Below are 288,358 nucleotides of genomic sequence, written 5' to 3'. Positions count from 1 at the left end.
TTCAGATACTGTGTTTTATGAATTTCGTGTGTTGGGAATGGGTCATAATAATTAAAATAACATTTCCGAATATAGACAAGTATATAATATTTATATAGTTGGTTTTCTCTGCTCGAATTCTAAGCAGGATTTAACGATCGCCCGCCCTGGGACCTTCAGGGAGCTGGTGGCTCAGCTCTCTCGTCAGTGAAAATGGAGGCCCCAGGACCTTAGTTAGGTATAATAGCCGGCAAACTTCTTGAGCATTTGTTGACGTAGTGGGGGTAAGTTCGCGCATGGTACACTCACGTGCAAAAACATTACATACTCTGCGTCATAATGCTATTAAATTATTAAAATCAACATATGTATTTATTTATATATTTATTAGAACATCAACAAAACATATAGGTTAATAATTTTAATAATTTAATCTTGGGGTAAAATAGATATTCCTTCTATTAAGTCAAAACTAGAGCTGTTGCCAGGTCTTGGTTCAGTTGAAGCGAAGCTGGTATTTGTAATTTTTTTTTCGTTACCATAATCTTGACCATCATCATCATCACTGTTTTCATCATCCGAGTCGCTATCATCGTCATTAGTCGACATAGGGCTCATCGGTGTAGTTTACAACTCGGTCGATTCGGTCTTCTTTTTTGTGTATAATTTCAACGGCCGTCTGGTGTAGTGGTAAGTGACATGGCCACTACACAAGGGGGTCGCGGGTTCGAATCCCGCCAAGGGGAGATATTTGAATTATAAATAAAGATGTCTTTTCCAGGGTTATGGATGTATATTAAATATATGTATGTGTATAATAAAAATCTTACATTTATTTCCGTTATCTGGTACCTGTAACACAAGTTCTTTACGAACTTATCACGGGACCAGTTAACGTGGCGTGATTGTTAATTTTTTGAAGATATTCGATTCGTAGTAATCGAATGTAACTTTTTTCGATTACCAGCTTCCGATTATTTTCTGTTCTTTTTTTCCATCTGAAGCCTAGCTCTTTCATAATACGTCGTAAGCTTCATTCAGAGCCATTAGAATTTATATCTTCTTTAAATTTTTCGAAGCCTTTCTACGGTACGGAGTTTCGCTGCTTGTTATGTAGTTATTATGATTACATCTTTTTATTACAGATTGAACGAAACTATCCATTCCGGTAACTTTCTTCTTCCCTGATCTTTTCTTACCCGGAGTCCGAAACACGGCGAGCAAGCCAGAGCCTTTAGCTTCCTTAATAATAATGCACCTAACAGTACTCACTGATGGTTTTGTTACTTCCGAAGTCTGTTTTAATTTTTCCATATCATTCTTCCCCTGTTTTATAATGAAGCAATATACGTCGTACACAATTTTTCTACCCTTTCTTTTGAATAGTACCTACACCAGTTTGTCGCGGCATAGTGTATGTTTTATAAAAAATCAACAAACAATCAACAAATAGCAATGGCAACAAAGTCCACAAGTAATTATAACAAATAACTTAACGATTAATAACGATAGACTTTCCACTGTACGCAAGCGTACTTTTGGGAGCAAGCGGAACGAGGGCGCGGTGCGGGACGCAGGGTTCGACTGATCTACCAATAAAGCGCTCGATACGATTTCCCCTGCCGTCGCGCCTCACCCTCACCACCAAAGTGATCTAAAATTCGGTTCTGCGCAGTCAAGGTCATTTGCTCAAGAAGTTTGCCGGTTACTATACCTATTGTACAGTGTCTGCGTTATGACTCTAGGCGCTACGGGGACAGTAGCTGTTGGTGTTTTCATTACTAATTTTAGTCGTATAAATATTCTATACTATCTCTTTTTACGTTTTAATATAAATTAAATTTACATTGACTTGAAGATTACATATTTTGTACATTGTCGAAAAAAATACTCTTGTTAGATCATGATCTCATCAAGAGTCTTCTTTGCTAAATATATTTAATTTCAATTTAGTCCAGCGGTCGGGGAGCCGAAGTAAGTTACCCCAAATGGGGTAAAATGAAATTTTGGGGGGTAAAAATGAAACTTTTGTGAGTAAAAAGTGTATATTGAAGTGATAAATTGAATAAATGATGTTTAAATTAAATTTTTAGTTATTGTTTTCTTTTCAAAATGATCATGGGGGCTATAATATGAAAGATGCTAAAAAGAAGCGATTTCGTTTCTTTTTGTGTTCTTCGCCATGGGGTAATGTCAACACATACACAAAAATATTTTGGGGTAATAATTAAAAAAGTTCCCCGACCCCTGATTTAGTCTGTCGTTTTGAAGCTAGTGAAAATCACGTTCTATTTTTTTTGCTAAGATTGATGAACAAGCTCACGGCTCACCTAGTGTTAAGTGATCACTGGTACCCATAGACATCAACAACGTAAATGCCACCACCACCTTGAGACATGAGTCCTAAGTCTCAGTTTTTCAGTACAGCGGCTGCCCCACCCTTAAAACCGAAATACATTACTGCTTTTCCCCCTACTTATTAGGTAGTAGCCTAGGGGGCTATTTCAGCTACGCCCGGACGGATAAGTGTATTCACGGTTTCAACCTGAGAGAATTTGCTAACACTAGCCCTAGAAAAAGTAATGCTTTGCAGAGTCTATAATGTGGAACTGGAGAGGAACCCTGAGCGAGTCGAGCCCGGGCGCTATGAAGGGCGCAGACGCAGAATGATTAGGAACTGATCATTATATCTACATATTAAATGCTTAAAGGCACGTATATGTTTTCAGTATGAAAGGAAATTTAAATTTACACAATAAAATAATTCAGTTCGTTTGCCGATGAGCAGCCCTCCTCCCTCCCTGTGACGTCAGTGCGCTTTCTCTCACCCTCCTGTACCGAACGGTCTCCTTCCCCAACCCCTGAGCTCCTCCCCGGTGCACGCTGCAACCTTCCTACAGTCCAATAGAGTTAGGTAGGTATGTACATACCGTGGTACATACGTACGCTATCTATGCATACGGGTGAAAAAACGTGACGCATTCGGAAATTATTATACGGGTATCATTTTTTCTTTTATTGCCCTTGTAGGCCGACGAGCATACTCAAAGTCGTCGTGTCCTAAGGGATAAGACGTCCGGTGCATTCGTGTTGAGCGATGCACCGGTGTTCGAATCCCAGGCGGGTGCCACCGGAATCCCAGCTGTATGGTGCGTGGCAATAAACATCTCTGGAAACGCACTGTCGATGAACGCAGCGGCTACAGGTAGTATGGATACACTATCTACACAACATGAGACGGGACGGAACTCCGGCGACTGTGGGCCGTACACTGGGTTGACACTGACAATGACAGTAAGCTAGTTGAGCACGTTCATCACCTACAAAATGCGCATAACTCGTTCTGCGGTCGGAGCATCATTTACTACAGTGACATTCTTTATGCTTATTGTGGGTTTAAGCTTAGAAAGTGCTAAAATTTAAAAAGTAGTCATTTGCCATTAGCCGGAGTGTCACGGCATGCGGCATCGCGGCACAGAGCCGGCGAGCGTGTCGGCGGTGTCGGTGCCGGGGCCGGGCCGGTCTCCGGTCCGACTCGTCGTTATTGTACGAGTATGTACTGATTTATTTGAAAAGGGACAAGCTTTTGTTTCTCACCGATTCCTCTCAATGGCAAAAATACACACAGGTACATACATAGTACATAGTACCTACGTACTACTACTACGTGCAGGTTTAAAAAACCAGTGAAGCCTGTTTAAAAAAAGTTCTAATATTTTTCTGGTTTTGGGTTTTAAATAACTGAAGTTCCTCCTGGTGATAACTAGACTCTGTGTCAAAATATATGAGCTCGTCACACACACACGCGCACACACGCACACGTACAACAGATGATATTATTTAAGTTTGATAATGATATAACGCACTGTAAGAACAAAATATATTATGTTGTATATTTTAAAAGCTTATAATCTTTTCACAAACGTAATGGGATTTGTGTTAAGATTATCAACATTAAATTTGTTTAATATATTATATTGTTGTTTAGTACACTTTTATTAAGCATTCATTGTTCTTCGTAGTGTAGTGTGTGAATCGGGTTGTTAACGAGACAAAATGACATCAAACGAAGATGCACTGTAATGTTCTTGTCAAAGAATCTTAATCTCCAATAATGAGCAGCAGGCGCATGTAGTAGGTAATGTGGCGACGAGCAGCAAGAGTGCGCGCGGCAGAGAGAGCAGGGCCGCGGGTGCTGGCAGTGGCAGTGACCTTGTGTCTGCGGTCGACAACAACAATGTCAAGTTCAAGCCGCGCGCCCCGCGCTGCCGTCCGCGTCACGAGCCAGCTCTGAACAACGGGACGGAACAACGGATCGTTCTAACTAAATACATTAATTAATATTGCTACCTACCTGTATGTACTGCACGTACCGGTTGGCAAGTTTTAATAGTACGAGTATTAGTACGAAGGTATTTTTTGTAAATTATTTGTAGATGCCGTCTCGGTAGCTCTGAACTGACATCTAGTTCTTTAAGATCTGTTTCTACTGGGTGAATGAGAGATCGCGTGTGCTAATTTTTATAGTCTCATTACATTTAAAGTCATGCAACAAAACGTCAAAACTTCAGCGGCACACTTTACATTGAGAAGCTAAATACATAACAATATGTAGGTGACGTGTCCCGCATCCCGGGGACCTAGACGTGGAGCTAGGGGCGCGGGCGGGGTGCGGGGCGCGGGGCGCGGGTGCGGGTGCGGGGTGGTACACCTGTTGCGGTCCACGATCAATACCGGCCGGGAACAGGCGCCCACCCACTGCACCTCCACATCCTCCACGTTGAAGGCATCGGGTGGTATCGGCCATGTGTTCAGATGCATCCGCTTTTTACTGCACCTTGAGCAAGTAGATACACACTGTAACATAACTTTAAGTCGTAGTGGCCTAAAGAATAACACGTCCGGTGCATTCGTGTTGAGCGATGCAACAGTGATCGAATCCCGCAGGCGGGTACCAATTTTTCTAATGAAATACGTACTTAACGTTCACGATTGACTTCCACGGTGAAGGAATAACATCGTGTAATAAAAATCAAACCCGCAAAATTATAATTTGCGTAATCACTGGTGGTAGGACCACTTGTGAGTCCGCACGGATAGGTACCACCGCCTTGCTTATTTCTGCCGTGAAGCAGTAATGCGTTTCGGTTTGAAGGGTGGGGCAGCCGTTGTAACTATACCGACACTTTAGAAATTGTATCTCAAGGTGGGTGGCGCGTCTACGTTGTAGATGCGACTGTTGTTGTCTATAGGCTCCAGTAACCACTTAACACCAGGTGGGCTGTAAGCTGGTCCAGCAGTACAAGCAATTAAAAAAAATTAAAATATAACTGGACAAATTAATGTAACTGAGCGAAACTTTAAGATTATAGGTACCATCATCTCATTTGTACCATCGCACCGCCCGCTACCGCAGTAGAGTTCATCCATACTACCTGGAGCCGCTGCGTTCATCGACAGTGCGTTTCCAAAGACCTTTATTGCCACGCACCATACGACTTCGGAACGAGCCCCTCTCCACGGTGTTTCCCGAGCACTATGACAGGTCCTTCTTCAAACGAGGCTTGTGGAGAGTAATTAACGGTAGGCAGCGGCTTGGTTCTGCCCCTGGCATTGCTGAAGTCCATGGGCGACGGTAACCACTCACCATCAGGTGGGCCGTATGCTCATCTGCCTACAAGGCATTAAAAAAAGACAGAGAGAATCGAAGTCTATTCGTAGACCTAAAGGTTCAAAAAGTTCCTTGAGAACAGACTCAACAATGTTATTTTTCTTTTTTTTTATTGCTTAGATGGATGGACGAGCTCACAACCCACCTGGAGTTAAGTGGTTACTGGAGCCCATAGACATCTGCAACGTAAATGCGCCACCCACCTCGAGATATAAGTTCTAAGATCTCAGTATAGTTACAACGGCTACCCCACCCTTAGAACCGAAACGCATTACTGCTTCATGGCGGAAATAGGCGGGGTGGTGGTACCTACCCGTGCGGACTCTCAAGAGGTCCTACCACCAGTGATTGCGCAAATTATAATTGCGGGTTTGATTTTTATTACACGAGCATTGTTGATAAAACAAACAGATCTAATCTGTTTGGAATTAAATAAAGAACTAGTTAGTATTTAGGGGCTCCGTCCCGTCCGCAGTACCACAAGCGAGGCCCAACTTCTACTTTGTAAAGCAAGTCTTCAAGTACTGCTGAGGACTCGCAACACTTTAGAGGCCAAATTGGCTTTACTTTCCGAATGACTTCGATACTGAACACCGCTCGAAATATCGACCCCGAGAATCCCAGTACACTGGGAAGGTTGCTAGGATACTTCTCAGAAAGAAATCCATCTTCGCAAAAGTGTACCTTCAGAAGCTGTAATTATATTACTGTTGAAGTGTCATATATCTAGTGCTCGTGTCGTGCAGATTGTGTACACCGCGGCACCGTGCTCTCTGTGTGCAGATTAGTTTTTGCAGTCGTGTACTAAGTTTACTCAGAATAATGACAAAGAGCTTTAGTTTTATGATATTTTCGGATTAGTAGCAGTCTGATTACGAAGACAGATTAGTTTAATTGTCTAAGTAGTATAAGCACGCGCTTATAATGTTTATGGCACCGCGGCATAATGCGGCTGTCATATAAACATGCATTACGCTTGCCGTAGACTGTCTGTTGTACTTTTATCACACACTCATACAACTTAATTTGCTCATGTTCATATGAATGGCAAGTAGAGCTACACAACCTTTAAGAACAAAGTATAGTTTAGTTTAAAGACACTTGGACGCTTATAAATAATTATTGTGAACTGTTTATGGGAATTTATGTCATTTAAAAATGTCTAAGACCTAGTATTCGAAATTAATGGCCAGAAAAAACGTGATCTCTACTCGTGAAGCTATATGTTAAAGGTTACTTTATTGTGAATTTCTAAAGATGAGTGTGCGACGATAAAATCTTATGACAGTAGTAACTTTGTGAACCCTTCTCTAGAACCTACTGCCACAGATACTCTCGTTACAACAAAAAGAAAGAGCCCCTGGTCCGAAAGATCCCAACTTTGGTTCAGCTTGTTACTCGTAGTGTGCACGTCACCCCGAGACACGACTCTTATCGATCGATCGAGATATCGACGCTGCGTAGAACATCTCGCCGGACAGATCAACGTGTCACACAACATCAACATAATCTAGACAGCCGATAGTATTACATCAGCGACTTGAGCAGTTAATGCACCGGATAAATATTTGAATCTCACAATATCAGCCCGAGTGGAGCAAGATAAAGTGAACGGGATCAGGTCGGAAGTCGTACAGAAGTTGACTGGATTAGCAGCTCTGAATATACATAGTTGAAAGACTTCTCAGTTGATATGATGAGGTGTCCGAGCCTACGGAGCGTGCGGGGTATGTGGGACTTGACGGTCTACTGATGTACTGAGCGTTAAGGGCCAAGGATATTTTTGTAGTGCCCTAACCACCCAACGACTCCCCTTGCACTCTCTCACCTGGCGTCCGAACTCCACACTGAAACCAACGACGCCTGTCTCCGCGGCACAACGGCTCGTCAGGCCGCCCGGGCCCTGCCGCCGGGATACCCTGCTGGGTCAAAATCAGCCTGCCGGGTCGCGATACACACCCGGCTGGGTTTCTCTTCCATAGTACATACGGCGAGGACAGTGACGACGCCAACGGGGGCCGCAGCCGCCGTCGTATCGTCCCGTCCTCCTGATGCCAGCCCCCTCAGTTGGCCTTGTGACATCATCGCTGCACCGGGAGGAGAGCTCGCCTACCTACGAATATAATAAACTAAATCGTTTGTCAATGACAAAAAACTTCAGGATTTTCGGATAGTCCAATAGTTAGGAGAGGGGATTGTTCTACATTTTAAAAGTGCGTTTCTGATCAATTACTGTCTTGAATGTATTAGCTTCATATATAAAATTATTGAAATGAATAAGTGGGACAAATATTATAAAACATATTAAAAAGGAGGAAATCGCCGGACTTCTGCCCTCCCCTGGGGATGGAGGGCGGGGCATGTCGGAGTCGAACTGACTAAAACCTCCTGTCGCTCAACAACCCGCGTCCGAACCTCGCATGAGACAGAACCCATGAAAAGGCAAAGGGGGGAAAGTGAAGCGTTTAATGCGGAGCACATCTCTCCCATCACCCTCCCCCTCGGGACGCCGGACCAGCGGTCGTCGGCGCCACGACCACCAGCCCTCTCGGTCGGCAGGCTATCCGGAGCCCGCCTAGATGGCGCCGATTAGAATGGGTTATCCTACGGAATACCCCGCTGGGTCAGAACCAGCGTGGGATTAAAAACATCTATAACATTTTTACAACCATCCAACATCCAAAGATTAAACTGTAAACGTAGTCTTACTTATCAGTAAGCTACGTGTACGGCTTAATCTTGCCTTTATTAATTACATTTTACATGTCTGACGGGTGGACGATCCCACGGTCTAATTGATGTTAAGTGGTTACCGGAGCTCATAGATAATAATGACGTAAATGCCGTCAATAACGTAAATCAGGAACTCAATATGGCTACTCCAAAGAACACCGCGAAATCTGTAGTAGGTAGGGACCGCCTCAGTCTCACTGTACATTCCGGTATTGGTCCTTCACTGCCAACTCGCAAGAAATCAATAACGAAATGCAAAATGCATAACATTAAGATAAAAATATTCTAATTTCAGTTTGTAAAATGTGTGAATGTCCAAGTTCATGTGATTACATGTCATTGTGATAACTATTTTTTTTTGTTAGTAGTGTACAACAGGCTGTATAGTGCATATAATATACTTGTGGAGGAAGGGAATGTGTGCATGTAGCTGCAGCCTCATCGAACCCAAGACGTAATAAGAACAGTATTTTATCACAATTGAACATTACGTGTCATTACTATTTATACAAATTATGTATTATTTTAATGTCTACCCGCGACGTACGAAGTATTATGTCACTGACATTCGAAATATCACTTCCTGGGCTGTGTGCCTAGTGCGAACAGCGCCCCTAGCGGCAAACGTAGGCAAACGTTCCAACTCCATACAGATTTGAGTTAACTTTTACGTTCTCGAGAACGTTAAAAAACTGGTACTAAGCATACTGGTATCTACTTTTGTTAGTGCTTAGTTTAGATCTCAGAGCGCGTAACAATATGTGCAATAGTCATTTAATGTGCGCATTAGAGGGACTAAAGGTGAAAGTTGAATGGATTGAAGGGTACCTCTGAAGGAGCTCTGAAGGTGAGCGGCGCACACGACGCCCGCCCCGCGGCCGCGTGACGCCGCCGTCATGTGACCGCGCGCCCGCTGACGACGACGCGATGCTCTTAATCCTTCACGGATCCAACATTTACGACGGCAATAAACTACCTCTAACACAACAACGGCGTTCATGAGCTATCATAACATCATACTCGTAATGCTGCGTGTCATTATACTTAAACGATTATTAGATCGACCTCGCAGCTACTCTGTGGAAGAGACTGATATTTCTCGAATAGGAACACTTTTATTTGATATGAATAATAACGATAGAAAAGATGTATTCCCATTTAAAGTAAATTCAAATACGATTCAATATCCTCACCAAAAGAAATTCTGTATCGATTGTTTCGTTAAAGCCTCAATATAATGCATTTAATGTTCTTAATTTCAATGGCATATGCCACAATATGGAGGATAAAATATTTGACTTTGTATGAATATTCTTTTCATAATTTTGGACAACAAAGATACGTTCGGTTCAATAGCGCTCGTTATTACGAGGACTTCTTCGACGACACTACGTTTTAAAGTAACAAAAAAGGGGTAATGAAATTTGAATAAGTTCTTAAGGTACTCTGTACTCTTTGACAAGTCGAATTCTGCGCGTTCCTTCGATCAACAACATTGCTGATCGAAGGCGCGTTCATACTTTTTCAAAACATTTGTTGACTTTTTGACTAGTGTCCAATCAATAACAATTTAGTGATCTGTTATTAATTAGTGTTTTGTTTTCACTATATTTGTATCTTTTTCATCAATATGGAAAAGAAAAAAAAATCGAGTATGTATGGAACACGAGTATTGTCGCGGCAGCAATGAATGCCTCTCAAGCGACTCACAACATGAATGACGTGTGCGGAATGATCCAATTTTTTTAGTCAAGAGGAAATCGCCGGACATCCGCCCTCCTCTGGGAATGGCGGACGGAGCATGTCGGAGTCGAACCGACTAAAACCTCCTGTCGCTCAACAACCAACGCAGAAGCCTCGCATGAGACAGAACTCATGAAAAGGCAAAGGGGGGAAAGTGAAGCGTTTAGTGCGGAGCGCTGAGTGAACACTACAAACGTACTCACAATTCGATATTGGTTTGAATGCTTCCGACTTGAAAACTTTAATCAAAAAATGAACTCCGTAGGTAAGCACCCGTTAACTAAAGCCAACAATTACGAAATAAAGGCGAAAGTGAATGCTGACGATACCGACGATGCTGAAGTTGGTATCAAAACTGGCCAAAGTAACAAAACTTGATAAGGGGGTGTCGCACGAACGGAATGGTCGCCAGCGCCAACGAACATCTTGAGGTATGCCTTGCATTGCTTAACACAAACAGAAATGAGGAGGTTTTGAACCGCATTTTCACTTGCGATAAAACTTCCCTTAAAATAGTCATTTTCAGTGTTTCATGGTCTAGTGTGGGTATAATTGACCACAGCTTCTTAGCAAATGTCACCGGCATTATTGCGGCGGCAGGTGTGTGCTGTGAGAAACTGGACACGATGATGGAGAAGCGCGTGAACCTCCGGCAGCCTTGGTTAATGGCTCGTCCCCGCCGCTCCTACTCGACAAAACTCGCCTACTGCGCTGGCAAAGATGCATCGATACCATGGGCGAAAAATTTAGCTGATAGAAATAAAGTTTTAATATAATATATAAATAAACCTTAATTGATATTTAGGTACATACAATTTTTTTTTTTTCATTTGACGTCGGCTATGATTGTTTTGCTTTCGCATAGGCCTCCCCCAAATCCTGCCATAAGTTCCGGTCGTGGCATTTCCTCTTCCATGTAGAGCCTGCAACTGCTTTTATATTGTCTACCCACCTTTGGAACGGTCGTCCTTTTAATCGGCCTTTGAAGTCGTCGTGGCCTAACGGATAAGACGTCCGGTGCATTCGTGTTGAAGCGATGCACCGGTGTTCGAATCCCGCAGGCGGGTACCAATTTTTCTAATGAAATACGTACTCAACAAATGTTCACGATTGACTTCCACGGTGAAGGAATAACATCGTGTAATAAAAATGAAACCCGCAAAATTATAATCTGCGTAATTACTGGTGGCAGGACCTCTTGTGAGTCCGCACGGGTAGGTACCACCGCCCTGCCTATTTCTGCCGTGAAGCAGTAATGCGTTTCGGTTTGAAGGGTGGGGCAGCCGTTGTGACTATACTGAGACCTTAGAACTATATCTCAAGGTGTGTGGCGCATTTACGTTGTAAATGTCTATGGGCTCCAGTAACCACTTAACATCAGGTGGGCTGTGAGCTCGTCCACAAATCTAAGCAATAAAAAAAAAAAAAAACTGTTCCCCTCTCGAGGGTACCATTCAGTTACTAATTTAGCCCATTTTCTGTTTTGCTTCTTATTAAATGACCTATCCATTTCCACTTTAATTTTTTAATTGTGTATGATACATCCGTTACTTTTGTGTTCATACGGATATCTTTTAATTTTATTTTATCCTTTCTTTTACCGCCGTGGTGGATACAGGGCAGACTGTGCGTCGCAGGCACACGTGTCACGTGGGAACCATTTCCGTCGAGGCCACGACACTGTGCGTCACGCAAACGGTAGGCGGAGTGGTAGGATCCCTGTCCGTCGTCCGGGGCGGGCTCGCCACACGCTCCGGGACGCTGTCCGAGGTGGAGACCACGCACAGGCATCTCTCTTTATTCGAGCTTCCAGTATGATTCATGATTTCTACATCAAAGCTAAATGTCTCAAATACATTGAAATGGTGTTTATTTCAATTTTCAATAGGTTATAATATTTATTCATATAAAGCGTATAATGACCTCCCGTCCAACTTGCAAAGCCGCCGATTCTAGAGAGAGTGTGTGCGGAGTGTCGTCCGGCCCTGGCTGGTGGACCCTCGCCGACACGCGCCGCCCGTCCCTCACTGGACCACGCCGACCGCGCGACCGTCCTCGTTCACTAAACTGGCGCCAATTAAATGGACCCCTGGTGTTATATCGCCGCTCTCGATATTACAATACTCAACGTGTAGGCGACATTTTCATATCGTCGGATCGATTCCCGCATCAGGCAAACATTCATGTGATGAATATGTTTCTTTGCTCATTGTCTGAATGTTAAATATCTGTTACTCGTATATGTGTATTTATTTAGACCTACATATAATATGTATAAGTTATCAGTCTCTTGTTCTCGTGGTACTAGATGGAATCCTAGTTTAAGGCTGGAAGAGCATGACAATGTGTAGAATTATTTATGTACAATTGGGATCGTGGCGCATAAAATAAAACTATTCCACAATTGAATTTTTAATGTTCTCTTCCAAAATCGTCTCTGTCATTATAATTAAAAATTAACTGACATATTTTTTACCCCTTTCTCATTCAGTCGAAGTTGTCGTGGCCTAAAGAATAAGACGCCCGGTGCAAAAGTATCTAGCAATGCAAGGGTGCTCGGATCCCGCGGGCGGGTACCAACTTAACTAATCAAATACATACTTTACAAATGTTTACGATTAACTTTCACGGTGAAGGAATAACATCGTGTAATAAACTTGCGTAATTACTGATGGTAGGACGTCTTGTGAGTCCGCACGAGTAGGTACCACCGCCCTGCCTATTTCTGCCGTGAAGCAGTAATGAGTTTCGGTTTGAAGGGTGGCGCAGACGTTGTACTGTAAAAACGGAGACCTAAGAACTCATAATATTACCTCAAGGTAAGTGACGGCATTTACGTTGTAGATATCTATGGGCTCTGGTAACTACTTAACACCGGGTGGGCCGTGATCTCGTCCACCCAACAAAGCAATAAAAAAATCTTCACTATCTTTTTTCTCTGTCATTCTCTTTTCCTTTTCTTCCCGATTGCTTTCTCATTCGCACCTGAACGCTTCGTTCATTTCGTACATTTATTTGTTTGCTGATTTTAGAACTTACTGTGTATAGTTGTAATGCCATTCTTTTCATTCTTAATCAATACAATAAGTTATGTTATTATGTAAAATGTAGTAATATAGTATCTGAAATACAGTAAAATATTTAGTAAGAAATTGATCGTTCTCTGATTAACAGCCGACCCCCATAATTCTACTATCGATTATAACTATCTAGAAGAGCAAACGGCCTAGCTATGAGTCCGATATATGCGGGCCCATTATATGAGCAGATAATATTATGGAACAATGAAAGAACAATATCCAAACGCGATGTAGAAAAATTGATAATAAGATGTACGAGTATGCTAGTGTACCTATGCCGGTTGTGTGCCGCCACTAATCGAAGTATGTTGTTAGCAATTTGTAGACGCCAACCGCTGACCATTGCCCCCGGCTTCGACAACTATTTTTTTCCCCTACCTAATCAAATTATTTTTTTAAACAGGGTTCCTTTGAAGATCTTGAGTGGGTCAATGATATATGGAATTTGTATATTCATTAAACGCGCATCTTGGAGATTAGGCCAAAACTCTCTTGTTACACAACATGTTGTGTAACCCCTTTTCGGGCGAGGTGGGATTCTCCCCTGACTTCAACGAAAAGTAATGCAAAAATCTCCGCTTAATGAAGGTAGATCTTCTCTTACAATGCACGATTCTCATATCTCTTACAGGTCGTTGACTCTGATCAGGGAGCCCGCGATCACATTGACATTACGGGCACAAGTACTTTGTAGTTGATTCCACTTCTCGTTTTGGTATTCCACTACTTTATATTTGTTGCTATAAAGTAAGGCTTATCACAGAAAAGTGCTACGAATATAACATTCCAACCGTCTTATCGACTACTCGACTACCAAAAGGCTTTTGACTGCTCTACTTGGAAACATTTATGGTATTTGCTTAAAGACATGGGTGTTGCAATACATTGGATCCAACTAATAAGAACTTGGTCAGTTGGAGTGCAGGAGCAATGCACGCAGAAAATCGCGTTATAGAGAGGAGTAAGACAGGGAGATGTCATATCTCCGAAAATGTTTACCGCTGCCTTAGAAGATTCCTTGAAGCTCCTAGAATGGCAAGAAGTTAGCATCAATGTAAACGGCGAATACATTACACACTTTTGATTTGCTGACGATATAGTAGTTATGGCTGAGTCACTGGAAGATTTGGGGCAGATGATCGGAATAAAGTTTCTCAATGAAATGAAAAAATTTGAATGAATATGGATAAAACGAAAATCATGTTCAATGTCCATGTTAAGCCATGTTGATGAGAACTCTACTCTTGAAGTTGTAGGCAGGCAGGCAGTCCGATTAACTCAGCTGGGCAGCGTTCGGTACATTAAGCAATCTGTTTTCGTCCAAAATCCCTTAAAGCCATAAGACAAAATGTGTACAACCAATGTGTGTTACCAGTGATGACTTACGGTTCCGAGACGTGGTGCTTCACTAGGGATCTTTTTAGGAAGCTTAGTGTCGCGTAGCGAACTATGAAGAGGGCTTTGCCTAGTATTTCTCTACGAGAGCGAATCAGAAATGAGGAGACCCGTAGAAGAACCAAAGTTGCTGACATAGCTCGAATGATAGCAAGCTGCAGTGGCAGTGGGCAAGCCACATAGCGAGAAGATCGGACGGAAGGATCCTCGAGTGGAGACCACGCACAGGCATATAAATCCGGCATCCCCAAACGAGAGTAAAGCTTTTGGCCAATACGACATCGTGCAGATTTTCGTGTACCTTGGTTTAATTATTTCGTATGAGGGTGGATCGGAAATACATAATACATACAATATAAATACCTGTTGAACAAAATATGGAGGGAGGCACTCAAGAAGACGAAAGTGCAAATTATTAAGATGCTTATTTTCCTGATCTTCCTGTACGGCGCTTAGTCTTGGACCTTAATAGATTCTGACAGACGACGTATAGAAGTGATAGAAATGTGTCTACAGAGTGCTCCAGTATCCAATAGAGTAGGTCATACAACAAGAAAGCCCTCTGACAACCCGGTAAGACTCATGGAAAACAATTCAGAGGTCGGTGAGGTAAGTAGCTTGGTGAACTCGTATCGTGGTTACTACAGAACTGAAACTTAGATCTCGCGGCGGAATTTCCGTTGATCTCTAGAGGATCTATCCGGATGAATGGCGACGTAAATGCGCCACCCACCTTGAGATATAAGTTCTAAGGTCTCAATTATAGTTACAACGGCTGCCCCACCCTTCAAACCGAAACGCATTACTGCTTCACGGCAGAAATAGGCAGGGTGGTGGTACCTACCCGTGTGGACTCACGAGAGGGATCTGGGGATCACTTAACACTAGGTGAGCCGTGAGCAAACAAAAACCTCCGCTAAACACGTCGGTCCGGAGATTTCGGTGATTGTGGCTTTTGGTTACGAAACTCTACGATCTACCCCGTGCTCAACTAACCCAATGAAGAAGCCATCAGGGGATGCAGCATAGAGGAGCGCCGCTCGTAGCTATTGCGAGTTTTATTTGCATCCACTACATCAATCATTAATACGTTTGAATGGCGAAGTAGCTCTGAGACCTTAATCCCATTGAATAACTAAGTATCGCGAGATCATTACTCAGAAACGATAATTGTACCTTCTTCGCGGCTAATTTTAAACGTGACATTTGACACGCCAATCGGTCTCCACTTCATTAAATGATTCATTAGATCACAGAGCGACGCAACAACACGTGCACGCGACACATCGAGTACGAACTGGAGCTGAGCTATGCGCAATCAAATACCTTAAATTCAAACGTTACCGAACTTGACGCTTGACGACCGCGATTTACAAAATTCTATTAGACGAAAACGGAAACAATTCGAGGCCAACTGATTGAGAAAACAGTGCAGTCCAGGTGCCTATGTATCATTATTCATTTGTTTCATTCTAGACGTAGGTATATCGGAGAACAACGTTTCACATACAATTATAATATTCATGATCTGATGGGAACATTTACATTTACTATTAATTTTTCTTTTTTTTTTTTTTTTGTTGCTAATATAGGTGGACGAGCTCACAGCCCACCTGGTGTTAAGTGGTTACTGGAGCCCATAGACATCTACAACGTAAACGCGCCACCCACCTCGAGATATAAGTTCTAAGCTCTCAGTATAGTTACAACGGCTACCCCACCCTTCGAACCGAAACGCATTACTGCTTCGCGGCGGAAATAGGCAGGGCGGTGGTACCTACCCGTGCAGACTCACAAGAGGTCCTACCACCAGTGATTACGCAAATTATAATTTTGCGGGTTTGATTTTTATTACACGATGTTATTCCTTCACCGTGGAAGTCAATCGGGAACATTTGTTGAGTACGTATTTCATTAGAAAAATTGGTACCCGCCTGCCGGATTCGAACACCGGTGCATCGCTACATACGAATGCACCGGACGTCTTATCCTTTAGGCCACGACGACTACTCAATTTCGTGATTATCGCTATTATCTGTCTAGAGTCACATTACATAGGCGAAATACCACATGCTCATCATAATACCTTTGAAACTATACATCGGACAGACCATAGATTTGGCATAAATACTTATTTTAGTAGTATAGTATTTTAGATGTAGTAGTTCACAATGTGGCGGTAGTCATCATAGAACATAAGATATATGACAGATGCCTGAATCTCGCATACGACATTTTCAAGATAAGCTTGCATATACTCGTATACAAGTTCCGAACAACAACATTCGAACCGTCAGTCTACCGAATAATATCACTCTTTTGGTAGAAGATCCTGCCGTTGTTGTTAAACCCTTCCAAAACCATACCTTTTTTAGAGCATTGGGCAGAACCTCATACTCAGGTGTCCGCGCCTAGTGAACACGCGGGGAATGTGTATCTTGACCGTCTGCCCTACTCACTTCACTTCCCACGACTTCACTTGCACTCCCTCACTCGACGTCCGACCTGCGCCTGGGGTCAGAACTCGGGCAGGGGAGGGAGGTTCCCGCAATCAACACTACAACTAGACTCGCGGCGCCACCCGGGGAACCCTCGTCGGGGTCGTCGAGGCACCACGCGGAAGTCCCGCACAGTGCCATCGACCGCACTGCCCCGTCGGGCCCTCAACACATATGTACGTACCTATAAATAACTAACAATGATCAAAATATTTTTAACATTATGCTATACCTAGGAATAATAATACGAGATAACTTAAAAAATATTTTTAAAAAACTATATCTAGGAGTCCGATATTGTATTTGAAAGAAATATTTCGTAGAAAAGTATTTTGAAAATAATATATTAATCCAGCGCTGGATCAGATTTAAACAGGTCTGTGACACATGGTGTGACGTCATGGTGTGACGCGCGAGGTCCAACAGCGCGCCGTGGTATTGTCGCGCTGGACTTGCGGTTTGTCACACTAATCGATTTGATTGTGACACGTAAATGAAATTCCCCTTGCCCGCTGCGGTTGGGTTGGTTGCCGCGGCAGGTGACTTCAATCTTCGAAACAAATTCAAACCAAATCTTTTCATTCAGTCACTTAGACAGGTTTTTTTATTTCTTTTTTTTTTTATGGCTTAGATGTGTGGACGAGCTCACAGCCCGCCTGGTTTTAAGTGGTTACTGGAGCCCAACCACATCTACGACGTAAATGCGCCATGAGATATAAGTTCTAAGGTCTCAGTATAGTTACAACGGCTGCCCCATCCTTCAAACCGAAACGCATTACTGCTTCACGGTAGAAATAGGCAGGGTGGTGGTGGTAGTTACCCGCGCGGACTCACAAGAGCTCCTACCACTAGTAGTAGTAGTAGTTTCAAAATAGTATCATCTGAGTAACGTTGTCAACTAACATGAGATAGTATTCGCACAAGCGCCGGTTGACCTTCGTAGTTAAAGTAGGAGGAACTGTTTCTATATTTGTATGTCGTGGCATTCTAGCTACCATGAAATTATAATTCGTTTCTGTTTGAAGCCCTGGGACGCCTGTGACGTCTTGTTTATGAATAATATCAATATCCGAGATAAAGGTGAACTTATCAGACTGTGACAAGAAGAAACCTAGCGTAGACCACGCGTTGTGTCTATAGGTACGAGTTACTGCCTAGTTCCGTGGGAGACGAACCAGTAAATGCGTTAGTAGGTTTCATAAGTCTCGGACGACAAACTTTTTTGGTTTGTCGTTGAAAGCGCCGCTACCTAACCTAATCTTCGGTAGCCTCAGGGACTATTCCAACTTCGTGCGGATTGGCAGGTGAGCCCACGGGTTCAACCTGAGAAGATTGCCAACACTGGCCCTAGCAAGAACAATGCTTCGCTGAATCTACTACTGAATCGGAATTGCGACTCACTGAGTGATGTGAAGATCCGGCCGGAAATCTGTGGGTTGTGTCGACGGGTTCGACAAGGACGTTGACCGATAATTGAAGAGACTAAAAGCACCGAGGCTGGATTCTAACCGACAAGACATGTTTCGGGCGATGACGGCTTTGTGTCGCCTCGTCGCCTGGGTTGGATAAGAAATTAGTGACGGCTACGATAACAGGAATATAGTGTCGCGCCACTTTGTCGAAGTAGCGTTCTGACGCTCCCATAAGATACTTGTGTATAGGTTCTAAATTTAGATCGTCGTGAAAGTCAACATTCCTCACGTACCACAGTGCTCCGACGGTTATCCTTCAGAAACGGGATTGGGATAGCCTGGAAAGAGTCTATGTGCACACGGACCGCGTGAGCGAGCACTACACTTGCATAGGTCATGACAGAACGTATGCAAGTGTTGTACGGTGTCACCTCGTTACGAAGGAACAATTGACTTCGCTTGCAAACATCGAGTAGAGTCAAGACAGCGCCGCGGCCTCGTGGGTACTACCGGGACCCCCGCTGCAGCGCTGGGTCACATCCAGCGCGCGTCGGGATGTGTGCTGTAATGCGTTAACCGATTCCTCTTTCGCACGAAGCGTATAGAGCAGGAACAACAAACTAACATACAAACTTTTTAATACACATTTATAATATTACATATTATAGAGAGATAGAGTGTAAGTCATGTGAGTACTATACGCCCACGTGTACGCCCTAAATATCAGGTTCGTCACATACATTGTTTATATTTAAATGATATCTACTTTTGTTTTGTAATATATGTCTGTCAATGTCAGACGTACTTACACGTCGTGAGTATGGCCTTTCCACGCTCTACTAGTAAATAAATCTGACACTTTAAAGGTAAAAGTTCGGACTGGCCTCCTTCCGAACAGTTGATCCGCTTCCCAGTTGATCGCGAAGGTGAATGCGGCAGAGTACAGCTGTATGTAATGCGAACGCGTCGCGCTGTGAGCAGCCGCCTGAGGCTCGGACCGAGGCGGCTGCTCACAGACTGATACTAGCAGAACGTCCCTGGGCATCACTTGTTTGTGACAGCAGACTCACATTTCCGATGTTCGATAAAACGCCAAGATATGTATGTACAAGTCCCGGTTTACGTTTTATGACAAATAATGACAAACAATTTACATAATAATATGAACTACATAAGTGTGTCTTAAATATAGATTTAAATTAGATTATTTTTAAATTAAAATCAAAACTTTTTGGGCTATGTTCGTGTCGTCTCCGCTGGTTACGTCTGGTATTAAAGCTTCTTTTACTTTCCTTAAAAAATTCATAATCACTATGATTCTTTTATTTTATATTACACAAAAAAAAAAAATTATGTACATACATATTACACACAATATGTACATACACATTTCAATGTTATTGCAATTAAACTCAGTGCCTGTAACAGTACAAAGGTCTCCACTCAGCGCGGCGCGGCGCGGCGTCGTGTAATCGATACTGATACATGACGTCCATCTGATCATTACACGGTTGCTGTGTCGACATTATGTCGCAGTCATCCTACTATAACTCGATGCTATTGTTTCGCCCGAGCTCAATGGCCACTTACAGAGCACACCCTGTCCCAAGTGCATTCGCTAACAGTTAAACCACTCTGTCGTTACCTTCAAGCGCATATCACACGAATGTGTTGAATTTTGTACCCTCAAACTGCTAGAAACATGACTCATCGCTCCAACGCTCGCAACAGAGAGAGATACAGAAGCACATCGTCTATGAACTAGCATCGATGATGCGCCTTAGTTTTAATTAAAACGAAACATGCTGTTTAATTGCTTGTAATGTAATTATAAAACGAATCTCTAAATGTTCCTTTTCAATTCATTTCTCAATAAGGTAATTAACAAATATGGTTACAATCTATCTATCTATCTATATATATATAAAAATGAATTGCTGTTCGTAAGTCTCGCTAAAACTCGAGAACGGCTGAACCGATTTGGCTAATTTTGGTCTTGAATTATTTGTGGAAGTCGAGAGAAGGTTTAAAAGGTAAAAGTTTAGGTCTTTTATTTATCGATTGAGGCACTACGAAGTCTAACGGGTCAGTTAGTATTCAATAAGTTAATTGTCCAATTTGATCTCAAAGATAACTTCTGTTAAAGAAGCAAAAAGTAATTGTTACCAAACAAAACATTTACCCGCGCATCCAATCGCGTGTCGCAACCTCGCCCGAACATCCTGAAGCACATCGTCGGACATTACATGTACTACTAACAGTAAAATTAAATGATATCCAACTGAATGTTCTGGTACTGTGGCAAATTCATTTTGTGTCTGATCGAAGTCTCGACGGGAAACTACACTAATAAAGCTACTTAACTCAAATATAGTCATAACATAACTTAAGTGTGTAAACCTTCGATCAACAATGTTCCTATTGTTTAACATATTCGGTGCACGAAATATGTCAATATTTATTTAAGATCAAATTGACTAAATAAAAAATTACCATGTCATTGTTAATTATCATTAGATTAAATAATTGAAATTCATAGAATAAGTCATGAAGTGGAACTGAACGACTCCATCCAATTACCGTAAAGTACCATCCGGCTATGGAATGAGCTCCCCTCCACGGTGTTTCCCGAGCGCTATGACATGTCCTTCTTCAAACGAGGCTTGTGGAGAGTATTAAGCGGTAGGCAGCGGCTTGGCTCTGCCCCTGGCATTGCTGAAGTCCATGGGCGACGGTAACCACTCACCATCAGGTGGGCCGTATGCCCGTCTGCCTACAAAGGCAATAAAAAAAAAAAAAAAAAAAAAAAAAATTCCAAACACGAAATCAAAGACTCCTTTCTAATATGATGCATGTGCCAGCGTACCGTTGAAACCAAAACGCATGCCTACTTCGCGACAGAAATACACAAGGTCCACCCACCACCCCACCACCCTACCTTCCTACCTATGCAGGCATATAATAAATCATCGACGGAATCCCGTCAACGCGTTGAAGGCGATCCTTTTGCGAGAAGTTGGACTCGCACATGCCGAGCATCGCCCCACAGGCCTCGTGGCTGCGAGCACCATAGCCACCACGGCCGACAGCGACAACCTCGCTCCTACATGCGCAACGATTGCAACGAAGACGCGGCGCTGCCACAGTGGTAGCGTTCAATCGTCAGTTCCTTCCCGTCACGACCGGTGAGACGCCCTCAGTCGCGCTTCACCCAGGCCGTAAGGACCGGCCACACCGCCTCGACGGTCTGTACACCGCAGACGGAGTTGCCACCAGCACGGATCGTCGAGATTAGCACAGTCAGACCAGTAAAATAATAGAAAAAAACCAGTTTTCCGTTATGTTAGAAATTCATCATGGAAGTCGCTTGTATCATCTTGTAGTGCCATGGTCGCGTTCAAGACGACCTTACAAAGTTACTTACTGTTGTGAGTCTTAATCTATAAAACCATCCTCACGGGACCTTCAATTGAATTGTGAAATTGCGGTTTTCAGAGTTAAGAATTGCTTAAAATTAATTATTTATTAAGTGAAGTCTTTGAATGTTTCAGTATCGCAGTATTGCAGTAGCTCTGTTGAGACGTGACTCACGGCCGGATTCTTTTAAACAATTTGTTAGGTATTTTTTAATTTTTTTATCAGTGAAAACAAAGAATACATATGATATTAACAAGGACAACGACTATCGGTCTTAATAAGGTCTTTTGCTCGTTCTACATCAGAGGAAAATGATGTTACGAGGTCGAACTAAATATGAAACGCTAAAACTTTACAAAATGTACTGATGAACATTGTACACAAATGATGCAGTCTGTGTTGTTCTTTACCACTAGCTCCACCAGGGAGGTAGAAGACACCAGCGTGGTGGACATGGCTAATTTAAAAATTGCCATGGCACAATTTATTTCCTAGACCCTACTAAATAGAAGTTTCTGATGGATGTTTGTTGCTCCGTCACGAAAACATCACGAAAAGGTAATTTATAGCCTGGCTTAACTACACATTAGTGGGTTGGCTAGTTCGTGCTCTTACGTAACAACGGATCTGCAAGTCGTCTGTCAATCAGTTCAGGACTAGATCTAGACACAGACTGACACAAGCAACCTTTATCCTCCAGAAAATGCAACGAGTTTCATTATTTCTGAAAACATATTTAAGGCGGGAACCGCGGGCCATATCTGAATATGTACAAAGATCGCACTTCCGAGGGATGCTGTACGCGGGAGCATGTCAGTGGTGACAGTTAAAATCGTTGAACTTTACTCCGATGTCTCGACACATTTTCGTTTCCTTTTGTTTTTTAATTTAACAGGCACTATCTAACTGAGAACTATCTAACAACTTCAGTGACACAAAATTTCATGGCAGCACGAGACGAAGAGTTTAACGACCGATCACCGAAGAAAACACCCAACTCAAACATAAAATAAGTGAACTAGAGTTAGAACTCCAATTCGCTAATAAGGATAAGCGCAAAAATAACCTTGTCTTTTTTGACATCGAGGAAGGAAAAGCAACAACAGAAACGGAGCTAGTAGACTATATAAAAGACATTATACTGGTTTTGAACCCTTCGAAATTAATAATATTTATAGAATAGGTAAAAAGAGATCGATAAAAATCGTCGTGTTGTAGTCTCACTCACAACTACGTGGAAAAACACATGATTCTGCGTAATAGACCTAACCTACAAGAAGGTATAAATATCAAAGAGGACGACCCTAAAGAAATAATAGAAAAACGTAAACAACTACAGCGGCAAGTTGAAGAGAAAAAGAACAAAAGGAATATAGCGTCCATTAAATACGACAAACTGATAATAAGGAAAACACATGACAGCAACAGAGAAAAGAGGATACGAGAGACTTCAGGATCATCGAAAACACCATCACAAAAGAAAATCAGTGCATGTAATACTCGAGCACATCTTTAGACAGCTAAACTGGGACCACTTAATGAATGAATATAAATGGAGCTTGCCTAAACCACTCAAGATTTGCCAATGATTTGGTGCTCCTTGAATGGAATCCTGCGGCAATAGAACTAATGATGCAGAGCCTAGCAAATATAAGTGAGGAAGTTGATCTGGAAATCAAATGTCAAACTCAAGAAAAATAGACGTTATGGTAGATGGCAACAAGATCGAATATGTCAAAGAATATATTTACTTAGGCCAGATTATCCGCTTCAGATGAAATGACAAAGGAAATAATCAGGCGAACAGCTGAAGGAAATTATGAAAAGTAAGGATTTAGGCAACCACATAAAAAATAAAACATTCGAGACCTGTATTCTACCAGTTCTTACTTATGACTGCGAAACTTGGTCATTGATATCAACCACAGAGAATGGGTAATAAAATGACAACGTGTCTTTGAAAGAAACATGCTAGGGTTAAAAATCAAAGACAGAGTCAAGAACGTCGACCTATGAACAAAAACGAAACTGGACATATGCTACACCACCCCATTACCAAATGGAGCAAGCAAGTCACCCTCTGACAACCAAGAGATGGCAAACAAAGTAGGGGTCGTCAAGTCAGGAGATGGGAAGATGACTTGAAACAGACAGCGGGACCATTCTGGCTGAGAGTAGCAAAGAACAGGAACCATTGGAAGGAATTGGAGGAAGCCTATGCCAAAAGGTCGCGCCGAACTTATGGACCTCTTGTAACCCTATTTAGGAATAAAAGGCTATTATTCAGAGGTTCAGAACGAGACATCCAGTGCAATCGGCACTAAGAGAGGTTCAGAGCGAGGCATCCAGTGCAAGCAGCACTAGTAGAGGTTCAGAGCGAGGCATCCAGTGCAAGAAGCACTAACAGAGGTTCAGAGCGAGGCATCCAGTGCAAGCAGCACTATTAGAGGTTCAGAGCGAGGCATCTAGTGCAAGCAGCACTAACATAGGTTCAGAGAGAGGCATCCAGTGCAAGCAGCACTAGCAGAGGTTCAGAGCGAGGCATCCAGTGCAAGCAGCACTAACAGAGGTTCAGAGCGAGACATCCAGTGCAAGCAGCACTAGTAGAGGTTCAGAGAGAGGCATCCAGTGCAAGCAGCACTAACAGAGGTTCAGAGCGAGGTATCCAGTGCAAGCAGCACTAACAGAGGTTCAGAGCGAGGCATCCAGTGCAAGCAGCACTAGCAGAGGTTCAGAGCGAGGCATCCAGTGCAAGCAGCACTAGCAGAGGTTCAGAGCAAGGCATCCAGTGCAAGCAGCACTAACAGAGGTTCAGAGCGAGGCATCCAGTGCAAGCAGCACTAACAGAGGTTCAGAGCGAGGCATCCAGTGCAAGCAGCACTAGTAGAGGTTCAGAGCGAGACATCCAGTACAAGCAGCACTAACAGAGGTTCAGAGCGACGCATCCAGTGCAAGCAGCACTAGTAGAGGTTCAGAGCGAAGCATCCAGTGCAAGAAGCACTAACAGAGGTTCAGAGCGAGGCATCCAGTGCAAGCAGCACTAGCAGAGGTTCAGAGCGAGGCATCCAGTGCAAGCAGTACTAACAGAGGTTCAGAGCAAGGCATCCAGTGCAAGCAGCACTAGCAGAGGTTCAGAGCGAGGCATCCAGTGCAAGCAGCACTAACAGAGGTTCAGAGCGAGGCATCCAGTGCAAGCAGCACTAACAGAGGTTCAGAGCGAGGCATCCAGTGCAAGCAGCACTAGTAGAGGTTCAGAGCGAGACATCCAGTACAAGCAGCACTAACAGAGGTTCAGAGCGACGCATCCAGTGCAAGCAGCACTAGTAGAGGTTCAGAGCGAAGCATCCAGTGCAAGAAGCACTAACAGAGGTTCAGAGCGAGGCATCCAGTGCAAGCAGCACTAGCAGAGGTTCAGAGCGAGGCATCCAGTGCAAGCAGTACTAACAGAGGTTCAGAGCGAGGCATCCAGTGCAAGCAGCACTAGTAGAGGTTCAGAGCGAGGCATCCAGTGCAAGCAGCACTAACAGAGGTTCAGAGCGAGGCATCCAGTGCAAGCAGCACTAGTAGAGGTTCAGAGCGAGGCATCCAGTGCAAGCAGCACTAGCAGAGGTTTTTTTTTTACTTAGATGATTGGACGAGCTCACAGCCCACCTGGTGTTAAATGGTTACTGGAGCCCATAGACATCTACAACGTAAATGCGCCACGCACCTTGAGATATAAGTTCTAAGGTCTCAGTATAGTTATAACGACTGCCCCACCCTTCAAACCGAAACGCATTACTGCTTCAGGGCTGAAAATAGGCAGGGCGGTGGTACCTACCCGTGCGGACTCACAAGAGATCCTACCACCAGTAGTTACGCAAATTATAATTTTGCGGGTTTGATTTTTATTACACAATGCTTACGTGAACATTCTCAGTAAATTGAGATCATTTTCTAAAGATATCTTCTATCTATCTATCTAGGACATATTGTGAGTCCGCACGGGTAGGTACCACCCTACCCGTGCGGACTCACAATATGTCCTACCACCAGTAATTACGCAAATTATAATTTTGCGGGTTTCATTTTTATTATACGATGTTATTCCTTCACCGTGGAAGTCTATCGTGAACAATTTTTAAGTACGTATTTCATTAGAAAAATTGGTACCCGCCTGAGATTCGAACACCGATGCATCGCTCAACACGAATGCACCGGACGTCTTGCCCTGGCAAAGACTACTGACTGGGAAACAAAATGTTTTTATGACCTCATACTTCCATATTTTTACGCCGGTAAGAGTAACGCCATCTATGACCGACTAGCCGAACGAATATCAAAGGATCTAGTAACATCTAGAACGCTCGGGAAGTACAACGCTATCTATTATCAGATAGCGGAAACACACATCGAAGGTACTCGACTTGTGAGGAAGGTTCTCGACGATTCTAGGGTTGTCGTATCGACTATAAAAGCGTTGCAGAGATGGCACGCAGTCAGTCAGCAATCGGAACTACTCGAAGCGAAACAGCGAACGGATCACCTGAAGCGAAGCGGAAGAAGTGAATTAAGAATTTTAAAGTGTTCGGTGAGTGCTCTAAATGATAAATAGAGTTTTAATTTATACTTCGGTGGAATTTTATTTATCCCGAAGCCCAGCGCGTAACATTATCATCGTTCCGGGGAAGCACTTCATGTTCCTACCCAGCTCTTCCCAGCCAGATACCCTCTTCAGGTTACTGCCGCGAACTAATAACTAAATTGTATGAAGCCTTTGCCGTATTGATGTGTACAGCAAGTCACGTTGTGACGTCGACTGGCTCCAGCAACTATCGAGCTTACTTGCAATTGTGTTTTTATCATTTTCCATCACTAGATTTATTAGACTTGCTGTGACATCCGAGATAGTTACACAATACAATTGGTTCTCTTTGTAACCAGCACAACTGCCAGTTACCTATATGTACCTGCGGTTTAATTATAAAAGCAATGAATGCTATAAATAAATGCTTTTAACTGCCCTTGACTAGACTAGAGTTGAGCGGCTGTAACACAAGACAAGAAGAGTTCCACCTGTGTTTCGATGAGAGTTGCGGCCGTCACGCCGTGGTATTTGTGAGCTTCGCAAATCACTCCGCACCGCGTGACTCGAGACATCCTCCGATCATCTGGCCCACAGAATCGGAACCGACACACCGGAACAACGTCGGCCTGCACTCGACCTTCCGGACGAGACCTCCACCGGCAATTCATTATTACGAAAACAAAACCAATTGAACGATCTCAGTGACAGCAGTAGACAATGGCTCTTTCTGTGCCGACATTAATCGGTACATCCTCGTCACGCGACCACGATGATTTCAAGAGTTTTGTAATACACAATGTGATAGCCCTAGAATATTGGTTAGTATCCAGGCAAGCAGAGCCCCGAGCCTCGATAACACGCATGCAGGTACGAGGTATGAGTATAGTGGCGGTTAGCACCCGCAACACGACGCCGCTAGTTCACGGCCCATCTAAAGTTAAGTGATTGTCTGAGCCCAGTTACTGCAGCATCTTCGCCGAGATTGAAGCGTCATTGGTACAACATGACGACTATCCAACTTGTCCTGTCAGACCATCACCGGTAAATGCCGGTTGCTGCTGATGTATGTGATCGTGCACTGCATAAATGAATGAGGCGAGTTGACATTCAAAATTTGATAATCTGGCCACAAATGATTACCTACAATAAAATATCAATTAGCTTGTTAGTAGTCTTAATGAATAAAATTAATTAAATACAATATTATTCCTTGGTCATAGAACTAACACATAAAATATTATTAATATATGAAATCAAACTTCGTAACAAAACAGGTTTCGTTGCTGCTCATAAATTCCAACAAGAAATCTTACTTATTGAGAATTCAGATGTAGACAAACGTGGAACGTGAGCAGTTTACTATGTAGTTGTTTTAATATTATACATACAAGCAAATATTATAAATGTACATAATCTTTTATTATGATATAAATAATGTGAGTGTCGTAAGTCGCAACATTATGGATCCGGCATTTGTTTACGGTACAGTTGGACCATTCAAGTCCAGTATCACAGTATTCGTTCAAGATTCCGCACCATATCCATGGTTGTACGTTTTCCTCAACACGAAAGGGACTTACCCGATACATACTGTTCTACTAATGTGAATGTATCAATTTGCATGATTCGTGAAGGCGACACGGATGCTGTCCGTCGCGGCACTCGAGGCTCGGCATGCGGGCTACATGCGTTCGTCGCATTCTCATGATCGAACCGACAATTAAACAATACAACGGGAGTACCTTTGGTTAACTGTTTTGTTAATATATATCGACACAGTTTATACAATTTTTTGTATTTCTTGGCCTACTTATAGTGAACTACCAAGATAAGATAAGGATCAACATGATTCCACATGTCGGTGAGGCACAGTGTCGTGTTGACCTGTAAAATCGAATGCGTCCAGCAGCCTGAAGATAAATTAGACGTCTGAATCGCACGTTCACTGCGGAGGGAACTTTTAGCTGGCTGTTAGCAAATTCTTACAGGATGGGTCCCATGAACTCGCCTACAAAACGTGGTGAAGCCAGAATAGCCCCTCGAGCTATGTAGCTCTGGAGCTATAAATCAAAAAAACAATATGATAGTACTTGTGTGGACCAACAGCACACCTTCCAACTCTTTGAGACCTCATGGGACTGCAAGATATTATCATCTCCTCCAAACTTTACACGACGTGTCCCATATCTCTCCCCAGATCTCCTCATACAGATTCATGTGCCTACACAATCTGAAGCTGTCTATCTCGCGTGTCGTGAACTGATAACATTTATCGGTTCTTGTTATTGTACTCAGTCACGGTGTAAGCTGTTTTGACGTCGACTTGACCGATAACGAAGGATTTTTGAAGTTTGAAATGTCATTCAATCTTCATCTTCTTCCGCTTAACTCACATTGTGCTCTCGCTCGCGTACTGCCCCGCTTCCGTAGAGCAGCGCCGCGTCCTCGTTGCAAAGGTAGGACCGGTCTTGTCCCTTCTGACCGTCGTGGCTACAATTTTCGGCAGCGATGAGTCCTGACCGGCGATGCTCGACTTCCGATAATCTACCATCTCGCAAGAGGTGGCAGATAGGGGATGGAAACGTTTTTTTTTCATGCTGCCACCACCAAGTCGTGGGTCGTCGAGGAGGGCGTTTGTCAAGCCCCTGCCCTTGTGAGGAGGCAGTCTCTTGTTGGTGATGATCACATGGGGAGATCTACGGAGGTCGAGGCTGGACCGCTGTGCGCTACCACCATGAAGATGGGAGGAGGCATCGGCCACTGCGGTTTGCTGTACGGTTCGCAGTGCCGGCGTCGCCGTCGTCGCCGGATGTACTGTGGAAGAGCAACCCGATAGCGTGAATCGCTTTCCGACCCAACAAGCTGGTTCTGACCCAGCAGGGTATTCCAGAACACCAGCGGCATCGCCCGGGCAGCCCAACGGGCCGCTGTACCGCGGAGACCGGCATCGTTGGTCGTCGACGATCGCCTCGACGATCCGTCCGGTCGGACGTCTTCGGAGTGGCACCGCGAGTCTGATTGTAGTGTTGACCGCGGGAACCCCTTCTACTCTGACCAGGTTCTGACACCGAGCGAAGATCGGACGTTGGGTGAGAGAGTGCAAGGGGGAGTCATTTGGTGCGGTAAGGCCCTAAAAATAAGCTTGGACCCGCGGTCTGCTTCCAACATCTGCAGATCGTCAAGTCTCACTTACACCACGTGCCCCCTAGACGCAGATGCTTCGTAGCAGGTTTGGCCCCCAACCCGAAGAAAAAAAGAGTATTAAAACCGGCCACCTGCATGACACTAGCCCTCCTCGGGTTATATCTCGATATCTCCATTGCAACGTGCCACAGGGATGGACATTTCTGTTTCTTCTTTTGGAGTTTATTTTATCTCATTGTTTCTTGATTTCTTGGTATAAAGTCCTTATAATTTTTCTTTCATAATTTATCTACATATTTTTTATTTAAAAAGTAAATAGTAGTAGTTTTTCAATCAAAACGGATATATGAAAATAAGTTAGAATGTTGATGTGAGCAGAATGATCCTGATCGCTTGTCGGACAATCACACTCATCATCACAATCATCGGACCATCGACGCGTCACTTAATTAATAATTAATTGTTCCCGGGACAGGCTTCATCTTTGGAATAGCGCCGTTGATTTTACAACTCTTAGATAATACATTATTAATTATTATTCAATATTCAATATATATAATAATAATATATATACAACAATACTTATGTATTTGCTAGGGTGACTACTTTACATATATAACTATATATTACATGTATATGACGGATCGTCGTATATTGTGTGCTGCCAACTGCGAGAAACTACTTTTAGACGGCGCTAGTGGCACGCAGATGAGATACAAACGTTTTGACAGCCAAGACGGTGAATCGCCGAGTGATGATTTAGTTCCTTATAACTTATAAGCCGTTGCGCGGAGTACTCTGCCCGAGCTCATTGAGTTTCTCGCTGGATCTTTTCAGTGCGTCGCGTTTCCGATCCGGTGGTAGAATCTGCGAGGTACTGCTCTTGCTAGGGCCAGTGTTAGCAACACCTCTGGCTTGAACTCCAAGAGCTCACCTACACGCTAGGATAACGCTGATATAGCTTCTCAATGCCATCAGCAGAGGTAGGGAAAAAAAAGCTTTGCACGCATTTGAACGGATGCGTCTTGGTGTACAGAACACTGTCCTTCGACAGTCAGCACTGCACAGTATTGGATGTGGAACGTTGTCTTTGACGATTAGTACTGCCCCTACTGCGGTGGGTGCACGGGACTCTGTCCATGACATGCCATTCGTCATCTACAAAATTGTCTTTTATTGGGTTATAATTAACGGATGTCATTTAATTAATTCAGTCTCCATTTTACGATGGGTAATTATTTAATAGTAATAAATTCGTGTATACTATTCCTGATGTCTGAGTCGTTACACGACATATATAATATAATTATATATATGTATTATCTACCTACTCGCAACGGAACATTAACGGCGCTTGTTGACGTGGCACCGGACACCGTACGACGGACGCCAGGGCGCGTCGCTACTTGTACCTGATAGTACCCCCTACCTGTCCACGAGTCTCCAACACGTCCACCCAATAACTTGTAGTATCGGCCGGAGAGAAACAAGCAACTCTTCATACTACGTGATACATCCTTTCTGAATAACGAAACATTTACAAGCGTGAGTGAAGTCTTGGACCACTTCGGCTACTGAGGACACCGGCGCGCCCGGACCGCGCCCCGTGTCTAGCGCACAGTTAATAAACAAGTCATGTAATTGAGTTCAAAAATCACCTTTGCATCTTTGCGGACTGTAAGTGCGAACTCTATCATTGAATACTTAACTTCAGCCGTCATTTGGACTCACAAATGACATGTTATTACCAGTCATTACTGACACGTGACAGCTTACACGATAGCATGTATAGTAACCGGCAAACATCGTGAGCAAATGACCTTGACTGCGCCGAACCGAATTTTAGATCACTTTGGTGGTGAGGGTGAGGCGCGACGGCAGGGGAAATCGTATCGAGCGCGTTATTGGTAGATCAGTCGAACCCTGCGTCCCGCACCGCGCCCTCGTTCCGCTTGCTCCCAAAAGTACGCTTGCGTACAGTGAAAAGTCTATCGTTATTAATCGTTAAGTTATTTGTTATAATTGCTTGTTGACTTTGTTGCCATTGCTATTTGTTGAGTGTTTGTTGATTTTTTATAAAAAATACACTATGCCGCGACAAACTGGTGTAGTATTTAAAAGAAAGGGTAGAAAAATTGTGTACGACGTATATCGCTTCATTATAAAACAGGAGAAGAATAATATTATGGAAAAAGTAAAACAGACTTCGGAAGCAACAAGAACATCAGTGAGTACTGTTAGGTGCATTATTAACGAAGCTAAAGGCTCTGGCTTGCTCGTCGTGCTTGGGACTCCGGGTAAGAAAAGATCAGGGAAGAAGAAAGTTACCGGAATGGATAGTTTCGTTCAATCTGTAATAAAAAGATGTTATCATAATAACTACATAACAAGCAGCGAAACTCCGTACCGTAGAAAGGCTTCGAAAATTTTAAAGAAGATATACATTTTAATGGCTCGGAATGAAGCTTACGACGAATTATGAAAGAGCTAGGCTTCAGATGGAAAAAAAATTAGAAAATAATCGGAAGCTGGTAATTGAAAAAAGTAACATTCGATTACTACGAATCGAATATCTTCAAAAAATCATTAATTATAGACAAAAAAGAAGATCAAACCGACCGAGTCGTAAACTACACCGATGAGCCCTATGTCGACTTATCACGATGATGGCGACTCGGGTGATGAAAACAGTGATGATGATAATAGTCAAGATTATTATAACGAAAAAAAAATTACAAATACCAGCTTCGCTTCAACTGAACGAAGACCTGGCAACAGCTCTAGTTTTGACTTAATAGAAGGAATATCTATTTTACCCCAAGATTAAATTATTACAATTATTAACCTATATTTTTTGTTGATGTTCTAATAAATATATAAATAAATACATATGTTGATTTTAATAATTTAATTGCATTATGACGCAGAGTAAATAATGTTTTTGCACGTGAGTGTACCATGCGCAAACTTACCCCCACTACGTCAACAAATACTCAAGAAGTTTGCCGGCTATTATAGCTACCTATCGCGCCTTTAAATCATTAATGTTTTATGCCAACTACTACTCGTCCATTGTGTGGTCGTAGTAGTAGCAGTAGTAGTAGTCTTAGGGCTGGTGGCGGTGGTTCAGATCAACTGCTCCTACTCAACTTCACGCAGTGACAGGCCCTGGTCTTTGATAACGGGTATTGTATTTTTTTTTTTTTTTTTTTTTTTTTTTTTATTGCCCTTGTAGGCAGACGAGCATACGGCCCACCTGATGGTGAGTGGTTACCGTCGCCCATGGACTTCAGCAATGCCAGGGGCAGAGCCAAGCCGCTGCCTACCGTTTAATACTCTCCACAAGCCTCGTTTGAAGAAGGACATGTCATAGCGCTCGGGAAACACCGTGGAGGGGAGCTCATTCCATAGCCGGATGGTACGTGGCAAAAAAGACCTCTGGAAACGCACTGTGGATGACCGCAGTGGCTCCAGATAGTATGGATGAACTCTACTCCGGTGGCGGGCGGTGTGATGGTAAAAACGAGATGCCGGTATCATCTCGAACAATTCCTCAGAGCACTCCCCATGGAACATACGGTACAAAATGCAGAGGGAACCGAAGTCCCTCCGCAGACCCAGAGGCTCCAAACGATCCGTGAGAATGGGATTATCGACAATCCGAACGGCCCTCCTCTGTATGGAGTCAAATGGAAGAAGCTGGTATTTGGGGGCCCCGGCCCAGAGATGGGAGCAGTACTCCACGCGAGGCCGGACTTGTGCTTTATAAAGCAAAAGCCTTTGTCCAGGCGTGAAGTACCGCTTCGCTCTGTTGAGGACTCCCAGCATTTTGGACGCCAACTTGGCTTTGCCTTCCAGATGACTCCGAAACTGGACGTCGCTCGAAATCTCGACCCCAAGTATCCCAATACTCTCGGAAGGTTGCAGGGATACTCCTTGGAATTGCGGCGCCATGACAAAGGGGTCCTTCTTCGCAGTGAACGCGCAAACTTGTGTCTTTAACGGTTGTATAAACGAAATGTAGTGTGCAAGAAAATCCGTCGTCAAATGGGTAAACACGCCTTGTACATATATTAGTATTGAGTGAGGCGACTACACCGCGGTTCAGATATCACACTACGATTGATTGTCCCTAAGTTTTCTAAGTAAATATATTATGTGTACATAGCTAATATGTGTTCACAAACGATTTCCACGATGAAGGAATCATATCGTATAGTAATAATTATTATTAAGCCCGCATCATTAATCTATAGTATGCTATATTGCAAAATTGAAGACAAACTGTAAAAACAGTTGCCCAATCTAATAACAACAACAAAAAGAGTTTGGAATCATAAACAGCTTATTGATTCTCGATACTTCTTTAACTGAACATATTAAAGAACTGAAACTTAGAAATCATATCCCAGGGTGGGTGACGGCGTTTACGTTGTAGATGTCTATGGGCTCTGGTACCCACTGAACACCAGCTGACTCGTGAACTCCTGCATCGTTCTAAGCAACAAACAAACAAATTTATTGGAAATACAATTTAGTAAATGAGTTCTATTGTTCGTAGTGACTTTGAGTTCGGTCTATTGTTATGGCTAAGTTCAACTGTAATTCACAAATTTCATCGCATTTTAAACGATTAAGTGAAATCACGCGATTAGTTTCTTGCCGATGACATTTTCTATCGATCCTTCTTATATGTACTTGTGATTGTAATTATCAACGCACAGACAAACAATTATATGTTTAACTGAATTCAATTGATGAGTTTCTTTGAAGGCTTCTTTGCTAATATCAATGTACGATGCACCAGTCCAAGTGGCGCGGGCGGTAGATGTTGATACTTCAGTACTTACTACGCGTATTACTACCTATTTGATATTAAAAGCTCATGTCTCGGGGTTTAAATCCTGTGGGCAGGAGCCGATCTAAATAAGAAAATACGAGTACTTATGTACTTCCTAACTAGTCTTGTGTCCACGAACTACCCCCGACGATAAAGGAATGTCAATCTTGTAACCCAAACTATCATATCCTGTTTCACAGTCGAATCACTGATGGCTGAGCGTGGCTGCGCGTGTCCAACGATGTCAAGTTGTAGTCGCGTGGTACATACACACAGTCGCGCGCACGTGCTCTCAGCATTTTCAATTCAACGAGTCGACAATCGACATTCGAGTGTATTAAAACATTGAAATCGTACATTATAACGAGATGAATATAAAGTTGAATGTTTAGAATAGCTATTTTAGTATTCGATGTCTGAAACGATTGGTCATGTTTAATGTTTTTACGTTATTTGTTAAAAGTAAATGTAATTCTCAGAATGACAATCATTTAAGACGAAGTTAATCAGTTCCGGATGAACTGATTTATGTTAAGCAGCTGAGGCTTGAATCGTAGACATTCGAATCATAATTCATTTCATTATTAGCTTTTCATTATACCTTAGACTACCTACACTATTTGAGTTCCTCACAGGCGACAGGGACAGGAAAGGAGCAAACGGCCGATGGCCGGAGTTCCGCGCTGTAGCCAAGGACCATTGCTGTAAGTACATGTCCTTGTGTCGGCCATCTTACTTGGCTTGACTATTGGCATTAATTAGCAGTTGACAACTACAATCTGTAGCAGGTAGTTATTGTAGCGACAGGTAGACATGATCCTTGTGAGATGCCTGAATCTCGCTAGCAACATTTTCAAGATAAACTTGCATAAATACAAGCTCCGAACAACAACATTCGGGATCCACTTCGATAAAGCGGCAGGACACGAGAACCCTCTCATCGTGGCCGCCGGTAACTACATTCCCGATCCTGCGGAAAGAATAGTCGACGTCGCCCCAAACACGTCATTTCGGATCCTCCCGATACACTAAAGGTGCTTTTAGGTACCTCAAGCACCGGTCACCGTCCTCGTCGAACCCGTCGCTTGCGACGAAGGGCTCGACGACTAAATTAACCCTCAGACACAGCCCACTGAGTTTCTCGCCGGATCTTCTCAGTGGGTCGCGTTTCCGATCCGGTGGTAGATTCTGCAAAGCACGGCACGTTCGTGTTAGCAACGTCGTCAGGTTTGAGCCCCGTGAGCTCACCTACCCGAACAATTCCGCCCGCTCGGTGGAAGATCTTACCTTTGTCGTTACCTATCAAATCGTCAACTTTTTTCTATACATACGTAATCTTTCATAGCCTTGAGGGCTGTTTTAGCTTCTCCGGGCTGGTAGGGGAGCTCACGGAGCTGAGCCTGAGAGACTTTGCTGAAATCTGCCCTTGCAAGAGCAGTGCTTCACAGAATCTACCACCGGATCGGAATCGCGACCCACCGAGAAGATCCGGCGAAAAAGTCAGTGGGTTGTGTTTATGGAAATCTTTAAAAAATGTATGTGGAAATTTCGAAATGCCAGCTATAACTGTTGAATAAAAACTAATGTACAGAACCATGGGATTACTTTTCAATATAATATGTATGAAGACTTAGTAGTGAAGTAGTTTTACAGAAGAGCAAAAAATAGTAGTTTTGAGATATGTGCGACTTTTCCATCAGCCGTTGCTTACAGTAATGTCACGTGATTGTTTCGCAAAAGAATTATAAGGGCGAGGGCGCAGGCATGCCGCTCGTTGTGGCTCCATCGTGAGCTTTAACAGCATCTCACGATGGCTCCTCTCCTGCCTGCCTCTCATCCACGTCGTTAGCTATGTAAGGCGAGTAGGTACACACGTCATGTGTCTATACTGTCTATAGGGATGTTGAGGGCACGCAAGGGTCCGCTCGTGCGATCGCGATTGATAATGATCACTTTGTTAACACCGGGTAAAGTCTCATCTGCGCGTCTTAATAGAACTTAAAAAAGAATAAGAATTAGGTTTACTTGTTTGTATAATATACATGTAATAACGTAATCTGTAAGTATAAGATTAACAGATTAGAAATAAACATAAGGAAGTGTGTTATGTTGACAGTATAGACATATTATATACATATTTGCTTAATTATAATACTCGTTTACATTAAAACACCAAAGTTATGACCCGTGACATCTGAACAGTACAGTAGGTACAGAAACAGTTGAGGTCGTAACCAGGTATAACCAGGGTTTTTTGGGTGAACCAGGCGTACGTAACATCCTCCTGTTTGTATTCGATCTGGTGTGACGTCGTAATAAAGTTAAATCACAACTAATATTATTTAAACTTTTGCAAATGTGTACAGAAATATTCACTGTTATTTTAACGCAGATTATTATTGAATTCGTATGCAAATATGTATTATTATGTACTATATGTGTGAGCGTGTTGATGTTCGTCGCGGTGCCGACGCCGCGCCGACATGAACAACATCTCTATCAACAAATTGAATGTCTTTTTTAGGTGTTACTTAATTTTTTCGAAATCAAAATAGTTGTATGGATTCCATTTATGTGATGGAAAGGCGCGCATGTAACCATTGTTTTCTAAATAATAGAGACCGTTTCCGCTTCCAAAATTTTTTTGTTTGTTAAATATTTGCCTTATCTCAATCTCTTCCCTCTCGTAGAGTATTTCCTCGGAAAATCCCTATGTTGAGTAGAGCACTTCAACGATAAGAGATCTAATCGACCGAGATCGATGTATTGACAGGAGACAATGAACACTTTGAAAACATCGTGATAATATTCTTGTGCCAAAATATTCCATTTCGTAGTGCGCAGTAGGTAACTCATGCGCAGATTTATGTAAATCATTCGCACCGCAATGTCCTTGTAATACGGTCTTTAATGTTTCGTTCGCTGGATGTGATTTAATTATTATAATATACCTACTAAACTCATTAATTACGTTAGCTTTGTACTCGATCGTTTAACTAGAAATAGGTATTAACATGAACTAATTTGTCTCTGTAGTCTAATTTCCTAGGCAATTGATTTGTTATATGGACAGTCTGACAAGATATCTTTAGAAAATGATCTCAATTTACTGAGAATGTTCACGTAAGCATCGTGTAATAAAAATCAAACCCGCAAAATTATAATTTGCATAACTACTGGTGGTAGGATCTCTTGTGAGTCCGCACGGGTAGGTACCACCGCCCTGCCTGTTTCTGCCGTGAAGCAGTAATGCGTTTCGGTTTGAAGGGTGGGGCAGCCGTCGTAACTATATTGAGACCTTAGAACCCATATCTCAAGGTGGGTGGCGGCATTTACGTTGTACATAGGCGGCACTGAAAATTTCGGGAATTAACGAAGTGACACAACATTACTATTTAAAAATGTATTTATTGCTTTTCGAAGTATTCTCCGCGAAATTTTACACATTTTTCCATACGATGGAACCAATCACTGAAGCAACCATTCCATTCGGAAGTTGGGGTCTCCAAAATGGCCGTTTTGTAGGCGTCCACAGCTTCTTCAGGTGATGAAAATCTCTGTCCACGCAATTTATTCTTTATTTTAGGGAAAGTATAGAAATCATTAGGGCTTAGGTCGGGGCTGTACGGCGGATGGTCTAATAATTCTATGTTTTCTTGCTCTAAAAACTCTTTTGTTCTGTGCGCGGTGTGAGAACTCGCATTGTCGTGATGGAGGATGATGCGGCCGTTGCAGTTCTCTTTACGGAGTTCAGAAACGACCTGTGGCAAACAAATGCTAGCATACCATTCTGCATTAACCGTTCTTTGTCCCTCAAGAGGAATAGTCGTAACATGGCCGGTTTTGGAGACAAACGTGGCCACCATTTTTTTTGCAACACTCCGTGAACGAACAATTTTTGTTGGCTTTAACTCATTTTCGAACACCCAAACTCGTGACTGGTTTTTTGTTTCGGGTTCGTACGCGTATATCCAGGATTCGTCACCTGATACAATGTTGTATACAATATTTGAGGATCCTGCGTGGAATCTTTCGAGAGTTCTGACGCACCAAGTAACGCGAGCCGCTTTTTACTCTTCACAGAGCAAATGCGGTATCCATCGGGAAAACAACTTTTTTACACCTAATTGTTCATGCAAGATTATTTGTATTTGACTCATGCCAATGTCTAAAGTTGCCTGAATTTCGCGGTATGTCACATGTCGATCTTCCTCAATCAGCTTACGCACAGCATCAACGTTTTCTTGGGTGACTGCAGTTTTTGGAAGACCTTGACGGGGATCATCACTGAGCTTGACACGTCCACGTTGAAACTCAGCAAACCAGCGATAAATTGTGGTTTTGGATGGGGCTTCATCACCAAATGCAGAAATCATCCGGTCAACACACTGTTTATGTGTTAAACCACTTCGAAAGTCATAATAAATCATCGCTCTTGAATTTTCTCGAGTCAATTCCATTTTCTCAACGACTAAACAAGTTTGACAAAACCTCGTGACAAGACCGAGAATCTTTTTTTAAATAAATAAATGGTATTCGATTTTTAAAACGAAGGAGTTTTCAATTAAAAAAATTTTAATATGACAGGAACAGTGGAAATATTCCATTCCCGATACTTTTAGTGCAGCCCTCGTACATATGTCTATGGGCTCCAGTAACCACTTAACACCAGGTGGGCTGTGAGCTCATCCATCGATCTAAAAGATAAAAAAAGCATATGTCGTGAATTACTCATCCATTCCACAGTGGCTACCTCTTATCTTGACATAATCCATCAAACACTGTTCTTCCTAGTCGTATACTCCTGGCGAGGTGGTCGTGGCCATTGATAGCCTGATTATTCCCGGCTTTTCCCGGCTAACATGAGACAATACTCTAGGTATCGTGAGGTAGCGTCGACGAATGGTATTATGTAAATACAGTACCTTCGCCGCTCGATATTTGTACCCGACTGTGATTAAAGCAAGAAGAGCAATCTATCTGTATACTCTTATTATGAATGTGAAACTTCGTAACTCAATCAGCCAAAAGCGGCTGAACGTATATGAATGAAAATTCGCGCAAACATAGTCAATAAACTAAATTAACACATGGGATAGTTTTTGGCGTCGTAAATGAGACGGCCCGGGCGACGCAGTGTACACCTGCCGTCTGCCGCTGCTCGTGACACTGACAATATGACAGTGCAAGTATTAGAAATAAAATCATCATTTAAATATCATCAATGAAAACAAACAAAAACTATAATTATTATTGATTAGGTAAAAAGAATTTAAAACCGTAACCTGAATTTCGGTTTGGAGCCGGAGTGCTCTACATGAAGACCGATCCAGTACTGCATTACCAGGCAGTCCAGATCCATCTTCCAGGTGAAAAGCTGCAGGGAGCTGGTGGAGACGCCGCGCACGCGCCGCATCGGTGACGTAACTGGGTTGGGCACAATCGCCAGCCCCTTCAGTGCCTCGAAGGCATTATGCGATCATATCAGTCACCAGATGTCCCAGATGTTTATACGTAGCTACTACCACCATAAGAGCACGTCAATTTAGAGCTACATCCGAAACAGTTTATGTTTTTAATTTAAACACCATAGTCTCAGTTTTAGGGGCGTTTTGTTGTTTAAATATGGTGTCCTGAAGGTTCTAATCGATGGGTTCAGCAGGACTATGTCATCTGAATAAATAGTGTTGTTCACAGAACTCCATCAATCGCACATCCGACATCGACTCTGCTGAGCTCACGGATCAGGTGAATCACTTTTCTTTTCTCGATGGCTGGACGATCTCACGGCCGCCCTAATGTTAATGGTTACCGGAGTACATAGATATCTATAATGTAAATGCTGCCACCCAACCTGAGCATGAGTTCTAAGATTTCAGTGTTTACAATACAATGGCTGCCCCACCCTTCAAACCGAAACGCGTTACTGCTTAACGGCAGAAATAGGCAGGATAGTGGTACCTATCCGTGCGGACTCAAAAGGCCCTAACACCAGTAATTACGCAAATTATAATTTTGCAGGTTTTATTTTATTACACGATGTTATTCCTTCACCGTGGAAGTCAATCGTGAACATTTGTTAAGTACGTATTTCATTAGAAAAATTGGTACCCGCCTGCGGGATTCGGACACCGTTGCATCGCTAGATACGAATGCACCGGGCGTCTTATCCTTTAGGTCAAGACGACTTCAAAACATACAAGTTGAAGAAGTTCGATGGTGGCAGCCCTCTCTGCCTGACACCACACTCCAACCTATACACATCCAATATCAACCCCGAGCATCTCACCACATTATCCCGATTCCCTTACTAGTACCTACTTAAATAGTGAAATAAGTTTGATGGAGGGTCAATACCACTCACTCCTATCCCATAATACGAGTCTACAGTTGCCTATATTCCATGCATCTCCTGTTTCATATTTGGTTATTGGAATCACAACAGTTTTCTTCACAGTACACGGCAGGCAGACAAGAGTGAGCGATACAGAGGGTAAAAAACATGGCGGGTATCCTTGTCAGATGAACGCCTGCATGCTGCAGATGCTGCACGTCCAACCTTGTGCCCGGGGACAGTATGGCGCCCGCCCACACGTTCTTCATTATGAATGATGACACGACCGATAAATACGCTGAGACGTAGAGAGCGCGTTCTACTAAAACATTTATTGAATGCGAAGTAAGATGCCAACACTCCATTTGGTACCTACGCAAAAGGAAAACACAGGATTCCGTAATAGTAAATGACGAAAATTTCACCATCTTCAATTATGATTCCTGGAAGGCATAACGACATCTCTCGCGACCTCCTCCGCCCGCCCACACACATTCTATGTGAGCATAGTGTTTGCGAGAAACATGATGTTTTGAAATCAGATGTGCCAATAGGTCGAAGCTATGTTTACGATTTTTAAAAAAACAAAAATGTTTTAAAAAATTGATTATGATGTAACAGAACTTGCTAAAGCTAAAAGAAAGAGTGTGGCGGTAACCATCACAGAACACAAGATATTTGACAGCCTGAAATACCTACCTGAATACCTGAATCTCGCTTACGACATTTTTAAGATAAGCTTGCATATATACAAGTTCCAAACAACAACAATTGGACCGTCGGTCTACCGAGCAATATCACCCGCTCGGTGGAATATCTTTCTTTCGTCGTAAGCCTACAAAGAGAGCTAGCTATCAATGATGCACTCCGCTTCATACGACGTTTACAAAATCAAGGAGAATTGACTTCGCGCCAATGTACAATTATCTTACATGCGTACCATGGCAACCATTTTTAATAGACTTAAAATAAGGAGGATATTTTATGTTCCACTGTATGGCTTTTATGAGTGTTGACCCTTTCTTCCGTTACATTCGAAGCGATTTTTATTATGGAGCAGATATGATCTCGTTATTAAATTTAATTGATGTGTTCTACGCTTGAAATCGCTTTTCAATTTTTTTACTACAATAATTTCTTCACGTTCCTTATTAGACTCACTAGCACTAAGATTTGTCTTCGTTAAAAACTCATTTCCGAGTTATAATTATTTTCTAACAAAGAAATATATTCTGTGTGATTTGAAAGTCTGTCAGGAATGTTAATAGAAATGTTCCGTCCCAGCCAGAAGGACAGCGTCCTCACTTTCCTCCGTCTGTAGTCTCTGCGATTATAATTGCAGATGGCCATCGCCCTTGGCCGCAAGACCGCAATGTGCTGTTCGAGAAAGTTTAATGTAAAATGAAAATGTGACTTAATTTCAAAACGACTTCAAACTTTAAAGTGCTAAAAATGATCATCTCTTACTTTGCGTCATAACTATGTACACATTATTCTGGATTCATAAACGCAATGACGACGATAAGGACGGTAACCGTCGTCCATGACGTTCAGCCGCAGGTCGTGACTGCTCGTGACGAAGCGGTCGTGGAGATCGGACTCGAGCCTCGGCAATTCTCTCGTCGGATGTTACTGAACGGTTAAGTTTTGGATGCGACCACTTTTGGTCCATAGACCTGTGTTGCACTAACAATTAGGTACTGCTTTTTAACAGCCTATTAACTGTCCGATTTTAAAGAAACTCGAAGAGATAACATTAAGAATCACAAACCCAAAGAGTCGAAATAACACACAGTAATTCATACCTGAATCATTCTACATAATGTCTGAGCTAATCAAGGGAATACACAAATTACGAATCACGGTACTCTCACACTCGCACCAAAACAATATAACATTCAACAAAAGTTCACTTAAATATCGATGACTAATATAATATTAACTCTTACATTGCATTAGTCTTAGGACTGCAAAGGGTACATAAAAAACAAGAACAGTTATAGTTACAGAATAATAGGTATTATCTATTAATGAGCTGAGCACTTCAGTATTCAACCGACGAGCGAGTCCGAGTCGAGAGTCGCGAGAGCCACACACATATTTTAAAGTCCTTATATTTTTATAGTATTGTAGTTTTACTAGTATCTTGTGCAAAACTGATTTGCTAGTTGTGTATACATATGTACGCTGTACAAATACAAAACTGTTTATTAACATTTCGATTTTATTAGATTTTGAGTTGAGAGCGTTTTGTAATCCCACGCTGATAAATACCACCACCTTTTTTACATCGGGAATTCAATTTATGCACACTCGACCAATGGGGGATCAGACCGGATTATGTCTAATCCAAGATAACTACCGACTAAACCCAATCGACCACTGTGTTCCGTCGTCCAATCCCGCCCGAGAGGGAAATCGGGTCAGGATAATTAGGTAGATCCCGCAGTCAACAATGCAAACAGACGCGCGGCTCCCCCGAGGTGTCTCCGACAGTCGAGGACTCGACTAGACTATCCATCGCTTTAATCAACTATTTATGTTAAAGTCACCGTAGCCCGGATAAATAAAGGATAGTACGGATAGGAGAGAGTAGTACGGCCGGTGTACCTACTGGTAACAAGCGATGTGATTACATCGGTGTATAAATCCTGTAGACAGACATTAATTTTTCTATTTAGTAATGTACGTAAACACTTAGCACGTTCACGAATCACTTCGACGATGACGGAATAAACAACGTGTAATAAACAATTAAATAATTTTCGCAGTTACTACACAATTGAGAAAGATAGAAGGTGGGTGGCGGCATTGTATGTTGTGAAGTTTATGGATTCCTCTTACAACTTAAAACCAGATGAGGCGTAAGCTCGTTCACCTGTCTAGACAAAATAAGCCTCTTGTACGAAGGCTGCACTAAAAGTATCGGGAATGGAATATTTCCACTGTTCCTGTCATATTAAAATCTTTTTAATTGAAAACTCCTTGGTTTTAAAAATCGAATACCATTTATTTATTTAAAAAAAGATTCTCGGTCTTGTCACGAGGTTTTGTCAAACTTGTTTAGTCGTTGAGAAAATGGAATTGACTCGAGAAAATTCAAGAGCGATGATTTATTATGACTTTCGAAGTGGTTTAACACAAAAACAGTGTGTTGACCGGATGATTTCTGCATTTGGTGATGAAGCCCCATCCAAAACCACAATTTATCGCTGGTTTGCTGAGTTTCAACGTGGACGTGTCAAGCTCAGTGATGATCCCCGTCAAGGTCGTCCAAAAACTGCAGTCACCCAAGAAAACGTTGATGCTGTGCGTAAGCTGATTGAGGAAGATCGACATGTGACATACCGCGAAATTCAGGCAACTTTAGACATTGGCATGAGTCAAATACAAATAATCTTGCATGAACAATTAGGTGTAAAAAAGTTGTTTTCCCGATGGATACCGCATTTGCTCTGTGAAGAGTAAAAAGCGGCTCGCGTTACTTGGTGCGTCAGAACTCTCGAAAGATTCCACGCAGGATCCTCAAATATTGTATACAACATTGTATCAGGTGACGAATCCTGGATATACGCGTACGAACCCGAAACAAAAAACCAGTCACGAGTTTGGGTGTTCGAAAATGAGTTAAAGCCAACAAAAATTGTTCGTTCACGGAGTGTTGCAAAAAAAATGGTGGCCACGTTTGTCTCCAAAACCGGCCATGTTACGACTATTCCTCTTGAGGGACAAAGAACGGTTAATGCAGAATGGTATGCTAGCATTTGTTTGCCACAGGTCGTTTCTGAACTCCGTAAAGAGAACTGCAACCGCCGCATCATCCTCCATCACGACAATGCGAGTTCTCACACCGCGCACAGAACAAAAGAGTTTTTAGCGCAAGAAAACATAGAATTATTAGACCATCCGCCGTACAGCCCCGACCTAAGCCCTAATGATTTCTCTACTTTCCCTAAAATAAAGAATAAATTGCGTGGACAGAGATTTTCATCACCTGAAGAAGCTGTGGACGCCTACAAAACGGCCATTTTAGAGACCCCAACTTCCGAATGGAATGGTTGCTTCAATGATTGGTTCCATCGTATGGAAAAATGTGTCAAATTTCGCGGAGAATACTTCGAAAAGCAAAAATACATTTTTAAATAGTAATGTTGTGTCACTTTGTTAATTTCCGAAATTTTCAGTGCCGCCTATGTACTCTCCACTCGTGTTTACAAAAATCTGAAATAATCCCTCTCCTTAAAATGTACACCTTTTTCATGTTTTTGATATCTCTGTAATTCGTAGTAGGGTTGTGTTTTGTTCACTTGGTATATAAAACGAAATAAATTAAATCAGTGCTTAAGGAATGTCTAACCAATCAAATTGAGGATTATTAAAACCACTTTTTTCCTCAACATCGAAAAGACGCCATTCCGATAGCATACTTGTAAGTGTCTATCAGTTTTAAGAAATGAAACCAATGCCTTTATTTTCATTCCAAACTCAGGTTGCTCGGGTTGCAATCAGGACCTGTAGCCTATTGCTAAGATGGTCCTACTACGCTAAGTTCGGTTCATAAACAAACAGGACGGGAACAATCAGTACCTAAAATAGCCATTGTGGGGAAACTTAGGACCCCAGGGGGAAAACACCCATTACTGCGAACTAATTTCGCAGTAGAACCGCAAAAATTCATCGTACAAATTTTTCTAGCCTCTAAATACTCAGCTGAGACTAATCACGAGACTATAGCTAAAAACTTTTAATGTCTTAATTTGAGATCAATGTCATGAACGTTGTTGTTACAACGTGTGGGCCCGGCAGACTTTATCCTGTCGTGAAAATAAATATGTATTATCAATCGCCCTGATTGCGGTCAGGCTCAGGATGTTGGCACACAGGAATACCCTGCCCTCCGTCGCGCCGTCGCCTCGGTTGATGCATTTCTACTGTTACATTATTAATGAACAACGCAAACTCTTCAAGTTCAACAATCAAACTTTCTAAATATGTATGTACATAAAATAAATCGGTCGCGAAATTTTATAATATATATTGGTTTTTGAAATTTTTTAATAATTCTAGTTTGTGGCAAACAGAAAGGCGTCATCAAGACGACTAGGTTAACCTATGGACATGAGGACGAACGTTACTTTACATAAAAATACAATGCGTCGTCAGTGGACTGGTCGAACAGGTTCTTCTGCGGCCGATGCGTGTGTCTGGTGACGCAGAGGCAACGGACCGCGTGATGGCTTACAATCCTAACTGCCAAATGTAAGCATTTAGAATTTTGAGTTGTACACAGTCGCGTGTTCTGTGTACGTCTAGATTACAAATGATATGAAACAGCTCCAACACGTCATACTCGTATATATTTATATATACTAGGTACATGAATTGATCTTGATCTTGATGATCACTTTGTTGGTGCAACTTAATAAATAAATAAAATGAAGCAAAAACTTTGTACCCCTTTTTAGGAAAATTGCGCGGACGGAGGAGTATGAAATTTCCCACACGACTTAACGAGAATGTGGAAAAGGAGTGGAGAACGCGATTTTTTTTAAAATTATGCATTAAAAATACATTGAATCGATAATCGAAAAAATAATCATATTTTGAATGGGCTGGACTAAGATTAAGACGGAAGACTCTGTGCACCGTCTGGACCGGTGTGCATACGGTGCACAGAATTCACTGGAAAGCCCTGTTCTAACAGATCGGCCTTGACGAGCTCTACATCTAACTCTTTAGGGATTCCGCGTATTACAACGCGGAGTTCGCGCTCCTCCTGGAGCGTATAAGTATGGAAACTTATACGTTCCTTACGGAGGTAAGAAGAGAGGGCCCTATGGTCGTCGGGTGTTTGAACCTTAATTTGAATGCCGTTCGCGAGGTTACGGGCATTCGTGAAATTTATATTTTTGGCCTTAAGGGCCAGGCAAACTCGATCCCAAGCTGCCTTCTCCTGAAGGATAACCGGGGGAGGGGTCTGGGTTTTATTTTGTGCCACCGGACGCGGCGACGGAGTGGCACGGGCTGGGGGCGCAACGGGAGTCTGAGGGCGGGGGCGCGACGCGTTCACGGCTTTGCTAATTTTAGCGGCCGCGGGAGCTCGAGACTCCGCGGCACGCTTCTTACCCTTCTGTACCAGGGTGAATCCATCCGTCGATGAGGCGGGGGCGAGGTCGACCTCCATGTCCGAGTCAGAGTCGGAGCACGAGGAGGCGGGTGCAGGCGACCTACGAGCAAGTGTAGGTGTTTTAGAGGGCGCGACGGAGGCCGCGGATGATCGCTCAGCTGAAACGATGGTCACGGCGGACGACGCAGCAGCTTTTCTCGCCAGTATAGGCGACACGGGAGCGGCAGGCACGACAGAGGCTGCGGTGCTCAATGCAGAAGCTCTGCACGCAGGTACAGGCGACGCAGGAGCAGCGAGCGCGGCGGAGTCCTCGAGAGGGCTCACAGTGTGATTGGCCTTGAAGGCCAGAAACTCTGAGGCGAGCTGTGGGTGGTGAAGTCGGAGGAATTCCGCGAATACAGCGTCCATGATCGCTGAGTACCCAGGTGGGGCGGCCCCGGGTCTTGAAAACACTCGCCTTGCGGCGAGGCCCCAACTTCTCGGACCTGAGCGGTTCTATTGAACACAGGTGGCAATGCGGCGCGATTACTACAGGACAAAGAAAAAGCACAACAAAACAGAAATTACAAAAAGAAACAAAACAAATAAATACTTGCAGGAAAACACTTTGTCGGCAAATGTTCCACGAACACAAAAATAACTAAAACAAAACAAATAAAAGCTTCCAGGAAACACACTTGGTCGGCAGATGTATCACGAATACAGGCCGCGCGAACAATGGCCGGGCTAACAAAAGCCGGGCGAACAAAGACCGGGCGATCGAGTGGACGATGAGCACGTCCGCACGTGACGGGTGCCTCTATCGGAATCACTGTTGGTCTTTGAGGGCAAGTAAAACAACAATGAACTTTATTTATTTACAATAGTAGATGTATGTATGTATGTATGTATATAATGTAGGTACTTATACTTTACATTGTGCTTCATTTCAAAGAGTATATAATCACTACGTTATACTTTATTTAACAAAGACAACCGAAAGAGAAACATGGCTGGAATGAAAATGCAATTTAATTAACATATTATATAATTTTATTATATCGTTATATGCATCCAGTATTATTAGTTGATCAGTTTATTTACAAGATGAGTACATAAAATATGGTCATTGATCGGCCAACACACCTTCGCTTTGTTAAAGAAGGCATTTTATATACAAGACAGGGCAACGGCATCGCGGCATTCCCCGGTTTCGCACAAACAATTTTTTGCTAATGTCCGTAAATTAGTTTCTGAATGATTTTAGTCGGACCGTTTTTATAGACAGGTACATGTGACTCGAGCAAAGGAGAGCCTTAGACGAAGCGGTGGGTTCGTTCAAGCGGAAAGAGAACACAGCGATGCATTGTTTTTTTGGCCTCAGTTAAATTGAGACTTCAGAAAATATTTTTACAAATTATGATTTTTTTTGTATTTATTGAGCCCGCGATAATTTACACGCGTTGTGATATAACATTGTGCGTAAGCAAGGATTTCAAATGTAATTACCTACTGCATTGATTAAAACATTGCTATAATTATTATGGATTAAATGCATAAACTGCTAATGCTCTGTGAAAATTTTAAGAAAATATAAATAAATGAAGCTGCTGACTACAGCAGCTTAACTACACAACAACATTTTAACTATAAAATGTTGTTCTATAGAGAAATCGTCGGACTGGCCTAACGAGAATGTCCCGGCCGCCACACGACCCTACCGACTTCGAACTTTCAACTACTCCCCACCTACATCTGGATGATTACTATGATCTGTATTGGTCTCTCTTCTCCTCCTCGCGACTTTCCCTCACTGCTGAGGGTCGTGACCATCAGGTTTAGACAGGATTTTATTTTTTGTTCATTCCAGCGTTTCCGATCATTGGCAGCGTGAAGGGCTTCGTGGAATGGGGTTTCTAGTGTGGTACGGATTTGACTAAACCAATTCGGGCTGCGCCTGCGCGGTCTCTTTCCCTCGATCTTCCCTGTCACGAGTAGCCTAATATATTAATCTAAGCGGTACGTGGAGCCGGTGGAGAGCCGTATAGCCGCCGGCTGCCTACTTACGCACACAATATTCACTAGAACACTATTCTGAACGTATTAACGATTTTGGCAGAAATATGACAGAGTATCAGTACAGAGTGAAGTAACATGATTGAATCTGTGCCGTAGTACCGATGTCACGTGTCACAGTTCGCGACAACTCACAGACAGCGGTCGATCGATCATTCTAAGAGCAGAATGATTACTTGTCGCCTGACAGGGACACGTGTTCCTCGTCTAATCATTGCCATATAGACTCGTACATGCATTATCAGCGAGCGAGCACTTTTGATATTACCCGATAAGTGTAGCGCACGTGTTCATGTTGATGAATTTTAAACCTCCAATAAAAGCGGAGACGGCCGGGCGGCCTAATTTTGTTTATAAAGTCATTATTATGTGCAATCAGCTTTATTTTACTGTTGGGTGGAAAGCTTACGACTAATTTGCGTCCCAGAGAAGAACGCCTCCATCCACCATGACACGTGAGGTCGATAGCTCCCCTGCACTGGTCTAGCGCGTCTCGAATCTCTTTGTGCAGCATGATGGCACTGGCCGGTGCGGGTTCACAACGGTTACATAAGGTTTATAACTTTGCATAACGTTGTTAGACGATAGGGTTCCATCTGTTAGATAATTGCTAAAAGGACAATGCCCATTTTCTATGGGCGTTTGGGCCCCTAAAAAAAGTTCTCGCGTCATGATGGTTTTAACTTATTTTGATAGACAAAGAAATATCGTTTCATATTCAGAAAACAATTTTTATATTATCACCCAGGTTTAGGAGAAATCTGTTTTTTTCTGCAGCTAAAATTAAGTTGTTAATTGTTTTTTTCGAAATCAATAATCGCTTTCATCATTATTTACAGTATTAAATAAGTTAATTGTGGTTAATGTTGCTAGAAATAAGCCCTTACGTACATTTTATTATTATTATATCCTCATAATAATAATAAAATGAAATGAAAATCCGGAAGCCGGCAACGATATTGTTGTTGTTGTTTTTAAATTCACCAATAAGCAGGCAAAGAGCGTAGCCTATACAGCCTAGTCTGTCGAAGGTATATATTTTTTATGTCAATAAAAAGCCGGTGTATCTCTTTTTCTTGCTTTTTGGGAGTTTTGACGTCAACTCGACGAATACCACATTGACTGAGCATGAGTTTACGCAGACCTTTTATACACAATATTACAAATACAAATAATACAAATTACACAATAAACTATTAAAAAACATTAAAATAAAAATTCAAGTGACGCTTCACTCGGGTTGCTGCCAAAATTCTCTGATCATATATAATAAGAATAGAGTAATGGTAGGCCATTGATATTTTTACTAATGGAATCATTAATATCTAAAAATATTAAATAATTCATGGTTTTAAGTAATAATTATTATTACAATATATAAATATTGAATTGCACAAAAATAAACTAAAAAGTCTATGAATTATAACCATTAGCTATTTTTTTTTATTTGTTGTTCAAGTCACAGACAACTCTTTCGTTTGGCAGCATATAGGTTTACTATAAGGCTGTATGGACTAAGCCCTTTGCCTATTGGCGAATTTAAAAACTATGGCACTAAGTTTTGGGATGTTATCAAATAAGTAATTTATTTTTTTGTAAAACAATGCCAGGGCGAAAGAAATGTTGATACATAAACCAAAAAACGTAAAAAAATAAGACAATTTTTCAAGTACAAATAGTTTTGACATAAAGTTGGCCCACTTTTGGGCATTGTTCTTTAATAGATCGATGGATCGAAGCACGGCTTACTTTCGAGTGCATTGTGATTCTTGTTGGTTGTTTTAAATAAAATTGATCAGCTGGGTGATCAAACTCGCGGCTCACTTTGTGTTAAATGGTTAACAGAACCCACAGACTTCTACACGTTTTATTGCTTAGATGGATGGACGAGCTCACAGCCCACCTGGCGTTAAGTGGTTACTGGGGCCCATAGACATCTACAACGTAAATGCGCCACCCACCTCGAAATATAAGTTCTAAGGTCTCAGTATAGTTACAACGGCTACCCCACCCCTCGAACCGAAACGCATTACTGCTTCACGGCGGAAAATAGGCGGGGTGGTGGTACCTACCCGTGCGGACTCCCAAGAGGTCCTACCACCAGTGATTACGCAAATTATAATTTTGCGGGTTTGATTTTTATTACACGATGTTATTCCTTCACCGTGGAAGTCAATCGCGAACATTTGTTGAGTACGTATTTCATTAGAAAAATTGGTACCCGCCTGCGGAATTCGAACACCGGTGCATCGCTACATACGAGGGCTGCACTAAAAGTATCGGGAATGGAATATTTCCACTGTTCCTGTCATATTAAAATCTTTTTAATTGAAAACTCCTTGGTTTTAAAAATCGAATACCATTTATTTATTTAAAAAAAGATTCTCGGTCTTGTCACGAGGTTTTGTCAAACTTGTTTAGTCGTTGAGAAAATGGAATTGACTCGAGAAAATTCAAGAGCGATGATTTATTATGACTTTCGAAGTGGTTTAACACATAAACAGTGTGTTGACCGGATGATTTCTGCATTTGGTGATGAAGCCCCATCCAAAACCACAATTTATCGCTGGTTTGCTGAGTTTCAACGTGGACGTGTCAAGCTCAGTGATGATCCCCGTCAAGGTCGTCCAAAAACTGCAGTCACCCAAGAAAACGTTGATGCTGTGCGTAAGCTGATTGAGGAAGATCGACATGTGACATACCGCGAAATTCAGGCAACTTTAGACATTGGCATGAGTCAAATACAAATAATCTTGCATGAACAATTAGGTGTAAAAAAGTTGTTTTCCCGATGGATACCGCATTCGCTCTGTGAAGAGCAAAAAGCGGCTCGCGTTACTTAGTGCGTCAGAACTCTCAAAAGATTCCACGCAGGATCCTCAAATGCTGTATACAACATTGTATCAGGTGATGAATGTCGTCGTCGTCGTGGCCTATGAAGTCGTCGTGGCCTAACGGATAAGACGTCCGGTGCATTCGTGTTGAGCGATGCACCGATGTTCGAATCCCGCAGGCGGGTACCAATTTTTCTAATGAAATACGTACTCAACAAATGTTCACGATTGACTTCCACGGTGAAGGAATAACATCGTGTAATAAAAATGAAACCCGCAAAATTATAATTTGCGTAATTACTGGTGGTAGGACCTCTTGTGAGTCCGAGCGGATAGGTACCACCACCCTGCCTATTTCTGCCGTGAAGCAGTAATGCGTTTCGGTTTGAAGGGTGGGACAGCCGTTGTAACTATACTGAGACCTTAGAACTTATATCTCAAGGTGGGTGGCGCATTTACGTTGTGGATGTCTATGGGCTCCAGTAACCACTTAACACCAGGTGGGCTGTGAGCTCGTCTACCCATCTAAGCAATAAAAAAAAAAAAAAAAAAAAAAGAATCCTGGATATACGCGTACGAACCCGAAACAAAAAACCAGTCACGAGTTTGGGTGTTCGAAAATGAGTTAAAGCCAACAAAAATTGTTCGTTCACCGAGTGTTGCAAAAAAAATGGTGGCCACGTTTGTCTCCAAAACCGGCCATGTTACGACTATTCCTCTTGAGGGACAAAGAACGGTTAATGCAGAATGGTATGCTAGCATTTGTTTGCCACAGGTCGTTTCTGAACTCCGTAAAGAGAACTAACTGCAACCGCCGCATCATCCTCCATCACGACAATGCGAGTTCTCACACCGCGCACAGAACAAAAGAGTTTTTAGAGCAAGAAAACATAGAATTATTAGACCATCCGCCGTACAGCCCCGACCTAAGCCCTAATGATTTCTATACCTTCCCTAAAATAAAGAATAAATTGCGTGGACAGAGATTTTCATCACCTGAAGAAGCTGTGGACGCCTACAAAACGGCCATTTTGGAGACCCCAACTTCCGAATGGAATGGTTGCTTCAATGATTGGTTCCATCGTATGGAAAAATGTGTAAAATTTCGCGGAGAATACTTCGGAAAGCAATAAATACATTTTTAAATAGTAATGTTGTATCACTTCGTTAAATCCTGAAATTTTCAGTGCCGCCTAGGTACGAATGCACCGGACGTCTTATCCTTTAGGCCACAACGACTTCAAAAGAGGTTCTAAGAGGTCTCAGTTTTTATAGTACAACGGCTGCTCCATCCTCCAAACTGCTTCTGCTGATACTTTCCAAGTGTCTTCCAACTGGCTTTAATATCGGTTCATACCTTCCAACAAGTGTTTTATTATCAATAAGACGAAATTAACAATCAGGAAATAGCATCGCGTACCAATTTCGTAAAAATAAATGAAATACTAAAATAGGTAACAATTATTGTCTTTAATTAGAATATGCGAACAGACCACTGCGCTTTAATGAAAGCTCAAAGTTGTAATGACGTCAGGGCAGGACTCGTCCGACTCGACTCGTTGGACTCGTTGGTCCTCGAGGTTGCGATAGTTAAATCTCTGGCTCTGTTGATTGATGGGTGCGAAGAGCGCCGCCTGCCGACCACGGTCTGTTCGTCGGGTCACAATGCAAGTCAACTCCCTCGGCCACAAATTGAACGATCGTTTGAGATCTCGGCTTAGATATAAATGTGCAGTCCTGGCTCATGGCGACGACCCGCTCTTCGGGTTGGCTTCTTTTACGACGGAGGCGGAGACGAGGCTCGTCGCCTCTACGTGGAGGTGGCGCAGTTTACGGGGCTCCAATATGGAACTGCAATCTAACCAGTGACTATTCTACGATGTTACTGGCGCTAGGGCGACCTCTCGACGTGCGTTCTCTTGCCTTCCGGCGGATGTTACGATCGCGTGTGTGGCAAACTGACAACGCAAGATTACAACAGTCATTTTTACTACTACTACTGTTATGGTGATATAGGAAGCTACAAAAGAAAAATCGTCCACAGAGTCGAGGAACGAGGTCTGTCGAGCACAGGCGGCTCTTACCTGCAGGATTTGAACACCGGTAGAATAGCGTCGTCCAACTCGATTACAGCGGCCCTTCTGTCCTTCAAGCTACGGCAACTTGCACATTACAATAGTAACAATTTCATGAATCATCTATCTATAGCAAACAATGAACAGCGCAACGACTCTAAGTGAATCACAACAGGAAGCTAATTGCAACCAACTTGGTAAAGACGTGACACACCGGACGAAATATGCCACCTGGCCGTTATCTTGTTAAATACTTACAATGAAGAAATACACAAATAAACAAATAACAATGTTTAGTGGCCGTGCCTTTACAGAGTTCTGAAGCCGCACCGGAGGCGGAGCCGGCGCCGCGGCGCGGCGGGACCCCGACTGTGACGTCATTAACAACACAGAACAGTTTGTAGGCTCGTGTTACAAAATTGTCCCAGTATTGTGATCTCAGCCTAATCCATCAAGTGCTAACTGAGCGTCGGTCGTGAACAATCGGATGCTTCATCTAATTAGCCTTCATTATCTGCGGGAAAATCTAGGTCAACTACTGACACCTTTGTTCTATCTTATCAGAATCACTTTTCCGAACTGTTAATTTATGATGTTAACTAGCGACCCGCCCTCGCTTCGCTCCGGAAACATTAAAACACACATGAAATAAAAAAAAAAAAAAATAATAAATAAAAAAAAGTAGCCTATGTTCATCAGGGACAATGTCGGCTTCTAATGGAAAAAGATTTTTTCAAATCGGTCCAGTAGTTTCGGAGCCTATTCGAAACAAACAAACAAACAAATCTTTCCTCTTTATAATATTAGTATAGATTACGTGCTGTTTTAAAATGCATTTATTTGGGATGCAAATTATATTACCCAATTCAGTTTAGATTAAAGTCTAAAGTCCAAAAAGGAAACTAGATTTTGACTAAAATTAAACTAGTATGTCGATGCACGAACATCGACGCGGTTCCACGCCGTGCGGCTTCTTCACTGCGCACAGCAACGCCGCCTGAGACACTTTTTTGTTACTGGTTTTATAAAATGAACCAAACTAATATCTACACTGACACCATGGCGCCATCCACTTTTTCAATTAATAAGATACCGGTCTATCCCAAATTCGTCCATCGCAGTAGTAGGAAAAAGAGGACAGATCCCAAAACGTATAATCTCACCTCGCATATAGTCCCTATCCAAAGATTTACTTTTGTCGCCACCTACGAGACTCTGGAGCTTCCCTCCTAGGTATTCTTCAAGGTTTATGACATGTTCTTTTTGTGACGAAGTGTGGTCCCTGGCATTGTCAGCGTCAATACACGTTGGTAACCACTGTGCAAGAAGTCCTCACTTGAAATGCGCACTTACTTGTCATTGAGAATACCTAATGTATGTATGTTATGTATATAATAAAATTATTTAAACCCAATAATGTTTATCCCGGCCCAAATCCCCCGGAACCAGAGGGTTCTTATTGCGCCAAATATAGTACAGAACCCACACTCGTGTTATTTACTTGGGGCACTTCAACAGCACAATTGCGTAGATTCACTCAGTAATATGTACACTCGGTATAAGAAGCAACGCCCATCCCCGCGCCAAAATTGGAATAAATTACAAGACTTACATAAGTAAACGTGAGAGACGTCGTTTTTAATATTGCCATCCGCCGCCGCCGCCGTCGCCGCCCCGGCCAGCACTCGGCCGCACAGAGCTGCGGCTGCACGAGCGTGATTCGTGACGCCGCGCAGCGGTCGAGGACCACTTCTTTATATTATGTATGTAAATAAAGAGAGGCTCGTAACGAATAGCTATACAGATCGCGCGGAACTAATGTGCTTACACAAGTAATAGCAAATGGTAAGCACAATTATTTACAAGCCAACACAGTGTATTCAAAAGTATTTTTTATTGCCCTTGTAGGCAGACGAGCACACGGCCCACCTGATGGTGGGTGGTTACCGTCGCCCATGGACTTCAGCAATGACAGGGGCAGAGTCAAGCCGCTGCCTACCGCTTAATACTCTCCATAAGCCTCGTTTGAAGAAGGACATGTGTTTGAAGAAACACCATCGAGGGGAGCTCATTCCATAGCCGGATGGTACGTGGCAAAAAAGACCTCTAGAAACGCACTGTGGATGACCGCAGTGGCCCCAGGTAGTATGGATGAACTCTACTCCGGTGGCGGGCGGTGCGATGGTAAAAACGAGATGACGGTATCATCTCGAACAATTCCTCAGAGCACTCCCCATGGAACATACAAAATACAGAGGGAACCGAGGTCCCTCCGCAGACCAGAGGCTCCAAGCGATCCGTGAGAATGGGATTATCGACAATCCGAACTGCACTCTTCTGTATGGAGTCAAATGGAAGAAGCTGGTATTTGGGAGCCCTGGCCCAGAGATGGGCGCTGTACTCCACGCGAGGCCCGAATTGTGCTTTATAAAGCAAAAGTCTTTATCCAGGCGTGAAGTACCGCCTCGCTCTGTTGAGGACTCCCAGCATTTTGGACGCCAACTTGACTTTGCCTTCCAAATGACTCCGAAATTACTTATCCTTACATTACAGGGCTGCTGAGAGTTCATTTTTTTTTCCTTTTGAGGAGGAGCACTCTAAAACAGATTTATTTATTTATTTGATTCGATCTCTTGCGGGCGCCGCTCCCGTCTCTAGACCAGGACGCCAGTTTCAGTTCCTTCTAAAGCTTTGCTTTAGGACACTGTTGCGGCGTTGGACCTGGGGTCAGTCATTGCATTTTTCGCTTACGGTAAAGAACGCACATTTCATCACATGTCACAATTCGATCCAATATTCATTTCTATATCGATTCAAATATTCATTTCTATATCGATTCAACCCGGCCACATAAGTTTCAACACGCGTTTCTTTCTGCAGATCAGTCTTTTTTTTTTTTATTGATTTGACGCAAATGAGTCAATATTGTTCGTAAGGTAACGTTAAGCCATGTCGCTAATTCCTGGGTAGTTGGGCTCGGATCGGCTTCCACCATCTCTTTAAATTCATTGTTATTCACATGTGTAGGCGGTCTTCCACGTGGGTCATTCTTCAAATCAAAGTTTCCATCGCGAAAGCGTTTAAACCAAAATCGCACGATGCGTTCATTAGCAGTTCCATCTTCAAACAGAACATTGATATTGAGAGTATTTGCGAGCTGTTGCTATGCGACTATGACAGGAGTATCTAATACTTCTAATAGTAACAATCAGCTTAAACTCCATTACCTTGGCAGAGGGGAAAAAGCAGATGACGAAGGTGTTGGGTATTTCGCATCGTAATAGCGTACGGAACTGAAGCTTTCGCCCCATGATCCGCAAGCGAAGTAATCTGTCCCTTCATAACAAGGTGACACTCAAATCGCATACGTTCTCTCATGACTTATGCAAGTGTAATGTTAGCAAATTCTCTCAGGTTGAGCCCGTGAGCTCACCTACCCGTCCGGGCGTAGCTAGAACGGCCTCTTAGGCTACCAGCACAAAAAAAAAAAAGTTTTCGTCTCTGACATTATGGACGAAGATATCAGGACAAAAACATGATGTGCACCCATCGTATTGCTGCATCTTTACCAGCGCGGTGGTAATTTTTCAATAGCCTTTTTGAAGAAGTCAGTAATACGGGAGGTATGAGGTATACGTCAGTATGAGGTCCAGCGTTGTCGTGTAGGAGCAGTGGGGACAGGTAATTAACCAAGGCTGGTCGGGGATTCACGAGCTTCTCCATCATTATATCCCGTTCCTTACAGCACACGCACGCAGTAGTGCCGATGCTATCTGGCAAGATGCTGTGGTTAATAATACGGACGGTATTAAGACTAGGGCCACCAAACAGTGACCATTACTTCTTAGGGGTAAGTTTTCGTTTGGGCATTGCCTAGGTGCTAAACCAGGGTCTTACCAACATGAACACCGCTTACGATTCTCAAAAAGTGTCTATTAAACAAGGCTTGAAAAAATAATAAAAGTTAAAAAATATATTATCTCTTCAAGCAGTTACAATTTAGAAAAATTAAATATTGTTTTAACTAATTTATAGTTAGTACGATAGTATAATTAAACTAGATTAAAGTAAATTCAAAAAAGCAAAGATTCGTCATTTCCAACATGATGATTATGTGAGGCCTATAAAATCAAAGGCAGCTAAACGCCTTAATGTCGTAAAATGGATTACAATGGCGCTATCTTGTTTAGTTAGTTGAACACGATTTAGTGTTTTCATGTTATAACAAATGCAGCAAAATCTCTAACAAAGGACAATGCCCAGATAGTCTAGTCAACAAGTTCAAAAACGTGTTAAATAGACATAAAGCTCCTAAAAATATGTACGATAGCTCATTGGATGTGGAATGATGTCTACAAAAATGTTTTTTAAGGGCTTATTAGCACATAAAAAATTGCGATTGTTATAAACAAAATAAGATTTAAAAAAAAAGGAATTTGGTTTTTCCTTAATAATTTCTAAAATAATGATATTTAAGGAATTTTGAAAAAAGATCCTGAAAGAGGAGGAAATTTCCAATAAAAAAGGCCCAACTCCCGGAATTCTATCACTATTATTTATAAAAATAATTAACGCTGAAAATAGCGCTCCGCGAGGTCGCTACGGCATAGGCGCGCCGTCTAAAAAGCCGGTATATCACCTAAAATATTTTTTTTATAGTATTAAATAACAATTTAAAAATTTGAATAAATTATGGTGTAATCTAAACACTTGAACGAAAAAAACCTCGGTGAAAAAAATATTTTATATCGATTTTTCAAAAATTTACACCATTGTTAATTAACTAACTTTTTTCCAATCTCTGTTTTTATAAATTACGGTATAAAAGTTACAATAATTCATCTATAAATTTTTCCCTTCGTGGAGCTCTTATCATTTAAGTACTTAATAAAGATAAGCAAAAAAATTTTTTTAATCTTTACTATTTTGATAATTATAATTTTTTTTAATTAACAAAAAATTTAATTTCTAAAAAATGTTATGAAAAATAGTTTTTTTCCGTAATATCTTAATATTGCTGTTTTTGCATCTACCATAGGTATTAATAAACATTTAAAAAAAAAAAATTACGCTATTTGTTGAGAAATTGTTTATAAACAAATACACTATATTGGGACTTTTTTAAAAAAAAATTTACCGTCTTATTGTATAGGTGAAATAAAGATTTTTTAAAAAAAAAAAATTTCTTAAATAAATGTTTTAATTGTTTAAAATCGTTTTTTTCATATTTCAATTGTTTAAGAAATTATTTTTTTCTTAAAAATCATCATTGACTCTTTTCAGCGGATTAACAAAGAAATACATTTTTTTATAAATAATTTCATTGTTTATTAACTTAACAATTTGTTATAAAAAATTAATATTAATCGTTATATTTTTTTTCGAAAACTACAAAAAATTACAAAAACAACCATACATAACAAAATATAGAAAAAAAAATTTTGTATTTTTTACAGCATTTTTAGATATTATATGATAATGAAATTACAGCCGTTACATAATTTGTCAAGCTTGTTATAACTTTTAAACTATAAGAGATACGGTAAAGGACACTCAGGTCATTTTTATAAAGGATTTATTAATATTAATTTTTTATAACAAATTGTTAAGTTAATAAACAATGAAATTATTTATAAAAAAATGTATTTCTTTGTTAATCCGCTGAAAAGAGTCAATGATGATTTTTAAGAAAAAAATAATTTCTTAAACAATTGAAATATGAAAAAAACGATTTTAAACAATTAAAACATTTATTTAAGAATTTTTTTTTTTTTTAATCTTTATTTCACCTATACAATAAGACGGTAAAATTTTTTTTTTAAAAAGTCCCAAAATGGTGTATTTGTTTATAAACAATTTCTTAACAAATAGCGTAATTTTTTTTTTTAAATGTTAATTAATACCTATGGTAGATGCAAAAACAGCAATATTAAGATATTACGGAAAAAAACTATTTTTCATAACATTTTTTAGAAATTAAATTTTTTGTTAATAAAAAAAAATTATAATTATCAAAATAATAAAGATTAAAAAAATTTTTTTGCTTATCTTTATTAAGTACTTAAATGATAAGAGCTCCACGAAGGGAAAAATTTATAGATGAATTATTGTAACTTTTATACCGTAATTTATAAAAACAGAGATTGGAAAAAAGTTAGTTAATTAACAATGGTGTAAATTTTTGAAAAATCGATATAAAATATTTTTTTCACCGAGGTTTTTTTCGTTCAAGTGTTTAGATTACACCATAATTTATTCAAATTTTTAAATTGTTATTTAATACTATAAAAAAAATATTTTAGGTGATATACCGGCTTTTTAGACGGCGCGCCTATGCCGTAGCGACCTCGCGGAGCGCTATTTTCAGCGTTAATTTTTTTTTATAAATAATAGAGATAGAATTCCGGGAGTTGGGACTTTTTTATTGGAAATTTTCTCCTCTTTCAGGATCTTTTTTCAAAATTCCTTAAATATCATTATTTTAGAAGTTATTAAGGAAAAACCAAATTCCTTTTTTTTTTAATCTTATTTTGTTTATAACAATCGCAATTTTTTATGTGCTAATAAGCCCTTAAAAAACATTTTTGTAGACATCATTCCGCATCCAATGAGCTATCGTACATATTTTTAGGAGCTTTATGTCTATTTAACACGTTTTTGAACTTGTTGACTAGACTAGGAAGTGGGCCAACTTTATGTCTAAACTATTTGTACTTGAAAAACTATGCCTTATTTTTTCACGTTGTTTAGTTTATGTATCAACATTTCTACCACCTGGCATTGTTTTCCAAAAAAATAAATTACATTGATAACATCCCAAAACTATCCATGCCATAGTTTTTAAATTCGCCAATAGGCAAAGGGCTTAGCCCATACAGCCTTATAGCAAACCTATATGCTGTCAAACGAAAGAGTTGTTTGTGACTTGAACAACAAATAAATAAAAAAAAGCTAATGCTTATAATTCAAAGGTTTCTTAGTTTATTTTTGTTCAATTCAATATTTATATATTGTAATAATAATTATTACTTAAAATCATGAATTATTTTTAGATATTAATGATTCCATTAGTAAAAATATCAATGGCCTACCATTACTCTATTCTTATTATATATGATCAGAGAATTTTGGCAGCAACCCGAGTGAAGCGTCACTTGAATTTTTATTTTAATGTTTTTTAATAGTTTATTGTGTAATTTGTATTATTTGTATTTGTAATATTGTGTATAAAAGGTCTGCGTAAACTCATGCTCAGTCAATGTGGTATTCGTCGAGTTGACGTCAAAACTCCCAAAAAGCAAGAAAAAGAGATACACCGGCTTTTTATTGACATAAAAAATATATACCTTCGACAGACTAGGCTGTGTAGGCTACGCTCTTTGCCTGCTTATTGGTGAATTTAAAAACAACAACAACAATATCGTTGCCGGCTTCCGGATTTTCATTTCATTTTATTATTATTATGAGGATATAATAATAATAAAACGTACGTAAGGGCTTATTTCTAGCAACTTAATTTTAGCTGCAGAAAAAAACAGATTTCTCTGAAACCTAGGTGAGAATATAAAAATCGTTTTCTGAATATGAAACGATATTTCTTTGTCTATCAAATTAAGTTAAAACCATCATGACAGGACAACTTCTTTTAGGGGCCCAAACGCCCATACAAAATGGGCATTGTCCTTTAGTTCAAAAATGTCATTTTTACTCTGTACTAAGTACTAATAAACAAAGTGTTATCATTTAAAATTCAGATTATTATTAATATTCTCATTCTTTATAAATCTGCTTTAAAATAAAGAATATTGTAGCTATCCGAACAAAGTTATTTCAGCTTCTCGAACCGGGAGTGTTGCTAACACTGGCCCTATCAAGAGCAGTACTTCGATGGATCGGGAGGATCCGTAATGACGTGTTTAGGGCCGATTTTTGTAGTTTACCTGAATATTTGACAGACTTGGATTTAGCTGCCTTTCATTTTATAGGCCTCATGTGTTAAAATAATTCTCATAATCAATCTTTGCTAGAGAAGAAATTCAACGACAGCAATTTAGTGAAGAAGGTCGTTGGTTCAAGGCGTCCAAAATAATTAGCTCATCATCAACTTCGTCGGACACCCCGGCTCGGCGGAAGGGCAAGTATCCGGCACTAGCCGATAAGCCTGTTATACCTTCTCCTTCGCTAGGCAGCACGGGCGAGCAACAAACCCGAGACTCGTCTAATTCAAACAAAGGGCTTGTTTCTTTTTACTAAAGGTTACTAAAATTTCACCACAACACAGACGACCACCACAGAGTACGAAACGATTTGCAGGTTAGCCGTCGGAGCTCCGTGGTTCGTGAGGAACGTTGACCTACACGACGACTTGGGAATCAATCCGGAAATACATGAAATCAGCGTCGGAACGGTACTTCGATAAGCCTGTGCGTCATGATCTTAATCGCCTTATCGTTGCCGCCACTGACTACTCCCCGAATCCTGATCACGCAGGAGCTAGTCACCGTCGACGCCCTAGACACGTCCTTACAATCAGATCCAATCACTTTTGCATTAGACGCCTTCAGCTCCAACACTAGGAGCAGGCTCAGGGACTCCGGTAACCGTACTCGTCGAACTCGACAAAGAGGTCGACGTGCAACCTGACCCATGCATCAGCCCGCTGAGATTCCGACCCGGTAGTAGATTCATTCGCTAAGCAATTAGTATTGAGTTGTTAGGTATCCTTCGGAGACGCTCGGGCAGCTGTTTGCAAATTCCTTCCCCTCCTGGCTGAACCTTTGCTCGCCCACCTGTCTGGTGAAACTGGAAAGCCCTCCGGGCCACCAGTAATCAATTAATCATAAAAAAGCACGAAACGACTGAATACTACAAAGTACGACGCAAAATGCAAACTACATATAACTTGTAATCAGTTTAATACTTTAACTACTATTGAATACTAATTATATTTTAACTAATATTTACTTAATTTAAATAGTTAGTTAATAGTAAGTAATAGTAAGTAAGGTGTAGTATGTAAGGTTAGTAATGTAGTAAAATAGTAAGTAAGGTTAATAGTAAATAAGGTGTTTTCTTAATGCTAAAACAGGCAGGTCGAAAAGTAGAGGGAAAAACTAAGATTTTTTTATTATCCGGGGCGTTTTACTCATTAGCGTCATGAACAGACCACAACGGGCGCGCGAGTGGACCGATTCCGACCGGAAACGTTACGGAAATAAATAACAAGAACATCATCAGAGCACTAGTTTATTGTCCCTGGGCCTGGAGGCCTTCAGCGTCCTGTAGGCGGCCACGGCCTCGCGCCGCGCAGCGCCCGCCAGCAGCCCGCTCAGCAGCAGCGCGCGCCCGCCCGCCTGGAAACAACCAGTGTACAGCCGGCATACTCTCTGTGAGCATGGAGCACAATAGTAGCATGATGCACAGTAGTAGTTCTAGAAACAGTTCCATACATTGGGTGCGGGGCCGAGCCTCCCGTGGCGGCGCAGCGCGGGCGGCGCGTGGGCGAGCTCGCCGAACGGCACGTGCTCGTACACCACCTCGCACTTCTCGCTCGCCGCCTGAAAATTCAACAAATTAATATCAAAATTGGTTCTTGACCTTTGGTCCTTTTAAGCTATTGCACAGATTTTATCGCGGGCCTTGAGCGCGGCTTAAGAGCGGAATCGTGTAATTCCGTAACGAAAAAAACCTTGCACCCTCACTACACCTACTATGTGGCTCGCCTTCAACACATTCACACGTTGCACTTGTGTAGTGTTTAAAGTAAGAAGTCTAAACACAATTTATGTACTATCAAAATATGTGATATAATTTCATGGGTAACACAACGATAGCGCGATTCAGCTTTTGCGTCAAGCGACATCTATCGGCGACAAACGCATTGTAAAATAGAAAATTATATCACATTACAATGCGTTGGGCGTGCCATTTTCTATCGCTTAGTCGATGAATTTTATTACTAATCCTACTACTCATTCAGTGATTGGAGTGGCATTAAAAATAAACTAGCTAAACCGTTGATTCTGGGCGAATGAGAGTTAGAACTAGCATCCAAAGCCGTGTCTCTATCCCATGTAGCGCCCTCTAGTGAGTGCGCGGTCAAAATGGAATACTCACAATGTAGCAGATTCATTGAAAGTTAGCCCACTGAGTTTCTTGCTGGATCTTATTTTATTGTTGTTTTAACATTAAATTATTATTGTCGATTTATAATCGCATAAGTTGATAAAAAATGCTATGCAATACCTTTACCGCGGCAGTCTCCGAGTGCCACACGTCTTTTTTCTATTTTATCAAGACATCTTATATATGAGTTTACAGGTTCATCCTTAGTTAGTTACAATATTTAAAAACAACTATAGCTTTTGTTACAATTTTCATAACTACCTTTTTCTTTAATGAGAACTAAGACTGCGAACTCTGCACCCCCTTTAATACCACATAAACACTAGATAGGCAATGAGCTTGTTCATCTGTCACAGAAAAAAAAATACAATTTGAATATTCTTACATCTAATGCTTTCATCTTTTTTTCTTTTTTCTTCTGTGCTAGCCTTTGGTTCCGGTTTAGTTGTGGTTCCGAGTCTTCTTGCCCTTTCTTTGCCTTTTTACGTTTACGTGCCCTGCGTTCCCTCTGTGCCGCCATCCTCTCCCCTTTTGTATCTTCTGTATCTATGTCTTCCTGTTAAAGAAAAATATTTCTATTATTTAAATGTGTATTATAATGTGAAAATGTATTACTGAAAGTAACCTACAACAAAATTGGCACATAATATAGTTTTTTGGGTATTAAATAATTAAATTCAGAAGATTAAATAAAGCGACGGTCCCTACATATAAAGAGTCATGTCCAAAATCACGTTTTATTATTATTTCATAAAGATTTTCTATTGGTCAATGCGCATATTACCATATTATCATATATATTTGTAAGATCAAATTCAAACTAACATTACTTTAAGTAATTTGATGTTTTGTTTGAAAGTTTTAACACATTACTTAAGTTCTTAAAAGTATTCTTAAAATTTTTCTTTATGTTTATTCATAACAGATATTACATACTTAAGGAAGTCAAACAACATTAAAGTAGATTCCAGTTACCAGATTACACAAATTAGTTGTTATTAATGTTAAAAATATTCACTCAACACAAATCATCTTATACTCTATACAATCCATATACTTACAGGATAGTCTAGATTTTCAACTGGGTTGTGTAAAGCTTTCAATGCACTGTTGATCCTCAGTGAGAAGTCCCGTCCACTCTCTCCTGGTAACTTCTTCATACATGTTATGGGGTTGCGTCCAACTGAACTTTTGTTTCTACTCCTGTGTTCTATAATTAAAACAAATGGCTGGAGATACCAAAATGTTAACTTATGGTTTGTTTTTAGTATTTTCAGAAAAAAATTAATATTCTCAAAAAAAAAAACTTTATTTTTTTTGCAAGATTTTAGCAATAATTTCTGAAGTCAGAGAATTCTAATAATAAATTTTAATATTATGTCCTGGCTCTTGAGAATGTTACTGATTCTGGTGTCCAAAGCTATTGCTACTAATAACCTGTTACCAAACCAGAAACAGTATGTTCAGCTATTTAAGTAATCCCAATTTTTTTATGTTAAACAAATGACATGTCCCAGAACCCTTTATGTGTACCATAATGCTGTCTATTTTGGCTTGGAGCAATCATGCGTTCCAGTATTAAGGTAAAGGTTTCAAAACTTGTACTACTATGTAATATTGGAATTGTGACAGAATCAACATACTGAGTTTTATGCCAGATCTTCTCAGTAGGTCATGGTTCCGATCCAGTGGTACATTCAACGTAGCACTGCTTTTGCTAAGGAAATGTTAGGAAGTCTCCAAGGTTGAGCTTCATGAGCTCACTAAAATGTTTTTACAGGATATTACCAGATAATTCAATATAATTTTACAAATCACATTTAATTTCATGGCTCAACATGATTTGTATTTTTATGTGAATATAAAATCATAGATCAGTTGCTACCTGCATTTTGATCGAGTCTCTTGACTTTATTTTTCTTGTTTCGTTTTCCAACTTCACGGTTTTCTTGAAAAGAAAAAAGCCTAGTTAGAGATCGTGGCACGGGCTGGTCATCAGGATCTTTCGGTGGTGCGTTAATTTTAGATTTTAAGCTGTGAATTTTTTTTAAATTTAATTTTATTTTGTGTGCAAACGTACCTAATAATTTTAGGTTAAAATATACATTTTATAATAACCTTTGTTCCCGCCGGGCCTGTTGCACTAAGGGATCTTTCACTCCTCGATGTTTTTTGGCAGGTATTTTACGACCCATTTTTAATTACAAAAATTACTCTCATTCAGACACTTATCCCTAAACATGGAAATTATTGGAAATCATCTTTTTTAAGGGATTTTATGACGTGGTAACGAAGACCTTTAGGTCATGTCTTATTTTAATTTATATTCTTTTATGAAAAATTATAACATGGAGTGAAATGAAATGAAGATGATTAATTTGAGACATTAATCAACTGGGATGAAATTAAATGTAGTGAGATGAGATGATATGGGATGAAATATAATCTCAGTAAAATGGTGGTGATTTACTGATACTTTTTCAGTGGACTTTTTGTAAGATCCCGAGAAGTTACGTCCAGCAGCTTTATTTTATTTTTCCACATATGTGCACTTATCAGATACTAAATAGTTAATAAACCACCGCTATTACGCATTTAAACCTTAAGAAACACTAAATAGACAAAATAAATAAATCACACAACTTCACTTCTCGCGTTCCCGCCAAAAAGTCAAATATTTAAAATATTTACTACCATAGATATTTTTTTTGGTACAATTATACTACCATAGATAATACGCTTAATTTAAAAGATATTTTATACGTAGCAGGTGCAACAGCTCTTTTTCACCTAGTTCCAATGGTTTCTTTTTGGGGCTAGCTAGTGTAGTCTTTTTTTTTAAAAAATATTCCCCTTAAGTAAACTTTCTAATTTCTGCCAGTCAAGTTTGATGCTTTGAAAAAACGCGGTTATCGATATCGATACTTAGTGTTGTTCTTATTTATCGACAGCTCACTCAGAATTAGCGGAATATTAGACGGATAACTTAAACAGCCCTACAATAAAAAAAAAAATTTAAATATATTATGTAGACCAAGTGTTCTTTGAATTTAAGTGATGTTTCTTCAGAAGACAATTCTGACTTCTGCTAACAATTCTCACTACAGCTACAACTCAAAAGTGGAGATTGCCTGTTTTAAGGCTTTAAGGTTCAGGAATTATTTGTGGACATTTATGAACTGAACTAAAATCATTGACAAGGTGCTACAAATAGCCCATTGCCATTGCTGTCAGAGATAAACGAGAAAACAGTCCAGACGATGGTAAGCTATATATTACCATATTCTATGAAGAATAACTTCATCTATTAGCTCTTAGTCAAGTGACTTTAAGATGGCAGTAGTATCATATTGTATCAAATTGAAAGAAAGCGCAATTTTTTTGATTTTTCGCTTTTTTTTAAAGATACTTTTTTAAACACGTTAAATAAAGTTAGTAATACCTACTCATTTCATTACTCGTATGATATCAAATAATTCGATCAAAAATTTGTTTTATGTACCAAGGTGGATTTATTATTTTTGTAGCTGGCAGCCCGACCCCGAGACGTTTCGCAGCAGTTGAATGTTTTTGTGTAATAAACTATGAAGTTGTGCAGTTTGCGGGAGGGGGCTTGTTTTTAGAAACAAGGTCGTTCTTTGTGTCAAAAAGTAGATATCTCTGAACGAATTAACATTAACAAATTGACTTATTTCAATGAAAGACTGATTTGTGCTCGACTAAAATAAACAGTGTGTATATGTCGTGTTTAATTGTTCCTATTTAGAACACACTGTCCGTTTCCATCGCTCCAATGAGTCTGGGAGGAGTTACAAACACTGAGGGATCGAATGCAGGCGGAATATTCGTTCAGTTTAATCAAGATTGCACGTAAGTAGCCCTGAATATAGTAGAGGAGTTGCGGGAGAATATTATTTGTAGAAGTTTGTTCGAAGGGCGATTAGTGAAGGATGCGTTTGGTAGTCGTTGGATGTCTGGTGGAAGTCCAGCTCAAGGCTCTTGAATGAGGACGGCGTTGTGAAAGGGTCTGTTGCCACAAATTAGCGTATTTTTCGCTAGTGCGATGTATCTATAACGCGATGATGCAATATGTCATTGCCAGCTGTTTCGTAACGCTATCCCGTACAGGCGACCATCGGCGACAAACATGGCGTCTCAGGGTGAAACTGCAGCAATTAAGAAACCCTATATAATTTCATACAATAAAGCATCAGGATTGGTACTAATAGTTCAACTTCTAAACTATTGTTGTGCCATATAGAAAATTGCATTTGTTGCCAAACAATATATTGTTATGTGAATCAGCTGATTGGTATTTTGTCATTATGTATTCAAGTAAATTTTAGTTGTCAAGGTGTCTTCCTCAATGTCAGTCAGCCTTTGTGTGAATCAATTTTATTGAAAATGATCAAATACCAAAAGTAAACAAATCAATTTCAAGGGAAATAATATGCAAATATGTTAGTTATATATTTCTTATTTATGCCCTGTACAGTAAAACAATTTGGGAATCTATATTTTATTAAATCAGTTAAAAACATATGTGGCTATAGTAAATAAACAGATTATCAATTCTGAAAACTCAAGCATATGCAAACATTTTGTTTGTAACAATATCAATATTAAAAACACCTTCTCATTAACAGCTGTACATTGTTTATTGTTGGTTGGTTTGTTTATTTATTTAATGATAAAGGAAAATGCACAAATAGAAGAATTAGGATTGCCATAAATGGCAAAGGCTATGCATTGGTAGAGTTTTAAACCTGCAAACATGTCTTCACAAGTCTATCCTTGATTGCTTTGTCAACATTGGGCTAGTAAGTTTCTAAAGAATGGCAAGATGGTTACATTTGCAGATTAAATGTGCTTGTAATATTCTGACACTGTGTACCTCAATTAAACATTAAACGGAAAACTATTTACTGTTTCAGTGTAAACTAGAATGTCATAATTATGGTAAACAATAAGAGAAAAAAATCAAAATTAACATAAATTTGATCAGTTTTTTAATAAGCGAGTGTAATTTTAAGAACAACACAAACAAATATATTAGACTAACTACTTTAAAGATAAATATTATTTGTTCATAAAAATTAACATAAAATTTTTACATGTTTAGAATATACTAAAGTTAATAGATAATTAATATTAATAGGCCCCCTGGCTATGTCTTTTAGAAGTGTATCATCATAAAGAGGGGACACTATATGGAGCAGTTGAAGTAAAAGTGCTCCAGGGTACCCTCACATACATGCACACTGTAATAAGTCACATAATAATAATTTACGAGTTTAGGTTACTTCAAGGCAACTTTTGTTTAATGCAAAGAATTATGCTGGTAATATTTGTTTCTCTTCAAGCAATACGAATTTTTTTCTTTTTAGCCTTATTCACAGCTTAAAGCCAAAATCATTGTCTTAGCTGTAACAATGTCCCTAAACTGTTTACCTGGCTATTGCTTTGTTATATTAGTCAATGTACAGACAATGTACAGTTACCCTGCTCTCTATTCACTCTATTCAAATAAACAAAGTATTTGTTGCAATTCTCTTCTGTGTATGTATTGTATTTATATGAACTTCCTGACATACACACCCAGTAATTTTCGAAAAAATTCAAATATCTTCCTGTATAGTATGAAATTATGAAATTAAATAGATATAAAGATGACAAAATCTTGTATACTTTTATAGGAAGCGTCACAAACAGGAGTCAATTATTGTAGTTATATATAAATATGTCCATCCAGGTCATTGGTGGCGGGCAGCAGCACCGGATATCACTTATTTGCTCTAACTCCTGATGATGGTATCGAAGAAATATATGCGAGTCGCAGCGGACAGGAGACTTGTCTCGTCGACCGTCTCTTCAGCAGCTCGCTGGTGGCTGTTGTCACAGTATCCGCTCCCAGGTATCTAACAACATTTAATATTTTCATAGTCACATCACGGAAACAAACAGTGCTACTGAGGGATGACCCGCCCCAGAGACAATGTGAATGTGTTTTGAACGGTCGCTCAGTGCGCGAGGGCCACCCTCGAGCAGCTTCATGTCGTGAAGCAAGGTGCACACTAAAACCCATAGTGTTCTAAAAATTTGCATGTTTAGATGTCTATTGATCAATCATGCTAAAGTGAAAAGGTTTTAACGAAATTTCGTACAATGATACTATATAAACTAAACACATAGGTTGTATTTTTTACCGTCGGACAAAATTCTGCACGGTGAAAGGGGAAAGAGTACAGCTTCAATACAATCGCCCTATGTATCGACTATGTGTCGAGAGGTGTATCAATAAAACGTTTTGTAGGTGTGGACTGCTGAGGACGTTATAAGATTACCAGTTTTACACCGTCAATATTCGGCTCCGTTGTGTATGTACATAGATATATACACATGTACATAAGGGTCGTATGTGGTAATTGATTTGGAGAATTTATCAAACAACAATGCATCTCTATAATTTGTCGTTCTATTTTGAATAGCAAAAACAGGTTGCTATGAATCGCTGAATATCTGACCCTAATGTCTTATTTAAGTTTCGGTATTCTATACTGTTTTAAGAAAAAATTGCGGAGGAACTTTGGATGACAATAAGCAGCTTCATACTTCACGTTACACTACATACTGCTTGATCTACAGTACAGTTGAGATTCTGAGGTTCCCAGATTCAAGCTGGGAGGCGACCCTCGCTTTGTGTACTGTACGTGAGGGTCGAGTGCTTCAAGCACTTCAGTGCAGCTAAGATTTAGCGCTGATGCGTTTAGGGCGTTTAGGACATTCCCCTGGTGTTGACCGTGTGCCGTAACTCGTCGCGGCCCTGGACCGACAATCAAATAGCTAACGTTTAGATTACAGTCGGTATCATCACCCGACTCCATATCGCACACTTCCTTTCGTCCTTGCGTTATCGCTCGCGTTGATAACTTACAATTGACTTATAAACAATCAATAAAGATCGTAATAAAGTCAATGTCAAGTCAGACTTGCGGGTGATGCTACGTGGGTAACAGTTGAAAGTTAACAATCCCTCCGAAGAGGTTATAGATAGTTGTTCAAGATTTTCCAGCTCGGGCGAGCGGGTGTCCAGTACCGCCCGCCCAACAGCTGTTCAACATAATGGCATTGTTTCGAATCGACCTAAATAAATACAATATTAAGACTTCAAATTATTTCACTAAACGGAATCGCGACGGTTAAAAGCCGCTATCACTCTAATGGCTCGCATCGAGTTTTATTTATACATCGTTATCGCTAGGTACTTAAACGCTTAGAATATTATTTTGTTTAAAATTTGCTACGAGCATTAACGCACACACAAAACTTCGGAAACGAAGTAACTCTTATAAAAATTTGAGGAAAGCAAAAAAAATTGCATATAATACAAATTTGACATAGACATGTTATTAACAACCAGGTTTTATTTTTTATAGTATATCCCACCCAGTGTTAAGTGGTTACCGGAGCTCATAGACATCTGCAACGTAAATGCCGCCACCCACCTTGAGATATGAGTTCTAAGGTCTCAAGTATAGTTACAACGGCTGCCCCACCCTTCAAACCGAAACGCATTATTACTTTACGGCAGAAATAGGCAGGGTAATGGTACCTACCCGGACCCACAAGACGTCCTACCACCAGTAAAAAAGTAGCTGAAAAGTCGGTAGTCGGGTGTGACACTTTTTGTTATTTATTTAAATAATTTAAATTCGAATAAGTTATTTCTGGCCATTATAACAAACAGAGGGCGCGGACGCTGAAATAAATACTCAAAATAATTTATTAGAAATATTTACGAATACTAGAGGTCAATGACATATGTACTTTCAACAATGGAGGATAACAGTAATGTAACTATAAGAGACCGGAGACGATTCATGATGACTGGATCACTGTCCATGGAGTCAACTGACTCGCTAGAAGACGCACCTTCCAGTATAAATGCAAGGAGTATGATCGACCTGTCTACTCATACAATGACTAGTCATCAAGAAGTAATAACATCATTGCAACTATCCATTGAGAATCTGAAGAAACAATTACAGACTACTCGTAGTGAAAATACAGTATTGAAACAAAAATTAGATGAACAAATACATATCAATAAGCAACTTAATAAGCAAATAAATGGAACTACGGTATCCAGTTCAAAGAAGAAAAATAATAATAATAAAACAGAAATAAGAGCCATGAAACCAAACATAGAAGCTAGAAAATTAGAGCTGGACCTAGAATTTCAAACGCCTAAGTCTTCTCCCCTGGTACCTAAGGATACAAAAGTAAACCTTAGCCTCAGTCAATGTGATGATGAATTATTAGAATCCTCCCACATTGACAGGAACAAACCAACTCTGAAACCAAGTGGTAGTAGGAGATTACTCATATTTGGAACACAACAGTGCGTTGGACTAGCGGCTAAACTACTTAAAACTAGATTATATACGAACTATGAAAAATACCGCATCACGGCTGTGACTAAACCGTTTGCTTCGTCTGAAGAAGTCTTCAAATGTTGTGAAAATTTGAACTTAAATAAGGATGACAAGCTTGTCATTGGTGTTGGAGAGAATGATACAAACCCTTTCAAATTGTTAATAGAGTTATCAGCTACTTTGAAAAGACTCTACGAGGTAACTGTGATAGTTTTAAGAATAAATTATAATAAATCTTTAAATGTGAGCATGCTTAATAACAATGTAAAATTAGTATGTAATAACTTTCCAAATTGTTATTTTATAGATTACTTTGGTTCTAGTTATAATAAAAATAAGTATATAATATGCCAAAAAATAAACTACATTATAGATAGTATAGATTATGATACGAAATACTTGTCATTGAAAAACAATAAAAATAGTACGTTACACACAATTGAAATAAAAAATGATACTTTAGGTAATTTAACTAAAAATAATTCAAGATATACTCAAAGAACTATACTGGACTACTTTAAAAAAAAAAATATACAAACCCCTAATTGTACGAGTATACAAGCATTACCAACAAATAATAATTTATTTTTTCGTAAATAATAAAGAACGTAATATAGATTGTAAACTAACACTATTGCATCAAAACATAGCTGGGATATTAGGAAAAATAGATTTACTTAAAATTACTTTAGATGAGCTTTATAGTCAGAATACTGATATAGATATACTATGCTTCAGCGAAACATTCCTCAAAGTAGGGGAAGAATCTAAACTGGTATTAAGAGGATATAATATAGCTAACTTTTATTCAAGGAGTAAACAAAGAAGGGGTGGAGTAGCAATACTATGTAAAGATTACATAAGCTCTCAACCTATCTTGTGGTTAAGAGACTTAGCATTAGAGTTTTCCTTTGAATGCTGTGGTATAGAGATTCCGGAATACAAATGTATAATTATATGCATCTATAGAACACCAAATTCAAGAGTACAAATATTTTTAGATAAAATCGAAATTGTATTAAGCACAATTCGTAATAAAACAAATAAGAAAATTATTGTCTGTGGTGATTTTAATATAAATTTATTAAAAAGCTCCAATGTATTAAATGAATATAAAAGAATTACACAAAATCACAGATTTAATATTCACATTAACGAACCTACCCGACAAAATGCGTGCTTAGATCAAATAATAAGCAATGTTAGTGAAGCAGAAGGCAAAATACATTCCCTGGGATTATCAGACCATGAAACTGGACAAACAGTCTGTATTCCTGTGAAATATGTAAAAAAACCACAAAAGATATATTACATTAGAAAACGGGACTTTGATGAATATAATATTAATAAATTTATAGAATACGTAGCTTCCTTGTCCTGGACAGAGGAATGTGAGATGACTGATTTAAATGCAGCATTTAATTCATTTCATGATCATATTGTTCTACTCTATAACTTATGCTTTCCTTTCAGAAAAATTAAAATTGATAACAATAAAAGCCAAAAAACGCTATGGATTACTACAGGTATAAAAAAATCATGCGTAAGTAAAAGGAAACTCAGATATTCATATATAAAGAATAAAACTACTAGTTCAAAAATTAAATATAAAAAATACAATAAAATATTAAAATCATGCATAATTACAGCTCAAAAAATTAGAAACGAACATCATATAAATAAATCTAGTAATATATGTCGGACATCGTGGAATATTATAAAGCAAAATGACAACAAAATTAATTCAAATAACAAAAGCAATATTAAACAAATTTTACATAATGGCAGAGTAATCACTGACACTACAGAGATAGCTAGCATATTTAACAATTATTACATTGAAATAACAAATGATGAAAACAAAAACTATAATAATATACAAGCAATAAATACACAAAACACAAATATATCTAGCTCAAGTATATTTTTAATGCCAGCTACATGTGAGGAAATTTATAAAACAATTCATTCTCTCAATAATACTAACTCAACAGGTTATGATGAACTTCCCACCTTTATACTAAAACAATGTGCAATAGCCATTACACCTATACTCTGTCATATTATCAATCTTTCATTAACTGAAGGTACATTTCCTGATAAATTGAAAATCTCAATAGTGAAACCTATATACAAAAAAGGACATAAGGAATGCATCAATAACTACCGACCGATTACTTTAATACCTATACTTGCAAAAATATTCGAAAAAATCATGCATTCTAGACTCACAACTTTTCTTAATAAATCTGAAGTTATAAAATCTGAACAACACGGTTTTCAAAAAGGCAAATCTACTACACTAGCAGCTTTTAAACTCATTAGTAAAATTACTGAAAATGTAGACAGAAAAATACCCACGGTTGGAGTTTTCTTTGACATGACCAAAGCCTTTGACTTTGTTGACCATAACATTCTTCTACGGAAGTGTAATAATTATGGCATTAGAGGGATAGCTGAAAAATGGCTTAGTAGTTATCTAAGCAACAGACAACAATATGTTGAAATTAGGGATATTGATAACAACAATGAAGAAGTGGCTTTTAAATCTTCATTAGCGTATAATAAAGTAGGTGTCCCACAAGGGAGCATTTTAGGACCGCTACTCTTTATCATTTATATAAATGATCTCCCAGAACACATACATTACCCATGCAGCTTATTTGCTGATGATATAGCCGTTGTAATCACCAAAGATGCCACACTAGATTTAAATGATGAGATAAATGCTACTGTTAGTAAGGTCATAGATTGGATGAATAAGAATAACTTAAAAGCTAATTTAGACAAAACGAGATATATACAATTCTATAATAGACACAAATTTATTAATAACTTAAATATAACTTATAATAATAACACACTAAATGAATGTAATAGCATAACATTTTTAGGATTAAATGTGGATAATCAATGTAGCTGGAATCTTCACATAGATATTACTTGTAGTAAAATTAATCGATTCTCATATGCACTTTGGCGACTTACAAAAATATGTAATTTAAAAACTGCATTACAGGCCTATCATGGATATGTCGCCTCAAATATCAGATACTGTATACCCCTCTGGGGAAATTCTAGTCACATAAATAGAGTGTTCATTGCACAAAAGCAATGTGTTCGTGCCATGTGCAATATTCATCCTCTGACTTCTTGTAAACCATTCTTCCAAAAACATAATATTTTAACTGTACCATCCATATATATACAAGAATGTTGTTTGTTTGTTAAAAAGCACCCACAATTATATAAATCGTGTGGCGAGTACTGTCAATTTAATACAAGATACCCTACTAAACTAATGTTACCAAGTATAAATACTCGTTACTACCATACAAACTGTTATCCTATGACTATCAGAATATTTAATAAGATACCAAACAGCATAAGAGATCTTCCACTAACTCAATTTAAAAGAAAATTATATTTATGGCTGATGGATAAGGCTTATTATAGTGTGCAAGAATTTTTAAATGATAAGTGTTGTACATAATAAAATATTAGAATAAGAAGTGATAGAATGTAAAAATAGATAGATTTAGTAAATTTTGTGTTATAATTAATATAAAAATAAATTAAATTTTCGCATGCCTAAACAGGCGAAATATATGAAGCTATGTCCTATATCTTGTAAACTATATTTCTGGCGAATAAAGATTTTCTTTCTTTCTTTCTTTCTGAGGTAGGCCTATCTCCTTGGACATTTTTTAAGAATACATCGATCAATACAATGCATCTCAATTAATCATATGTCCGACGAATAAAACAATTATTCGTCGAGAATATGTTTATAGGAGCAGGTGACGGTGACCCGAACGTCGCCCAGTTGTGCGCCTCATTCACACGCACGCCTAGTGTAAGACTGCGCAAAAACATAAACACCTCTTTTTTTTTTGGTTCCTACTTAAGCTGAGAGCCTTGAGAGGCTATATCAGCGAAACCTTTACTAGTGGGTGAGCTCACGGGGCTCAAACCTGACGACGTTGCTAACACGAACCCTAGCGCAAGAGCCGTGCTTCGCAGAATCTACCACCGGATCGGAAACGCGACCCACAGAAGATCCGGCGAGAAACTCAGTGGGTTGTGTATGAGGGTTAATTAACTCGTCGAACCCCTCGTCGCAAGCCACCGGTTCGACGAGAACGATGACCGGATAAACATCTCAATTTGATGTTATAATGTGTAGTATTGTGGATATCCCGATCGACTCACTCCCGCCCACTTTATTCGCTCTAATTTACAAACCTATGTGAAACTTGGAATCTCTTGAGTAGTTATAGTACGTAGCATGTAAACGTATCGTAGTTGTCGCTCTCAGCTCGAATATATTCGAGACTTGAACGTGCGCTCCGGCCTTTCATATTATTATAATCAATAAAGTACATCATTACCAGAGTGTTGTCCCGTCAAATGAGAATTATTATTTCGTACTAATGGTCGTCTTACTCTATTTTTTTCCTTACCTAAGTTGGTTACCTAGGGAGTAATGCCAGCGTAACCTGGCGAGAAAATATACTCTCTTGTAAACTATTGGATGCGTTCAATTGTTTACCGACAGCTTCATTAAGGCTGTGCTTCTCGTTTTCTATTAAAACATTGCTTAGTGACCGTGCGCTCCGGAACGAGGTCTACAATCGGCAGTCTGAAGCGTATCGTATGTTTGCGTAAACAAGTTGTTTGTTATCGTTTTATCAGCTGATCCACCGAGCGCGCGGGCGGCGGCCTCACACGCGCACGCGGTTGACGTGACGCTCTCTGATATCGAAGGCTGGGTGACGGGAATGTACAAAATTTATCATCTTAATAAAGAACTTCATAATATACTTTCAGGATTCAAGTGACGAGCTTCTGAAATCAACCGAGAGACAATTTAATATCGGAGTTAGTCTGTTATGATGCCTATCTAGCATGACAGACCTCTGTTGGGTCAAATTCATTTGAAATCTTCTATTTTGTTACGTAATTGTGGCGTCAATTTTTAAGCTGACCGTGGGCAGCAAGCGGCCTACAACCGACCCAACCATAATGCGTTACTCAGGGCGTGTCCTTACCAAACTGACAACTCGTAACTGTTCACATATCGGATCAAACCACACTTCACTCAAAAAGTACATAGCTTAATATATCGCACACGCAGTTTGCGTTTACTTGTGCATATATTATCTAGTACTTCATTGCTGATTACGCTTCAAGGTCCGCAACGTTGATGTTCGCTTTTATTACGCCTGCGACAGCTCCACAGTCAATAAATACCCGTAGGGGCTCGGTCTGGAGGCCGATATTCGAGACGGACATTATGAGTTTGTTTCAAATGCACTTGATCTATAAATATTACCGAAACTACTGTTAATATATTTCTCTGAACGTCGACGATATGAATTCGTTTCCAAAGTGAATAAACACAAGTGCGAGTGTCGGTCGGTCGGTCGGCGCGCGGCTGACGTCGCCGCAGCTTGTTTAGCAACAGCTGTGACCTTTGGGTCGGCCGCCAATTCACTCTGTAAACTGCTCTGGTACTTAGAATTAGTTTCGTTTATAAATAAATCCATAAAAAACGTCCCTTGATTTTCTCGAGAGTTTCTCATTTTGTTACAATCTATGTCGATGAAAAGAGTACGTGATTTTCGTGATAATTTGAATCGGAGACATACACACATTCATGTGTACTTACACTTACTTACATATAAATCATTTTTACTTATTGTGTATAAAGTGTTCATCATGAAGTCGATATTCTAAACTGTTACGCCTTGAATGAGTCCTTGATGTATATTTCAATAAATAAATTACAATATTGAAGCTAAGATTCTTCGTCTTTCAATAAAAAAACGAAAATTCCTCAATACTGTGTCTATATTGTAATTTACTGACTATCTAATGTTAAGGTTACATGCGGTTCGAAAGAAGATAAAAATTACTGTACTGCCATAGTTGCACTAATGTAACAACTGTAGGGTCCGAAAATAAGAACGGAAATAAACAAACGGCCCGTGTGTCATCGCCAATTTACTCCAAGACTGCTGTACAACGCAATTCAACGCGTGCAAGGGAACCGCTCGTGAAACCGCTTGTAATTACTGAAGCGATCAAAAATACCTCACCCCTAAATATATTTAACAGATTCTTTTGCTGTGCACCGCACGCCATTTCGTCCTACCTATTCGCTGGTAGCCTAAGGGGCTATTCCAGCTACGCCCGGACGGGTAGGTGAGCTCACGGGCTCAACCTGAGAGAATTGGCTAACACTAGCCCTTGCAAGAGCAGTGCTTCGTGCACCGAATCCGAATCGCGACCCACTGAGAAGATCCGGCGAGTAAATCAGTGGGCTGTGTCTATGGGTTAGTTCGCTCGAGGGCGGTGACGGGTGCTTGAGAGACCTAAAAGCACCGAGTGAATCCGGAGGATCCGACAAGATGTATTTCGGGCGACGACGCCGCGGCAGCTTTGCATTGCCCCGTCACGTTCGGACAAGGCTTTGTAATTAAATAAAAACTCGAAAAATTTCAGTGATGGATCTAGCAACGTCCAGCTGCTTTCGCTGTACATTGCGGACTTCCAAATAATCTTTTGTTTGAAAACCACATCTATTATATTTCTATTTAACGTTACATATTACATTTGTATATTTCCTCTTCAGTTTTAGACGTTACCCGACACAATATGGCAATGCAACGACATGTGTAGTTAGTAAGCATCATAGTAACAGATTAGGCACACGAAATGCTCTCTATAGTAGTGTATAGTATAGTAGTAGCGTTGACAATATTGTGATTGTATTTATATCGGTACCGGTCGGCACCCGAACCCGGATTATTTCTGGCTTGCAGTCGTTTCGTGCCTTGGACGTGAACTTGGCCGCGACGGGCGGTGGCCGTCATACTACTATATACTGTTACTGTTCTTATCGCGTCGCATCTTCATTGAAGACAACCACACGCCGAGAGATCGAGATATCCAAATCATGTGTTGTGTCAAAATTTGAGCATTCAAATTTAGTTCGTTAATGTAATATGAGGCAGTGATAAAAGGAGAATTTATTGATTTCTTTCACTAAAAAGATAGTTATGGCTTCTCCCGAGATTAAAAAGATCTAGGCTCAGTAAATAATTTTCATTTTATGACATCACAAGTCAGTAAACAGTTGATTGGCGCGATGTAGTTTGTTTTCATTGAAATATGGCGATCGCAGGCGTTACGTCACGCAAAGGAAATGCTTTGCGTTGTTTTATTTATTTGTGTTGTTAGTAATGTTCCTGAAACACGTATATATTTTACAGATTGAGCAGCGAGCAGTGCGGCTGCATCGACTGGTTAACGTCACACAAAACATTTTTGCGTGTTTCCTTTTTGTTGTTGCGATTTTTGATGCAAAATTTGATTACAATGAACTACCTAGGCTATCTTATAGGGATGCTGAATGGCTCGTAATAAAACAACAAAAGTAATTTTGAACCTACTCGTCGTTTTAGGGCTTTCGACCAGACGAGGGTCATATTTATTGACAAGCTGCTGAGTATATCTCGGTCGTCTCTCGCTTTGCGTATCTCGACACCGCTCATGTTGTGTTCTTGACTTTCAACTTGAAATGTTCGGACGTCTAACAGGTTTTAGATTTATAATTCTCTACGTAAATGTTTCCTTTTGTTTTTTATTGAATATCGAAGAAAGACGATCTATTTTCTAGAGTAAAGGCATAAAATTTAATCACATATATGTATAACCCTTCACGCAAAGTGCAAATTAGACCCATATAAAGTATGAATATTGTCGGCTACTATTTAACACAAGAGGCATTTAATATTTTGATTTATTTTCTACTCGACTTACTAGGTCCCGCGATCCAGTGTCACCTTGTCCCGTGCGGCGGCCTTTATCTAATTTGTGTCCCAAGATCGATATTATACTCCTGACAAATAGTTGTCTCCCTATGTAGTTAAGAAAATATGTACGAAACTTTTGTGCACCAGGTACTTGGTTTGAACCGGCAAATGAACCCCACGTAGGCCCTTTTCGGTCTCTTGACGCCAACAGTATGTCTGTATACCTGCACTGCTATTTTGTAATGTCGAGACATTTCCTTTGTTACAATCATTGTTTTTTTCCTTGCAACCACTGCTGTCCGGCTCACGTACTGGCCTAACGTTTGTCTTTGCTATAAAATGTGGTTTCCGTGACTTCTCCGGTGATAAATTCTGTGAAGTCCTCAGGCGAATTCCCTCAGGTTGAGCTTGTGACCTCACCTACCCGCCCGCGCGTAGTTGGAATAGCCCTTTAGGCTACTAGCTAATGGGTATGGAGAAAATCAGTTGCTTATCTCTGTCTGTCTTTATTTTACAGTACCTATGAACCAGATGTTTGTAAGCAACCTATGTGCATATACGTGTCCGAGTTTAAGTCCACACACAACACACACACTTGTGTACCAAGTACCCACCAACCTGTTCCAATAAACGAAGGATACCATAATTATTTGAACTGGGCAAGGCGTCTTCAAAGTTTGCTCGACCCAGACCGAAGTCTTTGTCTTAAAAAACGCGGAAGTGTTTATACCTAACTAAGACGTTGTAGAGCGTTGTAGAGATTAGCTTTATAACAAACCGCCTGTAAGTGCTACTTCATGTCGTGATTGTGTATACTGTACTGTATAGGATGTATGATATCATTTCGTTTGTTATCTACATACCGCTCTGCTTTATTTTTTATTAAATATTATTTCATATTAACGTCATACTGAATACTTCAGTGATATTGAAACCGTAATACCAGGAATGCAAGTCTGGAGCGCTGTCTATGAAGAAATAATACCGCTAGAGACAGTACAGAACAAAGGATATGCATAAAAACTGAAAGAAAAAAAACTGTTATTTTTAAAAATGTCGCGTTCTAATATTGATGGTGTATAGGCGTAGAGGGCTCCGGCTGTTTAATGCGACTTTAAATCTTCGATCAACACAATATTGCCGCGCCGCGCCGCGCCGCGCCGGGGCCCCGCGCGCGAACAACTTTAAAGCGTAGTACGGAGCGATTGTTATCTAATGACGTCATCGCGATTCTGACTCACATCTCCCCAACCACCACTGTTTGACCTGCACAACACCTCCGGGTGCCTTCGACGAACACACTGCCCACGGTTCAACGGTATGTGGTCTCGTTAGTAAAAAAATAATAATATGCGTACGTTGTAAATGTGCACTGCGCGTTTAATGTATGTACGACACTTGTATTTAAGTACGTACGTAATCGATAATTTGTTTCCACTGTTCGTTCTGGAGAAAGTCAATGTTATATTCTTGTAGGTACGATAACGACCTGTTATTTTCATTGTTAGTTAATTCGTAAGCGGTACAGATTTGAAGTCATCATGAAATTAAAGAAAAGCCAATTTAACTTTTAATGAAAGGCAAAATTAATAAATCATCTTAATATTTTTTATTTTATTTTTAAAACGAAAAGGTCAATGTAATATTCAAATGTCGTCGAACTAACGAATACCTCAGTCGACCGTGACCATGAAAATTCTTTCGAAAAATTCGTCTGAAATTTAAATAGCAATAAAATATAATATACTTGCTCCCACCCGCGGCTTCACCCGCATATAAACTAACTTTTCCCAATATAAATTTTATCCAAATCCGCTCAACGGATTATTCTTGATTGCTCAAGCCGTTGTTTCCTTTTGACGTGAAAGAAAAATGAAGTCAGAGTTTTTGTAAAGATAATACAATATAACTTTTTGGGGTAATGGGTAGCCTATGCCACTCTCCACGTTTCAGTTTAAAGGGTGGAATACTTTTATACTGTAAAAACGGAGACTTCACAACTCATTACTCGAGGTGGGTTGATATCTATAGGCTTTAGTTACGGCTTAACAGCAGGTGGGCCGTGAGCTCCTCCACCCATCTAAACAATAAAAAATAAAGAACTTAACAATTCATTTTAATTCGTTGTTTGTTTGTTTGTCCACTTCCCGCACGAACCACATGTTCATATTTTCTATATCATTTCAATTTTACTATGTACTGCACAACAACTTGACGATTGTATCAGGGAAAGGATAAAAATAAAACCCTTTTTAGGCACTCATAACATATGTACCGGTACTATATATTGTAGGTACCTGTATATTGGCTGATTTGTCTGGTGTCCGTGAGTCACGGATGGAATGTTTATTGAATAACTAAATACAGTAGAGCGTGTGTAACGTCGGCCCGTTGCTGTGTTACAGGAAGCTGATAGTGTGCCACTACAAGAAGGGCACCGAGATCTGCAACTACATCTACAGCAACACCATCCTCGCCGTCAAACTGAACCGCTCGGTAAGTTGCTTGTTACTGGTGTCCGCGTCGCTCGGGAGACGGAAAAAGATGCACAATTTTAAAGCGACCCGTGAATAGGCGTGCACTGCATTGTAGTAATTTTAGCGGCCCGCGTTTATGTATGTTCTGCATCGTAACAGGTTTTGTCCCCGCTTATATAAAAATACCGCTATCGGTTGGTGTAACAATTACCGTTACAAAATTGGCGCCCAACGTGGGGCCAATTTGTGCATCTTTTATTAATGTGTTACAAGATCATTTTAAGAGATTCTTCACAACGATGATAGATATCTCACATTTGAACTGTATCAGCAACTCGGCCCGCATTGATCCGGGGCCGGAGACAGACAATTAGGGAAAATTATATTTCAACTACATTAGTAAGTCATTGCTGTGCGGAATTCAAATAGAAAAATTAATACAGAACAAGAAATACGTCAAGAGCATGTACATATTTGTGTTTCAGAGGTTGATCGTGTGCCTCGAGGAGTCGCTGCACATCCACAACATCCGGGACATGAAGATCCTGCACACGATCCGCGACACGCCGCCCAACCCGCGCGGCCTGTGCGCGCTGTCGCCCTGCGTGGAGCACTGCTACGTGGCGTACCCCGGCTCCAGCGCGGTGGGCGAGGTGCAGATCTTCGACGCGGTGCACCTCAACGCCAAGTGCGCCATCAGCGCGCACGAGAGCCCCGTGGCGGCGCTGGCCTGGTCCTCCTGCGGGCGGCGCCTGGCCACCGCCTCGGAGCGCGGCACCGTCATCCGCGTGTTCGCCGTGCCCGACCGCACGCGCCTGTTCGAGTTCCGACGCGGCGTCAAGCGCTGCGTCACCATCGCCTGCCTCGCCTTCAGCAGCTGCGGCCTGTACCTCGCCGCCACCTCCAACACGGAGACCGTGCACGTGTTCAAGCTGCAGGAGGGCGGCGCGGGCGAGGAGGGCGGCGCGGGCGAGACGGCGGGCGCCGCGGCGGCGGGCGAGGCGGACACGTGGCTGGGCTGGCTGTCGGCCGCGGTGTCGGCGGGCGCGGGCTACCTGCCGGCGCACGTGGCCGACGTGCTGGCGCAGGGCCGCGCCTTCGCCGCCGCGCGCCTGCCCGCCACCGGCCACCGCGCCGTCGCCGCCGTCACGAGGTGCGTACCCCCCGCGCGACCGCGCACCCCCGCACCCCCGCCCCCGCGCTCCCCCGCCCCCTCACCACGGCCCGCTCGGCTTGCAGAGTGTCGCGCAGTCCGCGGCTGCTGGTGGCCACGTCGGCCGGGGTGCTGTACGTGTACGCGCTGGACGCGGCGGAGGGCGGCGAGTGCGCGCTGCTGCGGCAGCACCGCTTCCTGGCGCCGGAGGAGGCGCCGGGCTCCGCGGACCCGCAAGGTACGTCGTTTCTGTCCGCCTCGCTCGCCTACCTGTGGGGATGATGTTGAACGTATCTCCGGCACTTGTACACTTCGCCGTTCGTTTCTCCGCTGTTGCAATTCATGTGTAGGTACTCGAGACATACTAGACAGATAAGACACTTGCACAGCCCGCTGCAGGTTGTAATAATATTGCAGTAGTTGTGTCCGCGCACCGCGTAGAGCGCGGCGTGCTCACAAGCCGCACGCGACGCCCCTGGACTTGTCTATTCTATGATTAAGTAACTAATGATCTCAAAACCGATTCTCATTACTAGGAATTAAGTTAGTAATTATGTAGTTCAAACATTTGCAGGTAATTAGTCATTTATTAAACACATAAATGTAAGATTTTGGACTTAAAGGCTGATTGACTAAGACTGATATAAATGTTTACATTCGGATGGTGAAAGGTCTCGCGTATATAAGTAAAAGGAATGTTAAATTTTTTCCCAGAATATGTAAGGTAGACAGTAATAACCGCTAAGACACTCGATAATATCTCTTGTGAGCACTTGTGAGCACTTTGAACATAAGTACTGGGTTCCCAAACTAAATAACTGATTGAAAACACTAAAATATAGTAGAATAATCGAATAATACAATTACAAAGTGACCATTTTATTCAGTGGAGTTAGTTCCGAGCCCCTGGTGTTGTCGAGTACTGAGAATGTGCAACATCGTCACCGCCTCGTGTGCTGTGTTAACTAAGTCTCGTTACATTTTATTTTTAGAAATCATTCATTTTAATGGGAACACTTTTGATGGTACCGATTGCTTCTAATTGTATTTGTAAGAGGGTAGAATGTAATATATTACCCCACAATTATAAGTTCGGGGTAGGTTAATAATAAAAATTGTATACAATAATAATAAGATATATTTACCAAAAGTGATCTCAATTCGATTCACACATCACGTACTAACCTTCGTGTACAGTATAAGTAGATGCCAGTAAGTTAAGTTAGTATAGTAGTAAGTAGGTCGCCAACAGTATCGGGCCCGACCAGCCGCCCGGGTCCAGTGGCTCGGCGCGGTGACGTCACTCGCCCTACATTCCACTTTTTGAAAACGACCACTGTTTTTAAAAAGACTGGTCACAATTCGATATTGTAATACGGGTAACATTTGAAGTGAATTAACCTAACCTTTTGAACATAGTTGATATATTATATATATAAGTTATTGCTATAAAAGTGCTAACATTAATATGTGAAGTCTGAATAAAATGTATAACATCACTGAAGTGAAAAAAAACTACGTCATCAGGATCGCAACTTGTCCTTTGAAAAGCGGACACGTTTTACACCTAATGATCCTCTGCAGTCAAGTGAATTCAATGTACATATACATGTACTATCCACTGTATAAAAACAAAATTGGATGCTTCTTGTATCTTAGTAACAGCTCCCAACGGTCACGGAGCGCGGCGGTAGCGCTTCACTATTGAAATGATTCCACGCTCACATCATTGAGGGAGGCATTGAGAGCTGAGCGCGGGGGACTGTGGGGCACTCCAAACGATGACCCCTGGCTAACTATTGAGAAGTGACTTTCAAAGGACTGTCTGATTGAATTCATTTTAATATCACAGCGTAGCGCTGACAACAACAACAGCATTAATGATCTTGATAGAAAATTATAAACGAATTGAAATTAATAATAACCGCGGTTCGATTCCCGGTGTCCTCCTTGTGATTGGGTACCAGCTCGCACTCGGCGCGCTGGTCTGATAGATATGGTAGTTCAACAATAGAGCACGAGTGAGCGCAATAGGTGTGTAACATGTGACGTGTGTATGTAGTGGCGACGGGCAACAGTTACGCGGGCGCGCTGCGCGGCCGGGACCCCGCCGCCATGACAGGTACCGACCCCACTCCCCCGCCGCCATCCTCCGACCGAGACATTCATGTTTGAACCACTCATTTCATTGTCTTACTATAATACATTCCACTAGTCCCAATAATGACGCGCTACTCCTAGTATCATGCAGTAGTAGATCGTGTGTAAGTTACAATGATACTCACACGAGTACAAGCGGAGGCAGGCGCCGGTGCCGAGCTCAGCTGACACAACAACTACTTTAAACAATATAATCGCGATATAATTAAAATATTTTTCATTCGGCCCGCAATGTAGTAAGCAGTAGGCGCGGTACATTGCGGGCTCACTGCTACGAACGAACATTACTACAACGACAGGCGTGTACAGTTCACACAGTCAATTCACTGAAAATTTATGTTTTCGTCATATCTTTTATTCCGTTTCGCTTCGGGGATTGCTTGAACACACATATTAGCTTATAACAACAGTATTTTTATATGCTAATATTCTTTTAACTATATTGTGAACAGGTAATACTGTGATATATTCCGTAGCCCTTCATATTATTGTAATGATGTCGCTGTAATACAGAACCGCGGAGAGACCGTCCAAACCTTATGTCAGTCAGGTTGGAAGTAGTGCACAAGCTGAAACTGAAAACTTAAACGTAATATATACGCAGTAGAATTTCATGATCATTGAACTCCTCCTCCCTCCCCGGTCCTCATATCCCAGACACAAACGATTCAATGTTTAGTTTGTAATGCTTTCTACTATTCGCCCGATTCACCGTGAAGCGCTGCGTCGGCTGGCTGACTCGCGCTTGCCAATGTTGGACTAGTGTTTGCCGAATACGGAACCTAACATTTATCTCTATATTCGACAAGCATTGGACCAATTATTCAATCGTGACGCTTTACTGCGCTTTCTTTTGTTTGTAACACTTCTTTGGCGATGCTCGGCCGGTCCCGTCGACCGCATGTCGGCGGGATTAGCTGATATATATATCATAATTTTAGTTTTAATCGTTCGACCTCGCTTCATTTATATGCGGATACTTCGTTTGCCGTACTGCGGGTTGTGTTTGTGTGTCTGGTGTGTATGGGCAAGCGAGGTAGCCGCGAGTCGACGAGCAGAGTGCAGGGTGCGGTACCGCTCAGTAAGGCTGGCGTGTGGTCGGCAGGCGAGGGGGGCGCGGGGGGAGCGGGGAGCGCGGAGGAGCGGCGCGAGTGACCGCCGCCCGCACTCCGCGCGCACCGCTATACGTACTCTACCGACTACCGACCATTCCGGCTCCGGCGGCTGTGTATCACGAGCGTGACGTCACCGTGTTGTCGCGATTTATTCTAGTTTGCTCATTTTAATGGACATTTATGTGAATATTGTGATAATAATTTGTAAAAACCGAATTTTATTTTTTAATATAGTTTTTAATTTTAATCATTACTTTTCTTTTTACTTTTACTTTACCCGCGCTTATCCCTCGATTGTGCTTCGGTATTGTTACTATAGAAATAATTTGTAGAAATTAGCTTAGTATTTATAGTCATTAGAAACATGATCATCGGTCATTAGCGATTTCCGAAAGCAAAAGTTAAATATGATTGAATGATCCTAGTCCCTCGCACCGGCTCCGCTCTGCTCTCCGCGAACATCCCCGCGACCACCGAAACCTACACCATCGCTTAACTTAACTTCTAAAATTGATTTTGTTTCGTTCGAACCTAATCTTAAAAGCCATTATTTAGTTTCAAACAAATGACCCTTTTACCTGTTACTTGACTAGAAATATAATGGAAATGAATATTTGTATTCTTTTACAGACAAGTAGTAAGCAAAAAAATAGATCCTAAAGTAATTATTTGACTGTAAATAATCTGACACACGTGACAGTGGTCATTATTTATTTGTAATATTTCTAGTGAAGTAATCAGAAGTCCACACTAGAATTTCGAGTGTAGTGTGGACGCGCGCGCCGGGCACGCTTCCGACATCTTGGTCATCATCATGTGTCTGAACGAATCACATTGGATCTGCTTAACACCAAGCGAATGTATCAACGTGGTTGTACCTTCCAAACGAACAGTAAAACCGATTATAGACCCCCGTCCTGCGACACCCTCCGTTCGTGACGTCACTGGAGTGGAGTGTTCAATGGAAATTTGAAAATGGTTTCTATTGTTTACTAGTTGACCCGGCAGACTTCGTAGTGCCTCAATCGATAAATAAAAGATCTAAACTTTTGTATAAAATAAACTTAAAACAAACAAAAGGAATCCGTCCGACGGGGGACACATTAATGGACAAAACAATTTATATTAATTATAACAATTTATTTTTATTTAATTCCGATCATTTTCATATTTATCTGCCTTTTAGACCTTCTCTGAACTTCCACAAATAAAATTAGCCAAATCGGGCCAGCCGTTCTGGAGTTTTAGCGAGACTAACGAAGAGCAATTCATTTTTATATATGAGTCGTCTATTATCAAAGGTGGCAATCTGTGCATTTGGAAAAAAAAAAATTATTGATATGTCAATACAGATTTATTTGAATATAATCGTCTCCTTCAAAGAATACGGTTCAAAACCTGCATTAAATAAAGGTTAATAGTTAACCTGTTATTTATCTAAGATGTCGTTCCGAAGAGTTTTGTGACTGCCAATGGAATACAAAGTCAATAATTCGTTTTTCTGATTTACCAATCATTGTCCAAAAGTCAGATTGCCGCCTTTGATAATAGTCGACTCATATATAGATTTCAAACGCACCAATAGATCGATTTCCCCTACTATAATATATAAACAACGAATTAAATTCATTAGAATTTTTTGAGATATTCTTTGAGACACATCATAATAACCTAACCGCCGCCGCCGCTAACCTTCACATTGAGCCGGCGCAGGGCGCGCGCGGACCCTCCGATGTACGCACGCGTCTCTGCGATTCTTTCTAATTAACTGTTTGCATTTGAAACACTTGTCGATTGTTTTGCATTATTAATTAATCATTAATTTTACGATGTCATTCAATCTTTAAACGTACATCGGAGATCCGCAACGCTGGACAAACTATTTCAACGTGGACGTTCTTTTTTCAAGTCTCACAATAAAAATGTAACACGAAAGTGTTGAAGCCAAACATTGAGTCCACGTTCTGCTGCTATTGTTGTACGATATTGATGAGTCTGGACGAGAGGAACGTTCACGTTAGTGAGTCGCAAGTCGGAGACGTGAGTGTGGTAGCGAGTTGTGAAGGTTGTGGGCCAGCTGCAGGTGTGTGTGCGTCAGATTCAGAGCGCGGCCGGGAGCTGGGCGCCGCGCTCGAGCCCTCCCCGCCGCGGGGACCCTTCGACCTCCGCGACCCCGACCACTTCCCCCCCATCGCCGTCAGGGCACCGCAGCACTAGGACCGCCGCGCCCGCCGGACAGAACTTTCAATGTTTAGTTCAATTCTACAAAACATACACCTACATCAAACTTTATGTAATTAATATAGATATCTAAAAGATTGTTTGTGTCAGAAATATTGACCAGAACTTGGACCCGTGGGACGGGGCCCGACGTGGCCCGCCGCGAGCCGCTAGTGTAAGTTGTCGTCCGACTGTCTTGTCCCTTAGATAAGTCGTTTTTACAATTTTATCACTATCTCGATTATATTATTGTAGACAAATTTTACAAATTTCATATAAATTAAATTCAAATTGTATTTACTTTGATATTATATACTAAAAGCATGTGACATTACTAAATTTAGGAATAAAAACAAAACAAAAAATAATAAATATTTCAATAATTCTATATTAAATCCGGACAGACAGATGAGACGACGTTAGTGTAATTATTGTAATATATTTAGTTAAATTGACCCTGTCTCTTTGTTCTATGACTTTATAGTGCAGCTTACAATTATAAGATCTGAAATAATAAAATAAAAATGTAAAAGGAAATGCAAATAAATAATAAACAAGATAAAAGTTTATTTATGAAGAAGCGCGCGGGGCGTGCCGCGGGGCGCGGGGTGCGGGGCGCACTCTTGCACGTGGCTGCGGCAGCTGGGCGGCCGCTAGAGGCTGCTAGTGACTGCACAGTGCACAGTGCACGCTGACCACAGATAATAATACACTTAATGTGACGAGCGGCGACGAGAACCCGTCCGAAGCGCGCAGCGTTGGAATACAATTTAAAAAATAACAACAAAACTACAAACCGTAGACGCGACTCGATGCTCACTAACGTGCATCTAGACATTTCTGTAATTTCAAAGGCAAAAAACTTGTATAAACAAATTGTAAATTTTTATTATAATTTATTGTATATTAGTGGGACTTCGTAAAATAATTTAAAAAAAAACTATCAGAGGGACCGCCCTCGCGACCTCCGTGTCAATATAAATATCGTGAAGTTCGGATTATAATAAAGTGAGTAATTATATAAGTGACTGTATCTCCACATCGGCGTTTGTATATAATTAGAGGTGTCATCTGAAGCCACGAGCGGCTGTAATATTTAAATAACAATTAGTCTAGCGGTTAGCGAGATATACAATCGTCAAATTAAATACATGGCAACACTTCTTCCTCTGTCTCACTGTAACATATGTTGCCTATTTCGAAACCAAACAGTGGCTATAGCTAAAATATAAAGAACTTAATATACGTAGGTACAAATTCTAGTATTTATTTTAGTTCCGTGTGTGCTCCTTAAGGTGCGTGTGTCTATAGCTTTTAACGCTCCGCTGCGACTTGCTCAGAGATGTAACAGGCTCCGACCGGACAAAGGAGACAAACTTTACATCACCCGCAGTCTACCTCCGCGCGCCTGCTCCTACTGCTACCTTCAATTTATAAATTGTACAGAATACTCTGGTGTATTATTTTTACTTTGTCATCGTAGAATTTGTTCCGTAATCGCAATCTAGTTGTATGTCTACCACTAAAAATGTTTCACTATAATTAAAGAGAAGTTAAAAGTTATGGAGACGCGCACGCTGGCTGGTCTTCTAGTTTAAATTAAATTGTAAATAAAAATGAATAAAGTTTTCTACGAAACTGCAACGTCTTTTTTAATGTTTCTCACAGCCTCAGCCGTAATGAGGGCGCGGCGCGGCGCCGTCGCATTATCGGCAGTTCCCATGCGATGTCTACACACAAAGTCGATTTATTTTCCTGAACCATATATACCTATATCCGTAGCACCACTCGTGCAGCGAACAATGCCGCAGATTCTATTGTGGTAACGACAAATGAGTCATCAATCGAATATCTTTGCAATGTTGTTGAGATTGAAATAGTTTCATTACAATTTTAGCAACCCATGACGTCTTTCTCATCAATCCTTAGTTGTGGTAAGTTATGAATCTCTCTCAACGTCCAGAGGCTGCTGGCAGGTCGTGAGTCGCACGGCATCACCAGTGGCACGCAAGATCGTCTGCACACTACACTCCGTAAGAATGTAAAGCCAACTCCGACAATGCGAAGCATTTGTAGATATGTAGGTATCCTACGGCTTGCGCTACGGAGCGAGCGGTAAATCGCTGTAGAGGGACATGTTTTCTATAGCTTTTTAACAGAAATAAAAATGCAGCTTCGGATATTTACCATCCTACTATTTAGCATTGAGAGATACCTAAATATTCTATACCTACAGGAAATCCTTGTCCGACCAAGAATATACGTACATATAAATATAGTAATTACTCCGGCTTTCGCGAGTCCTAGACGCAATTAAAACAATTTTTTACACTTAAGTTATCACTTTCATACTTTACAGTTTTGATGCCGAAAACTGAAGTCAAACAAACTGCAAGATGCCTAACTTAATAGGTTGGGGAAAAAGTCTTTTCGCATTATAGTGTGTATGAACTTGTAATAAAATCTCTTTGGCTATACTATTTGTATCTGGCTGTTCTGGGTATCATTAAAGGTTTAAATTTTAAAGAAGATAATTCCAAATTCAAATTAGGGAAATGTGTGATTTTTATTTATTTTTCGTACTGTTAAGATGAATGAATCTAATGAACAAAGTCGATACATTTTAAAATTTTACTACAAAAAAGGTAAGACTGCAACGCAAGCCGCGAAAAAAAATTGAGATGTTTATGGACCTAGTGCCGTGTCTGTGAGAGTAGCACAAATTTGGTTAAAACGTTTTCGATCCGGAAATTTTGATGTCAAAGTGAACGTCGCTTTGGTCGCCCTATTACGGATAAAATGGATGCCATTTTTGAAAAAGTGAAGCAAGATCGGCATATCAGTTGTTACGACGTAGCTGAAGAACTGGGAATTGACCACAAAACAGTTTTGGCGCATTTGAAAAAAACTGGGTACACAAAAAAGCTTGATATTTGGGTACCTCACGAGCTCACTGAAAGAAACCTAATGAACCGTGTACTCATTTGTGATTCTTTATTACGACGTAATGAAACCGAACCATTTTTGAAGAAGCTTATAACTGGTGAAGAAAAGTGGATCACGTACGACAAGAACGTGCGAAAAAGGTCGTACTCAAAGGTCGGTCAAGCTTCACAAACTGTGGTGAAACTCGGGTTAACTCACAACAAGGAGTGCTGTGTGTGTGGTAGGATTGGAAGGGCATTATTTATTATGAGCTGTTACCACCAGGCAGGACCTTCAATTCTGAACTCTACTGCGAACAACTGATGAGATTAAAGCAAGAAGTTGAGAGAAAGCGGCCGGAATTCATTAACAGAAGGGGTGTGGTTTTTCATAATGATAACCTCACACTTTTTTAGCCACTCAGCAAAAATTAAGAGAGCTTGGCTGGGAGGTGTGTGAATGCATCCGCCGTATAGTCCTGACCTTGCACCTTCAGATTTCCACCTGTTTCGGTCTCTTCAAAATTCATTAGGCAGTGTCAGGTTAACATCACGAGAGGACTGCCAAAACCAATTGTCGCGGTATTTTGATCAGAAACTCCAAAATTTCTATAGCAATGGAATTATGTCCCTACCTACAAGATGGCAAAAAGTTATCGAACAAAATGGTACTCACATACTTTAGTTAAATGTAAATAAACTAAATTAAAAAATGTTGTGAATTTTCTTAAAAAATGCGAAGAAACTTTTTCCCCAACCTATTACAATTAGTATGAAATAAAAAGTCTTAAATCTCTGAAAATATTTATATAGAAAAATGCGATGAACAACACCTCAATCGCCCTTAACTATGAGAACTATAAACCATAGCAATTATAAAAGCTAACATGTACTTAGTTACATTATAGCTGTATCTGTTGAAGAATTACCTGAAACCTCGTTTAAAGAAGGACATCTCAGAGCCCTCTTTTGGATGGAGTCAAATGGAAGAACCTGGCTATTGTTGTGTGTTATACGACCGAACAACACCTCAGTAAAGCCGAATTTACATTACGAAATTAGTGGCGTGAAATTGATTTCGTGACATTAGTTTTACTAACAGTTTCACGTGTAATTTAATACTTTCGTAATGCATGCATTAATTTCATGCATGGAAATTAGTTTCGTGCCCTGCGCGATTTTTTGGTGAAATTAATGTCATGCAACTAATTTCATAGTGTAAACGCGACGTAAGCAATAACGCACACAGCGCGTTTACTTAACATAGCGACCCGCCTTCGCTTCGCTTCGGAAACATTAAAACACACATGAAACCAAAAAAATAAAATAAAAAATAAATAAAAAAAGTAGCCTATGTTCATCAGGGACAATGTCGGCTTCTAATGGAAAAAGAATTTTTCAAATCGGTCCAGTAGTTTCGGAGCCTATTCGAAACAAACAAACAAACAAATCTTTCCTCTTTATAATATTAGTATAGATTGCACATGAACAGTAAGAATACTTAGGCGATCAACAAGCTTTTTCCGCGTAAGTATGGTGCATTTCCTACGACTGTTACATTTAACAAATTTAATTAAAATCAGTAAAATTCAGACTTATTATCGACAACTGCACTAGAGCAGTACTCAGCTGGTACTTGGTAGCCCTGGCCCACAGAACTTGTGCCCACTTTAATTAATGTGACAATCCTGGTAACTTCGGTGGCGTTAGGCACTCTAGTTTACTGCAGGAATACCTCAAATGGGAATTGATAAAAAATTAATGAGATGGAATAAAAAAAATAAAAAAAACCTGTGGCACTCGCGAACTGCCGCGGTAAAGCTATTGCATAGCATTTTTTATCAACTTATGCAATTATAATTAGACAATGATAATTTAATATTAAAACAATAATAAAACAAGACCACGCTATATTAAACATTAATCAAAGCAAAACCTTAACTGTCTCCTTCACACTCATAAGCTAGACCGCGCGCGAGAGAGATGGGCAGACTTTTCATGATGTGCATGCAGTGTGACGTCACGCCACGCGCTTATTCACAAACACTACACAAGCGCAACGTGTGAATGTGTTGAACGCGAGCTACATGGTAGGCGGAGTGAGGGGTGTAAGGTTTTTTTCGTTACGGAATTTCATGATTCCGCTCTCAAGCCGCGCTCAAGGCCCGCGATAAAATCTATGCAATACCTTAAAAACTATAGTTCTTTTTAAATAATGAATTGAAAATGTCATCGGTGATGGTAGGTAGCATTATTATGGAGGATAAACATTATGTAAGCATAGTGAAAGTGAAACAAATTTTAATCTATGACTCCTTTCATCCTTCATCATCCTCCTTTCATCCTCCTTTCATCAATATCACCTAATTCACTAATTATTTTTTTCTATGAACTAAGTTTAATATCTGTAAAACATGAAAACATACGCTGCATAGCATAGCTAAGTCATAAAAGTGTTGAAGTCGTGACTACCAGTTTAAAATAGGTGTAGGCAATACAATCATAACAATATAATGTTTTTTAAAGATTTTATGGCCTTTAAGCAAAGTATTTTCTTCTGATATTCTGTTATAATGATATGAAAAACGATATCAATGGGCGAAAGGCTACTTCGTTTAAGCTACATTTTTTCTGAACTTTGCTGGAGAGCTATTTAAAGTTTAAACTTTGGAAAAAATATAATGACAACAATTACTTCTTTAACTATTTGAATGCAATAATATAATTGAAGTTCAATTAAAAAGATCGAACTGTTGATAATAATACCAAATAAAACGATCTTTAATTACAAAGATAAATGTCGCGTAATAAGCGAAATGTCGCTTAAACCAAATAGCCTTTCACCCCTTGGTATGAAGCGAGATGAGATGAGATGAAATATAGTCTCAGTAATATGGTGGTTATTTTATGAGACTTTTCAGTTGACTTTTTTGAAGAAACCGAGAAACTACGTCCAGCGGCTTTGTTTAATTTCCCCACATTTATGCACTTTCACAGATGCTAAACAGTTGATAAACCACCGCTATTGCACATTGAAATCTGAAGAAAAGCTAAATTATCAAAATAAAACAATTCATACAATTTCGCTCCGCGCGTTCCCGCCAAAAAGTTCAAAAAAATTTTTTTTAACAGATTTTATGACCTGTTAGCTGAGACCTTTAAGTCATGTCTTATTTTAATTTATATTCATATTTTTATGAAAAATTATATTATGGAGTGAAATGAAATGAAGATGATTAATTTGAGACATTAATCAACTGGGATGAAATTAAATTAAATGAGACTAGATGATATGGGATGAAATATAATCTCAGTAAAATGGTGGTCATTTACTAAGTTTTTTTCAGTGGGCTTTTTGTAGGATCCCGAGAAGTTACGTCCAGCGGCTTTGTTTCATTTTCCCACATTTGTGCACTTTTACAGATATTAAACAGTTAATAAACCACCATTATTACACATTTAAACCCGAAGAAACACTAAATAGACAAAACAAATCACACAACTTCACTCCTCGCGTTCCCGCCAAAAAGTCCATTCCAATAAATTGATATAATTCTTACACAGAGTATATAAAACTAATGATAACGTAATTACAAGACAAAGAAAAGTCAAATCCGATTTAAAATATTGGTAGTTAAAGATCATTTTTCATTAAAAATAGCTTATCGGTAACCAGCTAGCCTATTTATTACTCGCAATAATTTTTTAACCAAAGAAAATAAGAATGGCTATTAAACAAGGCAGTCAAGGCAAAAATAAAGAAAACTAAAATTTAATTTCAATATTAGGTATAATAACCGGCAAACTTCTTGAGCATTTGTTGACGTAGTGGGGGTAAGTTTGCGCATGGTACACTCACGTGCAAAAACATTACTCACTCTGCGTCATAATGCTATTAAATTATTAAAATCAACATATGTATTTATTTATATATTTATTAGAACATCAACAAAACATATAGGTTAATAATTGTAATAATTTAATCTTGGGGTAAAATAGATATTCCTTCTATTAAGTCAAAACTAGAGCTGTTGCCAGGTCTTGGTTCAGTTAAAGCGAAGCTGGTATTTGTAATTTTTTTTTCGTTATCATAATCTTGACCATCATCATCATCACTGTTTTCATCACCCGAGTCGCTATCATCGTGATGAGTCGACATAGGGCTCATCGGCGTAGTTTACAACTCGGTCGATTCGGTCTTCTTTTTTGTCTATAATTAATTATTTTTTGAAGATATTCGATTCGTAGTAATCGAATGTTACTTTTTTCATTTACCAGCTTCCGATTATTTTCTGTTCTTTTTTTCCATCTGAAGCCTAGCTCTTTCATAATTCGTCGTAAGCTTCGTTCCGAGCCATTAAAATTTATATCTTCTTTAAATTCTTCGAAGCCTATCTACGGTACGGAGTTTCGCTGCTTGTTATGTAGTTATTATGATTACATCTTTTTATTACAGATTGAACGAAACTATCCATTCCGGTAACTGTCTTCTTCCCTGATCTTTTCTTACCTGGAGTACGAAACACGGCGAGCAAGTTAGAGCCCTTCGCTTCATTAATAATACGCCTAACAGTACTGACTGATGTTTTTGTTGCCTCTGAAGTCTCTTTTACCGTTTCCATATCATTATTTCCCTGCTTTTTAAGAAAGCAATATACGTCGTACACCATTTTTCTAGCTTGTCTTTTTAATACTACACCAGTTTGACGTGGCATAGTATATTTTTTATAAAAAATCAAGAAACACTCAACAAATAGCAATAACAACAAAATCAACAAACAATAATAATTATAACAAATAACTTCAACGATTAATATTAATAGACTTTTCACTGTACGCAAGCGTACTTTTGGGAGCAAGCGGAACGAGGGCGCGGTGCGGGACGCAGGGTTCGACTGATCTACCAATAACGCGCTCGATACGATTTCCCCTGCCGTCGCGCCTCACCCTCACCACCAAAGTGACCTAAAATTCGGTTCTGCGCAGTCAAGGTCATTTGCTCAAGAAGTTTGCCGATTACTATAACTGTGAAAAAAATTAACTCTAAAAAAATTCTCATAGTAGATTTTTCATAATAATAGGATCCACTAAAAATCGTTGGCCTTGTAATAGATGCAATATCCGAAAAAACAAAGTACTTCTAGACCGCGGGTCCGTGTTACATACAGCCTCCACGCTGGAACGCCTTTGCGGCAGAAATGGGTAGAATTAGCGTGCAGGAACCACAGGATGCCCTATTACCAATAATTTTCGCAACGCAACGCTATTCGCTCATCGTGGAAGTCTTTCGTGAACATGAGACAAATGCGTAGAAAATGGCACCCGTCAATGAGAGTCGAACAGCGCCAGCCCGCTTCGGACCTCCTCAGCGGATAGACATTCTGCTTCAGTAGTAGATGCACTTGCAAAACAGCTGTTTTAAGCAATTAGGTCTTCAGATCTTAGACCTTAGGCTTAGGACTGTTAGGTTCTGAGGAATTCGTCCTCGCGGACACCAACAAGAAAGGCCAACATAACCCTTAATGCCAGTAAAAGTACCGTTTGGAGATCGTCACGGATACGTCACGAATACGTGTCTAGTCCAGAAGTTACATTTCAGTAATTTAATTACGTCTAGAGATACCGACCGTTCCTACCAAAAAATCAATAGTTAAAATAAGATACTGCAGTGTTGCATTATTTAAAATAAATCTGAGATTTTATTGAATATTTTTAATCAAAGTTGTCACGGCATATTTTACAAAAAATTTTGAACATTGGTTCTCGAGCCTCGCCGCCTCGCGGGCCGACGACACGGAGTGAACAGTAACAACAGCGCGGAGCGCGGCGGGGCGGGGCGGGGCGTGGCGTGGCGCGGCGGCGGCGGGGGCGGGCGCCGCTACAGCGCGTCGCTCCTGCAACACGCGGCGCCGTCAGAGGGCGCGGCGGGGCGGGGGCGGGAACAGTAACGAGAAGTCGTTCTGTTCTCAGGTGTCCCCTTTACTCATAAGGTTTTAGAAGATATTATCTATTGAGAGGTGAAATATAGATCAATTTACCAGTATTTTATTTTTATTGTTTATTACATCTAAAATGTAAAAGCCGCCACCAACCTTGAGATAATAGTTCTAAGGTCTCAGTTTTAACAGTACAACGGCTGCCCCACCCTTCAAACCGAAATGTATTACCGCTTCACGGCAGAAATAGGCAGGGTGGTGGTATCTACCCGTGCGGACTCACGACACATCCTACCACCAGTAATTAAACAAATTATAATTTTGCGGGTTTGATTTTTATTACACGATGTCATTCCTCTACCGTGAAATCCAATCGTGAACATGTTAAGTACGTATTTCATTAGGGAAATTGGTATCCGCTTGCGGGATTTCGAATCCCGCAAGCGGATACCAATTTCCCAATGCATCGTTCGGTACGAATGCACCGGACGCCTTATCTTCAAGGCCATGACGACTTCAGTTGTTTTATATGTGCTATTCATTTATACAGTGCTACTTTACTATAGAGCATTGTAACAAGAAATTATTTGTTAAAATCTATATCATAATATCGCGAGAAAGTCCCTGGTGTAGAGGAGTGCGGGGGGGTGCGGGGGGGGTGCGTCACCTGGGCATGGCGCACATGTCGCAGGAGGCGGCGGCGGGGGGGTTGTGGAAGGTGCAGACGGCGCACGTCCAGACGGCTCGGCCCCCCTCCGCCCGGACCCCTTCCGCCCTGTAAAACAAGAGAACACATTTTTTTAGTGTGGAACAGAAAGCGCGCCTGCTGTGTAAGCTTACTCGGCCCGGGGACAGCACAGCGTGCGCCAATTGGTTCAAGATTCAACTATAACCCTGGTCCACAGAATATGACAGGCGATGAAAATTATACTTAAAATTACAAACGGATCAAGTTTTCGATTTAGGTACAGTTAGGTACAACACAAGTACAAGAGTAATGGAGCGGGTACGTGCCCGGTGTCGGCGGCGGCCAGGTGCAGCAGCGTGGCGGCGCTGGGCAGGGCGCGCCACGCCTCGGCGGCGTCCCCGTCCCGCAGCCGCACGGCGTCCAGCAGCGGCGCCAGCGACTCCATGCCCAGCGCCAGCGCCTCGTTGGACGCCAGGTACAGCAGCACGTGCAGGTCCGACATCGCCTGTCTCGACCAACAACAACAACACGCATGCGTCATCATCGACACACTCACATCACAATGAACATCTAGCCACTATCGTACGAGTATTAATTATGTTATCCCGTTTGCGTGTCGACCTTCGTCAGCGACTCCTGTGACACAGGGGAACCGATCGCAGTGCCTCGCGCTACACTGATGTGTGGTGGGGAATGAGCCGAGGCAGATTGCTTTTATAAAATGAATAGGTATCCCGGTTCAGGTTTTTCAAGATTCGAGTCTTGAGAAAGTAGTTGTGTCTCCTAAGAACAGCACCATCTAATACCGAGATCACGACTCGTGACCGACGGGCGGGGCCGCGAGGGCGCACTGCTGGACTCCGCCCGTACTGTGGTCTCGTCGTCGTCGTCTAGCCTATAACTTTTAGAGTGTGGCGTGCTCTGAACTCCGAAATAGACAAGAGACTTAAAACATTTCTTAAATTTACTGTGATTGATGGTTCCGTAATAAGTCACTTATTACTTACTTAATGATCGTAATAAATGAGTAACATTTTCATAAGGAAAACCTTTTCTCTCTATATTTGTACACACTGCAGTAGTATGCATTGCATGTTATAGAACAACGAGGTTTTCCTTGTAACAATATTTATAGCAGTCTTGCTACAGACAAATATAAGTAGGTAGCGAGGACAGAACTGGCGCGGCTGATTAGATGACGCTTTAAAGTGCGAAGGAAAAATATCGAAATGCAGGACTTAACTTTAACTTATTAGTTAAAACGCATTTATTACTACAGTAACACACACATAGTCTATCAATAATTATCATATTGTACATGATTTCGGGTCGGAAGTTGAAAACAAACTTAAAGGTAGAGTGGAAGTGATTCTGACCTCTAGGAAGCTATCGCTGGCCGCTATGTGCCGGTGTAGCGCCTGCAAGGTCTGCAGGTGCTGCTGCAGTGGCCGGTTGGCCGGCGGGAAGGTGGCGGTCGCGCCGAAGGTGGGCGGCCCGCCGACGGCGACCCCGCAAGGCACGTCCACCAGCAGGTACGCGACCGGCAGCCTCTTCGCGGACACTCCCACTTCGTTGCCGTACTCGTCGCGTTCCTGCACCGTATCAATTCACGTTTAGCCGTTTTAAGTAGCCGCGGGGAACTGATGTGTTTTATCGCGGCTTAAACTAAACAAAAATACAAGTACTCTTGTTTACTTGTCGAGTAAAAAGTAACGATAAAACGATAAATTTGACTGATTCGGTGGTGCAGTGATTAGTGCGTCTGACTTTAGCGCCGAGGGTCGTGGTTTAAATTTCCACATCGGGCAAACATTAGGTGATGAGCAGGTTTGTTTTCTCTTGGTTTGGGTGTTTATTATCTATATATGTATACATTTAAATGTATATAAGTACGTTTGTCAGTCTCTGGTACTTATGACACAGGGAATACTAAATTACATATGTTTTATTTGATTTCATCTCACTAGTTTTAAGGGCACTACTATTTTTCTGTTTGTTTTTTGGGAATTTAGCGATTGCTCATGGCTCAGCGCCCTTTCCTTCTTCCCCAGTACAGGCGAGGCACTGTGCCATCAATGTGGCAACGCACTATACGTTGGCATACGGCATAGTAGGCATTGGGGTAGATAAAATAGGGCACATTCAGGCTCATGGTGATTTTGGTGAATTTATAGCAGATCGACCGCATTAGACAATAGCTCTACTGAGACTCGGAGCCGCAACATACCGACTGCACCAGCCACTGATCCAGATTGATAAAGATATTGTAGAATGCATTTAATGTACGCATTCTACTGACAGTAGTACCTAACGTCCGTAGTGGTAATGGAAGTATGGTTACTACTTCTTCTTCAAATTATTTTGAAGTCATCTCTCAAAGTAATTCGTATGTAGCCGAGCCGGGACCGTCGTGTTCGTAACTCAAGCCGAAGTATCTAAAGCTCAACAAGCGTGCACGTGTCGCGGAGCCCGCAACCTGGTCACTATACTAATATCATAAAGCTGAAGAGTTTGTTTGTTTGAACGCGCTAATCTCAGGAACTACTGGTTCGATTTGAAAAATTCTTTCAGTGTTAAATAGCCTATTTATTGAGGAAGCCTATAGGCTATATAACATCACGCTAAGACCAATACAAGCGGAGCACCAATAAAGAATGTTACAAAATCGTATTTTTTTTCCTTTTGAGAGCTTCCGCTGCGTACGCTGTAGAAACGGTTAAAGTTTCGCTAAAATAATGTATGACAGAATTGTTCCCCTTTAAAAGATCTAAAAAAAAAGTCCACGACTGCATATGTCTATATGTTAAGGTTGGCTCACTATAACGTTTTTATGTAAACCAACTTTTTTCTAAAATAAAACATTATTTGTGAACTATTCCACGCGGACGAAGTCGCGGGCAAAAGCCAGTATTGCATAACCCTTATCTAGTGGCAGCGCCGCCGCACAGCCCCGGCGAGGTCACTGACCAAATGTCTACTTTGTAAATACTTATCATAATTTACGTAGGTTTACTTCGAACCGCGTCATCTGAAGGAATATTGTATTTATAATCTCCGCGAAAAATCTCTTGTATTTATAATAAAATGTAATACTCGTTTATAGTTGCAATTGAATTTATAAATCATAATTTCATTTTTTACCTTTGTATTTGTCAATAGGAATAAAGTCATTTTGTTTATCGTATTATTTGAGGATTCGTCATGACAAAAGTACCTTTTAATAAGTTGACTCTATATAGGTACGCACCGAATATAAACAATGTACCTAGAGATTATGTAGAGGCTTTGATTATGCAACACGTAGCGTAGAGCGCGGCGGCGTACGTCGAGGGCACGCGCCGATCGATACGGACCGGCGCTGCTGTACGCATCCTCCAAGCGACCAACGCTCAGTGGACGGGTTGGGCCAACACGGCACGGCGCGCGCCCGCCCGATTGGACGTGTTGGACCAACATGAGCGGCGCTATTGTTGTTCGCATCGCGATAACCATTGATAAGGCGGGCGCAAGCCGCGCCTCTATCAACAGCGGTGCAGTGTGAGAAGAGTGTGGACCGTGGGGCCGCGACCCGCCCGGTCCGGGGTCCGTCGCGACGCCTCCATGCTTAGCTTCAAAGCGTTTCATTTTCCGTCAACGGATTAATCGTAACGAAGTTTTTTTTTAATATTTACTGTGCAAAACTATGGTTTGAATTCAATGGATATGTGATAAAACGTCATTCATTAAAAAAGCCCCGGAACATTAAACGTCTTTTGCCTTCTTTATCATAAATGTACGTCATAAACGTATCAGTCCAGTACTTCTGTTAAATTGGAAAAAAATATAAAGGAGTAATTACAACGAGACGTCCGGAGCCGACAGCTTTTGTGTCTGTTAATGAAACGCTGATAAAATAAATAAAGCCATGGTGAACGCACAACGAACAGAGCGGAGCAGCCGGGAGGGACCGAGCCGCGTGCAGCTTCGGGCTGGAGCTTGAGCCGTCCTCGGGACATGTGACGAAAACTTTAGTCGGTCAGAGGTCAGTATTTTCAGACAGTTTTTTTTCCAACTTTTAAATCTGTTGAGTTCGCCTTCAAGTTGATACATCGGTTTACAGATGGCGCACTCCCCACTGGACGAGATCGAAGAGCTGACGCTGTGTCCGTGCTGCCGGCGCCCCTTCGACGAGGACGAACACGCACCCAAGCTCCTCGCGTGTCGACACCATTTCTGTTTGCGATGCGCCCGAACCGTGCTGGGCCCGGGCCGAGAAATCTACTGCGCGCACTGCTGGAAGCGCACATCGCCCCCTGGCGGACAGGTCGAGGCACTCCCCACGCACGCCGCCCTGCTGGCACTCACGCGCCACTTCGCCCCCGACCCCGCCTGTACGGAGCACGCGCAGCCCGCGCTGTGGTGTCTGTCGTGCGGCGTGCGGGCCTGTCGCGCCTGTCCTGACCATTCCACCCACACGCTGCGGTCGCCTGGTGAAGCCCGCGCCGTGCTGCGGGCCGAGAGCAAAGAGTTGCGCGCTGACCTGCAGCGTCTCGCGGTGAGACAGCGGGACTTACTGCTGCGCGCACTCGATGCCACCACTGCGCTTAAGCTGCGCCTCGAGAACCAGCTGGCGGCACCGCCCCTTGATCATTACCCGGCGGCCGAGGCGTGTTCTCTGCGGGCCTGTGCGGCAGAGCGGGATGTGCTTAAGGTCCGACATGCGGAAGCACTCGTGCAGGCTAGAGTCGATGACCTCATCCGATCAGCGCCGGCACCGCTTGACTTCGATAGCTTGACGCGAGCCTTGAGAATCACGGAGACGTGGGCGGCATCACCGGCGCCGGGGCCCGGGGATCCGCTTGTTCTACTCGCCAACTACTGTGCGGCACAGGTGTGGGCGCGCACAACACATGGTCGCGTCGAGGACGGAGGATGCGAAACAGCCACAGTGGAGAAGGGAGGGCAAGGAAGAGAAACGCCAGCGGTTCGCGCTCCAACGCCGTTTCCGTTATTCTACTTCGAGCTGGAGGTGGACGGATCGCCCTTCGGACGCATCGTGATCGAGGTGCGCGAGGACGTAGCCCCTCGAATGGCACGTAACTTCGCGGCGCTGACGACCCGCGAACCAGGATCTGGATACCGCGGCTGTGCAGTGTTCCAGTGCTGGGAGAACGAGAGCGTGATCACGGGGGACTTTGAGCATAACAATGGCCGCGGCGGGCGCAGCGCTTTCGAGGAGACCTACTTCATGCCCGACGAGACGCGGTTAGCGGCGGTGCGCGGTTCGGTCGGTATGCGTCGCTCACAGAAGCGCCACGACAACCAGGGTCTAGTGGGGTCACAGTTCCGTATAGTATTGCGCGAGATGCGCGGTTTCACTGCTATCTTCGCGGCGGTCGTGGAGGGGCTAGAGCTGGTGGATCGACTGAGTCGCACGGGAGACAGCGCCGGCAAGCCGAGCTCCACGATCCTGATTTCCGCATGCGGCAAGCTCAACTGATTGATCTCCGTCATATCACTCTTCATCTTCGTCATCAGTGGAACTTTCTGATTATTCGGACCAATCTTTTAATTTATTCAGCGGCTCGAATATATTTTTGTATGCGTAGTTTACGGTTTCGAAGTATTTACGCGTTCTAAGTTCGTCCTTTTTACCCTCGAGTAGTCCCTGTAGCATGAGCGTGGTCTCGTGAAGAAGTTGACCGAATTTATATTTTGTAAGCGAATCCACGTGGTACTTTATCGATGTCGTGGATCTTTGATCGGAGACTGCGTTCGCGGCCGATCCTTACATGTTACTGAATGTGTAGTTAGTTGTTGTATCTTGGTTGTCAAACACATGCGCGTCAATATTATGTACTAATGTTAAACATTATAACGAAGTCTGTCGCGACGCAGATGTGGCGAGTGGGCGCGTTGGAGGAGGGGGGGAGGGGAGGGAGGAGGGGGGAGGGGAGGGAGGAGGGGGGAGGAGGGGGAGGGGAGCGGGTGCGCACTCGCGTCGACGAATGGTATGATGAAGCGGCGAGTTTAACGAGACTGTGATGGCGCGCGAGGGGCGCCCTCCACCAGACAGTGCCTGCTTTTTACCTATATATGTACATTATATATTTACTTGTATTGGACGTTATAACGTTAAAATTTTATCCTCGGTGTTGTTAAGTTTGATTTTTCTCTTTTAGCAAAATTTATGGCGGGCGTCGGCGTTGTTCGCCGGCCCCCTCTTACTGTGGCCTGTGTTCTGTGTCGCATGTACTGACGTTACGTACATAGGTGGGGTAGTTACTTGTTAAGTGTTGTGAGCGAGTATTTTGTGTCTGATGAGGAAACCTCAAAAATAAACATGTCTGTGGAAGAAATTGATTTTTAATTTAAAAACTTATGCATAATCAACGAACAAACATCAGCCTTTTTTCAAGTAATAGTTATCGTAGAATAGTTGTCGTGCTGCCATAAATATTTAAAATGGTAAGATTTTTCCACGAATATAACAAATATGTACAAACTTTATAATACACAAGCTGAATTAAAAGCAGAATCTTTTTGAAATGAACCGAACTCAGATATCTCTATCTTCATTGAACAGACCAAGAAAATAACTATTGAACACATTATGTACTTATAATACATACTGCTTCACTGATGCAGCGTCAAATTCTCCTACCGAACTGTTCCGAATTCCTGTTTCGACGGCCGGGGGTGCGGTCGGGGACGGGGGCGGGGCGGGGGGCGTTGTGTGTGGTAACAACGAGCTCTCGAACCCCGCGGCGTTATTACTTGTAGTGTGTACACTACCGTCCAAAAGTTTGGAAATTTTATTTTTATACAAGAAAGAACATCGCCTATACTAGTTTTTTTTTATTAAAAATATTTTTTTATGTTGGTTTAACAAATTCCTTAAAATTTAAGAAACACGTTCATCCGTCGGCTACTTTCGTTTGTGTAGTTTTATTGAATATCTTTGCTAGTTTCAATTTTGTGGACCGTATTTAGTCACACTTGAGCATTGGCACGCGAAGGTTCTGATATTACTGTTGTTTGTACTCGATTTCGACTGCTGCTTTGACCGTACTTTTTCTTCTGAAAATGGCAAAATGCACTTTGCACTAGAACAGCGATGTGCTATTTGTACAGTTGTACTTCTTTATGCGAGAAAGAATACAGTGAACGTGAAATCGCACAAGACTTAAAATTTCTCGTAAATACCTACTACACACTTGCTAGAAAACAAGAAACTGGGAAAAATGAAGATAGGTAAATCTGGTATCCAAATCCACAACAAATCAAAAGGATAAGTACATTAGAGCGCTCCTTAAATGGAACCGATGCTTAACTGCACCTCTACTAGCTGCAGCCGTGAATGACACGCGAGCAACGCCCATTTCAATATCAACGGTTAAAAGATGCCTTCCGTCTGCGGGAGTAAAATGATGCGTTGTTGCTAAGAAACTCAAGTTTTCGATTCGACATAAAAAATAAACTAGAATGACCAATGATCAGATCAATGGAAAAATGTATTTTGGAGCGACGAATTAAAATTTCAAAATTTTGGGATCAATAGACGTGTTTGCCCGCCGGTTATTAATTGAAGGCATTAGCAACAATAAGGCCGGAGATCCTGCGAGGATAACCGGAAAACTAAATAAAGAAGGTTATTTGAAAATTCTCAGAGATTCCGCCATGCCCATTGGTCCTACGTTCACATTTCAATAAGAAAAAGAATCTAAGCGTTCGTAGAAATTTTGTGAGAGCTTTTTGGACAAGAAAAAATTAAAATGATTTTAAAAATTATGCAACGGCCATTATAATTACCTGATCTTTGTCCTATTGAATTTGTTTGGGATTAACTCTAGGTATAGAATGGTGAAAAACCGATCACCAACCAACTCGGAATATTTGTGGCAATTATTGGAGAGCCAGTGGAGAATGTTCAATGATGAATATTTCAAGCAATTAATTAATTCAATACCTACAATATGCGAGAAGATAATGACAGAATACGTTTTTACTGGTGGTAGGACCTCTCGAGAGTCCGCACGGGTGGGTACCACCACCCTGCCTATTTCTGCCGTGAAGCAGTAATGCGTTTCGGTTTGAAGTGTAGGGCAGCCGTTGTAACTATACTGAGATCTTAGAACTCATTATCTCAAGGTGTGTGGCGCATTTATGTTGTAGATGTCCATGGGCTCCAGTAACCACTTAACACCAGGTGGGCTGTGAGCTCGTACACACAACTAAAAATAAAATAAAATAAAAACGTGCTCACTTTGATGAGGCTAAAGTTTAAGCGTTTTTGTTTAATTTTTAATGTAAGAAATAGACGACATTTTAGTGTTTTATTACATTCTACCTGGCCCCTCCCAAGCCTTTGGACGGTAGTGTTTAGATCTCTACGTGAGTGCCGACGTGGGACACTTTTCGTTTTGTGACATATGAAGTTTTAGACATTTCAAGTGAAACTAGGCACGTGCGTCGCGGGCGCTACGTGTCCCCCTCGCGCACAGCACCGGGCTTGTGGTGCCACCCACGAGGTCTGTACAATCCATCTCGCAGAAGTATTCGTCGTGGCCGAGCTTTCGCTCAGCTCCGGCTTTTGTAAGAGGGGGGAGTCCCCGTAAAGTTTATAGAGCGACCTGGGGGGGGGGGGGGGCGATTATGAGGCCAGAGTGCGGGCAGTAGTCCTACGAAACTTCTGTAGGAGGGAAACCGGTTGGCGGGGTAAGAGCGCCTCTCGCACTGACCTTGTAGTAGACATCAGGAACGTACTGGTGCTCCGACGAGTCCCGCACGTAGGCGAGGTCGGGCGCGTCGCGCGTGGGCAGCAGCACGCGGTCCCGCACCAGCGCGCCGCACTGCCCCGACACCTGGTAGCCCTCCAGGTGCACCTGCTCGGAGCTGTCCCCGCTCACGCACACCGTCACGAACTTGGAGCCGAAGTAGCCGGAGGCGGCGTGGCGGCACGCGCTGGGGTGCAGGTTCTGGTAGTGCCCCGCCGTGATGCACTCCTGCGCCGACAGGAAGTGCGTGTCCACCCCCCTGCGACCACACAACACGTCACCAGCCGCGCCCCCGGGCCACACCACCCCCCGCGAGCACGCACTTACCGAATGTGTTTAACGGTTCCTTTGGATACATCTAGCGGCACTAGATCGGTGAAGATCCACCCCACCCTCCGCAGCCCGAGGCGCTGGGCGATCTGCTGGACCAGTTCCTCGCGGGGGTCCGTCTCCAGCGCTATGCAGTCGCGGGACGACGACTGGGGCGGCTCGTATATGGCGGCCACGCGGGCACGGATACCTGTAGTGGTTATTTATATATATTTATTGCCTACAAAAACAAACATACAGTCCGTCTCATGGAGAGCGGTCCGTGTCGCCCATGGACATCCGCAGTGCGCGCGTGAACGTTAATGATGACGATGTCATGTTAATTATTAATAATCACTACATGCTGTTTTATCGAAATACGAGAACAATAGAAACAATTAGACTAATAAATGATTTATTCTTGCTAAAATTTTTGTTTAAAAAAATTTTGTTTGGCAAAGATTTAAACGATGATTTCAAGTCATAATTTGAAGGGGCTCGTACAGCCCTTATTGGTTTTACTACAAAAATAATACTGGAAACAAAGGTTCCCAACAGCAGGGACACAATTGGACCGGGTGTGGGCACTGACCCAGCGGCACGTCGGGGTGGCTCTCGTACTGGCCGTAGAGCCAGGCCAGGCGCTGGTGGCCGGTGGCGCGCCAGTAGGACAGGAAGCGCTCCACCAGGTTGGCGTGTTCAAACAGTACGTTGTCAGTATGTCTGTAAGGTTGTCGCATCAGCGTCACTGCTCCAGGCTGGCACTTGGAGCAGATCCCACGAGGCCAGGCCGGGTGTTCCCTGCAACCTAAAATAACACCATGATCTGTACTCTTTTTTACATACCCAATTCATCTATTTACTATCTTTCTTGGATTACATTCTGTTAATGAAGTTTAACAAATTATCAATTCTAACCATATGAGGGTCCTTATTAGTAGGTACAACCATAATCCTGCAACTTCAAATCTCTGAACTGACTACTAAAATTATGGAGATCTTAAAGTCTTGCTAGTTTTCGATTGTAAAAATAACCTAGTCTTAAACAAGTGTATATAACCTGTGTGCCTTACACATCTGTTAAGTCTTATTGTCAAATTATAAACAAGAAAACATTTGATCATTGTTGCTCTATACAATGTATCGTTTGCCTCAGTAGTACTGTGTAGCACGTAGCATTATGTATTATGTAAATCTAAATAATGACAAATCACCTGGTTTGATTTTGCAGGAAAGTTCTTCAAGTGACACAAAGTTCTTAGATGTAATCTTCCGTAAGTATGAGTGGAATGACATGTGTTTAATGTTATGTTCCTTTAAGTATTCTTCGTCCCAAGGTTCTAACGGGGTACAGTGAACGCATTTGCCATTAAGATTATGTCGACATCTGAAATGAGGAATTATATCTTCAACCATTACATTGGATACATCATATTGAACAGTGAAGGCTAACCTAACCTGGTTGAAGCGACATTTTTGCAACTTTACAGGAGTCATTTCAAGTTCAAAATTTGGAAAAAATATCATGACAAAAAAATCTTCAGCTGTTTGAATGGAGTAGTTTAAGTTGAATTTTTTTATTGCTTAGATGTGTGGATGAGCTCACAGCCCCCCTGGTGTTAGTGGTTACTGAAGCCCATAGACATCCACAACGTAAATGCGCCACCCATCTTGAGATATAAGTTCTAAGGTCTCAGTATTGTTTAATTAATACCAAATAAAAGACACCTTTAATTACAGATACATGTCGAGTAATAAGCAAAATGTCGCTTAAACCAAATAGCTTTTCATCCCTCTATATTAACAATAAATAAATAATAATAAGTATAGGTTGTTAATCCCAAAAATACTATATTATCGAGTGACATTGTTATATACCACAATTAAACTAAACGAAGTATATCTGACCTTTTGACCTTTTGATCTGACTTTTCTGAAGTTGGTTGGTTGGTTGGAAGTATAAAGATGTTTTATTAAATTTTATTCAAATTTTAATCGCTTGGTTGGTCAATACAGTACAGATTATTAAGAAAATCACTGTTTTTTTTTTCATTTCATACATTTAATATACATATATAATACTTGTTAATATAGAAAATAAAACTTCAGGAATAGTTTATTTTATGCAATGTGCATCTTGACCATTTAAATACTTTGATGTGAAAATGTAACAAAAAAATATACTTCCATCTTTATAATATCGATTATTTAATTATAATTAAAAAAAACATGTTAGAGTTGACTGACCATGTCAGAAGACTATGCCACTATTAACAGTTTAAGATGTTGAATGCCATGACGACCATGCGACCCACCGGTGGGCGTAGCGTGCTATACCATTCGGGCCAAGACCAAATCAGGGAATCAGTAATTTTTATCAACTTGAGATTTTCATTAAAAAACCTGTAAAATGCGATAATTTGCATGGAAGATAAAAATCAGTGACTTCTACTGTCTAGCCTGTCCTTCAAACGAGGTTTGTGGAGAGTATAAAGCGGTAGGCAGTGGCTTGGCTCTGCCCCTGGCATTGTTGAAGCCCATGGGCGACGGTAACCACTCACCATTAGGTGGGCCGTATGCTCGTCTGCTTACAAGGACAATAAAAAAAAAGCCTTTAAGATATTTTAAAAGGTATAATCTTCATAAAAACTACAACTTTCTATTAGATGTGAAAACCAAGGAATTCGGTTCAACTAAAGGGCCCTGTGAGTCACTTTCATGCATATTCTGTTTGATAGCTGCAATCTGTAGCTTGTAGGAAGCGTTTACGTTAGAACCCTCATATGGCTCACAGGTAACCCTCAAGGCCCGAACGGTTCATTCGATTTTTCACGTGGCGTTCAACAAGTGTATAAAAATGTTAAAGAATATAGTAAAATACTTACAATTTTTCATCCCTCTGTCTTTCAATTAAACCAGAAACTTTGTACAATTGCAAATCTACTTCATCTTCCTCTGGAGCACCAGGAGGTGGGGGGGGTATTGGTAATGTGACTTTAGACGTGGAAGGACCTGGCTCTGATGACTGAACTGGTCTGGAACTTTCACTGAGGGGTTTCCGGTGGGTCTGTAAAATAGAAAATATAACAAATTAATATAATGTTTGTGAAAAAACAATACTGGAGATAATTTTTTTTTAATCTTAAAAATATCTAGGCAGTTGACTATAAAATGTGTTGATTAGATATTATATTTCACAAGCTGCTTTTCACTTGTCATTTATTTAGATTACGGATTCCCAAAGTGGTTGAGATAAGTTTACCAGTAGTTACCATTAATAAAAATTAATTTTGGGGGTCTACAAGGTCTACAATCTACCCAAGTTCTACACAAGTTCTTATTTGAAGATCTACACAAGTTCTTATTTGAAGATCTACACAAGCTCTTATTTGAAAATTTTCAAAATACTGTATAAGTTATACATGTATCAACTTGTAAGAATGACTAAAATTTTAGTAAATACTTATTTTTTTTAAATTGATAAGTATTTTGTAAAGTAATTTGGGTATAGGAGTCTGAGCTATAAGTTCATTTTGAAAAATGTCACCCTAGGTCAATAAGACTGCTCCCTGTGTATGGAAGTGAATATTATTATCAATGTAATAGATATAGATGAAATGAAATATCTGTAAAAATAGTATGTTTGCGGTAGGCAGCGGCTTGGCTCTGCCCCAGCATTGCTGAAGTCCATGGGCGACGGTAACCACTCACCATCAGGTGGGCCATGCGCCTACAAGGGCAATAAAAAAAATCAAAATAATATTTAAATTCCATTCCAAGGGCATTCCTCTTATACTATTTTAAAATTAAAAAGAAGCAAAAAGGGGCATTTATTCATGAGTGCAGGGCCATTAATAAATACCACTGACACTGTCAATTACAAATTTTTATAACATTATTTGCTATTATTTTACCGAACCATAAGTAACAATTATTATAGAACAAAAGATATTGATACAGTTGAAATGACTTGAATTCTAAAGCCAGGTTGATTCTAATTCTAAAACCATATTTTATTAGTTATTCAAGATGCCTTTAGCTTCTACATCAGAATGGAACACAATGAAGTCAAATCACCTCTGAGCTTGTGGAAGACTGTTCAAAGAGTACAGCACCATTGACTGGATTCAAGTATATCATGTCGCCATGACACAGTCCACAATCTCGCAGCTGTCTCGATTTGCTGGATGTGATTTCTTCCTTGCGCTGTCTGTCCTTGTGCAGAGTGAATGCGAAAGAGTTCAGATTCAGAGCTTCGTATATTCGCTCGAATAGATGCGCCGTCACATCGGAGTCCAGCACCTCCACTCGCGCTGTACCTTCGGGTGACTGAACTCGCAATAGCTGGAAAACAAACGGCAAGCCTGATCAACAATGAAAAAAATTATTATGTCCGTTAAGGCAAGCAATCTATTATACTTTTTCCAATATTCCAATTAAGAATTATTAAAATATTCTGTTGTGAATTATTTACTTGTAAAAACCGAACCAAAAACATTAAAATAATTGAAGACATGTCAAACTAATCAACAGCAAACTCGAAATTTCTATGACTTGAAGTCTCATATTTTTTCACTGAAACAGGCATCTAATTCTCAAGAAGACAGGCTCATATGCTATGTGAGGTAATTCAGTACCATTTTTTGTGATCTAGACATCTTCTCATCAACATAAAACTACAAAACACCAACAAAGCACTGACATAACAAATTTGACAAATCTTTGAAATCTTGTATTCCAAATACAGTGAAAAATATGTATAACGTCAATAAAAATATATCTCTGTTTAACTCGCTAAAGCGTAGAACCACAAAAACCTGTATGCTAGAAATAATTTCAGATTGTTCTACTTTTTCCGACTCTGGAACATAAACAATGACAGGACAAATATCACGCTTAAAATCGGATACACGAATAAATTAGCCAGTAGATCCAGTTTTCGATACATTTAAAATTAAGTGTACCTACCTTTCTTCCAGAAAAAAAGACTGGTCGTGAGGTCTTGCTTTTTTCTAAATTAAAGTGAATAAAACTGCGTAGCAGCTAATAATAGTATTCTAATATTAATAAAAAATATATTCATATTGCGCCTTTGGAATTTTTGTTTTAGTTTTATAATAAAATAATTGAACGGTTAATATGTAGTAGAAAAGAAAGTGAGAAATTTTATGAATTGAAAGCTAATAAAAGATAATGAAAGGTTGTATGATTATATGATAGGAAGGTATGATTCTTTTTATTATTCAAGTATTGAGTATAAAGTTTTGTGAGGTTGTGTTTGTTATGAGTTGTCTTATGGTTTGTAAGTTGAGTTGAGTTTGACTGATTTAAGTGGGAATAGCAATACTAATTTGGAGTGTTGTTTTCTATGTTTATGTATCATGTTTATAGTGAATGAGGTTTAAACTTATTAGTAAGAGGTCCAGAAGGAGTTGAAGGTTTTTAAAGTTAAAGAGGTCGAGAAGGAGATTAAAGTTTTTAAGTGGACTTAAGGAAGTTAATTTTTATTTTTATTTTTTATTGCCTAGATGGGTGGACGAGCTCACAGCCCACCTGGTGTTAAGTGGTTACTGGAGCCCACAGACATCCACGACGTAAATGCGCCACCCACCTTGAGATATAAGTTCTAAGGTCTCAAGTATAGTTACACCTGTTGCCCCACCCTTCAAACTGAAATTCATTACTGCTTCACGGCAGAAATAGGCAGGACGGTGCTACCTGCCCACGCGGACTCACAAGAGGTCCTACCACCAGTAATTACGAAAATTATAATTATGCGGGTTTCATTTTTATTACACGATGTTATTCCTTCACTGTGGAAGTCAATCGTGAACATTTGTTGAGTACGTATTTCATTAGAAAAATTTGTACTCGCCTGGGATTCGAACACCGGTGCATCGCTCAACACGAATGCACCGGACGTCTTATCCCTTAGGCCACGATGACTTCATGTTGTGAGTAGTCGAGAAGGAGTTAAAGGTTATTATAGTTAGACGTTGTTATGTATTGAGTAGTCGAGAAGAAGATAAAGGTTTTTAGACGAACTTGAAGAGTTTATGTAGGGAGTCGAGAGGGTGGTTAAGGTTCCTAACGTTATAGATGAATGAAAGTACATGTTTGGTCGAATCGGAGTTGAACAAGTGAGAAAGGATTAAAGGTAGTTACATTAAAGTTGGTATTAAGTTTGAAAGGTTAATTAATAGTCGTTGGTTGAATTGAGAGGGATTAAGTATTCAATTATATACAGGGCGTTAAATGTGTGCAAGTGTTGAGAGGGTGTGTTGGAATCTTTATAAATCCCTAAGATGTCTAGTTGTGTGATGTAATAGTGTACAAAGGGTTTGCAATATATATTAACCACGAAGTGTGTTTTTAAAATAGCCCCTCACGTACAGAGCCCAATCCCCTCAAATTTAAACATCCATTATTTTTTCGGGCCGTGGGCCGTACCTCCTACGAGGTCCCCTCGTCTAGGGGGCGCGCGGGTTATGTGGGACTTGACGATCTGCAAGATGTTGGGAGCAGACCGCGGGCCCAAGGAATTTTAGGGCCCACCCACTGAACGACTCCCCTGCACTCTTCGCCCAAGCGTCCGATCCCCTCCGAGTTCAGAACCCGGATGAGGTAGGGGGGTTACCGCGGTCAACACTGCAACCAGACAGCGCAGCTCACCCTAAGGATGCCCAGCCGACGGAGCCTTCGAGGCGAATCGAAGGCTCTGAAACGTCGGCCGTCTCGGTACGGCAGCCCGTCGGGCCGCCCAGACGGTTCCGCTGGTGTCCCGGAATACCCCGCTTGATCAGAACCTGCCTGTCGCGTCGGGACGCGATACACCGCCAACCGGTTGCTCTTTCGTATCTCCTTAGGCAGCGGCTTGGCTCTGCCCCTGGCATTGCTGAAGTCCATGGGCAACGGTAACCACTCACCATCAGGTGGGCCGTACGCTCGTCTGCCTACAAGGGCAATAAAAAAAAAACCTTGGCGGCGCGCTAGAGTGCTGGTAGCGCGGCACGCAGCCTCTACCTCCTCAGATCGCCCCTTGACCTTCACCGGGGGGAAGCCGCCATCTACAGGGGCTGGGACGTACGGGCGTAATCCCTCATCCGGCCCCCGGCTTGATGGCGACGGATCGGTGCGGAAAGGGAAGAGCTCTCTCGTTCTGCCGCCTCCTTCTGGGATATGGTGGACTCGCAGAAGTCGAACATCGCCTTCCATGACTGGCCTCTGCCGAACATCGCAGAAACGACGCGCGGCAGCGAGAGGTCCTCTCCATATTTTACCCTCCAACAGAAACATTCTTTTTTTAGATTTCCACCACCATATCTCCACCCATAACTCCACCATTTTGAAAGTTTTCCAAAAAATTGAATTAATACAAAATTCCATATTGTATGGAGCCTGCTTACAAAATATCTATATAAATATAATTTGTATAAAATATAAATATAAAATATACGAAATATAAATATAATTTGGCAGAAATTCGGTTTAGAAATGCGGGTTCTAGAGAATAGCCTTACATTCACCGAACATATGAAACCATTTTTGCCCAAGCTGAAACCGAGACTCCTTGCTCGCTTGGTAAACTATTATTTTATGGTATGCACAAAGTAGGATCGTATATAAAAATACATCGTTAGCCGCGATTGAATAACTAATTTAGAAATTTTACCAATTAAATAGCCGGTAGTTAAACAAACATCGATTAAATGCTGATCTTAATTAATGATATCTAGTTTTGAGAAGCAGTGCTACCACTAATTGTAATAGTTTGAGTCAAGTTCATATCTCTAGACTTTTATCTCTTAGATTGTAGGTACTTTTTATTATTATCTATGACTTTTGACAAGTCAGCTAAAGAAATAGAAACAAGTTGAAAAAAAGGTAGGTAGGTACCTACCTTTAAATTAACTTCACATGTTTACTTCCTTAAAAATTAAGTGTAATTATACGTTTACTTCAAATATTACTAAAATGCTAAAAGAAATTATATAAAAGTAGTAGTGTACCAACATTCGCAAACTTTGTAAAAGTATATACTTAAAAATGTAATTTAATGAATATGCTGATTCTAATGTAGTGTGTAGTTAAGCACGTCTCGCAAAAAATCAATAACTAAGATTATGTAGTTAATATTGAAATAATTTTTAATAAACAATGGAATAGAAGGGTATGTAACGATATTTGTCTCAGTTGTCTACGGTTTAATTTTATTTAGAAATAGATGTTAGTTCCCGCTCGCGCAACGGGCTGCGCAGGCTTATCTTGTGCTGTTGCATCGCTGCATTCAATACGCGCATACAAATTGCAATCGATAAATCAGAATAAAATAATTTAGAACTAAAACAAATGTAGGTGTATATGTATCTTTACAAAACATACAAATTCCTAGTGAATTAGTATTTGTTGTGATTATTATAAAATTATAAGTGAGATTGTAAATTCCCAATTTGATTTTTTTTTATTTTTTTATGCAGCGAATATTTCATATTGCGATAAGCAGTAGCATAGATAAAAGAGGTGTTCCATGTGTGTGAAAATGATTAGGATTTTCTATGCAATAGATCTAGATAAATAAATTGTGTGAAAATAGCATCAATATTACATGTAAAATGGCCCCATTACCACTACCACAAATAAGTGTAAAATGGGAAAGTTTCATCTCACCCTTTTTTTTTCATTAACCTTGCATGCATACCGCCTACCTGATGATGAGTGGTTACTGTCGCTCAAGGACATCAATTATACTAGGGGCAGAGCCAAGCCTCTGTCTACTTTAGACTCCTATGCTTACTAATATTTTTATATTTATTTTCTATTGCTTGTATGAGCTCACAACCCACCTGGTGTTAAGTGGTTACTGAAGCCCATAGACATTTACAACGTAAATGCCGCCACCCACCTTGAGATATGATTTCTAAGGTCTCAGTATAGTTATAACAGCTGCCCCATCCTTTGAACCGAAATGCATTACTGCTAAATGGCAGAAGTAGAACTGACATCATGTAGAAATATGGGCATTGTTCTCTTGTTACTTCATAACTACTTTAACATTGAGTACAGTTGTAAAGTTTTTGATTACTTTTTGAAGATTTTAAGTTGGAATAACATAGGGTAAAATATGAACTACTATAAATATTAGACATTAAATTTTGTTCTAAATTCATATTTTTATATAAACTTTCAGAAAAGACATAAATCTACTTTTAGTCTGATTGTGAGACAAATGAAAATTATAAAATAGATAAAAACAGTTTGTATATGAAAAGTAAGTTAAAATTTATGTGGATGGTTACATACTTTAGTATGTATGAATGAAGAGTATGAAATATATTTGAGTATAGTATAATATATATTTCAATGTATAGCATACTGGTGCATTTTGTTGCAGAACTATTTGCAAAGTAATATGGCTTCAGATACTTCAACTGTTGTTGAACTCTACATTTATGATCTGACACATGGGGTGGCTTCCTTATTGGCACCTACTATCATTGGTGAGTAGGATTCATTTTGATTTCATGTATAATTCTACTGTAAGCACTTCTTTGTTATCTATTGGTGGCACACAAGCTACATGCCGACCTAAGGTTAAATGGCTATTATAGCTTATGAAAAATGGATTAGAAGTTATTAAAATGCTTGGAAAACATCAGGATAGTTAAAGCTGTACATATATTTCCCTAAAAACTGAACAATTTGATAATTTTTGTAACTTTGACTAGATTTTAAAAGCAGAGAAGAGTGCAGTGCGCCTGATGGTAAGTGGTTGCCATTGCCATTTCATTAAAATGTAACATTATTTCATATAATGATTTTGATATTGTGTGATTTTGTTTTTGAATTTTGAATATCTTAATTTTCAAGTAAGTATTTAATATTTGTATGTATTTTAGAAAATTTTGATTTTTTTTGTATATCTTAAAAGTAGGCATGATATGCCATATGCTTTGGATTCTTTTCCTGTTTTGTTTTATTATACCTTAGCAGTATCAGTCACTACAAAATACTTGATCCAACAAGGATATGCCTCATGGCTGCAGAAACTGAGAATGGAAGTTGATTCTTGAACCGGGGGACAATTAGTGGCTTAATGATGTTCAGAAGCACATCACCGTAGAATGTAATATGTCCAGGCAGTATGGACGAACCTTATTTAGATGTTGTCTGCTATAGTTGATAAGAGATGTCAAGAAAATAATCTAAAAAACTCACTCTACGAATTGTTTGATAGTTATGTGGTTTTCAGACATTATGAATATTATTGAACAGTTTCTTACTACGAGTATTAGTTTTCGTCAGCTCTCAATATTTTCACAATCCACATAATCTAATTAGTGTAATTTTTTTATTTTTTTTATTGCCTAGATGGGTGGACGAGCTCACAGCCCACTTGGTGTTAAGTGGTTGCTGGAGCCCATAGACATCTAGAACGTAAATGCGCCACCCACCCTGAGATATAAGTTCCAAGGTCTCAAGTATAGTTACAATGGCTGCCCCACCCTTGAAACCGAAACGCATTACTGCTTTACGGCAGAAATAGGCAGGGCGGTGGCACACATCCGCGCGGACTCACAAGAAATCCTACTACCAGTAATTACGCAAATTATAATTTTGCGGCTTTGATTTTTATTACACGATGTTATTCCTTCTCCGTGGAAGTCAATCGTGAACATTTGTTCGTTTTTCTTGAAAAATTGGTACCCGCCTGCGATTCGAACACCGGTGCATCGCTCAGCACGAATGCACCGGACGTCTTATCCTTAGGCCACGACGACTTCAAACTTTCTGTTAGTTTAAGAATCGGACCTATGATTTATGAGTTGATGAACTTAATCATGTAGAAGAGCTACTACAACGCATTGGGTATCCTGTGAAAGTTGCAGCAGCAAAGTAGGGGCCATCCATTACAAGATCAAGTACATCAGCCGGTGTTCTTTCTGTATCTTATAGGGGTGACAGATAACATACAAAGAGTGGTAAATAAGTATGAAATAAATACTGTAATAATCATCTCCAAGAAAAACGTACAGAAACCACATTCACTGAAAATATAGCTTTCCTGTCGAGCAACCAGTATCCATAAAACAGACTGCAGCTGTAGTGAGCCTTGCCTGTCTGTATCAGCTCAGATAAATTAACAGAAAATATTAATTGATGGAAGGAAGTCTAGTTCACTTTGGTAAAACTGAATACGGATTCGAAATGTTCTAAGAGCACTGTCGCTACCGTGAGTATATAGTGCCGGGGCGCGGCTTCGTGTTCCACTGGTAATACACGTCACCAACCCACGGGAGAGGTATACCAGTCTGCCTGCTCCTCACATCCCAACTGTGACATGGCGCTCGTAACAGCGCTGAAATAACAGGAACTAACTAAAACTAAAAGTCTTGGATGAACTCGTTAAATAATAATATTTATAATTTTCTTTACGTTTCAATTTCAAATATGGTTTATAAGTTTTAATAGTCCATGAATTAAATATTTAGCTAACAAAAGCCGAACCTTGAGCGCTCGTAAGCACAGAACGTACGTTGCATGAGACCGGCTCCGGGTATTGATTACGATCAAGAATCGATCCTTGACTCCTGTACAGTAGCCAATCTCACTGACCACCAGACAATTAGCGAACAAATAAACGACGGTATAAAAACGACGGCACCTTTCGTTACACCCGTCCTGAAAGTGTTTTGAGTCAAAATTACATTTCACACAGCCACCTCACAAAATACAAAATCGCTCTGTCAGTAGAGATGTTGTGGCGACCCCATTCCATACTTATTTGCTATGAGATTTGTTTCAAGGACTTGTGTTGTTGGTCCACTTACACACTAACGACACCTGCTTACTATTTCTGTGTTTTGGTTGATATCTTAAATTATATTTTCTCAATGCTAATTGCTCGAACTTGTATGCGAGTTTCTTAGACAAATCAATACACCGGACAACGAAAGGAGAGGCCGACGACGATGAAATCTTTGGGAGTCGATAGTCACTTTGATAGACAAAACTGGCGCGCCGACTTGGCTCACCAGTTGGGTCACTATTATACAATAAAAAGAATATAATCTGAACATGATATAGCTTTGTCTGTTTAAATATACATTTATCTCGAATTATGGATTGTGTACCGCAGGCCGCGACGTGGAAGGCATATGGCACACAGCCATCGTGGCGTACGACAGGGAGTTCTTCTACGGGGCCAATGGCATCACCAGTTGCACTCCGGTAAGAGAATTCACATGTTCTTAAGGTGTGCCTTAACTTAATATAATACAATTACAATTTATAAGTATTTCTAAATTAAAATTTGTCACCATCCCAGCGACATGTGTTCATCGCGTCGTGTCGTGTATGCGCGCTTAGGGACTTTGCACATACAGTTTGTGGACCAGCTGATGACCCCTCTGGTGTTAATTGGACACCAGAGCTCCTTTTTGTTGTTTTGATGGAGTCCACAGACATATAAAAAGTAAATGCTGCCACCCATCTTGAGACATAAATTCTAAGGCCTTAGTTTTTACAGTACAACGGTTGCTCCACCTTCCCGAAACGCATTACTGCTTCACTCTGCGTCAACCCTGTCCCGCCGTCTTAATAGCCCCGACTGGTCGCGGGGTAGGGCGCCGGTTGTGAGCGACAGGAGTTTTTAGTGAGGTTCAACTCCCACATACCCCACTCGCCGTGCGGGTGGGGATCCGGCGATTTTCCTCTGTGGTAAAAAAAAACTTATCCGTGCGGACTCACAAGAAGTCCTACCACCAGTTATTACGCAAATTATAATTTTGCGGGTTTGATTTTATTACACGATGCTATCTTTCAGAGTGCAAGTCAATCTTGAACATTTCTCAAGTAGATACGTATGTATTGCAACAGAAATACTAGTGCCTGCTTGCGAGATTCCAATACGAATTTACCGCGACTTCAAAAGAAAACTGATGGAAATCAGAAATCTTATAACATAATACATAGAGAGAGAGAGAGAGAGAGAGAGAGAGAGAGAGAGAGAGAGAAACAGAGAGACAAAGAGAGAGAGACAAAGTCTCAAATTTTTAACGGCTATTCCAATCGGACCGCATGTCTGCGTCGGGGTGTCTGTATCTACCAGCGCGACCGTTTTTTTTCCGGAACAGGGGCCGAACCTCATACGTGTACCCGGCTCGCCGGCGACGGGTCGGTGCGGGGAGGGATGGGTTTTCCTTCTCTCGTTCCGCAGCCTTCTTCTCCGAGATGGTGGACTAGTTGAAGTCGAGCATCACCTTCCAAGACTCGTTCCTGCCCCAGCCACGCGGGGCAGTGCGTGAGCGTGTGCTCGACCGAGTCCTCGTCGCAGTCACAGTGGTGGCACTCTATTGTCGGTTCCCTCCGGGCGATGCGGTGCTGGTAACAGCCGAAACATCCATGGTCGGTGAGCACTTGTGTCGACCGGAAAGTGAGGTCGCGGTTCACCAAGCCTCGACGATCGGTCCGATGACCGGCCGACGGGTTCGCAAAACGCCGAGACCACGACTCCAGCACGGACCGCCTATATTGAAGTCTCCGCACCCTCATTGTCGCTTTGCCAGGACATGGCTCTCCTGCCGCGGAGGTCACATCGACACGCTAAATTGGTGGCCAGCGCCTGCGCCTCCAGGTCCCAGGGAGGCATACCGGCGAGAACGCACGCCGCCTCGAAGGAGACGGTGCGGTATCCAAGGATAGCTTGACCGCTACATCGCATCGCGTCGCAGAGATGTTATTATTGGTCAGGGCGCGGCATCACCCGGCGACCCCGTACAGTGCATGGACTGCACCGCCACTACTTAGAGGCGGCGCCCGGCTGGGCCTGCGTTCATCGACAGTAACTATTCAAATTTATCTATAGTATTTATTTTGATTTAGTCTCCATTTTAGATTTTGGACATTAAAACTTTTTATATAAATAGTTTTGAAGAAATTAATATTTGATCTCAGCTCACGGTGACGTGATTAATGGCATCGCCATACGTACGTGTGATTAATTCTCACATCACTACCACCCACGTACTCGAAGCCCTTAGTGTAAATCAAACCGTATTTAACTCATATGTTGTAGGTACAAGAGACGTAGAATCACTACAAATAATCAGATTGGCAAGCAACATGGAAAACATACGCCAAATACATGTTTCTGTATGCGATCTTTATATACATATAATATTGTGCTAATCATTAATTTTTACTATTGTGGTTTCACTTTTATGTGACGTACCTACACGTGTTACATAAACAAAGCCACGTTTCTTTGTCATCTTTGGGCCCCGAATTATCCCGAATAGCCAACACTTCTGACGGGTGAATAATCTCACATCCTACCTGCATACATTCAACCGGTGTTTACTTGTAACTTGTTCCACGGCACTGTGGGGTATACGACAAAGGGAAGATCTTCCATCGAGCGGACGATATTGCTCGGCGGCAGACCGACGGTCCGAACGTTGTTTTTTTAACCTATGCTCATAGCCTTGAGAGGCTATTTCAGCTTCGCCCTAACGTATACGTGAGCTCTCGGGGTTCAAACCAGAAGTGTTGTAAACACTGGCTCTAGCAAGAGCAGTGCTTCGCAGAATCTACCACCGGATCGGAAAAGGCGACCGACTGAGTAGATCCGGCGAGAAACTCAGTGGGCTGTGTCAATGGGTTACAGAACGTTGTTATTTGGAATTTGAATATATGCAAGCTTATCTTGAAAATGTCGTAAGCGAGATTCAGGCATCTGTCAACTATCTTGTGTTATATTATGGCTATCCGTCACAGCACAAAGGAGAAAAACTGTGTTGTTATTTTCGCACTGAATCTCCAGTATTTCCATAAAATAATTGTTAGTTAAGTAAAGTGTTCTCCGGGGCGCCCGGACGCGACCCGTGGCGTGTACCGACCGGAGTGGCACCACCCGCTTTGCCAGTGGAAGTAACAGAGAGAGGTCCCTCTACGGTGATTCCGTTGAACTCATGCGCTTGTTGTGGAATATTTACGTGATATCGTGCTTATTAGAATTGAATACAATGTCTACTAGCTCAGGTCCACCACTACACACGCAAGGTGAGCCGCGAGCTCGTTCACCCGTCTAGGCAATAAAAAAACTCATATGGCCGTACATTCATATCGTTATTAAATAATTATCCTTTAGTTTTTGATTATGCTAATGAACGGAAATAACAGTAAATCATCAAGCGACAAAACGTATGAGTCCTCATGCAGATCGAAGGTCAAACCTAAACCCCACCTCACGCAGACCCAAGCAGCTTGGCATTCATTACGTCTTTGCTAATACTGCTTCAATACCACATGCTATCTAATTTTAATCTTCATAATATTTTAAAGTTTAGTACTATTAGCAACAAATTAGAAACAGCACAGGGAAGGATTTAAAAGAACACGCAAAACACTCCCAATGGTTTTTAACTCGTAAACATCTCCGCGCTCGGTGACGCGACACATAATGTCACCACATAAATAAATAGTATATAGGTGTGTGTGTATATATGTCACCAGTTAAATTATATAAAAGTCGAGTGAAAATATTCAGTGGGTGGTATAATATCTTGCGCACAGTGGTGGTGTCATTAATAGTAGCTCGCGTTGTCGTGTCGTTAGTCATGGTCATGTTGTGCAGCAACTTCCTTTGAATAATTCTTAATGTATTATTTACATCTGCAGCTCAGATGTATCTGTATTCTATCTTCTTCTTTGTTTAATAAACCAATCAATTAAATAAATATTGAACTGGCTAGTTATCGTGCTTACTGTACTACCGGCTCCGCCTTCGATTCTCGGTGGGATACAGTATCTCTGTCAAAGAAGTTCACAGTGTACGATGTTTTTTTTAATTGATCTGTAAGGATTGTCTTGTTTAAAACAGTTAATTATTATCAAGAGTTTGGACGAGGTGTCTTGTATTACTAGCTGTCCGAAGTTAGGTACTTTATTTCACAGGCAAACTGTTTTTACCTGGAATAAAGACTTGATTTTTCTTGAGAAATTCGGTGGTGTAATCACTTCTGTAAACAATGTCTATTTCGGTATACGGGAGTCTCGCCAATACGACACTATTTGTACGTTATAAACGAATGTTCTCATCATTCCTTTAAGATATTTTCAGTTTAAAAAACTTCAAAATATACGTGTGAATTGCGCAAGCGTACGCTATTTTTACTTTGTTACGAGTTATTCGCGAATTTAACTAAAAATGCGCTGGAATGTAATACTCGTATTGTAGTGTTGTTGTTTTGATATCGTTTGTTAGTCGTTCAACGCCTAGTTATAGACGCAGCGGTGGTTCGAGTGATGAACTATCTCAGTAATGGACTATCAACATCAAACACAGACATATTTTTTTCAAATTCTAGAGGTATGTTCAGTTTCGAACCAGCGTCTTATGTGAATAAGTATTGTGGCCTCAATGTCTGATTTTTCGTAGCATATTGTAGTCATTTAAATTTGAATTGGGTCTCTGGTGCGCTCTCTTAAATTTTAGAGACTAAAGATTTTCCAGGGTCAAAGTGTCAGCCAGCCCAGCCCCTCAAATTTTTATTTTTTATTGCCTCTAGTCTTTTTTTCTCCTACCTATGCTGATAGCCTTGAGAGGCTATTTCGACTTCTCCTTGATGAGTAGGTGAGTTTACGGGGCTCAAACGGGTGTGTTCAAACCGGTGGTAAAGCTCTGCATGACGATAGAAAGAATGAGCGAATAGATAGAATGAAACGAGCTATCTGCTCGAGACAATATTAGTATCGGACACCAGGTCTGCTGTGGGAACACATATGTACATATCTGTAGTCGGCTGGAGCGTCACAAGTGTGTCAGTGCACACGGATGCAGTTACTTGAGCAGTCGAAGCCGAAGCGGTGCATGGTCTAATAATACATCGGCCTGGCGTTGCTGCCGAGTCGGTTAAATAGAGGATGATTTAATATCGTTGGTATTTATGGGTTCCTTAGTGTGAAAACTGAACTGGCTCGAGACGGGCAGACTAATTTACGGCTCACCTGATGTGGAGTGTGTACCAGAGTTCCTAGATGCGTAAAGTTGGATGGCGGCCTACGGGTCGCGCTTTTAAAGTAATGATCAAAGACGGTTAACGCTGACCGTCAGTGTTTTAAGCTAAGCGTATTCTTTCGGTGTTTAATAGATAGTTCCTCCATTAATAATTTAAGTTGTGCTGACGATATAATCCATCAACCGGTGCACTCCGAAAGTTGGTAGGGATATGCAAATCTAACGCCGCCTCACGCGGAGTCACATTAAATGTGAAAAAGGGTGAGTTGCTGATATTCAAACCAGCTGTATTTCGTTGGATAATGTTTCTCCTGTAACATGAAACAGAATCCCATTAGCAAGGGTTAGTGAGATTAAAAATTTGAGACACATGATCACGGAGGATTTATTTGACGATAGGGACCTTGAGAGGGAGCGTGGAGCGTTGCCGGTTCGCTGCAATATGTTCGCCAGCATGTTGTACGAAACAAGTAAAGCTATGTTCAAGGCTTACTGACAAAGGTTCTACGCGTGCAGTCAGGGGTTTAAGTGTAGGCGAACCTAACGATCTACGCATACAATATGATGACGCCTTTAGGTTGATGATAGAGCTCCCATGCTACTGTTTCGCACATTACATATGAGTCGTCTATTATCAAAGGTGGCAATCTGTGCATTTGGACAAAAAAATATTATTGATTTGAATATAATCGTCTCCTTCAAAGAATACGGTTCAAAACCTGCATTAAATAAAGGTTAATAGTTAACCTGTTATATATCTAAGATGTCGTTCAGAAGAGTTTTGTGACTGCCAATGGAATACAAAGTCAATAATTCGTTTTTCTGATTTACCAATAATTGTCCAAAAGTCACATTGCCGGCTTTGATAATAGTCGACTCATATGTTTGCAGACACCCACATTGATGACTTCTACAGCATCATGCGGAAATAGACCTTACCGATGCGGTACAGAATGCGTGTGAGCTCCGACACTACCCTGGGGGCATTATCGCAAAAAATGGGCAATCCATTTTATAAGCATTGTGTGACAATTCATTTGACCAATCAACGCTGTCCCAAGTATAGGATAGATTAACTAACATTTTAAATATAGGCTTGCTACTAATATTTTTTTAGAATACCTATATGAAATGAAACTTATTATTATTATAAAATATATATAATATACAAAGCAAATGAAACGACTTGCACCTGAAATATATTCGGTTGATCTAAAATAGACTCGACGCACGACACGCCTTCGTCGGAAACGTGAAGACGACCGTGCGCTTGGAAACTAGGAACCGTTTTCTAATAAAATACGTTGATACTGTTATACTTGGTGAGGCAGGTTACGATAATTAAGAATGGGCAGGCGAACTTTCTCATCATACGGACATCTCATTTTTGAAGACCACTGCAGCTATAGTCCACGAGTAAAAAAACACGCCTAAAGTCCTTCTACTTTTTTCTATTTTAAGTCAGTTCAAAATTACCGATTGCTAAGGACCCGCTACACGCCATGAAAAGGAATATTATTTGGTAATAAATGGTTTAGTGGTAAATAATTATTTAGTTCGTGCGTTACTTTAAAGTTAAATCTGTTGATAGTTTAAAGTTTTATATCAGTGAATGGACTCGTGGCGGAGGCAACGGTGTTGCAGTACGCCGTGAAAGTCATCGTATGTTTAAATATACAATATTGATGACACTCGACACACGCCGGGACGAGACATTAGTGTTACGTGCCCATCTTGCCTAATGTGGAGGCGTGGTACCGTTGACCCAACGCTCCCTGCGTGACAGAGTATACTGGGTGAACTAGTTCAGTCAATAAGGCCTTATATGTATACGTTTTTGGCTTTGGTTCCAGGGCACCACGCAGCTGGGCCCGCCGCACCGCGTGCAGCGTCTGGGGGAGACCTTTGTGCCATTCGCAGTGTTCGTAGAATATCTGCAGGGACTAGCCGGATCCACTTATTTGTAAGTTTTATTGTATTGCTTCAAAAGCTCCTCTCGGCTCGGAAGATAACTTTAGAAATTACTTACGTGCAGTACAAAATGAACACGTTTTTGTTTTCGATTTTCATGACTTATAAATGGAACTGTGTGGGTACCCATATTATTTACTAGCGACCCGCCCTCGCTTCGCTTCGGAAACATTAAAACACACATGAATCCAAAAAAAAAATAAAAAAAAATTTAAAAGAAGTAGCCTATGTTCATCAGGGACAATGTCGGCTTCTAATGAAAAAGAATTTTTCAAATCGGTCCAGTAGTTTCGGAGCCTATTCGAAACAAACAAATAAACAAATCTTTCCTCTTTATAATATTAATTAAATTATAATATTATATATTATAGTATAGATAAACTAAGTTGCTTGTTTATTCGTCGAAATTTGAATAAAATAACTACCTTTTAATTAATTATAACAATATTTACTGAGATTTCCGTTTCTTTGCACTCGTCAAAAAGAACTAACAATATTTTGAGGTCTACCGGTTTGATTAAGTTGTTTTATAATATTCTTCTTCTTGTTGCAATTATTTTCATTTTGTCAATTCTAGTAGAACAATTGGCGCTAAAAAAAAATGAACATTTAAAATCTAATATTTAAAAAAAAGACATGCCCGCTGAGTTTCTTGCCATTCTTCTCAGGACGGAGGCTAGTTCTTGTGAATAGGCGGTAGTTCTTTTGCCGTTCAACAAGTATGTACTTTCATTTATGTTGAATAACAATTTTTTGATTTGATTTGATTTAACGCGTTCGAGTGGTTTCCAATTCGCGCATCAATTTGTTATTTCTTACACTTTGGAGTTCCATGTTTTTAGAAAATACTAAATTAAACAGATTGCATGAAGTTTAAAAACCGCCTAATGTTTATTGGCTGCCCGGGCCCGTGGACCAATTTTATTCTCTTTGTGCACAATGATTTTGAGACTAAAATCTGTCAATCTGACGCCGCAGACCGTCGCAGTACAACCTGCTGGAGCACAACTGCAACCACTTCTCGGACGAGGTGGCGGAGTTCCTGTGCGACGCGCGCGTGCCCAAGGACATCCTGCAGCAGCCCGAGGAGTTGCTGGCGCCGCAGCAGCGCGACGTGCTGCACGCGCTGCTGGCCGACCTGCTGCCGCGCTCCGGGGACGCGCCGCAGGTACCGCCGCGAGGGCCCAGCGTCCTCTGTACTGGGCGCACCGTCACTCGTATCATTATTGGGTTCTGTTCATTGTAATTGTAGTTTCATAAAGACAAATGTGTAATATTTTGTAATTTCTTATATTCGTTCAGCATTGATTAATAATGATTTTTTAAACTTAGCATTGTAAGGCTTCACGATAAGAATGTTGCCGCCGCATTTGTCCTTCTATTTAAAAAATTCGGTGTGAGGGGAGGGAGGGTCGTCCCAGTGAGTCTGCAGCCCACGGACTTCAGCAGGTGTTGGCTCCGACCGGCCCGCGCTGCGGTGGCCGCTCCGCACGAGCACTAATTGCGTGGTCTTTTAATTCATTTTTGAAGAACAAGAAAATTAATGGAAAGGTGTCATCTTTTGTCTATTCCTGACATTATTAGACTGATCACAAAACTTACACAAATGTGTCTTGTGTTGAGCATAATTAAGTTTGACGTGTTCAGTACTTTAACAATTATACTAAACAAAAAAATAACCCTTTGTATTCGAATCCGCAGTAGGCGCTACTTCCATCGCTCCAGTGCGAAGGGCTAATATGAAATGAGATCTTGTTCGACTAACCATAAGGCATGTATTGGCACAGAGCCTGTACTCGAGCGGGGCGCGGGCGGCGCGCCAGGACAGCCCCGACTACCTCACGCTCAACAGCCAGATAGAGCAGGCCAGGTGGGGCATTCCTACAGGACATCCACTTCACTCTTATATCGTCTATAAAATTACTGATAAAGTTAGCGGTAAATCCCTATATATTAAACACAAAAGCTTTGTCGACACTCTCAAAAAATTACAATATAAGCAATAATTATATAAGTATTCTAATTAATTATTATACCTATATTTTAAGTAAATATGTGATGTTGTCTGTTAGCCGCGTAATATCAGTCATGGTTTAAATCAAATATTAACAAAACTTTGTTCAAATTTGATCCATAGATTAATATTCTTACGTAATACTCGTAACAATACGAAACAACTCAGCTTAGACAAAATGAGCCGATGTTTTGTCGTGCGGCAACATTTTGCGAATAAAATATTCGTTCTTTTAAATTTTTGATCACCTTTTAAACTGAAACTACTTTACTGTGCTGGACAAATAAATCGTTTTAAAAAATACCATGTCTGTGGAAGGGAAAACACTCTCGTTCTCAATTTTTCTTAATCAGCAACCGAATTGTTAGTAAGCTTAGAGGCAACGTGGCAATACATTGGAAGGAGCCAACTAGGTGGACTTTTTGGCGGGAACGCGAGGAGTGAAGTTGTGTGATTTGTTTTATTTTGTCTATTTAGTGTTTCTTCAGGTTTAAATGTGTAATAATGGTGGCTTATTAACTGTTTAGTATCTGTGAAAGTGCACAAATGTGGGAAAATGAAACAAAACTGCTGGACTCAACTTCTCGGCTTCCTCCAAAAAGTCCACCGAAAAAATCTCAGTAAATGACAACTATTTTACTGAGATTATATTTCATTTCATTTAATTTCATCCCAGTTTCACTCCATATTATTATTTTTCATAAAATTAAGAATATAAATTAAAATAAGATATGACTTAAAGGTCTTAGTTATCAGGTCATAAAATCCCTTAAAAAAAAAGCGAACTATGTCCGAGCTAGCGGTTGACTTGTAGCGCGCCCGGCGACGCGGGAGCGGGCTGGTCGCGCCGGCTGCGCGTGGTGACGTCACTGATGACGTCGGTGGCGCGGGCGGTGCGCGCGTACCGGGCGGCGCGTCGCGACGACCAGCACCCTCCTTTCTGAATGCAACTGCTGTTTCTATTTCTTTGGGCAGATAATAAACGTCTTGCGTCAACTTGTCTTTTGATTGTAGTTAGCTGGTCGCGCCGCGCTCTTAGAAGGGTGTGGCAGGGCCTCGAGCTCTCTCTGAGCTAACTTTAAGAATGAAAAGTTAACGGACAAGAACTTCCTAAGCGTTCAATCTATACTATAACTTTTGCTTAGCAATTGGGTTCTTTAACATGTTTGCTAGAGATTAAAGCTGACTACGTCAAACACGGGGGACAGTTTAAGAACAGATCAAATTGTTTACGCTCTCCGATGTTTGCCGGCGTCTGTGGAAGTCGATAACAGAAAAACGTACGCTCTTAACGTGCCGAAAACAATATTGATTGGCAAAACTGTGCTCAAATACGTATCTTCACAACAAGGTCTAAGGTTGCGAACTCTGTAAATATAGCGAAACTGTGACGTACAAGTGATAATGTCGATGTGTTACTTACCTGGCGTAGGGGATACCGTGATCAAAAAAAAAAGTCGATCTTGTGTTGCTCTCTGGCGCGGTCGCCTCGTGCCGACCTGTCCCCAAGCAGGCGTGTGCTCTGATTTCAATGATCCATTCCGACACATTTGACACTTACTACACTATAGTAAGGGCGGCCGTCTTCACATTACGTATAACGAGAGTGCCACGTAGTATCGCCTCGCCTCGTAGTTGTGGAGTTTTATTACTTTTAATTAATATAACGCACACAGGATACAATCTCAAGAGCTGGAACAACGCCGCAGTACGCTCGCGGAGAAGCTGGCGCGGAAGGAACGGAAGAAGCAGAAGAAGAGGAAGAAACAAATCCGGGAGAGGGGGGAAGCCGATGGAGAGGAGATAGATTCCGGTAAAGATTTAATTATTTACTGACGGTAGGATGTTTTGTAAGTCCGCACGGGTAAGTACCACCGCTCTGCCTATTTCTGCCGTGAAGCAGTAATGGATTTCGGTTTGAAGGGTGGGGCAGCCGTTGTACTGTTAAAACTAGGAACTTACAACTCATGTCTCGAGGTGGGTGGCGACATTTACGTTATAGATGTCTATGGGCTCTGGTAACCACTTTACACCGGGTGGGCCGTGAGCTCATCCACTCATATAAGCAATAAAAAAAACCTTTCTCTTTTATTAGTAGATTATTCTGCGCCACTCTTGTCTATCCTCGGCTATTTTAGTTATACTGTACAGGTATACCCGACCGCGACGGGGCAACGCCGCGCCGTCGTCGCTCGAAACAAATCTTGTCGGATCCTCCAGATTCACTCTCGGTGCTTTTAAGCCTCTCAAGCATCGGTTAACATACTCGAGCGAACTAATCCATAGACACAGCCCACTGAGTTTCTTGCTGTATCTTCTCAGTGGGTCGCGATTCTGATCCGGTGGTAGATTTTGCAAAGCACTGCTCTTGCAAGGACTAGTGTTAGCAAATTCTTTCAAGTAGAGCCCGTGAGCTTATGTACCCGTCCGCGCGTAGCTGGAATAGCCCCTTGGTCTACCAGCCACTAGGTAGGGAACAGCGCCCCCTGGCGACACACAGCTCGGCGCGTGCTCAGTGCGACATGTTTATGCTCACTCTTTAGCTCAAGCTTATTGAATAACGCAGATAGCAGAACACCGACTAGCAGAGTTTGGGATTTCTTTTGTGAGTTTTCTTAGTCCGACGTTCTTATTTTGTAGCGCCTAAAGCTTGCACAAGTTTGTCGACGGCTTGTTTTTGATTTCTAAGATCGTTTAGCACTTTCAACTCATTTGACGGTAAAGGTTACCGGAGTCCGCAGACAACTTAATGTGAGTTTTGGATACGTCCTTAGCGCCAAGCATAATGTTCTTCTCACAGCGAGTAGATGTCGCTATCGACGTAAACCTAGACAGAGAGAGAGAGAGAGAGAGAGAGAGAGATCATAGTTTATATTTTAGAAGATTCGAAAACAATATATTTAAAGTTTTTTTTTATTGCTTAGATGGGTGGACGAGCTCACAGCCCACCTGGTGCTAAGTGGTTACTGGAGCCCATAGACATCTATAACGTAAATGCGCCACCCACCTTGAGATATGAGTTCTAAGGTCTCAGTATACAGTTACAACAGATGCTCCGCCCTTCAAGCCGAAACGCATTACTGCTTCACGGCAGAAATAGACAGGGTGGTGGTACCTACCCGTGCGGACTCACAATACGTCCTACCACCAGTTTATAACTGTCGACATGGATACACACGTGGGGTAGTAGTCCGTCCACCTGTCAAAATGAATGTGCCTTTATCCTAATGTAAACAATATTACAAGCAGATAAGGCCGCGCCGGGAAACAGTTGAAGTACGCACATAGCTAGTGTCGAATGGCAACAAATACACGTACGTGTGTAGTACTCAACTAAATTAATTAACTGTTCGTTTTGATTTAACTGTAGCACCCGGAGCTGCGGCCGAATGTCGACAATAACTGAATCGCGCTAACGATATTGTCAGAGAAGATTGTAAACACACAAGTTACTGATGGTAGGACCGCTTATGCGTCCGCACGTTTAGGTATCACAACCCTGCCTATTTCTGCCGTGAAGAAGTAATGCGTTTCAGTTCGAAGGGTGGGGCAGCCGTTGTAACTATACTGAGACCTTAGAACTTATATCTCAAGGTGGGTGGCGCATTTACTTTGTAGATGTCTATGGGCTTCAGTAACCACTATTGGCTACAATAACCATTTAATACCGGGTGGGCTGTGAGCTCATCCCCACATCTAAGCAATAACAAAAAAGTTTCGAACGACAACGTTCGAGGGGTGGCCGCCCCCACTAGTCGTGTGTGCAGAGCTCAAACTGCAATACCACACATTTTTTTTTTATTGCCATTGTAGGCAGATGAGCATACGGCCCGCCTGATGGTAAGTGGTCACCGTTGCTCATGGACGTCAGCAATGCCAGAGGCAGAGCCAAGCCGCTGCCTACCGTTAAGTACTCTCCGCAAGCCTCGTTTGAAGAAGGACATGTCAAAGCGCTCGGAAAACACTGTGGAGGGGAGCTCATTCCAAAGCCGGATGGTACGTGGAAAAAAAGATCTTTGGAAACGCACTGTCGATGAACGCAGCGGTTCCAGATAATATGGATGAACTCTGCTCCGATGGCGGGAGGTGCGATGATAAAAAGGAGATGAGGGAATCATCTCGAATAATTCCTCAGAGCATTCCCCATGGACCATACGGTATAAAACACAGAGAGAACCGAAGTCCCTCCGTAGACCCAGAGGTTCCAAGCGATCCGCGAGAGCGGGACTATCGACCATCCGAACAGCCCGTTTCTGTATGGAGTCAAATGGAAGTAGCTGGTATTTGGGAGCCCCGGCCCAGAGGTGAGAGCAGTACTCCACGCGAGGCCGGACCTGCGCTTTATAAAGTCTGCCCAGGCGTGAACCGCTTCGCTCTGTTGAGGACTCCCAACATTTTAGAGGCCAATTTGGCTTTACCTTCCAAATTACTCCGAAATTGGACATCGCTCGAAATTTCGACCCCCAGAATCCCGATACTCGCAGGAAGCTGCAGGGATACTCCTTGAAATTCCGGCGCCATGACAAAAGGGTCCTTCTTCGCAGTGAACGCGCAAACCTGTGTCTTCAATGGGTTGAACTGAACCGAATATGTTTTATATGAAATGAATTCATATAAAACAATGCAATTACCACAACTATTTTATAATTCCTTACTGCGACCACAAGGTCTAGGCCTAGCCGTAATTATCTGTTTCGGAGAGACACCTCGACAATAGAAGCGTGTTCCATATCCTAAAGTTGAACGACTCTACCTACCACTTTAGAAGTCGTCGCGGGTAAAGGTTATGACGCCTGACGATTGCTGACGCTTTTTCACGGCGGCGGAGCTTATCGTCATCTGTCATGAGCGCGTCAGTCCGTTTCCGCCAGTACAAATATGTGAACACGACGACGGACAAGTGGCCCGCGGAGAGGGCTTCCCCGCAGCGACAGAACATTGGCACGTTCCGGTGCACGCGCTAGAAACAATAGCTAAAAACAGATGTGTGGTGTGACCGACCGACCGCTCACCTCACGCGTGTCGTCATCCAGCGCCGCGTGCGCCAGAGTGACTCATGCCGATATCAAACAAAGCATTTACGAGTGCTCACGAGTGGTCAGTCCGTTAGCAATGAGCGAGGCAGGAGTGCTTGGTGACTACCCGATGTTGTCGTTCATGTGATTATTAAACAAAAAATCAGAAACAGCTCACATAGGTATCGCGGTTCTAACTATTACTGTCGCGAAGCGTTCTGATCTTTCTAATCCAATACAATCGAGGATGTTTTTTTGTCTCTTATAACCGCTTAACAGCACATAGGCTGCGAGCTCGTCTGCGCATCTAAGAAATTAAAACGACACGCATCTCGTCCTTTCCACTCTTGTACGTCATTGTAAAGTTGAACGAATCTTAAATGGGTTGTTACATTTTGATTCAGTCTCCGGGAATATGTGAAGTGACCGTTTTCTTTAAAGTGTAAATCGAGAAAAATGTTTACCGACATTGGACAGATAAAGCGGGTTTCATATTTGTGACTGGGCTCGACGATGCGATGGGCGCGCCTCTCTCTTGGGGACTTGGAAGCTTAATATTAAGTGCCAGCCTGCCTATTTCTGCCGTGAAGCAGTAATGCGTTTCGCTTTGAAGGGCGGCGCAGCCGTTGTAACTATACTTGAGACCTTAGAACTTATATCTCAAGGTGTGTGGCGCATTTACGTTGTAGATGTCTATCACCGAATCACCGGTTACTTCCAATGGAGTGTATCCGATGGGGCTCAAAGAGGTAAACTCCAGGACTTTTATTCTATCGTGTGTTCTTTGAGAAGCTCTTGAAGGATTTGTTACATTTTCTCCTAGTTGCCATCACGCGACTTGTCATCGTCGTCGAATTTAATTGTAATATCTAGATCTTTTACAAAACGATCACTGCGTTCCCGGAGACCGGTACTCCCGGTACGTACTTCTCACGTATTGATGCTCCCCGACACGCCATAGCTCGGGAGTGAAACCGTATCCATGGAGTTCGATTTGACAAGTCTCTCTTCGGACAAGGTTTAAGGAGCGTTCAGTTTATGCCATTGCTGTTGTCAATGAGTAATGCTGAGCATTTATTATCGCAGCAGGTGTACCGCCTGCTCAACTATATTGAACCCCAATATGTAGACAAAAACTAGATTTATTTCCCCACCAAGTAAACAAGTAGAAGAAGGTATCGAATTTACCAAAAAAAAGTCAATTGTGAACACGACGCGGTGTAAGACTTCCACCCGATTTGCGGCAATTATAAATATACTGGCCTCCGTTGGCTCCCGTCCAACTCCAGCCGCGCTCCGCCATTCCGCTGGCGGCCGCCGCACACTCCGCATCCTCTGGACCCTCCCGCCAGGACGACCCGCAGGTACGTGCCGCTCTTCCGGAAACTGCTGACTCGAATTAGGACAACTTTTATTATATTTGGAGACTATTTTATTAGCCCTACTGCCTTCAGTTCATTTCAAAGTAGGACGTTGTTCCCGATGCGTGTTAATGCTTTATTAACCAAACTAAAAGTGTAAAAGTGTTTAAATATACAATGAAAATAATCTGATCTATAAATTCCGATCCAAAAATAGACCATCGCGCGTGGTTCTTTCGCTGGATGATTTCGCAATCGTTAGACTAGCAGTCGCGCCGGCACAAAACAGTTGAACACTATTTTGTTAATATTGTTTTCATTTCGAGTCTACGAGTTGAAGCTTATGGTAAATGAACACAAAAACATTTCATAGACCACATGGTAACATTTACAAAGACTTAAAAAACCTAAAGTCGACATTAATACCGTTGTCGCTCAGTTGACTACCGGACTACACGGATTACCCCGTGGCATCAATAAAATGTGGTTTTCATTTTGATACTCGACTGTAAGAATTCTTCATTAAATATATTGTTCAAAATATGTGAGCTGTGGTATAAACATAAGGTTTTACAAACACATTGTTATCGGATACACTGTACAGTGTACATGTATATGAGTCTTTATAACATTAACATGAGACTAGAAGCTGGACTCTTGTATTATAAAGAACACTAACAAAGATTGCTCTTGGATAGGTAGGTAATGTCGCGCAAATATATGATGTGATCGAAGTGCTATTTTCGCGTGATGCAAGCTCATGGAATGACGATATACCTACTTATTTACAAGTGATGTGGCGTGTCGGAGTTGTAGCAAAACGTTGGTATCGAGAGAATGTAATGTGCGTTACGTGGCCGAGCCATTACATGTTGTTTATAGTCGGTACTTGCTAGAAGTTTCGTTTGAAAGTCTCATAATTACTTTCTGCAAAAAAGTGCAATTGCGTAAACGCAGTGCTCTGTTTGAATGATTGAATGATGACATTTGATTTTTTCTGAAATCGAATTGAAATCTTTTTCAATACTTTTAAAATATATAATATATTGTATGCAGGACTTGACTTATACCCAGGGGAAAATGATGCATTTTTTATATAAACCTGGATATGGAATAATCGAATATTGAATATCACATTATTGTAGATAAGTCAACTGGTTATATACTGGTCTTATACAAATATTTTTTATTACAATTGCACTCCACAGACATGGCAGAAGCAGTAGAAGTTCCACTAGCTCATGAAGAATTGTCTCGCGCTGGACCCAGCTCGGAGGCCCTAGAGCTGGAGGCAGATGAAAGGAGACAGGAGGAACAACGCAAGAGGGAGAGAGAGCCGCCGATTGTGTTTAGAGATATAGACGTAAGTGATTTAAATTTCCCTGTGTCTCGCAGCGGCTGCTCCGACTGTCAGTTGTTTGTGAGCTCCCTGCTTGGTTCGGTTGAGTGGAAAGTTTGTACATTTGTTGTACGACCCCCCCCCCCTTTTTTTTTTGTAGCGCATAGTCCCCCAGCGTGCGACGGGGCCCGAGACGGATGTGTTGCGACACAAACTGTTGGACTTCGTGGTCCGGCTATCCAGGTCTCGTAAACCGTTAGGTAGATTCGACAGCGCATGGGTCTACGTTACAGTTGGCTTACACGTCCGCCTAACTGACGTTAATCTCATTTGGAAACCTCAGTACTTTGGTAAAGCCTATTAAGAATGAAGGTTAGGCAGCTACTCTTATACGGTGAAGGAATAACATCGTGTAATAAAAATCAAACTCGTAAAATTGTAATGAAGTAGGACTTCTTGTGAGTTCGCACGGGTAGGTACCACCACCCTGCTTATTTTTGCCGTGAAGCAGTAATGCGTTTCGGTTTGAAGGATGGGGCTGCCGTTGTAACTATACTGAGACTTTAGGACTCATCTTTCAAGATGAGTGGCGGTATTTACGTTGTCTATGGGCTCCCGTAACCACTTAACACCAGGTAGGCTGTGAGCTCGTTCACGCTCGTTCACGTATGCAATAAATAAAAAGAAAAATAAAACACGGAAAGGCGACTGGTATACGATAGCAGCATCCAACATCGGGGGATAGAGCGTACGTAAGCGCGTGTCGGTTGGTGCAGCGTGCCACGTGCTGCGGCTGCGAGCGCGCCCGGCGAGTCGGCAGAGGATATCTCATTTCTGATAACTTGAACAGCCGATAGCGGAGTTCGAGAAGTTGGCGGACGCTCTGGAAGGCGTGGAGATGTCAGCCGAGGAGCGGCAGAGCCTGGACGAGCTGCAGCAGTACCTGGTGCAGGGGGAGGGGAGCTGGGTGCTGGGGGACGATTTCTTGGAGTTCATGGGTGAGTGCGGGTCCACTGCCGCGCATGTGGGCGGGCGTGGAGCGGGAGCACTGAGCGCGCTTGTGTGCAGGCGGGCTGCTGGGGGCGGAGCGCGAGGCGGTGCGCGCGGCGGCGGGCGGGTGCCTGGCGGCGGCGGCGCTGCGGGACGACGTGGCGCTGCTGCTGCACCAGGACCGGCGCCAGCACGCGCTGCTGCAGCACGCGCACCGCATCGACGCGCTCTCGCTGCCCGACCAGCGCGCCATCGCCACCTTCGTGAGTACTCTCTGTGCAGGGCGGCCCCCGCGGCGCTGTGCCAGTGTCTGCACTCCCCAACCAAGTTGAGGGGCCGTTCAAGTATTACGTAAGGAGATTTGTTAGAATTATTCACCCCCCGTTTTCCCCTGTCAGCAAAAGTAAGCAAAGCTCTGACCTCCAATGCTAACGTAAACATTGGTATATGAATTTTTCTACTAATGTATTCCAATTTTTTTAATGGTTTTTTTTTAATGAGCAGCAGCTATAATTCTAGAAATAAGAAAATAGGCTTAACATAAAGGATGTTAACGCACATCATATTCACATGTACAAACTTTACTGGCACGGAATTCAACATAGAAGAGTTATAGAGTACGAGGACAGTTCAATAAGTAACCGTGTTAGAAATGAAGACACCTTTTTTATTTTTTATTGTATCTTATACCTTATAACCTATTCAACATAATCCCCTTTTAGAAAGATACCCTTCTCCCAAAGTTTCTGCCATTTTTTAACTCCTCCAAAAAATATGAATTTTATTTGTATGAGATTTTTTAAAACTTTCGGACAATTTTTAGTATAACTTAGATTTGTCTATTTGCAACATCATCTTAACAATTCAACTTTGGCGAAATTGAATCGACGGCAACACAAACATTAACTTGCTTTGCTTACAACACGTCAAATTCGTCAATCGTACCCAAATGAAACAATAGATTGATGGAAGAAATTTAGACAAGTGAACAGCGCGCGTTAATTCCCTTACTCAGTTCCAAGTTAATACCTAAACGTATTCACTATTTATGGGAATCCCCGAAAATGCGTTTCGTTTTCAAGCATAGACCACTAAACTAAGAGAGACTAAATAACTATTGCTGACGTAATCACCATCTAAACCCCCATCCCCATGTCATCAAAAGTAAGCAAAGCAAAAACCCCCCGCCCCCCTGTAGAGCTGACGTAGATAGTAGTAGCACGGCCCCCGGGTTGTGGCGGGCAGTGAGGGCGCGCGCTCCTGTTGCAGCTGTGCAACCTGTTCGAGCACGTGTCGTCCTCGGAGTGGCTGCTGTACATCAGCGAGTGGGAGGCGGGCGGCCAGCAGCTGTCCAACATCAGGGTCACCACCAAGGTACGTCTTCGTGTCGGCAGCTAGACAAGAGTATTCAGTGTAAGCTTGTGGAGAGTATTAAGCGGTAGGCAGCGGCTTGGCTCTGTCCCTGCCATTGCTGAAGTCCATGGGCGACGGTAACCACTCACCACCAGGTGGGCCGTATGCTCGTCTGCCTACAAGGGCAATAAAAAAAAAGAACGCGAGGAGAACTATAGTGTTCATTAAAAATACAATGGCGGTGGTTTGTTAGCCGTCTGGCGAGTCGAAGCGCACGAGTGCGGGGGAATGAAACAAAGTCGTTGAACGCGGCTCCTTGAGTCTCCAAAACAGTCCACTAAAATCTCAGTTGGTCTTTCTTGAAATAAATAAAAACTTCCCTCGTTTTACTGTAACATTATTATATTTCAATACATATTATTACATTCAATGTCATTGCAATACAGTAACTCTCCTATAACACGATATTTTACAACATGATTCTATTTTTACATAAAAAAATATACCGTATATATCTCCAAAACCGTCTCATAACACGGTACTTCTACAACACGATAACGAGATTTTTGTTTAAAATTATTTAAAAAACTACATTTTACACAATGAACACACAACATAAGAGAATAATCGAATTCGTACTGCTTATTTTTGATGTATAATATAATTTTTTAATTTCATTTACAAACATTACTTTCCTTTTTGTACTGACCTCAAGTCTCATGTAACACGGTTCCACACAGCGTTATAGGAGGGTTACCCGTATATGAGTCCATTGCGTGTAGAATATGTGCGTGTAAGTGCGGGCGCGTCCGCAGGTGTGCGTGCACGCGGTGCTGAGCGAGGACGCGGCGCTGCGCGCGGTGGGCACGGCGCTCATGCACAACATCTCCACCAAGGAGGTAAAGACTGTGGTCTGTATCGCTCTCTGCTGCACTTCCTCTTGTATACTTGTGTATGTACCGCGACTATAGGAGTACCAGCGGTAACTGCGTCACCTTCAGAACCTAATGACCTCTTGGCGCTGACAATTATATTAGAGTTGATTTTGTCAAGGATGTACTCCACCGTGGGAGCTAGCCGCGAGCTTTGTGACATGGGCTCGTCGGTAACTTACTTACTATTTTTCCACATAATTATTCATTTTATGGGAACCTTTGTTCTATAATAAACTCTGACGCCCCGTGTTGGGATTCTCGTAGATGTTCGTTGTTGAACCCTCATAAGATGTTTTCATTGAATTATCTATAAACATTTGATACAGATTAAAAACGACATTATATTAGTATTATGGTAACAAATAACAATAATTAGATTTTGTGTCACAAAATGACCTCGAGGTGGGGGCCGGTGGGACCCGGCGGGGGGACCGGTAGGGCCGGCGGGAGTAGGGTACATGAGACAGCGCCGTGTGTCTTTCAGCGCTTCATGGTGGGCAGGGCGCTCCGGGAGCTGCTGCCCAAGCGCGCCAAGTCCAAGGTACTGACAGTAACACAACAGCTTGATGTCGTTTTACTAACCATCGCAAATCATTTGTCGGCCCGAGTATGCTTTGAATCATCTCAACTTTTAGAAATAAACTAAAAAAAGATTTGTTGTAAATAGTTGAAAAGGACAACAAAATGAAATAAAATATATTAAATTACAGTTGCAATGCACAGTTATAGTAAAACACTTCTTTTCTATTATATTTTTTGGGTCCGTGGGCCCAATCTGCTAGTTCGAGGTTCCCACGCCTGGGGCGCCGGCGGATACTTGGAATTCGTTGAAGATGTTAAGGGTCCACCCACTAAAAGACTCCCCGACACTTTCCCCGGCACTCTCGCCCAAAATCCGAGTCCCGCCCGTGACAGAACCTGGGCGAAGTGGTCGCTGTGGGCAGCAATGGGTTGCTGAATCTATTTATCACCAAGCATCTTAAGAACATAATGCGCATGCTCCTAACACGCATACACTAACCACTAGCAGTGAGTTAGCCTCGCCTTGTGTCTTAACGCGCTGGAAACTATTGATCTAAATGTGTTTATTTGTTACTTTACATACAAAGAGATTTATAAGACAAAGCTAGCAAATTCACAAAACCCATAAAGTTTGCCTCAAAACATTTGCAGTAGCAGATAACCGCTATCAATGAATGATCTATTCTTAGAGCGGCTCAACTGCGCGCGTGAGAGCTCGCTGTCGTCGTCGATGTTTGATAAAAGCTCTAAGTTGTGTCGTGTCATCATGTGCGCCGCGTACAGCGCTACTTGTAATAAAGTCATGAACATTATGTCCTTACCGTCCTTACAGAAGACGTCCTCACCTTAAAGAAGTCTGTACAGAAAGTTAAAGTATTTTCTTTTATATATTTTTATAATTTCTATCAATTAGAATGTGCGCGGTATTGAATTGTTTCTCTGCCAAGAAATTGTCCAAACTTTGGCAAAAGTAGATCTTTTTTTTTATTGGTTTGATTGGTAGACGAGCTCACAGCCCACCTTGTGTTAAGTGGTTACTGGAGCCTATAGACATCTACAACGCCACCCATCTTGAGATATAAGTTGTAAGGTCTCAAGTCTGTCGGCACAGTTTTCGTTTGGGTCAACCAGGGTCTAACTAACATGACGACCGAATGCTCAAAATTTTAAGTAGTCCAAGACATCGTTCAGTTGGTGCGGCGCCCAGTTGTCAAGTTATTACCTTGTCGATTGGACGCAAATGGACCAATGTTGTTTTGATGTTAACGTTGAAAGCTGCTGCTGACTCAGCGGTGGTCGTTGCTTACTTTAGTTTCCGGGCGACCGCGAAGTTCAGTTTTAAATCAAAATTTCCATGTCGGAAGTGTGTATGTGGTGTTCACTCCGCACACGTCACTAATGTTGGGAGACGTTTGTGCGGCATTGCTACCGCGACTGACTGAACTCTCATTCCATAATTACTCGTATTTATCGAGTCCATATTGATGAAAAAGATACAAATATAGTGAACACAAAACACTAATCAATAAACAAACGACTGAATTATATTTGCGACTCGCGAAATCCGAAGAAAATACTAAGCAGTGAGCAATACGCATTGAGAGCAATACGATGAAGTTCTTAAGTTATTTGTAATACTAATACATTATGAGACTATAATGTCTCGAAATGAAAGATTTTATTTATTTATTATTATCAATATTGTCGTCCATAATTATTATAAAATATTTTTCGTGTATCTCAGGAATGTGGACAAGATAGGACTATTATAACAAATTACATTATTATTTTAGCAACGTTTCGGTCTTTTATTAGACCTTCATCAGGCATCTGAAAATTACACATAATTGATAACCTACAATACAAAAAACAACAAAACAACTAATTAAATTTAAATAAATTTAAATAAAGTGGCTTTGTAGATTTGTATTAGTCTCTGATGTCTGAGACAATTGTGCAGTGTATGATAGAGATTATTTAAATTCATATTATGGTAAATATGGTAGTTTGGACAATTGTTGTTTTTTGTATTGTAGGTTATCAATTATGTGTAATTTTCAGATGCCTGATGAAGGTCTAATAAAAGACCGAAACGTTGCTAAAATAATAATGTAATTTGTTATAATAGTCCTATCTTGTCCACATTCCTGAGATACACGAAAAATATTTTATTTATTTATTTTTACTTTATTTATTTATTGAGTTCATGTGCTCGCATCTATTTAGTATGTCGCATCCGACGAGCGCAGTTCGCAGTATATGGATGATAACAATTTTTCAAAGCAGATGCCAACCTAATATATTATATTTACGAACGATTTTCGGGATGAAAGAATTCCAACGTGTAATCATAATTAAATCGTAAATAAGGTAGCATAATTAATTTCGTAAGTAGAGATTCGTTAACACAATCTGACTTAGGGTGGAAACTCTGTCATACAACCGTAATAACAGTAATAAAAAAACGGCAGCTCATACTAATTTATACACACACTATAATTATATAATACATAAACTACATACAATAAAATCTTCTTACATTTGATAAGATAATAATAGTTTGCAAATTTATTAAAGTTTAACAAGCAAGATACGGAATAAGGTAGACAAGGTGTTTAGTCGCTTGTGAATATTAGCTGCGAGGCAGGGTGTGTGATATAAACGTGGAAACGTGGCAAGTAGCTAAATTACATCATTTACGTTAACGACACGTCGTAAAGATAAAATGCATTGTAAAGGAAGCATTCCGATGTTGGCGACTGCGACAGGCGACCGCGACCGGGTCGCGCGACTTACTGCTTAGTATGAATTTAACTATAACCCTAAACAACGCAAGCGACCCGGCTACGTTGCACGTCAAAATGCCGTCATTTTCCACACAATACATGATGAATTAATAATAGATGTAGTGTCTAAAACCCACCTATATACGATTCAACACTCCGCTAATATCGAGATAATGTTATTCGAGACAATATTTGCGAAGAAATTGGCAAAATTCTTGTTTCCGAAAGCAAGGCAAACAAAATGAGTGTATTATCATCTTCTTCTTCTTCTAATAAAATCTGTATAGCCCTTTTCCTAGTTGCGGATAAATTGTCCGATACAATTATACTGAGCACTAGAACACAACTGTATACAATAAAAACTGCGGGCAGACTGGGCATAGGTCGCGGTCGCTGACATCAGAATACTACCTTCAGTTTTACGATGGAAGTGATGCCGCCACGTATTACGTCGCGGTGGTGTGAGGCACAGTGTCACGTGTTAAAGCCGCAGGGTAGTAGCACCTAATAGATCATTTATAAAACAATTCGCTTGTTCTCTTAGGCGTCTGATTCTCATGACGATGTTTTTTTTTTTTTTGCGTTGATGGATGACGAGCTCACAGCCCACCTGGTGTTAAGTGGTTACTGGAGCCCATAGACATCTACAACGTAAATGCGACACTCACCTCAAGATATAAGTTCTAAGGTCTCAGTATAGTTACAACGGCTACCGCCACCCTTCGAACCGAAACGCATTACTGCTTCACGGCGGAAATAGGCGGAGTGGTGGTACCTATCCGTGCGGACTCCCAAGAGCTCCTACCACCAGTGATTACGCAAATTATAATTTTTGCGGGTTTCATTTTTATTACACGATGTTATTCCTTCACCGTGGAAGTCAATCGTGAATATTTGTTGAGTACGTATTTCATTAGAAAAATTGGTACCCGCCTGCGGGATTCGAACATCGGTGCATCGCTACATACGAGTGCATCGGACGTCTTATCCTTTAGGCCACGACGACTTCAAAGTGTGATGTGTTTGTTTCCGTTGATGTGCGCTCGTCTGATTTTGAAGATTATAAAAATCTGTCTTAGGAAGGGTAAAGCGATCTTGTAGCACAAGCTCGTTCAAATAGATGGCACCGGCCACGGCCGCGGAACATCGGACCGCAGTCTTCTGTGAAGCAGTTGTCAGGTCGCCTTCCCTTCGCGTCCTCTCCCAGTTCTGTTTCTGAAAGCATCGAGGTTGTTCAACACACATACCCCGAGAGTCCTAACACCGGAGGCGCGATCTGGTGATAACGTGTAACCGGAGCCCGCTATGACACGGTTGCAGGTGTTCGATGAGGTGTGCGTGGAGCTGGCGATGGCGCTGCTGCAGGTGCTGTCGTGCGCGCCGGCCGAGGAGGACCTGTACCGCGCGTGCGGCGCCCTGGCCCGCCTGGCCGCGCGCTGCGCCGACGTGCCGCCGCTGGTGGCGCTGGTGGGCCCGCACCCCGCCGCCTTCAGGTGACGTGCCCTGCGCCGTGTGCTGTTGTGACACCACGCTATTGTACCTACCCAGCAGTACGCGTCGGCGACGCCGCCCCCGACCTTGAGCCGACCCGTGAACACCACACTCATATTTTTCGCTTATAATTTCTCAACTGTTACTATTTGTTAAGTATTTATACGTTTGTTTTTTATGTACAGTGCTTAAAGTGTTTTTCACCGTAGTCACATAGTAACAGATAGGTGATATCGCGCGACGTAACTGGGTTGCTCCGGTTGTTCGTATCTCGGATGAAGTACTGGGCAGACAGGGAACACTGCTTTTGCTGTTGAATGTTGTGCTTAGTTCCGAGCACCTTGCAGTAGTTGTGTGGTCGCGGACGACCGAGCTGTTCGTTTGTCGACATTTCAATATTATGCTAACCATCGTCTAACTTTTTGTACAACTGCGTCAAAGATCTGCTGAATGGGATCTTTAAAATGTAAGCGGACAGTTGATACGAATAGCTTATTGTTGTGTGTATGTGTACATCTGTGTTTTGTGTGTTTTGACGGACATTCAAACGAACATTATGTTTGATATCCACAGAGGCACGAGTCCCCGCGTCGACGAACAAATAGATCTGATCGTGAAGTACATCAAGTAGCCGGTAGTTGGCGCGCGTCGACACGCTGCAGACGAGGTGCCGCGTCAAAGATTGTTCATTAATTTTATTCCAATTGTTAGAACGTAAACGTCGTGCGAACATCTCATGTATGCGTAAGGAACTCAAAATAAATTAGTAGAAAAGTTTAAGTCAATATTTTAATCAATTAAAACATGAGCCGGCAGCCGCCCGTTTGCCCGCCCGCCGCGCGTTCGTTCCGCTTCTCCCGATAGTTGACGGCGCGCGGAACTTCAAATAAAAATACTGGATTAAAATTTATATGAAGGGCGGCGCGATACACAGGGCGACACCCCGCACTGCGCAGACAGTTTTATTTTTTATTTGAAGTCTCTCTTGTTTTGAGATAATTATAGGTTTCCGATTTATTCGGCACTTTATCGCAATTGTCACAAGTGGCCCGCGCCGGCGCCGGCTCGTCGCCCGCTCGTCTGCTGTAGGCGGGTAAAACATCACTTCTTGCTTTCATTGATATTTTGATCTAAGGTTCTTTTTAAAAGTTTTTTTTTTGTTTTTTAACAGCTTCGACGTTTCTTTGTAAATAATGTAACACTAGAAATTATAATAATTTATTGGTTAAGATTTCTAGATTAAGTACCTGAATTTATCGTACGGTTTGGTTTCATGAACACGTTTTATGTAATAATAAATAACCAACACAATTTATTAACTGGTTTTATTTCTATGTAAAGCAAATTTAGCCCTTAGCGGCGTCGGGAGTGTGTACAATACAGATGTACATATATGTGTATGTGTATATGTATGTAATAGAAGTAATAAAATATTTAAATTGACTTTTTCTGGCAACGGTACAGTCGCGCCGGTGTGCAATAAGAGCCAGTCGTTATGTTATGCGACTAACAATTGGTCGGCATCTCTCACCATGAGAGTAAAGTTAACGTCTCGGTGGGATTCAGTGAGCACGGCGCCAACCCAACTGCGTTAATAAAAAGCTGGAGTCCACCTCTCAGGCTCAACGCGCTTCTATAGTTTACAGGTGGAAGGGAACTAAACTGAACAAAGTCGTTTGTAGGAAGACAACATTAAGTAGCGGCCGGTAGCAGCGGCGGGTAGCAGCGGCGGCCGGAGCGAGAATGACGCTCGCACTTCAGGCGAGACTGTCTGGGTGACAATGCCGTTTTGACTATTTTAATTAGCTTAGAACAACAACGAGCTTACTCCCGAAGTGCTATTCCATGTCGTTACATTGCTGATTCCTTGAGCTCGCCCAGTGGCCGCTGCGCCGAGCGCCCTAGTCCCGCGCTCTACGCCGCGTCTCACTATATAATGGTCGCGACGCTACTGCGGGTCGGGACGGCACGAGACGCTGCCACTCTACCATATCTTTATATTTTATATTTTTGCATCACTTTGGTAGATACTAATGATAAAAAACACGAACATGAAAAAATTCCTCATTATATAATATTGTTATAAAGTACTTAGTTATAATTTAATTCGGAGGCGCATTATCATTCCTGCTCTTATCAAGATCGCATAACGTGGACTTATTGTCTTTATTTGTGTGTGTGTGCATAACACAACCGAACCGCATTTAAATAAGTTCAAGAATCGTATCGTATGTAGTTCAGAATCTGTACCGAGTCCCCGGCCGCAGTCGCCAGTGACGTCACGCGCGGCTGTGCGGGAGCCGCGGGAAGTGGGACAAAACAAATCTTCCGGACAGAACAGACTGTACAAATATATTATATACGTCGTTTTTGTATCGTAATAATTTCATATGTAAAAAAAAAAAGACATGCCCGCTGAATTTCTTGCCAGTTCTTCTCAGGACGGAGGCTAGTTCTTGTGAATTGGCGGTAGTTCTTTTGACGTTCAACAAGTATGTACTTTCATTTATGTTGAATAAAATTTTTTTGATTTGATTTGATTTGTATAATAAAAAATAATAATATTTGGATAACAGAATACTGTAAGTAAAAAAGTTGAAGCAAACACCAATTAAAAATGTCTTAATATTCTTTCAATATTCTTTAAAAAAGCGACGCAGCACGTTAATCTTCTTAATGTGGCCACATCTAACCCAGTCATCCGACCCGGGCGATGGGGCAACGCGCAGCCGCCGTCTCCCGCAACATGTCTGGTCGCATCCCCGGACACACACTGTGCTTTTAGACTCATCAAGCAGCGGTCGCGTGTCAACTAATCCATAGACACAACACACTGAATTTTTGGTCAGATTTTCTTAGTGGATCGTAAGTTATATCCGGTACTAAATTCAGCGAAACACTACATTTACTAGGGCCGACTTCCGAGCTTTACACTTTACGCTTCCGAGCGTAGCTCGAATAGTTCCTTAGATTACCAGCGATCACTATACAGAATGATAGAATGGGAGTTAGGCGTCTCGTCACACCGAAGCTAAACATGACGATCCAGTCTGACAGCAGTTACGTTCAAAGAAGTGCGAGGGATGCTGGACTAGCAGCTATCGTAATTATTATATTAAATAAGATAGAAAAACGTGTTTAAATTGCGGCGAACCTTCAACTATCACATAAGATATTTCACATTATTTACACCCTAAGCGCTACCGGCCACCGCAGACTATCGCCCTGCTCCAACCACAGTGGCCACCCATGCCAGTGATAACGTTAACAAGTTGACACCCGCAATAACATGTTACTTTTACATTCATAAAAAATAAAGCCCTTGATAAGCACGTACCTATAGAGAAATATAATTTAAAAAGTACCATAAACATACTAGTGAATGATTTAAATGTAAATAAATTAGATTTGTGTCGCAAGAGTAACTCGACGGGCATCAATATACGTGTTACTCCGTAATGTGTGAAGATGGAAAAATATATTAGCTGTTTTATGTAACGCAACTGAGAGACCAACTTCAAAACAAACAGACGTACACATGTCGCGGCGCCGCGGCCTCCCACTGACGGATTGAACTGGGAGCGCTGTCTCATCAGTTTGCCCGTTCACCAACCCTGATTAAAGTGATAAAATGGCCGAGGTCTAAAAGTGAAAATTTGATTAGTGAAGCCCCGGCTCCCGGACCTGCTCTCCTCTTGTCTTGTATCAGCCGCGTCGCGCCCTCGGCTGTGAACTGAATACGCCGTGCCCTTCAACTGTCACTACCCAACTGTGAATAACATACATGATGTTAGCAATAATATGTTGCTATGCAACAGTGAGTACATTTATTTATTAAACGTGCAACCGAACTCACGAATCAGAAGTGTAACAAAAACTAGAAATAATAACAGATAAAACAGTTACGCTACGTTTCAATGTTAATGTAGAATCGCAAAAAGATAATGTAACTGTTTGTCTCCAAAAATATGTAAATATGTGAAGGTTTTTATAACAATATCACACGACGCGGGCACAATATACACGTACATATATATGTGCCTGTTACAAGCATCACTATTATCACTAATCAAACAGTTGCCGGTGAGCCTGTAACACCATCGGCGTGGCACCAGCGCCTGGTGACGTTCACGATTTGGTGACTTATCGTAGCTTAGACGAATGGAGGAGCTCACGGCCCATCTGGAACTCCCTGTTTTCCAATTACAGCACAAGAGCGGATTATGCGGCATAATGCTCAACTAAGCTTCAGCATAATTCGGCATTGTGCGTCACTGAGTCGCATTATGCTCTGTAATTGTAGTTTTTCAATTGTAGTTTTCCAATTACAGAGCATAATGCGACTCAGTGTCGCACAATGCCGAATTATGCTGAAGCTTAGTTGAGCATTATGCCGCATAATGCGCTCTTGTGCTGTAATTGGAAAACGGCCATTAAGTGGATACCGGAGGACATAAGTACGTGATTACCGGCGCCCGACTTGTGTCTTAACGCCTATGGTGTAGTGTGACGGCTGCCTACTGCTTCGCGCCAGAATTGAGCAGTGTGATGGTAGTTACCGGAGTACGCTCACAAAACGCCCTACTGCCAGCAGTTACGCAAATTATCTTTAGCGGATTTTATGTTTATTACCCGATGTTATTCCTCTATCGTGAAAATAATTCGTAACCATAAACTTTGGTCATCAAAAATGCTATCTGCCTATAGGCTTCGAACACCGACATTGGCACATGGTTTGTTGCGCGTAGATCAGGCTTATCTTTTGAGCCACAACGAATTTAAGCTTTAATAAATTACGGTCCAGCTCATCTCGTGTTTGTTGGAGCTTATGAACACAACATGAGTACTTACCGCCACACGTCTTGTGACATGATCTCTATGTTGCATAACTATAACTTGGATTAACTGTATTTGTTATATTTATTAAAAATATAAAATACATTATTAAATATCCAAAACGATTGCACCTGTTGTGAGTCGGCGCGGGTAGGTACCACCGCCCTGCCTATTTCTGCCGTGAAGCAGTAATGCGTTTCGGTTTGAAGGGTGGGGCAGCCGTTGTAACTATACTGAGATCTTAGAACTTGTATCTCAAGGTGGGTGGCACATGTACGTTGTAGATGTGTATGGGCTCCAGTATCCACTTAACACCAGGTGGGCTGTGAGCTCGTCCACTCATCTAAGCAATAAATAAAAAAGAAAAAGAAAAAAGTGTTTTCAAGAGGCATAAATCAATTAATAGAGGTCTAAAATGTAGGGGTTCGAACTTATTGGTGGGAACAGAGAGAGCATCATTTATCCCTTTCCATGTGACATGTGTCGTCGTGCTGTTGGAACACGTGTCGACACAGTGCGTTCATTGTCTAGCATCAAATTGAGACTCTTATCACTTCCTTATTTCTGCGCAGATTTAAATTTTTTGTTGATCAGTTTGTATTCATCGTTAGTTTTATGAAGCAATATAAAATAAGTAAGCACCCGGATTGGAATCACTGCGTCGCGGCGTCGGTTCTTAGTTAAACAATAGATATTATGTGCACGGTATTTTATCAATAACAAATGTTATAAAAATGTTTGTGCTACGCATGTAATCTTAAAAAAGAGCACTGCTCTCGGCACTTGTTGCTGATGTTTTTGCCACAGTCCCATAAACGTACGAAAAGAAATGTATCGATTTAAAAGAAATTTAAAGGCGAACGTTGAACTTTTTTATTTCTCTTACCTATTCGCTGGTAGCCTAAGGGGCTATTCCAGCCACGCCCGGACGAGTAGGTGACCTCACGAGCTCAAGCTGAGAGAATTTGCTACACACATGAGCAGTGCTTCGCAGAATTTACCACCGGAACGGAATTGCGACCCCCTGAGAAGATCCGGCGAGAAACTCAGTGGATTGTTAAACATTATGGTACTTTAAATGAATGTTAAGTAGATTTTGTTAATGTTTTAGACCAAAACTTAAATACGGCTAGCGCTGCAACTCACAAAATGTGAGTTTTGATTAAAACTCACATGATAACTAAAATTCGAACAAAAAGAAACAAAAAAGCTATCAGTAAAAGACGCGGCTCAAACTTGAGTTTGATTTATTTAAGGTTCGACGCTTTGAACAGTTTATAATTTCGTGATTACCGAGGACGGATACAGAAGAACTAGTGGTTCCAGATTTATCTACAAATTGCGAAAATTACAGAAAGCACTATCTAATTATTACTATAACTGCGTTGTATAGTGTGAAGGGGGTGGTAATGAATTTATTATGTAAAATTCGATCAATTGAAATTTACTATATGAACTGGAATTAACATATTATTATCTAATCTGTTTACTTGAACAAAACTATTTATTCCCACAAGTACCTAAATAAAAAATATAAAACATATTCCATAAAGACCCATGTCCCAGTGTCACTCTGAAAATAAATGAGACCATACAGCCATACCAGTCAATCGATGTTTCATAGATCTCAAAAACTATTCAATGTATGTATTTAATAATATATTTGTATGCTTAAGGTCTAATCGACAAATTCAAATGAATAGAGAAACAATGGAAACTAATCCAATTGCCTAAGATAATCATCGTAATCATTAGCATAGGATTAGAAAATTATTTGAACAACATTTACATTTTTTTCTAGTAATGAAGTAATCTAAACGAAAAAAATATTATACAGAGAATGACGATAGGCGGCAAACATGTCCGAGTGCGAAGGTGACACTCGTGCAAATCTCAAGAAAAACAGATGAATTCAATTCCAAAGATAAGTGAGAATTGTTTGTTCGGAGTGTTGACTCCAGCAGGCTCGACGCTCGCTTGATAAGTCGAGTAGCAGCAGAGTGCGCGCAGCCGCCAGCGCCGCCAGTGCCGCCCGACCAGTGCCCGCTGTCAGTTCATGAACCACTACACACTACGTACTAAAACTGAATGATGAATGTGGACGACGGACTCCCGCTGACGACGAGCGATAAACAGAACCGCACTTGGCGTCGGCTTGTGAAGAAGAGACTGCCGATCTTGGAGTGGGCTCCACAGTACGACCGCCTGACGGCCGTGGCGGACTTGGTGGCCGGGGTCACGCTGGGCCTTACCCTGGTGCCGCAGAGCATTGCATACGCATCCCTCGCTAACTTACCTGTTCAATATGGATTGTATTCTTCTTTTATCGGTGAGTAGAATCAGGAATATTTATCTAGCGATGTAACAATGTCTATTCCATTTTGCAGCCTTTCCACATCTTTGTCGCGTTTTGTAACTCTTGTTTGATTATTTTTTTCCAAATAGGATTTTAAATGTGCCTTTTTATAATGGAACGTGAATGGCAATTAAATGTGAATTAATAAAATATTATTTCCATCACCAATAAAATATTATGAAAATATTTACTATTCAAATTCATCAAAATCAAATTCAATAACATAACATATAACTTATAAACCCAAATAAGTCTCAGATACTGGGCGATAAGGTAACTAATATTTGAAATAGGTTTTTCTCCACAGATATGGACTGCATAGATGCATCAAATGTTTATTTATTTCTTATCTATTACGCAAGCTGTGGAATTATTTTTAAAGTTTATCTTTTCGAGTTACTTTTGTAGATCTATTATTTACTATTAGTGTTACGACAAAACTCCATTTCCACCATTGTAGTTTCCGTGTCACGTGCTAAAAGTGTTTTTTAAAATAAACACCCAATGTTTTTGTTTGTTCTGTTTAAGTTATGCAAAAATTTTAGAGAAATGACGAGAACGGAGTTTATTATGACATTCTAACGAATACTACTAGCTAATAACATCCAGACAGCCTCCATGGTCCATCTATTTTCTGCGTAAAGTAACCATAACAGATGCTGTTATTAATACTACTACTCTGACATAGATCCTAATCCTAACATTCCAACTGTTGGGCTATTTGAACAGGCTTTAAGAACAACTAATTTTACTGTACAGTGTTGCATAAATCTATATATATAAAAGAAAGTCGTGTTAGTTACACTTTATATAACTCAAGAACGGCTAAACTGATTTGACTGGAAATTGGTGGGGAGGTAGCTTAGAACCAGGAGAAGTACATAGGATACTTTTTATCACGTTCCCGTGGGACGTGACGTAAAACTTGGTATATATAACAAAATGAAACTAATATGGAATAACAGAACACAACTGACAGCTAAACGTAATGTAAGTCTATGGTTAATTATAAGAGAATTTTGAAGTTGATCGGTTGATGTGTTTGTTTCGAGTTTCTATTAGCTTATTGTGCCGAGATAGGTAATCATTAAGAAAGCCATTCCGGGACAAATAAAAACTGACCTGGATAAAATTAAAAGTCTGCTCATTTATTGGCTCTAAGGCGGAACAAAGTTCGCCGGGTCACCTAGTTTTATTTAAAAGTCACTGATTGATAAATATGTTGACAGAAGCAAAGCAAATGGTTTTTTATTAGGCCCCCAAGGCTCGCCACAGTAACCAGTCCTGCGCAGCCTGCATCCAGCGAATCCACTCAACCTTTAGCAAGTCGTCGGTCATCTTGTGGGACCCTACCCGTGCTACGCTTAGGTTCTAAGCACCCCATTCCACCATTAACTTGGCTGCCACCGTGACTGTACCGTGAATAGCGGAACTGGCGGAGACTGGGGCCAGTTTTTATTTTTGTCAGCCATTTTTAGGGGGTTTCCATAATCGCCACCCTTGGTATTCGTGTTGGCGATTGCAGTATACTTCTATAATACTCGAAGAACGCTGCTGCATATTTCATGGAGGATCCCTTAGCCGCCTCTTTCGATACACGCGGGAGGAGATGGGAGGTGCTAGTCTATTTCGAGGCCAAATGAGCCTTCATTAAACTAAATTAATATAAATGGATGAGCCGGTCCCCGCCTCATATTGATCTTACCTTCTTAGGAAGGTTCACTTAAAGCTTAATTTGAACTGCTAAGAGTGTAAAGTTTTAATCCAATTGCATTAATGATAACAGAATGCTTGAATAACTGGATTTTATAATATAATAATAAAAAATCTTTAATCTAAAATCGTTCAGGTCTGTAGACACGGTAAGCGAAGTATTATACTCTTAAAAGTACCATATACGTCGTGTTCATTTAAATTCTATGCTCGTTTGCTCATCGACGCCATTAATGAAATGTTATTGACATTATTAATAGCATGACGGTTGCGTTAAAGGCTTGGTTTTTATTAGCAACTAAAGGTATAAGCTCCCGGTCTACCTGATGGTAAAGGGTTACAGCCAAACTTCTGACTACGGCTGAAGACTCCTTTAAACCTACTTTAAAGGGTGTTTCGCACTAAGGGCTATGGATTCAAGCCGCTTGCCGCCGAATTCTGCTGAGCCTAGACAAAAGGTCGACGAAATTTAGTGGCGAAACATAAAAAAGTATTTTAAAAAAACGAGAAGAGAGCACAATATGGGAGCTGCCAGCCTCCTTGAGATATGAGGTGGACGTCTCAAACTTATTATTACGAGCTGGGGTCAGGATATATAATAACTCATCGCCGTAATCACCGGCAACACTATAGGCCAATGCATAATAAGCTGGTACAATATTCAGTGAACACTGCTGTCGAATTCGTGGTTAATTCTGACTGTCTTTTGTCTGTTTTCACTTAAACAAAGACAAGTCACATCATTGCCACAGAAAAAAGGTGGAGTTCATTCTGAAGTCAGTTAGTAGCCCCTAGTAAAATAGCATTCGGAAGGCATTGCAGGAAGTAAGTATGACTTATGCTCGCAGGCGAGTAACGATAGGCGACGTAACTGAAACAACTAGCTCAACACAAACAATTTTCCAGAGCACGCCTACACATAATTTACAAAAGAAAATTCCGTTGACTATGAAACACGGTTAATTTAAAATTTAATACGCAAAGCTCAATTAAATAAAAGATATCACTTTATTTACGCATGTACCTATCTATGTACTATATCCACAAAACTTTTATTCTCAACAAATGAACGAAATGATAGCCTATTTCAGATAGAGTTATTTTTTTATGTTCACGTTAAAAAGTGACATTGCTACAGGGTTTCCCCAGTAGTATACGCAGACAGACGTGTTTCTGATAAAATTTCCTAAATTTAATTTTATAAGCCTACGAGGGTTTACACGTAAACGACATAGCTCTTGTTTTTTTTAAAAGGTAGAAAATCTACGAGCAAGCGTTGCACTCAGGACGTTTCTTATTAGATCGGGAATCAAATTGTTGTTTTTAGCTTTGTCAAAAGTAAGATGTAAGTCAAAAGTAAAAAGTAAGACTATTGTTACGGAATAGAAATCCAGTATTCGGTATTCGGAAAAACCTACATCACGCTACAAACAAGATAAGTTTGCAGTTTTGTCATCCATGAGCTCCGAACGTCAACAACTAGGTCTACTGATAGAACTAGCCTGCTCAGTGGAGAGTCTTCCGTCTGTACTATCCCCTAAATCATCTTTATATTATAGGTAATTGTGTTTACTTGCTTCACTGTTATTGCGCAAGTGCTGATAGTTACATTTACAGCAAGCAAGAACACGCAATGACAATAAGTACAATTTCGACTGTACCAATAAACCTGTTCAATATCATCCACGACGTCCAGTTTATTGATAAAGTTTTAAATTTTTACAAATTTTTTATAATATTTTTCGGTAGGCAGCGACTTGGCTCTGTCCCTGCCATTACTGAAGTCCATGGGCGACGGTAACCACTCACCATCAAGTGGGCCGTATGCTCGTCTGACTGAAGACGACATTTATATAAATTCTACCACCAAAGTAAACTAATGTTTTGCGAGGCGTCGCTCAGAGGAACCACAACTTGGAATTCACCGCCTCATGAGTAATTCTAGTCAAATATCTACTCCACCTTGTCGGTAGTAATTTCTTAGAACCGGAGCGAATAATAGATTCGCGTGAGGAGCCGATAAGATGGTAATGTCTACCTGCTCTTCACTGAGTCCATCGAGGTTTTTTTTTTGGCGGGAACCTTAAAGAAAACCGATTCAGGAAGAAAAAAAAAATTTCTATTTCATTTTACTATTTCTATTTTATTTTTCTATTTCATCTTTAGTCTCTTTATTAAAAATTGGTACAAAACAAACGTGTTAGGTGTGTGAATTTGTGAGAATGGTGGGAAACGAGGTGGGCGGGCATAACCCGCCCACCTCACACAAACGTCCTCGGCATGAGGTCGGAGACGGAGGGAATTCGACGGACTGTGGTGATGGCGGCGGCGGTGAGCGGTTTGACTATTCACCATATATTACGCCCGATTATAAGAGACTATATCGGGAAATGCCACATATATAGACTTCAACGTTTTCATTGAAACCACAAACAACAAGGATAGAATAGGCAATAAGAGCCCTATCTATCTTAACCATATATTTTCAAGTGAAGTAAAAAGAGTGACAGCTATACAATGCATAAATGCAAATAAAATAGCAGTAATATTTAAACAGTTTAATACAGCGAATAATTTCATTAACAACAACACCTTTCTCAACAAACACGACCTTAAAGCATTTATTCCGGCTGCGCAAATAGAAACAACAGGTATAATCAGATATGTACCAGCAAACATTTCAAACAAAGACTTATACACTAAACTATCTTCAATTTATGAAATAATAGCTATAAGAAGATGCACAAAAAAGGTGGGGCAAGAGCGAGTACCAATACATACAGTGAGCATTACATTTCAATTATTTACAATCATTTGCTTTATTACAGCCTTTTTTCACATTTTTTTTAGGACGTTCTTGGTCCTGGAACTCATTCGTGAGAAACGGTTACATCAAAATTCACCGAGTATAACGATCCCACGGACAAACACCACGAGGACCGAATAAACTTTCAGTCAAAGAGAAAAATCTAATCTTGATAGTTTGTCCTGGTTGCTTCTTTTTTGAAGACGAAAATATAATTTTCCAGGTACAATGCTGTACGTCATCCTGGGTACAGTCAAAGAGGTGTCGATAGGTCCGACGAGCTTGATGGCGCTGTTCACCCTTCAGATCTGCCGAGAGCTGCCCATTGAATTCGTGGTACTACTGACGTTCCTTTCCGGATGTATCGTCTTTGTTATGGGACTTTTGAGATTGGGTGAGTTTCAAAATTATAAAGTACTTATACTCTTCGGCTGCTACAAATGATTATTTTTTTATTGCCCTTGTAGGCAGACGAGCATACGGCCCACCCGATGGTGAGTGGTTACCGTCGCCCATGGACATCAGCAATGCCAGGGGCAGATATGGACAAGTAATAAAAAGTACCTGTTTTTCTTCATTTGTTATAAGCTATGTTTGAAAAACTTACTAGTAATTTCTTGCAACCAATCCTTAAATTACTCTATGATGATGATGAATGTTATTTTCGCCATTAATTTAAAAACTTTAATAGAGAACCTTTTCTTACTGCACAATAGACCAGCATTCGATCTCACGGTCGGCCTAGTGCATAGAGGTTACGGAAGCTCATAAACATCACAACAAGACTGCTTTGCGGTAGAAAAAAGGCGGTATGGTGATACCTACCCCTGCGCACACACAATACGCCACTGAAATTATCATTGAAATTACTAATTTTACAGGTTTAATTTTATTACACGACTAGCTGTATCCGTCCGCTTCGCTGGGCATTTAAAATTAACATTATTATTTCTCACCCCCGCAAACATTCTCATCATGAACGCCCCCGCAACCCGCCCCATTCAGTAGTTATAACGGAACATCCGTAAAACCACTGTAGTTTTATATATTAGTATAGATGTTATTTTCGTGAAAGTCGTTTGTGAACAGGTCGTATCTGTTTAGCCTGGTCTGATCCCGTTATACTCACAGTCACTTATTGCTCTTTTCAGGTTTCCTAGTAGATTTAATATCACCTTCAGTGACGAGCGGCTTCACGTCAGCGACCGCAATCATCATCGTCGCCGGACAAGTGAAGGGGCTGATAGGACTGAGCTTCGTCGCGGAGTCGGTGGCGGACAACGTGTACTTCGTGGTCAGCAAGTGGAGGGACATAAGGCTGGCTGACTGTGCACTTGGGGCCGTCTGCTGCACCGTTCTACTTCTCTTGAGGGTGGGTAGTATTTGGGAATTTACGAGTATATGTCGATGAAAAATCGTCATTTCCTGGTGGTAGGACCTTTTGTGAGTCCGCGCGGGTAGGTATCACCGCCCTGTCTATTTCTGCCGTGAAACAGTAATGGGTTTCGGTTTGAAGGGTGGGGTAGCCGTTGTAACTATACTGAGACCTTAGAACTTATATCTCAAGGTGGGTGGCGCATTTACAGTTGTAGATGTTTATGGGCTCCAGTAACCACTTAACACTAGGTGGGCTGTGAGCTCGTCCACCCATCAAAGCAATAAAAAAAATCGTGTCATCGAATTTTTATCATACATTGAACATGACATTCAAGATGTAACGAAATATGAACCCGGTTTTTTTGATAGTTCGGAACCTTCTATATTTCTAAAACCAACGTCAATTTCCTTAGTTATTTAGAAATTTTCATTTGAATTTTTTAGTATACTCCGCAATATCAGATAATGATAACTAAAATAATTAGTTTTATACGCCATGCAGCCGCGTCCGTGCGCTCTCTCTGATGTAACTCTTCTAAAGAGTTGTCAACGCTATATGTATATAAGTAGTTATGTAGTATATAGAACGTCTGACACTATAAAATGTACTAGATAATGTTTTATTAAAATACAATTACCGAGAGCCACACGCTCTTTGGGTTGTAATTTTGAGCGGTGTTCGATGTCAAAGGTAAATCTAAGTTGTTCTTAATTATTGGGAGTACACAAGAGTGTCTTTGGCATCGTGTGACGACCCCTGAGAACTGAGACGTGGCCTCCAGCATGCGCAGGGCGGGGCGAGTGCTCAGTGGTAGAAGTGGTTTGGTTTGATACCACAAGCGAAGCCAACATTATGAACCTTATAATCAGATCTTGTGAAGAAACTTGGTTACGATCAAGAAGATGTAACTGCACAATATGAGAATACAACTTAATAAAATAATTATTAATATCATATACAACTTTAATTCGAGTCATATTTGCGCGGCATTAATGCAATTCAAATTAAAAAAAAGCGTTTGAGATAAATTTTAATTGGTTATTTGCTTAGTTTGACGTTATCACTACACATCAAACAATTCTTTTATCCTTCAGAAGCCTGTTTGCTGCGAAAATTAAATAGATCGCTATAAACGTATTAAGGTTATGGACCTTTTGTTAAACATAATCATTTTAGCGAAAAATTGCACAATACCATATATAAGATAAATTAACGTCAAAATGTTGCAAGCTGTGTCCTCATTCATAATACGTGTTTAACGTCACTTAAAATCAGCTGCCTACAAAATCACACCACATAGGTATATCTTATTCTGCAGCCCTCTAAAGATAACACTATAAAAGTTGTCAACCTATTATGTTGTTGCTATATGTTATATTTTAACAGATTTACAGACTTTTTTTTCCGGGTAGGGGGCCGAACCTCGTACGAGGTGTCCGCTCCCGGGACACGCGCCGTGTGTGGGACCTGACGGTCCGCAGATGTTGGGAGCGGACCGCGGGCCCAACGATATACGTTAACCGCTACTTTAACAGTAACAATAATTAAGCTGACATGTATTGAGCATCTTTGTAATCGTATCAATAAAATCGGTCATGTCAATTCTGAATAAAAGTAAACAGGCACGAGCAAAAGCGAACCTTAATTTTTAAGACTGTTAGATTGAATGTCTTTCGGCTCGAGAGTCCAGCGGCGTCCGGCACTGCCGCCGGTGAGTGTTCGGGCCCATTGATAGCACAACGCGAGCACGAGGACGTGGGGACCTAGTTTCTTAATAATCTTTTTTTTTGTTCGAAGAATTTTATAGATAGACACCTATCCAATCCTTCTTCTTTACTAACTGATAACGTTTTGTATTGACTCAGTTAAGCGTTCTTGTTAGCTATCAGTAAGTTCTAGTGAATTCTTTACAGCAGCTACTAGTAAATATTGTGTATTTCAGAAACTGAAAGACGTGCAAGTGAGCCCCAAACAGACGAAGTTGAAGAAGGCTCTGTGGCTGGTGTCGATCAGCCGGAACGCCATCGTCGTGCTCGCGGCTTCTGTTTTCGCTTTCTACACACACAATCCTCAGAAACCAATGTTCAAGTTGTCAGGTAACACCGTTAGAGTAGACTTGAGTAGAGGTACAGCTTCGATCGTAGTGCGGATCTGGAGATAAACCGCTACAAACCCTCACCAGCTCGCGCTGTGGCCCGCGCGCATGCCGAGGTCAGGCTAACTAAGGCTATTGTATATACGGGGAACTAGCTCACAGCACGTCGGTGTTGAGCGGTTACCGGAGCCGATAGAAAGAAATATTGTACATGTTTTTCCTAACTAAACCTAATGGGCTATTCCATCTTGGCACGAACGGCATCAATTGTGGACTCTTCAATCTTGGACGCAGGCACAGTGGTCATATCAAACCCTGCGCGTGGTGTACGGCTTTAATGTCCCCCTTCAAGTAAAGTTTATAGTCGTCGTGGCCTAAAGGATAAGACGTCCGCTGCATTCGTATGTAGCGATGCACCGGTGTTCGAATTCCGCAGGCGGGTACCAATTTTTCTAATGAAATACGTACTTAACAAATGTTCACGGTTGACTTCCACGGTGAAGGAATAACATCGTGTAATAAAAACCAAACCCGCAAAATTGTAATTTGCGTAATCACTGGTGGTAGGATCTCTTGTGAGTCCGCACGGGTAGGTACCACCACCCCGCCTATTTCCGCCGTGAAGCAGTAATGCGTTTCGGTTCGAAGGGTGGGGTAGCCGTTGTAACTATACTGAGACCTTAGAACTTATATCTCGAGGTGGGTGGCGCATTTACGTTGTAGATGTCTATGGGCTCCAGTAACCACTTAACACCAGATGGGCTGTGAGCTCGTCTACCCATCCAAGCAATAAAAAAAAAAAAAAAACCCCGCCCGGGGTCCCGGTCAACCCGGTCAGAGTAGGAAAGTTCCCACGGCCAACATTACAACCAAACACGCGGCGCCACCCCGAGGACTATAGTCGACGACCAACGATGCCGATCTCCGCGGTACGGCGGCCCTACCCCGCTGTGGTTAAGATAGGTCAACCGCTATCAACCAAATTACTTTATAGGACAAGTTGAAGTGACTAATTGAGTGCCGTTATGCTGCTGTGTACAAGGAATGTTGTTCACTATCTAAATTAATTAAATTCAAGACACGTGTTCCAGGTCTAGTGGAGCCGGGCCTGCCCCCACTCTCGCTGCCGCCATTCAGCGCCTCCCTGCACAACAGCACGCTGCGGCTGCAGGACATGGTGCTCCACCTCGGCAGCGGCGTCCTCATGCTCCCGATAGTCATGGTGCTTGCCAATATTGCCATCGCAAAGGCTTTTTGTAGGTTGAGAAATATTTCTTGTTGCGCTTTAAATTTTATTCCTTATAATATTCCAAAATTCTTTTAAATATTTTACTAAGAGTCACGAGAACAGAAAACCAAGTCCCGCCACCTATCACTTAGAAATGTATCTAACGTGATGTCTGACACTTGTAGCTGTTGGTGAGAAGCTGGACATAACTCAGGAGATGATGACCCTGGGCCTGTGCAACATCGCCGGCTCGTTCGTCCACGCCATGCCGACGTGCGGCGCCTTCACCCGCTCCGCCGTGTCGCACTCCAGCGGCGTGCGCACCCCCGCCGCCGGACTCTACTCCGGTACGGCGCCGCCCCTCCCCGCGCCCCCCGCCCTGCCCCGTGCACCCGCCGCCCGCGCCCCCCTCCGCCCACGCCCCCGCCGCCGGACTCTACTCCGGTACGCCCCTCCCCGCGCCCCCCGCCCTGCCCCGTGCACCCGCCGCCCGCGCCCCCCTCCGCCCACGCCCCCGCCGCCGGACTCTACTCCGGTACGCCCCTCCCCGCGCCCCCCGCCCTGCCCCGTGCACCCGCCGCCCGCGCCCCCCTCCGCCCACGCCCCCGCCGCCGGACTCTACTCCGGTACGCCACTCCCCGCGCCCCCTGCCCCGCCCCGTGCACCCGCCGCCCGCGCCCCCCTCCGCCCGCGCCCCCCTCCGCCCGCGCCCCCCTCCGCCCGCGCCCCCGCCGCCCGCGCCCCCGCCGCCGGACTCTACTCCGGTACGCCCCTCCCCGCGCCCCCCGCCCCGCCCCGTGCACCCGCCGCCCGCGCCCCCCTCCGCCCGCGCCCCCCTCCGCCCGCGCCCCCCTCCGCCCGCGCCCCCGCCGCCCGCGCCCCCGCCGCCGGACTCTACTCCGGTACGCCCCTCCCCGCGCCCCCCGCCCCGCCCCGTGCACCCGCCGCCCGCGCCCCCCTCCGCCCGCGCCCCCGCCGCCGGACTCTACTCCGGTACGCCCCTCCCCGCTCGGTGGAAGATCTTCCCTTTGTCGTATATATCTCTACACTAGTATTAAAGGTCTTGTTACCAGATCATTAAATTTCCAAAAAAACAAAACTAGATAGTGTATAAAAATGAAGACTCAATTGTACGGGATTTTCTTAACCTAAGAATCAAATAAAATATCGCTTATTGACGTAACGCTGGACCAGCTGTCGGGATGCGCTTCGCACGATATTTGTTTATAAAATTTAATATAACTAGTCAGGTCATAAGTATTGTCACACAGTAAAAACTTTTCTTTTAGAATGCTGGCCACAAAAAAGTTTATTGAATTCGAACGTCGAATTGTTCATGAAAATAAAAATGTATACTTTTAGAATTTTACTCATTTTTAAATATGGAGTGGACGCTTAAAGAAGACCGTGTTGCAGTTATTGCGTTGCATCGTTGCGGTTACGCGCCAATTCAAACTTTTAACATACTGAAAAATTTGAATTTAACCAAAAGATTCGTTTATCGTACCATCAAACGATACAATGAAGACTCTAGTGTAGATGACAGGTCAAGAAGTGGTCGCCCTCGGTCTGTTAGGACTCCAGCAGTGATAAAAGCTGTGAAGGCGCGAATTCAAAGAAATCCCAAACGTAAGCAGAAACTGTTGGCCCTTCAGATGGGGTTAAGCAGAACCACGGTGAAAAGGGTGTTAAATGAAGACTTAGGGCTTCGGGCATATCGAAGAAAAACAGGACATCGTTTGAATGCTCGTCTAATGGACCTGAGACTGACGAGATGCCGCGCTTTGTTGAAGCGGTACGCGGGAAAAAAATATCGAGAAATTATTTTTTCGGATGAAAATTTTTTTACCGTAGAAGAGAGCTACAACAAACAAAATGATAAGGTGTACGCACACAGTAGTGAAGAAGCGAGCAACCGTATTCCGCGTGTCCAACGAGGTCATTTTCCATCCTCGCTCATGGTATGGTTGGGAGTTTCTTATTAGGGCTTAACAGAGGTACATTTTTGTGAAAAAGGTGTAAAAAAGAATGCAGTTGTGTATCAAAATACAGTCCTGACGAACCTTGTGGAACCTGTTTCTCATACCATGTTCAATAACAGGCACTGGGTATTCCAACAAGATTCGGCGCCAGCTCATAGAGCGAAGAGCACACAAGACTGGCTGGCGGCGCGTGAAATCGACTTCATCCGGCACGAAGACTGGCCCTCCTCCAGTCCAGATTTGAATCCGTTAGATTACAAGATATGGCAACACTTGGAGGAAAAGGCGTGCTCAAAGCCTCATCCCGATTTGGAGTCACTCAAGACATCCTTGATTAAGGCAGCCGCCGATATTGACATGGACCTCGTTCGTGCTGCGATAGACGACTGGCCGCGCAGATTGAAGGCCTGTATTCAAAATCACGGAGGTCATTTTGAATAAACTTTAGTGTCATAAGAATCTATGTTTTGTTAAGTTCATTTTGGTATATGAATGGTTACATAATGAATAAACTTGTTTCAATTATTTTACATTAAACATGTGACAGAATTTATGACCTGACTAGGTATTTTATTATGTGTAGAAGAGCACATATTACCTAAGATCAGTTGCCCGCGGAGGTTAATCTTGAAAGCTGTCAATAATAAATAATAATAGGAAATTTGACCTTCAATATAAGCTTATCTTGTAGCCGAGACAGTAATTCGTTATGTGCAATAGAGAAACAGCACATGTAAAATTAATCAAGATAATGAAACATAATAAATAAGATCCAGTCTTAGTTAATCTGCTATATGTAATGCATATTCTGCTTCCAGGTATAATAACGCTGCTGGCGCTGGTGTTCCTGACACAATACTTCTACTTTATCCCAAAGGCGTGTTTGTCGTCGGTCCTCATCTGCGCGGTCATATTCATGGTACGGCAGTCACGCCACATTTTTTTCCTATCTAAGCTGATGGCCTTGAGGAGGCTATGTCAGCGTAACCCTAACAAGTAGGTGAGCTCACGGGGCGTAAACCTGACGACGAGACCTGACTAGCAAGAGCAGTGCTTCGCAGAATCTACCACCGGATCGGAAACGCGAACCATTGAGAAGATCCGACGAGGAACTCAGTAGGCTGTGTCTATGGGTTAATTTACTCGTCCTTCGTCGCAAGAAACGGGTTTGTGATGCACAACCCGGTAGTTATGACCGGTGCTTGTGGTACCTAAAGGCACTGTTAGTGGATCAGGAGGAGCACGTTACACTGAGGGGGGAGTACTGCTGTGAAGTGTGAGGCGCCGCCAGCTCCTCTGTTAAAACCATTAAAAAACCTGTGTCCAATTCACAAGTGGTAGAAAGGAAACTTTCAAAAATTTTGGCTTTAATGAGACGAACATAAAATTAGGAAGAGGATAATTGTAGGCTTGGTCATAGTGATGCAATATTTGATAATTATTTTATATTTTATTTGTATATACTACATAGATGTATTCAGAATTTAAGTTTTTAATATCAGGTACGAAGTAGAGCACAAAGAGAAACACCGTATGATGCTTCTTATGTCATTTTCTCCCACGTTACATCTTATGAATTTATGTGTCGCTTTTTCGTTTAATCGACTCTCGAATCACAACGATACTAAGAAGTATTCACTTCAATTATGAATGTGCTCTCGAGCTTGTACATAGAGCTGAGCAGCTGGTGGCGCAGCGTGCCCCCTCCCCCTCTCCCCGCCGGCTGTGACGTCGGCACTACGCAATTAATAAACAAAAAAACTGTTAATATTTGTTTTTATTACGGTGAATGTCTAGAAAAAATGTGTTTCCTCTGCCCCAAAACTGCAGATAGATATTGAAACAGTTCTCCGGCTGTGGCGACGGGACCGCATGGAGCTCTCCGTGCTGGCGCTCACCTTCGTGACCAGCATCGCGCTGAACGTGGAGCTGGCGGTGCTGGCCGGCATCCTGGCGAGCCTGGCGCTGCTGGTGCGGCGCCTCATGCGGCCCGCCCTGCACGCGGCGGCTGTCAAGGTGCGCACTGTCCTCCTCATCCGGCTCCTCAGCCCATGTACTTGAGAGGCCGCGACCCTGTACATTGTACAGCGAGTCCTAGTCCAGGCGTGAAGTACCACTTCGCTATGTTGAAAGCTTCATACGCATACAGACGGGGTCGGGGGAGGTGTGCGTGGTGCGCGTGACGCAGGGCGCCGTGTACCTGAGCGCGGAGCTGGTGGGGCGGCGCCTGCTGTGGGCGGCCGCGCGCTCCGCCCCCCGCGCGCTGCTCGTGGACTGCACCCGCCTCACGCTGCTCGACTACACCGCGCAGCAGGTCGGTCCGAGTCCAGCTCCAACAGACCTACTGTCAATAAGCACCCCCGCACCGAGCTTAGTATTAAAGCTTTCATAGGCAGTATTAACCTTTGAAAAAATATTTATTACTAGCGACCCGCCCTCGCTTCGCTTCAGAAACATTAAATTTTATTATTGATAGCTGAGTCCCGCGATGTTAGCCGCGGTTATTGTCGTACCGCGGATGACGCCGCGGGGCGAATCTAGTCTAAAAAAGTAACCTAAGTTACTCCTTATGTCATCAGCTCCCTATCAGTGAAAGTATCCTCAAAATATATCCCAGCCGTTCCAGAGATTAACTGGAACAAACAGATAGACAGACAGATAAAAAAGTGTGTGTGTCCGCTCCGACGCACGACTGGAGTTTACTGGATATAAAAAATTAAACGAAACAATACGAGAAATAGTTCTATATTACGACAACACGATACACTACAGATTATTAACAAATTAACGAGACACAAAACAAACGACTAACAAATATATGAAAATACAATAATGAGAGAAACGCGCGATCAGTACGAGGCTTTGTGGCGGACTGCCGGCGCAGCAGCCCGGCGTCACCTGCGATAACGCGGCCGCGCGTTGGCTCCTGATTGGCGCGCGCACGCATCACGCAATCAGGAGCCAATCAGGCGCATAACGCATTTCGTGTGACATGCTAGTACGATTTTGATTGGCGCGCGCACGCATCACGCAATCAGGAGCCAATCAGGCGCATAACGCATTTCGTGTGACATGCTAGTACGATTTTGGTCCCCATAATTTTCATACCCCGGGCCTATATATGTAAATCGATTCTAAAGGAGTAAACTCCAAAAATTGTAAAAAATGTTATTTTGGTGTATGTACCGTATATTATTATATATTCATATGCATGTATTAAAAAGAGGCTATTTCAATATTACAAACAGACACTCAAATTTTATTTATATGTATAGATTCATTTACGACGTGAAACGGGTATACTATTGAATCGTTAAGCGGTTACCGGAGCCGCCACCGCCACAGCGCGTCGGGCTCCGGGGCGTGCGGTCAAAAGCAGAATCAAATTGATATAAAGTAATATTGTGTAACAGCCCAAAGACTTCGTTCAGATTTTTTTTTTTTGCTTAGATGGGTGGACGAGTTCACAGCCCACCTGGTGTTAAGTGGTTACTGGTGCCCATAGACATCCACAACGTAAATGCGCCACCCACCTTGAGATATGAATTCTAAGGTCTCAGTATAGTTACAACGGCTGCCCCACCCTTAGAACCGAAACGCATTACCGCTTCACGGCGGAAATAGGCGGGGTGGTGGTACCTACCCGTGCGGGCTCACAAGAGGTCCTACCACCAGTTAATAGCCAATACCAGTCCATATCTAAGGCAAGTGCGACTAAAAACCTGATGAGTTCCAATAGAAAGGAATGATGTCGTGGAAATTAAAATTCTAAAAGACTACAAAATATTTATTAGAACTCGTACGTTTTGTTTGAACAGTGCAAGTCCTCGCGGCTCCGGAGACACGCCGCGAGCGCGAGTACTGCCCTCCATACTTTATTGTTTTTTCACGTGAATCATTAATAAATTCGGGTGTTGAGATTCCGACATCGTAAAAAATCTTAAGATAGGAGGCAACATTTACCTGGTCGTAACTGTGGTCTATGGTCTACGTCGACACCAGAGACCAGCTCGTGAGCACGCGACGTGGGACATGAGAAGCACAATATTGAGCGCTTTATCGCAATATCATAAACTTATTCTATTTTCATGCTTCCAGGTTTTTGAAAGAGTTATTAAAAAAATCAAGAATGACAATCAGAAGATACTATTTTATAATGTTCCCGTAGAATTGATGAGTCAAATGGAAAACATAGAAGGAGTTATAAAACAGTCATTCAGAGCGACCTCAGTGCAAGAAGCTCTCGCTGTCATCGAAGAAAAAGCTGTTGAAGCCAACGAATCCACCGCGCTGATGGCGACAGAACCAGGCAGCCGCGATAACGTGTAGCTATATAATCCTGTAGTTCAAACAAACTTTACTAAATAAAATTCATTAGTTTTAATTAATAATAGAAAAATCGAAACTTCCAACTTTGTTATAGATATAGTTTAAGAATCTTTATATCGAGGGGTGATAGGATATTTTGTTTAAGCGACATTTTTGCAACTTTACCGGAGAACCATTTAAATATTAAAATTTAGAAAATATAACAAAAAAAACCTCTTCAGCTAGTATTTGACTGGAGTAAACGTAATTGAAGTTCAATTAAAAACATCGCACTGCTGATTCTGACACCAAATAAACGTACCTTTAAATACAAAGATAAATATTAAGCGAAATGTCGCTTAAACCAAATAGCCTTTCACCCCTCGATATGGTTTTAAATCTGTTACAGAAATGTTTATAATGTAAATGATAGTATTAGTAAGCTAATTTATGTAATAAATTTACGTGTTTAGATTTTGGTAATTGTTAAAGTTGTTGAAAATAAAGCACCACCAAAATATAATATATGTCATACAATTTTATTATTATTTATTATTATTATTATTACAATTTTATTATACAGCATATTATAGTATTAATGAAATACTACTCAGGGTCCTGTAGTTTTACAAGTCTTTGATGTGGATGCACCCGCTCAAAACGTCATGATAATCATGATCCTTCCGATCCACTAACATTATTATTAAACGTAAGGAGTAGGCTTAGGGACCTAGGTCACCATAATTGTCGACTTCAGCAAAGGGGCCATCCATAAAGTACGTCACACGTTAATGGGGAGGGGGGGTATCACCGAAGTGTGACATCGTGTGACAAGGGGCATGGGGGGTCAATACTTTTGTGACGTCACATGTTAAAATTTAAAATACTAAAACGCAAAGTTTGTATGTGAATAAAAAAATTTAAAAATTTACAAACTTGATCTATATTTATTAATAATTTAGCATTCTCGCTATGCGATAATTTCTCATGCAACGTCATTTAACTTCTAGAGCGGCGTTGTAATGCAAGTGAGACACTCAAATTAGGATGTTCCTGACGTTCAAATTCAGAACGAAAATGAAGTGCCTGATTTACCAGTAATAGCTGATATAAAAGAGTGGATCCAAAGTCCATGGACACTCGATAATTAAGTTTTTTATCTTTAATTAATATAATTAATCGTTTATTATTTTCTAACTAGTCGTTTGTTTTTTCGGTTTTATGAAATGTTGGATTTTATGTTGATTTTATTAGATTATTATTTAATAAAAATAAGTAAAAAATGAAAATAGCTGTTTTCTCTCGATTATTTTTAAATACATACATAAATTTAAAAAATGTGTGACGTCACATCAGGAGGGGGGTGTTATAAAAATGTGACAACCTGTGACAAGGAGGGGGGGAGGGGTTCAAAAGTCCTAAAATTCGTGTGACGTACTTTATGGATGGCCCCAAAGAGATCGACGTGCAACCTAACCCAAACATCAGCCTGCTGAGTTTCTCACCAAATCTTCTTAACGGGTCGCGATTCCGATCCGGTATTAGATTCATCCACGAAGCAGCCGCTCTTGAGTTGTTCCGCCGGCAGCTGTTAGTTAATCCCACCCCTCCTGGCTGAGCCCGTGTTCGCTCACCTGTACTGGTGAAACTGAAATAGCCTTCAGGCCACCAGCAATCCTTCTGTGGCGTTTAAGAAACCACCTTTTTATGATGCGTAAGCCGGAAGTGCCGGAACGCACGAGAGGTGGGAATAAGAGGATAGTCTGTGAGGTGGGACCTTTTTACCGCCAAAATTTTTATATATAATATAATAATTTATAATGTGTTTAATAACTAATATAATATAATAACTTAGAATTGTTTATACCGCTACAACAATAAAATTTCTATTATTTCAACTGTGGTGTTAATTACATAAAACACGACTTTACGGCGAAATAAAGAAGGGACTAGGTATATGGACTCCCTCACTTCTACTGATGTAAATACACTAGATTCGTAATTAACGTGCTAATGCTTTGCCACTACACATTTGGCCACAGCCATTCACACGCCATTGAACACTGAACTGATGCTTCAGTTCAGTGTTCAATGTGACGTCAACCGAGTTCTACCGAGAAATGCGCGGCAGAAACAATTACCAAAATGGGTAAATGCGTAGTAAAACAATGCGATTCAAGATCAGAAAGATACAATAAATCAAGGGGAATTACTTTCCACACGTAAGTATATTTTTATGTAATCATATTAACTCAGATAACGTTAACATTATAATAAAAAATACAATGTTCAATTTTTGCTTCAGTGCTACCACTAAAACAACATGTTGGTCTTCCCACATTAATGGGAGAATTTGTAGTTTATGGAAAAAAATACTTTGTTACCTCTGTTAAAAGTAAAATAAATTAGTCAAAAGGATTCATTAATTATGAAGCGAAGGTCCCCGGTTCAGATCCAGGGTTGAACACAAAATTGTTATACTTAATGGATTTTCTGTTAGAAAAACTACGGATCAGGTCGTAGTCTTGATATGTGCCTATGTACGGCAATAGGCTCCCCCACCTAGTACGTGGGACTAATAATAATTCACCTAATATTATTATTAGTCGAATTCACTTAATAAACTTGACCGCCTCGCTGATGCGGTCGGTAGTGAAGACGTCATGCGATCGAGAGGTCGTGGGTTCGATTCTCACGCAGTACGGATGTTTTTGTGATAAACAAAAACGATTGTACTATGTCTGGGTGTTTTCTGTGTATAATATGTGTTTATAAAAGGACAGTATATAAGCATTGTATCCATACCATACTTAATAATTATTATTATACATACTGGGTTTAGAATTAGGATGTGTATATCGAAAAAAAAAAACAATGTAAATAAGAGGTAGGCATACCCCTTCAGGGAAGCACTAGCGTGATGATTAGATTTTTATACTATTTTATATTAATAATTTCGCAGGGTGCCTAAAGATGCAGCACGCCGTGATAAATGGATTGAAATAATTCGATTGCTGAGAAAAGAGACTGACTGGCTACCTATTAAATATACTGTAATTTGCTCGAAGCACTTCCGGGATCAAGACAAGCTAGGATCAAGAAGCGGCAGTAGCCGTGTTTATTTGTCTAAGGAAGCAATTCCAATGTTTGTTGTAAGTACTGATTTAATGGGGGAATTAATTTAGCCATAGATAATACTGATCTAAGCAATAACTTCTCATAAAATTCACATAATTTTAAAGAGCTGAAACTCATATTTAAATGTGTACTACAGTAAACTACTTTTTTATAACTTTGTTTAAGCCTTATAGTGTTCTATTCAATGCATAATTTAATTTTTTAGGACGACTTTCATTATCAACAGCCGGCGAAGCTTTCAGCAGAGAACCAAATAAATAGTCTGACAACCGATGAAGAGATAGATGAAATAACCGAAACACCGCGAAAGCATAAAATGCGAAAAATAATTCGCCATTTGAAATTTGTATTTGCGCGAAGACTTAAAAAGGTAAAAAATATATTACAGAAAAATAAAAGATTAGAAATAAAAAAAAAGTGTGTGTGTCCGCTCCGACGCACGACTGGAGTTTACTGGATATAAAAAATTAAACGAAACAATACGAGAAATAGTTCTATATTACGACAACACGATACACTACAGATTATTAACAAATTAACGAGACACAAAACAAACGACTAACAAATATATGAAAATACAATAATGAGAGAAACGCGCGATCAGTACGAGGCTTTGTGGCGGACTGCCGGCGCAGCAGCCCGGCGTCACCTGCGATAACGCGGCCGCGCGTTGGCTCCTGATTGGCGCGCGCACGCATCACGCAATCAGGAGCCAATCAGGCGCATAACGCATTTCGTGTGACATGCTAGTACGATTTTGATTGGCGCGCGCACGCATCACGCAATCAGGAGCCAATCAGGCGCATAACGCATTTCGTGTGACATGCTAGTACGATTTTGGTCCCCATAATTTTCATACCCCGGGCCTATATATGTAAATCGATACTAAAGGAGTAAACTCCAAAAATAAAAGATTAGAAATTAAAAATAAAATGTTAAGAGATGTTATACAAGAGTTGAAAAAAACGTATGTTGAGCGAATAAGAAGAAATGCAGTTAAATTTGAATAAAGAAACAGTGCAATTAATAGAAGAATTTAAAAAAAGCTTTAAAAAGACAAGGACTTTTAAAAAAAAATCCTTACATACTAAAGAAATTTGCTTTAACATTAAACTTTTATTCCCCTGCTGCCTACAAGTACATATGTTTGAGCCGCATCAAATAATTCATTACCACATCCACGAACTCTGGTCAAATGGTAAAGCAAAGTTAACGGGGATCCAGGATTTACTTCGGAGGCTTTTAATGTCCTTAAGGTCAAAAGTGACAATTCTGAGTCCAAGTTTATTGGTAATTTAGCTGTAGATGAGATGGCTATTCGTCAGCAAAAAAATTTCGATGGAAAGAAGCACCACGGGTACGTTGATTTTGGATTCAATGACACAAACAATACACAAAATCATCCTCCGCTTTGGTTCTACTTCTCACATGTTTGAATCAAACATGGAAGATACCTATTGACTATTTTTTTCCACATGGATTATCTTCAGACAAACTTGCCAACATAATAAATTTGGCACTGAAAAAATGCGAAGAAATTAACGTCGATGGTAGCGTCAATAACATGTGACGGTAGTCAGACAAACATTGCTGCAATGTGAGTTTTAGGATGTAATCTAAGCGACACAGATAACCTAAAACGACTTTTAGACATCCTACGTCAGGAAAAGATGTGGTACTATTTTTAGACGCTTGCTACATGCTCAAGCTGGTGAGAAACAGCTTTGAAGCAAAGCAAATATTTTTTATTAAAAGTATTGTTTTCAAGGCTGTTTGAAACTTGCTTAATCGTAACATACAGACTTTCACAGGATCATCTTGAATTATTTTTTGGTTGTATCCGGCAAAAAGGTGGCTACAATAATAATCCAAATGTTGTGCAGTTTAAATCAGCCTACAAAAAAATATTGAACCACCTTGAATTAAAAACAAATTTTAGAGGCAATTGTGTAGCTCTTGAAAAAACTAATGTCTTGTGTTCTGGAAATATTAAGGACCATATTGAAGCTATAAACAAGTCCTCCTTTGATCGTCATGACGATAATGACTCAGAAAAAGCACAAACTACCCAAAATGATAAAAATGAAACAGATTTGGATAAAGAATGGGTTATGCAACCAGCGAATGATAACCTTTTTTCTAACATATCAAAACATGTCGTTAGATATATTTCTGGCTACGTTGTTAACAAAGTTGGCCAGGACTTTAAATGTGAAATATGCTTAAAAACTTTATTAGCTACAAAATATGAGTGGTTTCACCGATTAATTAGTATAAAAGATAAAGGTGGATTATGTTACCTATCTAAACAAGTGCATGAGATATGTATGATATGTGAAAATATTATAAGACATGCAATAACACTTTCCGGCTCCAGGTCTTTCTCTCTTAAATATGGTCTTTCGATATTAGCTACAAAACCTTTAGAAATGCTTCAAGGAAACAAAATGTTAAAAGAATTTGCAATACACCTAAGTGAAATTCTATCATCGGTACATGTTGATCATTCGCTGTTGTTAATAAATTGAAATCTGATAGAGTGTTCATTATTCTACTCATCAAGCCCTTTCATTTAATACTCACATTGAAGAAGTTGTGAAAAAATATTTAATTCGCCATTTTGTGGCTTTCTTGGGCTGGTTTTCATAAAATGTAAAAAAAACCATCAGACTAATTCAACTTTACAACAAACAAAAAAATCGAAAATTTAAAATATTTTCGGCAAAAATTCCACTGATAGGCCACACCAAACCGCCATTGCATCTTTATGTTTCTGTCTTTGTCTAAACTTAGCGATGGTATTGTTCTTTTAACTTGTGTAAATGAGACAGATATGTTTTTACTTTTAAGCGTTTAATAGTTTCAAAGCTACGTAGTTGTGGTCAAATAGTAGCTTGTATACACTTTTTTCGTAACGTGGTAATGTGATTTGCGTCTCTATTTGTTTAACTCAATCCTCAGTTCCTTCATATCAGAAAAACCAGTTCAAAAACCAACATTTATTCCTTTCAAAAGATACGTTTTGCCGGGTAAAGAACTTACAATCGAATCTCTTGGATTAAATCTTATACATACGCCTGTGCTTGCAACAATACCAATGCAATACAATTTTAATTCAAACAAATAATTAACTAAATCAAAACAATTGTGAAAATGTCATGTTACTGATTATTTTTCCGTTCATTAAAATGAATTATTTTTATCGACATCCTACTAGAAGTTACTTATATTTCCTATTTGTTTTGTACAGCCATTTGACAGAATCTCTAATCTATAGCCTCAGAGCTAACCTAGAGCTTAGGTAATTAACCTCCGTGCTGGAATCATGGTCCAGGCGGCTGGCCGATCCTTCGGCTGGTCGTAGGACCGTCGAGGCGATTCGCCCAGTCCTTGTGGATTGGGTGAATCGTGACAGAGGACGCCTCACTTTCCGGCTCACGCAGGTTCTCACTGGGCATGGTTGCTTCGGTGAGTTCCTGCACCGGATCAGAGCCGAGCCGACGGCAGAGTGCCACCATTGTGATTGCGACTTGGACACGGCAGAGCATACGCTCATCGCCTGCCCCGCATGGGAGGGGTGGCGCCGTGTCCTCGTCGCAAAAATAGGAAACGACTTGTCGTTGCCGAGTGTTGTGGCATCGATGCTCGGCGACGACGAGTCGTGGAAGGCGATGCTCGACTTCTGCGAGTGCACCATCTCGCAGAAGGAGGCGGCGGGGCGCGTTAGAGACGCGCAAGCCCGCCGCCGTCGAGCGGGGGCCAGGGAGGCGGATTTCGCCCTGGCCCTCTAAGTGTTTCGGGTCCCCCTCATATGTCGGTCTGGGGACCGGCGAGGGGGACCTAAGAAGACGTCGTGCAAGCTGCTCTGCACGCGTTTTACGCAAGAGCATCCGGGTGATGGAAGGCCGGCTATCCTCGACCCACGCTGGTTCTGACCCAGCGGGGTATTCCGTAGGATAGTTCACTCTAACCGGCGCCATCTAGGCGGGCTCCGGATAGCCTGCCGACCGAGAGGGCTGGTGGTCGTGGCGCCGACGACCGCCAGTCCGGCGTCCCGAGGGGGAGGGTGATGGGAGAGATGTGCTCCGCACTAAACACTTCACTTTCCCCCCTTTGCCTTTTCATGGGTTCTGTCTCATGTGAGGTTTGGACGTTGGTTGTTGAGCGACAGGAGGTTTTAGTCGGTTCGACTCCGACATGCTCCGCCCGCCGTCCCCAGAAGGGCGTCCGTGGAGGGCGGAAGTCCGGCGATTTCCTCCTGACCAAAAAAAAAAAAAAAAAAAAAAAAAAAAAGAAAAAAAAAAAAAAAAAAAAAAAAAAAAAAAAAAAAAAAAAAAAAAAAAAAAAAAAAAAAAAAGGTAATTAACCTACATTAAATTGATCTAACTCTATTTTACGCCTAAAACCAGAAGTAAATCATAGAAAGACAAATTCAGTCGTTCAGTATAAAAACCAGTACAATTTCATTGAAAATTAACTTTGAAAGGAACATTTGAAATGCTTCGTTACAGGAACATTTTAATTCCCACTTCCCAGTTTGTTTACTTATTGAATCATAAAAATATGGTATGAAAAGTCCTACTCTTTTTTTTTTTTTTTTTATGATTGAAAGTTTACTGGTGGCCCGAAGGCCTTTCCAGTTTCACCAGGACAGGTGGGCGAGCAAAGGCTCAGCCAAGAGGGGTGGGATTTGCTAACAACTGCCCGAGCGCCTCCGAAGGAGACCTAACAACTCAAGAGCAATTGTTTCGCGAATGAATCTACTACCGGATCGGAATCGCGACCCGCTGAGAAGATCCGGCGAGAAACTCAGCAGGCTGATGCATGGGTTAGGTTGCACGTCGACCTCTTTGTCGAGTTCGACGAGTACGGTTACCGGGGTCCCTAAGCCTGCCCCTAGTATTAGAACTGAAGGCATCTAATGCAAAGGTTATTGGATCTGATGGATCCGTAAGGACGTGTCTAGGGCGTCGACGGTGACTGGCTCCTGCATGATCAGGATTCGGGGAGTAGTCAGCGGCGGCAACGATAAGGCGATTATCATGACGCATAGCCTTATCGAAGTATCGTTCCGACGCTGACTTCATGTATTTCCGAATTGATTCGAGGCCCAAGTCGTCGTGTAGGTCAACGTTCCTCACGAACCACGGAGCCCCGACAGCTAACCTGCAAAAGCGGGATTGTAGGGATTGGAGGGTGTCTATGTGTGTGCGGGCCGCGTGAGCGAACACCACACTCGCGTAAGTCATGACGGGCCTTATGCAAGTTTTGTAAAGTGTCACCTTGTTCCGAAGGGACATTTTACTCCGCTTACAGATCATGGGGTAGAGTCTACCGAGAATAAACGCGGCACGGTCACGGACTGATTTTATATGCGGGCGGAATGTCATCGATGCATCCAGGGTAACGCCCAGGTACTTGACCTTCCTGGCCCAGGGTATGGGTTGTCTAAAGAGAGCAATCGGGGGTGTGAGATTCCTCCTCCTAATCCGGGAGGAAATCCGTGTCGAGCTTCCCCTCTGAAATAGCACCGCAGTACTTTTCGCTGGGTTGATGTCTATGCGCCATTTTCGGAACCACTGTCCTAGGGCTAGGGCTGCGCTCTGAAGCTTCTTCGCGATTAGGGACTTATTTCTACTAGAATAGTAAACAGTCGTGTCGTCGGCGAATAAAGCTAAATGGGTCGGCGGCGACCGGGGAATATCGTTGACGAATAAGCTAAATAGGAGGGGTGAGAGGACAGAGCCTTGCGGGACTCCAGCTGTGAGAGGTCGTGGGGAGGAGCGGGTTCCCTCGACTCGATATCGAAAAGAGCGGTTCGACAAGAAGTCCCGTATGATGAGCGCGAGATCATCGACTAACGCGTCAAGCCGCCTGCCATTCGGGGTTGTGGTGTGTGAGTTCCACCTGATGTGTTTACAATTTAGGTCGCCCGCCAGAATGACAGAGCTCCCCATACCGAGCAGCGCCTCGATATCACTGCTTAGAACGATCTTATCCGGTGGAAGATAAACGGACGCGATAACGATCGGCGCGTGTCCCGTCAGTGAGATTCGGCACACTGATGCTTCGATATTAGCGAGCGCGGGAGGATCGAGCGGGAAGTCCTACTCTACAATGTAGTCCTACTCATAGACTAAACACTTAATATATTTGAGGTCCTACCGTACAATCTATGTGCCGTAAAATGGGGCGATTATTTTATTCAGCAAAGGTAAATAATAAAATGTTTATTGTCATTATTATTATTTGTATTTAAAACATTTACATTGTATATTTATAAATTTATTTATTTAAGTGTAGTATTTATTTAAGTGTGTGTCTGTCTTTTGTTAAAACCTGTTTATTAAATTTTTCTGCGTTTAAACTCAGCTCGCTTCAAAACATCATCATACTTAATAGCAACAAATCATACTTTGAAAACCTCAAATTATCCATTAGTATCCATCTTTATTTACCCATCCCTAAATTTAATGACGTCCCTATGGAGTTAATAGGTAATCTATGGACCTCCCGAAGATAGGGCTCATTGAATTTAGCCCCCCTTTTTTGATTTACGATTTTTTTTATTTTCAATTATTTGTTCGTCATTTGTTCGTTAATGTCCGAATGTAAAAATTGTTTGTTCGTTTTTTATTTATTTATAATTAATTAAACAAATGATCACCCTTAAGTTGGACTTCCTTACTAGATATCTTTCTTTTTATCACTCAGATTAATTAATTTTGATCAATTTTCGATTGTTCGACGATTATTGGTGATTGTTCGATCATAAAAACAATGAAATTCCTAATATATATTTTTTATAATTATTAAGCAAACCATCACCTCACGCCTACATTGCGCATGCGCCGGTTTTGTCAGTCAGCTGGCAATGGCCGTATTTACTAGCATTTTGTTAACAAGTGCGTTTATACTGTCTAATTCTTATGTACAAGGGCGGGATGATAAGTAACTAGCCTAACAATAAAACACTTAACTTTCCGTGATAAAATTAATTTTATTTTTTGACATAGTCTCCGTGAACCTCTACGCATTTATTCCATCTTCGTCCTAAAGCAGTAATACCTTCCATAAAATGATTTCTTTCGAGGCCTGCTAAATACTCTACTACAGCGGCTATGACTTCACCATTTGTGGCAAATTTCTGTCTGCCCAAAAAAGTTTTGAGCTTAGGGAATAAGTGGAAGTCTGATGGCGCTAGATCAGGCAAATAAGGCATACTTCAATTCGTGTAATAAATAGTATCATTTTAACACGAAAGTTGTACTCCTAAAATATTCTTAGAATAATTAGAAATCACTGAAATTTCTATATGCTTGTTAATATTTAATATCATTAAAGATAACTGAATTTATTAAACCGCGCTAATCGTACCGTAACGACTAATTGGCCGTCTTTACTGACATTTTTTTGTTGAAGTATTGTTGAAGTTTGTTAAAGTTTTCAATATTTTTTTGATCTACATAAGAAATAATTAGACAGTATAAACGCACTTGTTAACAAAACGCTAGTAAATACGGCCATTGCCAGCTGACTGACTAAACCAGCGCATGCGCAATGTAGTCGTGAGTTGATGGTTTGCTTATTAGATATAAAATAATTAATAATTGGGAATTTAATTGATTTTATGATCGAACAATCGCCAATAGTCGTCGACCAAACGATAATTGATCATAATTGATTAACCTAAACGATAAAAATAAAGATATCTAGTGAAGGGAGCCAACTTAAGGGTGATCATTTGTTTAATTAATTATAAATAAATAAAAGACGAACAAACAATTTTTACATTCGGACATTAACGAACAAACGACGAACAAATAATTGAAAATAAAAAAAAATCGTAAATCAAAAAAGGGGGGCTAAATTCAATGAGCCCTATCTTCGGGAGGTCCATAGATTACCTATTAACTCCATGGGGACGTCATTAAATTTAGGGATGGGTAAATAAAGATGGATACTAATGGATAATTTGAGGTTTTCAAAGTATGATTTGTTGCTATTAAGTATGATGATATTTTGAAGCGAGCTGAGTTTAAACGCAGAAAAATTTAATAAACAGGTTTTAACAAAAGACAGACACACACTTAAATAAATACTACACTTAAATAAATAAATTTATAAATATACAATGTAAATGTTTTAAATACAAATAATAATAATGACACTAAACATTTTATTATTTACCTTTGCTGAATAAAATATACAGAGCCGTTAATTTGTTCTATTTAAAATAAAGCATAAATCAACATAAAGAGCACAATTTTTGTACATAGAGAATTTGTGACCTACAAACAGAATTTTAATTATAACTTGAGTTATAAAGGTTAGATTCATGGAGTTAATAAGTACCTACAACTCGATAAAATACTATCTCTATGGTTAGATTTGAATTCAAAGTTACCACTACTGAGAACTGTCATTTTAATTAGTAAATTATTATTATTAAAAATCATATCTTTTCGGTAAATTATCTGATTAAACCCATTTAAGGGAGATAAAAGAACACTCACGTGTAGATATTAAAAACATTTTTTTTCTATTCATATTATCTGTTGGATCTCAGTATCTCCCATCTCTATTACACACTATTGGCTTACTATCCTGTCGGAACTTTTTAGCTTAAAACCACTGGACTTAACTTCTTGGGTTCTTTCAAAATGTCTCAGTCAATGGTGGTAATTTTACTGACCTTAATTTCATCCAATTTCATTCGTTTTATTTGATTTCATATAAATTGATCAAAGTCACAAACTAATCAACTACATCTGAATTTGCTTGATCTCTTGAAAAAAGAATGGCTTAAAAGTCTAGTTACCAGGCTATAACATCTAAAAAAAAAATGTTTAGGACGTTCATTCATTGAATCATTCGTGTTCGTGCTATTCATCGACCGACTAGTTCTGTAGGGTGTCCTCGGTCTGGTTTGTCGTGTAACGATTAAATTTACACAAACATGTTAATCTTGACTTAAAACTTGAACAGAATATCATTATTCAGTGTACAAATTCCTCTGGGTGCTCGGTGCCTAATATTATCGCGTTGGAAAATATCGAATTTTGTTTCGTTATCGACTTCGATTGTGTTTGTGTTTAGGGTATCTCGGAGTTTGTTTATCAAACAAACAGTTTACCCCAGAACCAGATATAAATAGTGCATGGTGCATCGATCTTCTGGAAGCCAGTAATGTAAATAGTGTAACGGGAAGAGCCGGCAAAATGTGTCGGTTTTTGGTGTTGGTATTCTGGGTGTGTTTGTGGCGGTGTTCGCGAGCCGAAATCGGACACGACATGAATAAAATCAGCCAGCAACTGATCCTTGATATGTCGGACGTTATGGACCTGGCGACTCCTAATTACTCGACACCCATAATTAACACAACTTATGTGGCCAGTCTGCAATTCGACATGCGAGCCATGGGCCCGCTATACAACTCCACACATATGATCATCGACGCTATCGCCAATAAACAAGCTTATCCTGAAGGTAAGGTTGATTTAAAGAATGTATCCTTCCAAAAGAATTGACTACAAGTCAGTTACAGTATTCACTTTCCGGATTTTTTTATTGCTACAGATGAGCACAAGAGCTCGGAGACCAGCTGGTTTTAAATGGGAATCCCATAGACAATCCCATAGACAATAGGTAGTGAACTCTGTTACCCAACTTGACTGATGAGGTCCAAGTCTCAATTATTCAGTGGCTATCCCATTTTTTAGACCAGAATGCATGACTAATTTCTAGTAGAAATAGGCAGAATTGTGTTGGATACACATGTGTCCTCACACTATACTAGATGAATAATTATAACGTTCATGAAATATTTATCAATATTTTATTTAACTAACTACAATTAATAATGCGTGTTTAGTGTATGATATCTAGTCTCTCTTTCTCAAACACTTCACTTCTTTGGTCATTATCAAGCATAAATTTTAAATATTTTAAATATTTCAATAGGTCAACCAGCCAGCAATATGTTCACATTATTAATGGGTTGAGAGATGAGGATTTTTACTTATATTTATCAATTTTACTTAGATTTATTTACTGGTGGTAGGACCTCTTGTGAGTCCGCACGGGTAGGTACCACCACCCCGCCTATTTCTACCGTGAAGCAGTAATGCGTTTCGGTTTGAAGGGTGGAGCAACCATTGTAACTATACTTGAGACCTAACTATACTGAGACCTTAGAATTTATATCACAAGGTGGGTGGCGCATTTACGGTTGTAGATGTCTATGGGCTCCAGTAACCACTTAACACCAGGTGGTCTGTGAGCTTGTCCACTCATCTAAGCAATAAAAAAAACTTTGTAATTGAACGAGTGCAATTTCAACACAAAACTTTGCATTAATTAGATCAGTTTAATGTTAATTTTAATGAAGTAATTTGTTTAATGCTCTGTGGTGTTGTAATTATTATACAAAAAACTATAATACATTTTTGAATTACATATTTGCTTTTAAAACAACAATAGAAATCTTTTTTTACTTCAGCATTTCTGCTTAAGCTGATTTATAGAAATCACTGAAATCATTTAAAACAATATGTTTTTGATTTGGCTAGGGCTTTACAGGCTATTTTATTTCAGGTTATTTTTAAATAGTCACCTACCACTACCGTAGTTGCATTTTGTGAGTCCTTGTATTTTATCTAATTTTGACATCTATGTATCTGTTATAAAATTATCCATAAAACAGAAGTGTTTGTACATTGATGATGTTTAAAAACAATCAACAATTCAATTAATATAGCTTTTAGATGTACCTGACCCTAATGGATTATCTTCTTGTAAGTTTATTTTTTGAGCTTCGTAAAAATACGGATTCATGGATGGATACATATCCGGTTTGTATTTTTGTGTAAATAAAAGCCAAATAAAAATACCCACTACACTTTCCACAACCAGACCTCATTTAGACGTGAGCCCTAATTACAATAACTACAATGATATTGGTCGTTTAGTTAAGTTCTGCTCATTTTGAATGAATAATAAATTTACTGATTATTATTTATTCAGCTTAGACCAACAATTCATCTACTAGTAAGTATAAATGAGAGATATATAGATAGATAAAAATATTATCAAATCATAAAAGTTTTTAAAAAAAATCAAAATAGTTATGTAGTGTAAATAATAGCTTCTAACTAACTTATAACTTCCGAGTTCTGACACAGAGAATAACACAACAAGTTTAAATTTCTCTTTTGAAAAGTTGTAACTGATAGTAAGTGATAAAAGTGTAAACATATTTGTTAATTTAGAAACATTTTTCGAATAATAACCAACATAACATTTTTTACTGTGTTACAAGTTTTATTTGGGTGGATCAATAGAACAATCTGCCACATAATAAACGAAATCCCAATGCTTTAGAAACTATTTATCTTAAAAAAATATAGTGGTTTCGAGTAATCGATTGGTTCAGGAATAATGAAATGGGATTTCAATATGAAGAATTGTCTTTGATAGCTGGACCTTTTGTTATGGCTATAACTATTATCTGATTTATCTGTTTGCTAATAGATATACAATAATTTGGTGATTTAAGTTACAAAATGTCGTCTTCGTGTGCCATTTTGCAACAATAATTGACTATTTTTTAGACAACTTGAAAAAGCAAAAAAAAATTCATTAAAGATCTGATTGAAAAGTTTCGAGTCTATTGTTTCGTTTTGTCTGTTAAAAATGTAGTATCTAATGCTTTTTTCTTATGATAAGAGCTGACTGAAATTTAAAAAAACAAATTGTATTTCTAAATTTTACGAAATTACTTATTAAAGGAACAAGATTTTCAAGTTTGAGTAGCGAATCAGCAACCCGTTTCTCCCCTTTGATTAGTTTGTTTATGCATGTGGTTGTTAAATGACGTTCTGTCTCTGTGTGCGAGCCAGGGAACGTACAGACGCAAGGCCGATGACCTTGGATCCTAGTTAATGGCGCTGGGTATCATGGCGTTTAGGTCTAGAAGATAAACATCACAAGTTTAAAATTAAGTAATGATGTTATTTTTATTATTTTACAAAACAGAGCAGAGCTTTGATGCATATCTTAAAAATGTCGATGAAGTTAAGATGGAGGTATAACGTAGCAATACATCCGCACTTATTATTTACAATACCCACACAAAGATATAGTAAATTCTTGGGTGTATTCATGTTCTTTCCGGATCCGTTACAAGGTCGAAATACATCACATATGATTTAAAGGTTTTCTTGTTTTGTGTAATCAGCTTAAAGCTTTTATATACATGAAATAAAAGATAATAGGCGTGAGGTTCAAACAGGCAGGCAACTTAAACCTACAAGCTATAGCGTATCATGTCTTTTTACTTCTATCTTCTTCAAATGTGAGCGTTCGAAGAAGATGTACGATGTTCCAAATTCTCTAGTAGTTCGTGGATTTACTGTGGCATAAATACGCACGAGTGCGTTCTAGCGCGGAGGCCACTTGTCAGACGGCAACTATAAACTTCTATTATTCCTCTTGGTCGATAACGCGGGGTTACGGGGATAAGAAAGATTAAACTATAAAGTTGTCATGGCCTAAAGGAAAATATGCCAGCTGCATTCGTATGGAACGATGCGTTTGTGCCGTTGTTTGAATCCCGCAGACAGGTACTTACAAATCTTTCCAGTGAATTATAATACGTACTTAACACATGTTCACGAATGAATTCCACAATGAAGGAATTGTGTAATAACAAATCAAACCAGTAAATACAGTCAAAACCGTTTACTGCGACATCGTTTAGAACAACATGCCGATTATAACAACCTAGAACAAAGGTCCCGGCTGAATGCTATATGACCGCCTTATTAAAAACATTGCTTTATACGACATTGCTTACAACGACATACCTCATAAAACGACCGCATTTAACTAATATTTCGGAGAATTAGATCTGATAGAACGACCGGCTAAGCTGTATTGTTAACAATTTGAATAGGTATCCACATTTGTCTTCAATGGCTATTAAAATCAGGAAAGAAAACAACAGGATTTAGTTTAGTGTAGGGTCTTTTCTAATTCTTAGAAACAAAACACGTGCATTCAGTAGAGTCAAAGACCGCTTCTTCGTATCTCTTCAGTTAGTTTATTACTAACTAATCTATACACAAAACGCACCAAAACTTTGTGGAGTTATTCGTGAAACTTTCAAAATGTCACAAAGAAAAAGAAATCAAATTAATATTGAAGAAAAATCGCGTATTATGTAAATATATTTTTCCAATAATTCCCTATCGATTTGTTTGTACTTGCACGATACACATTAAACATCACCGGTTGTTACGACTATCGGTTTTTACGACTGAATATGAGCAGTCCCTTCGATGTCGTTATAACAGATTTTGACTGTATTATAAAATGCGCAAGTACTGGTGGTAGGACGTCTCGGGAGCCCGCACGGGTCGCTACCTCTAATCCATCTATTTCTGCCTCCATATAGTATTGTATTCTTCTACCCACTCATGTAAAGCTATAGTAATATAGTAAGGTATTATATTTTGAAGGACAGGTAGCCGCTTATTATCGTAGAAATTAGACTTAGAACTCATGTCAAAAGGTGGCTGGAGACATTTAAGTTGTTGATATTGAGGCAATAAAAAAGCAACCTGTTAGGACTGCATAAAGCTAAAGCAGTGCTGTCTCAATCCGGGTGTCTTCATCAATAAACCGACTGTTCTCAGTAAATCAAACATACCCAATCGTTAAAACCTCAAACGGCGGTTGAATTGTCGTGCAACTATCGGCGTCGGTCGACTAACCGTTCATTTTACTGTAGCACTGTATCGGTGGGTTGTGGTTACATTCACAGCGGAAGGTAGCTTTCGCGTTGTGGCTACTTTCTGCTAGTCGCTAAACACCAGCTGGGCTGTGGAATCATTTGGTCATCTACACTAATAAAAGTGAAAAGTTCAACATTCATGAAGCACACTCCAAATACTGACAGCGTGATTCGGACTGGAAATTGTTCCCGAATGCATGGGTACAGCAGCAGTGCCTTAGTCTCCAATAACTACATAAACAATTAATTGTATCAATCGGTACAGAATTTCGCAAAAGTTGAAAATCGATTTTCTTTAATATGTACCTTACCTTGTTTACTTCCTTACCTTACTTTACCTTTATTATATATTATACATAATATCGTCAGTAAACTCACATGTAGTTCTACTACGGACGGGTCATAGGAAATTAGTAGCAATGTCACTCTCTATGTGATCGGAGTCGTCTATTCCACTTATCGGATTGAGATCTATAAAGTCTATTATTATTATTAGTTATTTATATTTATTTAAAACCTTATTAATTACATAATATTTTTTAAAAAAGATATTCAAACACAATTAAAAAAAAACACTATATAAAAATAGATTACCGCTGATGGCGGTATCTACGACACAAGCCACCAGTGGTTAGGACTCCAGAGTGAGAAACCTCCTCACAATGCGTGCAGTATCGAGGATTTATTTATTATTATTATTAAGATGGTTCGATTCATACCCAGATTTTGCCAGATGACCTATTAAATAAAAACGCTTGTGGTCCACCATTCTGGCAACATAATTTAGTGAAGTGCATATAAGTTCTTGGTACGTACTGTAAGTCTTTTCATACGCAGCTTAACGTCGCTCACATCCTTCTAATTATCTGAATCATAACAGTCTTTGTGTATTACACGCATCAATACTACAGCGTTCTTTTTTATTACGACGTTAGAATTCAATGTGTACTCGAATTTTAATTAAACACTTTTACAAAATTGATACGTATTATAATAGTGAGCACTCCCTAGTGAATAAATACCTGTAAAATTATTAGGTAATTTGACGCATGAACACGTGGCAGCAATGCCAGTAACTAGTACCAGCTGCTGGCTAGAGGTGGTCGAAGTCGTGTACACGTACCCCCAATGAAAAACCGGGCAGACTGTTGTAGGGTCTTCAAGGATTAAAATTAAAGCAGACTTTTTGCAATGGAGTATGGTTACTTGGGGTCTAAGTTTCGAGCGATGTCCAATATAAGAGTCATTCCGAGGGCAGAGCTAAATTGGCGTCCAAAATGCTAGAAGTCCTCAAAAGAGCGAAGCTCGCGCCTGGACAAAGACTGCTTTAACAAAGCACAAGTTTGGCCTTGCGTGGAGTATTGCTCTCAGTTCTGAACCGGAGCTCCCAAATAGCAGCTATTTCTATTTGATTCGATACAGAAGAGGGCCGTTTAGATTGTCCTTAATTCAATTCTCACGGATTGCTTAGAACTTCTAAGTCTACGGAGGAACCTCTATTCTCTGTGTTCGTACGGTTCCGTATAGGATTCATAGGGATTCATGCTCTGAGGAATTGTTTGAGAAGATCACATCATCGCGTTTTAACTATCGCGCTATCCGCCGTCGGAGCAGAGTTCTTCCGTGCTACCTGTAACCGCTGTATTCATCCATAGTGCGTTTCCAGAGATCTTTTCTGCCACGTACCATCCGGCTCTGGAATGAACTCCCCTGCACGGTGTTTCCCGAGCGCTATGACATTTCTTTCTTCAAACAAGGCTTAGCGAGAGTACTCTGCGGTAGGCAGCGCTTGTAGCCCCTGGCATTCCTAACGTTAATGAGCGTCGATAACCACTCACCACCTTTTGGTGGGCCGTATGCTCGTTCGTCTACCTGCAAGGGACATACAAATAAACATCTCGTTATCATTCTTGCACTCGTCTTTGCCGTGATGTTGTAAACCGAAACATTTAGGATTTTTCGCGATTTGATAACTATTCCCGCTTCAAAGCTTTCCAATTTACTATATTTTTAAGATTTATAAATTTCTTTTCATTTAATTACCGATTAAGATAAAGTTTTGATTACTAAAAAAGACACTAGATATCCCTATTATTATCTGTACTTGAAACACAACTTCCTTTATTTATTATTTAAAATCCTTGAATATCTCCTTTGTGCTCTTAATTTCTAAGAAATGACCACCGTGTAACTCAACGAATAAACAGAATAAATGCATTGAAATGAAGGTATCGTATAAAGAGTGTTCGCCATCGACTAGTTGATATTTGAATACAATGCACCTCGACCAGATAAGGCGTTCAGAAAGGGCTATGATCGACGCTGCATTGTGCTGTAATCGTCAATTGTGTTTCAAGGGTAGGCTTAAAATAATAAATTTCATATATTGGCACACGTTGCTCATGTGTACCTTTCAGTCTTGTCGACGTCGCCCTATACACGTCATTACGGATCCTCCCGATCCATTAACGGTGCTTTTAGGCGCTTTTAGGTATCACAAGTACCGGTCACCATCCTCGTCGAATCCGTCGCTTGCGACGAAGGGCTCGACGATTGAATTAACCTATAGACACAGCTCACTGAGTTTCTCGCCGTATCATATCAGTGGGTCGCGTTTCCGATCCGGTGGTAGATTCTGCGAAGCACTGCTCTTGCCAGGGCCAGTGTTAGCAACACTTCTGGTTTGAGCCTCGCGTTACTGTATGCATATAGTAAACTACATATTTTTATTTTCGGCACTAAATCAGTATTTTTAATGCAGTCGTGTTTTTTGTCAGCCTTATTTTTGTTTATTGTACACGTCGTTGCGAATATCTATTTGAAAATGTTCTTACTAAGTATACTGTAAGTGTTTTAATTTTGTTAATAAACCAAACTCGGTCATCTAAAGTCTGTACATACGTCAGGTGGTCACGCAGCGTCAACGGTATGACGATAAACTCGTGCCATTGCCCTTAGCGGTACTATCAATAAACGCGATGCTCACAAAAAGTACCTTTATTGATATAAAGGGGCAAAAGAGCTCACGGCCTACATGTTGTTAAGTGGTTACCGGAGCCCACTGAAATAAAAATATGAATGTCGCCGCCATCTCGGGACATGAGTCAATTTTGAAACGACGGTTCGATCCTTCAAACTGAACGAATAACTTCGTATCGGGTATAGGTATCATGGATGTATCTACCTCTGTTCATAAATGTACTATAGTAGCTATTGATCGATCCAAGTGTTGCAGATGCCCGAAACATTGTAGCGATATACTTAATAGGTACTCGCTTGCAGAGGGCGACTGATCCACTTACTGTTACATGTAGCAATGAGATGTGATAAAAGTCCACAGCGGTGGGCAGCCTATTGGATGTACCCCTAATTCACCATATTATGGTGTTCCGTATACCTATCTGCCTTAGACTTTAATAAAAAATGGAACGCATATTTCATGTCAAAGTTTTAAATTGGGTATAAAACTCATATCACTTCACAATCAAATAATTAGATTATGATCACTATAATAAAAATAAAAACTACCACATCAATATTATAAATGCGAAGGCGAGTTGTTTGTTATTTATATTTTAACGCCACTAATCAACTGTTTTGCATATTATATACGCGTTTTCGAAGGTCCAGCAAAGGACACAGGGCGGTAACAGCCTACTGAGTTTCTCGCCGGATCTTCTCAGTGCGGTTCCTCACAGTTCCGATCCGGTGACAGACTCTGCGAAGCACTGCTCTTGCTAGGGCCAGTGCTAGCAAATTCTCTCAGGTTAAGCCCGTGAGCTCACCTACCGCCCGGGCGTAGGTGGAATAACCCTTTAGGCCCCCAGCGAATAGGTCGGGGGAAAAAAAGAACAGGGCGGTACCCTATGCCTAATACTATGCTCGAAACAAGTAAATAATAATTGACAGTTGATTATGAGAGCTCGGTGCCGATCTATTTGGACGATGTTGTAATCCGTGACGCCCCGACCGCGTTGCACAAACGTAGGTATAATAGGAGGTATTGTTGGCGCGTGGTTGGCGCTGATTGCACTCGTACCGGACAGATATTGAACGCTTCGACGTTTCGTAATCGTTTCAGTTGCATACCTTTCTTTAATGAGTTTGTTTGTTGACGCGACGCCGCGACGGTCAGCTATGAGCAGGAGGAGGGTAATTAAAGATCAGTGTTACGGGAAATACTGATAATGATATCGTTTTACACGTGCTCTTCGTCGTATAAACTTTGTGCCGAGTGTGCATATGTAGATACTCATTCTGTAAGTTAGTAATTAAGCCTGTTGGTATAGCGAGCAGCGTCATGCCCGGGTCTCGAATTTGGCCATCTAATACTAAGAATTCAAATTAAATAAAAGCTTAAACAATATTTTTACATTCATACTAATTGTGGTGTTACTATCAAATCTCTTATCAATCGTTTTACTCGACTTTTTTATTGCCCTTGTAAGGCAGACGAGCATACGGCCTACCTGATGGTGAGTGGTTACCGTCGCTCACGGACGTCAGCAATGCTAGGGGCAGAGTCAAGCCGCTGCCCAGCTATTTCACTTTTCTCCTGTGCGACGGAAACATGTTCTCAATAAACTGAATAGACATCTGTGTAATTGTAATTATAAAGATTATCTATTAGCTGAATGGTGACAGGGATAGTGGTGAACGGTTACCGTTGTCTCTTGTAGTAATGTCGTCCATGTTGTAAATCTCGACGTTCGCCGTAAGTAATATAAGAACTCGAACCTGCAATTGTAAATCACTTTTCAGTTAGTTTCGTTGATTTGCTGCCAAAATAAGCTAAATTGTACTTACGTCCAAAATAATTCTGACTAACGTATCTTTTTAGTTACTGACAATCGCAAAATACAATCTACCCACACAATTCACGCTTAAAGTAATTTCATTCCTTTGAAGTGATTTAAAGCTTAAAGCTAAAACGTTCGTGAGTCGGGTATGCAAATCAGATTACGAATAATAATGGCTGTCTAATACACTCAAAGGTCAGCGTGGCTGGTCAGAACGAAGATAAAATGTCACAAAACAGGCATTTGTACATTAGGTAATATAAAAAGTTTAGAGTACGCTTCGCTGTTGAACTAAACATGTTTATAACATTATTATAAAACTAAGCGATCATTATGACCTTATTGCCAACCAAGCAGCATTGTCATCCTCTAAAATCTAGTTTTTAATTAATGTTATCGTTCCACTTGATTGGCGAGCAGTGGCAGACTGTGGACGTGCGCTGAGAACGTTCCAAAATGACTCCATAAATAAACATAGAATTTTTACGACCATTTTCTCCGGAAATGTCTTTTTTTCTCAGAGAGTGTTGACACGTGTTTTATCTATGATACACTTAAATTTATATGACTACTATTCATCGATCTGTACTGAAGTATTTTGAGGTCTTATATAAGACTAGTCGTACTCGCCCGCTTCGCTGGGCATTTAAAATTAACATAATTATTTATTGTCATTATTGTTAGGGAGTCCAACACTCATATAAATATTAGCCTATCCATTAAGTACATGTATTTTCTACATGGATACCAAGTTTCAAGTCAATCGGATGCATGGTTCAGTAGGTATAACGGAACATCCGTAAAAACCACTGTAGATTTATATATTAGTATAGATAGTACCTATTCAAATAAACATACGTATGAGAAAAATTTGTTCGTTGGTAAGCGCATCATTCGGCAATGGACGGACCTATTTGACTTTGTGTGTTTCTTCGGTTTTCGCGAATCATCTTCATAAGTAAAACTACATTAACGGTTTAATCTCGCCTTTTGATTGGCACTCGTCACGTCCGCAATGTGCAATGTCACCGCGAATAACCGGGTGCTGCAAATGTCTGCAGCTTGTCGAAATGCTGTCGACAGTCGCGAACATTTTGTAAGATTTGACAAATACTCGTGGTAGGACGTCTTGTGAGTCCGCACGGGTAGGTATCACTGCCCTGCCTATTTCTGCCGTGACACAGCAATGGGTTTCGGTTTGAAGGGTGGCGCAGCCGTTGTAACTATAGTTATAACAGTAGTTATAACAGTATACTGAGACCTTAGAACTTATATCTCAAAGTGGGTGGCGCATTTACGTTGTAGATGTCTATGGGCTCCAGTAACCACTTAACACTAGGTGGGCTCTGAGCTGGTCGTAAAAACGTATCGTTACTTATGTCATGCTTATTTTAATCAACGTTTTTTTAATATATTGCTGAGGATGGTGATGTATGTTCATGGTATTTTAAAACAGTTTAACAACAATTTATTTAGATTACAATTTGACCGATAACTGCTTCTCAGACGAAGCTAGCTTACATGTGTAAAACAAATGAAAGTAACGTCCTCATATTGGTCGGCATTCGACATACATCACTGTGCTGAGCACAATCCATATTGTTTTTCTTAGTACGAGTACCTAGAGTATAATAGTAACTTGAAAACAATACAACACAGTTATAACTGTTGATTTTACGAAGTAGATGTCTATTTTGCAGCTATTTCATCACGACCCAAGTTAGCTTCTTATTTAAAGGCAACTTTCACTTGGCGTTTGTACCTTAAAGGTAGCGCCAGATGTATCGTTCGAGGGAAAATCGACATTTCAAATAATATTTGAGAACACCAAATAGAACGGTTTGGTTTTTATCAATTAACAACGTCAACCTGACTTTTATCATAACATTAATTAGTTCAAGCCGGATAACTGCTACGCGGCAGAAAGAACCATAGTGGTAGAACCTACCCCTGCCGGTCACAGTACGCCTTACCACCCGTCAGTTGCGGCCTATCAGGTAGACTACGGTACTGCCGAGCGTTACAATATTGACGTAATATAAACTTTCAATTTGGGCCAGTGGGGTGCTTGAAGTAATTGTGTGCCAAGGTTGGCAACCGACTTGCCATCTGACTGTGTTTTATTGCCACGTTTGCGCGGCCTGGCTGATTAGTTTGGCTACATTACTTAGTTTTGCTAGAGCAATCAATAGTCACGATTTATCAACGTTTTTTTGTTGATTAAAAAGGAATTTGTTTATAGTTCAGCTTGCCTTCGATCAACAATAATAATACCCTCCGATATTCGATGAGTACAGCGGTGCATGCGAGTATAGCTTAAATTATAATGCGTTTTTGTATGTGTTCTAGGCGTTAATATACACTTAGTGGCTCCGACTGGGCTCTGGCCGGGTCCTTGGTAGGGCGCCGGCTGTGAGCGGCAGGAGTTTTTAGTGAGGTTCGACTCCCACATACCCTACTCGCCGCGCGGGTGGGGATCCTGTGATTTTCTCCTGTATAAAAATAAGAAAGGCGTACACATAGTAGTAGTATGTTAGTACACATCGTACAAGCGAAGGAAACAATGAAGTTCATCCCGGGTCCGGGTTCTAGATAAATGGTGCTGTTCTAGATAGACAAACAAACTCACTGATGCTGGGGCTCATTGACGTCAGGTACAAAGCGAGAGCCAGGTGCAGCGGGTCTGCGTCAAGTACTTAAATTATTTAAAACATTTTCCATTTATATTTATATGCCTAATCGTGTGCAAACTCAATTTCAATGAATAAACCGCGTGGGTCGCATCTGACCCTAAACTAAGATAAAGCTGAAATACGTGGCAATTTAGTCTTTAAAACAAACATTTCAAAGTATAATGTCCTGCGAACAGGAGTTTATGTAGCAATGTGTTACAGGCTGCCGTATTTATGTGATCCGACATACGAGGTAGTCTTGTTGGCGAGCGCATAATATAACTGTGTAATTTGTAATATCCTCTTATTCGATGAAGTCTGCGTGTGGATGTTATGGTTGCACTCGCTTGGCAAATATTATGGCCAGAGTCGGCTACTGTCGGATGAAGGTCATTAGCTGAGCAAGCTATTATGATTATTTAATGTGAGATAATTTTGACTGACTCCCAAAAGAGTAATTACGTCTGAACTGTTAGCATTAGAGAAAATTAAATAACATCCAGTCAGTATTAACTTCCAACCATCCAGTTCGTCGGCCCCTTATCTGACGCAGCGTAGCTCGCACAGTTAGCTGTGTGGTCGAACTATACAGAACTGTTGTTCCATATTACGTTTACTCTTCCGAATATATTTTAATTATTAGTATCTTCTTACTTCTGTCTGTCGCATGGCATTCACGTTATTGTGTAGCTCAGGGCATATTATTATTTATTTGGTTATTAATATTACGGTGAATTTAGATACATTTTTGCATAGAATACCAGGTTATCATAACTCGGAGGTGGTTAGCACGCGACAACGATTGTCGACGTCGTGTGACGACGCTGATAAGATAACGGCGTATACAGATGTAACAGCGTCGACGTCACGAAGGCCGCCCCGCTCCACCGTCGCGTTATTGATAACAATTACTCCTATACAGCTATGTACGCCTAGTACTTTTTCAGGGGAATTTCCATGGAAAGCGTTTTTCAACACGACGTAGTTTGTGAAAATTAAATTTCAGATGAATTCACGTATTTGTGTTAAAAAATGTATTAGGTTCGCGGTAGATATCTTCATAGAGAACATCACCAGAAATTGTTCTCAACACTCAGTGTCTTTAAACACAGATAATTTACTAACACTAGCCTTAGCAAGAGTGCTTCACTGAATCTACTACGGGATCAAAATCGCGACCCATTGAGAAGATCCGGCGAGAAATTCAGTGTTTGCGTCATACGGCCGATGGCTGTTCATTATTAGACGGTCGTACTAGTTGTTATTCACTATCTGCCACTTTGTAACACTCACGCCATTGACCCTTCACGACGAGTCTAACAATTAATAATTTACTTAATACATATTTTTTTTGTAATTGACTGAAATGTACAATGATATATATATATACAGGGTAAGAAACAACACACATAGATAAAATAGTCGCACACTGAACTAAACTTTTAGAATATGATCTATCACACACGAGAGAAGTAATTCGCGATCACATTGTGCGAATGTGATTACATAAAGTAGCGTGTATCATAATAACTGGTTCGTAATTGTGGCACTAGGTCAAGATAATCTTTTGTTTACTGCTGCATGATGCCGAATACGAGGCGAATACCGGTGCCAGCTCTGAACTAGGTCGTACCTGCACTGCGGGCCCTCGACCGCTTTACGCAAATGCCTCCCGATGTTTTTCGGTTCCACTTTCTCTTAGCTGATAGTGCCCTGGTACTTTGCGATAATTTTCTATAACTTGTATAACGCTTTGTACTATGTATGTACGTATTTATCAATCAAATTTTCAATTTTCATTTCATAAATGTATAGAGGTCAGTATTTGGTCGAAGGTACTCGTACGCGTGTAGGTACTCGCTCAAAATTAATAATGGGTCACTTAGAACAGTTTCGGTCACGAATTTGGCATTTCGGTTCTACTTTCTGAGAGGACATAACGCCCTGGTACTTTTTGATAATTTCTTTGGAAAATAACAAAACTATTAAGCTTACTTTGGAAGTAGGTCGTACTGCTTGCAGTGGCCCGATTTAGCAACGCATCATTAATTATCGAAGTATTTCTACTATCGTGCTCATCCCTGCTAATTGAAACCATTGCACCAACCCGTATGCTTATATGCCTAACTGGTAATACAAACAAAACTGAAATCTGACGTTCGATATTATTGCAATATTATACCAGTCGATATACATTTTTTATTTTTTTATTGCTTAGATGGATGGACGAGCTCACAGCCCACCTGGTGTTAAGTGGTTACTGGAGCCCATAGACATCTACAACGTAAATGCGCCACCCACCTCGAGATATAAGTTCTAAGGTCTCAGTATAGTTACAACGGCTACCCCACCCTTCGAACCGAAACGCATTACTGCTTCACGGCGGAAATAGGCGGGGTGGTGGTACCTACCCGTGCGGACTCCCAAGAGGTCCTACCACCAGTGATTACGCAAATTATAATTTTGCGGGTTTGGTTTTTATTACATGATGTTATTCCTTCACCGTGGAAGTCAATCGGGAACATTTGTTGAGTACGTATTTCATTAGAAAAATTTGTACCCGCCTGCGGGATTCGAACACCGGTGCATCGCTACATACGAATGCACCGGACGTCTTATCCTTTAGGCCACGACGACTTCAAAACATACATACATACTTTCCTATAGAGTGTTTAACGTCTCTGAACTTTGTATTCGACTCGATTTTCTTCGATACCTTATACCAAGTTAATTGAGATTTTGGCGACGATAACTTCCAGTAAAGGCTTCGATATTTTTTGTTTTTACTCGATCTATTTGTTATATTTTTATCGATTTTTTTATAGTTCATAACATCCTAGCAGTTTGTTGTTTTTTAATGACGCCCAAACCTAAGATCCTACCTTGCTCTTAATTGGTACGCGTAGCTACGGTCAGCAGCAAGTTAAGAGTACAGGGTAGCCACTGACTATTTTTTATTATGAATTAATGGAATTGTATTTATTTGAAGTTTGAATATTAGAATTATTAATTCAATCCAAAATTTATGATATAATTAATTAATTTGTTTTCATTTTCGTCAAGTAACTGTTACCTGATGGATCTGTTTTTCATTTGTTTCATCTGTTTGTGAGGCTATTTAAATTTTTGTAAAATATCTTAATATTGGTTTTTACTCAGAACTTCTGAACGACAGTGGGTAGGCTATTTCGGTTCTCCTGTAAATTGATTCCCTTGATTCCTTTCTACGCGTATCTAATACGATCTAGTGGGGAAACTTCAAGCATTGCTATTTGATAAGGTCCATTTTCAGCGAATTGCTGATAATTTTTTTTCGTTTATCAGTACATCGACCGTGTTAAGCCTTTCAGATTGTTTTCAACAATGGAGCATAAATATGGAAATATGCAAAGCTGTGCGCTTTGTAGTTTACTAGGACGATAAATATTTACATTATTACAAGTAATAAAATTTTGTTTTATCATCGAAATATGTTTATGATAGATAAACGTGTTACAATATTAATAAATAAATACGTTATGAATAATATTAGTTAGTATAAAGGCCATTGACCTCAGTGTTGCAAACAGCTGTTGGATAATGTTGTCAGCTGTATTTACATTTGAGTAGGCACTGGACTGTGCTGTACTGGACTTGTTCTGAGCCAATCAATTAGTTACATAAATTAGTTCAAATCTGCGATGGCGATATGGCCTACCACTAGTAGGCTAAAAAAGCCCACTCTTTTTAAAACTAGGAATTTTTACAAAAGTTTGTTTTAAGTAATACGTAAGTCACATAATATAAAGTTTTAAAAACGGTTGTAAATAAATTTTTGAAAAAAAAAACCTTTGCACATTCCACGAAAAATTAACACTAAAATTTTATATAAGAGCGAGTTGGGGCAGAGAGAGGTTAAACCAATTGTTTCTGAACGGCCAAAGTCGTTCTATTTCGATCTCCCCCACTCTGAGAGTAGCCGATTCTCAGCGACCGAGGTCATGAGTTATGATCACACGGGTAAATACGTTATTGCTCTATTAGCTAAACTCTTAAACCAGCAAGCGGCTGCTATTGACAAGGACCTATACTAATTCCAAAGAGTGAGTAATCTTTTACAAACCGTCCGCCAACGACCTCCACAATAAAATAATGGCTTTATGTATTGCAAATCAAGGAGGCAATAGTAAAGTTTATGTGCGTGCTAGGCAATGTAGGTACTGTGAGACGCAACGGGTGGGTTCAGGTTCTGTGTATTTATGCTCTGAAAGTGGAAACTGGTTTGAACAATAGTACAGATGCCTAGAGAGTCAACGTGGAGTTTGGGCGTTGGATTATCTCATAAGTGCACGATTTTTTTTATTGCCCTTGTAGGCAGACGAGCATACGGCCCACCTGATGGTGAGTGGCTACCGCGGCCCATGGACTTCAGCAATGCCAGGGGCAGAGCCAAGCCACTGCCGACTGATCAAATTCACACAAACCATAATGTCTTTGTGACGAGATTGTTAGTGCATACTTTGTTTTACTTCCGTTATTATAACATTTACTTTTCTGACTGAGTAAGGACGGTGTCACGGTCATATCGGCAAGCACAGCACAAAAATTGCACTATCAATGTTTACGACTTTATGGTTTCGCAGAATGAGTTTATCGTTATCGTCGTGTTTGTGCCGTTCAGGTAAAGTACGTACAATTATATGTAAGTGTTAAAACAACTGATGTAGGTACTGATAAGGATATAGCGGGGTTTTATTTCAATGCGATAGTACTGATTAGCGGTAATTATAAAAGTAATTGTAAACGTCACGTGTTTATGGTGATCTTGTGTTTTACTGGTGCTAAGAAGTCTCTTGTGAGTCCAGATCGAAATCACCGTCCTATTTCAGTTCTGAAATAAGCATGCGTGTTTGTTTGAAAGGGGGTATAGCGGTTATTTAACCACATAACAATGCCGTGGTCGCATATAGCCCCTTAGTTAAAATCAGCCGAAAGCTGCTTCGCTCAGGACATTGACTCTACCAAGTAGCCAGTATACGTTATTAGTGGCCATTACTTTATCAAACACCTAACAAGTTTAAAAAAAAAAAAAAAATATCTGGTTACTGCTATTAAAAGCATACAACCCACCAGAGCAAATGGTTAGGTTTAAGATAGGTTTGTAATGGACATCAGCGATGTCAAAGCTATAGCCGAGTCGAAGTCTACCGCTCTGGTTGATCAGAGTGATATGCTTTAACTATCAAAAATACCTGTGAAGTACGTTCGCGACTGTTGTCGGCGCGCTAATTACTTTGTAACTTACTGTGTTTCTACTGGTGGTAGGACGTCTTGTGAGTCCGCTTGGGTGGATACCACCACCCTGCGTGTTTTCTGCCGTGAAGCAGTAATGCGTTTCGATTTAAAGGGTGAGGCAGCAGGCAAGGCAGGTTAAATCTGAGACTTTAGACATAATGTCTCGAGGTGGGTGGCGGTATTTATGTTGTAGATGTCTATAGGCTCCGGTAAATAGTTAACACCAGGTGGGCCATGAGCTCGTCTAAACATTCAAGCAATTGAAAAAATCAAATTATTGACACTGTTAAAGCCAGTGACGCTTTCTTTTTAAGTTTAATTTACCAGCTGACGATTTGAAATACTCGTATTATTGTTAGTCATCAATGCGCATTACTTAATTTCTCAGAAATAGTAAAATTATTCATTCATATACATATATTAATGTCAAATGTTTCTTATTGCAAGCGCTTAAAGCTGAATATTACTTGAGCTCGCAGAAAAGCAACGGTCAAGCTGTTGTCGAGTCACTTCAAAAAATTCGAAGGTCGTCCGACGAAAAGCGACGGTACTTTAAGTTAGAAACGTAACAAATTATAATAACTAGGTATAAACTGGTGTTGACCCACTGCAGGCAAGAGTCTCTCGATTGAGAACAATAAATCTGTAATGGTCCACCAATCTGTCATTATAAGACACGATCTTCTCATCGACGTCCCCTAGGTCACCACCTTGCTGCTTGTGACTTTTTAGGGTCTACGTATATAATATATCAGTACTTACTTGTTCAAATATGATAATGTGATTAACGTGACTAGCCCCACATGAGCGTGGCGGCTTTCTGTTTCGTGTCAGCGTTTTTTGTTGAGAAATAAAAAGTATTATCATTTTAACTTAAGATAAAAAATAACTGTATACGAATATTGTTTTATAATGTATGAAAAACACAATATTAAAGTAATTATTTTCTGTTGTACTGACCTTGGTTTGGCTCACATGGGCTAAGCAAAATTCGTTACAGACGCTTGTATCCCGTATGGTCTAGTGGCTAGGATACCTGGCTTTCACCCAGGAGGCTCGGGTTCGATTCCCGGTACGGGAAATGTTTTTGATTTTTTTTTCTAAATGTTGTGTTTTCAATTGCTATTATAATTAGGAGCCTGTTTTTTTTCTTTTTTTTTAACTGCCTTTCACATTAATTATACATCACAACACATCAATTTTATGTTGCAAGCCCACACGGATATGTACCACTATCATGTCTTGTTCTGTTTCAAAGCAATCACACTACCATTTGAAGGGTAAAAGCTGCAGTGGAGACTTCAGTCTATGGGCCATCATCGTAAGCGGTAACCGTTTCTCAAGGGCATTGGTTCCGCCATCAGCAGAGCTGCTTTAAATTAGATGACCCCTGAGAACATGGCCCATAATAGCTATAAAAATTTTAAAGCCTAACCTGACTTGAAGTTGTTGACCTTTACGGTAACAAGATATAAAAGTAGAACGTGTGTCTATAACGGGACCTGTAATCACCAAGTCGAGCGAAAACCACGGCCCAAGGGAGCTACAGGGGAGCTTATTTCACAAAGTTGATTAAAATATTATTATCGTCAGAACTTAATAACATACAGGTGCTTGTAATCTAATTTTTTGATCGCCTCTTTGGTATTGTGGTTGGCTCTGTGAAAGAAGGTGTACAACGTCCAATGTTGATATTGTTATGACGCAAGCCAACCGGTGGTAGGACCTCTTGTGAGCCCGCACGGGTAGGCACCACCGCCCTGCTTATTTCTGCCGTGAAGCAGTACTGCGTTTCGGCTTGAAGGGTGGAGCAGCCGTTGTAACTATACTGATACCTTAGAATTCATGTCTCAAGGTGGGTGGCGCATTTACGTTGTAGATGTCTATGGGCTCTAGTAACCACTTAACACTAGGTGGGCTGTGAGCTCGTCCAACCATCTAAGCAATAAAAATTGTACATATTCTCGTACATTTCATATTCTCGAACGCGCCGAACTGGTAGACATTCAACTATTCCGATTCCAAAGTCAGAGGTTAGTACCGCTAAGTCCTAGTTTATCAGATCGCCATCAATCTAATTCAATTATTATAGGGTGCATGCAACAGTAAAACTGGGACCTTAACCTTAATAACATTCAATTATAGGTATTCGGTTTGATTGGCTAGCTTGTGTAGGTGGAGTTCGACAATTTAATAAAAGATAAGGATTCAGGCGGCTGTTCATTTCGAATAGACATGATTGGGGTGCGCTGAACGCGAAGCAGTCACCAGAGGTCCCATGCATCGAAAGGTTTCCTTCGAGAGACCCTTCGGTAAAATGAATTATTGCTTCTCAAGATAAATGTGCCACAGCCATCCGAATGGACTCTCGAAACATTACGTACCTAGTATAGTAATAATACTCTATTTTGAGTAGTGTTCTGCTTATGATGTTCGGATGAAGATGATGCGGTATGGTAACGCCAATATAGTTAATTAAAAATAAGTCGAATCTTTTTTTTTTGTTTCTACCTAAGCTGAGAGCCTTGAGAGGCTATTTCAGCATAATCTTAACTAGTAGGTGAGCTCATTGGGGCTCAAACCTGACGACGTTGCTAACACGAACCCTAGCAAGAGCCGTGCTTCGCAGAATCTACCATCGGATCGGAAACGCGATCCACTGAGAAGATCCGGCGAGAAACTCAGTGGGCTGTGTCTGTGGGTTAATTTACTCGTCGAGCCCTTCGTCGCAAGCGACGGGTTCGACGAGACCGATGACCGGGGTCGGATCATTCGCGTGAAAGACACTCATGGTCCAACACTAGCTATAACCGATTTATAAGTTTGAGCTTATGTTTCCGTTAGAAACTTTCTGAACAAATGCGCTTACATAAATATCTTGTAATTTTGAAACAGTATTGGCAATAAAATATAAATTTATATTTCAATTTGTTATTCGAACGTTCTGCGAAAGTCTGGAATATTGAGTTGAATTTTGGATTCATGAGCCGTCTTTTAAAATATCAAGATACATACGGTTTTGGATTAAATTTTGCGCAATTTTATGACTGGATAAGCACAAATATGGGGCTTCAATCATGGGAAATGTTATGACCCGTGCAACGCCGCGCTGGGCTGGATTCGACATTGTGCTCGCTTGTTCTTGATTTACCGTACAGACACCTCTACAAGTCGACTGATATTCGATGACGCGAGAAGTGTTTGAGTGTGAAACAACTCGGTATCGCGGGAAAACGCGACTTGTTACATTGTGTATTAATTACAATTTTAATGCAGCAACATCCTCGGGCCACATCTAGTCCGAATAAATATATCTTGTATTCTACAAAATTATAGAAGTAATGTCAACATGTAACGGGTGGTTTGAACGGTAAATCTTTACATATAGGTAATTCAATAGCTTAGTATGACTTTTGACTTTACTAGTGTAACTAATCCCTTTAAATTTATTTTATAAATCCAAAATACAGTTTCGTAAATGTTAAGCTACGAGTATATTGGGATATCTCTCCTCTCGAGCAAGTGATAAAGTGCCTCGCTCAGTTCCAGTGTAAGAAATTGTTTAACCGTCCGCAACGGGACGCGTGTACATTATAACTTGATTCCGATAGAGGCACCCGTCACGTGCGGACGTGCTCATCGTCCACTCGATCGCCCGGTCTTTGTTCGCCCGGCTTTTGTTAGCCCGGCCATTGTTCGCGCGGCCTGTGTTTGTGGTACATCTGCCGACTAAGTGCTCTTTCTGGAAGTTTTTATTTGTTTTGTTTCCTTTTGTTGTTTCTGTGTTCGTGGTACATCTGCCGACAAATTGGTTTCCTGCAAGTATTTATTTGTTTTGTTTCTTTTCGTAATTTCTGTTTTGTTGTGCTTTTTCTTTGTCCTGTAGTAATCGCGCCGCATTGCCACCTGTGTTCAATAGAACCGCTCAGGTCCGAGAAGTTGGGGCCTCGCCGCAAGGCGAGTGTTTTCAAGACCCGGGGCCGCCCCACCTGGGTACTCAGCGATCATGGACGCTGTATTCGCGGAATTCCTCCGACTTCGCCACCCACAGCTCGCCTCGGAGTTTTTGGCCTTCAAGGCCAATCACACTGCGAGCCCTCTCGAGGACTCCGCCGCGCTCGCTGCTCCTGCGTCGCCTGTACCTGCGTGCAGAGCTTCTGCATTGAGCACCGCAGCCTCTGTCGTGCCTGCCGCTCCCGTGTCGCCTATACTGGCGAGAAAAGCTGCTGCGTCGTCCGCCGTGACCATCGTTTCAGCTGAGCGATCATCCGCGGCCTCCGTCGCGCCCTCTAAAACACCTACACTTGCTCGTAGGTCGCCTGCACCCGCCTCCTCGTGCTCCGACTCTGACTCGGACATGGAGGTCGACCTCGCCCCCGCCTCATCGACGGATGGATTCACCCTGGTACAGAAGGGTAAGAAGCGTGCCGCGGAGTCTCGAGCTCCCGCGGCCGCTAAAATTAGCAAAGCCGTGAACGCGTCGCGCCCCCGCCCTCAGACTCCCGTTGCGCCCCCAGCCCGTGCCACTCCGTCGCCGCGTCCGGTGGCACAAAATAAAACCCAGACCCCTCCCCCGGTTATCCTTCAGGAGAAGGCAGCTTGGGATCGAGTTTGCCTGGCCCTTAAGGCCAAAAATATAAATTTCACGAATGCCCGTAACCTCGCGAACGGCATTCAAATTAAGGTTCAAACACCCGACGACCATAGGGCCCTCTCTTCCTACCTCCGTAAGGAGCGTATAAGTTTCCATACGTATACGCTCCAGGAGGAGCGCGAACTCCGCGTTGTAATACGCGGAATCCCTAAAGAGTTAGATGTAGAGCTCGTAAAAGCCGACCTGTTAGAACAAGGCCTACCAGTGAATTCTGTGCACCGTATGCACACCGGTCGCGGTAGGGAGCCATATAATATGGTTCTAGTCGCTCTCCAGCCTACCCCCGAGGGTAAGAAAATCTTTAACACACAGACCGTCTGTAGGCTCTCTGGTATCGCTGTCGAAGCCCCCCATAAAAAAGGCACTCCTAGCCAGTGCCATAACTGTCAATTGTACGGGCACTCTTCCCGTAACTGTCACGCGCGCCCCCGATGTGTTAAGTGTTTGGGCGATCACGCCACGGCCCTCTGCGCTCGCGACCAAAAAACCGCGACGGAACCGCCTAGCTGCGTCCTGTGTCGAACACAGGGTCACCCCGCGAATTACCGTGGTTGCCCCCGAGCCCCTAAAATAAATCGCCGCGTCGCCCGCCAAAACCGCCTCCGAGCTTCCGGCCCAGACATCAAAGCCTCGGCACCCTCTGCGTCGCAGGCTAAGCCAGCGTTCGTTCCGGCGGCGGTGCCCAGTGTCTCGGCCTGGGCAAAACCGCTGCCGTACACGAACACGGCTACAACTCCCTCCTCCGCGATTCGTCCCGCCCCCGCGACTCGTCCCTCTCCCGCGACTTGCCCTCCGACCGCGTCCGACAATCTCGCTTTAGCGATCGACTTCTTTCAGTCGATCAACTTTGAGCGCGTTAACGCTTTGGGCGACGCCATTCGCGCTGCCTCCACTGCACAACACTTTATCGCCGTTGTGCAGGAATACGCCGACGTATACGCGTCATTAAATACGTACGTCCTCCCCTCACTCCGCCGGTAATCAATGGCGTATATAAGTAGAATAAAGCCCCTATCCGTAACGATAGGATTTTTTAACGCTTACGGTCTCGCAAATCAACGTGATCAGGTTTCTGACTTTTTGCGTGACCACCAAATTGATATCTTTTTAGTGCAGGAGACCCTACTTAAGCCCGCGCGCCGTGACCCTAAAATCGCGAACTATAACATGGTCAGGAACGACAGGCTCTCTGCCCGTGGTGGTGGTACCGTCATTTACTATAGAAGAGCCCTGCATTGCGTCCCGCTCGATCCTCCCGCGCTCGCTAATATCGAAGCATCAGTGTGCCGAATCTCACTGACGGGACACGCGCCGATCGTTATCGCGTCCGTTTATCTTCCACCGGATAAGATCGTTCTAAGCAGTGATATCGAGGCGCTGCTCGGTATGGGGAGCTCTGTCATTCTGGCGGGCGACCTAAATTGTAAACACATCAGGTGGAACTCACACACCACAACCCCGAATGGCAGGCGGCTTGACGCGTTAGTCGATGATCTCGCCTTCGATATCGTCGCTCCGCTAACCCCGACTCACTACCCGCTAAATATCGCGCATCGCCCGGATATACTCGACATAGCGTTATTAAAAAACGTAACTCTGCGCTTACACTCGATCGAAGTAGTTTCAGAGTTAGATTCAGACCACCGTCCCGTCGTTATGAAGCTCGGTCGCGCTCCCGATTCCGTTCCCGTCACGAGGACTGTGGTGGATTGGCACACGCTGGGCATCAGCCTGGCTGAATCTGATCCACCATCGCTTCCGTTTAGTCCGGACTCTATCCCGTCTCCTCAGGATACCGCTGAAGCCATAGACATCGTAACGTCACACATCACCTCGACATTAGATAGGTCATCGAAGCAAGTTGTAGCGGAGGACTTCCTTCACCGCTTCAAATTGCCCGACGATATTAGGGAACTCCTTAGAGCTAAGAACGCCTCGATCCGTGCGTACGATAGGTATCCTACCGCGGAAAATCGTATTCGAATGCGTGCCCTACAACGCGACGTAAAGTCTCGCATCACCGAAGTCCGAGATGCCAGATGGTCTGATTTCTTAGAAGGACTCGCGCCCTCTCAAAGGTCTTACTACCGCTTAGCTCGTACTCTCAAATCGGATACGGTAGTAACTATGCCCCCCCTCGTAGGCCCCTCAGGCCGACTCGCGGCGTTCGATGATGACGAAAAAGCAGAGCTGCTGGCCGATACATTGCAAACCCAGTGCACGCCCAGCACTCAATCCGTGGACCCTGTTCATGTAGAATTAGTAGACAGTGAGGTAGAACGCAGAGCCTCCTTGCCACCCTCTGATGCGTTACCACCCGTCACCCCGATGGAAGTTAAAGACTTGATCAAAGACCTACGTCCTCGCAAGGCTCCCGGTTCCGACGGTATATCCAACCGCGTTATTAAACTTCTACCCGTCCAACTCATCGTGATGTTGGCATCTATTTTCAATGCCGCTATGGCGAACTGTATATTTCCCGCGGTGTGGAAAGAAGCGGACGTTATCGGCATACATAAACCCGGTAAACCAAAAAATCATCCGACGAGCTACCGCCCGATTAGCCTCCTCATGTCTCTAGGCAAACTGTATGAGCGTCTGCTCTACAAACGCCTCAGAGACTTCGTCTCATCCAAGGGCATTCTTATCGATGAACAATTCGGATTCCGTACAAATCACTCATGCGTTCAACAGGTGCACCGGCTCACGGAGCACATTCTTGTGGGGCTTAATCGACCAAAACCGTTATACACGGGAGCTCTCTTCTTCGACGTCGCAAAAGCGTTCGACAAAGTCTGGCACAATGGTTTGATTTTCAAACTATTCAACATGGGCGTGCCGGATAGTCTCGTGCTCATCATACGGGACTTCTTGTCGAACCGCTCTTTTCGATATCGAGTCGAGGGAACCCGCTCCTCCCCACGACCTCTCACAGCTGGAGTCCCGCAAGGCTCTGTCCTCTCACCCCTCCTATTTAGCTTATTCGTCAACGATATTCCCCGGTCGCCGCCGACCCATTTAGCTTTATTCGCCGACGACACGACTGTTTACTATTCTAGTAGAAATAAGTCCCTAATCGCGAAGAAGCTTCAGAGCGCAGCCCTAGCCCTAGGACAGTGGTTCCGAAAATGGCGCATAGACATCAACCCAGCGAAAAGTACTGCGGTGCTATTTCAGAGGGGAAGCTCCACACGGATTTCCTCCCGGATTAGGAGGAGGAATCTCACACCCCCGATTACTCTCTTTAGACAACCCATACCCTGGGCCAGGAAGGTCAAGTACCTGGGCGTTACCCTGGATGCATCGATGACATTCCGCCCGCATATAAAATCAGTCCGTGACCGTGCCGCGTTTATTCTCGGTAGACTCTACCCCATGATCTGTAAGCGGAGTAAAATGTCCCTTCGGAACAAGGTGACACTTTACAAAACTTGCATAAGGCCCGTCATGACTTACGCGAGTGTGGTGTTTGCTCACGCGGCCCGCACACACATAGACACCCTCCAATCCCTACAATCCCGCTTTTGCAGGTTAGCTGTCGGGGCTCCGTGGTTCGTGAGGAACATTGACCTACACGACGACCTGGGCCTCGAATCAATTCGGAAATACATGAAGTCAACGTCGGAACGATACTTCGATAAGGCTATGCGTCATGATAATCGCCTTATCGTTGCCGCCGCTGACTACTCCCCGAATCCTGATCATGCAGGAGCCAGTCACCGTCGACGCCCTAGACACGTCCTTACGGATCCATCAGATCCAATAACCTTTGCATTAGATGCCTTCAGCTCTAATACTAGGGGCAGGCTTAGGGACCCCGGTAACCGTACTCGTCGAACTCGACAAAGAGGTCGACGTGCAACCTAACCCATGCATCAGCCCGCTGAGTTTCTCGCCGGATCTTCTCAGCGGGTCGCGATTCCGATCCGGTAGTAGATTCATTCGCGAAACAATTGCTCTTGAGTTGTTAGGTCTCCTTCGGAGGCGCTCGGGCAGTTGTTAGCAAATCCCACCCCTCTTGGCTGAGCCTTTGCTCGCCCACCTGTCCTGGTGAAACTGGAAAGGCCTTCGGGCCACCAGTAAACTTTCAATCATAAAAAAAAAAAAAAAAAAAAAAAAAAAAACATTATAACTAATTGAAACACGACATTGCGAATGAACTGTATGACTGTCAGCAGGTCGTACACCGCGCGGTGCACCGGATGCTCCTCATATTGTTGTGAGACTTCGCTATCTATACATACACAGATAGCACACGTAGATAGTGTACTCTTCGACGCGACGTCTGCGCGACGGACTATTGTTTTTCGCATACCCGATCCGGTGGACCGAATGGTAAACAGTCAATGTCGCCCTAAACACGTCATTACGGATCCTCCCGATCCATTAACGGTGATTTTAGGTACCACAAGCACCGGTCACCATTCTTGCTGAACCCGTCGCTTGCAATGAAGGGCTCGAAGAGTAAATTAAACCATAGTAACAGCTCACTGAGTTTCTCGCCGGATCTTCTCGTGGGTCGCGTTTTCGATCCGGTGGTAGATTTTGCGAAGCACTGCTCTTGCTAGGGTAAGTGTTAGCAACACTCCCGGCTTGAGCCCCGTGAGCTCACCTACTAGTTCGGTGAATCTAGAATAAGCCCTGGAGGTTACTAGAAAAGGAAGGAAAAAAAAAAATTTTTTTCGATTTTCAATTAATGGGCGGAAGCTAGTTACATTAGTTTTTATATTGCGTAGACTAATTTACAAGCTCCTGTTACATATTTCTTTATCGTAAACACGTCTGAACGTATTTGACTAGAAAACAACGAATGGTAGGTACTTGCATGTCATTGTGGCATTTGAGGACCGCCACCGTCGCGTCGCTTCGCTCGATACGGGTACACCGGGCGTCTTATGCTATAAGTGTCGACGACTTCGATTTTACTTGAGATTACATTTCGATGCATTAGTAACTGTAGACCCTCAGTAATTAAGTGTAAGTTTTGTTGGCTGCGTTGTAAATCTATACACATATAATAAAAGTAAAATTATGCACAGCGAGTTGGACACATTCGCTGTTGGAGCAATTTGTGGGTCAATTTATTTATTTATAATAATTAAAGAGGGAACTTTAAGGGAAATTCAAAAGAATCTTTTCTACTAGTACTAGATAGAATGCAGGAAATGCGGAGATATTGCAACATATTAAGATTTGTGTTTTTGAAATGTAACCTCTATCAAGTTAGTTTTTACTTAAATCTGCTGCTTTCTCTTAGAATAGTAGTTGAAATTAGAAAGTGTGCCCTAAGAGCTAAGACGCAACAAAACAACAGGTAATTAATTAAATTTAACGTGCTTTAGTCGTTAAAAGTCGTTCGTGTCTCTTGTTCTAAATTTTTTACAAAGGGTCATTTAAAAACTGAATGTACATTAAATAAAGTGAATTAGTATCAGACATTTGACCAAACGTTTGGTATAATGTTTGTAGAAGCCCCTAGAAGATCACGGATGTATAATATGCGGCCGGATTCAAAAAGCAACAAGTCCACATTACCTAACCAAACACAAGCTATCTTCGTGCTAATAAAGATTAAAGTCTTCGTTAACATAATCGATACGACTGGCTAGAATCCTACCCTTCTACAATAATAATAATATTGTGTTCAAATTGATCGCGTGTGGACGAAGAAAGTAGGGTATTTTTTAATAGGTGCTATAATCAATCATGTTACTGTTGAAGATTTTTAGAATTTTAATTTTTGACAACTTACTAGCGTTGGTGATATAATAACTATGTTGCCAACGACTTATGCAGTCAGATTAAATGTCACAGTATTAAATATTTATTGCGATATCGAATTGAAATCTAATTTTCATCAATTTAAGAAATAAATAAAGCATGTAACTCACAATGAGTTAAATATATTTAAACTTTTTATTAATTTTTGTACACAGAAAATATCAATCATATTATGCTCGTATAGGATAGTAGTTACTAGATAAGATGTGGGAGGACTGTCATACTTTCCTACTAAGAGTGAGTATACAATTTGAGCCATTGAGGCAACGAAAGCTCTTTGAAAATAAACGAGAGAAAATATGTAAATAATGGAAGCAAAGATGCAAGAAATACAAAATTTTAAAAGATAACTGTCGCATGTGTCGTCTCCCACATTATAAATAAATCGTTTCAAAGTAATAAAGATAAGTACGCATGCGACACGAACATTGAAACTACTGTACATTTTTTTTGACCGGGATATAAAGTGGCTTGGCTAACTCCTGGTGTGATAGAAAGTAAATTCTTCATCTAATGCCTGATATAGAATTGTAGTGTTAATTTTAATATTTTACTCATAAAACATAACTGGTTTTTCCTTTGTTCTCAGGTATGACGCGTTTGGTTGAAATAATATGCGAGGCTGGTAAATTATAAGGAAGTGGTGATTCATTTAGTAATGGGGTTCGATTTAAGGATAACTTAGACAGTATCCCGTTTAAATGAGTGGAATGCTTGAAGCGCGTTAGTTTTGAGGAATTGTTTTTTTTTGTTTTCCTCCTGAGTCAACTGGAAGTAACGTTTGCGTGGCCTCTCACGTGCTCACGACCATCTCGACGACGATTGTAGAAATTATGCTAGTAAAAATATTTTATTGACGGTGGCATTCACTTGTCCATGGGGCTCCCGTAACCGCGGAACGAAATGCGGGCGGTCAAGGATAATTTACACAAACTATAAATAACTATATAAAAATATATTCAATAAATTATCAAAGCAGCTGTAACAAATCAACTGTGCGTTCACGCCGATGCTATCAGACATTTGATAGCTCTTCTTGGAAGCTCCCTCGCGATATCGGAGCCGACCAACTAGACCCCTTACTTGAAACACCAATTTGTTATACCGTTGTAGTAAAGTTGAAAATTGAACAGCAATAGTTTGAATTAGCTTGGTTGTTGTGTATAAATAGCCCGAGGCATTGTTCACGTGAAGATGTGGCGCTTTTGTTTTTATCACTTTCGGTTAACCAGAGGTTTTACGTTACACATCATATCTGGTATTGTAATTTAATGATCTGTTCATGATAGGGCTATGATACGTGTTAGTGCTTAAAAATCAACTCATTCTCGATCCTGCGAACCGAACGGTAAACAGTCGACGTCGCCCAAAACACGTCATTTCGGATCCTCCCGATCCATTAACGGTGCTCTTAGGTACTTCAAGCACCGGTCATCGCTCTCGTCGAACCCATCGCTAGCGACGAAGGGCTCGACGAGTAAATTAACCCATAGACAGCCTACTGAGTTTCTCGCCGGATCTTGTCAGTGGGTCGCGTTTCTGAACCGGTGGTAGATTCTGCGAAGCACTGCTCTTGCTAGGGCTAGTGTTAGCAACGTCGTCAAGTTTGAGCCCCGTGAGTTCACCTAATAGTTCGGTGAAGTTAGAATAACCCCTCGAGGTTAGTAAAATAGATAGGGAAAAAAAACTTGGTAAGAAGGGCCCCGGTCGACCCTACAAGTGATGAAAATTGTTTTCTATAAATTGACAGTTGTATATGTCTCAATGTCTTTTGAGGTCGTGGTTGTAGCTTTGCGAGGTGTCGGCAGAGGCGTCGCTTTATGTGATAGTGCGGCTTGACGAAATGTAAACTTATCATAACGATGAGTGCATAACGTAGTATACAAATGTCTTCAAAAACGATAATTACTTTATTGTATGTGTATTCTATCAATTTTAACAGCATTTATGACTGTTAATAACTAGTTTTTCTGCATCGAACAAAATATTAAAACAAAATGTAAGTGAGCTTTTCACACAAAGAGAGAAATTCCTGCTTTATTGTAGTCTTACGTATATAACTAAAGACTTATTGATGGCAACATAATGACGTCATCATTCGTATTGATACAACATCCGTAACCTCATTTTGTACTTGTAGAGGAATTCCGACTGCAGAAATAACCGGTCTTCCTTTGTTCAGATAATAAGCGTGGGCTGGCTTAGTGTTGGCTACCTCACCAAAGTGCAGAAATGATTTTTTTTTCTCCTGCCTAATCATATAGCTTTGAGAGGCTATTTCAGCGTAACCTTAACTAGTAGGTGAGCTCACGGGGCTCAAGGCGGAGTGATGCTAACATTGGCCCTAGCAAGAGCAGTGCTTCGCAGAATCTACCACCGGTTCGGAAACGCGACCCACTGAGAAGATCCGGCGAGAAACTCAGTGGGCTGGTATTAATTGGTATCTCTTATGCGACATGTGGCAGTTACGAAACTTGGCGAGTCACCGTCGCGTTCAGAGATACTTGATCCCAAGAAAACTGTTTTAATATATTTGGTTGATTTTTTTTCTGATCTTTATTAATAAATAATATGACGTGTTCACGAGATCTTGCGGTTGGTAGTGTGTATTAAGTAATGTATTTACATTGATAATGACATGGGAGCTGATTCCCACTTTCCAGTTCTGGTGAGCAATTAATTTGATTCCATATTCAAACAAAGTACTTTAACATTAGTGCGTTGTTCATACACAAATATACAATCATAACGGTATATTCAAAGTATCCGAATCTGCAGAGTCTGGTCTCTGAGCGGCTATCGATCGCAATGCACCGACGTACTTCCCCCCGTCCTCTCCACATTATCTCCCTCCCCACCTCCATCAGGGATGAACAGGTACTAAAGAATAATAATGACATAAATGATTCAATATTCGTATGATAAGCTGACTTATTGTCAAGAGGTAGCCGCACCAGATACGCTGACAACAAATCGGATCACGATTTTTTTTCTGTTTCCGATGTGAGTGAAGCGTACGCGTTTTGTTGAAGACGAATAAGCGTCTTAAGCGCAGTTGGTCTCTACTGTACTGTTTCTCAGCTGGGCGACTCCTTAATAAGGAGCGTATGTCTGCTTGGCGGCTTCTATAGGCAGGACAAGAACCACCCGTGCGGACGGATAATACACCCAACCGCCAGTAGAATAATTACAGAAAGTTATTCCTTTATCGTGGATTTCATCCGTGAGCTTATTACATAAATGTATCTACGTACATACTAACCGAAAAAAAAAAAAAAAAACGAATAAACTACGATGAAGGGCGCGCATGAAATCGCTGTGTTATGATGACTCTTCCATTTCGAATAACGACAAAAATCTATTAAGTAGAATCGACTACGGTCTAAAGTTTCAAGTTTCTAAAATCTAAAGTAGTAAGTTTTATAGTTTTATAAATAAATAAATAAACATTTCAAACAAATAATTCTACATCCCTCGATATAAGAGTCGATATTATTGTATATCATGTCTGAGAATTAGGTGGTGTCAGACAGCCCTTGTTGACACGGCCACCCTACCTACACCCCTCCCCGAGTTCTCAATGCCTACAGCAACAGGCAGTTTCACGATTTTGGCTCGAAGGTACAGTGAACTCTCTTTGTTGTCCCAATATAACACGTCGTTTATTCTACATTTATTTAGTTTTTTTATAAAGGGACCAACTCGATTAGTTTTTCCTGTTAAATAGTCCGGGAATTAAAACAATACAAATATGCTTTTATCGACCAAATTTGACGGTTTGATATAACACGCGAGTTAATGAACGTTTAGTTATAAGGTCCGCTAAGTTCTCGCTGTTTTATTGTCGAAATTTTGTACATTTATCTATCTTTTTGGCAGAGTTCGAATACCTTGTCTATGTATACCTTGTCTTTTGAGATTATCCACGAATATAACCATTCTTTAATGTCTGTATATGAGCGGAACTGTTGTTCAGCCAGACTATTTTCCACCCAACGGAACAACTAGTAATCGGATGGTCTAATGTCTAGGGACTATAATGCGGTAGGACGTTACATTGGGCGTTTCGAAATAGAATTTAACGGGTTCGCTCGGCTTCAGCGTATTGAATTCGACGCCATTGCCCAGTCAGTGGTGGGTTCGTTCGGTTTCTTCAGCTCATAATAAATAACGCCGACCTGGTCCCACCAAATACACAATTCGACCGAACCGACGACAAATGTAGAAGCCTGACCGAGCAGATGCTTGCAGCAATAATTGCTTCAGCCATTTATTAACAAGTGGCGAGAACTTAGTTGCGCACTTAATATATTAATAACGTTAGTATAGTAAGTACGTACATATTATATTCATATTGTTAGTCCTTGGTCTATCACAATCATTAGTGGTCTGTCATATCTCCGCCGAATTACCCTTTGTCTGATATATCACGTTATCTGGTGATCTAGCTTCATATAATATATCGTAATGAAATGAAGCGTTTCACGTCAAACTGCTTTAAACCTGGATTTTGTTCCGAGTTCTGGTAACGCGATGCCTCTGCCATCACCTATATCCATACCCGTAACCCCATTCGTTGACTCCCCAGTCGTATTTTCTCGAGAGCATTAAAAATAACAATAAGTAACACAATACTACGAGTATAACCTACTTCTCAAACATTCGAGTACCTAGGTGCTGATCCCAAGAGTCGTTGAAAGGTCAGGGTGTCGTGGATCCCTTAGTAGAGAGGTTTTCGTTACGTACAATCCTGTCTTGAGGGTCCTCGGAGTAAGATTGAATGGTCCCTGAACCTTTGCACACTTCAGTCGAGTAGACTTAATCAAGGAAATTCATAAAAAAACTGTAATCTAACTTTTGGAAATTCCGAAAACTTGTTCTGTGATATCAGAATTATAATTATCATAATATAATGAGTTTGGCCATTCCCGAGCAGCCACAACATTATGTGTTTAATGCTTCGATCAACAATAGTAACTAGATAAAGGGATACGTACAAAATTAAAGCAAAAACTGTCCGCGTGAATATATACTTATATAGCTACATTCGTTTACTAACAAACGGAGAAAAAAGTTTTGAAACACTTTTACTTTCAAACTAATAACAACTATGGCACCTAGTAATAAAGTCACAAATCTCCAAAACATTATCTAATACTTACGATCATTCGTCACATAAAACGAGCAAAGCAATAAATTACTCCTGTCACTTACCAATAAAAAGACATATTTTAAACAACTTTTAATGTTAAATCAATCTTATGGTGCAACAAATAAAGTAACTTTTCCCTTAATTGCTCTGAGAACTAACATCGTTTTGCTTTATTTATTTTTGCTTCTTGAAATGCCGATTTCTATTTACTACAGGAGGTAAGGGAGTTGCGCTTAACACTAAAATAATTTATTAATGAATTAAAGTAAAAGTTTAGTTGTTTACTTTTTATGTTTTGGAAATGTATGTGTGTTAGTATCTATACATTACTTATTATTTTATTAGCGTTACGTTTTTGTGTAATATATATTTTTAAGTTTTCGCGACCAGTGCACATAATAAAACAACGTTTAAACGGTTTCAAGCGTGGTATTTTTATTACAATGTTTCGGCCACATTTCAGTAGCCGTGAGCACAGAAGGCAAAGATGTCCAGTGTCAATAAGCGGAGTTCTTAGCTGGCTTATAAAAGTCATCTCTTGTTTCTCTGGCGACAATCGAGATCCATTCTGCACACGTGATTGCTAGGAAAGCTAAAATAAAAATGGAAAGCTAAGTATCTAATGAGAGTCCAACAAACAGACACAAAAGCAGCATTAACCAATTTTAACCAACTAATTTTGAAGTGCTGCTAACAAATTTTAAAAAATTATTACAACACAAATCTACTCCATGCATTTACTGTTCTGTTAAGCAAAAGTTTGTCCATGTGTTGGCCGAGCCTTGGCCAACATTTGTAGCGGTGGTTAAAAATCGGTAATTTTGTTCAAAATTTAATATTATTTATAAGTTTAAAGCTTACAATATAGTTTATACTTCATGTACTTACCGAAAGTAAGATACTCCGGCCGTTAAATTGCTTTTTCGGGCCTTATTTTTGCAACTTTTGAATACACACTGCGGTATTGTGAGACGGGTTGACATTGGCTGTGTTTGAAGTGAACTAAACAAAATAAGAGCTCACATTTCAAGTGCGCTGTTATTTGACGAGACGGATTTTATGCACCGACCCGAAATCTAGTTACTATTGTTGATCGAAGGTTTAATGTTGTCTCACATACGAAGGCTCTCACAAAGAGCCAACGATTAGCCTGTTATGAAGCAGTTACCGAAGCCCATTAATACCAACGTCCCAATTACATTTGATTCACGTCTATTCTACCTTTAAAGTAACCTTATTGTAAATATAATTATTAGCCCTGTTGTGTATATTATAGTGGCGTTTTTGATATTATTGTGATCACTTTTTACGTTGACAATGTTGATGATGGTTGGATTTTGGTTTGCATAAGTTCGAAAGAGAACGCACAAAAAGCGTATGTTGCATTTGATAGTTATAATTAAGGTTTACGATTTGACGATGACTGGTTTTATTAATGGAAAATGCATCAATGTGAACATCACGTACATATTGTAATCGTCAGGGCCATGGTTAAAGAAAGGGGCCCGGATGGTAACAGATGTGCATTTACTTTGAAGTTATTTACACAAAAGTTATTGTGGTTTTAACACCTAAGCAAACCGACCCTAACAAACACTGGATTTTAACGAAGCGCTTTAAGGCAGCTTTGTAGGCTTAAAATCAGACTTAAATATTGGTTTAAATCTTATCTGGCTATGAGGACGGAAGCTAGAGTATAACGTGATAAAAGTTTAAATATAGTAAAGCAATGTAAGCTGTGGTATTAATCGATTGCCACAGTGCATAAAAATCATAAAGACAACACGATTGTATCAAAAAGCGTTGATCCTTCTGCAACCAAAATGTACTTTTTAAGATGTTTTAAGTCGTCGCGTCGTGACCTAAAGGATAACATGCTCGGTCAATTAGCATCGGGTGATGCGCCAGTGCCAGTGTTCCAATCCCCCAAGCCGTTACAAGTTTTTCAAAAGAAATACGTACCTAATCGTGGTCATGAATGTCTTCCACGACGACGAACAACAGCGTATAATAAAAGTAATGCGTTCCGGTTCGAAGGGCGGGACCGCCGTTACACAATACTGTTGAGTCTCAACCATCATTTTATCAGACTTTGTGTATGAGACATATGTTAAAATATCGGTCTAAGATCGATGAGTAGTTACATGCCACGATCCGCCTTTACTACTAAGCCACACTGACCTGTCAATATTTCATTATTCCACACTGAAAATATGCACAATACGTTGATGTACATAGTAGTTTGCATATAATTGACCTAATAAACGCAACTCGTATTTGCAACACGCTGTATTGTAATTCTCAATTCGGTTTAAGGCGATTTCATTATTCTGTAACATACGATAATAATAAGCGGGGTATGAGGGAATTGTTTCTGTGACAGAGAAGCTGATCATTATCTGAACACAGACAGAAGGCAAGTTTATTTACATTTAGCCACACACTTTATTATGATGATCACTCTGGGATGTTATGTATTTCATGAATACGCAATCTACGTATTATGTTTATGGAACTCATTATCGTTCACATTCAGTAAAGTACATCAAAACGAGTGCTGGATTACCGGTAGGGTGTGAGCCCGCACGGGTGGGTACCACGGTCAAGTCTATACATGACAGGCGCGAAGCAGACTTCTACTTATGTCTGTAGGTGGTTAGCGGTGTTATGTTATGCTGTCTACGTTCTGTGGTAACTTTTTTTTTTTTTTTTTTTTATTGCCCTTGTTGGCCGACGAGCATACGGCCCACCTGATGGTGAGTGGTTACCGTCACCCATGGAATTCAGCAATGCCAGGGGTAGAGCCAAGCCGCTGCTTACCGAGCTAAGCCGCTGCCTAACTTCATATAAGGTGGCTCTTGATGTCGTTTGCTCGCTTCTGCCAAAATGTAAATAAACTTAAGGTCATCCAAATAAACAGTGATATAAAGTATGAGTTCCTTTGTTCATCAAAATCGACACAACGACGAACCTTGGCCGTGCGTTGTTCGCTCCAGTGACCGCGGTAACAACGCTTACATCACGTACCTACGCGTGTACGTGCGATTACGTACGACACGGTAACGCACCTGTAGTGTGTGCGCTGCTGACTCACTCACTGTCTTAATGTTCATTTATTAACTTGTGAAGTGTGGGGTCGCGAGTTACGAAAATTGCATTATATTCATTATAGATTATCATGTGAAATCAACGCGAAACTACTTGAGTCCGAGACATTCTCTTTGTGAGTGTGGATTAGATGAGGGTACCCCGGAGCACATTTTTCTCGACTGCCCCAATATAGTGTCTCCTATTTATGATATCCTTCCAAAAGACATCGCCCGGTCTACTAATATTAATTCTCTATTAAGTTCAGTATATTCTAAACATGTATATATTCTATGTACATTTTTATCAATTGATAATATTTATCTTTAAAGCAGTTAACATATTCTAATATATTTGTTTGTGCTGTTCATAAAATCACACATTCGCATATGAAAAAACTGATCAAATTTATTTGTATTTACATTATTATTTTCTCTAAGCACCTGTCATTTTTGCTTACACTGTGACATTGGCAAAATCAATGCCTATGTCATAGGAGCCAATTTTATTTAAAAAAAGCGAAATTATCAGTGAATAAGTCGCATTTAGCGGGTTCCGTTGCCTCATCTAAATTAATTTAACTAAAACAATTAATTTTACCTACATTACTCAGATAGTGGAGTTATAGTAAGTATAATTGAGAGCGACATGAGGACTGCCGTAGGTACCAGCGGGGTACCCTGGGACTACAACAATAACACACTCAGCTACACATAATTTCCCTAAACATAATAATGAAGCCCAACAAATAATCTCCCCCGTTGCAGAATATGAAATCTCACAATGACAACGTTTACGAGTGTTCCACGAAAATTAGTTGGTACCGATTCTAAATACACATAATTCTATTGTTTGAAATATAATGATAGGAAGAGCGATGACCTTAGAGTTTGCTTATGGCTGTCTCGGCCACCGGAGTCAGGTCACGATCACTATGCTGCCTTGAGATTTTTTTAACAAAAAGATATATAACGCTAAAATAGCACATGAGAATACAACATAGATATAATAAGTAGTATATGTTCTTAGCGACGAGTGAGGCGCGCTTGCTCAGAGCTACATAAGTCGATATTCTCATCTCAAGCTTGCGTAGCGAAGTTGTATTTTTACTAAGATGTTTTTGAAGGCTTTCACTGAAAATGGAGTGCTTAAATACAATCGGTAATAATGTCTGGTGAAATATAAGAAAAAAAAAATTTGGGCTCGTCCGGGATTTGAACCCGGGACCTCTCGCACCCTAAGCGAAAATCATACCCCTAGACCAACGAGCCATTGTATGAGTTGACGAAACTTCGAGGCAGTATCTTAAATACGAAAAGAAAGCTTCATTGCAGAAATTGTTGCATTGCCCTGCTATCTTAATTAATAAGCAAAATTAAATTCGTTTTATTGATAAGTCTCACATTACATCTCAAAGAATACCTTACTTTTGTAACATTGTAAATTAATATTTGTGTGGACCTAGATCTATGTGCATAATATTATTATTACGTATGTCGTGTTTTAAGTAGACAGAATGGTGATTGATTGGCCACCACTGCGCGCCTAAATTTTAATGCAATTACGTTTTAGATGAATTCTACTAGGTACGTTAATTTCATGAGATTAGCTCGGATCACTGCTTGCACGAGATGATGTTTAGCGACCGTTACATTTAATTGCACCATGTTCAACTTGTATTTGTAACTTTCTCAACGCGCTATCAATTTAAATAATATTCATGATTGAAACTGGGACGACTCTGCGTCGTCACAAGATAAATTGGTTTAACTAACGGGTCACTGAACAACTTAAATGCTACACGCTATTTCAGTATTTAACTGCTTAAAAATAAAGGCTACATTTCTGTCTGCCGTGTGTTTTACGATGACACTCGGAACACAGAAGTAACAAGCGATATTGGTCTTTGGGATTCGAAAAATAAAGTCTAAATTCGTAATTTTGATAGATCGTTGTATCGAATGATGGACATCAATTTAAGATGTTGATTAACATAGTGACTCGTGTAGAACATGTGTTAACCGGAGAACAGTATTCACAGAATTCATATGCGGTCGTTATCCAAGCGCTAGTGATAGGTAAAGGCGCGCGGTCGTCGGTTCGAGATTGGGCTATACGATTTTCAATTTGTCAGTGTCTCTCAATTAGGTATCGATGCTGTTAATGCAAGGGTTCGTATTATTATTATTATTACGACTAGTTCGGCGATCAGAGCAGCAGTAAATTTTGAAATGAAATGAAAAATGAACCAGTGAATTTGAGACATCAATGATTTACAAATTTCAAGCGCACTTATTTGATGTATATATGTACATAGAACTGTAGCTCTTCCCTAACCCATGCATCAGCCCACTGAGTTTCTCACCGGATCATCTTAGCGGGTCACGATTCCGATCTGGTACTACTAGATTCATTCGCGAAGCAGCTGCTCTTGAGTGGATAGGTCTCCTTCGGAGGGGCTCGGACATCTATTAGCAAAGCTCATACATATAATAAAATAGTAGAACCCAGTGTATCTGTAAAAAAAACAGTTGTTACCGGAATGGTTTTTCATTCGTTTTTACTGCGCTTTGCATTTACGTTTTTTAATCCGCTGTTAAGTCCTTAGATGTAAGAGTAGAATGAAGAGAAGTACATTATAAATATTAGGGGTTAAAGTATGAAATTTTCGAAGTCTCCATCTTTCTTGTCTAAGCTGAATAAAACAAACAACTGAAAGTCGATAATCGATGTTGCACATTTTTTAAAAGAATATGAGGTCATAGGTACAATTTGAAAAAAAAAATTCACTCAAAAATCTTAAACCATGAAGGTTCTATGTCAATTCGAAGTACCTATTACAATAAAACGGCAATTTCATACTTTAACCCCTATTATCTATATATTAATACGTGAAGCAAAAACGTTGTATCCCTTTTTACAAAAATTGCGCGGACGGAGGAGTATGAAATGTTTTTACACTTATAGAGAACATAGAGAAGAAGTGCACAATGCTAATATTTTTTTTTAAATAATGCATAAAAGATACATTAAATCCATAAAGAAAACATGACACACACTACAACCATGTATTTAACGCACACACGCATGCATACTATTCATTGTCGAACTTTTGTTCTTGACGTCTGTTGTCAAATTGAGATTAAATTTTGTTTGTCTTTGTTAATATTTTTTATAGTGTAGTCTTGGCGAAATTTGTGATTATAGAAGTATAAAATACAATCATAATAGTGTACAAACTTACAATTCCAATTAATTATAGTCGAATTTCGACTACTGCGGGACCTCTAGTTATTATTAATACGAAACTGAATCTGTCTGTCCGTTACGTTTTCATGCACAAGACACCGAACGGATTTGGACGAAATTCGACGCAGAAATAGTTTGATCCTTTTTGGTAGAATATAGGCGTTTTTATCATGTGCTGAGCACGAGTCTCCACAATGTTGTATAAAGTGCAGTACACGCGGGTGAAGCGGCGAGCGGAAAGCTAGTATGTAATGAGTTTATCGTATGTTCCAGGAATAGTGTCCGTGTCCGACGGTCACTTGGACATCGCGTCACCGCGAGACAATTGGAAGGTGCTGTTAGCGCATTACGCCGGGCCCACCGCCATCGTAGTAGTCACGGCACTGGTGATTGCTGCTCTGCCACTAGCCGGGTACGTATATATACTTTACTGGTGGTAGGACCTCTTGTGAGTCCGCACGGATAGGTACCTACCACCATCCTGCCTATTTCTGCCTTGAAGCAGTAATGTGTTTCGGTTTGAAGGGCGGGGCATCCATTGTAACTATACTGAGACCTTAGAACTTATATCTCAAGGTGGGTGGCGCATTTACGTTGTAGATGTCTATGGGCTCCAGTGACCACTTAACACCAGGTGGGCTGTGAGCTCGTCCACCAATCTAAGCAATAAAAAAAAGAAGAAAATACTTACAATCGGTTTAACTTTATTTAAGTCGTGATTCTAAATAGTCAATTAATCGGGTGCTTGTTTTCTTTCAAAGATACATTTACAAACGGACATCTGAATTTTAAATATGTCTCTAAATATAAACTAACGACTTCAAATAATTAAAAAAAAGCTCACTGTACTTCCTTGTCCTAGTGAATAGACTAGTAAGTAGACCGTCTTACATAACTATATTATAGCCGTTGTAACTATACTGAGACCTTAGAACTTATATCTCAAAGTGGGTGGTGCCCTTACGTTGTACATGTCTATGGACTCCAGTAACCACTTAACACCAGGTGGCCTGTAAGCTCGTCCACCCATCTAACCAATAAAAAAAACACGGTACTGTTCTATGGGTACAGGATAAAATTAGAAGGGAATATATCTTACTACTTGTTGCACACGGCCTCTCACTCGTATTGGAGAAGTGTGTTATGTAGAACAGAGTTTAAGGAAACGATATTATTTATTTCAGGTTATTCTGGTGCTGCTGCTACTGGTGCCGCGTGGGACGACGCCGGAGACCCTTCGACCGCAAATATGACGCCTGTCTCAAAGGCATCCTTGCCATACTCCTCATTGGATTGCTCACATTATTCTTGTAAGTTTTCATCGAAGTTATTGTAAATGAAAAAGCACGTGCAGTAAACACGCAGTGTAACGGAAACCTTCAAACCGAATTACTATCTATCTCGTTCCCTCGCAGGTCAATTTGTTTTTTTTTTATCGAATTTCAAATGTGGTAAATAAGCTTACTAAAAAATTAGGGTAATTTTCAAATTCATACTCATATTTTTAACGTGAAGAATATTAGCCATACCAGTAGGATTGCAACAGACAACTCCAGCTATGGCAGCGAAGTCTGTATGGTATTTCTTCAGGATACTTACATCATATTTCGTTTGAGATCTCAAAACGCGAATCACAGCGGGAAACATGTTCATGTAAATAACTGTGTTTCTACTTCTATGACCGAAAAATAATACATTGAAAACTATAGTTCTAGGCACGACTCTTCGATGAATGGATCCATTTTGATGATAAGTCGTCTAATATTTTAAGGATGGTGGTTTAAGTTCGATACATGCCTTCGATTGGATGACTAGAGCCCTGTACTGCTACTCTAAAAGGAAGTGATCTTCCATGTTCAATATCACGGTCACAGTCGTAAATCATTTAACAGGTTTTTTTTTCCTACCTAGCTGAGAGCCTTGAGAGGCTATTTCAGCGTAATCTTAACTAGTAGGTGAGCTCACGGGGCTCAATCCTGACGACGTTGCTAACACGAACCCTAGCAAGAGTCGTGCTTCGCAGAATCGTTTTAACAGGGTTGGTTTCTATAATACTAAAGCAACATTGATATGTCAGGTTCGGAGTGGTCTGCGCGTTCGCGACGGACTCTCAAGTGGAGGACGGGATGGCGGACGCTCCGGACTCGCTGCGGGACGGCATCCGGGACGCCCAGGAGTTCCTCAACGCGACGCAGGCGCACGCCCGCTGGCTGCTCGTCGTCAACTACAGGGAGCTCAAGGACGCTCTGAACGCGGTGCTCCGCAGTATGTCACCGATTGACATACATTTTAAAATCGTATATCTATACTAATATTATACAGAGGAAAGATTTGTTTGTTTGTTTGTATTGAATAGGCTCCGAAACTACTGAACCGATTTGAAAAATTCTTTCACTGTTTCGAAGCTACACTATTCCCGAGTAACATAGGATATAATTTTTTTTGAAAAAAAAAATAGGAGAAAACTTGAATAATGTAATCAAAGGTGTAAAAAATTACCTAAAATATTCTTTACATCGGGTGCCCTGCGAAAACTATTGATGATAAAATAAAATAATGTACTACGACTTTGTAGAGCACATTAATATTTACAAAAAGTGTCGCGACAGCATACGTCTAATATTATAGTTATGCCACAATAAGTGTTCTTTTATTTTAATGAAAAAAAACAACGTCAGTATCGTTGAAATTTTTGTTAATGACCCGAGCGGAACCGGAGCGGGCCGCTAGTCTTATATATATCTAAGAGCGTATTTTGTGCTTTAAAGCTCACGTATTTAATTTTAGTGAAACAAATATTTAATCATAGTTTATGTTTGTTATTTCAATGCATCAATGAAAATGGAATCTTATAGATTGTAAAACGTATTGTAAGCGTTATGCGACGGGGCAGTTCTCATACAGTAAACGTGAATGTATGTTGACGGGCTTACTGGTGGTAGGACCTCTTCAGAGTCCCTACGGGTAGGCACCATCACCCTGCCTATTTCTGTCGTGAAGCAGTAATGCGTTTTGGTTTGAAAGGTGGGGCAGCCATTGTAACTTACTTGAGACCTTAAAACTTAAGGTGGGTGGCGCATTTACGTTATAAATGTCTATGGGCTCCAGTAACCACTTAACACCAGTTTGTCTGTGAGCTCGTCCACCCATCTAAGGAATAAACAACCGTCCGTTTGTGTCGCAGCGAGCGGCATGACTGTGGCGCTGAAGCTGGGCGAGTTCTCGCACGCGGCGTCGGTGAGCGCGCTCAGCCGCATGGTGGCGCGGCTGGACGACGTGCGCGCCGACCTGCGCGCCGTGCACGCGCTCACCGACGCGCTGCGACACCACGCCGACGCGCTCAACGCAGGTACGCACACTCAATGCTTATTGGGGGATACCCTTGTAGGCAGACGAGCATACGGCCCACCTGATGGTGAGTTGTTACCTTCGCCCAAGGACTTCAGCAATGCCAGGGGTAGAGCCAAGTCGCTGCCTACCGCTTAATACTCTCCACAAGCCTTTTTAAAAAAGAACATGTCATAGCGCTCGGTAAACAGCGTCGAGGGGAGCTCATTACAACGTTCAACGAAAATCTTATGATTATCTTAACATACAATGTATAAGAATTAAGGTAAACGTTGCGGCGACTTTAAGATTAGCACGATCTTGAAATATAATAATAATGATATAACTCTTTATTTAACACCACATGTACAGAGTAAGCATATAAAACAAATAATAGACGGTGACATAAATTGACGGCCTTATCGCTGAAAGCGATCTCTTCCAGGCAACCTTTCAAGGAGAGGAATAAGCAAACTGAATGGTTTTATATCTTAATAAACTTAAATAAAAATATATACTTATATACACATGTGAAAAATAAATACAATATGCAAGTAAATACAAAATAAGTAGCAACTTGTACAGTTATATCGTAGGAGCCATATTATTGTGCAAAGTTGAGCTCGAACGCCTTCATTGAACCGCAGTGGAAGCGCGGTCACACAACACAACGAATACTAACGTGTAGCCGCTAACACCCCGCCCAGGTCTCCGCAAGGTGAAGAACCAGCTGCTCCAGACCCTGGCGCGCTGCGACCAGCCCAACTGCAAGGCTCTGCAGAACAAGTACAAGCTGGGCCAGCTGGACACGGAGATACACTACAGTCAGGTGAGTTGTACGTCTGTACGTGTGAACGGTGCTATCCACGGCCGCGCTGGCGATACCAATGCTTACTTATATATCCCTTTTGAAACCGTCTTGTTTGTGAAAAACTTTAATAGAAGTCTTTGTTAGTTACAGCAAATTAAAAAAAAAATGTTAAAAAAAAAAAACTGTAAACGCTTTTTACTCGGTCTGTACGCGCTCGTCAAGGACTCTTTATAATTCTTTGTTGTGATTGCACGCTGTCCGGGATGTAGATGCTGGACAAGTATTATCCCACGGTGAGTATGAACACAGTCATTGATCTAGTGAGACGTATATTATATGAGCTCATGAATATTACGAAAATTGTTTGCTTGTTGTTGGGTTAGAACAAAGTAAAAAAAACATTGAAAAAATTTAAATTCAACCAAAAAATGAAAAATAAATAATAGTTAAAAAGAACTAAAAAACACGCTTTATATAAAATTCAATACAATATATAATTTTTTACACTATTTTCAATTTAAATTTATTAAAATTTATTTTCTATTTTTTTGTTGAATTTTAATTTTGTTCAATATTTTTTTTAATTTATTTTTAATGTGGAGTTGTCATCGGTCCTCGATAAATCTACAAAGTTTGAATGAAATCTGGCCGTTCAAAGTGAGTCAAAATCGCGTCTAAAGGAGTCAGTTACAAACATACATACATACAAGTGAAGCTAATATAAAGTGTGTAAAAACGCAGCACACCGGCCCCAACTGCGACTGTTCCCTGCGTTATTGTCTGTCGCACGGGTACACTCGACCGGGACTGTTATTACTCGGTAATTGTTGACTTGAACACTAACCACGAGACTCATCCCGGCGTTGCGATGTACATACGCGCCCCTCGCGCACTTACCCGAATATATTTTCTAAATACTTCACTCCGGTTTTTTATAACGTATTTAAAATCGAAACTGGCGGCCGCCGAGTAGTGTAACTGTTGCATTGCGCCTTTGAGTTATTGATGACGCCGCAGATGCCGGACGTGTCTCCGCTACTCAGCAGCGTCTCCGTGCTCCTCGAGGGACACATCCAGGAGGAGGTGGCCGCCGGTCAGCAAGTGTTCAGGGACATACAGTACGGGATCCGGCGCTCCATCGACACCCACATACCCGACGTGCAGAACGCCATCGAGGAGACCGGTACGTCTCGCCGCGCCCTCCGCCCCCCTCCCCCTGTACCTACGTGCGAGTGTCCCTCAGTGATGGTGGTGTCGGCGGCAGGTCGCAAGCTGGAGGGCATCGCGGAGCAGATCACGCAGCTGGCCGGCAACGCGAGCGCGCGGCTGGCGAGCGACGGCGGCGGCGCGGCGGACGCGCTGCGGAGCCTGCACGCGCGCTACGGGCCCTACCGCCGCCACGCCGGGCTGGCGGCCGCGCTCGCGCTCCTAGCGGTCAGTCCCCGCACGCATCTACTCATCCTCTGTATTTATTAAATTTATACTTATTATTATAAAGCTGAAGAGTTTGTTTGTTTGAACGCGCTAATCTCAGGAACTACTGGTTCGATTTGATAAATTCTTTCAGTGTTAGATAGCCCATTTATTGAGGAAGGCTATAGTATAGGCTATATATAACATCATGGTAAGACCAATACAAGTGGAGCACCAATAAAGAATGTTTCAAAATAGGGGTTTAAATAGCTCCTTAATATTCTATAATTCAAAAATATTTTCACTTTCTACGTAAACGAAGTGGGGGTAAACTTTAATGTTATGCCAAAGTGACTCTTTCACACGGACGGAGTCGCAAGCAAAAGCTAGTTAGTTCATATTTTTAATTATAAAAAATACTTGTAAATTTAAAGTGTACGTTAAAGAGAACACAAACCCTAACCGACGGCTGGTGTCGCGGCAGATAACGTTGCTGCTGGTGTGGGGGCTGGTGTGCGGCGTGTGCGGCAAGCGCCCCGACGCGTACGGCGCCGCGGACTGCTGCAACAAGGGCGCCGGCGCGCGCTGCCTGCTCTGGTACCGCGCTCTCTCTGAACTGTCCACTTTGCGAAACCAAAGGTTTTCTCTAGGTCGCAAGACGTGGTGGCCCCTGAGATCCTCACAAATTGCCCATTGAAGTCTGTACATTTGCATCATTTTACTGTTATCTCGTATCGCTTCATGTGCTATATCCTACACACGTGCAACTGGTGCAGTAACTGTGGGTCGGTTGCAGCGGCGTGGGCGCGACGCTGGCGGCGGGCGGCGCGGTGGCGCTGGTGCTGCTGGTGCACTTCGCCGCGGGGCTCGCCGCGCAGCGCTTCGTGTGCGACCCGCTCACGTGAGTGTGCTGTGCTGTGCTGTGCTCACTGCTCACCTCTACATGTAAACTACATATTTCAAGACAGATGAGCGGACGCCCCCTCAATAACGGTAGTACCGCCGCTACTAGACATCGGCCGCTGCTTCTATTAAGAATTTTTAAACCTGATCTGAAGACCATGCTTTCCAGAAACAGATGCGTGGAAATAGTGATCTCCGAGGATGCATTGCGAATGAGCACAGCAGTTCCAGCTAAGAGGGGCGACTAGTAATCCGTCAGTACGCTCCAATTCTCGAATTCATCGGTCTCGGGGCTGGCTGTAGCGCTGTTAATCTCTAACAATAATATGTTGATGTTTAATGTCTCGATCGGCAGAGAGCCCCGCGGTAACCGTCTGTTCGAGGACCTGGAGAAGTTCGTCGACCTGGAGAAGATGCTGTTCAACGAGCGGCTAGACCCCAACTTCAACATGACGTCCGTGCTGCTGCAGTGCCACATGAACCACACCATATACGAGGTGCGCCCGTCCCGACCCGCCCCGCCCCGCCCCGCCACGCCCCGCTCGTGTAGATACTGTTGCTAGAGCCTCGACCTCCGCAGACGCTGCAGCTGCGGCGCGTGTACGACGTGGAGGAGCTGCGGCGCGCGCTGGGGGCCGCCGTGGGGGCGCGCGTGCGGTCCCTGCGCGCCCGCTACCCGCAGGAGGCGGCGCGCGGCCGCGTCACGCTGCTGCGGGACCCCGCCAAGCTCAAGCTGACCGAGCTGGCCAACACGCAGCTCTCGGACTTCGACTTCGACAAGATCCTGGATGCCGTGAGTACCCGCGCGCTCACACACTATACTCCGGTCGCGCGTCAGAGCTGACTCGTAATTTGATTAAATAAATGTATATATTTTATTTTTATTTACACGTTTTTCGTTACTTATTTATTTTATTCGTTTTATAATTATTGTGAATGTGAATGCTGTATATTATTTCCATGAAGTTGAACAGTATTGTGCCCTTTAAGAATGAAGGGTCGGCCGTGGTCCCCAGCTGGAGAGCAACCTGACGACGCTGTCGCTGGAGGAGCTGGGCGAGCGGCTGACGAGCGCGGCGGGCGCGCGGGGGCTGGCGGGGTCGCGGGAGGGGGCGGACCTGCGCCGCGCCGCCGCCGCGCTGGCGCAGCTGCACGCCGACCTGCTGCTGCCCATGCGCAACTACACGCTCCAGCTCAACGTACGAACACCCTCATCCCGCACACACCCTCTACCTCTCTAATTCTTATATAGAAAATAACTCATTTTATTTCTTTAAACTCTTCACCTCCAGACTCCCAAAATGATTATGTACTTCATACCTCATAAACAAAAATGGTGTCATATCTTAAATTCTTTTATAAAACCGCATGTAACAGAAATATTATAGTCCTATTTTTTATTAGTAAATAGTTTTGTATAATTGTATGGTCAAAGCGTGCCGACGGCCCTCGACCTTCAGCGGGGACCTCACGATAATAAACGACACATGCTGCCATACTTAATTCCTGTCGGGTCATAAACTTAGCCTCATAAATGAATTATCTCAGCGGACGGCGACAAAACTCCGCGACGAGCTGCGGTTCAACCAGTCGTCGCTGAAGGCGGCCATCTTGTACCACCTCCACGAGACCAACGAGGCCGAGGACTTCCTCAACAACCAGGGGCCGCAGCTGCTGGAGAACGTGAGTGAAGTTTATGTCCCGCAGTGGTAGGACCTAGGCATTATGGTAGCATTTTTTGTCGTATTCATTGTTCGAAATTAGTTGAACGTAGTTGCTGCCTATGTCATCGTTCTAATGCGATTCACTGAAGGAACGACCCAACGGTATTTTTGGTTGGATAAGTTCCGGGCTGTGAAACCGTGAATAAGTAGAGCACGTTGGGGGCAGATCACGGCGGCGTTCGCGGCGGTGGTGGAGCGCGAGGTGGGCGCGTACGGCGAGCGCCTGTCCGCCGCCGCCGCGCGCCACGTGGGCCGCTGCGGTCCGCTCTCCGCCGGATTCAACGCCACGCGCGACGCGCTCTGCACCAAGCTGCTGCTGCCCGCGGTGAGTGCCGCCCCCGCCCCGCCCCGCCCGCACCCCGCCCCCGACCCCCCGCCTCACCGCGCCTGTGCCCCGCAGAACGGCTACTGGATGTCGCTGGCGTGGGGCCTGCTGGTGCTGGTGCCGGTGCTGGTGGTGGCGCAGCGGCTGGCCGGGCTGTACCTGCAGGCCGACCCCTACCCCGGACCGCTAGTCGAGGCGTGAGTCCACCACTTCTGCTCCTATTCTCCGCTCTACCGCGGCCCCTTACGCTGTCGATAAGCTGTAAAGAACATTGCAACTCTCTTGGCGCGGTCCGCCAGCGCACAACTGTTCTTGTACAATCTATTTTTTAATCTAAAGCAATCATTTTCAGCTTATCGACTAACTAATGAGAACGTGAACTTGTATTGTCTTCTAAATAATTTGCTTAACGTTCAGTCACATATTTCAATATAAATACTACCAATACAAAACCCCAAAAAAAAAACAATTAATTGAACGTTAAATGAGAAGCTCTGTAACTTACAATAGGACCGTCGTAACGCGAGACGTGAAGCCGCAGTCGAACACTCGTAAACTGAAGTCCTGACTCGACTCGACGTGACATTTCTACTGATGTCACAATGACACTTTACATGCTTATTGAATGTCGAAAAGAATTCTGCCACGGGGTAGCATTTCCTGAATTCACAAAATAAAGAGAGCTAAAAGACAATACGTCCACGGATCTCTTCTTTTTAATTAACAACGGCCGCACATCGCAGTACGCAAGGTAGTTCTTGATATGTTGGGACTTCTTGGGGGTCTCTTTAAATGTTGGCAATTAGAAAAAAATAACAAGTGAATAAATGTTATCAAGAAATACCTTCTGAATTATCAAATAAAGAAAAATAATTGATTCTGGTGATATTTCAATATTAGTTGATCAACTCTTAGCCCAGTTCGGTTTCAGTTATTTTTCAGTTTACCTAATTTCCTAGTTTGTAAGTAGCATCCGGCGCGGGCCGGGCGCGGCCGCGGACATGTCGCGTCATCACTCATCACATTTTGTTTTTAATCATTTCGTAAATCGATATTAGCGATCGATTATCGAAAAGATTTATCGACATCTTATTTTCTTTTCGTTTTATATTTTGTAATGAACGTTGTCGTTGTGTCTTATCAGTTTGTGTTGTTGCACCCTCCTCCCCGTAACTAGTGTATGAGATTAGCCGTTTTTATCGAATTAAAAAACCGCTTTAGACCGGATCGAGAGTGCTTTGTGAGGTTGTTGTATCGACGCCTTGATGTCCCGGAGTGTTGCAGTCTCCTGTTGATACCCACTGACTTAATTACACTACTAACGTTAGACCGCGATAATCAGATATCGATTTGCACAAAACAAGCCATAAATATTGTTACAACTACATAACATAATCTAACGGATAATATTGTAAACATATCAATGCCAATTATCAACACAGCTTACTGAATACTCGATTAGCAGATGCATTCGTTTCATGGCATTACTGTTTATCTTTTCAGACTTATCCCGGTCTAATGGTTTTTATGCAAATGACTAGTGTAACAACAGCGGCCAGTTACACGACTCGCGTACGGTTAAAGAGCTAACGCCACCCGCATATCGATAACCTCTGACGGCTACGCAACACTATTATTAACTAAATCTCGATTGGCCCTTTAGTTTTAAATTGTTTTATTTTTAGTTCAATATTGGTTTGTGTTCACATCATCGCCATCAAAATACAGAGTCGAAAACATTATTCAGTTAAGACGTCAGAAAGTAAATCGACCTAAATCAGGGTTCATCAAAATTTGTGTGGTGTCTTCTGCAGTGAGTATGAGCCCATGCGCTCGTCGCGGCGCGGCGGCCGGGGGCGATGACCCTGCGCCTCGACCGGTAACGCGAGCCGCGCGCGCGCCCGCCCTCCGTTGCGCGTCCGAAGAGCACGATCTCACTCACTCGGGAACTTTACTAACGTTTTTGTTCACTGCCTAACGAGTGATGTAACTTATTGAAAGCGCTTCTGTGCCGTTGAGTTTGTAAATGCCGGTCGCGAGAGGTTTAAATACAAATCGAACCTGAGCAAAGGTAACGTTTGTCGGTCGGTGTGTGCTGTGGCGTGTGCTCTTCGACCGTTGCGACGCTTGCACGCTGCGCCATGTACAGACCAGTAGGCGGTAGTCGGCATGCTCCCGCGTTGTTCCCGATACATTGCTTGCTCACCAATCGACTCGTCCAACGTAGCGTCATTAGCCGCGCAGTCCGTGCCATGTCAACGATCGAGATAGCTTCAATGTTCTTCTTAGATACATTTCTCCTGTATGTCTAGATACAATATATTTCTTCTCGAACTTGCCGAAGTCTTGATGCTTTAATGAAAGCTGCAATCATGTGTCCTTTGAACTGTCGAATCTTCATTATCCTAGGGATTTGTATGTTTCTTGTAAACTTTGTTGATTTTTTTCTGCATTTTTATTTTAAATAGTAATCCCAAAAATATAAACACATATTATATTATTTTCTTTTCCTTTATAACTTATTTTGTCATCAGTTCATCACAATATTTTAGTATTTTAAGTAGTTTAATTATTAAAAAAAGCATATAGTATACAGTAACAAAATATAGAGTTAGTGTATGTATGTACATATATTATATATAGATTTATCTCTGTTAGTCGAATAGGGTTGTGTCAGGTTAGTTTTACAGTATTTAGTTCTGCTCGCACACAAGTTGTCGTGTGCGAGCGAGACCGCTAGGTGCTAGCTAGGTGTCAGACTGGTACCGCTGTGGCCTGACTGCATATGTTGTCTGTTGCAGCGAATATTTGTATGACGCGTACGCGGACCGCGATAACGTACCCCTCGCCAAGTAAGTGCCTCCAGGACCCGCTCCTCCCCGCCAGCATGCGCTTACCTTTACTTACTTTCACGAACACTCACCTTTATCACAAATTTTCTTACAATTTCATTTTCAGACCGTACTTGACCTTTTAAAATGAATCCCAATCTGAGCGGCGCTTTGTGGCGTGCAGTACGCTACTGTCAGGGACCACATTAATCATTATGTATTTGCAAATTTTTAAGTCAACTTTGAAACCAATGTTAGGGAAATATCCTACCTCAAGTACGGTCAGAAAATGTAATTTTGTAACTAGATTGTGGTCAGATAAACTACTCCTTACTTAAATAACAAAACTGAGTGTTGCTCTTCTGCACGATAACGGACCTCTATTGGTTTCTGCGGCAGTGGAACTTGTAATGTAAATAGCTCATTTGATTAAATTGGAAATGTAACAAAATTTGCATGATCGTAATGTGCCGTTGTGGAATACTCCCCGCATGCAAGTACCTACGTAATGTTTTCATTGTTTCTTTACTTTACTTTTTTATTTCTTTTACTTTTTAGTTTGTATGTTATCTATTATGTTTTCTTATTGTTTTTTTTGTTGGTCTAGGAATTGACACTGTTCATTTGTTAGGTTTCTATCTTAAAAATTTGTATTGAAAATAAAATAAGTTTAAATCTAAAATCAAATATGATTAAGTTTTTCTGAATATAGCTAGGAACAGTAAAAAGTGTTAATATATAATTATTACATATTTCGATGGTTTTTAAGTATCATACATAAGTCGGTGCTCGGGGTCAGCCGGGCGCTTATCAGTTGAGCTTTTGGAGATTGCAGTTCGAAAAGTTTACATATAACGAATTAATTCTAAAACATGTAAATATCGTAGTGACCATGGTATACGTAAGGACCATCGATTGATAACATGACAGACTTGGTCGTATGTGATAATATGTAATTAACGGAGAGGGGCAATAGCAGTGGGTCAAAACGCAGTACGCTGGACATCGAGGGTAAGATTGCGGAGTGGAGGGACCGGGCCGTCCCCTCCGCCCCCCCGCCCCACTCGCCTCCCCCGTCGCCCCCGCACTCTCGCACGCAGCTCCTGCTCGCGGGGGAGGAGGTCGTGTGCCAGCTGGTGGCCCCGCCCCCCGGACTCATCGACGACCTCAAGACTCGACTCGACGCTAAAGACGAGGACAACGAGTCCGGAATACACGAGTCCGAGTAACTTGTCACTTCGATCGATCAAAAAATTATTATCGAATTTGTTTATCGATTTGATCATATTACTGTGCTCGGATCTAGTCACAATAATTTGTTTGTAATTGTTCTAAATGTTGTTGAATTTGTTGTATAGATATTTCGATCGATTTTATTATTTTGTGAAGTGAATATCGGTATTCATATCTTAACTTTGTGTGAGAGGGTGCAGCCGACGTCGCGGCGCCGCGGCGTCGGTAGCGCACGGCTCCTCTGTAAAATGTTTTTGAAACGTTTAAAACTAGTCGTTGACCAATTTTATTGTAGATCAACTCTTGTTTTAATTGTCTTCCAAAGTCAAACGAATTAAATGTTTGTTTGTTGAAACAAAAATATCAAAATAAATCATGTAATCGATTTGAATGATACAATCAATTATTTGCGTTGTACTTTCCACACATCCCCGTGGAGGGTTGTCGCTCGTCCGAATGTAGTGTGTAACAGTAATAACGTTTGATAAATTCTATTTGTTCGTGTTCGTAGTCTTGTTGTACAGCAAGTATGATATACAATCGTATTTATAATATGCTTTTAAACTAATTATAACGTCCATTTTGCTAAAGCTATCCTTGCCGTTCGCCTCGCGATATATTTAAAATGGCTCAGGTTCAAACGTTCACCTCACCATTAAAAAAGAAATCTCAAAAAGTCTCAAAGAGTCCACTGACACTAAATAATGAACGAAAAAAAAAGGCCGAACCCGTTCGCCGCGGTATACTAAACGCAACGCTTGTACAAAACATCATTGTTACCCTCAATGTAGAGTCTAGGACATATACACATATATACACTGTATTTTGAACTATTCAAATCATTTTGATATGAACTTTGTATGACTTATTAATACTAGAATAGTAAACAAGCTTTATATGATTATATAAACGTTTTATCCGTCGGCAATTTATTGTGAAACATTTTTCAGAATTGTCGCCAATTGATTAATGTTTTTGTACTTCGGTGTTGTGATTGTGACGCTTAAGTGTAATGGATAATTGATTACTGAATGTTTAATTGTAAGTTTAATTATACTTAAGCAACATCAATGGCTTCAACTCGACTGTGCGGTTTGAATGTGTGCTCATAGTTTTGATTCAAAATCGAATTCGCCGAATATCAGGATTGAATACTTTCTGATTGAATGGCTAATTGTTCACGTGGGCTGTATTAACATTGCCAATGTAACAACGTTTTTTGTATGAATACAAAATACAAAATTCAATTAGCCTAAATATCCCACACTTCCAAATCGCACTGGCGCCAATCAATATTCGGTAACGTTGTACATTGCGTGCTGTAAATTATAATAATACTCGTAATAAAATGTAATAATACTCGGTTTGGATTGGTTGTTGTATGTCTGTGTGCACTGCAGTGAATTGAAATGATGTAAGCGTAAGTAATAAATAAGTTATGCTCCCAGAAATTGGGCTCTACTGTCGTTATGTAGGAATAGCTCTGTAGGCGCAGCTCGACTTGAAGAAGTGTAGAACATTGATTAAAGACGAAATTTACTTTATAATTCAAAGCTTTTTAATATGCTTTTATTATCTTCAGACGTATGTACGTTTGTAACGGAACCTTTGAACATGATTTTGACCCCTTCAAAACGTCGGATTAACTCGAAATTTGGTATACTTACTAAGGACCGATGTCAAATAAATAATTTAAAAAAATTTGAAAAAAAATAAATTTAAAAATTTGAAATTGAACTAAAAAATGGAAAATAAATAATAGTTTAAAAAAATAACAGAATACGCTTTTAACTATTATTTATTTATTTATGTTCCAGTCGAGCTACGAATACTTTTACTATTTACTAATATCTTGGTTGTTTTAGATACGTCTATGTAAGGATTTTTATGACATATCCACCGCAAGTGTCTTCATTTGTAGCAGTTATAAAATACAAGTGTATTATGGATTTTACTGAACATATTAGTGATTTAATATTGAACTACACAATAACGTGTCTATATAAAGTCTAGTCTTTTGTGCTCTTTCCGCGAGACCTGGACATAATTAAAACTAATTTTACGGTTTGATCTCGCCAACGGTTTTTTAAGATCCGACAAAAATAATTTATTTTATTTTATTTTTATTGCTTAGATGGCTGGACGAGCTCACAGCCCACCTGGTGTAAAGTGGTTACTGGAGCCCATAGACATCCACAACGTAAATGCGCCACTCACCTTAAGATATAAGTTATAAGGTCTCAGTATAGTTACAGCGGCTGCCCCACCCTTCAAACCGAAACGCATTACTGCTTCACGGCAGAAATAGGCAGGGTGGTGGTGGTGGTACTTACCCGCGCGGACTCACAAGAGGTCTTACCACCAGTAAATATATACTTGCTAAAGAAAACGAGTTAATTCCACGTATAATGCGTGAGGATATTGTAATAATAAAACATCCTAATCTTAACAAGGAAGATAGTTTGCGCCTATCAACACTTAAGATTCTTATCGTGAAGCTGAAATCCCAAATAAAACTGCCGGACCTCAGGATACTGTTAGTTTGTTCTGTGTCAAACGAAACGTAAAAGTATATATCTTTTTTATAGAAAAATAAACGATAGCACAATATTGAAATGTGTTCTAAATGTCTAAAATAGGTAATATAATAACAATAAAAAACACGAGATTAAATCGTAGAGGTAGTTTTAATTATATTCAAACTCTGTTTTTACATTTTAATATGTTTTGTCTTTATTCGTATTTGTGGGTAGGTTAATATGTAGTTAGGGTTCACAGGTTGGATAGCCTGCCTGTACATGTACTATACAAGTGAATCAAACTTTCTTTTACATTTTTCAATAATTCGCGTCATTAGTAATGGTAATACATAATTAGTAAGTAGAATAGAGTAGAATGATAGTGATAATGTAGTATGATCACATTTATATAAAGTGCAATCGAAGTTTGAACTTTAAGGTGTAAGATATAAGGTTCGACACGTGACTGTTTACTCGGACGTCGTGCACTAGGAGCCGATGTCCTGGCGCGGGTAATATACCGTTGTACGGATAGATCCTGCATGCCCTTGTTTGACTGCGACCGCTTGCCCGCCGCCTCTCAGAACTTACCCCCACTTAGATTCTTATTTTATGTCTCGGTAAGGGACAGGAAAACAAACCCTCACATAGCTGAAGAGACGTGATTTTTTTAAATCGCTAACAATTTATATCGTTCTTTTGTACTAAATTAGTATTTTAAATTGAAATAGATTTGAAGTATGAGGGCTACAAGTAGTGCGTTAGTGTAACAGGTTCATGGTGTAAATGAGAGGGTAAGGCAAACTGGTTGTTTTTCTGTCGGTACTTTTGAAATTTGCATTTTAGTAGAATTTTTTCTTCTTATTACTAATTTAACACGTTTTGTTTTTGTTAACGCTGAATTGTATGGTCTGTTTTGTTCAATTATTTATTTTCTTAAATTAATTCTGATTTCTGTTTTTATAGAAAAAAATCTTTAAATATGTTTGACGAGAAAACAATTGTTCATCACACTTGTAGATTTGTCGCGCGTGCTGGCCGCGGTCGTAATACGCGGTTGGGCTTCTGGTGCTGTGAGCGAAGACTCCAAGGCATTTTTACATTCTCACTTATTTATTAGGCATTTTCAATCTATAATTTTTTTTTTTCTAACTTTATCCAATTTAATTAAAAACCTGTCTTTTTTACCCCTTCATAAAATTAGTATAGCATAATGTTGTATTGCAAACGGTCCGAGCAGGTCATTATGTGGAATAGTATCATATCCAAGCGCTCACGAGTAACTCTGAGATTCCTCAAAGTACACCTCCCTGTCGTGTCGTCTGCCATTGTATTAATTAGATTTTAAATTAATTAAAATACTTAGTTGAATGTTTTCAGGTCATCGTATTTAAGATCGTTTTCACTGTGCTATTTCACTTTCCATTTGCACGTACCGCATCAACATGTTTTGGGCTTTTTTTTTGTATTTCCTCTTATTTCTTTAAGTTAATTGACCAAGTGACTACCAGCTAATATTTAACTAAAATTTCAACCATTATAATTATAAGCCTTCCACGAGTTGTTATAACCATTTGGGACAAGATATTGTTGACAAATTTGAACCCCGCTTTCTATTGATCTTGACAGTATGGGGCTATGGGTGTGCGTTATTAATATATATTTTAGTTAATTCAAAATATAATTACGTATGCAGTTTTACTTTTGTAACGTGTAATTTTCGCAAGTCGTTATGTTGGCTTAAATGTTCTAAAGTGTTAAAAGACATGGTTTAAATATAACTGTTAGTCACTTGTTTAATTTTCTCAATAATTATAATTATCATGGTCAGTGTATCGACACTAGATTTTTCATTAATCTAAAAACAGTAAATAACATTAAGCTCTTTAATAATATATTGCAAGTGTAAGTGTATTTTTCATACTAGTGTATACTTTGCAATCATTTTTTCTTTCTTGATTCTTGTTCGCTTCGAATTGTTGGTTCGGACCAAATTAAATTTTAAAGCAAAATGCCCTTTAATATAACATATTTTAAAATTGTATTTAATCGATAAATAAGAATAATTGACAAAGTCGATACACTGATGGTTGTGCGAGCCGTCATGTAGCTGAGGCTGTTGTGTGTGCAGCACGTACAAGGCGGAGAAGCGGGGCGGGCGGGAGGGGCGCGCGGGGCGGAGCGCGCGCGAGCCGGAGCCCGGCGCCGCCAGCCTGGCGCCCGCTGCCGACGCACAACACGCGCGCAGATATAATGATATGGCGCCGAAGTGAGTACCTACCCACGCTACCACCGCTTCCTTCTCTGGGCAGGCCCCGGCACCGCGTCACTGTGGCGACGAAGGTGGAGGTACTGGACTGCCAGTAATGTAGTAGTACCCTGCACACAGACTGGAAGCGTCCATTCATAACGAGAACGTTTAAGTAGTAAGTGTAAGACTAACATTTGGGTCAGTTCCATCACCAATGAATTCGCTTGTTCCCGCCGCGCCTAAACTGGACTGTCTGTTACATCTGATTCATTACTTGCTATTACATAAAAATTGCCTATAAATCAAAGGCTTGCAACTTACGTCGCTTATAAGTTGTGAAGGCCAGGTCGGGCTTCTAGTCAGCCCACCCCAGCCATTGTCGATGTGAGTTAATCTACCGCACAGGGTTAGATTGCACTGATTAGTTAGTGTGCGATTGGATATAAATACAAAACGTCAGTATTTCTTATATTTTTTGCAAATAATTTGTCCTGTAAATTAAACATTGTGAGGGTGAAAAAGAATAGCGATTTGATTGTAATACATAAAATTATTATCAATAAAATCCTTATCGGTGCCGTTCGAAATCAATGTAGGCCTCGGTCACATGTGTCAAAGTCGATGACAAAATGCATGATGACTTCAATGACAGATAACGGTTCAATTCTGATCTTTGTCAATTAATATCCTTGCGAAGCTTATACTAGCTAAGGTTCGATGCACCATCCTGCACTTGGTGACGGTGGCTCGTGTTACAGACACTGGGAAGAAGGGCCTCCCCGATACCACGGACCCACTGAGTACGAGCGACCACCCCCATACTACTATCCCGGACCAAAGTGAGTACCCATTAGCATTTCTTAGCACTTACTACTAACAGTGACTATAATAACTTCACACTAGAAACGCTCTGCAGCATCTTGAAGCACATAATCTTAATAACGCAACAGTGGACACCTGACCACCATTTCATCGACTAAACGATCGTAAGAAGGACAACACTCTGTACAAAACTGTGTCCCGGTTCGATCGGCTACACCTTGAAAAACTTAAATGATACTTGATCCCTCCATACGTTTTCCGTTCAACGCGTGCAATGTGTTGTAGCGTACAATATCTAGGCCAATACTTGTTAATGTTCCGACAGTATACCTCGCGTATCGTCGGCTCAACTGAGAGGCCTGAGTCTGAGGCGACGCCCGGGCACTAGTCAATGCGTGGACCGTCGCGTCTAACCTTGAGTACAACATACCGGTGATCGGTGGCAGTCTGTGTCGTCATTTGTCGTGTCCCCTCATGCTTGTCACGCTCATTCACGTTAAGCAATGTTCATATTTCATACTCAGGGTAACGGTATCATCAGTCCCGTCACTGAAGTATCCAGTCGGTCTAAAATTCAGCCTTTCCCAAAGTGGGCGATAACGCCCCCTTGTAGGCGCTGCAGGTCAAAAGGGGGGCGGTAAGAGACCCAGAAAAAAATTGGGGGTACTATGTAGAAGCTTGGGAGGCGATTTGTAATTTTATCTAGGAGGACTCTTAAATATCGACTGAGCTCTCGCTATAGTGGTTTTTAAGTAGGTGATAAAATGGGGGCGCTAAAACATAATTTATTCTCAAAGTAGGCAGTAGACAAAATAAGTTTGGGTACCCTTGGTCTAAATGCGATGTAATGCAATGTGAAGTGTGGTGGAGCAGTCAGGCCCTTTGGAAACGACTGAACGTCCAGCTTGAACTGACAAACCAAGGCTTAATGTAACGTTAGCAGTTGGTTTTATAACAGCGGTAAGTGTGTGTTGACTGGGAGGGATGTGTTCGTGCGCTAATATATTTTTCTCTTTTTTTTACCGTATTTGATCGTAGTTACTGCGATTACAATCAATTTTAAGAATTGGAAATAATGTATTTCACAAACGCTCTCAACCTGAAGCACAAAAAGCTTGTTATGGCCTAAAGTACAGTTTTGGAAACATTAACATTAGGTTAGGTCAGATGAGAATATAAACACAATTTTATATTTAGGAAATGCAGTCATATTGGGTACTCATTTAGGGATCACGTATGACAATGATTATAGAAGATATTAATCAGTCATGTTGTTTGTTGTTCCAGCGATAGACAGTAAAATGGCGCTCACGGAGTTGGACGAGGAGCTACTCAAATACTAACACGGACCCGACACGCTCGCCCCCCTCCCCCCTCTACCCCCGGAGGGTCCGCGCGGGTCCCTCTACCTTGTTGGTGCTCGTAGCATGCATTACTCTTCAATAAAATAGTGAAGTCCATTCACACTGTGGATGGCTCATCAAATATAATATCATCGACGACTGGTTGATAGCAAACCGATAAATCTGTAATCCAGAAATATAAGTCATGACTCGTTATAGAACTACTAGTACTAGGTTAAGCTGAACTCTATTGTATTGTAAACGAAGAGTTTAATGTACAAGACTCTGACGGTACGTGATAAGGTCTAATATCGTGTGAACGCTCAGCACAGGTGAGAGATGACGGCGCGTTGTGCGGCCGCGTCCCGGATCGGATAGAGACGGCTCGTGTTGTCTCTGTCCGATCCCGGGGCGTACGTAATATTTCCCTGAAATTAATTTTATTTAATATTTGATCCTAAAGTAATCAGAAGCTCAACATTATACACGTGAAATTAACGGTATATACGAACGACTCTTTACTTATAGTCGTCATAGAAACAAACATATATAGGTAATGATGAAGTAGTCTTTATTGTGTACAAAATAAAGTTCATTTTTGAACGTTTTTTTTAGATAGTTGTATGTATTATAAATGTGAGCGATAAGGTATGAGTACTTGGTGCCAGTCTGCGGGGGTCCGGGGCCTCTGTGCGGGCGGCCCCGGCTCGTGTCGTGTGCATCTAGCTAAACAATTATTAATTAGTGTAGCGATCTGTAATTACAATTAAATGTTAGCTCCTTGTGTCGATAAAATAAATCACAAAAACTGCCATATTGAATTTTATAGGTTAATGTTTGTTCGTTCTATTTGGGAGATTTGGGAGTTGCGTAGGGGCGGGAGCTATTTGCACCAGCGAGACTAACTGTAATGAACTGTCGTCGCATTTACTCTAAAATTAATAGCTAAAATAAATTATATCAAAAACAGATATGAAAATTTCAGAAGGTATTGTTGATATTTTTAAATATAAAAGCTTAGATAACGCGAGTCCTTTTTATTATTTCAAACATAAAAATAAAAATTTTGATGTTACATTTTAGTTACAGTATTGAAATAATATATACACGACTTGATAGACTCACAGAAATTATTTTGAATCCTTACTGAAATGATGCACATAGAAATAATTATAGTATGCAATTGTAAGATGCAATTCCATGATTCCTGTATAGATTATATAATTAATAATTTGTTCGTTGTCAGTGCGCCGTTTATTCTCCGCACAAGACGATCTAAACATATGAGATTCGGTATTATAGTTTCAATTGTATACTAGTATTTAATTAAATAATCTTAAACTAGATCTCTATGTCGTTGTGTCATCTCGCTCTGGCTGGCTGCACACACGTCAGGTGCGAGCGAGATGCAAACGTTTCTATCCATTTAACTTGTGTAGTTATTAAATTTACTTAGCTTACTAAATAAAAGACAAATTAGATCAGCAAGGGAGTCGCGCGGACGAGGCTCGGGTGCGACGTCCGCGCAGGTAACGCCAAACGAATGTAACCCTTATTGTAAGTTAGATTAATACTTATATTCCTACTCTCGCCAATACTGCCGCAGAGCTCTGTCGCTCTAGAATTAAACGAATGTAGACCATGTTGCTGTAGCCTTAAGGCTTAGAATGTAATTATATTGTTCTGTTCGACAAGATGTATGTTTATTGAATATATAATGTAGTCTAAAATGACGTCCTAGCCGACTCGTACGTGGCGGAGTGGGTGCGGCGGCCGGGACGTCGTGTGCTTAGTGGAAGTGTCATATCGCGTTAGTGTAAGGCCTCCGGTTCGTGTATGTAATGCCAAAATTGATTGTTGTCCGTGTGTTCAACATGCGTTTGACGTTGACCCATGTCAATGTGCGTAATGGAAGTCCTGTAAACGAATATTGAAGGATATCCGGTGACGTCAGCGCGCGCAGGGCTGTCGCGTGGTAGTTGAAGGTCGCAATAGGCGGCGAATGCTAATGTCACTGACGATGACTGACTTTATTAATAATATTAATAATAATCAATGTATTTAAACGTATGTAATCTTCTCCATAAAAGAGAACGCACACTGCGTTTGAGCTCACTTTTAATTAGAATTTATTCTACGGTATAATTAATTATATTCCCTTAAAATAAATAAATATATTATAATGAACGTATTGAATTTAGTTTTCGTTCTAACGCTGCTCAATCATCTGTTATTATGAAACGCGGTGCTCGTAATTTGATATCAATTGCTCTCGACTTAAAGTTGGTTTTAAACTACGACTGTGTTTTGACTAAACGAATCCTTGTACCGTCGCGTCGCGGCGGAGGCCGCGCGGACCCGCGCTACAACCCTCCAGTGCTGGGAGCCGCGGGGCCGCCTGTCTCGTCTATTGCGGACGTTTCATTTTAAATCTACTCAAATAAAATTCAATGTTCTCATATTGACGAAGCTCAAAAGGGTCACAGGTGGAGGTGCAGCCGCTAACAGCGGATTAAAGCGATTTTTTTTACTTTAACTTGAATACGACATTCGTTCGGTACTAAAGTAAGAAGATCACCAATTTTTTTTCTGATGAACTACGTCTGTTCATTGATATTACAACTGAGCGTAAAGCCGCTTTCAGACTACGCTAGCATATAGTATATAGCACAACAATATCGCACACCATATATTGTTATAGAAACGTTCACACTGTACTATACTATAATATATTATTGGCTAAGTATACGCTACTATACTATATGGCACTATAGTATAGCGTAGTCCGAAAGCAGCTTAACTCGAACGAATGATCGATTAAAGTTCTGTTGTCAAACCAAAGCGATATGTTGCTGCCCGTGGGCGCCTTATTACGTCTCATGGCTGCGGCGGGAATGTGACCTTGTATAATGTGCATTCTAATATAATTACATTTATGGAGTTTCGATTTTTGTTTTATTTCTGTGTTTCTACTCTTATACAGGGTGTCCCTTATAGGGTAAATCAAGTCTAAAACTAGATAGTGTATTACTAGAATAATCGATACAATGAAAATGTAATATCCACAAAACAACAATGCGGTAGGCTTAATCAAGCGGGCTGGACGAACCCAAAAAGATACATGTGATGTCAGCTTAGTGAAATACACATACACTCCGCCGACGCCGTTAATTCGCTCCCACTGGGTTGGCATGTCAAACAACTTCTTTTGTCCTTGTAATTGAATTGATAGTGAAATTTAACAACAATTTTTGTACATAATACATTTGAAATTTGCAGAAGTTTTTGAGCCTTATGCACCTAGTAATAAGGCTGCGTTTTTTGATCGTATTCATTACATGAAATGAGTTGAACTAAATGAAATGGGTTAACTGAACGGTAGTTAATGGTGCCTCTGTTGTATAAATTCAGGACTGTCATAGAAGAGTTGTAATAATTAATAAATTAATGTTTAGTACGTAACTACTAATTATGATTCATATTTTAACGTGATCTATTTGTTTGTTGATACTATAGCCATATTTCGGCTTAATATACCCTTTGTGGCACACCCTGTATGTTTAAAATAAAATTATGTTTGTTGGTTGAACAACGGCTCGACATTTTTGTGTCACGTACTTAGTGCGAGTTTTTCAACGTTCTCGATTGCGTAAAAGTGAACTCTAATTTGACCACACTGAGGTCCTTTTCGATTCACAAATTTCTAATTACAATACCTAATGAAAATGAGAAACACAAACAGACCAATTTTAAATGTCGGTAAACAAATCTGTATCTTCATTTTACAATGGATAAGGAATGGTCTTCAGTGTTACCCTGTATGAAATTTTACAAGATGATAGGTAAAATGAGTCGACTATTATCAAAGCCAGCAATGTGACTTTTGGACAACTATTGGTAAATCAGAAAAACGAATTATTGACTTTGTATTCCATTGGCAGTCACAAAACTCTTCTGAACGACATCTTAGATAAATAACAGGTTAAGTATTGACCTTTATTTAATGCAGGTTTTGAACCGTATTCTTTGAAGGAGACGATTATATTCAAATCAATCTGTATTGACATATCAATAATTTTTTTTTGTCCAAATGCACAGATTGCCACCTTTGATAATAGACGACTCAAATGTAACTAAAAATTTTCATAAAAAATAGTGTTCTAAGAAGATATTCGAATTAATTATGAGAATTCTTTGAAAATAATCAATGATATGAACAAGTGCAAATGGTAATTATCACATGCTCTATTAACCACAGTATTCGATATAACAAAATTTTAATGGTAAATAATAAGAAGCTAATTGGTAACCAATACATTTATTCACAAAACTATTTGAAAGATTTCCAATAACACACTACAGCTACATAGTTTAACTCGTAATATACACAATGACACGTCACAATACTGCGCGTCGCGTCGAGATCGTGTGGAGCTGCACTAACAGTAGTTCTGGAAACAACAAGAACCTATCATTCGGTCACCAGTTCGCAGGAAATTATAGTATTCGCATGAAAGTGTGAAATTAATAAACCTAGTCTCAAGATTCTGGCATATTGACTGGTGGCAGGACGTCTTGTGAGTCCGCACGGGTAGGCATCACCACCCTGCCTATTTCTGCCGTGAAGCAATAATGCGTTACGGTTTGAAGGATGGGACAGCTGTTGTACTGGAAAACTCAAATTGGGTGACAGTATTTATGTTGTTGATGTCTATAGGCGCCGATAACCACTTAACACCAGGTGGACTGTGAGTTCACCAAACCATCTGAGCAGTAAAAAATAAAAACTTAAAAAACATCCAAGAGAAGGAAAAGGTTCCATAGGTTCCAAAGGTTCATATCTATTACAGAGTTTTAAAATATTAAATTACGCTTTCGCTTAGTTTACAATATTGAGATAGCTAGCTTCTCCGGAACACCCTCTAGCTGATAGGTGTGTTTAGTATCTAAGTGCGTTGCTATAAAACAACACATCGACACTCGCCGAGATGTCTAGCCGTGCCTAGACGCCCCGGGTTGGACACTGAGATTAAAGAAACATTTATGTATATGTATGTATGTGTCATTCACTCAATAACTCCGAGCTAAGAATTTCAAGAGATGAACACAAGAAAACCCAGACCTTCATTAAGAAATAATAATAAAGATCTTAACTTAAATTGGGAATTGACCGGACCCGTGGTACCCGGCTAAAATTTAAAGGTGATAGTTGACTGATGTAATAGTTCTATTATAAATACCGCAATGTAGATATAAGCTATGAGTTGGTGAGGCTTTGCTGCGTGGCTTGCACGAGCAGCAGGTCCAGCTGAGTGGCGGAGGAGCACACCAGCAGTCTCCGGGGCCGCACGCCCTGCAGCACGCTGCCCAGCGACGGAGACACGTTGTAGAAGATCAGCGTTTGCCCACGAGACTCGAAATCTTCAATTAACGCCTTGATACCCTGGCAACGTAATGTGAACTCTTAGTGCTGAGCTTATAGTCCGTAAAACCCACAGACGTTCGGCTTGAAGAAAACGGAAAAATATGTGTGGTGTCGTGGGACACCGGATAGAAACGAAGTTCCTTATTATAAAAATATTAATTTTAAGTTCTATTCGAGGTATAAAGAAAATAAAACTGGAGGTTTCGCAACAACCCACGGTCATTCGGTAACGTGCGAACTTATTGTGGTACACTTTATTCACGGTTGTTTGCATAAAAGTTGGTGTATTGCGCAAACAAACACTCTGAGATGGTGGTCAATGAATGATAAACCATATGTAGGCCCTGAATTTTCTTACTTTAAATTCGTGCCAACTCCTTTGAATGATACGAGAATGCTTGATGCGCACGTCTGCTGACTTATATAGAGCAAGAAACATGAAATAGCTCGGTAGCAATTTGTTTATATTTACTGGCCAAGAATCAATTATCAGTAGCAGACAGTCAGTGCGGGCGCGGTACGTACCTCTGCGGCGGTGAAGTCTGCCGCCCTGACGTGCGTCGCGTCCACCACGAGCGGCAGGCGCGGCGCCGCCTTGTGCAGCGCGCGCCGCACGAACTCCGCCGCCGGGAACGACAGCGCGCTGCCCACCGCCGCCACCACGTGCTCCACGCCGCTCGCAGACTGCGGGCACACGCATACCTACACTACCCAGCCTCGAAGGCAAATATATGTGACATTGGTCTGGCATCCATCACATTGGTCCTTGATATTAATTGAGACTATCAATTTATGCAGAATATAAACAAGGGTAAATTAAACCAATACCCAGGGGCCGAGGAAAGTTAACTCCACGCTACAACAATAGTCGTACAAATACACAGCTCAGTATGCTTAGTGTGAGTTATTTAACGTTCTCGATAGCGTAAAAGTGAGCTCAAATTTGTTGGAACAGTTGGAACGTTTGCCTACGTTTACCGCTAGGGGCGGTGTCGAAAACGTTAAAAAACTCACACTAAGCATACTGCACTAGTTAATATAATAATATTGTGCACAAGTTGCGATGTCCTTATATAACTTAAGGCCAAAGTAGAAAGTAATTTTACTGTTGTCCACCACATATCGACGGTCCTACTATGCGACGTTTAGATGCTGATACAGATGTAAGATAATTATTGGATTTCGCGCCGCGATAATCCGCTTTCGTACAAGGCTATCATTGTGAACGAATTTTTGACCAAAAATTCGACAAATACCATCGAACAACCACCTTATTTATCAGATATTATTCCAGCTGACTTCTTTATTTTTCCTAAATTCAATAATTACCAGTTGGTGGCACCCGTTTTCATATGAGAACTCAATTCCGGAAAATGCGTTTGAACATTATTTTGATGATTTGTTTGTCCGTTGTCGTTGGCGAAATTTATCGTTTCTGAAGAAGCATACTTTGAAGTGATAACAATTTTTAGATGAATAACTAACATGTTGATCTTTCCCTGGTTCTTTCTTAACAGAATACAGACATATCTCGGTAACAACGTACTACATAATTGATTTTATGAATGAGTAATGAGTGTCATTTGCAAACACAATAAGTATAGTATTAACTACAGCTAACAGTTTAACGCAAGTTATTGAATGCACTCACGGTGGCCCGCGTGACCTTGACGGAGGGTCTCGCGGAGGCATACAGCAGGAACAGCAAGTTAACGCCGATGCCTATGACGATGCCAAGCTCCAGTCGCAGCATGAGACAAGAGCCGAACGTCACCACCGCGGGGATTATATCGATTTCTGAAACAATAATAAAGTTTACGATGCTGTGGAAAACGTGTGAGAAGTACAAAAAATATATAAATACTTTGTTCAAACTCAACATTCAATTTATTGTGTTCCCCTAGGGTGTTGGTGTTGAAGAGGCTGTTTTGGCGACAATTTCACATTTTTTTTGTTTCTCCTACCTAAGCTTAGAGGGCTATGCCAGCCTCACCGAACGAGTAGGTGATCTCACGGGGCTCTAATCAGAGGAAGATGCTAACACTAGCCCAAGCAAAAGTAGTGCTTCGCATAATTTACCACCGGATCGGTAATGATCCACTGAGAAGATCCGGCGACACTCAGTGGGCTTGATTTCCCACATTTTCAACATATAGGAGCTATTAGATCTAGTTCGATTCATGAGCTGATTCCACCGTGTGGACGCCGCGGGCTTGAGGTTGAAGGTTCAATTGAACTGTAATAATGATTGTCTTACTTATCTAAAGATTGTGTTATGGCACGAGTAGCGCTATGTCCGGTTTTAAATGGTAATACTCACGGAAATGATCAAGGCAATAGTAAAGAAAAAGTGACTTACTTTTCGTCCTCCATATAGGTTTGAAGACGTGCAGTTCCATCATGAAGACCACAGCAGCAATGATGACGGCAGCCAATGACGCTTTCGGAATGTAGTAGAAATACGGCGTGAAATACTGTAGGGGAATGATAAATGGTGTAATTAGTGCTTTGAAATCTATTAAGACTTATTGGACGAAGAATTTGTGCAGCAAAGAACGACTTTATTGTGAGCTGATCATGATGATCCCGCCCGATGATTGCATCTCCGCACAAACAGACAGGAAGGTAACTTTCAAAATCAGCAGCGCTTGTCATCTAGGATATCGAAACAGGAGTAGAGTTGAGAGTCGAGGTGTAGAGCTTTTTTTTTATTGCCCTTGTAGGCAGACGAGCATACGGCCCAACTGATGGAGACTGGTTACCGTCGCCTATGGACCTCAGCAATGCCAGGGGCAGAGCCAAGCCGCTGCCTACCGAACTGGGAATGTGTTACCTGTAGCGCGAGCAGCACCAGCGCGCCGGCCCAGAGGCCCGAGGCGGTGGTGGCGACCCCGGAGGCGTGGTTGACGGCGCCGCGGGACAGCGCCCCCGACACCGGCATACTGTCCACCAGCGCCGACACCATGTTGCACACGCCCAGAGCCAGCATCTCTTGCGTCGCGTCCACGTACTTACCCTCCGCTGTTCGCAGACACAAAATATCATGGATGAATTCCTCTGGGCTACTTACTCTACGTCACTCATAGTGAGTGACATTCAACAAGGATGAAGATCTTTTTTTTTCTTTTTTTTATTGTTTAGATGGGTGGATGAGCTCACAGCCCACCTGGTGTTAAGTGGTTACTGGAGCCCATAGACATCTACAACGTAAATGCGCCACCCACCTTGAGATATCAGTTTTAGATCTCAGTATAGTTACAACGGCTGCTCTACCCTTCAGACCGAAACGCATTACTGCTTCACGGCAGAAATAGGCAGGGCGGTGGTACCTACCCGCGCGGACTTACAAGAGGTCCTACCACCAGTGAAAGTATTTCAAATCACACCGAGATTCCAAATATTGATGTTCGTAATTGTACATTTGCAAACTTATCTTGTTATTGGCGCTACTCAGGTGTGGGCATTTCTGTATTCTGTGATGGAGTTTTTTAATATATTGCGGTCACGGTCCACCTTATCTTATGTATCACAATCTGAATGTGCCACCCACCTCGAGGCATGAGTTCAAAAATGGTTTGTGAACATATTATGTTCGAATCTCATGTAGCAAAAAAGAACATTTAACGATTTCAGATCTTTCATTGACCTGCGATAATTTTACAACCTATATAAACACCAAAATATTCGAATCCTGAATAAAATATAAGTAATGCTTAATCAAATAATACTTACAAAAAACTTTAGCCAACGCTATATTCTCTAAAATAGAGAGGAGTGGCACCACGAATATCGCTGATCCGAGGGTGGATGCCATCTCCACAAACGTGTACGTGTGGTTACCGACCGTGGCGGAGAATGGTGGGGGGGAGATCTGTGGTAGCCCCGCCTTTACTTCACCTGGAATATTATTCAATTAACTTGTCATAGTGCGGCTACCGAAGATTATAGTTGGTATTTTATTGGAACAAATACGATCAAGACAATTCGCAGAACAGTGCCACCCGCCCTGCCACCACCCTGTATATTTACACTTTCGGACCTCATCATCTTAGGAATAATTCGAGCACATTTAGCAAGATAAGAAAATTGTCACAAGCCCCGAATAACAGTTCCTATTCCGAGGGTGTGATTCCGGTCGTGATTACATTTTTTTTTTTTTTTTTTCCTACCTAAGCTGATAGCCCTAGCGGCTATGTCAGCGTAACCCTAACTTTAGTAGGTGAGCTCACGGGGCTCAAACCTGACGATGTTGCTAACACGAACCCTAGCAAGAGCCGTGCTTCGCAGAATCTACCACCGGATCGGAAACGCGACCCACTGAGAAGATCCGGCGAGAAACTCAGTGGGCTGTGTCTGAGAGTTAATTTACTCGTCGAGCCCTTCGTCGCAAGCGACGGGTTCGACGAGAACGGTGACCGGTGCTTGAAGTACCTAAAAGCACCGTTAGTGGATCGGGAGGATCCGAGATGACGTGTTTGGGGCGACGTCGACTGCTTTCCATTCTGTCCGCAGGATCGGGAATGTAGTTACCGGCGGCCACGATGAGAGGGTTCTCGTGTCGTGCCGCTTTATCAAGTGGAGTGATTACTGGTATCAGTGTAGATGTAATTAAACCAGTAAACGCACCAGTTAAAACGAAAGGTTGCAACTGCCTCGTGTCGAAGTAGTAGGCCAATGATGCACAGGCCAGCACCACCAGGATGTTCCGCGTGGTGGACACGAGCCACAGTGTCTGCGAGGCGGCCTTACGCAGACGCCTGGTCTTGCCTGAACTCTCATCGACCTTCACGCTTATATCCTTGACTTTCTGAAATGATAAGTAAGAAATACAAACTACCATAAACGGTTCATGGAATATTATCGACAAAATATCGAAAGATTAATTAATGAAAGGGTCAGACCAGAACATGTCTGGTAAATAATTCAAGTTTAGCCCCTGAGCGCAGTCACTAGCTGTAGCAGACACTTACCCTCAACAGAAGCAGTACAACGATACAAGTTACACCGAGCACAGTGTCCCAGAGTCGAGTCTCACCGATGTGTTCGTATATCCCCGTCCACACCTGTAATTTGACACAATCCCTTTGAGCACAGAAATGGAATAATACGTCAAGGGATCTTGTGCTGCGACCTTGAGACATTATACCGCCTAATTTACATCTCCTATGACAGTGACCAAGCTCTGATTTTTTGGCGATATTTTAAGGGTAAAACTGGGCATCAAAATCGGTCGGACAATCATAAATTCAAAATAAGTTATAGCGGGCTGTTGTGTCCCATTTTTGGACCACGTTCGTAAATTATTACGGGCATTGTCCAAAACTTATTTCTTATCAACTCTTATCAACTGATTGATATTTGGTAAAATTTCTTATTAGTTTCCACATTTCTTACAGAGATCACAACATCCCATATCATCTCAGAAGGTAATCGCAAAATATCATGCTGACCATTATCTTGTTTGTAAGTATTATTTTTTATTAAAAGATTGTCCCCATGTTGTATTTTCTTATTTACTCTAAAATTGTATAACCATGAATAAACAAAAAAAACCCATTAAAGTCCACCAATTCAAGAAACTTAAGTACATATTGACTATTAAATTACAAGGTCAATAGAAAGTTGAATACGGCGTCGGTTAGATTGTTATAGAAAAACTATTAAATTATTTGAACAAAAAGCTAGTATTACGTGCGGCGTAAAAAACATCGGTAGCCAGTGCTGCACAATTCGCTTTATAAAGCAATTTAATTTTGATTTTGGAAAACGGTGCAACAGTGGCTAAAATGTCAATGACACTATGAAATGTCATGTCGTGTTCTGCGGACTACAGCTTCTCCTCTTCCTCCTCTTCAAGACCTTCCTTACTTCTACGGAATGTGCAGACGAAACACTGGCGTCCATGACATGACGATTCTTAATTAGGTAATTCTACATTCAAAATATCGCAAGTCACAAATATTTATGCTTGTGTATTTTGTGTTAAAGCGTTTGAAAACACATAGCATTTAACAAAAGGTCGCATGGAAACTCAAACTTCCTACTTCTATAATAGGTAGCACACATTACATACTCCTTTTTGGAATGTCAACCACGTTGTATATAGATTGAAAAGGACAAATATTTATTTTCTATGATATATTATGATTTAATGCGTTCGTACATATATGTATTTTTATAACTACCATTCTAGTCTATGTTATACTCAGTTTGTCACGGGTAGACTCGTGCTGCCTAAACTTTGTCATTTCATATTTCAACATGGTTCACATCGTCGTCTTGACAAATGTCATGTGATCAAGCAATCTGCTTGCTTCATGATGCACCGTTGAGTTTGGTTCATCTGCCCTTTACGTCCCTGCTCGGATCTCTTATTATCTAGTAACATATCTTCCATTAGAACTGAAGGTATATTTTTTAACAGCTCAGAACATGCAACATATCACGGCTTTTCTGGCCTTATTGTAGTCCATAATATTATTATCGTAAATACCTGAATAAACTTGCCACCAGGGAAGCTTAACCCGAGGATGTCTTTAACCTGAGTAGTGGCTATGATGATGGCAGCGGCAGATGTGAACCCAACGGAGACCGGACCGCTGATGAAGTCAATCAGAAAACCTAGAATGATGAGAACTAGAAAGTTATAGATTATGAATAACCCTTTTTATTTGACTGTGTGCAAACATTATATCTGTGTAGTTTCATAAATTTAGTGTTATCAAAAGAGCATTTTTAACTCGTATTGTGAGCCGATAGATTGTTGATAGACAGGAAACGGACTGGTTTAATGATGCACCTATCAGCCCAGGATTTCCTGTCACTAATTGTGGTACGTTCAGTTAATTGGATAAATACCCAGTCACGTTTGTAGTTTTACAACTAGACGTTTAAGAGATATCATCTAACAACAACACGTGTAGGATACCCATCTGAGAACTAGTTGTTATGATTTCGTTTATGATATCGATCGGAAGAGGTTGAGGTGCCGTTATTCTAGACCAGACCCACCCAGATGATAGTTCTGAATCCCTCCAACAAACTGATTTCTACCTCGAATCGAACCGGTATTTGGTGGTACAGTACCATAATTTAATGTTAGAATGTTTTGTGATTAGTTTGATAAGTTCAATACTCTAGACACCGGCCTGTACGTGTACTGCCTACTACCGATCCCCAAGGTCTATGACTTCTTGCTTTTGTGGCCATATGTTCCTTTACATTCACACTCGATAACATGTACGTCATGAAGAAGTGTATGAAGAAGTGTATAGAAATAGTTACTTTATGATTTAATAAATTCTATTACAGATAGTTCCCGCTAATGATTGATTGAGGCAGTGTATTTGTGATCAAACAAGGCCACCCTTAACAATGTTATTCTGTGTTATATGTTAGCCACTCATTATCAATTTATTAAACAATTTTCTGTTTGCACCAGACCGGGAACCCGTCTGCCTTCGAATACATTAAGGATGTGGCACCTAGCGCTGATCATAATTCAATACCGCCATCGGCGTGGAGAGACCGTCTGAGGAGGGAATTAGTGACGGACGACCGTAACTCGAAAACTTCACCTGCAGAAAAGCTGGTACTCGCCGGCAGAGATTGAACTCCTGCATATTCGCATCACTTCAGTACTTCGAGCGTCTCAATAGCCCACGACTAATTTAACCTCATATTTTTAAAGTTATTTATTACTACGGAGGCTCTACATTTATAGTGACTAATGTGTGAAATTCATTGAATGTTATCAGTGAATAACACTTTTATTTGCAATTCAAATTACATTTTGTTTTTGTATGGATATTCATGTTATATTCGCGCAAAATGCGAATTCTTTTCTTGTTGTTCTTATTGTTCTATTGTATAAGATATGTTACAGAGTGAACATTTTCGTAAATGGTTACTTAGGAATAGATAGATTAGGCTCTGAATTACACATAGTGTCAAAATTAGGCTGTTATTCACTGTAACAAAATGTTCGCCACGAACCTTAACGTCTTTAGTTCGTTAGATTAACCGACAGATCCATATATATAAACAAGTGAAGACCACCTCCAATTCTCTGAAGATCGAGGTCTGATTTGTTTTGTACAGCAGTCTCTCAGCCCTTTATATCTAAATTATATCTATATAAATACTTTAGTTTCAAATATCTCTGTGTAAAATGTGTAGATAAATAAAACGAAAAATCGGATATAGACGTCAACAAACAAGGGGGAATTTTGTAATTGTATCATATCGGCTTTTGTTACTGAGTAAATTAGATGTTTATAAATAAATAAAATTAAGTTAATACGTTGCCCAAGCGCGCATCAACTTAACAGCGGTGGTAAAAATAAATCTGAGTTTCACTAAATAAAAGATTTTTTTTTTTTTTTTTTATTCTATAAAATAATATAAAAAAACAATATTATTTTGTCCTCTCAACTCACCTAATTGCAACATTCCCATGACCAGCTCCACGCACCCAGACAGAAAGGCCAGTAGAACAGCAAATTCTGGTCCCAGGCCGTGGAGATTTTCCCGCGTCAGTATAGCGGCGATAGCGGTGGGACCTATAGCCGAGTCCTTTACTGAACCGAAGATCGTGTAAACGAAGCAGGCCATAAATGAGGAGTAGAGTCCATACTGCGGCGGCAAGCCGGCCACTCCGGCATAAGCTATAGCCTGAGGTATGACTGTGAGACCCACCGTTATACCTGGGAAAGAAGTGTTAATACCGAAAAAATTAAACACCAATACCAAATTCACTTTATGCTCAACGACATAAGATTCGAAATTTATGCTTACAGCATTTTTAATTATAACTACATGATGACCGTTGTGTTCCATATTTTTGTGTATTTAAAGCAGTTAGATGCTCTCAATTAAGAAAAACAGCCTTATTATTCGCCAATAGATGTCGGGAAGAGTCCTAAAGTTGATTATCGATAAAGATGATTATTGAAAACACGAATAAAACAACATTTTCTGAAAATAAATCGTAGCTAGATCGATTTATCGCCCCCCAAATCCTCTCTAAACTTTTCTCTTTTATAAGTAATTCATAATTGTTTTGAAAAATTATACATTGTCTAGGAGTCTAGGATCACTTATCGCATGATAGCTTACATCGTCATGCCTCTTAAATTACATTATAGAATGTCGAGACATTTCTTATGTCATTCATTCAAGAGTATTGAGGATTGTATTTCGAAACCAGCAATGTTTTGATCGTGGAAACACGTTGTGTATGTATTGTGTACAAACTGTTCATTGTGTATTGATATGTAACGGGAAGCTACACAATGCACCGTCCTTTTGTGTTTAAGGATATTGTGTGAAACGATTTGCAGGTGTATTTATATCAATAGGTGTCTGGGTGTGTTGGTACCATGCATTACGTACCCTGAGTTTACCTCACATCAGGATGATTCAACGTGTAATTGATCGCCTTGTTAGTTCCTGAATAGTGTCTTATGTATCATGAGTTCTGCAGTCTACTCCCAGTCAGTATGTCTACTAATTATAATTAATATTCAAGGTCTAAGTGAAGCACGCCCGAGCTACCCTTGTCTTGTGTGTATTACCGTTTTTTATTTTTTGTTGCTTAGACGCGTGGTCGGGCTGACAGCCCACCTGGAGTTAAGTGGTTACCGCCGCCCATCTGCTGCCCCACCCTTCAAACCGAAACGTATTACTGCTATACTACAGAAATAGGCAGGGTGACGGTGCCTACCCGTGCGGGCTCTAAAGAGGTCCTTTTTTTTTTTTTTTTTTTTTTTTTTTTTTTTTTTTTTTTTTTTTTTTTTTTTTTTTTTTTCGGGTAGAGGGCCGAACCTCCTACGAGGTCCCCGCGCAAAAGGGGCGCGCGGGGTATGTGAGACTCAACGATCTGCATGGTGTTGTGAGCAGACCGCGGGCCCAAGGATTTATTAGGCTACCCACTAAACGACTCCCCTGCACTCTTACACCCGACGTCCGATCCCCTCCGAGGTCAGAACCCGGATGAGGTAGGGGGGCTACCGCTAAAGAGGTCCTACCAACAGTAAACCCGTCAACATACATTCTCGCTTAGCTCGTGAATATATCTTGTTATTTTTGAAGTTTTATTTGACATTTAGAGCCTGATGTAGACACTTCTCAAGATTGGTGAAAGATTTGGTGATAGCTGTTTTATCATGCAAAGTATGTGTTTTACAACCAAATAATTGCCTGTTCTGGTACATTTTTTTTTTTTGCTTAGATGGATGGATGAGCTCACAGGCCATCTGGTGTTAAGTGGTTATTGGAGCCCATAGACATCTATCACGTAAATGCGCCACCCACCTTGAGATATAAGTCCTAAAGTCTCAGTATAGTTAAATCGACAACGGCGTAGATACAACCGCTCTCCCCCTTCAAACCGGAATGCGTCATTATTTCGGAGTAAATGGTGCGGAAATTCAGATGGCTCTCTCAAATCAAGATATTCTCCGTCAGACTTCACTGTTCTTTATTTCCCCTTATTTGTAATAATATCGAAAACATAGGTACGATATAATTAGGGCATCAACCCTAAAAGGGACGTCTTTACAATGTTATTACAGTTACAGTTCATACAGTAAGTCTACTTACTTTAAAACCATGTATGCGTCATCATGAAACATGAACTTACTTTAAAATACAGGTAATCATGTTTGGTTCTACAAATTAAATCGCTCCGACCTCCATCCATATCCATATTCTCAATTAGGAATTAGCAACTTCCTCATTTCTATATTTTTCAGTTATCACGCATTCAATATTAAGTATTCCTTTAAGTTCCTTTATTGTAAATATTTTTATTTATTTAAAAAAAAGAAAATATTTGAGAAAAAACAAAAAAAAAGCCCGCTGAGTTTGTTTCGCCGGTTCTTCTCAGGACTGTGGCATTTTTTGGAACCGGTGGTAGAGTTAACATTGTTATTTGTATTTTGACATTCAACAAGTGTGTCATACTGACATCTAAGTTGAAATAAGTGATTTTGAATTTGAATTTGAATTTGAGTATTCAGTGTGTTGAACATATTCTCTAATTGACGTCAAAAATCAAATCGTTTCATGGTTAGTTTGCTGTGTTTTATCAAACAGCTATGAGACTAAATACTTCTGGAATAATATCGTAACTTAATAGGCTAAGCTATCTCAAGCTAAAGATGCAAAAGATGAGTAGATATTGCAATCAGTGCAACATTAGCTGACGACTGAAAGGATCATGCCATGTAGAGTGCTTTCGCGAGGATATGAACGGAGGCAGGCGACCAGTGTGTCTCAAATAGAAGAAAACTTTATTTTGATAGAGCTCTGAGGATTAACATACATAACTTGCCAATGGGCATCCTCCATGTTAATAGTAGATGAAGTAGGCAGTGTAATTGTTTAATGTTTATTGCATTATTTATAACATTGTGTACAAAGTCAGCACATTTGTCTTGTTTAATCATGTGTACATGGCTTATGTTGCAAGCCAGATTTTCCTTTTTTTACTTGTTGTTATTGTGTATCTTTTGAGCTTGTAATATGCACTGTGTGCCTAATAAATAAATAAATATATTTGATATAATTTCTGCTATGCACAAGACGGCTCTAGGATGAACTCCCCTTCGCGATATTCCCTGAGTGCTATATATAACCTGTATTTTTTTTCGAGCCTGTTTTAAACAGTTCTCAGCGGTAGTACGCGCCCTGGCTGTGCCTCTGGCATTATTACAACATTAAGATGTTAACGGGTGGCGGGGACAGCTCACGCGTAACAGAAAAACAATTGAGTCCCTATCCTTCCCTGAGTATATGCTAAAAATATATACTACTAGCTGACCCGGCAAACGTTGTTTTACCATGTATAAGATTTCTAGGGAATTTCTAGTGTAGAAAAAAAAACTAACTTATCGTAAGTGTGTAAGGATGTGGTAAATGAGTGAAAGAGGCATGTAGTGCTGTGAACTATGAGGGAATATAAAAATAACAAAACCTCATTCAGCCACATAATGCCTCACAATAATTTAAAAAAAAATTGTCCAAAAAATAAAAAAAATAATCCCCAACCCATATCACTAAGGGGTATGAAAAATAGATAGTAGCCGATTCTTCGACCTACTGAATATGCATATAAAATTATATAAAAATCGGTCAAACCGTTTCAGAGGAGTATTGTAACTAACATTGTGACACGAGAATTTTATATTTAAGATATATCCAACCTACACAAGTCGTGATTCCAAGTCACGGTCTGTTATTAAAACCAAACTACCGATTACAGCTTTGTTTCATTAGCATCGATAGCTTGTGTGAATATTTTAATTAAATTTTGCTTTTAATTAAAACGATAATGTTTTACTATTCCTCAAACATAACACAAACTGGTGCTTAAGATTTTTAAATGAAGCTATCGGAGGTATTGAGTTTTCGCAGGCAGCGATTTGGCCGTGTATCTGGCATTGCTGATGTCCATGAGAGACGTCAACTATTTACGAGCTGGGGGATTGTCAAGCGATCCTGTGTTTTTTTTTTATTGCTTAGATGAGTGGACGAGCTCCCAGCCCACCTGGTGTTAAGTGGTTACTGGAGCCCATAGATATCTACAGCGTAAATGCGCCACCTATCTTGAGATATAAGTTCTAAGGTCTCAAGTATAGTTACAACGGCTGCCCCACCCTTCAAACCGAAACGCATTAATGCTTCACGGCAGAAATAGGCAGGGCGGTGGTACCCACCCGCGCGGACTCACAAGTGGTCCTACCACCAGTAAAATACGTAATTAGTAAATACATGTACTCATAAATAATATATATTATTGTGTATATATTATATGATATATGTATATATTATGTGATAGGTAAAATGTCACTTTTAAATCAAGGACTTGATGACTTACCCGCAATAGTATCAGACAGTCCGCTGCGCCAAGTGTAGTTGGGTAACCACTGCAGTATAGGAACTCTTCGGAGCAGCATTTTCTTGGAGCAACACGCTCTGGCGCGTCTAGCTGCCTTCCTCCTCCAGCTAACGGGGGTCTTCGTGAACAGACTTCCTGGATATGATCCATTTGTATCTACAGAGAAATAATCGTTTTTTATGAAATATTTAATACCGACAAATCAGACTTAACGATTATATCAGGCAAGCCAAATATCTATCATAACGAATATACCGGAGTTCAAATCCTACAGTATATACTATTTATTAATTAGTAAATAAGTATCTCTATTTGGTATTTGAGTCGGGACGTGAGCCCTATCGTTGGAACATTCTCGTTACGAATGCACCGGGCATATTATCCATTGGGCTATGGACAGACAGATGATATTTCGTACCCATTACTTTATGTGACACAGTTCTAGGTTCCCCGAGATAGTCTAGTGTAACAGCCACAATAGATTAGCAACGCTTTTACCGACCTGATTGCCTCAGACTCAACTCCACACAATGCAACCCGTCACAACGTAGTCTGCAAACTAAAATTCCTATCTAAGTTTCTTTTCAGTTGAGAAACTATTTGTTTAGAAATGTGTTTTTACACAATTATCCATCTAGACAAACGAGATAAGAGAAACTTCAATGCTCGAACACAACCCAATTCCCTGATGATGTTTCAATTCACCATTCAACATATGGCGGACGTTTACAGGCTCTTTCGTGGTGAAATCCCATTTAGCTACAATTTAGTCCAAGTATCCAACCGATCTTACCAATTCAATAATATTGTACGTTGAAACTGGCCTGTTGGTGGAACCTATGGTTGGCAGTTACTGCTTTGCTTTCAAAGCAGTAACTGCCCTATAATAAGGTCAACCTTTGTTGACCTTATTATAGGGCAAATATAAGCGTAACAAACTCTTGTAAAGTTTTAGAAAGATGTCCTATTTCTTATTTCATTTTACGAACCACATTTAACAGTTTGTTTAAAAGTTGAGAGAGTGCAGACGCATGGCCTGTACTGAAATATGTGCAATTTGTCCTCTGTTTATTGCTCAACTAACTTGCCAATGTTGACAGTGTTTGGTTTGAACAGATGCTTTAGTTTGATCGCACAAGGTCGTTACTCAGTTATTTCAAATATTGAAATATGACGTTTGGAAATCAACAATATTCAATGAAAAGGGCAAAACAATGGGCTTTCGATGACGATGAAAAAGCAGAGTTTTTGAGCGTTGCACTGCAAGACAAGTGCACCACCAGTGGTCATATCACGGACCCCGAATACGAATGCTAGTTAACAAGGAGGTTGAACGCAGATATTCCCTGCCACCCTCGGGCGCAGTACCCCATTTCTGTTAACGAAGTCAAAGAAGCAATCGAAAACCTCCAAATACGGAAAGTACCCGGCTCCGATGACATTCATAACCACATATTAAAAATGTTACCTGCCCAACTAGTGATGGCCTCAATTTTAAATGCCGCTATGACGAACTGCATCTTTACCGCGGTGTGGAAAGAAAGAAGCGGACGTTATCGGCGTACACAAACCTGGAAAACCCAAACACAACTCCGCGAGCTACCGCGGAACCATGGTCGATGAACAGTTTGAATTTCACGCCATCAATACTTATGCACCAACAAGTGCACCGTCTCGCAGAACACATCTTAGTACGGCTAAATAGATGCAGAGTAGACTCCGTGGCGGTCGAGCTCTCTTATTCGATATCGCGAAGGCGTTCGGCAAAGTCTGGCACAGCAGTTTAATTTATAAACTGTACACCGTAGGAGTGCCAGAAAGGTCTCGTCCTGAACATACGAAATACGAACATACGAACAACTGAAGTCGTCGTGGCCTAAAGGATAAGACGTCCGGTGCATTCGTATGTAGTGATGCACCGATGTTCGAATCCCGCAGGCGGGTACCAATTTTTCTAATGAAATACGTACTCAACAAATGTTCACGATTGACTTCCACGGTGAAGGAATAACATCGTGTAATAAAAACCAAACCCGCAAAATTATAATTTGCGTAATCACTGGTGGTAGGACCTCTTGGGAGTCCGCACGGGTAGGTATCACCACCCCGCCTATTTCCGCCGTGAAGCAGTAATGCGTTTCGGTTCGAAGGGTGGGGTAGCCGTTGTAACTATACTGAGATCTTAGAACTTATATCTCGAGGTGGGTGGCGCATTTTCGTTGTAGATGTCTATGGGCTCCAGTAACCACTTAACACCAGGTGGGCTGAGAGCTCGTCCATCCACCTAAGCAATAAAAAAATAAAAAAATTCTAGTCGAAACGCTCGTTTCGGTATCGAGTCGAGGAAACTCAATCTCTCTCACAACAAATCTCGGCGGCAGTAACACAAGGCTCCGCGCTCTCCCAGTTAACTTTCAGCTTATACAGTAACAAATGTAACAATACACCCCGGACCCCTCTTCGCCGATAATACGTCTATCTACTACTCTCGAGTAGGAAGATGTCGTTTATCCACAGTAAATTCCAGATCGGGGCCACCATTTTAGGGCAGTGGTCCGGAAGTGGCGCATTGACATCAATCTCGAGGAAAGCACAGCCATGCTCTTTAAGGGTAGCTCTCCCGACACCACTGGTAGTATCTCGTTGTGAATTAGACGCGATAACTTCATTCGCCTAATCAAAATATTTGAACAGCCCATACCGTGAGCCTTCGAGGATCCGTTGGAACAGTTGGAACAAATCAGTTCAGTTAGAACAGCGCCCCTAGCGGCAAACGTAGGCAAACGTTCCAACTACATACAAATTTGAGTTAACTATTACGGTATCGACAACGTTAAGAAACTCGCAGTAAGCACACTGGTTTACTCGTCAAAACTCGGAGGCAGCGGCGTCGTGGCATCAGTAGGCAGACATATTAAGGCGTCTGGCGACCTATTTATTAGATTACGAACATTAAAAATCACTAATTATTCTAAAATGAACATAAAACTAACAGTGAACTAAGGAATGGTTTCTGTCTACGTTAGAAGAAAACAAACGCAGAGCAAGCGTGAGCACTCTTACTAGTCACAACGCTGCCTTGACCCGGACAATTCCGTGGCTGTGTATTTTGATCCCAAGTCGTGTCGCAGAAAGCCTTGGCAAGAAACACAGCTATTTTCAGAATTAAAGTTATTTTACTAGATTGCTATACAATGCGGGACGTTAGGTACTTTTTTAAACTTGAGTCGCATTCAAATGAGAAAATTCAGGTATTTTGTGTTTTAGATAAAGTTGATTCCTCGCTAGTCTTCTCTAACATTTTCAATTACCCCCAACACGAAATTATTTTGGTGATACAAAATTTAAGACAAACTGTTCGGTGTTTTTGTCCATTACTAAAATCACAATACACACTATATTATAATATGATAGAACTAAAAACAGCACCGTATTTAATTTACATAACAAAGGCAACTCAAATTGGACTGGACTTTTTGGCGGGAACGCGAGGAGTGAAGTTGTGTTATTTGTTTTATTTTGTCTAGTTAGTGTTGCTTCATATTTAAATGTGTAATAACGGTGGTTTATTAACTGTTTAGTATCTGTGAAAGTGCACAAATGTGGGAAAATGAAACAAAGCCACTGAACGTAACTTCTCGGGATCTTCCAAAAAGTCCACTGAAAAAGTTTCAGTAAATGACCACCATTTTACTGAGATTATACTTCATCCAATATCATCTCATCTCATGTCATTTCATTTCGTTTTCATTTCACTTCATGCCATGTTTCATAATAATCAACTTCATTTCATTTCATAATATCATTTTCATATAAAAAAGTTACGTCATTAAAATTAAAATAAGACTTGACCTAAAGATCTTAGTTACCAGGTCATAAAATCCATTTAAAAAAATCAAATTGGACTGCGCCAAAATGGATGCTAATCTAACAAAAAAAAAAAAGAGTTTGGAACCATAAGCAAATCATCCATTCCCGATACTTTCTTGACCGAATGTACATACATGGTGCATAGTGCTTAAAACAATAATGACGTATGTATTAGCATATAGAAAGTATAGGGATGCACTACACTGCGAAAATATGGAGGTGAATATTTTGAAACTATTATTGAAAAGCGTCCGTTATCGTCAATCCTGGTTAACAATTTCAATAGAATATTTCGAAGTTACAATATTTTAAATTAATGGAAGATGTCAAGGAATTGCTAATTGACACAGTTAAAGTCAGAGTCTAATCTGTTTTCGCATATCGTTTGCATAGAAACAAATTTATTCGACCCTCGTTCAAGGTATTCAAATGTTCCGAAATTATTGCGAGGAAGCCTGTCGTTAGCACTCGTGAGCACACACCCATGTAATCAGACGAACGTTAAAAACTCGGATTGCGCTAACATCATTCTCAAGATCAGCTTTCATGATATAAGTTCCAAACAAGAGTAGTCGGACCGTCGGTGCAACGAGCCAAAAACAATCAACTCCTCTTTCTTCTTTTGGTTGCCCTGACGGAAGCATAGTTTTTCCAAAAAAAAAAAAATCGTCCCCGTGAGATATTCATTATAGCAAGTGGTCCCGCAGTAGTCGAAACTCGACTATAATTAATTGAAATTAAGTATAAGTTTAAACATTATTATGGTTCTATTGTAAAATAATAGTATAGGTACTTCTATAACCACAGATTTCGCCAAGATTACACTCAACGGCGGATCCAGGGGGGGTCATGGGGGTCATGACCCCCCCCCCCCCTGAGCTAGTTCCAGGACTTGAACTAACTTGGACTAATTGAAGAACATCATGATTTATTTATTATCTATTGTTATCAAAATTAAATTAGAAGTTCTTAACTTGCCCACGACTATGTGACCCCCTCCTGACGCCAAAGCTGGATCCGCCCTTGACTACACTATAGATAAATAAGATAAACAATATTAACCTATTCTCAATTTGACCACAGACTTTAAGCAATAACAAAATTTGACAATAAACAAAGAGTTTAAAAATTATTATGTGTGTGTGTCAAATACGTAGTAGTGTGTGTAATGTTTTTTTTTAATTTCATGTTTTTTATGCATAATTTAGCATGCATGCATGCATGCAAAAAAACAAATATTAGCAATCTGTACTTCTTCTCTATATTCTCTATAAGTGTGGGAAATTTCATACTCCTCTGTACTCAAGATTTTCGTAAGAAGGGGTACAAAGTTTTTGCTTCACATAATGATTTGTATAGTAACTACCGAATCATGTGAATAGGGAAGTACGTGACGATTATTGTAATAACTAGTCTAGTGTTTACTTATTTTATATTATTAGGCACGTTTCTTTCATACCAAAGTATTTGTGTCCTTGAAATCATAACACATTTTCAAATCAAACCCTAGTCTATTCATTTTCGTAATAACAAGGCAAGAAGTGAGTGGCTATTATAATGTAACAGAATTAACTATTTTTAGTTGTCTTCGAAGGCAGACGAGTATAGAAACCATCTGAGGGCAGTTAATCAGGTAGGCAGTTAATCAGATAGTTCTCAGATATCAGCAACGCTAGGGGCAAAGCCAAGCAGTTGCCCACCAAGACTAGAGTATAGTCGGTATCGGGCTATATAATCATATTCAACCTCTTCCATTAGCTTATAACTTTAAGTTTGGGCCCATATCATCATTTTGATACATTCTGGGAGTTATATGACAGCTTTGTTTATTTAATATGGCGACATCATAACTTATCAATGGAATTAGTCCTGTGAATTGAATGTTTACATGATAATTACGGAATGTTACTTACTATGTTAAAAAAATTACTTTGGCGGCTAAATCCTGACGATATAAAATACAAATGATAGCATCGCCTGCGTTTTGAACTGCAAAACTACCTTTAGCGACCATCCATAGATCATGCGACAAAGACATGTAGAGAAATTCAACGTCAACCTCGATTTGAGCGCTTTCTATTCATATGAACTTTACACATATTAATTACAAATACTGGTAGTTCCTGACTTATCTCTTTGTTTACAAATGATTTTTGCACTGCACGCAATGTTACAGATATAAATATACAGTACCCGGCGATCAATATTGCAAATCGACCGTGGGAAAGAGACGGTTAATTATTGTTTTTTTTTTCCTACCTATGCTGATAACCTTGAGAGGCTATTTCAGCTTCACCCTAACGTGTGTAGGTGAGCTCACGGGGCTCAAACCGGAGTGTTGCTAACACTGACCCTAGCAAAAGCAGTGCTTCGCAGAATCTACCACCGGATCGGAAATGCGACCCACTGAGAAGATCCGGCGAGAAACTCAGTGGGCTGTGTCTATGGTTTAATTCGCTCGTCGAGCCCTTCGTCGCAAGCGACGGGTTCGACGAGGACGGTGACCCGTACTTGTGGTGCCTAAAAGCACTGTTAATGGATCAGGAGGATCCGTAATGACGTGCTTTGGGCGACGTCGACGGTTTACCATTCGGTCTACAGGATCGGGTATGTAGTTTCCAGCGGCCACGACAAGAGGGTTCTCATGTCGTGCCGCCTTCTCAAAGTGGCGCAGCGATGCCGACTGTAGATACTTACTGACAGAGTCGAGCTCCAGGTCATCGTGGAGATCCAAGTTTCAAATTTTTGCTTCGTAGAGCGTTATATCTGTCGCACATTACCTAATTGACATTTAGTCTCCATAGATACCGAACCATTATTGTTTCGTCGCACACAGGTGACACTCTACAACAAAAACAAAATTAAACTGCTGTCTCTTTCTAAATATCGATGTGCAATATTCATTGCCTGGTACTGTAAGCAGACTTGGGTGGTGTACGGCATGAGGTGCTGCGGGTGCCGTTAGTCAGCTGCTTTTGCTTTAGACTGCTGCACTTATAAATATTGTTTCAGGGTTCGAGTTCCCTCAGAGGAATCGATGTGATCGTTGTATGTATCGAATGTATGTTTGCGATCACACCACCCATCACCGCATCCGAGAGCATCCCTACAACCCGGAAGCGCTGCGTTCAGTCACAGTTAGTTTTTGTAATGCAGCATGAAGCTTTACCGTTTCCGCCAACCAAAACATCACACAGTCCTACGCTCTTCCGCCGCAGATATTCATAATCACAATATATTCAGTATATAAAATCAGATTAGTTAATTTTAATTAGTAATTTGAAGTCTGATGTTTCGAAATAAACTTGGACTAACTTTGCTTTTAAATTTAAAAATTAAGAACGAAATAAAACATTTAAATATCTAAAGCTGACGATCTTCGTGATTATGATCCTCTATAGACTCCATTAAATTGCTTTAGGCGACAAAAAATACAACGTTTATAATAATAATTGTAAAGCGTACAATACATTCATAGGAAACGGTGATGTGAGTGATTTTGAAGCAAACAGCTTCCAGGGAAAGGGGCGCCATTGTTCGCGGGCCCGACGCGGCGGCCGTCCCGATATTCAATTATACATTTGCAAGATTTCTTGGAACGACCCAGGTTTTTTCTAAATTTATTTGCCGATAGATACCCCTTCATTTAGTATTCAACAATTGACTAAGTGATCTTGAAACTTTTCGCAATAATATAACGTTGTAACTATACTGAGACCTTAGAACTTATATCTCAAGGTGGGTGGCGCATTTACGTTGTAAATGTCTATGGGCTCCAGTAACCACTAAACAATGGGTGGGCTGTGAGCTCGTCCACACATCTAAGCAATAAAAAAAAATAGATATTAAATAACGCAAATCGTATGTTTTATTACCCTCCTACGAGGTCCCCGCGGCAAGGTATGTGGGACTGGTCCGCGACTGCAAACCACGGGTCCAAGGATGTTTTTAGGGCCCTACCGCACTCTCACTGCCACCGGGGCTTACGTGGACATATACATTCAGAAGTTGTTGGTTGCTGACACGAAGGCCAATAGATTGATTGCGTCTGCAGTTCTCAGCACGTGTGTCCCGAGCGTCACGTGACATTAGAGACGAGGGGTCTTTTTACCATCACGTGTGTTATAGTTGTTCCGTTGTGACACTCGGCATGTAAACATTGTTATTTGATATGATATGTGCTTACCGTTTGCCAAACAAACTGTACGGCTATCCGCTAAGTATGTAGATTAAGCAATATGTCGCAACGCCTTACGCAGCATCTTTTATCTGTTAACAGCTTTGTTACGTAAGTGCCCATGGGCTACCTGATGCTAAGCGGTTAACAGAGCCTAATGAATGTGTGCTCTCGTCTATCCTATCGCGTAAGATTTATGTTTTATAAGAATAATAATACTTATTTATAAAGAAACGTCATTAACATAAGTCTCTGAGAAAACATAAATTTCTAAAGTCAATTATAAAATACGAATACTAAACACTCATTGTTTGCAATCACGAGATCGTGTCGTTCGATTTTAAGTATTTTTAATGACATAAATCAAACAATTGTTTTTATTGAAATTATTTACTACGTCACGCTACGTATCGTATCGGTGTGACCATTGTGTGAATTTGTATGAAATCAAACTCAAAGTAGGGTTGCCCTTTCGACATATTGCTTTTTAAAATATGAACAAATTTATTTCATGACTAGCTGACCCGGCAGACTTCGTAGTGCCTCAATCGATAAATAAAATACCTAAACTTTTGTATAAAATAAATTTAAATTAAACAAAAGGAATCCGTCCGACGGGGGACACATCAAAGGAAAAACAAAATTGTTACTTTTATTTAATTCCCAGCATTTTCATATTTATCTACCTTTTAAACCTTCTCTGGATTTCCGCAAATAGTTCAAGACCAAAATTAGCCAAATCGGTTCAGCCGTTCTCGAGTTTTAGCGAGACTAACGAACAGCAATTAATTTTTATATATAGAGATACAAACATGATACATGAATTTCCAATGCACTTTCATCATTCATAACAAATTATAATTGAATCTCCGATACATACGATCAACTGTTATCTATATTCGCCATCTTGGATAGCGGCACACAACAAGTCTTTAAATAGTCACCCACTTCACATCTAGCATTCTGTAAGCTTGCTAAAAAATCGTTTGGATACACAAAAACTGGATCGCAGGGAAGCGACAGTTGGCTGGTCGCCTTGACGAATCTCAATTAACGAGTGAAAAAAGTTAATTAACCTCTCTCCGTCGCAGGAAATTGAATATAAAGTGGATTAGACAAAAAACCCTTGTTTTAGGTTAAGATAGATTGTGTTTGGCGCGGTTGTGCGAAAGTATGTAATCGAGGAACCTCGGCTATGCGACAGTTAAACGTTTATTTTCGGTACGAGAAACCCTTTTCTGGTGCATACCTATTTCTGTTCCAAAAAGACATCAGTCAGAAATCGATAATCTTTAGTTTGCGATGTCATTCTGTTTTCACTTTCATTTTTATTTTATTTTTATTTATTGCTTAGATGGGTGGACGAGCTCACAGCCCACCTGGTGTTAAGTGGTTACTGGAGCCCAAAGATATCTACAACGTAAATGCGCCACCCACCTTGAGATATAAGTTCTAAGGTCTCAGTAAGGTTACAGCGGCTGCTCCACCCTTCAAACCGAAACGCATTACTGCTTCACGGCAGAAATAGGCAGGGTGGCGGTACCTACCCGTGCGGACTCACAAGAGGTCCTACCACCAGTAATAACGCAAATTATAATTTTAAATTAATTACAATGTTGCGTTTTCCAGTAATTAATATCAAATATAAAACATTCATTCGCTTTTTAGGAATTGTCTGACCCGCTTCCATAGCATGAAATGTTTATTTATTAATTAAATAATTCCTTTTATATTTTCCTGTTTAAATAATTTATGTAAGTAGAATTAAATACAAAATGAGCTAAGAACGGTTTATCAAGTGAATAAAAATTAATAAATGTATCCTTAAATGTTCCCGCAGAAATGTGATATGTTTTGAAGGGAGTGTGTGTGTGTGTGTGTGTGTGTGTGTGAGCCGCATAGGTCATAATGCGTCTGCGTAAGTTTTGTAGAGTGTTACAAAGGGAAAGTATACCCCGTGCACGATCCATGCTTAACGTAGGGCGAAGGTCATAGCTTTACGGATTCCCAATTTTTTATCTTCCTTCGTGTAATACCTGTGAGCCCGCACGGGTAAATCGGTATCTATTGGCAGAGTGGACCACTATCCATTTCTGACGCGAAGCAGTAATACGTTTCGGTTTGAAGGGTGAGACAGTCCTTGTTCTATGCAGTTACACTAGGCTGCACATATATTTCGTAGTAGGCGGCGCGGCGGCGTGCGTACTTGCCGGGACGCCTCCCTGGGGCCTGGGGCGGAGGCGCTCGCTGCGGAGTACGCGTGGTAATGCGACCTACGCCACAGGGGGAGGCCCGTTCGAGCGTGTCTCGTACGAGTCTCGGCAGGCAGGACGCGCTTAAAGCGCGGTCTCGCCGCCTGACAATCACTAAATTCCATGTAAATAAATTAACAAGAAAGCTATTTTCATCAGTGCTGATAAAGCACGCTAAAAAGTCATGCAGACCACATGGGGTTTGTGCTGTTTGTTCCATGGTTACGATTACAATCCGTATTGTGTTAACTGCGCTATTATATATTATTATAATTAATCTGAGCGGGAACCGTCGTGATGTCTGCAAGACTGCGCAATTAGCCACGTTAACTTATGGACAGCTGTACAAAAAATCGTCTTTTCGCATTAAAAATATTCGAAATTGAGTTAATATGCGGAATCATTTGGTATCACCAGTATTTTTCTTATAAATACTGTCAAGAGAGCGTAGTTTAGTATTAATTTTTTTTTTAGTTTACTTATATTTTGACTACAAAGTTAATATATAATTTTATCTTACTTTAAAAGACAGATAATGTAACTGGTAAAAATAAAAAGAAATGTTGCAAAGATGATTTATATTCAAAATATCACATTAAACCTTTAAAACACTCTCCTATAAAAAATTAGTAAGTTTTGAGATTATACAGTTTTAATGCGAGAAGACGAAATGTGAAAATGTGTATCAAACAAAGTCCTTGGAATCCAATAGATAATTTTAACACATAGCATCGGAGCCCGGATAGCTCAGTCGGTAGAGCATTGGACTTTTAATCCAAGGGTCCAGGGTTCAAGTCCCTGTTCGGGCGGCTTGTTTTTTTCGTATATCTTACTATTTTACTTGTTCGCCTAATTATAATGTTTCAAGAATCATCAGATTAATTTCACAAATTGCATTTTCTCGTCATTTTTGTTACTGATATTTTTTATTGTTATGGTGGCAAAAAAAATAAGTGCTCTCAATTTTTAGTTGATGTTTAACGGTCGATAGGCGATATAGAGGATAAAACAAAGAGAGAAACCTACAGATTCATGTTCAGTTCATTTCCAAAACTGTTTTAAAGTTCTATTGTTGTTTGGAAATTTGATTGTGGTTTTGGTGAACACCCTTTCTTGTATTGTGTCCCGTCTGCGCGTCGCTGGAATAGCTCACGAGCTACCAGCGAATAAGTAGGGGAAAAGTATTGTCTTCGGGTAGAATTTTGTGATTAATTGCAAACTAACTTCGTCATGATCTGATTGACTTTAATTGAAATGAGCTGAGTAATCGATTACCTACCCGATAATTACGTCACATCGAGTTCACGAACGACTCCCACAATAAGGGAACAGCATTTAATACAATGAAAGGCGCGTAGTAATCAGGGTTGAACTGGATTCGTAGCCCTTTCATTGAAAGCTTGAGACCAGGTGTGGGGTGAGTTTGCCTGCGCAGTTAATGACGCAGATACATGGCGCAGACAGGAATTGATTCTAAATATTATTTAAATACATCCCTAATTATTGGTTCCAATAAAATTCATTTAACTTGCCGGTGAGAAACGATTAGAGCATGGTAATATTCGTCATTCAAGTCTGAGAAACATCGGACCTTTATCCGTAAGCATGTTTTCAAGTTAAGCGGGCGGGCGTCTTCAAGTTGGTGAATAATGAATTATCTCGTTCCATAGATAGATTAATTATTAGCAGGTTTGCTAGTGATAGCTAGCGGCACGCTACGGTTCCGCTCGGGTCTTTAATAAAAATTTCAACGATATTTGACGTTGACTTATTTTTTTAAAAAAAGAACAAAAAGTGCGGCATAACTATGATAGTTAGACATATGTCGTCACGGCACTTTTTGTAAATAATAATGTGTTCTACAAAGTCGTAGTACATTATTATATTCTATCATCAATAGTTTTCGAAGGGCACGCGATGTAAAGAATATTTTAGGTAATTTATTTACACCTTGGGTCACATTATTGAAGTTTTAGTAAGGATCCCTAATTTTGTTCAAAAAAGATTATATTGGAAGCTACACTATTCCCGAGTGACATACACTCGGGAATAGTGTAGCTTCAGAGCAGTGAAAGCTTTTTCAAATCGGTTCAGTAGTTACGGGGCCTATTTAATACAAACAAACAAATCTTTCCTCTTTATAATATTAGTATAGAAGTATAGACTAGCGACACGCCCTCGCTTCGCTTCGGAAACATTAAATTTTATTGAGTCCCGCGATGTTATGTCCCGTCCATGTTGCGCGCGGTACGACAATAACTGCGGGTGACACCGCAGGGCGAAGCTAGTCTAAAAAAAAGTAGCCTAAGTTACTCCTTATATCATCAGCTACCAATCAGTGAAAGTCCCGTCAAAATCGGTCCAGCCGTTCCATAGATTGGCCGGAACAAACCGACAGACAAAAATTGTAAAAAATGCTATTTTCGTATATGTACCTACCGTATATACCTATATATTCATATTATGAATGTAGTAAAAAGCGGTTATTTCAATATTACAAACAGACACTCCAATTTTATTTATATGTATAGATTACTAATTTAGTGGTATAGTTCGGAAGAGTGCGGACCTGCATCAGTCGGGTCTTTGATGGATCACATCCAGCCGCAATTCGAACGTTGAGATTAGTCATGTGGATCACACCGGAGTCGACCGGAGCGGCTGAGACAACACGCGCCGGAGACGAGGGGTCCCTGGTACTTGCGTCGTGCCGTATTACTTTAACAAATATTTATTACCGACTAGAGTTGACTCTTTCAGGGTCACAGCGGATACGCTCGCGCATCCAACGTAAATCTGCGGTACCACATATTGTGACCAATACCCGCTCAGAATAGCAGTATCAGAGTACCGGTAAACGTTTTCGTGGAATATGTGATGATTCTCTTCTGAAATCTTCCTTTTAAACGATTTTAAATCAAAAGGAGGAGGAAATTTATTCAGACTAGTTTATTTTTAAATAAAAGTTCCTACCATTGAGATATCGAAAGAAGTTTTAGTATTTGTCAGAAAGCTCCACAAATTCGCTCAACCCAAAAAAAAAATAGTTCTTTACTACTCTCTGTTCGCTGAAGTCATTCAAGGACTCCAAAATCAAATCAAATCAAAAAAGTTTTTAGTCAACATAAATGAAAGTACATACTTGTTGAACGTCAAAAGAACTACCGCTTATTCACAAAAACTAGCCTCCGTCCTGAGAAGAACTGGCAAGAAACTCAGCGGGCTTGTCTTTTTTTTTAAATATTAGAAATTTACAGATCGAGTCTCATTCTGAATACATCTCGATCGAATTATGATTAATTAAATCATTTGTTATTGGACAACAAGACTTACTCTTCGCTAGAAGAAGAGAGCGCATTGTCATAAAATCACTCCGTTACTACGAAGTGACTGATAATAAATGATTGTTTTGTTTAATGCATTTAGTTCTCATGAAGACAATTTGACGTCACCGGTACACGGGTTTTACAAGATCTGAAATCACAGTGGTTTGATGGAGAGACACATACATAATATGGATTATACGGTCGAGCCATGAGCTAGGTAGGTATGACCTTAGTACAAAAGTGGTTATGTATTATTTGAGTACTGAGATAGGTATGCTATTAAGCATCTGTGAGTTATTACTGGTTATTATGGTAGGATCTTCACTGGTGGTAAGATCTCATGTGAGTCTACACGGGTAGGTACCACCACCCCGCCTATTTCTGCCGTGAAACAGTAATGGGTTTCGGTTTGAAGGGTGGGGCCGCCGTTGTAACTATACTTGAGACCTTAGAACTTATATCTCAAGGTGGATGGCGTATTTACGTTGTAGATGTCTATGGGCTCCAGTAACCACTTAACACCAGGTGGGCTGTGAGCTGGTCCACCCATATAAGCAATAAAAAAAATCGTGTAGTGGTGGTTATTTTATCAACATTTAAATGCGACCCGTCGACCTTTTCAATCCTAAATGTTTTCGAAAGTAGTCAACTTTGATATGACAACGCTAAAGCGGTCACAGATTTTGTATGAACCTATTTTTTTTAATTTACTAACTTGTGCAGTATTTGTTTCTACGTGCCGAACAATTTAGGTTAATGTCACTTGTGAAGTTCGAGAACTGGGTTTTTTTTTGTAATTTTTTTTTTATAGGTGTGCGACCACGTGCTTGCCCAGAATGATTAACACTATCAGAATGGATTTCGAAATTTCTTGGTGATTTAATTGCGCGAAAACAAAAACATAATATTCGGCTTAGAACAGAACACGCTCAATAACAAATTAATTGAGCGGAATAATATTTAGACAAATCTATATTTTATATTAATACGTGAAGCAAAAACTTTGTATCCCTTTTTACGAAAATTGCGCGGACGGAGGAGTATGAAATTTCCCACACTTGTAGAGAATACAGATGAGGAGTGCACAATGTTAATTTTTTTTTTTAATTATGTATAAAACATACATTATATCCATAAAAAAACATTACACACACTACCATGTATTTGACACACATACATATAATTATACTCTTTGTTTATTGTCAATTGTCAAACTTTTGTTAATGTTTAAAGTCTATGGTCAAAATCCGAATAGGTTAATATTGTTTGTGTTTATTTATCTATAGTGTAAGTTTTGGCGAAATCTGTGATTATATTAAAGAAATATAATAGTATTTGACAATAGAACCATAATAATGTTTAAACATATTATACAATGTCAATTAACATTATTGTCGAATTTCGACTACTGCGGGACCACTAGTAGGTACGTATTAAGTGTCGCTCTTTTTCTGAAGAGATCGGAAATAATAAAGAAACAACACATTTGATGCTTGTTATTTCCCTTTTGTATTCATTTGCCCTTTCCTCTTAGACTATACATAAGCAAGCTATATTGTTGGCCTCAGTTATTATTTGTGTAAACAAATTTAATTCAAATCCAATAAAATTACATTCGCTTTGTAATTTTATTGGTGTTGTAATCAATACGAACGTTAATGTGGCGCGAAAGTGAAAACCATGAAATTGACAATTTATTTGTGCGATCCAACCTACCACTGTAGGAAAAAGCACTAATTTTTATAAAAAAAAACCATTACTTTGCATCAATTTCATCATTATATTACTGGTGGTAGGACCTCTTGTGAGTCCGCGCGGGTGGGTACCACCACCCCGTCTATTTCTGCCGTGAAGCAGTAATGCGTTTCGGTTTGAAGGGTGGGGCAGCCGTTGTAACTATACGTGAGACCTTAGAACTTATATCTCAAGGTGGGTGTCGCATTTACGTTGTGGATGTTTATGGGTTCCAGTAACCACTTAACACCAGATGGGCTCGTCCACCCATCTAAGCAATAAATAAAAACAAGATATACTCACTAGAGTAGGAATCGGTCGCCTTGTGACATGCCAAGCACGACTCTCGCCCGTTCAGCGTAAGATTCAAATTGGCATTCAGCGGACGAGGGCATAGTTTGCAGCCTCCGTTGTATCTCTCGCACAGACACACGTTCTTCTCTAAGCCCTCAACTCTGAGCTCGTTCAAGCCGAATTTGTCGCACTCTTGCTTCACCAGCGAGGCGGCCAGTCGGTCGGAGTGTTTCGCGAACTCACACGGGTGAGGACAAACGTGACATATCTTCGACCCGAGACTGCGGTTGTTTTCGTTCACGGCACTGTCGTTTTGATTGCTGTCCAATACTGCGATCTCGTACTTCTTCTCGTCAGGTTTCTTAGCGTCGTCAGCAATGTAAGCCGTCAGTGTGACTTCAGGCGAAGAACGAATAGTGTTGTTCAGTTTGTATTTCGTCATTTTTACGATTTCAATTTAGAAAAACGTTTTGAAGACCGAAGCCCGTGACATTTTATTATAATTCCCACACAATCGAATGTTTCGTTCGTTTACACTACACAGTCAATAAATATCACAGATAAAATACAAAATAACGCGAATTATTATGTGTTTTGTTTACTACAACATCTAATTCATCAATTAAGTTGAGTTTCAAAACTTACTATCATTGTGAATAGACTATCGTTGTTTTTAGTTTTGTTTCGCATAAACACAAAACCGCTATTATTGTTTCGGCTTGTATGAGTTGAGACCGCGTACAACTTGCCTGGCGGAGCGTCTACAACTGAATGGCGGTTGGCGGTGGCTGGCGGCGAGACCGTCAGGCGGACAGAGCCAGGTCCCACCCGTGAACTCTCGACACTGACTTGACACAATGTCTAAATTGTTGTGATACACCAGCCTTAAGATGTGTGTCAACCTGCCTTTTAATTTTACGATCCCGAGGAATTAGCACCTCGCCGCTACGGAATAGTTAACCTTAACATTTTGATAGTAGCGATATTTATTGTGTACTTTCTAGAACTCAAATGCTTAGGACTTCATTTTGGTGAAGCTTATAGAGTGTTGTTTTAAGTGAGTTTTGGAAGGTATTAATTAACCTACGACAGTTAAACACTTAATTAAACGCTTAGATAAACTTGCTTTGCTTAAATTAGATTATTAAAACTTAAAACTAATTGTTTTTTTTCCCCCACCTATTCTGATAACCGTGAGAGGCTATTTCAGCGTAACCTTATTCAGTAGGTGAGCTCACGGGCTCAAACCTGACGACGTTGCTACACGAACCCTAGCAAGAGCCGTGCTTCGCAGAATTTACCACCGGATCGGAAACGCGACCCACTGAGAAACCGCGAGAAACTCAGTCGGCTGTGTCTGTTGGTTAATTCGCTGATCGAGCCCTTCGTCGCAAGCGACGGGTTCGACGAGCACGAAGATCGGAACTAATTGTAAGTGGAGCAATTAATATGAAGCGGACCATCGCCAAGTTACTACCATTTCAGATGAGAGTAGCCCCGGGGTTTTCTATTGTAAAAGCAAAGTGATAGAGTTATTTGTGGAGATGGATTGTTATGCCAGCCGAAATATAGATTTTTGATTTCATTTTGTTTTTATTTTATTAATTTTTTTATTGATGCGCCAAACAAATTATAATCATTACAGTACACTACATATTAAACAAAACGTACAAATAGTATTTCATATCCGATCTGGATTGCTATCAAAATGTAATGCGCACTCAGCAAATCCATATTAGTGCGCTTACCTACTTCAGCCGCAGCCGTACCTTACGCCATTGTATATGCAAAACCCCAAACATTCAACATTTTCCAGGGTAGAACTCTTCATCATTGAAGATTAGTTCTAACAATATCGACAACTAGCCATTGCTAAATAGGATATCTTTCACACATCTGACAAATCCCCTGAGTCTAGGTTCAAAAATCATTTATTGTTTTAACAGTAGTTAGTGGCCTTGACTAGTGCTCCACGTGGTTAGGGCACCGGGGTCTTAGATAAAAGCTGTGCTTAAAGCGAATGGAACAAAAGCGAACAGTGTCTGATGACGAATTATCGCGGCAGCTGCTCTGGGGTCGTCTCTTCGAGGTATTGTAAATGAATAATGGGAACGTAAATACAAGCCATTGTGAAGAAGTCAATTGATTTATTGTTTGGTTTTCAGATTAAAGCGAAAAACAACATTTTATTCATTGAACGTAGAATCAATTCTTGGAAATGAATACGTATGAGCTGAATTTTATATAAAAAAACTATTTTATTAAGTTTTCTATGTTGTTGCATCTAAATCCAAATTAACTAAAATTTCAAAGGCACGTCTGCTTCTTATCCCCGATTTTCAGATATCTTTATTATCATTTAAACCTCGGCTTAGCATAGTTTTAAGATATGAGAGAGTTCTAGAATATTCACAAGTCTATGGTGTTCATGTAACTAGAGGTCCCGCAGTAGTCGAAATTCGACTATAATTAATTGGAATTGTAAGTTTGTAAACTATTATGATTGTATTTTATACTTCTATAATCACAAATTTCGCCAAAACTACACTATAAAAAATATTAACAAAGACAAATATTTAATCTATTCTCAATGTGACCACAGACGTCAAGAACAAACGTTTGACAATAAATAGTATGCATGCGTGTGTGCATCAAATACATGGTATGTAGTGTGTGTAATGTTTTCTTTATTGATTTAATGTATCTTTTATGCATAATTTAAAAAAAATATTAGCATTGTGCACTTCGTCTCTATATTCTCTATAAGTGTGGAAAATTTTATACTCTTCTGTCTGCGCAATTTTCGTAAAAAGGGATACAAAGGAATTTTGGAAGGAATTTTGCTTCACGTATAGATATAGATTAATACGCACAAGTTCCATGTTGTAACACTTCTTTAATAGATCGTCTGAGGCTTTCGTTAGTCGTATGTTTGAGGGAGAAGATCTTTACTCTTTAATCTCTCTTAAATTTAATTAATTCTATAGTACGCGATCACGTAAAATACTACAAAATACTCTAAAATATATTCCATTTCGTAATACTAGAAATTGTAAAAGGCGTTTTAAATGACTATCATGTTTAAAAACACTTTTATGTTATAATTGTACTATAAATTGAAGTGGCATGTACAGACATTTGTCTGGATATGTATTAATTTGTTTATTTGAGCTACGTCTAATGATGAAGTTATATCTCAGTGTTAGGGATGGCGACTCGTCAGATCGCCCGGGGATTACGCTTGTTTTCCTCAAAATCCTGCTGAACTAGAACCAGCCTGCTCATTCCAAACGCGATTTACCACCGAGTGGTCGATATTTTTTTTAACTTCTATGAGATGGTCGATCATCACCTCCCAGGACTCGATGTTGACAAGAACCGCTGCGACAAGTCTGGTCGTAATTGAGCGTCGAGGATACGACGCTGCTCCTTCCAGGTGAGTAGAGTAGCCTGGATCAAGGACCGGGGCTACGTTTCCTTTTTTATTTATGGCAACTATCGCTACATTTTGCAATACATTTATTTATTAAAACATCAAGCATGTTCCTAGGTGCGTTGATAATACTAGCACAAAAAAAAACACGTGTAAAGCTATTGCATAGCATTTTTTATCAACTTATGCAATTATAATTAGACAATAATAATTTAATATTAAAACAATAATAAAATAAGACCACGCTAGATAAAAGCTATGCAATAGCTTAAAAAATTCTGAAGTGTCCTCGACAATTATACAAAGTATCAACTCAATCGGACCAACGATGTCGGAGTTTATCAATCTCAGACAGACATAAATAAATCTATTTAGGAAGTAATATTAGATAACCTTTTGATAGTAAAAAAGTTGGGTCCTAATCCACATTTTGTTAAAAGAGCACACGATCCTCTCAAACCGAAACGCATCATGCTGCATCAGGCTGCTGTGCCGTATGAATAGGCAGGCGGGTGGTACCGCGCCACGAGGTCTCAGCCTGTGCGCACTCACAGCACAGTAAATGTAAAACTATTGTGATCGAGAAAGTGTTTGTTGGTTTGACCTTTATCACTCATCAACGAAAAACCGTACTTTTTTTAAAGGTCAATAAATATGCAACAAATTATCCTGAAAAAATATATGTGGTTCTATTACAGCAGACGGCACGGTGTTCTAAGCTTGCACGGGTCGCTACCACTGTCCTCGTTATTGCTGCGGCAAAGCAGTCATGCATTCTAGTTTAAGAATGGAGCAGCCGTTACAAAATACAATACTTTGCTTTCATTCTGAATTTTATTCTGAGTCAAACTATTGCTAGCTAATTGGTTATGCTAACTTCACCGAATATGTAGGTGAGCTCACGGGGCTCAGTTTAAGAACCCGGGCCGAGATTGGGCGTAAGGTGCAATGAAAGTCGTTTGGTGGTTCGGGCGCTAAAATATCCTTGGACAGAGTTTGCTCTTAACATCTGCAGACCGTCAAGTCCCAGATACTCCGGGCGTCCTCTAGGTGCCGACACCTCATATGAGGTTCGGTCCCCCGCCAGAATAAAGAAAAGGTGTATATGTGTGTGTGGCCCGCCTAAGCGAACACTACACTTACATAAGTCATGATTTACATAAGTCAGTTATGTAGAGTGCCAGCAAAGGGGTATCGAGAGGGCCACCCCTTTTAAATAGCACGGTTTTGCTCTTCGTGAACTTGTCTATGGGCTCCAGTAACCACTTAACACCAGGTGGGCTGTGAGCTCGTCCACACATCTAAGCAATAAAAAAAAAATAAAAAAACTTAGGTTGATGTGCCACTTCTGGTACCACTGTTAGATTGATTTTTGCCTCCATCGAGATAATTGATCACAAGAACACGTGGAAGTTTACCACAACTGATAGTAATTTTGGTCAGTAAACAGTACTACACAGATTATACAATATTTGTTTATATACAGATATAACAAAAATAAATATGTATTTTTCATCTTGTAATAAAAATTAAAATAACTAAATTTTCAATATTATTATAATAGTAACGACAAAAAATGTTGGCGATAAAACGGTTGTTATTTTATCATTGGAAAAAATCAGAATCATTAAAATAAATTATAGTTCGTGTCAATTGGTTTGAAGTTTGGTGATAACACATCTTAGTGTTTGTTACTTGTGTGGATGACCGTATTTCCTTTGTCGAAACATAATTTTTTTTTATTATTATTTTGTTCCTCAAAACTGTTTGTATACCGGTAGGTTTTACCAAAGGATTAAGAATCATTGCGAAGCAATCATGACAATCGAGGAATGATTAAAATACTTTTACCATTGGAACAGGCTTTCAGCAATACATTTTACGATTCAAGATTAACGAATAATAGGAACAGACTTTTGAGTAATAGGCTTATTACACTTGACTGAATTCAGACGCCTGAATTCAGTCGCTACTGAATTAGGCCAAGTGTAGGCATTAAGTAAGTTAGTCTACTGAATTCAGTAGCAAGGATGGTTTCTGACTGACTGAATCATTTAGAAGCCTAATTAGAAACGCATTTCATCATCATCATCATCATTATGAACAGGCCACAGTCGTCCACTGCTGGACATAGGCCTCTTCCAATCTACACAACTGAGCCTGGTCTGCGGCTCTTCTCATCCACTTCTTGCCGGCCACCATTTAAAACGCATTTAGGAAGGTGTAATCGCATTTAGTTATGTATAATAGATATATAACAGACGATTGTAGAATAGTATCCTGCTTTTGAATAAACGGTGTCACAAGGATTAATATTAGGTCAAACGATATCGAATCCTTTTATAGATAATTTTTGAAGTCTGCTGGTTCTAAATCACTCATAATGTTCATATTTGCTAACATTCCGCACAGCAATAAATATTTCTTAACCGATATTCTTGTTTTTATTATTTTTTATTTTGAGAAATTGAAACAAAAAACAAAATAAAACAATAAAAAACAAAAATTTTGTTGTTGTCTAGACAATACTGGGGTCATCCTTTTACTCACACGACACGTCTTACTTCGTCGCGTTTAAACTGACAATTGATTCAGTAACTGAATTAAGAACAGTGTAATCAGAAGCTTCTAAATTTGCTTCTGAATTCAGTCGACTAAATTCAGCCAAAGGTAATAAGCCTTTTAGCCGTAAAATTGTTTTTAACGATTTTAAGTGACACATATTTTAGGAAAAGCGAAAAAAGCCATAAATAAGTATTTTATAACACAATTAACTAAATTTTAGGTTTATTTATTTACCCATCTAGGTATCTAGTAAAATATTTTGTTACAAAGCAAATTTGTAAACATTGTTAATGGAAACCAAAAAACATTACCAGAGTAAGATTAGAATAATTCACGCACAGAAAATTACTTTTTTTTTTTCTATCAGTACTGATAGCCTTGATTACCCTAGTGTGTAGGTGAGCTCACGGGGCTTAAACCGGAGTTGTTGTTAACACTGGCCCTAGCAAGGGCAGTGTTTCGGAAACGCAACCCCTTGAGAGGATCCGGCGAGAAACTCAGTGGGCTGTGTCTGTGGGTTAATTTACTCGCCGAGCCCTTCATCGCTAGCGAGGGGTTCGGCAAGAACGGCACGGTGACTGGTGGTTGAGGTATCTAAAAGCACCATAATTATGTCGCTGAAAACCTGACAGACTCAGTGGTGCTGTAGTTAGCGCCCCTGACTTTGCGCCGAGGGGGGTGGGTTCGATTCCCACACAGGACAACCGTTCGTGTGATGAACAGGTTTGTTTGCTCTTTGTCTGGGTGTTTATTATTTATTTATATGTATATTTAAATGTATATAAGTATGTGTCTCAATCTCTGGTACCCGTAACACAGATAATCCAAAATTATTATTATTTATTAAGTCTTAGACCAAAAAAAAACAAGTCCGATATTGTTATCCAAATATACGGGAAAATCAAAAGAGTACCTAATTATGGTATTTTTATGCTAAGACGGGAAACAAGCTCACAGCCTTCCTGGTGATAAGTGGTTACCGAAACCCATGGGTATCACAATGCGAATGCCATCACCTACCTTGCTTAGCACATGAGGTTTAAATGTCAATTGTAGTAAATGTTGCCTCAAACCCTCCAAGCCGGGACGCTTGATAGCTTGGCTTCAGAGACAGGCATTCACGAATCAGCTGCCCTTGAGGTATTAGGTCTCCATCGGAAGCGCTCGGGTGGCTCTTAGCAAATCCACACATCTCCTGGCTGAGCCCGTACTCGTCCACCTGTTCTGGTAAAACTGGAAAGGTCTCCATGCCATGAGTAATCCTTCCTTCCTACAAAACAAAACAATAATGTAGTAACTGAGGGAAAAAAAGAGTCAAGTTAAAACAGAATTTCTCACATCAACGATGATATGAGGCCGTCAGCGCAAAAGTGGGCTAAGCTTACCATAGCTATGATGGAGCAATGGAGGTTTAAGTTTTTATGGATTTGAATTTGAGTAGGCAAAAAAACAATACGCGCAAAAATAATGTTTACAAAGCCATCTGTTATCTATGGTTGAAACTATGGATAGGCTGGTATTGCATAAAAATTTATTATATTTTAAAATACATATATGCTTGAATATAAATAATTGTGGGCTAGGCCATTTTTGCGCTGACGGCCTCATATAACAGTAGTGAAAACGTATATTTGATATCAAACAAAATTATTATTCATTAATTGAAGGTCATGTTAGAATGTTGTATAAAAAAAACAACAAAAAGAACCGCCCGAACAGGGACTTGAACCCTGGACCCTTGGATTAAAAGTCCAATGCTCTACCGACTGAGCTATCCGGGCTTATGTACTAATAGTTGAAATTTATATTAGCTTTCTATAGGAATACATTTATGTATTCAATTCATTATTTTCATGCGTTACATGACGTATATAATGCGTTATCGCTCGTAAACCTCATGCCGAACCCCTGTGCAATATGGTACGATAACATACTGCATCGACTATGCAGCATATGGTGCTTAGTGCGAGTTTTTTAACTTCTCGATCACGTTAAAGTTAACTCAAATTTGTATGGAGTTGGAATAGCAAAAGAAAGAAGGAAGCCGATCCAAATCCATACAAATTTGAGATAGCTTCTGTATATTTCACCTTTTATAACCCTTAGATTTACTTAATATAAATTTGTAAATAAACACAACAGTTAATTAGCGTTTTCTTCTGTATTTTATTATATCAACGAATTTAGTGAATTTTAGTGTTGTGAATAGAAACATTTAAGTAGTGACTTGTGATTCATTTACTCAACCACGTACGTGAATACGTACATTGTGTGCAGGTGTAATGAATCTAATGGTTGAGGTGAGTGATAATGGGCACAAAGAAACAGGAGCATTTCACTCTTTTATTAAAAAAAAAACTGACCTATAACTTTCTTTGAAATAGCTTCTACGTTTTAATAATCTCACTGGCGGAATCCCAGACTGGCTTGATTGACAAACAAACGGGCAGTTAAATAACAATTAAAAAGACAGGGTGGACTCTTGGACTATAATGAAGTTGATCGTTGTGAGCTTAAGAAGTTTTATTCGATTTTTGTTTATTATGTGTGTTTGTAAATCTCTTAAGATGGAAGGCAGAGATGTTAGGCGATTACCCTTGTCTCTCTAGCCCTGTATTCATAACGAAATAATAGATACTTGTGTTAGTGAGTGAGAATCAATTGTTTTGTGTTTACGAGCGGCGCACTTTCAGACCCGAGACTCGAAAGCGAAGGCTGAGATCGTAAACGCGACATCTAATCATGTCTTTGTTTTTCTGTTTTTTATTACCACAGTTTTTTGTTTATTAACTAACGAAAATTACTTTTGTGATGTTATTTTTGTTAGATTAGGCAATCGAATTAACGGTTCGCGGTACGTTTAGCGGGTAGATGAATCTTTAGACAGTACAACATGGATGTTGTCCCCGAAACGCCTTTGTTTTGTCTTTACAAGGATTTGTTGCAGGGGAGATAGGCAACGCCGTTGATATCAATCTATCCGCGTGCTCGACCTTGGAATTAGGGAGAGCAACAACAGGATTTAGATTGTATAATAAGCAGAAATGATTATTTGGTGGAAACGACAAACGAAAGATGATTCGCTGGGCGAGTGATTTCACTCAGCCGACTGACGCTCTTGATGTTGTTTTTCGGAACTTGTATGTATTTAATGTATCAAAGATGGCGGGACATCGTGAGACGTATCAAGTCTGCTCACTCCACCACTACATGACGATCACTCCGTCAAGAGCGACACGATTGAGAAGAAGAAGAAGAAGAAGATATATTGTGTATTAACAGCCATGGAAAGGAGCATGTTGAAAATTAGAAGAATACATAGAATTAAGAATGAAAACATTCGTCAAAAAACTAAACTTACCGATGCTCTCAGCCACGCACTCTCACTTAAGTGGAGATGGGCCGGACACATCTCACGATACCCAGACAAAAGATGGACCATTGAAGCCACACGACGGAAAGGACCAATGGGGAAAAGGAATGTTGTTCGACAATTAAGACGATGGGCTGATGACATAACACACGTCGCAGGAAACGACTGGATAAAACCAGGCAAGGACAAGGAGTCATGGAAAAGGATGGAGGAGGCCTTTACCCAAATAGGGGTCCAAATCTCATAAATAGTACTAATATTAAATAATTAATTAATTATAAGTATGTAACCTTTTAATTTTAAACTACAACTTACTAACAATCATTGTGTTATAAATCGAGAGTGAGAATTGGATTAAATGGCTTTATTATTATTATTATATTATTATATTGTGTATTCATTTCGGAAATGTCATTAGCACGACTCATGTGTTAGGCATATATTATGTATCTTTTATTGTAAGATGTAAGTAGTTCTATATTTCATTACACTAGATAAAGCTGATCGTTTTGTTAAACATTTACTTAATTGGACGAAACAAGAACGGATGTAATGAAATGTACATAATTGATTAGGTGTTTGATTCTGTGCATCCAGAAATAATATATGAGGCTAGTTCGGCTTGAGGGTTCGTCTTCACTTAAACAGAATCCGTGTTAGTCTTATAACATTAAAAAAAACATCTAATAGCGTCATAATTGACCATACATTTCTTTTATTTTTATTTTTTATATATATATATCTCGTATTTTCTTTGACTAGAGATATGTCGTTACTCCGCAGCTACGGAAGTGGACTATTACTAGCAGTTACGGCAAACGATAATAAATGTGCAAACGCTCCGTAATTTGCATCGGTAATTTAAAAGAAAAAAAAAAGAGAATTATGGGCAAATTCTTTTGTCACCTTAATTAAATTATCAGCTGCGGGTCGACACGGCGGATGGCGTTCGTAATTGGTAAGATGGTGTACAAGTACTTCTAAGTTATGAAGCTACACTGTGATCAAATATTGTGTGGGAATTTCTTTTCAAAATAATTTACTTAAAGTCTGCCAACATGTTAGGAGCTTACTAACCACATCGACGAAGAAATGTATACCCTTCTTCAGTTCATTTGGCGGGTTTTTGCTTGGAGCTCCCGGCGCTAAACAGCCACTTGGTAATGCCCCTGACATTTAGTGCAACAGTGACCACCGTGAATAGATGTGTGACGGTGTGAGGTCGCATTCACGTTTTGATGTCGAAGGGATCCGATAGCACTTAACATGAGGTGGGTGACTCGCCCGTCATTTATAAAAATGAAACCAACTTAATTCATAGTCATATTTATAATTAAACTAGCTGACCCGGCAGACTTCGTAGTGCCTCAATCGATAAATAAAAGACCTAAACTTTTGTATAAAATAAACATAAAACAATCAAAAGGAATCCGTCCGACGGGGGACACATCAAAGGAAAATAAAATTATTATTTTTATTTAATTCCGAGTATTTTCATATTTATCTCCTTTTTAAACCTTCTCCGGACTTCCACAAATAATTCAAGACCAAAATTAGCCAAATCGGTCTAGCCTTTCTTGAGTTTTAGCGAGACTAACGAACAGCAATTAATTTTTATATATACATATAGATAATAAATATAAAATATGGTTTAGCACCTATAACTGCACAGATTAGAGAGAACCTACATCCTATGACCTGCGACCTTCGTTTCTCGTTACACAAAGTTCATGATCATTAAATAATTAGGTAAAACCGAGACAATGGTACTTAATTAGACACTTTAATTATAATTATTAATGCCGCATCATGTTGGATCTGGTCGGCGCGGCGGCCCGCGGTGACCTGGATACGAGTTTTTCGAGCAGTTTCGGCCTTGTGGTGATGAATACAGAACGTATATCAAACCATGAAGAGACGATAATGTCACATAAATAGTACTCTTCTATCTGGGAACTTTTACAACACTGGAATTTGAACTATAGGATACATGACAGACATGTGGTCGTTTATTTGATATGAGTGTCACGCGCTCAGCGTCTTCACAACAAGATAGCGGTTCAAGACATCGTAGGTACATATCGGATGGCGCGCGTGCTGTGGTTTTAACTGAATTAATGTTAATCGACAAATCAATTAATAAAGCGGTTCAAATCTGAAAACATTAGATAATCATCAGATTATCAATTTAAATCTTAAAAAAAGTAGTTTTTCGCGGAAAATTCAGCGTAATATGAGTTGGTTTTTAAAATAACTACGACGGGTTCTACTGATGGTGAGCGACCATTGCAACCTGGGGAGATCAGCTATAACTTAAGCTTCGTTTTGAGGTGGACATGTCGCAGATTTCAGTCATATTGAACTATGTTCATAGACACACTTCTTTCGATAATAATTTCTTTCAGATATTGAGCCGAGAAGGACCACCACTTTGGTATACTAACGACTGTGATGACCTTATTCTATGTCCTTAACGTCAGCCCGATGAGTTTCCCGCTGGATATTCTCAGTGGGTCGCCGGCTGCCTTTGAGCTGTCAGAGAGCACTCGGCGGTGGTTAGCAACCCTCCCCTTCTTGTCGAGCCGCCAGCTGCCCCACCCGTCCCGCTACACAAGGTCGTCAGACCAACAACGGTTTGAAGGATGGGGCAGCAGTTGTAACTATACTGAGACCTTAGAACTTATCTCAAGGGGGTGGCGCATTTACGTTGTAGATGTCCATGGGCTCCAGTAACCACTTAACACCAAGTGGGCTGTGAGCTCGTCCATCCATCTAAGCAATAAAAAAAAAACGACCGCACTATTGACAATGATTCGCTGAAATAGTCTTGTTTTTATTCTCTGAAGGCCAGTCTTTTCTTAGCATGTTATTATTTTTGATTATATTTGATTTTATTATTTTTGATGTCATCGTGGCCTAAACGATAGCTGAATCTTGTTCTCTTCTTCTTTGTCTCTGCACCTTATCTGACTAGGTGGGGTCCGCACAGTTTTCTATTCCATTCTCCTTTAACAGCCGTCATCTCAACACTCACTCTTCTCTCCCTCATATCGTCATTCACACACTCCATCTATGTCTTCTTCGGTCGACCTCTTCCCCTTCTACCTTGCACTACCAATTTCATACATCTCTTAGTCACATCCATATCTTCTCTACGCACCACATGTCCAGATCACGATAACCTGCATTCAAGTCACTTTGTGTAACCTTTGTGAACCACGTGTAGGTAATTTAGTGGGATTCAATAAAAATTACCAGCCCACTGGTGGGCGCGGCCTGCCTCAACGTTTGCCACTGTAACGGGTCCAGCACTGTCTGCAAAGTTTCAATGCCCCACACAAAAACTAAAAAGGCTGGAATATATTTTCAGAATCATACTTTCAATTTCATAACTTTAGCACGCGATAGGTTTCGTCAAGGTCACGACCTGAATATAATACAATTTCTTTGCAAATAACAGAGCAATCATCAGTCTCACTTTCATGCATGTTAAGATACTCTTTTTTTCTAATTACTTTTAAAAAAAAAATATTATAGTATTTATTTAGAGCTGCTAACGAACTAGATAACGGTTTCACGTCGTGTTCTATAATTTTCGTTTCTTTTATATCCAATTTTACAAATATGTATTTAGTTTTAGTGGCCACGGACGACATTTGATTGTTTTGCATTATCATCTAATGACTAATCCATGTTAATAAATACTGTCACTGTAATGCTACTATCATTGAGCTCATATTGGCTTACCAAATGAACAATACCCTACGACGGATTAAATTTAGTTTCACCCACCCCAGCACCCATAGTTCCTAACTGATGACGATCAGTTTTTGTACTCGAGCGGAAGAAGCGAGGTCGTCATATTTCCGTGTTTCCCGCCAAATTATCCGTGTAATGGCGGTACAGCGTGACGACAAAATGGCCGTCCAACAGATTGTGTACGCTGACGTATTATTGTTAGGTTTTTTGTGTCTAAGATAATACTGCATTTCCGATCTGTATAGATTCTTGTTCGCTGCGGGTAATAGACAGATACGAGGAAATCGACCTCCGGTCTGGGTGGCTTGTGTGGGTGGGATGGTGCCATGGTGTCTGAAGGTACTGGCGGCTGTCATTGATGTTGAGTGGGGAAGTGGCCTCCGGAACTGGGCCCTAGCATAATCAGCATTTAGAGATTCAGAACCGTCGGGGTCCAAGTGATTGGTACTCCTCTCTCGGTAGGTTTGCGAACCGTCGGAGCACATTTTTCCCGTTCTCGCGAACTCGATGGATCGTGACCGAGGACGTCTCATCTTCCGGATAACGAACGTGCTTATCCGGCTGGGATGTTTGCCTCATTTCGCACCAAAACATTGAAATTAGAGCTGCACATACCTACTTATTATTGGGAGTGTTCTTCTTGCTACATACTGATCTGTCGCTGACGAGCGTGGGCCACAAGGACGGACTTCACCCGATTCCTGCCTACTGTTCTAGGACAGATGATAGCAAGGTCTTTCAGGTTGAACCTCGTGAGCTCGCCTACTAAACCGGTGAACCTGGAATAGGTCCTTTAGCCTTTAGGTGATTAGAGATAGAATAATCAACAAAATAAAAAAATGGGGCACGTAGGTATTTATTTTCGGCTCCCCAATCTCGGTTTGGGGAGCGGCGAAGGAGATTTTGAAGAAAGTGCGTTTTGGCTTTTGGCTAATCAGTTGTCATAATGATAAATAAAATAAAATTGCCTGTTGATTATTTCTGTTTTTCTTTGTTTTCATAGATCGTGATTATTTTGGGGTTAGCTGTTTTACACAACATTTTATTTGATTCAATAACTGGATTCCTACTGACGCGTTGGAATCTTTAGATCTGAATCGAAGCGACGAAAGCTCCATGTTGCCGACCAACACGCGCCCGAACCTTAAGTGAAATAGAGCCCCATCGAACCATGGAGCCTCAAGTCAGACAGAGGCCCACCGAGCCATGCGGAAGGTAAGGATTGGACGAGCTTAGCGCGGAACGCCGATTGCCCCGCCACGATATTCGGGATTCTGAATTAGCGGTCGTCTACACCATAACCATCGAGCCTGAGGTGGACTATCTCAAGCCCGTTTAAATACAGGGATTCTTCACTGCGACAACAAAACCAGCAAAGGTCGGGAAGCGCGAAGTCAAATCTAGCTATAACATGGATTCATATTTTCGCGACAACACTTGTAGGATACATTAACAGGAAACGGACAAAGAAATAATTAGTCTCACGTAATTGAAATTAAGTTTGCTGACAGGTGTCAGAAAACTTGACACCTGTCAGCAAACTTAATCCCTGAAATAACTGATATTATTATCAATAATTAGGTAAGGTTTCGCGATTTACTCGTTAACATTGACATTGTTGTTTATTTTTAGATAAGTCAACAAGTTACCGATGCTGTTTTGCTTAGAGAATAAATAAAGGAACAGAAGATTCTATACGTTGTTCTAATAAACTGTAAAGTGGACACTTCCAACAACGCTATGACGCAAGTCACTTATTTTCAAGGGCTACGTACGTATTTGTTGATATCCAGCTGACTTCTATTGATTGATATAGTATTTTACGACTGCTATGTTAAGCATACGCTACACAATAGGTACATACGTATTTGCTGATTATTTTGTGTATAATTATGTAACTAAGTGAAATTTAGTAGTAGTTTACTAGGTTTGGAGATTAAATTGTCAGAATACATAAGCCTGTTCCAAATAGCATATCTTGTATACTAATATATTACGTCGAACATGAAAAATATATTCTTCTTCTTCTCCATCGCTCCCTCATTGCTGAGGATCGGGACTCCGTTTTAGCTTGTCGACTGTCAGCCTCCATCGGTTCCGGTCAGTTGCCTGGTGTAGTAGCGCTAAGTGGTCCGCTGGTTTGCTCGGAGATCTGGTCGGACCAACGTTTGGGGCTCCGGCCTCTAGGACGTTTTCCTTCTACTTTCCCAGTGACCATCAGACGTTCCAAGTTGTCTACACCTCTGCGAGCAACGTGGCCAAAGTAGCGCATTATGCGTTGCAGACAGGTGGCAGACAGGCGTTGAGCGTTCTCCATTTTAAGCTGATGTAGGACCGAGATGTTCGGGCGGTGGGCTGTCCATGGAATCCTTAATAGGCGGCTCCAGCACCACATTTCAAAAGCATCAACTCTGTTCCGGTCAGCTGCTTTTATGGTCCATGTTTCTGCTCCATAGAGAGCGATTGGGAAGACCAGTGAGTGCACAAGATGTATTTTGGTCCTATTCGAAATATTACGATCTTTCCAAACTTTGCTCAACTGCGTCATAGCTGTTTTAGCCATTCCAATTCGTCGGCGTATTTCAGGCTCACAGCTCCCCTTATCCGTGATCACAGAACCAAGGTAGA

General features: G+C 40.8%; 7 protein-coding genes, 4 long non-coding RNA genes and 4 other non-coding genes across 50 annotated transcripts; 7 read left to right on the top strand and 8 right to left on the bottom strand.

The window, feature by feature from the left end:
- Positions 1-62,802: 62,802 nt before the first annotated feature.
- Positions 62,803-66,701, bottom strand: LOC101746288 (uncharacterized). The gene is made up of 6 exons (XM_004926359.3): positions 66,148-66,701; positions 65,915-66,063; positions 65,091-65,239; positions 64,415-64,585; positions 63,354-63,461; positions 62,803-63,257 (listed from the first exon to the last, which is right to left on the bottom strand). The coding sequence occupies exons 1-6, from the start codon at positions 66,222-66,224 to the stop codon at positions 63,138-63,140; spliced, it is 774 nt and encodes a 257-aa protein (XP_004926416.1). The 5' UTR covers positions 66,225-66,701; the 3' UTR covers positions 62,803-63,137.
- An 844-nt stretch (positions 66,702-67,545) lies between these two features.
- On the top strand, positions 67,546-91,053 carry LOC101736267 (WD repeat domain phosphoinositide-interacting protein 2). 10 transcript variants are annotated; one of them, XR_005245698.2, is made up of 7 exons: positions 67,546-67,899; positions 69,782-69,943; positions 82,690-82,780; positions 83,247-83,914; positions 84,001-84,152; positions 85,977-86,036; positions 89,288-91,053. It is a non-coding gene; the product is annotated as a WD repeat domain phosphoinositide-interacting protein 2 (long non-coding RNA). The 10 variants fall into 10 exon arrangements; XR_005245697.2 differs by having other exon boundaries at positions 89,273-91,053; XR_005245696.2 differs by having other exon boundaries at positions 89,267-91,053.
- Positions 91,054-98,030: 6,977 nt separating this feature from the next.
- LOC101736135 (nuclear protein localization protein 4 homolog) lies at positions 98,031-112,868 on the bottom strand. 4 transcript variants are annotated; one of them, XM_062673490.1, is made up of 11 exons: positions 112,660-112,868; positions 112,100-112,366; positions 110,908-111,089; positions 109,237-109,409; positions 108,615-108,830; positions 108,041-108,233; positions 107,678-107,972; positions 100,334-100,549; positions 99,284-99,462; positions 98,937-99,044; positions 98,031-98,227 (listed from the first exon to the last, which is right to left on the bottom strand). In XM_062673490.1, exons 1-11 carry the CDS (start codon positions 112,678-112,680, stop codon positions 98,212-98,214), a joined length of 1,866 nt encoding a protein of 621 aa, XP_062529474.1. In that variant the 5' UTR covers positions 112,681-112,868; the 3' UTR covers positions 98,031-98,211. The 4 variants fall into 4 exon arrangements, with proteins under 4 accessions (XP_062529474.1, XP_062529472.1, XP_062529475.1 ...); XM_062673488.1 differs by having other exon boundaries at positions 112,497-112,666; XM_062673491.1 differs by lacking the exon at positions 112,660-112,868 and adding an exon at positions 112,442-112,570.
- Positions 100,556-105,295, top strand: LOC101746142 (uncharacterized). Of its 2 annotated transcripts, XM_062673500.1 has the most exons (3): positions 100,556-100,784; positions 102,884-102,978; positions 103,057-105,295. In XM_062673500.1, exon 3 carries the CDS (start codon positions 103,057-103,059, stop codon positions 104,434-104,436), a length of 1,380 nt encoding a protein of 459 aa, XP_062529484.1. In that variant the 5' UTR covers positions 100,556-100,784; positions 102,884-102,978; the 3' UTR covers positions 104,437-105,295. The 2 variants fall into 2 exon arrangements, with proteins under 2 accessions (XP_062529484.1, XP_012546045.1); XM_012690591.4 differs by lacking the exon at positions 100,556-100,784 and having other exon boundaries at positions 101,602-102,978.
- Positions 112,869-115,856: 2,988 nt separating the features above from the next.
- LOC101746000 (uncharacterized) lies at positions 115,857-146,131 on the top strand. Of its 12 annotated transcripts, none has more exons than XM_062673494.1 (16): positions 115,889-115,906; positions 117,210-117,290; positions 117,414-117,519; positions 120,159-120,250; positions 126,893-127,002; positions 127,989-128,178; positions 128,798-128,880; positions 130,701-130,837; positions 136,609-136,763; positions 137,590-137,737; positions 137,808-137,992; positions 138,999-139,103; positions 139,898-139,981; positions 140,502-140,558; positions 144,646-144,818; positions 145,390-146,131. In XM_062673494.1, exons 3-16 carry the CDS (start codon positions 117,432-117,434, stop codon positions 145,445-145,447), a joined length of 1,665 nt encoding a protein of 554 aa, XP_062529478.1. In that variant the 5' UTR covers positions 115,889-115,906; positions 117,210-117,290; positions 117,414-117,431; the 3' UTR covers positions 145,448-146,131. The 12 variants fall into 12 exon arrangements, with proteins under 12 accessions (XP_021203842.2, XP_062529481.1, XP_012546042.2 ...); XM_021348164.2 differs by lacking the exon at positions 115,889-115,906 and adding an exon at positions 115,952-116,070; XM_021348163.3 differs by lacking the exon at positions 115,889-115,906 and adding an exon at positions 116,052-116,192.
- On the bottom strand, positions 139,468-141,889 carry LOC134200499 (uncharacterized). Its single transcript, XR_009975459.1, has 2 exons — positions 141,762-141,889; positions 139,468-140,324 (listed from the first exon to the last, which is right to left on the bottom strand). It is a non-coding gene; the product is annotated as an uncharacterized LOC134200499 (long non-coding RNA).
- A 944-nt stretch (positions 146,132-147,075) lies between the features above and the next one.
- On the top strand, positions 147,076-168,055 carry LOC101745863 (sodium-independent sulfate anion transporter). 6 transcript variants are annotated; one of them, XM_062673492.1, is made up of 12 exons: positions 148,125-148,633; positions 150,553-150,721; positions 151,454-151,981; positions 156,751-156,921; positions 157,679-157,899; positions 159,848-160,001; positions 161,092-161,256; positions 161,414-161,575; positions 164,029-164,129; positions 165,041-165,226; positions 165,360-165,524; positions 167,309-168,055. In XM_062673492.1, the coding sequence occupies exons 3-12, from the start codon at positions 151,741-151,743 to the stop codon at positions 167,537-167,539; spliced, it is 1,797 nt and encodes a 598-aa protein (XP_062529476.1). In that variant the 5' UTR covers positions 148,125-148,633; positions 150,553-150,721; positions 151,454-151,740; the 3' UTR covers positions 167,540-168,055. The 6 variants fall into 6 exon arrangements, with proteins under 6 accessions (XP_037872598.1, XP_037872600.1, XP_037872597.1 ...); XM_038016669.2 differs by lacking the exons at positions 148,125-148,633; positions 150,553-150,721 and adding an exon at positions 147,078-147,308; XM_062673493.1 differs by lacking the exon at positions 148,125-148,633 and having other exon boundaries at positions 150,435-150,721.
- LOC134200500 (uncharacterized) lies at positions 164,641-167,309 on the bottom strand. Its single transcript, XR_009975460.1, has 2 exons — positions 167,174-167,309; positions 164,641-165,554 (listed from the first exon to the last, which is right to left on the bottom strand). It is a non-coding gene; the product is annotated as an uncharacterized LOC134200500 (long non-coding RNA).
- An 11,463-nt stretch (positions 168,056-179,518) lies between the features above and the next one.
- LOC101735999 (prominin-like protein) lies at positions 179,519-241,566 on the top strand. 7 transcript variants are annotated; one of them, XM_062673482.1, is made up of 21 exons: positions 179,519-180,145; positions 219,393-219,531; positions 220,304-220,429; positions 221,197-221,384; positions 222,304-222,468; positions 223,154-223,275; positions 224,275-224,440; positions 224,522-224,691; positions 225,155-225,267; positions 225,467-225,571; positions 225,929-226,070; positions 226,154-226,366; positions 226,590-226,772; positions 227,122-227,256; positions 227,464-227,622; positions 227,698-227,819; positions 230,424-230,474; positions 236,337-236,474; positions 237,215-237,295; positions 237,604-237,723; positions 238,566-241,566. In XM_062673482.1, exons 1-20 carry the CDS (start codon positions 179,878-179,880, stop codon positions 237,689-237,691), a joined length of 2,874 nt encoding a protein of 957 aa, XP_062529466.1. In that variant the 5' UTR covers positions 179,519-179,877; the 3' UTR covers positions 237,692-237,723; positions 238,566-241,566. The 7 variants fall into 7 exon arrangements, with proteins under 7 accessions (XP_062529466.1, XP_062529467.1, XP_037872590.1 ...); XM_062673483.1 differs by lacking the exon at positions 230,424-230,474; XM_062673484.1 differs by lacking the exon at positions 237,604-237,723 and having other exon boundaries at positions 179,520-180,145.
- Positions 198,206-198,277, top strand: TRNAE-UUC (transfer RNA glutamic acid (anticodon UUC)). Its single transcript has one exon. It is a non-coding gene; the product is annotated as a tRNA-Glu (tRNA).
- On the bottom strand, positions 213,193-213,966 carry LOC134200381 (uncharacterized). Its single transcript, XR_009975274.1, has 2 exons — positions 213,672-213,966; positions 213,193-213,375 (listed from the first exon to the last, which is right to left on the bottom strand). It is a non-coding gene; the product is annotated as an uncharacterized LOC134200381 (long non-coding RNA).
- TRNAP-AGG (transfer RNA proline (anticodon AGG)) lies at positions 217,070-217,141 on the bottom strand. The gene has a single exon. It is a non-coding gene; the product is annotated as a tRNA-Pro (tRNA).
- A 1,357-nt stretch (positions 241,567-242,923) lies between the features above and the next one.
- On the bottom strand, positions 242,924-273,435 carry LOC101735871 (sodium-independent sulfate anion transporter). Its single transcript, XM_012690592.4, has 13 exons — positions 272,610-273,435; positions 256,927-257,103; positions 252,485-252,751; positions 250,540-250,667; positions 249,017-249,109; positions 248,673-248,853; positions 247,779-247,943; positions 246,880-247,067; positions 246,406-246,520; positions 245,698-245,843; positions 244,572-244,730; positions 243,862-244,064; positions 242,924-243,072 (listed from the first exon to the last, which is right to left on the bottom strand). Exons 1-12 carry the CDS (start codon positions 273,040-273,042, stop codon positions 243,879-243,881), a joined length of 2,238 nt encoding a protein of 745 aa, XP_012546046.1. The 5' UTR covers positions 273,043-273,435; the 3' UTR covers positions 242,924-243,072; positions 243,862-243,878.
- Positions 267,983-268,055, top strand: TRNAK-UUU (transfer RNA lysine (anticodon UUU)). Its single transcript has one exon. It is a non-coding gene; the product is annotated as a tRNA-Lys (tRNA).
- A 6,871-nt stretch (positions 273,436-280,306) lies between the features above and the next one.
- On the bottom strand, positions 280,307-280,379 carry TRNAK-UUU (transfer RNA lysine (anticodon UUU)). The gene has a single exon. It is a non-coding gene; the product is annotated as a tRNA-Lys (tRNA).
- Positions 280,380-288,358: the final 7,979 nt, after the last annotated feature.

The sequence above is a fragment of the Bombyx mori genome, chromosome 17, assembly GCF_030269925.1.
Source record: "Bombyx mori chromosome 17, ASM3026992v2".
NCBI classification, from domain to species: Eukaryota; Metazoa; Arthropoda; class Insecta; order Lepidoptera; family Bombycidae; genus Bombyx; species Bombyx mori.
The sequence above is the reverse complement of the archived record's forward strand: the minus strand, read 5'-3'. Positions and strand labels throughout refer to the sequence as shown.

Bases quoted from the DNA above. Each gene is read 5' to 3' on its own strand.
- LOC101736135 (XM_062673488.1), bottom strand. From the start codon at position 112,538: ATGTCTTCAATTATTTTAATGTTTTTGGTTCGGTTTTTACAA. The intron at 107,973-108,040 runs GTAAGTGCGTGC...GTGTGGTCGCAG, and splicing joins GGAACCGTTAAACACATTCG to GGGGGTGGACACGCACTTCC. The intron at 99,045-99,283 runs GCACGTACCCGC...CTTGTTTTACAG, and splicing joins CTGGCCGCCGCCGACACCGG to GGCGGAAGGGGTCCGGGCGG.
- LOC101735999 (XM_062673482.1), top strand. From the start codon at position 179,878: ATGTGTCGGTTTTTGGTGTTGGTATTCTGGGTGTGTTTGTGGCGGTGT. The intron at 224,692-225,154 runs GTCAGTCCCCGC...GTGTCGCGGCAG, and splicing joins CCGCGCTCGCGCTCCTAGCG to ATAACGTTGCTGCTGGTGTG. The intron at 237,296-237,603 runs GTGAGTACCCAT...ATGTTCCGACAG, and splicing joins TACTACTATCCCGGACCAAA to TATACCTCGCGTATCGTCGG.
- LOC101745863 (XM_038016669.2), top strand. From the start codon at position 151,741: ATGATGAATGTGGACGACGGACTCCCGCTGACGACGAGCGATAAACAG. The intron at 151,982-156,750 runs GTGAGTAGAATC...ATAATTTTCCAG, and splicing joins ATTGTATTCTTCTTTTATCG to GTACAATGCTGTACGTCATC. The intron at 165,525-167,308 runs GTCGGTCCGAGT...TCATGCTTCCAG, and splicing joins TCGACTACACCGCGCAGCAG to GTTTTTGAAAGAGTTATTAA.
- LOC101746288 (XM_004926359.3), bottom strand. From the start codon at position 66,224: ATGGGTCGTAAAATACCTGCCAAAAAACATCGAGGAGTGAAAGATCCC. The intron at 66,064-66,147 runs GTTATTATAAAA...AAAAATTCACAG, and splicing joins CAGGCCCGGCGGGAACAAAG to CTTAAAATCTAAAATTAACG. The intron at 63,462-64,414 runs GTAAGAATATTC...TTGAATTTTCAG, and splicing joins AAAAGATGAAAGCATTAGAT to GCGGCGAGCGAGAAGTGCGA.
- LOC101735871 (XM_012690592.4), bottom strand. From the start codon at position 273,042: ATGACGAAATACAAACTGAACAACACTATTCGTTCTTCGCCTGAAGTC. The intron at 245,844-246,405 runs GTAAGTCACTTT...TTATTGTTTCAG, and splicing joins ACCTATATGGAGGACGAAAA to AAATCGATATAATCCCCGCG. The intron at 244,065-244,571 runs GTACGTACCGCG...TTACGTTGCCAG, and splicing joins CAGACTTCACCGCCGCAGAG to GGTATCAAGGCGTTAATTGA.
- LOC101746142 (XM_062673500.1), top strand. From the start codon at position 103,057: ATGGCGCACTCCCCACTGGACGAGATCGAAGAGCTGACGCTGTGTCCG.
- LOC101746000 (XM_021348167.3), top strand. From the start codon at position 117,432: ATGGCTTCAGATACTTCAACTGTTGTTGAACTCTACATTTATGATCTG. The intron at 128,179-128,797 runs GTACCGCCGCGA...GTATTGGCACAG, and splicing joins GCTCCGGGGACGCGCCGCAG to AGCCTGTACTCGAGCGGGGC. The intron at 130,838-136,608 runs GTAAAGATTTAA...TGCACTCCACAG, and splicing joins TGGAGAGGAGATAGATTCCG to ACATGGCAGAAGCAGTAGAA.